Consider the following 258,648-nt stretch of genomic DNA (forward strand, 5'->3'; position numbering starts at 1 on the left):
CTGGTGTTGCCCTCAACTAAATAAAGCTGAGCTTCAACCTTCTGCTCCAAATTACCATTTTAAAAAATGCAATAGGCTTTTCCGGCCTACTAAAGGTGTCTGTCATTGTGCCCCTGCCTGGTGTTGTCCTCAACTAAATAAAGCTGAGCTTCAACCTTCCGGCTCTCATTAAGTGGTTTTAAAAAAAAAAATGGTGGTTAGGGCCTACTAACGGCTTCTGCCCCTGCCTGGTGTTGCCCTCAACTAAATAAAGCTGAGCTTCAACCTTCTGCTCCAAATTACCATTTTAAAAAATGCAATAGGCTTTTCCGGCCTACTAAAGGTGTCTGTCTGTGTGCCCCTGCCTGGTGTTGCCCTCAACTAAATAAAGCTGAGCTTCAACCTTCTGCTCCAAATTACCATTTTAAAAAATGCAATAGGCTTTTCCGGCCTACTAAAGGTGTCTGTCTGTGTGCCCCTGCCTGGTGTTGCCCTCAACTAAATAAAGCTGAGCTTCAACCTTCTGCTCCAAATTACCATTTTAAAAAATGCAATAGGCTTTTCCGGCCTACTAAAGGTGTCTGTCTGTGTGCCCCTGCCTGGTGTTGCCCTCAACTAAATAAAGCTGAGCTTCAACCTTCTGCTCCAAATTACCATTTTAAAAAATGCAATAGGCTTTTCCGGCCTACTAAAGGTGTCTGTCTGTGTGCCCCTGCCTGGTGTTGTCCTCAACTAAATAAAGCTGAGCTTCAACCTTCCGGCTCTCATTAAGTGGTTTTAAAAAAAAAAAATGGTGGTTAGGGCCTACTAACGGCTTCTGCCCCTGCCTGGTGTTGCCCTCAACTAAATAAAGCTGAGCTTCAACCTTCTGCTCCAAATTACCATTTTAAAAAATGCAATAGGCTTTTCCGGCCTACTAAAGGTGTCTGTCTGTGTGCCCCTGCCTGGTGTTGCCCTCAACTAAATAAAGCTGAGCTTCAACCTTCTGCTCCAAATTACCATTTTAAAAAATGCAATAGGCTTTTCCGGCCTAATAAAGGTGTCTGTCTGTGTGCCCCTGCCTGGTGTTGTCCTCAACTAAATAAAGCTGAGCTTCAACCTTCCGGCTCTCATTAAGTGGTTTTAAAAAAAAAAAATGGTGGTTAGGGCCTACTAACGGCTTCTGCCCCTGCCTGGTGTTGCCCTCAACTAAATAAAGCTGAGCTTCAACCTTCTGCTCCAAATTACCATTTTAAAAAATGCAATAGGCTTTTCCGGCCTACTAAAGGTGTCTGCCCCTCCCTGGTGTTGTCCTCAACTGAACAAAGCTGAGCTTCCACATTCTGGCTTTCGCCCTATACTATCAGATATTAAACTGCATTTGGCCTACTAGTGTGGTTAGGCCCTTGAAACAGTGTCTGCTGCTCTTGGGTTTGCTACTCCACTGAACAAAGCAATGCCGCCTGTTTAGTCCTGTTACCAAGTTTGAACTGCATGTAGCCTACTTTATTCTTTGGCCCTATATCTGTTTCCTCCTCATCCTGCCCATTGCCCAGCCACTGCTAAATGAGTCTGCTGGTACATTGACCTAGACCACTACATTCCCCTTGTACTCTACACAGCCAGAATCTGACCCTGCTGAAAGTAAGGTTCCCCTTCCCGCATGTTATACCACCTTACACAGGGACAAAGAGGAAGGTGCAGATGAAAGTGCAGGTTCCTTCATCAGGTGGGGGGGCATACTCGTTGGCGACGTCACTGGCACAGGGCCCCTCAGAGTACGCAAAAGTGTCGCTGCTGGTGGGAGGCGCCCCCGCCATGCAAACACACCGCCGTACTTTGAGGGGCCCTGTGCCAGTGCCAATGCGAACGAGTGGGCCCCCCCCTGCTTGCTCAGGATCACAGCACTTGCAACGTTTAAATACTTACCTTTCCCTGCAACACCGCCGTGACGTAGTCCGCATTTCCTGGGCCCACGAAAAACTTGAGCCAGCCCTACTCCCCCCACAACTTTCCCCCAATTCCCTATGCCCAACTATTATTATACAGTTAATTAAGATTGGCAAGCTTCAGAAACAAGAATGGATGTTTTTGGCATTAAAATGGGCACTGTAGGTGTTTTCCTGGCCTCCACTCACTGCCGACTATGCTTCCCCATTGACTTGCATTGGGTTTCGTGTTTCGGTCGATCCCCGACTTTTAGCGATAATCGGCCGACTGCACTCGACTCGACTCTGGACAAAATCGGGTTTCCCAAAACCCTACTCGATCTTAAAAAAATGAAAGTCGCTCAACCCTATTGATTATCATTAGCCCTAAGACGGGCTGTTGTTGCACTTTAAAGAAATATAAATGTGATTGAATCCCTGGCTAATACACAGCTACAATTCTTCCCCTCTCCCTACTCTGCCTGTTTCCGGGGTACAGTGTGACAAGCATAGCGTCACTGGTCTTCATATAGACCTGATGACGCTATGCGACCAGCCAAACACATTATTGCCATAACCAAGGCTATTGCATTACAGTGGCTGGCAGGTAATCCCCACATGTTCACTGGATGTCTAAAAAGCGCCATACATGAGGGGCGGAGACTCGACCTCCCCACAAACATAAAAAAAATACTCCCCGAATAACGAGCATCCCGACCGAGTAAACGGATGCTCGAGCGAGTAGTGACGAGTACACTCGCTCATCACTAATATGCATATTGTGAGGCAGTGATGGGAATCATATATATTAGGGTCATTATGTGTCCCCCAGGATGTGTATGGAAACATACTGATCCCGCTGGAGAGCGTTGTAATTACAGCACAAAATAAAAGTAAGTGTGGACTGGATCAAGTTATTTGACCAAGTCAGATTTAAGAAAAGCTGACATTGGCTTTTATTTCTAGATAGATCAGTGGGAAGGTAGTGGGATGGATCTCTCCCTCCAGTACGGGTCTTGGAAGTGATCCATGTTCACAATTCCCATTTAAACTTTCAGGTAAGGGTTGGGTGTGTCAGTGTTGGTTTACAAGCAGCAGAGCAGGAGGCTCTCTGTATGCCTGTCCGTGTGAAACTGAACACAGACCAGAGGCTAGAGCAAAGCCATTACCACACCCGTGAGTTATACGGTGGTGCAGTCGTCAACGGACTGATACAGATGTTCCATCTGCAAACCGGATGATAAACTTTGTATTTTTTTCATAAGTTGTCAAATAAATACATTGAAGTTGAACTTTCTTGGGTAACGGGTCTCATTACTGCACAGATGTGAAAGCTGCTGCTTTGCATAATACATATGTATATATACACCCTTACATGGGTGACTAAAGACCAGTTTTTTCATTATCTTACATCTGGAGTGCTTCCGTTTTTTGTTGTATACACACACACTCCTTTCACACATCTCTAACATGTTCATCGACACATACCTACTTGGGTTGTCTCACGGACTGTGTATGCACAGTGATGAAAGAACCATCCATGGGTCACCCGACAATGTGCACATATTGCAGGCTTTATCACAGCTTGTAAATTGACATGTGGTGCAAATTTTAAAATCTGCAACATGTCAATTGTGTTAGGGAACTATTTTTATGAATCCAAAAATTCAAGTACACAGTAGCATAGCTTGCGTTCTAGGTACTTAGACTTGGCATGTAGTTTGTGTCCAATAGCACATTTAGACTAGCTAAATATAAGTAAGAAAAGGAAGAAAACAGGCACCAATACCCTTAGCAGATTTAGACTAGCTGATAATCTGGAACAAGCATTCCTAGTTCTGCTCCTTTCTCAACTAGGTTATGCGGCGCCCCAGTGTCCTGGTCGTCGCAATAATGTCATTATCCTTTCAGGGGAGATGTGATGTCATGTCTGAAGGCAATGAAAGACAACCACATTCAGGTATTACACGCATGCAACATGTTCACACTCTAGACCAGAAGGGGGAGCTCTAAGCCTGTTTAGGGTGAGCTCCCCTATTTACATCCTGATCTGGAGGGAAAGGAGTTCAGTTCCTGTCAGGCAGACAGAAGAAGTGGAGCTCTGCTGGCCTGAAGTGCTGCAACTCCTGGAAAAAGACACAAAAAGGTGAACATACTGCAGAGTGTGCAGGAAAGCAGAGCACAGGAGAGGAATATCAGAGGGAGATCAGCCAGGAACAAGCTGCTCCTTTCTGAGGCACAGAAGCCGGTAGCCAGGAACACCGAGGGAGCAACTGTCTCTAAGCCTTGCTCCAGAGACCGGCAGGACAGTCAATTCCAAGTTGGCTGCCCGACCTTAATACCTATGAAGACACGGTGGCAAATTGTGGGGGTCGGGGCGTCTCTAGGGTCCCTACAAACAAGCCCCAGGCTATCCCAGTCATACGGGTTGTCCTATTCATACCATCTGGGGGACAGAGAGGAAGAAATAACATCAAGAACAATTACAACAGTTGTGAGGACCTTACCGAGAAGCTCAGCAGGGAGGTACAACACACAGGCGCTAGTAGGAAGGCTACTGGTTTCCACCTGGACAAGGGGACTCTGGAATTGCCTTCAGACCGACCGGACTCTGCCTGACCTGTCATCTGGCGCTCCGGGCTGAGGATACCATCTGAAGTCTTCAGTAAACTAGGTAAAAGACTGCAAACATGTCTCCTTGTTCTTTATTGCACCTTGCCCATATATAAACTCTTTTGCTGGACACCCCTGAGCGCCACGGACCGGGTCAGCCACCGTGACATCCCCCAAACCGCAGGACCCGGTACCGAGTACGCCATTACCCTACACTGGGGGCGATCAATTTACTAAACATCCAACGAACAAGTAAAACAGTTCTTCAGGTGAAATGATTTTTAAAGTTTCTGAAAAATCATGGTTCCAGGCCCCCAGACGCATTAGACTGCCAGGCAATCCTGACAATATTAGTGGATTCAGGAGACAATAATCTACTGAGTTTCAGGGCCTCGACACTTTCCCTAGCCCTAACCCTCATTTTAACCCACACCCTAATTCTACCCAGTCATTACCACAAGTTTACTCCTAACCCTAACTAGGGTTAAAAAAGCATGTATAAATTAAAGTTTATAATATTACCTTACTATAAAATTAGTTTGTACATTACATTTTTTTTAAAAGTGGACACTTTCTCTAAACTTTGTACATATCTCCTAGCAGGAGTATTGGAAAGAGAGTTGGAGAACCGAGGAGCTATTGCAAGAGAGGTGGTGGAGAACTGAGGAGCTGTGGAACCAAATCAGGGGATCCAAGTACCTGTGGAAAAAGAGCTGGGGAGCTGATGAGATGCAGAAGGAGAGCTAAGGAGCTATGGAAAAAGATATGAGGAGCTGAGAAGCTGTGCCAGGAAAAATGATGAGCAGTGAAAAGAGGGGTTGGGAGCTAAGAAGCTATAGGAGAGCTGGGGCGCTAAATCAGTAGATTGTTCATTAAGTGCTTTGCCCTCTCAATCGCTGCTGGCAGTGCAGAGAGCAACTGTTGTATGTTTTATCAGGTTACTGCTGACTGCATAGGCCGTGATCGAAATAACAGAACTCTCAGACAAAACTATATTATCCCGAACGCTGCCTATGTAGAGCACAGCTGCTAGATGACAAACATCACAATTGTTGTGCTCTGGATTGGCAGCAGTGATTGAGAAGACAAGCAAGAAGGGAGCAGGAAGCGCAGACACTTCCCACACCTAAGAGCTTTCAATCCACTGGCTGAAATCTGTTAGGCTTAGGTAGAGAGATCCTCCTGCATGGCTAAGGCTACTTTCACACTAGCGTCGTGCACTGCACGTCGCTATGCGACGTTGCAGCGCACCGACGCATAGTGTGGAAGCGCCGCACAACGGGGGCAGCGGATGCTGTTTTACATCGCATCCGCTGGCCCATTGTGATGTGCGGGGAGGCGCGGTCGGAAAAGACGCTATCGACGCACAAAAAAAAGTTACATGCAACTTTTTTGTGCTGACGGGCCGACGCAACACGACGCAACCGTGGCACGACGGTTGCTTGCTACGTGTGGCATTGCGTCGCACTGCGTCGTTAATGCTAGTCTATGGAGAAAAAACACATCCTGCAAGCACTTTTGCAGGATGCGTCTTTTCTGCAAAAAAAACGCATAGTGACGTGCAGTGCACGAAGCTAGTGTGATAGTAGCCTAAGTCAGGATTCCCAATTTATTAAATTGTATATTCAGCGCCCCAGAGTCCTGGTCGTTGCAGTACTGATGCTCCGCCGCTAAGGGGGGCTATGGTACGTCTGATGGCACTGAAGGAGTTCACCTGACCAGGTATCACAGACACCAATACACTTCACAGTCTGGCCTCCAGGGGGAGCTAAGGGTACTATGTATTAGGCCACTCCTCACAATCTGGTAAAACTGGGGGTTAGGTAGGAAGTTAGACAGAAGCTGACTGGGTTGGAACCAGGCAACATCCTGTGGCAGAGGGTGTTGCAGGGGAAGATTCAGGGGGGTCCCTGTCAGGGGTGGGATCCTGACAGAGGCCTAGCGAACAGAAAGAACGTTACGGGACCGCGCCTGCACTTCATCGCGGCGGTACCCCAAGAAAGGACAAGAAGCGAGGTTTATTGTGCTGAGTGAGAAACGAGATCAACGCAACAAGGAGAATCACCAGTAGGAGTCGTGCTGTAAGATGAGGCAACCTCCTACTGAGGCGCGTAGCCGGTGGCCGGAACGCCGAGGAAGTATTGAGCTCCAGGCTTTACTTCAAACCTACGGCAGGACAGTCAGTTATAGGCGGGCTGTCTCACTCAAATCACCTAAGAAGACATAGGGGGCAACATTTGGAGAGGGGCGACACTAGGGTCCCGGAAGAGGCTCCGAGCCTACCCGTCATACGGGTACGTCCTAGCCATATCATCTGGGGGGACGAAGAAGAACATCAAAATCGAGTTGTGAGGGAACTTCAGAAACAGACACAACAGTTGTGGGGACTATCCCGTAAGCACAGCAGGGGAGGACCACAACACACAAGCGCTAGAAGGTAGGCACAGATTTCCACCTGCAAAGGGAACTCTGGAGGTGCCATCGGACCGGCCGGACTCACGCAGCCCGGTTAACCGTATTCCGGACTGAGGATCCTGAAGCCTTCAGTAAAGAGGTAAAGAGACTGCAACCTGGTGTCCTCGTTATTTACTGCGACCTGCACCGCACCAGAACAACATCACTCTCCACCTTCATTGGACTCCCCTCAGCAGGGTCACGGGCCGGGTCTAGACACCGTGACAACCCCAGAACCGAGACACGGAGGCCCGGTACCGGGTACCCCTCGGCCCTGCGGCAGTGGGGGCGCTCCATATACTGGGCAAATTTTCCCCAGATCTGGTCCACTCCTGCTGTGCACAATTTCTCCTTTGGTTTGAATTCCTCCTTCGTACCAAGATTTTGCAGATGTTTTCTCCAAGCAGAAAACAGGGACCTTTGCTGCATTGTCCTTCTGACTCGGCTATTCTGACTCCATATCTGAGCAGAGGGTAACTTTTTCATGTGCCCATATAGAGTAATATGACCCATTTCTTTGTACTCCATTATTTTCTACTTTGTCCTCCCCCTTCATTTCTGATATATGATCACAAAACCGATTTATGATATGTAGTTAATGCAGATACCATGTAAAGAAATACTTTTGCCATTTAAATTTATTAAACATGATGCCCCATTCAAAAGATAATATTTTTCTCGCTTATAGAGCGCCTTTGATTCCCGTAGTGTGTTACAGACACCATCATCACTGTCCTTTGGGGCTCACAATCTAAATTCCCTATCAGTATCTCTTCTTTGAGGAAGGAAACCCCCATGCTTGCGAACATACAAACTCCTTGCAGATGTTGTCCTTAGTGGGATTTGACCAGCTCTACAAGGCTACAGTGCTAACCACTGAGCCACCATGAAAAGTTTTGCACAGTACCCCCTAAGGCCTCTTTCACACTTCCGTCTGCTGTTGGGCGTCGTAATGCGTTGCTGTGACGTATCGACTGATGTCGTGGAAAAAGTGAAAACATGTGTAACGCATCCAGTGTTTTGACGGATACGTTGCACACGTTGTTGCCTGATTTTCAATGGAGAAATTTCCAGGATGAGAGAGAGACTTTTCCCCAGGTTGGAATATGCTTCCAGGCATGCTCAGAAGTAAAAACTGCATCCGTCACTGGATTCCTGCGTTTCACAGTGTGCACAGGATCCAGTGTCCATAGGCTCCAATTCTGTTGAACGACGTATGCTGCAGGAGGCGTGTGGGAACATTTTTCCACTGCACACAAAAAACGTTTCATGGAACGTTTTTTGGAAAAGACAGACCATCAAAATCCGCAGGATCCAGTGCACGACGGACGAAACGTGTGGCCATCCGTCGCGATACGTCGCTAAGGCTACTTTCACACTAGCGTTAACTGCAATACGTCGCAAATGCGTCGTTTTGCCGAAAAAACGCATCCTGCAAAAGTGCTTGCAGGATGCGTTTTTTCAGCATTGACTAACATTAGCGACGCATTTGCGATGCATTGCCACACGTCGCAACCGTCGTGCGACGGTTGCGCCGTGCTGTGGCGGACCGTCGGGACCAAAAAACGTTACATGTAATGTTTTTTGCTCCCGACGGTCCGCTTTTTCTGACCGCGCATGCGCGGCCAGAACTCCGCCCCCACCTCCCCGCACTTCCCCGCACCTCACAATGGGGCAGCGGATGCGCTGGAAAAATGCATCCGCTGCACCCGTTGTGCGGCGGAGACAACGCTAGCGTCGGGGACCTCGGCCCGACGCTAGTGTGAAAGAAGCCTTATACAAGTCTATGAGAAAATGCAGGATCCTGCAAATTTTTTAGCAGGATCCTGCATTCTCAGAAAACAACGGATTGTGACGGAAGCTGAAAAACGCAAGTGTGAAAGTAGCCTAAGGCAGTGCTTCCCAAGGAGCTCCTGCACAGAAAAGACCTGGACACTACAGTGGCTGATATGACCCTAAGGAAGATGTGATCCATTATTAGCAGAAAGACAGTGATTCAGGAAATTACAGCAGAGGAATCTTAGAATGTTAGAGTTGGAAGGGACCTCCAGGATCATCGTGTCCAACCCCCTGCTCAATGCAGGATTTACTAAACCATCTCAGACAGATGTCTGTCCAGCGTCTGTTTGAAGACTTCCATTGAAGTAGAACTCATCACCTCTCATGGCAACCTGTTCCACTCATTGATCACCCTCATTGTCAAACAGTTTTTTTTAATATCTAATCTGTATCTTCTCCCTTTCAATTTCATTCCATTGCTTCTCGCGTTTCCATGTGCAAATAAGAATAAGGTTGACATTAGTGATGACGAGTAGTGTTGAGCATTCCGATACTGCAAGTATCGGGTATCGGCCGATACTTGCTGTATCGGAATTTCCGATACCGAGATCCGATACTTTTGTGGTATCGGGTATCGGGTATCGCAACAACATTAATGTAATAATGTGTAAAAAAGAGAATTAAAATAAAAAATATCGCTATACTCACCTGTCCGACGCAGCCTGGACCTCAGCGAGGGAACCGGCAGCGTTGTTTGTTTAAATTTCGCGCTTTTACTTGGTTACGTGAAGTCCCGGCTTGTGATTGGTCAGGGCGGCCATGTTGCCGGGACGCGGACCAATCACAGCAAGCCGTGACGAAATTACGTCACGGCTTGCTGTGATTGGTCCGCGTCCCGGCAACATGGCCGCCATTAACCAATTACAAGCCGTGACGTCACGGGAGGCTGGACATGCGCGTATTTTGAAAAGCGCGCGTGTCCAGCCTCCAGTGACATCCCGGCAACATGGCCGCCATTAACCAATCACAAGCCGGGACGTCACGGGAGGCTGGACATGCGCGTATTTTGAAAAGCGCGCGTGTCCAGCCTCCCGTGACGTCACGGCTTGTGATTGGTCAGGGCGGCCATGTTGCCGGGACGCGGACCAATCACAGCAAGCCGTGACGAAATTACGTCACGGCTTGCTGTGATTGGTCCGCGTCCCGGCAACATGGCCGCCATTAACCAATCACAAGCCGTGACGTCACGGGAGGCTGGACATGCGCGTATTTTGAAAAGCGCGCGTGTCCAGCCTCCAGTGACGTCCCGGCAACATGGCCGCCATTAACCAATCACAAGCCGGGACGTCACTGGAGGCTGGACACGCGCGCTTTTCAAAATACGCGCATGTCCAGCCTCCCGTGACGTCACGGCTTGTGATTGGTTAATGGCGGCCATGTTGCCGGGACGCGGACCAATCACAGCAAGCCGTGACGTAATTTCGTCACGGCTTGCTGTGATTGGTCCGCGTCCCGGCAACATGGCCGCCCTGACCAATCACAAGCCGGGACCTCACGTAACCAAGTAAAAGCGCAAATTTTAAACAAACAACGCTGCCGGTTCCCTCGCTGAGGTCCCGGCTGCGTCGGACAGGTGAGTATAGCGATATTTTTTATTTTAATTCTTTCTTTTACACATTAATATGGTTCCCAGGGCCTGAAGGAGAGTTTCCTCTCCTTCAGACCCTGGGAACCATCAGGAATACCGTCCGATACCTGAGTCCCATTGACTTGTATTGGTATCGGGTATCGGTATCGGATTGGATCCGATACTTTGCCGGTATCGGCCGATACTTTCCGATACCGATACTTTCAAGTATCGGACGGTATCGCTCAACACTAATGACGAGCGAATATACTCGTTACTCGAGATTTCCCGAGCACGCTCGGGTGTCCTCCGAGTATTTTTTAGTGCTCGGAAATTTAGTTATTATTGCTGCAGCTGAATGATTTACATTTGTTAGCCAGGCAACCCCCACATGTACTTATCCTGGCTAACAGATGTAAATCATTCAGCTGCGGCAATAAAAACTAAATTTCCGAGCACTAAAAAATACTCGGAGGAAACCCGAGCGTGCTCGGGAAATCTCGAGTAACGAGTATATTCGCTCATCACTAGTTGACATCCCTTCAGATATTTGTAGACAGCTATTGTCTCCCCTTAGCATTCTTATTTGCAAACTAAACATTTCCAGATTTTTTAACCATTCCTTGTAGGACATACTTTTTTAAAATGTGGTGCCCAGAACTGGACACAGTATTCTAGATGAGGCCTGACCAAGGAGGAGTAGAAAGGGATAATTATTTCACATGATCTAGACTCTATGCTTCTCTTAATACATCCTAGAACTGTTTTTGACTTTTTTGCTGCAGCATCACACTGTTGACTCATGTGCAGTCTGTGATCTTGGGTGCTCTGGTACAGTTCCAAAATAGCAAGTAGAATTGGTGAGAAGATGTGAAGGTCACGGTGATAAGAATTAACTGATGGTGATAAAAATAAAAAAATAGAAAAAAGCCAGCTCACCTAATGAAACATCGGTGCACGGAGGGCCATCCTGGTCAGACGTGAACACATGGTAAAGGCTGAAAAAATTCACCTCCAGCTCATGGTATAAAATTTCCAAATTTCTTTATTCGAAAAATATTAAAATTCCATTAAGGATTCCGGGACAAAAAACATCAGACAGATGAGAGAGCGTGCCTTTTCTGGGGTAGCTGGGGGCAGATGTTTTTAGCCAGGGAGGGCCAATAACCATGGACCCTCTCTAGGCTATTAATATCTGCCCTCAGTCACTGGTTTTACCACTCTGGCAGAGAAAATTGCACGGGAGCCCACGCCAATTTTTTCCGCGATTTAACCCTTTAATTTAATAGCTAGAGTGCCCAAATTTTGCACATACACACTACTAACATTAGTAGTGTGGAATATGCAAAAAAAAGGGATATGAGATGGTTTACTGTATGTAAACCATGTCTCATATCATGTCGGGTTTGGGAAGGAGATACCAAAAGCCGGCAATTGAATTACCGGCTTTTATGCTATCTAGCGCTGAATTAAATATAAATATATATATATATATGTGTCTCAATGATATATATATATATATATATATATATATATATATATATATACTGTATATATGTTTTAACGAACATTTGAGCACATAAATCCATTAGATGTCGGTTTTGCAAGCCTGAGAGAAAATATCGCAGTACGGATGCCATACGGATTACATACGGAGGATGCCATGTGCAAAATACGCTGCCACACCCTGCCTACAGATGACATACGGATCACTATTTTGGGAACATTTCTGCGTATTACGGCTGTAAGAAACGGACCGTATTTTCATACGGTGAGTGTGAGGCCGGCCTCATACCCACTTGCGAGAAACTCGGATTTGTCTCGCATGTTAATACCCGGCGCTGCTGCCGGCACTCAGATCGGAGCGTGCGACCGCATAGGAATACATGGAACCGCACGCTCCGCTCCTCTGTGCCAGGTGCAGTGCCGGGTATTGCCGTGCGAGACTCATCCGAGTTTCTTGCAAGTGAGTATGAGCCCTTATAGTTTTTACAGATCATGTTAATTTTAGATATCAATAGATTGTACTTTTGTGGACACGTCTATATAAAAAAAAAAAAGCGCTTCATTAGGGTTCTTTCACACACCAGTGTCTCTGGTACTTGTGGTGACAGGTTCCACATGTACCGGAGACACTGACACATAGTCTGCGCACATGTCAGTGTGTTTCCATGGACCGTGTGTTGTGGATGACAGCATGGATCACACAGACCCATTTAAGTCAATGAGTCCATGTGACACGTACCCCACATGGATGCCATCCGTGCAACACGTATCGGAGCGTGGGAATCAGTGCACACAGGCACGCCAGCTCTTTTTGGCTCAAAAAACGGCTCTTCTTGCACATTGCACTACTTTTCCTACTTTTATCACTCCAGTCCCATAGCTAGAAAGCCCGGGCCTCATTATATGGCTGTACAGGCGTCTAGTGAAGGCTTTTTAGCATTGCCAGTTTCTCAAGATTGTAGCTCCTGGGACCAGGCTCTCACTCCTAGTCTGTATTGCTGACTTGTGTTCTTTTCTAAAATCCATGTACTCCCCTGTTCTAATCGTCCCCTGTAGGCCGGTTTCACATTTGCGGTTGTGTCCGCAGCGTTTCTTCCGCAAATATCCGCATGCGTTGTGTATTCCTATATTTAACATTAGGGACCCATGCGTTTTTGTTTGTTCGCGTTTTGCCGCGTTTGACGACGCATGCGTCGTCTCTTCGTCTGCGGCTTGGCGTGGAAATGCAACATGTAGTAATTTTTAGAGGCATCAATTTGCCGCCTGGAAACGTATGCGGTCGATTGCGTAAGGTTTGCGACAAAAAAAGCATTGCTGTCTATGTAAACGCATGCGTTTACAAGCACGCGCGTTTGCTTGCGTTTGTAAACGCATGCGTTGAACCAGAGAAAAACATGTCTAGACACTAATTAGCCCCCCCCCACATACAAGGTGATAAAGGGAGGGAGTGGGCATTGCCAGGTCACTACACAGCAGACTGGGAAGCAGACCACACAGAGGAAAGCACCTTGGAGGAAACAAGACTTTCAACAATGTGAGTATATCAAAGCCAATGCATCTATTTTCTATTTTCTGTCTCTACATGTCCTAATATCTTCCATTTCTTTTTTTTTGCACGCATCAGAATGTCTTCTTCTTCTTCTGATGAGGATCAAACACCTGGGCCTGCGCAAGTGGAAAATGTCAGCGAAGTGAGTAGTCACCTCCTCAGATTGGTAAGTATTCACTGTCACATCTACACATATGACAAATTATTTATCCTTATTTCAGAGCTCTTCTTCTACTGCGGCAGAGACTGGGCAGGAGCAGCGGAGTCACGGTCGGGTGGCACGGCGGCAGCGTGTAAGTATACCTGGCTGACTGTATATTGTATCCTCACTTTACAATTCTTGAATCTTCATTTCTGTACTTTTCTCTTTCTTTCTCTGTTGCTTCTGTACTAATTTTTTTTAAACTTTTAATATTCAGGCCATTTCTCTGCTTCTTTTTTCTTTCTTCCTTAATGTCTCCAACATTAATGTTCTGTTTTTTTTTAGGTTCCAGAACGGGATGAGGACCTCATAGAGAATGAGCACCTAATCTCCCTGGTCCATGAGCGAGTCCCGTTGTGGGACACCCGGGATCCACTGCACTCCAACAACGTGACGATCCGGCGGCTTTGGAATGAGGTGGCCACAGCGTTGTGGGATGGCTGGGACAACGCCCCAACTCGGGTCCGAAATGCATTTAGTAAGTATCACAATGCAGTATGAGGCAGCCAAGACCTTGGCCATGCTCACACAACTGTGTATGATGATAGAAAGTAATTAATTTTTCTCAGCACACACAGTTGTGTGACCACGGTCAAAAGACCATTGTCCTAACTATTATGTTTTGTTTTGTCAACAGTGTCAAAAGTCAAAACACATTGGCGATCGATGAAGGACCGGTTCAACAAGGACCTGCGTCAAGAGAGCCGGCTTCCTAGTGGTTCAGGAGCAAGGATCCGTAAATACAAGTACCACCGCATCCTTGCATTTTTGAGATCGGTCCTTGCCAAGAGAACGTAAGTATATTTTTGGTGAAAAAAAAAAAAGTTTTTTAATGCATTTGGCTGCCGTCACACTACCATTTTTGGGTCCATAATTTGCATCAGTTTTTGTAAATGAAACCCATGAGTGGTAGATAAATGCTGAAGTGCAGCATATGTTTTTATTATATTTTTGCTCGTACTGTAGTACTCCTGATTTTGGCTTGCAAAGTAAAACTCTGTCCAAATACTGCTAGTGTGACCTCAGCTTAATCTATGTTATTATTCCACAGGAATTTGCGTTTTGTAAATGCTTGGTCTTACATTTTTTTCATTCTTTTTTCACAGCACATGGAGCACCACTGTTGGCCCAGGTTCTGGAGCAGTCCTTCATCAGTCAGCCACGGACCCGTCCCAGCCATCCTCCAGCGCTGCAGCAAGTGGGCCTGCCACACAAACTGGAGACCAGGAAGCTGGTTCATCAGGTGTTCCCCTTCCCCAGTCCTCTGCCTCTGGCCAATTTTTTTTGGCTCCTCCCGGCAGCGGCAGAGGGCAGCGGACAGGTCACTCATGCCCGTGTTTTTGCACTTGAGCTCGGTCTTCCACGAGGGACTCAAGGCGATGGGTGACCACCTGGATACTGCCATTAGTCATATGAGTACACGTATCCAGGAGGTTACCACAGCTCTTGCCCAAGTGAAAGCCGACCTCCAGAGGCCAGCACATCATTTTTTTAATCAAATAGAACAGGCCATGTCGGAACACCTTACTCCCGATCTCCAGATTAGTGTTATGCAGGCCTGTAATGCTGCTTATGTGCAGGCTATGCAGCAGAGTCGGTATTTTCAGCAGACAGTGGGGGCATTTCTACCAGTGCCCACACTGTCATGCTTTACCTCTATGCCGACATCTGCTGCATACCACTGCACGGCCACCTCCATTCCAAACACTGCCGGACCTTATTATAGCACCACCACCATGCCGAGTGCAGTAGGACAGCCCACCGCCACCACAATGACAACTGCTGCTCCTGCTTGGACCTCCTCCACTGCCACCACCATGCTGCAGCCGCAAGACCCTGGCCTGTCGTTCCCCGCCACCACAAGAATGCCGCTGCCGGACCCAGGCCTGTTACCCGCCACCACCACAGGAATGCCGCTGCTGGACCCTGCCCTGGCGTTCCCCGCCACCACCACCACTTCAAGAATGCCGCTGCCGGACCCTGCCCTGGCTTTCCTCCCCACCACCACAAGAATGCCACAACAACGGCAGACGGACCGTGACAGGTCGGCCACCACAGCCAGGCCAATACCAAGTAGCCCAATGAGGCTCCCCGGACGGCAGCGCCAATCCAAAAAAGGGAAAGGCAATAAAAAACCAAAGACAATAGCTATCCGCCGGCAACACACACAGTGCGCCAAATCCAAAAATGCGCCAAACACATTTTTTTGGGCCACCTCCTAGCTCCAGTAGTTAGTTAGTACAACACAGAAGGTTTGTGTGTGTTTGGTATAGAGATAAGAGGTTGCCCAAAAAAATAACACTTGTATTTTCACTCTGTGACTTTTGGTCGCAGACTGAAGACAAAATGGTGGCAATACACAGCTGAATACACAGCTTTAACTATACTCAACTGGTCGTGTCTTCACAAAATCGTTAGTTATGACACCTGACCTGCAGAGTAGATAAATGCCGTGTATTACCTCCATTTTATCTTCTTTGTACATTAAATCTATTTAACACAAAGTGAAGGTACGATGGAGGTGATACAAGGCATATCTATACCCAACAGGACTTGTGTCAGAAATAATAAATTCATGAGCTATTTATTTGTGCATCATGAATTCATTATTTCTGACACCTGACTTGATGACTATTGATCTGTTGTGTAGGCTTCCGTCACACTGACAGTATTTGCTCAGTATTTTACATCACTATTGGTAAGCCAAAACCTGGAGTGGATCAATGTGAGGAAAAGTCAAATAAAAATATAAACACCACCTCTGCATTTAACAACCACTCCTGGTTTTGGCTTACAAATACTGATGTTAAGTAATGAACAAATACTGAGAATGTGACGGCACCAAACAGCCATCGTCTATACAGTCTGCGTCAAATAGCTACTGGTGAACTGAGTCAGGACGCAATGACGTCAACAGCCTAAGCCCAAAAACCCTTAGTGGTGTGTAAAGCAAATACATGGGAGACATGGTGGAGATAATAAAACAGAACTATTTTATTACTACAAACATCAACATTTTGAAAATAACTGTTACACACCCAAAGCCAACAGGACATTTTACACCATATTGTCCTGCCATTCCACACGTCCAAGGTCTGAATAAAAAAAGGCAGCAAATTGGTCCCGCATGTGGCCAACTTCAACAGTTGACCGCAGCGGGTGATGCCGGTAATCAGGCAAAGGGTTTGCAACTTGTTCATCAAGTTCAATGGTGGGTTGCTCCTTAGCCAGAATGTAATTGTGGAGAACCACACATGCTTTTACCACCTCATCCACTGTCTCCATTTTTAGATTTATGGCAGTTGCAAGAATGCGCCATTTTGACACCATAATCCCAAAGGCACACTCTACTGTTCTGCGGTCCCTGGTTAGTCTGTAGTTATAGATCCGTTTTGTGCGGTTCAAGTCCCGACTTGAATAGGGCTTCAGTAGATTTTCACTCATCTGAAATGCCTCATCCCCAACCATTACAAATGGCATCGGTGGGCCTTGAGTGTTGGGGAGAGGTCGTGGCTGTGGTAAATTAAAATTTTTGCCATAAACATGTCGGCCCATATCAGAGTTTTTGAAAGTCTGTGAATCGTTACCACGGCCAAAAGCACCAATGTCCACGGCAATGAAGCGACAGTCCGCATCGGCTATTGCCATGAGAACTACTGACAAATATTTTTTGTAGTTGAAGAACTGTGATCCCGTTCTGGCTGGTTTGATAATCCGGATGTGCTTCCCATCCACCGCACCCAAACAATTGGGGAAATCACACACAGTCCAGAATTTATCTGCTATTTCCATCCACATTTCCTCGTTGGATATGGGTATTGTTGTGAATTAAACTTTTTGGCTCCCTCTTGTGGTCACTAGCGACATGACACTTTGATTTTCTTTCCCCAGCTTGGTACCCACCTGGTTCGTTAGTCCAGGGGTGTTGCTATTTAAACTCCCTGGATTCTCAGTCTGGTGCCTGGCATCGTTGTAATCAGTTCCTTCTGTTTGCTCCTGTCTGCTGGTCCTGGTTCTTTGCAAAATAAGCTAAGTCCTGCTTCCTTATTTTTTGGTTATTTGCATTGCTCTTATTTTTGTCCAGCTTGTACTAAATGTGATTCCTGATATTGCTGGAAGCTCTAGGGGGCTGATATTCTCCCCCCGTGCCGTTAGACGGTTCGGGGGTTCTTGAATATTCAGCGTGGAAATTTTGATAGGGTTTTTGCTGACCGTATAAGTCATCTTCCTATATTCTGCTATTAGTCAGTGGGCCTCTCTTTGCTAAAACCTAGTTCATTCTTATGTTTGTCTTTTCTTCTTACCTCACCGTTATTATTTGTTGGGGGCTTGTATCCAACTTTTGGGGTCTTTTCTCTGGAGGCAAGAAAGGTCTATTGTTTCCCTTCTAGGGTTAGTTAGTTCTCTGGCTGGCGCGAGACGTCTAGAACCAACGTAGGTACGTTCCCCGGCTACTGCTATTTGTTGTGCTAGGATCAGTTATACGGTCAGCCTAGTTACCACTGCCCTATGAGCTGGTTTTTTGTGTGTGCAGACTTGGTAATAACCTCTGAGACCCTCTGCCATTGGGGTCATAACAGTATGCCAGGCCAAAAGTAATACTTAATGCATTGCAGAAGTGGGATTATAAGAAAGGAAATTCTGAGTTTTTTTTTTTTTCTTTCTTCCTCCCCTTTATCTCTGAGTGGCTTGAGCTTGCTGCAGACATGAATGTCCAGACTTTGATTACTAGTGTGGATCAGCTTGCTGCTCGTGTGCAGGGTATTCAAGATTTTGTTACTTGTAGTCCTATGTCAGAACCTAAAATACCTATTCCTGAACTGTTCTCTGGAGACCGATTTAAGTTTAGGAATTTCAGGAATAATTGTAAATTGTTTCTATCTCTGAGACCTCGTTCGTCTGGAGACTCAGCTCAGCAAGTAAAAATTGTTATCTCTTTCTTGCGGGGCGACCCTCAGGATTGGGCCTTCTCGTTAGCGCCAGGAGATCCGGCATTGGCAAATATTGATGCGTTTTTTCTGGCGCTCGGGTTGCTTTACGAGGAGCCCAATCTTGAAATTCAGGCAGAAAAAGCTTTGCTGGCTATCTCAGGGCCAGGATGAAGCTGAAGTGTATTGCCAAAAATTTCGGAAATGGTCCGTGCTTACTCAGTGGAATGAGTGTGCTCTGGCCGCAAATTTCAGAAATGGCCTTTCTGAAGCCATTAAGAATGTGATGGTGGGTTTCTCCATTCCTACAAGTCTGAATGATTCCATGGCGCTGGCTATTCAAATTGACCGGCGTTTGCGGGAGCGCAAAGCCGCTAATCCTCTGGTGGTGTTGTCTGAACAAACACCTGATTTAATGCAATGTGGTAGAATTGAGACTAGAAATGAACGGAAAAATCATAGACGTCAGAATGGGTTGTGTTTTTACTGTGGTGATCCTACACATGTTATATCAGCATGCTCTAAACGCTTAACAAAGGTGGTTAGTCCTGTCGCCATTGGTAATTTGCAACCTAAATTTATTTTGTCTGTGACTTTAATTTGCTCATTGTCTTCCTACCCTGTTATGGCGTTTGTGGATTCAGGTGCTGCCCTGAGTCTTATGGATTTTTCATTTGCCAAACGCTGTGGTTTTGTTCTTGAGCCGTTGGTAAATCCTATCCCTCTTAGAGGTATTGATGCTACTCCATTGGCAGAAAATAAGCTGCAGTTTTGGACACAGGTAACCATGTGCATGACTCCTGAACATCAGGAGGTGATTCGTTTTCTGGTTCTGCATAAAATGCATGATTTGGTCGTTTTGGGTCTGCCATGGTTACAGACCCATAATCCAGTTTTGGATTGGAAGGCAATGTCTGTGTCAAGTTGGGGCTGTCAGGGAATTCATGGCGATTCCCCGCCGATGTCTATTGCTTCCTCTACTCCTTCGGAAGTTCCTGAGTATTTGTCTGATTATCAGGATTTATTCAGCGAGTCCAGGTCCAGTGCTCTTCCTCCTCATAGGGACTGTGACTGCGCTATAGATTTGATTCCGGGTAGTAAATTTCCTAAGGGAAGATTATTTAATCTGTCTGTACCTGAGCATACCGCAATGCGTTCGTATATCACGGAGTCTCTGGAGAAGGGGCATATTCGTCCATCCTCTTCCCCTCTTGGTGCGGGATTCTTTTTTGTGGCCAAGAAGGACGGATCTTTGAGACCTTGTATAGACTATCGGCTTCTGAATAAAATCACTGTTAAATTTCAGTATCCTTTGCCTTTGTTGTCGGACTTGTTTGCCCGGATTAAGGGTGCCAAGTGGTTCACCAAGATAGATCTTCGTGGTGCGTACAACCTTGTGCGCATTAAGCAGGGAGATGAATGGAAAACTGCATTTAATACGCCCGAAGGTCATTTTGAGTACTTGGTGATGCCTTTTGGGCTCTCTAATGCCCCTTCAGTGTTTCAGTCCTTTATGCATGATATTTTCCGGAAGTACCTGGATAAATTTATGATCGTTTATCTGGATGATATTCTGTTTTTTTCTGATGATTGGGACTCCCATGTAAAGCAGGTCAGGATGGTGTTTCAGGTTTTGCGTGAGAATGCTTTGTTTGTCAAGGGCTCAAAGTGTCTCTTTGGAGTGCAGAAGGTTCCCTTTTTGGGTTTTATTTTCTCCCCTTCTGCGGTGGAGATGGACCCAGTCAAGGTCCGAGCTATTCATGATTGGACTCAACCCAGGTCAGTTAAGAGTCTTCAGAAGTTCTTGGGTTTTGCTAACTTCTACCGTCGTTTTATCGCTAACTTTTCTAGCGTTGTTAAACCTTTGACGGATATGACCAAGAAAGGTTCTGATGTTGCTAACTGGGCTCCTGCAGCCGTGGAAGCTTTCCAAGAGCTGAAGCGCCGGTTTACTTCGGCGCTTGTTTTGTGTCAGCCTGATGTCTCACTTCCCTTCCAGGTTGAAGTGGATGCTTCTGAGATCGGTGCAGGGGCCGTTTTGTCGCAGAGAGACCCTGGTTGCTCTATAATGAGACCATGTGCTTTTTTTTCTAGGAAGTTTTCGCCTGCTGAGCGGAACTATGATGTTGGCAATCGGGAGTTGTTGGCCATGAAGTGGGCATTTGAGGAGTGGCGTCATTGGCTCGAGGGTGCTAAGCATCGTGTGGTGGTCTTGACTGATCACAAAAATCTGATGTATCTCGAGTCTGCTAAACGCCTGAATCCTAGACAGGCCCGTTGGTCATTGTTTTTCTCCCGTTTTGACTTTGTGGTCTCGTACCTACCGGGTTCAAAGAATGTGAAGGCTGATGCTCTTTCTAGGAGCTTTGTGCCTGACTCTCCTGGAGTCTCAGAGCCAGCTGGTATTCTTAAAGAGGGAGTTATCTTGTCGGCCATTTCTCCGGATTTGCGACGTGTGTTGCAGAGATTTCAGGCTGGTAGACCTGACTCTTGTCCACCTGACAGACTGTTTGTTCCTGATAAATGGACCAGCAGAGTCATTTCCGAGGTTCATTCCTCGGTGTTGGCAGGGCATCCGGGGATTTTTGGCACCAGAGATTTGGTGGCTAGGTCCTTTTGGTGGCCTTCCTTGTCATGGGATGTGCGGTCGTTTGTGCAGTCCTGTGGGACTTGTGCTCGAGCTAAGCCTTGCTGTTCTCGTGCCAGCGGGTTGCTCTTGCCCTTGCCTGTCCCGAAGAGGCCTTGGACACACATTTCCATGGATTTCATTTCAGATCTTCCTGTGTCTCAGGGCATGTCTGTCATCTGGGTGGTATGTGATCGTTTTTCCAAGATGGTCCATTTGGTGTCCTTGCCTAACCTGCCTTCCTCTTCCGATCTGGTTCCTTTATTCTTTCAGAATGTGGTTCGTTTGCACGGCATTCCTGAGAATATCGTGTCTGACAGAGGATCCCAGTTTGTTTCCAGGTTCTGGCGATCCTTTTGTGCTAAGATGGGCATTGATTTGTCGTTTTCATCTGCCTTTCATCCTCAGACTAATGGCCAAACTGAGCGAACAAATCAGACTCTAGAGGCTTATTTGAGGTGTTTTGTTTCTGCAGATCAGGATGATTGGGTGACCTTCTTGCCATTGGCTGAGTTTGCCCTTAATAATCGGGCTAGTTCCGCTACTTTGGTTTCGCCATTTTTCTGCAACTCTGGTTTTCATCCTCGTTTTTCCTCGGGACATGTTGAGCCCTCTGACTGTCCTGGGGTAGATTCTGTGGTGGATAGGTTGCAGCGGATTTGGAATCATGTGGTGGACAACTTAAAGTTGTCACAGGAGAAGGCTCAGCGTTTTGCCAACCGCCGCCGCGGTGTGGGTCCCTGACTTCGCGTTGGGGATTTGGTGTGGCTGTCTTCTCGGTTTGTTCCTATGAAGATCTCCTCTCCTAAATTTAAGCCTCGCTTCATCGGTCCTGATAAGATTTTGGAAATCCTTAATCCAGTGTCCTTTCGCTTGGATCTTCCGGTGTCGTTTGCCATTCACAACGTGTTCCATAGGTCTTTGTTGCGGCGGTACGTTGTGCCGGTGGTTCCTTCTGTTGAGCCTCCTGCTCCGGTGTTGGTTGAGGGCGAGTTGGAGTACGTGGTGGAGAAGATCTTGGATTCTCGTCTCTCCAGACGGAGGCTTCAGTATCTGGTCAAGTGGAAGGGCTATGGTCAGGAGGATAATTCCTGGGTGGTCGCCTCTGATGTTCATGCGGCCGATTTGGTTTGTGCCTTTCACGCTGCTCATCCTGATCCCCCTGGTGGTCTTGGTGAGGGTTCGGTGACCCCTCCTTAAGGGGGGGGTACTGTTGTGAATTAAACTTTTTGGCTCCCTCTTGTGGTCACTAGCGACATGACACTTTGATTTTCTTTCCCCAGCTTGGTACCCACCTGGTTCGTTAGTCCAGGGGTGTTGCTATTTAAACTCCCTGGATTCTCAGTCTGGTGCCTGGCATCGTTGTAATCAGTTCCTTCTGTTTGCTCCTGTCTGCTGGTCCTGGTTCTTTGCAAAATAAGCTAAGTCCTGCTTCCTTATTTTTTGGTTATTTGCATTGCTCTTATTTTTGTCCAGCTTGTACTAAATGTGATTCCTGATATTGCTGGAAGCTCTAGGGGGCTGATATTCTCCCCCCGTGCCGTTAGACGGTTCGGGGGTTCTTGAATATTCAGCGTGGAAATTTTGATAGGGTTTTTGCTGACCGTATAAGTCATCTTCCTATATTCTGCTATTAGTCAGTGGGCTTCTCTTTGCAAAAACCTAGTTCATTCTTACGTTTGTCTTTTCTTCTTACCTCACCGTTATTATTTGTTGGGGCTTGTATCCAACTTTTGGGGTCTTTTCTCTGGAGGCAAGAAAGGTCTATTGTTTCCCTTCTAGGGTTAGTTAGTTCTCCGGCTGGCGCGAGACGTCTAGAACCAACGTAGGTACGTTCCCCGGCTACTGCTATTTGTTGTGCTAGGATCAGTTATACGGTCAGCCTAGTTACCACTGCCCTATGAGCTGGTTTTTTGTGTGTGCAGACTTGGTAATAACCTCTGAGACCCTCTGCCATTGGGGTCATAACAGGGTATAAATTCTTCACGGAGAACATTCCACAAAGCCCGGCAGGTGTCAAAAACTATTCCGGACAGGGTGGAAATTCCAAGGCGGTACTGGAAGTGTAGGGATGACAAGCTCTCTCCAGTTGCAAGAAATCTGTAATAAAGAAAAAATAATTTACAAAAATGCAAAAAATACATGTCAGACCAGCAATAATTATGACTAGCATTTGTTTAGAATTATTACGTACCTTAAGTTAACCAGGAGACGTTCCTCTGGTGGAATCGTTCTACGGAGCTATGTGTCCTGTCTCCGGATGGCTCCTTGGACACGAGCAAGCAAATCCCGGAAAGAGTCTTGCGACATTCAGGTATATTCCGGGAATTTGTCCGGGTTGTCATTGAGCTCGCCATACAGCATGTGATAGGCTCCACGGCTCTCACGTAGTTCTATAATGGGGTGTTGCCAAAAACGCCTACGCCGTGTCCTTCTCTGTCTTTCACGGTTTCGGTGTTGCTCCCAAGCAAACGCACACGCAAGAAAAAGCTTGATGCTTAGATCCAGGTTGAAGTAAAAGCTATCCATGTGAAGATCCATCATGACACAGGATACAGGAGCAAAATCTGAAGATTTCAGCTGTCTAGGGCCTATATATAGATATCCCATAATACACGCCCTCTGTAGTCCCATTGGCTGTTTCTGGTAATCTAGATTTTTCTCCTGTAAAATTTTTCACCATGCGCACAAAAAACGCAAACGCATGAAAAACGCATAAAAAAGCATGTAAACGCAGTGTTTTACAGCCACATGCGTTAACCGCATGCGCTTAAAAACCGCTGCGTTTATACGCGCTTTTCTGCGTTTTTCTTGTCCTTGCGTTTGCGGATTAAACGCTGCAGATTAAAACTGTGAAAGTAGCCTAATGCTCTTGATAGCTCATGCTCAGCTCAGGGAGAATGACGCCTGCAGCGAGCGTACCTCAGAAACGACAGGACACGCAGCAGCAGCAGAGGTCCAATGACAGGACACGCAGCAGCAGCAGAGGTCCAACGACAGGACACGCAGCAGCAGCAGAGGTCCAATGACAGGACACGCAGCAGCAGCAGAGGTCCAACGACAGGACACGCAGCAGCAGCAGCAGAGGTCCAATGACAGGACACGCAGCAGCAGCAGCAGCAGAGGTCCGGGACCCGCTCGCTGCCGGCGTCATTCTCCCCGGCTCCGCTGCATGATTGGTCACATGGATTATAGCGGGGGACATTTAGAACAGGTGAGTATAAGGATTTATTTTGTATTTTATGCTCATTTTTACAGGTGAAGACAGTGGGAGCAGACTACTACTCTCATCATTATCCCCTGCTTGTGCTGGGAACCATGATGAGGGCAGCATTCAGCACTCGGTGCTTGGGAACAGAGCAAACTGTGGGAACTGAAGCAGCATAAACTACTAATCTGAGCTGCCGCCTCCAACTTCCACCGTCACCTAGAATGCACTGCGGGCGGCGCATGCGCACTTGTGCAGCGTTCTAGCGTGGCAGGTTTGTAGTGCGCAGGCGCTGTCACACGTGTGCTCCCTGTGCTGCAGCTGCAGAACTCTGCTGTGCGGGAGGCCCGGTCCGGTTCCTGTGCAGCCGTGCATCATGTTACCGTTCTCGTTACGGCGTCTGGCCCAGGTGAGTGGCACCGAGCGGCACTGCAGGGTCCGGGGTCAGGACAGCTGTCACATATCAGATGCCTGTGGTGATGCTGTGTACGACCCTAGGGCGCCCTCTCTGCAGGAAGCGGTGATCTATATGTAAGAGCTGGTGAGATCTGTGCTGTGTACACCGCTGCAGGCTATGTGGGCGCCATAGAAATGCATTGTTGTTCCATGGGGACCTACTTGCAGCAGGTGCACAACTCTTTCTTTTTGCAATGTTTGCATTTTGTCATTGTCATAAGGACCTTTAATACTGAGTGGTGGAATCTGATTGGCTGCTGTGTGACTCTCTGAAGTTTTCCTTTTCACGCCCACTCTGCACTGTATTCTGCAGGGGACGGCTCAGCGCTACCAGGGTCTGTCTGCGATCACACACACTGACTGTAGATGACATTTATTAGGCTCTTACTACTCATTTCTGTAGTAATATCTCTATTCATATGTTCATTTCTTATTTTACGCTTCAGGTTTTAAAAAACGCATGGAATCCACGGCAAACTAGGCACTATCCAATCAGAAGGCTGCAAAAAATGCTTCGGGGACAAAAAATAGCTCAAATTCCTTTAAGATATGTGCACATGACATCTATAAGATGCTGGCTGCTCCAACAAGATGTTCAAGCCGAAAACACATCGGGAAACCGACTGTTTCTTTTTTCCGGAAGCTTAATTTCTGGCATCTTTTCACTTGTTTTTGCGTTGCCTTCATAGCCGGAATCTTTCCCTTTAGAAGCTTAAACGAAAGCCGGTAAAAGAAGCTCCAAAAGACTGAACAGGCGTATTGACATGTTCATCCTTTGTAGCTTTTTGGCCGGCGCTCATAGCAAGGCAGCAATTCTGCTACATACGGGTAATCTGACTATGGCATGTATGTAGCAGAGCTGGTCGGGTTATGGCAGCTTCTAGTCTCCCATGGAGGCTATTAAAGGATGCCTAAAGTGAAAAAAACATGTTTTAAAAAAAAAAAAAGTTCAAATCACCCCTATTTCGCCCCATTCAGAATAAAACAAACAAAACAAGAATGTAAATATACACATATTTGGTATTGGTTCGTTCAGAATTGCCCAATTATTGGTATAAAAAAAAAACAACCAATCGCTAAATGGTGTAACAAGAAGAAAAGTCAAAACGCTAGAATTACGTATTTTTGGTCAACGCAACATTAAATTAAAATGCAATACTGGGTGATTAAAGACTGTATCTGCACCAAAATAGTATCATTAACCTCTTTCTGACCTCGGACGGGATAGTACGTCCGAGGTCAGATCCCCCTCTTTGATGCAGAGCTCCGGCGGTGAGCCCGCATCAAAGCCGGGACATGTCAGCTGTCACTGACAGTGGCATTTAACCGGCGCATGCGCACTAATGCTTTTCGGCTTTGCCCGCAGTTGGGCAAAGCATACTGCGCGTGCCAAGGCAAGATTGCCTTTCGCAGGCGTGTACTACGGAGGACAGCGAATGAACTTCAAGCCAATATTGCGGCCAGCATGCAGCCAGCGGGTAAGGAAAGGGTGAATGAAACACCCGAAAACCCCGCCCATATGACCGCAAACCTGTCCCGCCAAATTCAGGTGACAGGTTCCCTTTAAACAAGTAGTGTTGAGCGAACGTGCTCGGATAAGGTGTTATCTGAGCATGCTCGGGTGCTAACCAAGTTACTTCTTTGTGTTTCAAAAATGTTTGAGCCCCCGCAGCTCTATGTCTAGACAGCCACGAGACATGCAGCCGTAGGGACTCTAAAATATTTTTTGAGCACGTCGAAGTCCCTCGGTTAGCACACGAGCATGCTCCGATAACAATCTTGTAAGTGCCGATGTAAAATCGTCTTATTCGCTGGAATACATGATCTGGCGAGCTTTAGTGACTCCGCGTCCTCCGATGCTGCAGAGGGAAAGATGCCTGTGCTTGCAGGATGGAGGGCGCACATTTTGGGCCAGTGGTATACCCATGCCACTTGTCTGAAATATCAATGCTCCTGAGGTCAACCTGATGATAACCCTTTAAATGAATATCAATGCTAAGTGTAAAATACACTAAAACGGTAAAAAAGCACCAAAAATACTTGTTTAAAAAAAATCAAAATGTGTAGGTTTTAACAAGCTGAAAAATGCAGGAAAGAGTGTAACTGAAACCTGCGGATGGTCCGTACCTTAGTTTGGGCTCGGACCATGAATGTTGATTGTGAGGGTTCAGCTTAACTGTTGGCGTCTTATCATTCTTCAACACAGCTGAATGTGGAATGTAGATATGGTAATAGCTGCCAGACCCCACTAGTGAGCTTGTCTCTAGGGCAATTGATTCCTATAGGAAAAATCCAATATATTTTTAAGCAAAGGTCTCCTAACCATTTAGGCATTAGGTTGTTCACCCAATTGGAAAATGTGTGTGTTTATGGCCAAAATGTTGACTTTAAGGCTACGTGCACACGATGCGGTTTTTGCTGCGGATCCGCAGCGGATTTGACGCTGCGGATCCGCAGCAGTTTTCCATGCGGTGTACAGTACAATGTTACCCTATGGAAAACAAAAACCGCAGTGCACATGCTGCGGAAAATTCCGCACGGATTCTCTGCGGAAAAAAAGGAGCATGTCACTTCTTTCTGTGGATTCCGCAGCGGTTTTCAACCTGCACCAATAGGAAAGTGCAGTTGAAAACCAGCAGAAGAAACCGCAGGAAAATCCGCAGTGAAAACCGCAGTGGTTTTGCACTGCGGATTTTCCAATTCCGCTGCGGAAAAATCCGCAGCAGAATCCGCAACGTGTGCACATACCCTAAGAGTACATCACTCCTCAAATTTTAAAGGGACGATTCAGTTTCTATTGAGTTTTTCTGATAGGGAAAGGGGATAACCCCATTGTAAAGAACTTTATAGCGTTTTGATGCTACAGTATACTATCTGGAGTTCTTCATTAATACTTTACATACCGTATATACTCGAGTATAAGCTGAGAACCCTAATTGTGACAAAAAAAACTGGGAAAACTTAATGCTTAAGCCTAGGGTGGAAAATGCAGCAGCTACTGGTAAATTTCAAAAATAAAAATAGTTACCAATAAAAGTAAAATTAATTGAGACATCAGTAGTTTAAGTGTTTTTGAATATCCATATTGAATCAGGAGTCCCATATAATGCTCCATACAGTTCATGATGGGCCCCATAAGATGCTCCATATTAAAATATGCCCCATATAATGCTGCACAAAGGATAATGATGGCCCTATAAGATGCTCCAGATTAAAATATGCCCCATATAATGATGTACAAAGGTTAATGATGGCCCCATAAGATATTCCATAGAATATTGTGCCCCATATAATCCTGCATAAAGGTTAATAATGGCCCCATATAATGCTGCATAAAAGTTGATTATTGCCCCATAAGATGTTCCATAGGAACTTTGCCCCATATATTGCTGCATAAAAGTAGATCATGGCCCCATAAAATGCAGTTTATGCTGATATTAACTGTATAATATATCTGCTGCTGCAATTAAAAAAAAAAAATAAAATAAAAAAATGACATGCTCACCTCTTGTGGCTGCCCGCTGCTCCTCAGCGCCCTCCGCAGTGACAATTCAGGCAGAGGGCGGTGCGCACACTGACACGTCATCGCGCCCTCTGACCTGAATGTCACAGACAGAGGACCCTGAAGACGGAGCCCGGCGGTGGAACGACAGCAGGTGAATATCGCACAATGCCCCCTTTATACTCTCCTGCTCCTGGCGCAGTCCCTGCACGTCCCTGGTTCTTCGGGCACTGACAGCTTCTTCCAGTGTTGAGCGGTCACCTGTACCGCTCATTACAGTAACGAATATGCGGCTCCACCCCTATGGGAGTGGAGTCGTGTCCATATTCATTACTGTAATGAGCGGTACCACGTGACCACTCAACACTGGAAGAAGCTGTCAGTGCCCGAAGAACCAGGGATGTGCAGGGACCGCGCCAGCAGCAGGAGAGTATTATTAGACAGCTGCCGCTCTCCCCTCCCCTGCCGACCCCTGGGAATGACTCGAGTATAAGCCGAGGGGCAATTTCAGCTTAAAAAATGGGCTGAAATTCTCAGCTTATACTTGAGTATATACGGTAATTGTGAACTATAGTTAGATGCCTTCCGTGCTGTGAATGGGATTTCAAGAAAATCCGCAATGTAAAGAGAATGGCGATATCAATTTACACCTTAAAGGGAACCTGTCACCCCCAACATCAAAGGTGAGCTAAGCCCACCGGCATCAGGGGCTTATCTACAGCATTCTGGAATGCTGTAGATAAGCCCCCGATGTATCCTGAAAGATGAGAAAAAGAGATTATATTATACTCGCCTAGGGGCGGTCCCCCTGTGGTCGGTCCGATGGGCGTCGCGTTCCGGTCCGGGGCCTCCCATCTTCTTACGATGACGTCCTTTTCTTGTCTTCACGCTGCGGGAAAGGTCAGAGAGGCCGCAGCGTAAATACAAGAAGAGGATGTCATCCTATGAAGATGGGAGGCCCCGGACCTCGACGCCCGTCGGATCGGACCGCCCCCCAGGTGAGTATAATATAACCTCTTTTTCTCATCTTTCAGGATACTTGGGGGCTTATCTACAGCATTCCAGAATGCTGTAGATAAGCCACTGATGCCGGTGGGCTTAGCTCACCTTCGATTTTGGGGGTTACAGGTTCCCTTTATGTTTACAACCGTGCTGCTGTAATGTGCAGCGGATTTTCTTAAAGCAAACAAGCTGCGTTTTTGCCCCATTGGAATATACCCTTAGGCCACATTCACACGTTCAGTATTTGGTCAGTGTTTTACCACAGTATTTGTAAGCCAATCGGAAACCCGTCAGGAAAAGTGCCCAGAAAACACTTAGAAGAATTACCGTTCATATGCTCAGGGTTTTACAGGGAACCTGTCTTCCGTTGTGTGGATTTTGTGTAATCGGGGTTTGAAGGTTTTGTTTGTAATCATGGCTTTGAGGCGGGTCTGTGGGTAGGGTCTTTGGCTCTCCCATGGCCGCCCCTTTGTTTCAGTTGTCATTATCGTCGTACTGGTTTGAACTTCGTGCTGTCTGAGGCTACTTTCACACTAGCGTTAACTGCATTCCGTCACAATGCGTCGTTTTGCCGAAAAAACGCATCCTGCAAAAGTGTTTGCAGGATGCGTTTTTTCCCCATAGACTTACATTAGACGACGCATTGTGACGGATTGCCACCCGTCGTGCGACGGATGCGTCGTGCAGTGGCGGACCGTCAGGAGCAAAAAACGTTGCTTGCAACGTTTTTGCTCCGTCGTAAATGTCTTTTCCGACCGCGCATGCGCGGCCGGAACTCCGCCCCCACCTCCCCGCACCTCACAATGGGGCAGCGGATGCGCTGGAAAAATGCATCCGCTGCCCCCGTTGTGCGGCGGAGACAACGCTAGCGTCGGGAACGTCGGCCCGACGCACAGCGACGGGCCGAGCCCGACGCTAGTGTGAAAGTAGCCTTAGCCACATGCGGCACTAGCGCAGGTTGACCTGACAGTCTTCAGGAACATGTCGCCAGTACGCCGCATAGGTAGATTGAGAACTTGGCTCGTTATTGAACCATCGCAAAGTTGAAACCAGGAGGATAATAAAGACCACGTGAGCAGCGGAGGAGCTGTAGCAGAGCCGAAGACCCTGCCACAGACCACAGTCCCACCCCGATGTACTTAGCTAGGATTATGAGGAAACTTCAAACGATAAGTGCACAAAATCCACACAACGGATTTCTTCACCACAGTTATCGTTTAATTCAGCATAACAGCACCTTTTTTTTTGTAGGTTCCCTTTAAGCATCTTTTAACCGCTTCAGGTTTCCAAAAATGTCAAGCCGCCAAAAGAAGTGACCTGACCATTCTTCAGACGGTTTCTGCATTTAAAGTTTTCCATGCTGTACAATAAAAGTCAATAGGACGGCTGAAAAGATGCCTGGACATCTTATTTGAGTGTTTTGTCAGTATATTTGCATGAAAACCCGCTAGCGATTTTCTTCATTGAATGGAATTAAAAAAACATTTGGAAATGGCCAGTAAAGACACCCCAAAAACACTGGCTAAATAATCATAAATACCATCGGCGGCCAAAAAAGCATCGGGGAAACTGCCATATTATGGTGAAACAAATGCTTCAGTCTTCCCCCTAAAAAAAAGAAAAAAATATTGTGTTCACATTTTCTTAGGGTCCTTGGGTAAATGTACCAGTCACAAAAGGAAGCGATGAAACCTGTAGGGGTATGTTCCCACGTTACGTTATCAATGTAAAATTGGGGCAGGCTAGCACGCATTTCACCTTTTGCATTAGGGTAAGTCCACACAGGGCGTTTTTACTGCGTTTTTTTTATGCTAATATTCAGCTGCTTTTTACAGTACCAGCAAAGCCTATCAGATTTCAGAAATCTCATGCACACACATTGTTTTTTTATGTGATCAGTATTTTGTGCTTTGCTGTGTTTTTTGGACATAGATCATGTCACTTCTTTTAGTGTTTTTGGTTCGTTTTTTCACCCATTGACTTGAATGAGTGTTGAAAAAAATGCAGCAAAGACGCAGGTATCATTATTTGCTGCTGAAAATCCAAGGACATTAGTATGGACAAAGAGAAAAAAAACATGCACCAAAAACGCGCCTAAACCTGCGTTTTTGACACCGCTTCTTTCCTGCCAAGAAGATCAGGTTTTGCTGCAGAAAAAAAAGCAACAAAAATGCTCTGTGTGAACTTACCCTTATTCTGCAGACATCTGTGCAATTTAAATACTTTGTAATGCAAAGGGAGAGTGCGTGCGCTGGGGGGGATTCATAAGTCTGAGGTAACACACAGTGTCTGCAGACTTATCGGTTTTATCTGGACAACCCCTTTTAAGGGCTCGTGCAGACAATCATATTTTTGGTCCCGAGTGCGACCTGACAAAACATCAGTTCACACTCATGCCGATTTTATTCTGTGGGGCTGTGCACATGTCCAATTTTTTTTTCTCCTTGCACAGAGTGTACAATTCAAAAATCGTAGCATGCAGGATTTGCATCTGATATTCTGATCGCATGCAGCCATGCAAGTCAGTGATAGCGTGCAAAACATTGTACTGCACTTGGGTGTCATCTAAGTGCAGTCCGAATTTTCTCCACTTATGAGAAAATCTGCTCACACTATCATCAAGCCCATAGACACATAATTGTCACAATTCTTCCGGATGAGAGAAAATACTGACGTGTGCTTAGCCTATTTCCACAACTATATCCACAGGGTAAATGCAGATTATATACAGTACAGCACATCTGCAGCCTAAGGCTATGTGCACACACTGTGGATTACTCAGCGGATTTTTCCTGACTGAGTTTGGTAAATCCGCAGGTAAACCGCACTGCGGATTTCCTGCGGAATTACCTTGGATTTACTGCTATTTTTTTGCGGATTCCACCTGCGGTTTTACACCTGCAGATTCCTATTATGGAGCAGGTGTAAACCGCTGCGGAATCCGCACAAAGAATTGACATGATGCGGAATAAACACTACGTTTCCGTGCGTTTTTTTTCTGCAGCATGTGCACTGCGGATTTTGTTTTCCATAGATTTACATGGTACTGTAAACTCATGGAAAACTGCTGTGAATCCTCAGCAAAATCCGCAATGTGTGCACATACCCTAAAATCGGACCAGCAACTTATACGACACTTCTTTCTGCAAATTTCAGTTTAACAGAACAAATGTAAGTTTTGCTGCAGATTCGCTGTGCAAAATCCACTTCAAATTCATGAATTGTGTAGACGACCTAGGGGTAAACTCACACAGAGCTGGTTTTCTACCACCGATTTACAATCAATAAAGCTGGTGCATATCACCACGTGGATGACATTTTAGGAGATTTCATCCATATTTTGCTGTGAAAATCCATAGGGGAAATGAATCTGCGTCTCGGACTTCACAATCACCGTTTGCTGCAGAATTCACCCTTTGCGTTCCCGGAATCCTGGAGTCCCCATGATCCTGAGCTCCTACCCGCATGACAGTATATGGCATGACCTCTTTGTAGTGTTTCATAGCTGAACCTACAGTGGGATGTCTGTCCAGTAATGGAGCAGGCACAGAGTACATTGAGCGGGATGAATAGGTTGCATGTGATGATGAAGGAATCCTGGAGTCCCCATGCTCCTGAGCTCCTATCCGCATGACAGTATATGGCACGACCTCTTTGTTGCATTTCATAGCTGAACCAACAGTGGGATGTCTGTCCAGCAATGGAGCAGGCACAGAGTACATCGAGCGGGATGAATAGGTTGCATCTGATGATGAAGGAATCCTGGAGTCCCCATGCTCCTGAGCTCCTTGCCGCATGACAGTATATGGCACGACCTCTTTGTAGTGTTTCATAGGTGAACCTACAGTGGGATGTCTGTCCAGTAATGGAGCAGGCACAGAGTGCAACGAGCAGGATGAATAGGTTGCATGTGATGATGAAGGTCTTAATTAACATTTCCCCCACATAGTGTCCCCTCCATAGCGTGCTGTGTTGAGTTAGCCCGCCGTCGGTATAAGGGTTAATAATGATCATACTAGAAGCAGAATTGGCATAGTGTTATGTGTTGGAGTAAGTGGCTGGAAATGGCTTTATTATGATCTCTTCAGAGACACGGCACGCTCCGCTGACTTTATAGCCCAATTTTGTTGGCTTTGTACCTTGCAGCTGTGTGTGTGTCTGCACATCTCTTGCATAAAAGTCATTTTCCAGCGGCCACAGCTGGCCGGCCCCAGTGCAGACGGCTCCGAGTGTGTGTTTTCTTATTATCTAAAGGCGCTGGACCTTGATTGTTAGTACATGAGCCCTGGGAGGGAGGGGGAAATAGCGGAGCAGACATTGCACCAAGTCATTGAGCTGAAGAAGTAAACCCACAATTCCCTATTATTCTTTGGACTTGAACTCTGTGATGGCTCAAATAAAAGGATTTGCTTCTGTTGGAACGTGCCTTGTTTGTAGAGCCGTCCTGTCAATAAGTAGCCATCAATGGCGGCGTGTTACATGCAGGCGTTCTGTGATTGGTCAGCACGTAAATCATGTGCGCTTTCAACATTAAACAACTGACTTATTAATCTGCAATTTTGTAAAAAAATACTAAAAAAAAAAAAAAATTGAATCGAATAGTTTCACAGACGACTATATGCACAATGTAACAGTGAGGATGAGTAGTACAAACGTCATTTTCAAGATGGGTCTGTGATTCTGCTGCCTAGACACAAAGGCCGGTTAATGATTGCTGTAAGTGCTCTTGGGGTACGTGATGAGGAATTGCTGCAGGTTTTGACGTTGCGTATTTATGCAGCGGCCAGATGTTACAGCATAGTGGATGGGATTTCTAGAAAACCCATGTGCACTGTGCTTCCATAGCCGCTTGCAGGCACTGACGTGCAGTGTGTCTTTCAGGACCGCAGCATGTCAATTTCTCTCACGGAGACGCTGGTCTTCACCACAGAAATGTAATCCATAGAATGTATTGAATGCGGTAAACCAAAACGGTTCAGTGGACACGTGTGGATTTACCTGCATTCAATGGAAGGCAGCACTTTGGAAGCAGCGAACATACGCCTCTAGTTCTGAATCATGGGAACATACCCATATATGTTCGGTTGGGGCAGGGTGGACATATAATAGTGGTCCCCTCACTTCTTTGGGACCCAATCGCCTACAAAGCAGGAGGAATTGTGTGTTATGATGAGCTATTGGACTGCAAAGAGCCCATATATTCTGCTTGCACAGGATTCCTTTTCTGTCTGTTAGGCCGGGGTCACACTTGCGAGTTCAATGTGAGAAACTTGCCCGAGTCTCTCGAATCAATACCCGGCACTGCCACCGGCACTCGGGACCGGAGTGTGCGGCTGCATGTATTGCTATGCAGCTGAATGCTCTGGCCCCGAGTGCCGGCAGCAGTGCCGGGACTGGAGGCGAGAGACTCGTGTGAGATTCTCGCATTGAACTCGCAAGTGTGACCCCGGCCTCAGGGCCACACTCAGCGAAGTGAAGCCAAAATCCTTTGGACCTAAGTTAGGTTGGTGTATGCTAGCTTTCATCTTCAACAGTTTCTGCTCTGTGGAAAAGAACAGCAGACATGCAGTAAAAAAAACCTGAAAACGTGTGCAGACAGATTTCTGAGGCTGGTGACTTGGATAAACTTATCCTCAGAAGCAGAGGTGACTCTTGGTCTTCCTTTCCTGGGGCGGTCCTCATGTGAGCCAGTTTCTCTGTAGCGCTTTATGGTTTTTGCAACTGCACTTGGGGACACTTTCAAAGTTTCCCCAATTTTTGCGGACTGACTGACCTTCATTTCTTAAAGTTATGATGGCCACTCGTTTTTCTTTACTTAGCTACTTTTTTCTTGCCATAATACAAATTCTAACAGTCTATTCAGTAGGACTATCAGCTGTGTATCCACCAGACTTCTGCACAACACAACTGATGGTCCCAACCCCATTTATAAGGCAATTAATTAATTTAATTATTAAACCTGACAGGGCACACCTGTGAAGTGAAAACTATTCCCGGTGACTACCTCTTGAAGCTCATCAAGAGAATGCCAAGAGTGTGCAAAGCAGTCATCAAAGCAAAAGGTGGCTACTTTGAAGAACCTAGAATATAAGACATATTTTCAGTTGTTTCACACTTTTTTAAGTATATAATTCCACATGTGTGAATTCATAGTTTTGATGCCTTCAGTGTGAATGTACAGTTTACATAGTCATGAAAATACAGAAAAATCTTTAAATGAGAAGGTGTGTCCAAACTTTTGGTCTGTACTGCATGTGTCTCTCCCTCTCCCTCTCCCTCCACCACAATAACCCCTGTAAGAGAGAGAAATATATAGGGATGTGATACCTGTCATGGTACGTTCACATTTGCGTTGTGCGCCGCAGCGTCGGCGCCGCAACGCACAACGCAAACCAAAACGCAGCAAAACGCATGCACGCGTCCTTTTTTTCATTGTTTTTGGACGCAGCAAAAATGCAACTTGCTGCGTCCTCTGCGCCCAGACGCGGGCGCCGCAGGGACGCATGCGGCGCAAAACGCAAGTGCGACGCATGTCCATGCGCCCCCATGTTAAATATAGGGGCGCATGACGCATGCGGCGACGCTGCGGCGCCCGACGCTGCGGCGCACACCGCAAATGTGAACGTAGGGATAGTGCTTGAGCTGTGATATCTGGAGATAGTATATCACGTGGCAAATGATTAAGGCTATGCAATTGTGTGTATTACACTGATAGGTTGCACTTTGGGTTAAACAATCGATAATTGTGGCTATGAGCAGTATATATATTTTTTCAGCATTACCCGATTGTTATATCACCTAAGTAAACCGTGGGTCCAGACGATGGCATCTCTTACTATGTACTACACAATGTGAACAGGCTGTTCTATTTCACCTTCTTCCCTAATTGGTGATATGTGTTTTAAACTTTGTGATTTAATAAAGTTTATATAGATTTTTTTGATGAAAACTGACCTTTTGATCATCGTCTCTTTTTCTGTGGTCTTATTGTACTGTAAATGCATGGAAAGCTGCTGCTGATCCGCTGTGGATCTGCTGTGGATCCGCAGCAAAAACCGCAACGTATGCACATAGCTTGAGGGCTCAAAAGTCTGTAGTCGCCCAAAGTTACTGTAGACTTTCATCTCAAACCTGTTCAACTCCTTTCAAATGCTATTTAATGAATTTGGCACATTTTTCAGCACATGCCTTCCTTCACAAGGAATGTACTAGAGTACATTTATGATGTAAATTATGAATTCGCTGAATGTGATTGGCTATTCCTCTACCCTCGAGTTCTGCCCGCTTTACAGAAAGTTGTAAGAGTTTGCAGTGACTGGCGTAAAAATGACAAAAGTTCAGTTGAGCAAAAATGTTCATTTTATGCAAGAATTTAGGCAGAAGTCGGCTGCAGTTAGGGTGTCCTCACATTGTGTTTAGTTACACGTTCATGGGTCCCGTTGGTGCTTACGTCCGAACCCCCCACCCCACCGTAAAACTTGATTCAGACATATGCGCCGACTGGGCCATAGACTTCAGTGCCAGCTGAATGAAGGGGCGCTCTGACGTGCATTGTTTTGGGGGGTATGCGCCTACTGGAGGGGGACTCTCAGACATAGTAGACTGCTTCTGAGTGTCCAACTCCAATAGACATATACGACTGAAAACGATGCACGGCGGAGCGCACGTTCACTGTCGGCATCATTACAGCCCCATCGACACATATGTCCAAATCCCGTTTTGCAGGGGGTTCGGATGTCAGTCCAGATGGGGCCACCGAACGGGTGCCGGAACGCAATGTGAAAGCGCCCTTATGCAACAGAGGGTTTGTTTTTCCCCTTTTCTTTATTTTTCCATGCTTTGCTGTTTATTAGTTTGCGATGCTACCCAGAAGTGCAGCCCAGGTGATCTATTGTCCATGGCCAACTTCTTATTGGACTAATATGTCCTCAGTTTTGTGGCATTGTGGATGGTTGTGCTTCTTTCTGATTGGTCACATTGGAGTCTAAGGCTATGTGCACACGATGCGGATTTGTTGTGGATCCACAGCGGATTTTTCCACGCAGAAACGCTGCAGATCCGCACTGTGATGTACAGTATAATGTTGTTCAATGGGAAAAAAAAAAAAGATGTGCAGATGGTGCGGAAAAATCAGTGCGGATTTGCTGCAGATTTCAAAGTGCATGTCACTACTTTTGTGCAGATCTGCAGTCTTTCTGCACCCCTCCATTATAGAAATCCGCAGTGGCAAAAACCGCAGAAAATCCGCATCAATTCCGCACAAAATCCGCAGAAAACCCGCGGTAAATCCGCGGCTGCGGATTTTGTGCAGAAAAGTCTGCACCTCTTTTCCTGCGTGTGCACATACTCTAACTATCTGTTCTGACCTGGTTGTGCAAGTTCTTTTATCTAACAATGTAGCACTTTGCGTTTATTTATTTTCCTGTTTTAAGTAAAATATGTTAAGATGTTTTGCGCTTAGTTGAGGTTTTCTTTCTTGTCGGTAGCTTTTTGCATCTTCTTATCAGCTGTTTCCTAAAGAATCAGCAGAAAATAGCATTTTAGAATGTCTGTTTTCCAGATCACCTCTTACAGTTGGAATTTAGCGTTAGTCGGACATTTCTGTGCAGACTTTATTCAGCTGATGCAATTTGGGAATGCTGATTTCATCATCTCTACAGATCCTCTCGGCTGGGGAGGAAGCGGAGGTGATTGCTGAGCGAGCACATGTCGGTACCTTACCCTAAGCCCTTCTTGTTTCTGGTCTGGGTTATGAGTTTGTACAGTAATGTTGCAGATATTAGTTCTTCTATTTTCTGTTTGTACTTTTTCATCGTTCGCTAGTTGTCACTTAGGCTTTCAATGCATTTTTTTCCCCTATTCATATGAATTGGTGAAAAACGCTGCAAAAACTCTTGGAAGAATTGACATTCTGCAAATATGAAACTGCTCAAATCTACATAAGAAATAAGCAGCGTGAGATTTCAGAAATGTCATTCACTTTGCCAGTACAGTAAAATGCTGCATTTTTATTTTTCATCGATGTAAAATGTGTGAGCAAGCTGTTAGAGCATGGCCCGTATTTACTGCATTTGTCCTTTAATAACGTTTCTCTTGGCAGGAAAAACGCTGCTTAAAGGGAACCTGTCACCCCCAAAATGGCTGGTGAGGTAAGCTCAGGGTACCGTCACACAGTGGCATTTTTATCGCTACGACGGCACGATTCGTGACGTTGTAGCGATATCGTTACGATCTCGCAGTGTCTGACACGCTACTGCGATCAGGCACCCAGCTGAGAATCGTACGTCGTAGCACATCGTTTGAAACTTTCTTTCGTCGCTGGATCTCCCGCTGTCATCGCTGGATCGTTGTGTGTGACAGCGATCCAGCGATGCGTTCGCTGGTAACCAGGGTAAACATCGGGTAACTAAGCGCAGGGCCGCGCTTAGTAACCCGATGTTTACCGTGGTTACCAGCGTAAAAGTAAAAAAAAAAAAAAAAAACGTACATACTCACCATCTGATGCCCGTCAGGTCCCTTGCCGTCTGCTTTCCGCTCTTACTGTCTGCCGGCCGGAAAGTGAGAGCAGATCACAGCGGTGACGTCGCCGCTGCGCTCTGCTCTCACTGTACGGCCGGATCTCAGTCAGAGCAGGAAGCAGACGGCAAGGGACCTGACGGGCATCAGATGGTGAGTATGTACGGTTTGTTTGTTTTTTACTTTTACGCTGGTAACCACGGTAAACATCGGGTTACTAAGCGCGGCCCTGCGCTTAGTAACCCGATGTTTACCCTGGTTACCGGGGGACTTCGGCATCGCTCCAGCGCCGTGATTGCAACGTGTGACCGCAGTCTACGACGCTGGAGCGATAATCATACGACGCTGCGAAGTCACGAATCGTGCCGTCGTAGCGATGTAAATGGTACTGTGTGACGGTACCCTCACCGGCATCAGGAGCTTATCTACAGCATTCTGTAATGCTATTAACACAAAAACCAGATTCATTGTGGTGACTGATGTCAGTCACCCCACAATAGCATGTACCTCCATACACCGAGAATGCTAATCAGGAGAAACAATGGAAGCTTGTATAAAAGGTTAAAATGCAATCTTTATTGAAAAATAACACATTAAAACAAAAACACAGCACTTATCAGACCATAATGATAGTGCAATACAAAAAGAGTAACAAAATGACAAAAGACACCAGACAATATGAGGTTTGACCGCATATAAGGTATTATGTGTTGGGGAAATATCCCATATAACAAGGCATAGGCATACTAGTTAGACCTCCAAACACCCATAACTGTTCTCAGGGATATACCATGAATCCCTTGCGTATATTATAACAACCCAGATCCATACCAGGTACCTATAGTCCAGTGCATGGGAATGAACAAGGATAACCAGAAATGCCTCACCTAATTGCGGATAAGCCTCTGTACGCACCCCGACGCGCGTTTCGCCGCCATTATGGCCTTGCTTCTTCAAGGGGAAGTATGTTATTAATTGCCTACAGGACCTTAAATAGTGACACAAACAAAACACCTGATCGATCACATGATGACGCTGCGTGTGTATAGCGCATGCGTACGACGCCGTCCGGGTCCGCCCATCCACGCCCGGACATACCCCGCCTCGGGACCGGCGAGAACAAAACTGTTCTCGCCCGCACCCGCTGCAGGATGTTGCCGGAAGTGAGGGGGCGGAGCCAAGACGGAGTCGCGCGCACGCGCATCACAGCGCCGATCGGAGCGAATCTGTATCCACCCATTAAAACGCCAGCCACCAATGGGACAGTGAGTATCTGAGAGAACATCCCACTCTTCTAATAATAATTACAGGGTAACAGTAACCGTACAGCATACACGATAAACTTCAGCATGGAGAAGGGAAATCCACCCAGATGTTGTCCTTGGCAGCACAGATATTGCGACCCGCATATCTTCAGGGCCCACGGTATATTCCAATGACAGGCGGATATGAGCTCTTTATTTAGAAGAGTTACATCTCGTAGTAGAGAATAAGCATCAGATCCAGGTGGGAGCAATAAAATCTAAACACAATATAATATAGAGACAAATTAAAAACAACTTATATACAATTAAAACACACAGGATCAAGGAGAGCATGGGGAAGGTAGACAAGATCGGGCAAACAAAGCGACCACGACAAATAAAGAATCACACATATCTTTTACAGATAAGGACCAAAGTTGAGTGATTCATTCAATCCAGCGGGTTTCATTGTCCCAAGTGTGACAATCCATTTTAGTTCGCGTTGTGCTAATAATTTCTTTACATTTCCACCCCTAATACCGACATGTACAACATCAATACCTCTCACTTTGAACTCTTTGGGATCACTATTATGTACTAGTCGGAAATGACGTGGAATCGTCTTTAAGGTTGATATATCCTCCACCGTTTTGGATGCACCAATGTCTCTCACATGTTCTCTAGTGCGAACCCTCAGTTCGCGCGATGTGAGTCCCACATATATTAGCGGACAACCACATGTTGCGTAGTAGATTACATTTTTCGTACTACACGAAATGTATTCTCTGATGTCAAATATTTTACCGTCAACTGAGCTGAATGTAGATACTTGGGAGACATTGGTGCATGCCAAACAGTGGCCACATTTAAAAGAGCCCTTTCTAGGTTGTGTTGCACCAAAGAAATTAGGACTTGGGGCCACGTAGTGGCTTTTAATGAGTAAATCATTCAGGTTTTTAGAACGGCGAGGAGTCATGAGTGGTCTATCAGCCAGAAAAGGTCTCAGGGAGGGCTCTGCACTAAGAACGGGCCAATATTTGGTCATGACACTCCGCATGGTATCCCATTCATGGTTAAACACTGAGATAAAGCGTATCTTCTCATCATTTCTCTCCCTAGTTTTCTTGTGGTACAACAGCGCGTCCCGAGACACCGACTTAGCTCGATTATAGCCATTTTTGATACATCTTTTACTATATCCACGCTGTTTAAATCTTTTGTTGTTTAACATAGCCATGAACTCATCGAGCTGCCGCACTGTCCCCCGCCACAAAAATAATACATCATCAATATAACGTAGCCAGCACAGCACATGGTCGGCGGCCCCCGCCCCCGAGTCACCGAAAACCAACCTCTCCCAGAAACCCAGGAAGAGGTTGGCGTACGCGGGGGCACAGGCCGCACCAACAACAATAATTTTAACATCAAACTTACATATCGGCATCATGGAACTAAAATGGATTTTTTAGACATCAGCTTAGAGGTTGATGTTTCTTCTGTTATCCAGACTGATGTCTTCCGTAAGGAGACATCAGTCAATTCCTTAATACATGCTACCACCGCACATAGCCATTCAACAGTTAGGGCCGTCCCCGTTGGACAATTTCTAAGGATGAGGCGGATCTGTTCAACGGACCAAAAATTTGAGGTCCAAGCCACGGATCTGAGAAAAAGATTTAAACAGCGTGGATATAGTAAAAGATGTATCAAAAATGGCTATAATCGAGCTAAGTCGGTGTCTCGGGACGCGCTGTTGTACCACAAGAAAACTAGGGAGAGAAATGATGAGAAGATACGCTTTATCTCAGTGTTTAACCATGAATGGGATACCATGCGGAGTGTCATGACCAAATATTGGCCCGTTCTTAGTGCAGAGCCCTCCCTGAGACCTTTTCTGGCTGATAGACCACTCATGACTCCTCGCCGTTCTAAAAACCTGAATGATTTACTCATTAAAAGCCACTACGTGGCCCCAAGTCCTAATTTCTTTGGTGCAACACAACCTAGAAAGGGCTCTTTTAAATGTGGCCACTGTTTGGCATGCACCAATGTCTCCCAAGTATCTACATTCAGCTCAGTTGACGGTAAAATATTTGACATCAGAGAATACATTTCGTGTAGTACGAAAAATGTAATCTACTACGCAACATGTGGTTGTCCGCTAATATATGTGGGACTCACATCGCGCGAACTGAGGGTTCGCACTAGAGAACATGTGAGAGACATTGGTGCATCCAAAACGGTGGAGGATATATCAACCTTAAAGACGATTCCACGTCATTTCCGACTAGTACATAATAGTGATCCCAAAGAGTTCAAAGTGAGAGGTATTGATGTTGTACATGTCGGTATTAGGGGTGGAAATGTAAAGAAATTATTAGCACAACGCGAACTAAAATGGATTGTCACACTTGGGACAATGAAACCCGCTGGATTGAATGAATCACTCAACTTTGGTCCTTATCTGTAAAAGATATGTGTGATTCTTTATTTGTCGTGGTCGCTTTGTTTGCCCGATCTTGTCTACCTTCCCCATGCTCTCCTTGATCCTGTGTGTTTTAATTGTATATAAGTTGTTTTTAATTTGTCTCTATATTATATTGTGTTTAGATTTTATTGCTCCCACCTGGATCTGATGCTTATTCTCTACTACGAGATGTAACTCTTCTAAATAAAGAGCTCATATCCGCCTGTCATTGGAATATACCGTGGGCCCTGAAGATATGCGGGTCGCAATATCTGTGCTGCCAAGGACAACATCTGGGTGGATTTCCCTTCTCCATGCTGAAGTTTATCGTGTATGCTGTACGGTTACTGTTACCCTGTAATTATTATTAGAAGAGTGGGATGTTCTCTCAGATACTCACTGTCCCATTGGTGGCTGGCGTTTTAATGGGTGGATACAGATTCGCTCCGATCGGCGCTGTGATGCGCGTGCGCGCGACTCCGTCTTGGCTCCGCCCCCTCACTTCCGGCAACATCCTGCAGCGGGTGCGGGCGAGAACAGTTTTGTTCTCGCCGGTCCCGAGGCGGGGTATGTCCGGGCGTGGATGGGCGGACCCGGACGGCGTCGTACGCATGCGCTATACACACGCAGCGTCATCATGTGATCGATCAGGTGTTTTGTTTGTGTCACTATTTAAGGTCCTGTAGGCAATTAATAACATACTTCCCCTTGAAGAAGCAAGGCCATAATGGCGGCGAAACGCGCGTCGGGGTGCGTACAGAGGCTTATCCGCAATTAGGTGAGGCATTTCTGGTTATCCTTGTTCATTCCCATGCACTGGACTATAGGTACCTGGTATGGATCTGGGTTGTTATAATATACGCAAGGGATTCATGGTATATCCCTGAGAACAGTTATGGGTGTTTGGAGGTCTAACTAGTATGCCTATGCCTTGTTATATGGGATATTTCCCCAACACATAATACCTTATATGCGGTCAAACCTCATATTGTCTGGTGTCTTTTGTCATTTTGTTACTCTTTTTGTATTGCACTATCATTATGGTCTGATAAGTGCTGTGTTTTTGTTTTAATGTGTTATTTTTCAATAAAGATTGCATTTTAACCTTTTATACAAGCTTCCATTGTTTCTCCTGATTAGCATTCTGTAATGCTGTAGATAAGCCCCCGATGTTACCTGAAAGAGGAGAAAAAGACGTTAGATTATACTCACCCAGGGGCGGTCCCGGTACGGTCAGGTCGGATGGGTGTCTCCGGTCCGCTCCGGCGCCTCATATCTTCATTCCATGACGTCCTCTTCGGGTCTTTATGCCCCGGCTCCGGTGCAGGCGTACTTTCTCTGCCCTGTTGAGGGCAGAGCAAAGTACTGCAGTGCGCAGGCGCCGGAAAGGTCAGAGAGGCCCGGCGTAAAGACCCGAAGAGGACGTCATGGAATGAAGATGGGAGGCGCCGGAGCGGACCGGAGATACCCATCCGACCTGACCGTACCGGGACCGCCCCTGGGTGAGTATAATCAAACGTCTTTTTCTCCTCTTTCAGGTAACATCGGGGGCTTATCTACAGCATTACAGAATGCTGTAGATAAGCCCCTGATGCCGGTGAGCTTACCTCACCAGCCATTTTGGGGGTGACAGGTTCCCTTTAAAATACAAAATACATACCTTGCAAACAAGCTCTTAGAACTATAAGGGTATGTGCACACGTCAGGATTTCTTGCAGTAATTTTCCTGACAAAAAACGGACATTTCTGCCAGAAATCCACATGCTTTTTTTTCGCGGTTTTTCATGCGTTTTTGTGCGGTTTTTTTCCAAATGCATAGAATTGCGGGAAAAACGCAGAAAATCCGCTAAATTAATGAACATGCTGCTTTTTTTTTTACCACAATGCTTTTTTTTTCGCGGAAAAAAACGCACCATGTGCACAAAACATGCAGAATGCATTCTAAATGATAGGATGCATAATGTATGCGTTTTTAATGAGTTTTTATCGCGAAAAAACGCAAAAAAACCTGAACGTGTGCACATACCCTAATTCTTATTTCTATACATACTCTACATTACAGAGGGGGCTTGTACAGACAAAAAAGACATTACAGAATAACGCATAAAATTCAACAGATACCAAGAGGAGTGAGGGCCTGCTCACAGGCTTACAGTCTGAGGAAATAGGGGAGACACAAAAGGTAAATGGTAAAAAGTGCCTGTGTGGAACGGTCCATCCATCAATGTAATCAATAGGGCTGAATTTTCCCGTCTCCCATGACAGTACACCTGAGAGAGGGATCTGCCCAGTCAGGACAGGAAACCTACTGAAGGGCGGTACCTCTCCCTCGCTTCAGTTGGGTTTGCTGTCCTGATGGGAACCCTTGTGCTGAAGTCACGGTGGTATTTTGAAGGATTCCACTCACCCACTCCTGTCCCGGCACTGGAAGAGCAGGCAGGGCGCCTGTATTCTGGCCTTCAGGATGCTGGAAGCGCCGTTTGCAGATCTTGCGGGCGTCGGGCCTGCACAGTCCGGGGTCCTGGGGCCCTTCTGTGTCTCCTACGCCGCTCTCTCCCCCTCTGTGGTCGGTGACTTCCGGGATCCAAGATGGCGGCGCCCATGGCTCGGAACACCGGTGTCGATTCAGGCTTCCCGGCGGGATACACGAGCACTGCGGATCACCCTTTTTTTAAGGGTGAAGTTGCATAGAGCGTTGCTCACTTCAATACAGCTCTCCAGAGATGGAGGATCGTATGGAGCAGCAGCAGCCATTACAGCAGCAGCAGCAAGAGCCCTTATCAGGTGATGCACCTGCCCACCAACGCGTTAAGAGAAGTAGCCGCTCGAGTGGAAGGAGTGGCAATCGTCCTCGGACGTCACAGGACTCTTCAACGTGTAGGAGGGACGTGGTCCATGCTCCTATTCAGCCTCAGAATCCGGTACCCTTTATGGTCAGCGGGTGGTGAGTGATCTTCGTGAATGTCACCCTGGTGGTAATGGGCTACATTTTCTGTTTACTTGGCAGGCGCCGAGGAAGGCTAGCACCAAGTCTAAGAACAAGGAATGTGCCCTCTGTAGAGTTCCGTTGGCAGTCCAGTGGCAGAAAAGTCTTTGTGTAGATTGCATCCAAAAGACTATCCAGGAAGAGACCCCTGACTTTGCCTGTAGTCTTAGAGCCATTATTAGAGCCGAAGTTGAAGGCTCAGTAAAAACAGCACTTAAGAAAAAGGGTAGTAAGAACCCAGAACCTTTTTCAGATTCCGAAGTCTCTCTTTCTAACGAGGAATATCAGGAGGAACCATTATCTCCCTTCCCCTCTTCTATATCCTCTGGCTCCTCTTCAGATAATGATGTGGGGGCCGTCCGTGCTTTCTAACTGAGAACACGGATAAGTTAATAAAAGCCGTCAGAGCTTCAATGGGCCTAAAAGATGAAAAAAATGGCCAAATCCTTGGAGGACATTATGTTTGGGGGTTTAGAGGAAAAAAGAAAGTGTACCTTCCCGGTTAACTCCAAAGTAAAAGCCCTTATAGAAAGGGAGTGGAAGAAGCCGGAGAAATTGGGTAATCTGCCCTTGGCTTCTAAAAGAAGTTACCCCTTTGAGGAGAAAGATTCGGAGACATGGGATAAGGTTCCAAAAATTGATGGTGCCGTAGCCAGGTCGTCTAAAAAGTTATCTCTTCCCTTAGAAGACTCGGGTGTATTAAGGGACCCTCTAGACAAAAAAGCGGACGGGTTCCTAAGACATACCTGGGAAGCAACCGCAGGGGGTTTAAAACCGGCGATTGCGGGAACTTGTCGCACGCTCCCTTATAGTCTGGTTACAACAGATAGAGGAGCAATTGAAATCTAAAGTACCGAGGGAAGACATCCTAACCAATATAACTATGGCTAAAGGAGCGGCAGCCTTTATAGCAGATTCCTCGGCAGACTCCGTGAGGCTAGCAGCTAGAGCAGCGAGTTTATCTAATGCGGCTAGACGTGCTCTTTGGTTGAAGGGGTGCCCGGGCGACTTGCCTTCAAAGAATAGACTTTGTTCCATACTGTGTGACGGCCATTTCCTCTTTGGTCAGAATTTAGAAGATATTTTGGAAAAAGCAGGGGATAGAAAAAAGGGTTTTCCTCGCTTTCCGGTGGACATTAGAAGGCCTTATTTTCGGAGGGGGAAATTTAGTAGAGGCTGCCCCCCGGGAGATAGAAGGAATTGGGATTCCAGAGACAAAAAAGGATCTGGATACATGTTTAAGGGTCCCTCAACATCGGCAAGAAAGCCCTCCCAATGACGCCAGGCCAGAGGTAGGGGGAAGACTCTCATTCTTTTTCCCAGCCTGGGTAAAGATCTCCCCCAGTCATTGGACTCTGAAGGTTGTCGGACGGCCTAAAAATAGACTTTGTTCATCCACCACGACAGACTTTTGTTTTGACATCCCAAAGAAAATCCCTGGAAGAACAGCTAGCTTTGAAAGCAGAGGTACTAGAACTGGTGTCAAAGCGAGTTCTGGTAGAAGTCCCGGGGGTGGAGGAAGGAAAAGGTTTTCATTCCCCTCTTTTTTTTTTTTTTTATACGAAAACCGGACGGGTCATTAAGAACTATTGTCAATTTAAGAAATCTCAATCAGTCGGTGGTAAACTGCTCCTTCAAAATGGAGTCCGTAAATACAGCGATAAAGCTCTTGTTCCCAAATTGCTTCATGGCGACTATAGATTTAAAGGACGCCTACTACCATGTCCCAATCCATCGGGACTACCAAAAGAGTAGCAGTTTATATCCAAGGAAATCTCAGGCACTATCAATACGCTGCCCTCCCATTCGGCCTGTCTATAGCGCCAAGAATATTCATCAAGCTTATGTCAGAGGTCATGTCCTTCCTCCGTTCTCGGAACGTGGTTATAGTTCCGTATCTAGACGACTTTCTTGTAATAGGAAATTCGGCAGTACACTGCCTGGCACAAATAAGAGGTCACAGCCATTCTAGAGGTGTTTGGTTGGAAAATCTTGCCAAATCAAGGTTGACGCCGGAGTTAGTTCAGTCCTTTCTGGGCCTGGTTCTGGACTCCAGGCGTCAACTTTATCTCCTACCAGAAAACAAATTGGTCAAAATTCAAAATCTGGTGGAGTCAGCAATTCAACACCCTGTAATGACACTGAGAAAGGCTATGTCCCTGTTGGGTTCTCTGACATCTTGTATGCCCGCAGTAAGGTGGACGCAGTTTCATCTAAGACAGTTGCAGTGGGAGGTCCTGTCAGCACAAAAGTGGTTAAAAGGGCGTTTAGACGGGAAGCTACGACTGTCATTGGGGGTAACAGATTCCCTAAAATGGTGGACAGTAAGAGATCATTTGGCGTCGGGGGTCCAGTGGGTAACTCTTATAGAGCAGGTCATCACCACAGACGCAAGCGGTTCAGGATGGGGGGCTCATGTAGGGACTCTCTCAGTTCAGGGATCCTGGTCCCAACTAGAATCACAGCAGGCGTCCAATTTAAGAGAATAGTGGGCTGTAGAGAGAGCCATTAAACATTTCCTCCCTATCCTTCGGGTCACCATACCAGAGTCATGTCAGACAATTATGCAGTAGTAGCGTACATCAATCACCAGGGGGGGACGAGATCCCCTTCCCTTATGGAGTCAGCGTCTGTCCTCCTACAGCTAGCAGAGCACCATCTACTATCCCTCTCTGCCCTTCACATAAAAGGGGTCGAAAATATAAAAGCGGACTACCTAAGTCGCAGGACACTGAAACAGGGAGAGTGGTCATTGAATCCCCGCGTGTTTCAACAGATAGTGCAGGCCTGGGGCATACCTGTAATAGATTTATTTGCCACTCTACACAACAGGAAAGTGGAGAGTTTCTGTTCGTTAGACCCGAGAGAGAAACCTTTTGCGGTGGATGCACTTCATATCCAATGGAAATTCAGTCTTGCTTATGTTTTTCCACCGATAGCGATGATTCCAGCAGTGGTAAGGAAGATCAGAATGGAGCAGGCGAGAGTAATTTTGATTGCTCCATTTTAGCCGAAAAGACCTTCGTTTTCCCTCCTGAGACAGATGTCAATAACCGATCCATGGATTCTACCAGAGATTCCGGACCTGCTCACTCAGGGTCCAATATGCCACTCTCAGGTGAAGGGCTTCCATCTTGCAGCCTGGAATTTGAGAGGGCATTACTGAGTCGACAGGGGTTTTCACCAGGGCTAGTCTCCACCTTGTTGAAAAGTAGAAAACCAGTCACATCTAGAATTTATGGTAGAACATGGAAAGTTTCTAGATTTTTCAGGGCAACCTTTGGGGGTCGAGGCTCCTGTAGGTACTATTTTAGAGTTTCTGCAAACGGGTTTACAACTAGGGTTGGCAACCAATACGCTCTCAAAGTACAAGTGTCGGCGTTAGGAGCCTTATATAATTGTAATCTGGCCTCCAATAGGTGGGTGTCCCGCTTTATAAAATCTTGTAGTAGGTCTAGACCGGTGGTAGTTCAGAGGGTTCCCCCGTGGGATTTGAATCTGGTGTTCGAAGCTCTGACTAGGAGTCCATTTGAGCCTTTACAGGAATCATCAGTAAAAATCCTCACTCTTAAAACAGTGCTTCTGGTAGCGTTGACATCAGCCCGTAGGGTGAGTGACTTGCAAGCCCTGTCCATTTCCCCTCCTTACACGCAAATATTTGAGGACAGGGTAGTTCTGAGACCAGACCCGGCGTATCTGCCGAAAGTGGTACTTAAGTTCCATAGAAGTAAAAAAATTGTATTACCCTCTTTTTGTGATAATCCTAAGAACCCAGGGGCAGAAAAATTCCATACACTGGATGTAAGAAGAGCTATTTTACAGTACATATCTTTGATTAGTCAGTGGAGGAAGGATCAGTCCCTATTTGTAGCTTTCCAGGGTAGCAAGAAGGGATATGGGGTATCCAAAGATACTATTGCTAGGTGGATTAGGGAGGCTATTTCCTTGTCCTATGCTTCACGTGGTGCCCCGATCCCTGAAGGCATCAAGGCTTACTCCACCAGAGCTGTGGCTACTTCCTGGGCAGAAAAAGCAGAGGTATCGATTGATCAAATTTGTAAGGCCGCTACCTGGTCCTCACCGTCTACCTTCTTTAGACACTACCGACTAGATCTATCCTCCTCGACTGACCTTACCTTTGGTAGAAGGGTGCTACAAGCGGTGGTCCCTCCCTAAGGTGTTTCTTTCTCCAAAAATCTCTCAGGTGTGCTGTCATGGGAGACTGGAAAACACCAAGGTTACCTACCCGGTAGCTGTTTTTTCCGGAGCCCATGACAGCACCTGTATATTCCCTCCCTTCTTTTTCACCCTTTGGTGTGCACTTTTAGCTGGGTGTTTTTTTTGTTCTTATTATAATGTGGTGGTAGATTGCCATGTGTACTAACCAAGGGGGCCTCTCATGCTTTGAAAACCAACTGAAGCGAGGGAGAGGTACCGCCCTTTTATTTCAGTAGGTTTCCTGTCCTGACTGGGCGGATCCCTCTCTCAGGTGTGCTGTCATGGGCTCCGGAAAAACCAGCTACCGGTAAGTAACCTTGGTGTTTTGACAGCGAGCACTACTCAGCAGCTGCAGATTCCAGTGCAGAAAACCTGCGGATTTTCCGGCCATATCCACAGCGACATCCGGTGACCAATTGACAGGCTGTAGACTTTAAAGGGGTTGTCCACTGCTAGGACAACCACTTTTTGATCAAAATATTTGTCCCCCTTAACATAATAAAGCTTCCCGTGCTGGCGCCATTCCCGTGGTGTCGGCACTTGCTCTCCCAGGGGCTCCCGTGTTGTTGTTGTGACGTCGGTGCCCGGTCAGTGCCGCCTTCGGACAAATCGAACATTAAGAGGAAGTGTGGGCTGCAGCTGATATCGGATTTCGTCTTCATGCTCAATTCGTCAGGAGGCGGGGACAGTGACGCTAGCGCTGATTGGCCAGCAGGGTCACATGTGAGAGCAGCCGCATGAGAAGCCCTAGGAGAGTGAGTGCTGACACCGTGGGAACGGGGCGCCAGTGCGGGAGGCGAATGTAAGCTGTAGTATTTCATGGGGGTCAAGCGAGGGGTAGAAGTTGTCCAAGTAATGGACAACTTCTTTGAATCCATAACGTCATAAAATCAACATACAATGCAGATTTTCTGGGACTTCATGAACTCATCCCCAAATGCTTCTTCCGTAATCATAAAGTGAAGCGGATGTTCATCACTTTTGCGCAGTGCTGAGAGAGTGACAGCTGGACGTCCAGCCCTCCGCTGCCTGACGTTTGCACCATACAGCCTGTTGGTTGATGCCGCCATGTAGTTGTGCTCAGCTGACATTTTTCTGATGTGTGTCTTTATTTGCTCTGTATTTTACACCTTTTTCCTGAGTTCCCATAAGGTAAAGTGCTGATTAGAAAGCGAGTGTGCAGACATGCCTTCAGAGTTCTCTGCTCCTGAAGTGTTATGTCTTTATTACATTTCTGTATCCAGACAATGGGCGAGTTCTTCTTGGATGAGTCCTTTTCAGGTCCCTCCTTTTTACTTTATAAAGCACCCTTTGCTTCTCCCCAGCAGTGGCAGGGAAGTAGGAGTCTTCACTCTCAGCCCTGGGCCTCGGAATGCCGAAGTGTCCGAAAATGAATTTCTATTCACATTGAACACTATTAAATATTTTGAAAGAAAAATCTGTTGAATTAACATTGTTGGGTGTAATGTTTCTTTAGAGAAAAAAACCTGTTTTTAATCTGATTTATATGTTAATTAATAATAACAATAATATAAATAAATGTTTGTATGTGTGTGTATATACGCGTATATATATATATATATATATATATATATATATATATCTATCCCCTTGAGAAAGCAAGGCTGACAGCGGCAAAACGTGCAAAGGGGTGCGTTTAGTGAGCATTCAAGCACACGGTGAGAGATTTTTTTTCCTTTCCCTACCCTCTCCCCTCTATGCCCACCATGTCGGGCACATCTAACTGATATAAAGCCTTAGAGAACTGGTGGACATGTATGGCAATTTCCCAGGTGGTAATTTGTGAACATTACTTATGAAAGGGCCTTGATTTATTTAAAAGAGGGATTCATCCTTTTATTTTTTTATTTTTTTTTTCTTGTGGATATTCAGGGAAGGGATTATTTTCATCTATTGTCCTCACCCATTACCTATATAATGGTCATGATACAAAGTAAATGGTGTGCTGAGTGCTTTAATCTTTGTTTTTTTCTATAACACATCTATTTATACTGTCTGTGTCTTTTTACGCATTTTTTGTATTGTGATTAAATAAAGCTTTTCTATCTTTTATCAAAACTCCTAGCCTTCTCCAGTGTTTTTGTAGTTCCTGTTATGGAGGCATACATAGTGACCTAGTATTGTTTGGGTCACACTGAGTCTGGAAATTGGGATATTAAAGTATATATCTAATATATAAAGCTGAACGTGTGTACGTGTGTATGTATGTATGTATGTATGTCCGGGATTGGCATCTGAACCGTCGCAGCTACAGCCACAAAATTTTGCACAGTCACACGTCTGGACCCCGAGAGCGTCATAGGCTATGTTGTGAGGTGAAATTTTAACCCCGCGCTTTCCAATTCACCAAACAATTTTGCCCCTATCTACATAATGGGGAAAAAATGAAAGGAAAAGTGTTGGAGGAAAATTGACAGCTGCCAGATGTGAACAATGGGGACTTAAAGAATGAGAGCGATGGCGCCAAAGAGTATATACCGTACAGTTGCTAAGGTGGGGCCCCGACATGGGATACTCACCACACACGGGGATATGAACACAAACACAAAATGCGCCACACACTACCACGTGCTTGAACACATATACGACCCTCAGCGCACATTTCACCACACATACACCAACCTCGCCACATAAAAGTCGAAACACAAAAGTCACCGCGCAAAACTCGCTACATGCAAAACTCGCCACATGCAAAACTCACCTCATGGAAAACTCACCTCATGCAAAACTTGCACACACAGAAAAATTGCCACATGTACAAAAGTTGCACCACATGCAAAAGTTGCCTCACACAAAACTTGCACATACTCAAAATGCACCACACATAAAACTCGCCACGCGCAAAACTCGCCATGCACAAATCTTGCTGCACACAACTTGCTACACTAACCTGTCACATGCAACTCGACACACAAAATGTTGCTACACGCATGTCGCCACACAAAACTCCTCACAAAAGTCGCTACATGCATGTCACCACACGCAACTCAACACACACAACTTGACACATGAAACTCGCCCTAAAACACACACAAGTCTGGTATTGTCCTTCAAAAATAAAAATCTGATTAATAAGCAGACAAACTACAAGAGCAACAAATGTACCATATAGGAAATACGGCAGCTGTCAGTCACATGACCTGTCTATTATGTGTATGTGTGAGCTAATATATACTGCCAGGGGGTGGGCTTCCTGTTGGCTGGGGATTTATCAGGCTGCCAATAGCAACCAATCACAGCTCAGCTTCTATTTTGCTACAGTTAATTAACCTGAGCTCTGATTGGTTAATATAGGCAACAAAGACATTCTCAGTATAACAAAGCTAATATATGTTGTGAAATTCTTCTATTAGCTTAGTTTTTGCCTTTTAACCCTAGAATGCGTGACCATAGAAATCTACACTATTACGTACCTGGGGCCTTTGAGGCCTGTTTTCAAATAACATGGAATAACTCAAAACATTTTTTTTTTCAAAGTTATTTGAAAGTAAGCATGCATTCCCACTAGCTCTGGGGTCTGCCTGGACGGGATTTCGTAATGGATCTGACCTCCTGGTGACCCCGGCTAAGGCTGGTAGAACGCGTACCTGGGGCCTCGCAGGCCTGTCAGGTTACTTTTTTTATTATTTTCTGTAAAACTACTTTAGTTACAATTTTGAAACTCTAGGTATATAGTTGTTAGTAATTTCCAGTTGTTCGTATATTTTTATGTTATAGGCATTTCGTATAGCAACGCTTTTTTTGTGACTACCCCATATTCACGCACCTGGGGCCTTTTAGGCCTGTGTGCAAATAACATGGAATAACTCAAATAAAAATACTTTTCAAAGTTTATTTTAAATTTGCAAAGTAAGGATGCATTCCCACTAGCGCTGGGGTCCACGAGGAGGGGATCCATAATGGATCTGACCTCCTGGTGACCTCAGCTAAGGCTGGTGGAATCCCGGCATTCCATCAGCCTTAGCTGGAGTTACCAGGAGGTCAGATCCATTATGGATCCCATTCTGGTGAACCCCAGCGCTACTTGGAACATAGCCTAAGATGTGTATAATTCCCAAAAAAAATTATGGACATAAAACAACAAAAATGTAACTAAACGGGCACGCCCAATATATTCACTCAGTACAATTTTTTATGATGGATACATTTTTTCTTATAAAAAGTTTTTACTTAAAGTCTGTAGCAAACTTGGTGCAGGAATATTTATTTTCCACTTTACATATTCCCCCGACAATTCTTGCATATTATTTTTTCTTCAGAATGTTCCCTGCATACATTTTGTCCGCAAGTAGAACAGAAACGCTCCGATTTTCTTTCTTTCTTTGCTGGACAAATATAGCAGCGCTTTCTTTTTTTTTCTCTTTGCTCTGGCTGTTCCTGAAAGCATATTCCACATCGGATCATTGCCTCTGTAATTTGCCTTGATAAGCATTTTGTGCTGCTTCTCTCTAGCATAGTAGGCGTCAAAAGTTCATAACAAAGTTCTGTCAAAAATATACGTCTATTGTCCTTCCTGTTGGCATGGAATTCTGGATTAGTTTGACAATAAACAATATAGCTATTGAGGGATGACACATCAAGGATATTGGAACAACAGGCCAACGTTTAGTCTGCCTTTTACACAAATATTCAGTAATCATTTCGTCCATCTTGTCGACACCTCCTTTTGTCTTATTATAATGAAGTATAATTTCAGGTTTTTGTTTCCTGTCATTGGTGTCAATACTTTCATCGTAATGCATTGTGCTCAGTAATATCACTGATTTTTCTTTCTTGGCTTTATAGGACACCATTGTTGCCTCATTGCAGAAACCGAATACACTCTCGTAGATTGGTCGCTGTGCATTGTGCTTCATTATTGGTGGAATTTCGCGGCGGTTTGGTCTCATTGTACCAACAAGTGTTAGTTGTTTCTGAAGCAAAAAATTGGCCAGTTCTAAATTAGTAAAATAATTATCCATAGTGATATTTTTTCCAGAATGGAAAATTGGTAAAGCTAGTGTTTTCACTATGTTGGAACATAGATCTTTCTGGACTGGAGCGTCAGCTTCTTTTCCACAGTAAATCATGCCATTCATCCCATAATAAGTTGCTGAATCGCACATCCAGAAAATTTTTATGCCGTATTTAGCTGGCTTACTGGGCATATATTGGATAAATTTGCAACGTCCCCTAAAGGCAAGAAGTTGTTCGTCCACTGTCACATATTCGCTAGAATTGTAAAGTTTGTAACAGTTCTTGATAAAAAGATTCCATATATAGCTAATAGGCGCTAATTTATCGGTTGCCAACCTCACAGGCCGAGTTCTCTTTTCATCAAAACGAATGCATCTCCGAATAGCCTCAAATCTATCTACGGACATAGTGGCTTTGTAATGTGGATCTGCAAATGGGTTCAGAAATAACTCTCTGATTGGCACATCATATGATTTAGTCGACCCTGCCAGAAGAGTAAGGCCAATATAGGCATATAGTTCCTCTTTAGTTAAATTTTTCCAAGTTTTTTTTTTTCCGAAGCAATACGTTTACCTTCCACATTCGTACACAAAACTACCTCATCTGCAATATCATCTGAAACAAATTTACTGAAAACATCTTTTTTGGACATGAATTGGGAAATTCCGACAGCTCCTTGAGGAACTCTAATAATGTTATGTGATGGGGTGCGTGCATGAGCCACAGCAGTACTGTTCCAAAAAACATTTGTTTTAGATGTTCTACTTGCACATTCTGCTGGATCCATTACTTCTTCATCATCTGAGGAATCGCTGGACGATGAAGTTGATACATTAGCTGGTGGAATATACTCTTAATCCGACAAAGAAATGTCACTGTCTTCATCACTATTGAAAATAATCGCCTCAATTTCTTGGACAGTCAATCCCCTTGATGTAGACTGTGCCATTGTAATCTTAGATGTGAGTAAACTAAAATGAAAAGTAAAAAATAAAGATTACAATCAGGCTTGTGCACTATACACTGTGTGTGCTAAGACTTTGTTAGTGTTTGTGTGCTTAGGGTAAAGTACAGCCCCCCTACTCTTACCTTCAACAGATCACTTTCTTGTAAGTGCAGTAGAAGCCTCTGGTTTTGGAGCTCAGAAAGGTTCTTTGTTACAGACCAAAGAAAGCTGACTTCTTCCTCCAAAGTCTCTCCAGCAACTAGGATTTAGGACTAAAGGACCTGTACTGACATCATAATCACGTTACTTTGTGAGGGGAAACTCCCTTCCAGGATCACATTACCATGTCAGGCAGAATCCACACTCTTCCCAGCAACAGCCATCGACCAATAGTCATATAGACTGAGTCATAAGTTCTTCCCCAACAACAGTACAGACAAAAAGACTGAGGAGTACATGTAAACCAAAGCAGGCCTTAAAGGCCCCAGGTACGTGAATCTGGGGTAGTCACAAAAAAAGCGTTGCTATACGAGATGCCTATAACATAAAAATATATGAACAACTGGATATTACTAACAACTATATACCTGAGGATTACCTTGAGTTTCAAAATTCTAACTAATGTAGTTTTACAGATAATAGAAAACAAGTAACCTAGCAGGCCTGCGAGGCCCCAGGTACGCGTTCTAGGGTTAATAATTACATTTCTATCTATTTGTTTTGTGGTTTTTGTGTGCAGAATAAATTTTTTTTAACACATTCTATTTTGCTAACAGCAGTCATTAACCCGGGCGAAGCCGGGTAGCACAGCTAGTCTACTATATAATTGTCTAAGGGGTACTTCCGTCTGTCCTTCTGTCTGTAACGGTTATTCGTTCGCTGATTGGTCTTGCCAGCTGCCTGTCATGGCTGCCGCGACCAATCAGCGACGCGCACAGTCCGGAAGAAAATGGCCGCTCCTTACTCCCCGCACTCACTGCCCGGCGCCCGCATACACCCCTCCGCTCACCGCTCACACAGGGTTAATGCCGGCGGTAACGGACCGCGTTATGCAGCGGGTAACGCACTCCGTTACCGCTGCTATTAACCCTGTGTGACCAAGTTTTTTACTATTGACGCAGCCTATGCAGCGCCAATAGTAAAAACATCTAATGTTAAAAATAATAAAAAAAATAAAAAATGATTATATACTCACCTACGACGCCTTTCCCGCTCCTCGCGATGCAACCGGCACGTTCCGTTGGCACGGATGGTCTGGCAGAAGGACCTGCCATGACGTCACGGTCATGTGACCGCGACGTCATCACAAGTCCTGCGCGCCTGCGTGGAAAGGACCTGCCGTGACGTCACGGTCATGTGACCGCTACACGGTCACGTGACCACGACGTCATCACACCCTGGGACCGGAAGCTGCCGCCTGCACCGCACACAGGCGACACAGCTACAACAGAAGGTGAGTATATGTTTATTTTTTATATTTTTTTACCTGTGTCATACGTGGCTGGCCAATATACTACATAGCTGGGCAATATACTACATAGCTGGGCAATATACTACATAGCTGGGCAATATACTACGTGGCTCTGTGCTGTATACTACGTCACTGGGCAATATACTACGTCACTGGGCAATATACTATGTTGCCCTGTGCTGTATACTACGTCACTGGGCAATATACTACATAGCTGGGCAATATACAACGTGGCTGGGCATACTACTACTACGTGGACATACATATTCTAGAATACCCGATGCGTTAGAATCGGGCAACCATCTAGTAACTATATAATCGTCTAAGGGGCACTTCCGTCTGTCTGTCACGGAAATCCCACGTCGCTGATTGGTCGAGGCACAGTCCGGCTGCGAATTCGTCCCTTCCTACTCTGTCAGTGCCCCCTCCAGTCAGTGCTCACACAGGGTTAATGACTGCGTTACACCGTGTTACGTGTTCAGTGAAACAACTGAAAATATGTCTTATATTCTAGGTTCTTCAAAGTAGCCACCTTTTGCTTTGATGACTACTTTGCACACTCTTGGCATTCTCTTGATGAGCTTCAAGAGGTAGTCACCGGGAATGGTTTTCACTTCACAGGTGTGCCCTGTCAGGTTTAATAAGTGGGATTTCTTGCCTTATAAATGGGGTTGGGACCATCAGTTGTGTTGTGCAGAAGTCTGGTGGATACACAGCTGATAGTCCTACTGAATAGACTGCTAGAATTTGTATTATGGCAAGAAAAAAGCAGCTTAGTAAAGAAAAACGAGTGGCCATCATTACTTTAAGAAATGAAGGTCAGTAAGTCCGCAAAATTGGGAAAACTTTGAAAGTGTTATGTATACCCCTCCTCACATGTAAAGCGCCATGGAATAAATGGCGCTATAACAATAAATAATAATAATAAAGTGTCCCCAAGTGCAGTGGCAAAAACCATCAAGCGCTACAAATAAACTGGCTCACATGAGGACCACCCCAGGAAAGGAAGACCAAGAGTCACCTCTGCTTCTGAGGATGAGTTTATCCGAGTCACCAGCCTCAGAAATCGCAGGTTAACAGCAGCTCAGATTAGAGATCAGGTCAATGCCACACAGAGTTCTAGCAGCAGACACATCTCTACAACAACTGTTAAGAGGAGACTTTGTGCAGCAGGCCTTCATGGTAAAATAGCTGCTAGGAAACCACTGGTGAGGACAGGCAACAAGCAGAAGAGACTTGTTTGGGCTAAAGAACACATAGAATGGACATTAGACCAGTGGAAATCTGTGCTTTGGTCTGATGAGTCCAAATTTGAGATCTTTGGTTCCAACCACCGTGTCTTTGTGCGACACAGAAAAGGAGAACGGATGGACTCTACATGCCTGGTTCCCACTGTGAAGATGTGTGATGGTGTGGGGGTGCTTTGCTGGTGACACTGTTAAAGGTTTATTCAAAATTGAAGGCATACTGAACCAGCATGGCTACCACAGCATCTTGCAGCGGCATGCTATTTCATCCGGTTTGCGTTTAGTTGGACCATCATTTATTTTTCAACAGGACAAGGACCCCAAACACACCTCCAGGCTGTGTAAAGGCTATTTGACCAAGAAGGAGAGTGATGGGGTGCTACGCCAGATGACCTGGCCTCCACAGTCACCAGACCTGAACCCAATCGAGATGGTTTGGGGTGAGTTGGACCGCAGAGTGAAGGCAAAAGGGCCAACAAGTGCTAAGCATCTCTGGGAACTCCTTCAAGATTGTTGGAAGATCATTAGCGGTGACTACCTCTTGAAGCTCATCAAGAGAATGCCAAGAATGTGCAGTTATAGTAGATGAATGTGGATAAAATCCGCGCTGCTGTGTCAAATAATGAATCCAGATATAGTTGTAAGATGTTCAGGTGGTTTATTCAACGCGTTTCAAAGCTCATGGCTTCTTCTTCAGGAAGTTTCCACACAAAGATCAATGATCTTTGTGTGGAAACTTCCTGAAGAAGAAGCCATGAGCTTTGAAACGCGTTGAATAAACCACCTGAACATCTTACAACTATATCTGGATTCATTATTTGACACAGCAGCGCGGATTTTATCCACATTCATCTACTATAACGTCTCTAAGAGGTCGCAGCGCCGACCTGTGGATCTGCAGCAGCTGACAAATTACACGCTTTTACTTTGCACCATCAGGTGAGCAGTTCTCTCATAATTCTTTAAGAGCAGTCCTGAGGATAAGACCCTATATGCGCTTTTTTGTCTCCTATTCTTCTATATTAAGAATGTGCAGAGCAGTCATCAAAGCAAAAGGTGGCTACTTTGAAGAACCTAGAATATAAGCCATAATTTCAGTTTTTTCACACTTTTATACATATATATATATATATTTCTTAATACTCTATGCTACCATACATATTAAAGGTAATCTGTAAGTAGGTTTTTGCTACTTCATCAAAGAGCAACATGATGTAGTCAGAGACCCTCAGTCAAGCAATGTACCACTGGGTGTAGCAGTTGTGACACAATCAGTTATTAGGCTGCCGTCACACTAGCAGTATTTGGTCAGTATTTTACATCAGTATTTGTAAGCCAAAACCAGGAGTGGAACAAATAGGGGGAAAAGTGTAATAGAAACATATGCACCACTTCTGCATTTATCACCCACTCCTGGTTTTGGCTTACAAATACTGATATAAAATACTGACCAAATACTGCTAGTGTGACAGCAGCCTTAGATTTAGCATGAAGCAGAGCTGAGAGAGGTGACTGTGCACACCAGGGTCTGTATGTCAATTGTCTATTGACAATGAGCTGCTAATCACAGGAGGGGCGGAGTCGGACTAACAAGCTCGTGCCATGTAGTCTGGACAAAAATAACTACCAAGTGATGAAAACTTAATAGTAAGTAAGTAAACCAGGGCAAACAGCCCGATAGGTGACACATCATTGAAATTTGTGTTTTAACCTCTACTTCATGCTGTCCTCAGATTACATGGCAAACACCTGCTGACAGATTCCCTTTTATTATAAATTCAAAACTATCCATACTATTCACTAAGCTCATGGCTCCATTCACTCATCCGTTTGTGTTACCATTCGAGAGAAACAAACAGATTTTTATTTCTTCCGCTTGGCTATCCTACTTGCATTCTAGATGCTTTTTTTGTTTTTTCCACTGAAGCAGACTGAGTTTTTTTTTTTTAATCAATTGACTATTTGTTAGTGATGAGTGAACATGCTCGGATAAGGTGTTATCCCGTCATGGTCTTGTGGTAACCGAGTGACCTCGGCGTGCTCGAAAAACATGTGTGAGTCCCCGCGCCTACATGTCTAGCAGCTGTTTGACAGCCGCAACACATGCAGGAAATGCCTAATAAATAGGCAATCCCTGTATGTGTTGTGGCTGTCGAACAGCTGCGAGACATGCACCCGCGGGATTCGAACATATTTTTCAAGCTGAAGTCAGTCTCTTACTACACGACTATGACGGGAGAACACCTTATCCGAGCATGTTCACTCATCACTAGTAGCAATCCATAACCTGCTGCATGGCCATGTTGAAACTGAACAATCCTCAAAACTTAGAGATTTGAGATTGAGAAGGATTTGGCAAGTTTCTGCTCCAAAAACTCAGTTTAAAGTGCACCGGTCACCTGTTTTGGCCGCTATAAGATGCTGCCACCGCCTTTCAGGGCTTATCTACAGCATTCTATAATGTTATAGATAAGCTCTTGGTCCGAACTCAAAGATAAGAAAAATAAGTTTTGTTATACTCACGCGGGGGGCGGTCCTGTCCGATCGGTGTCGCAGGTCCCGGTCCGTGCCGCCCTCCTGCTTCATCGCTCCCTGACATCGCACTCCTGTTAAGGCGTACTTCTCTGCCATGTTGAGGGCAGAGCAAAGTACTGCAGTGCGCAGGTGTCTGGAAAGGTCAGAGAGGCCCAGAGTCTGCTCACTGCAGTACTTTGCCCTCAATAAGGCAGATAAGTATGCCTGTGCAGGAGCGCGGTGCCGGGGAGCCATGACGCAAGCAAGAGGCCGGCATCGCAAGAAGATGGGAGGCGCCGGACCAGGACCTGCAACACCCATCTTACCAGACCGCCCTGCAGGCGAGTATAATAAAACTTATTTTTCTTATCTTGCAGGTCGGATCGGGGGCTTATCTACAGCATTGTAGAATGCTGTAGATAAGCCCTGAAAGGCGGTGGGCGCATCTTATAGCAGCAAAATCTGCTGATGGGTTTCCTTTAAGTTAGCGTGTGTTCACACTTTTTTTTTTTTTTTTTTTTAGCAGAAATTTCCAAATCCTCCAGAAATACTCAACTTTGGTCTAGTGATGTATTAATGTACTAATGGTGGCTCTGATGTTGTAGTCATATAATTAGCTCGTGAAAGAAAACAGCAGCCCGCACTACCGGTCAGATGCACTGTGAACATATCAGGTTAATTAACCATCGCTGGTCCGCGGATCTCGGGTGCTGTAGCCAGAAAAACGTGCTGTCATGGATATAAGCGAAAAGAAATGCGGCAGCACTCACCAATCTCCTATGCAGGTTACTTTATTACAACGACATCTTCACGGCACGGGGGTGTATTTACAAGAACATGTGAAAGCTGAACGACGGCCATTTCGCACCTGACGGGCGCTTCAATTATTCAAAATTATCTCCTTTTATTTTCTTTTTTGCTGCCCCCAGAATTGGTTCAGTATGGCAATGTGGCCCTTGGACCAACAAAAATGTTGCAGCACACATTGAGTCACGTTGAGCCAAAACAAGGACCGGGTAAAAAATTTAGAAATGGTGCCCGTTTTTCCAAACTTTTTCGACTCCGACAAAGCGGACCGAGTTGGGGCGTGTCAGAACGTGGCGACCACTGCTCTTCAAATTCACAACAAGCTTTGGCATCCCTTAGGCCACAAATCTTACTCCAGTCTGAGCAAGCCACTTCGCATCTCGCCTTTTTATTTTTTACTATTCCACTTCTGGTTTTGGCTTACAAATACTAATGTAAAAAACTTACCAAATACTCAGCATGTGCACTTGGCCTTAATGGAGCTGAGTTCTTGATATTCTAAAGTGCTGATGTCAGAGGATCCCAGTGATCAGTAGGTTATCTCTTATCCTATCAATACGGGATTACTTTTATTTTTTGCGACCATTTAAGTGCATAGGTTTTTCCACGGAACACTGCCAATAATCCATAGAGGGATGGTCTCAAGAAAAGCCTTACACCCCCAAAGTTCCATGAACGGTGTGGCTAAACTCTTGTTTTACTTTGATGGGGGGCAAGTACCCTGAACCAGCTTGTCCAATATTCCAAGTTATGCTGAAAAGCTATAAAAAAAAAAAAGTTGGAACAGGGACTTGTTAGGTAGCCTCCTCCAATAGGTGTCACCAGGCAGATGATGATGAAGGGCAATGATGTACTCTCATTATTATTATTTTTTATTTATTATTATTTTATGAACCTGATTTTTGTTCTGTATTTCGCTGTAAAAAGAAGTTACGTCAAAAATGTTAAATAAAAAGCTGCTAGGTATAACTGAATATACTAAATGAGCTGCTTGTTAAATTTTGTTATCTGATTTATTGTAAGGTTTTTATTTGGTAAAGGTGTCATTGTGTTGCCTGTTTCCGTCCCTGTAACACTAAGTGCAGTAGCCATTCGGCTATTATATATGATTACCGGACTCCTTACTTATCTCTTCCAGCCATTAAGAAGATGCTGCCATGTTCGAGGCCAACATACAAGACCGGCATCTCAATTTGGGAGCCAGCCCTGGAATGGACAGGAAAGCTTGGCCGAGAATGACCCCGAAATGTGGGACCTAGTGCGGAAGGAGAAAGACAGACAGTGTCGTGGACTGGAGATGATTGCCTCTGAAGTAAGCGCTTTTTCCTGCACTTTAGATACATTTTGTACATTAGATTTGTATTTGCAATGCTTCGGATACAGCCAGCATTCTTTAATTTTTCTGCCTTTTTTCCAAACTGATGGTCGGCTAACTAATATGAAGGAACCGTGCTAGTATCCGCACTATACTGATGGTCATGGTGGTTAGAGCAGTTACCGGAGCACTGAAACCATAGGCCACAATTCATCAGCACTTTTAGGCCGACAAACTGGTCAAAATTAGCTTTGGAAATTTTTAAAAAATAATTTGAGCAATGCGAGGCTGCTCGCTTTTAAGATTTATGGGTTTCTGCTACGACACGTTGGACAAAGTTGGGGCGTGACGGAATGTGGCGACCAGTGTGAGCTGTGGCATCCCTTACTCCAGTCTGTGACTAGAGTAAGCTTTGCAGTGTGACACAGGAAGGCGCAAGCCACTTCCCATCTACCATGATTCATTAAAACGTGTGCACCACTTAATGAATAAGTTGCCTCTGACTCCAGCACACCCTCTCAACCAAGATGATGTAAAAATGCCAGTCTTGATGAAGCAGGGCCATAGAAAAGCTAAAGAATTCTCCCTGCTGTGCTCTGCCTGCAGTAGGACCAAAGACAGCAAAGCCCCTCCATGTTAATCTGGTCAATGTGAGAGGATCTGGTCGATTTATTCTATTGACACGCGGCTCAAACTCTGTCAGAGATTACGCCGAATGTCACCTTAGTGCGCTCCGATTCTCTCCCATGCGAGAATCTATCACGGGTGCGGAGAAGATGTTGAACTTAATTTTTCAATCTTCATTGTCTGGTTCCACTGATGTCTGACTGCACTCGGATGACATCAGCGTGCAGACCGATGTTTCCATCGCACCCATGGACTTGTATAGGTGCAGGTGATCCAAATTTCTGAGCCACTCGCAACATTCTATAAATCGACATGAGAGAAAATCACCCCTCTGCACTGCGATAAAACATTGATTAGCACTTCGCCATGTTATACGCGCATGTTAGCGAGCCGTTAAGCTTGACTGCTTCAGGATCGTAAAGAAACTGCATCAGACTAACAAACAATGAGAAAAATTACATTTCTGGTTAAATTAAAGGGAAGCCATTGTCAGGATTTAATACCTCACAGTAATGTCCTGTATGTAAAAGTGCTGTGATGCTGAGTACCTCCATACTTCACTTGTAGAAATCCTTATTGCTGTTTTAGCCATGTCCATTGTTGCAATCTTCTGCGAGTGAGTCACAAGTGCAGCTGGTGGGGCCATATAACTGCGCCTATCTCCCGCCTGCCTCCGCTGTCTGACTGACATACCCTATATATACGTTCTACTCCAATGTAATCTTTCTTTTTTGTCTTTTCTCCCTTCAATAGAATTTCTGCAGTCGAGCGGCTTTGGAAGCGCTTGGTTCCTGCCTCAATAACAAATATTCAGAGGGCTATCCTGGGAAGAGGTGAGCTGCAGCATCCAACACTGAAGGATTATTGTACTGATGGTTTTATTGTACTGATGGATTTGGTCTAAAGGTTTTAATCTTGGGCTGAGTTCACATAGTTGAGGTATACTATTTAATTATTTTATTACAACATTAAATTTCATTGTTACAACAAATAATTAAAAAAAAACACAAACAAAAACTTCATTCTCGCTCCTGTATCTTAACATAACTATGCAGTGCGATGTTTGTGTACTAGAATAATATATCTTCACTGTATGGGAAAATTTAGCTTTACTTTTGCTTTATTCACATACGTGTCCATCTACTGTGATGACTGTATACAGTGGGCACGGAAAGTGTTCAGACCCCTTTAAATTTTTCACTCTTTGTTTCATTGCAGCCATTTGGTAAATTCAAAAATGTTCATTTTTTTCTCATTAATGTACACTCTGCACCCCATCTTGACTGAAAAAAAAACAGAAATGTAGTAATTTTTGCAAATTTATTAAAAAGGAAAAACCAAGATATCACATGGTCATAAGTATTCAGACCCTTTGCTCAGTATTGAGGAGAAGCACCTTTTCAGCTGTTACAGCCATGAGTCTTCTTGGGAATGATGCAACAAGTTTTTCACCCCTGGATTTGGGGATCCTCGGCCATTCTTCCTTGCAGATCCTCTCCAGTTCCGTCAGGTTGGATGGTGAGCGTTGGTGGACAGCCATTTTCAGGTTTCTCCAGAGATGCTCAATTGGGTTTAGGTCAGGGGTTTGGTTGGGCCAGTCAAGAATGGTCACAGAGTTGTTCTGAAGCCACTCCTTTGTTATTTTAGCTGTGTGCTTAGAGTAATTGTCTTGTTGAAAGGTGAACCTGCGGCCTACTTTGAAGTCCAGAGCACTCTGGAAGAGGTTTTCATCCAGGATATCTCTGTGCTTGGCTGCATTCATGTTTCCTTCAATGACATCCAGTCGTCCTGTCCTTCAGCTGAAAAACACCCCCATATCATGATGCTGCCACCACCATGTTTCATTGTTGGGATTGTATTGGGCAGGTGATGAGCAGTGCCTGGTTTTCTCCACACATACCGCTTAGAATTATCTCCAAAAAGGTCTTTCTTCATCTGATCAGACCAGAGAATCTTATTTCTCATAGTTTGGGAGTCTTTCATGTGTTTTTTAGCAAACTCTATGCGGGCTTTCATATGTCTTGCGCTGAGGAGAGGCTTCCGTCTGGCCACTCTGCCATAAAGGCTCGACTGGTGGAGGGCTGCAGTGATAGTTGACTTTGTGGAACTTTCTCCCATCTCCCGACTGCATCTCTGGAGCTCAGCCACAGTGATCTTGGGGTTCTTCTTTACCTCTCTCACTAAGGCTCTTTTCCCACGATTGCTCAGTTTGGCTGGACGCCCAGGTCTAGGAAGACTTCTGGTGGGCCCAAACTTCTTCCATTTAAGGATTATGGAGGCCACTGTGCTCTTAGCAACCTTGAGTACTGCAGAAATTCTTTTGTTACCTTCGCCAGATCTGTACCTTGCCACAATACTGTCTCTGAGCTCCTTGGCCAGTTCCTTTGACCTCATGATTCTCATTTGGTCTGACATGCACTGTGAGCGGTGAGGTCTTATATAGACAGGTGTGTGCCTTGCTAAATTAAGTCCTATCAGTTTAATTACACACAACAGGACTCCAATGAAGGAGTAGAACCATCTCGAGGATCACAAGGAAATGGACAACATGTGACTTAAATATGAGTGTCTGAGTAAAGGGTCTGAATACTTATGACCATGTGATATTTGTTTTTCTTTCTTAATACATTTGCAAACATTTGTACATTTCTGGTTTTTTTTCAGTCAAGATGGGGCGCAGAATGTACATTAATGTGAAAAAATGAACTTTTATGAATTTACCAAATGGCTGCAATGAAACAGAGTGAAAAAATTAAAGGGGTCTGAATACTTTCCGTACCCTCTTTATATTTATATATTTCAAGAAAAACATAACTTAATAGATGCTGGAGACTGACTCATATGGGAGACTAGTTGGATAGGCGACTTGTCTCCCCCCGTTCCTCTGGAGGTGAGATGAAGCCGCCGGTTCACCCCTGTCTGACTAGTCTACCAAGTAGCTTTGTTCCAAGCAACATTTCAGAGTTGCATGTATGGCTAAAATCACTCAGCCACCATCTGATACACGTGGCCTTTACATCGAGCAGCATATATAAGTGGTCAGGTTCCCTTTATTATAACCTGAAAGCCTGTTTTGTTTTTTTCAGTCAATAATCTTACTGAACTCTACAAAACATAGTTTACAACAGAAAAATTATTTTACACGCATGTCTTGCCGAACAAATACAGTTATAGTGCCTGTATAAACCTATTAGTCATTCATTGACATTCAAATAACCCCCATGCTGTTCTCCCCTTCCCAACCCAGAATTAATATCCCCCTCTCCCACATTGTGTATTACAATAAAACCATACCCATACTCACATAGGTGTTACTTTTGGACAGTTCGTGAAATACGTTATCCTACTACTCAGACATGTGGTAATCAGAATTTTCAGGATCAATAAATTAAATAAGACCTCTCTAATCAGCTCCTCAATTTATCAACCGCCTCCCTGTTGATATAAACCCTTTTTTACATTGCAATAGTAGAGTTGAGAGCTAGGACCACATGTACACAGGGAGGTCTAGTTGCCAGATGTGTGTGGCTATAGACTTCCTAGTCTGGTAGAGTATTTTAGCAATAGGTAACTGTACCTGGAAAGATCCTGCCACCTTCCCTATTAATCCTAACACGTGTGGTTTGAATATTAAACAGTTATGCTATTAATCTACCAAACCCCCGTCTCAAAGCCCCACCAGTCTCTGGCATGTTCAAAACATGTAGCAAGCTTATGTAACGGTATTTAACTCATTGCATCTATTGCACGGAATCCTGCATGTATCCAGCCACTGCTAGCCGTCTTAGCAAGCTTATGTAATGGTATATAGCTATTTGAACTTACTCTGCTTGTCCCCTTATGCTGTAAGGTCAAGTAACTTTTTCCAAAGTGGTTTATGATCCATGTAGGCCTGGACACTTGTTTATCTGTTCACCCCATTTATCGTGTCCTGCTGCCTCAACTTAGCTTCATTGCTAACAAGGTAAAATAGTGAGAGATCTTAGAGCTAGCCTCCTATATATTGAGACATAGCCTGGGTTAGCATTTATGTACATTTAATCGAAGTACATTTATCAAAGTATGGGCAGTTAAACCAAGGCAGTTAGACAGGGCAGGAGACAGGTAAGGCATTTAAACAAACCTATTCCCAGTACATTTGGATTACAACAAATATTTACCATATGCCTTTGTATAATTTATATCCTGGCTGCTGCATTCACTCACATCCACCATCCTTGCACCAACACTTTTATACTCCATCCATATCGGCCCCTCTTTTCTCTCCTCTTATATGTATAGCACTCACGCTCTTTTCACATTGCTAAATTGCACAGATCCATTCAGTCCCACGATCCAACACAAGAGATGCTCTCACCAATCACTTAACCATCTGCTCACTCATTCTATCCTCCTAGTCGCAGGAGATATCTCTCCCAATCCTGGCCTTCCATGTTATAGCAAGTGAAAACCCCAACTGCTACACTCAGAAACCCCTCTAACCTTATTACTATTCCCTGTATGTCTTCTGTCTCTTTCAATTGTGCCTTTGGGAATTCTCGCTCAGTGTGTAATAAATTTCCCTTCATGACTTCTTCCTTTCTCATTCTCTTAACCTCCTGGCTCTTACTGAAACCTGGATCCAGCAGTCAGACACCACCGCTGCTGCTGCTCTCTCATATGGTGGACTACACTTCTCTCATACCTCAAGATCGGACAATAGACCAAGAGGAGACGTTGGTCTGCTCCCATCACTCAACTGTACCTTTCAGGTTATCCTTCAAGTACCCTCACTTGTCTTCCTTCTTTTGAGATCCATGCTGTCAGACTCTACATCCCCTTCTCCAAGCGAGTGATGGTGGTGTATCGTCCTCCGGGCCCCTCCCATCAGTTCCTGGATCACTTTGCTACCTGGCTTCCACACTTTCTCTCCTGTGACATCCCCACCCTCTTCATGGGTGATTTCAACATCCCCATTACTTTTCCCCTCTCCCGATTTGCTACCCACCTTTTATCTCTAACCTCCTCCTTCGGCCTCACAGCTTACTAACTCTCCAACGCATGAAGACAGAAACTCCCTCGACTTGGTCTTCTCCTGGCTTTGCTCAGTGGATGATTTCTCAAACTTCCCTCTCCCTCTTTCTGACCACAACCTTCTTTCATTCTCTTTTTTTTTTAAATTCGTTTATTGATTACAACAAGAACTATACATACACTTGCTTATATTCATTATTTTCCATTAGATACATAAAATTACTACATATAATCGTGTCTGGAATGTTGTAAAAGTTACAAGCAATGCATGTCAATCATTTGTTTATATTCTGTTCAAACTTTAACAACACTAACTGCTTAACAGAACTTCTAAAACTAACATGCTGCCGCTTAAAGGGAAATTCTAAATAAACTCTGCCCTGTGGATAGATAATGTCCGCCATCTTACACCGTTTTCCTATATATTCGTTGAATTATTTAACCTAAACAGTGTGACAGGAGGAATTCCACTTCTCCCATATCTTCTCAAATTTAGCTGGATTACCTCTATTTTGGTATAGCGTCCGCTCATATGGAACAATGGAATTCACCAAGTCTATCCATGCCCTGAGAGTTGGGCAAGAACCCCCCATCCATCTCAAAGCCAATACCTTTCGTGCCAAAAACAACGTTTCCCTCAGAAAAATTCCCGTATGATGATCCCAAGTCCCTGCCTCCCATACTCCAAATAAGCATACCAGGGGTTCTAGTGGGACAGGGATCGACACCAGTGATGTCAATAGCGTCGTTACCTCATTCCAATATTGGAAGACAATAGGACACTGCCATATCATGTGGATAAAATCTGCATTGCTAGAATGGCATCTCAAGCAGTCTGATGAGTGCAGGCGACCCATTTTGAAAAGACGGGTCGGTGTCAAATAGGATTGATATATAATATATAGTTGAGTCATTCTATTATTGACTGACGGGGAGACCCTGGTTGGGGATTCCAAGATTTCATCCCATTCCTCTCCCAGTGTGTCTGGGAGCAGCCGTCCCCACTTCCCTTTAATTGAATCTATGGTAGACCCCTCACCCATGGATAACAGATAAGTGTACAAAGAGGAAATAAGCCCCTGGGGACCCTGCGAATTAAGGATACCTATTAACGGTAAATCTGAGATAGCTCGACCCGATCCTACACTCCGCATATGTGACTGGAAGGCTGACCTTAGTTGCAAGTAACGAAAAAATTGAGATTTTGGTATGTTGTGAGTATTTTGTAACTGTTCGAAGGATACAAAAATCCCCTGATTATGCAGATCTCTTACCGTAAGAACACCATATGATATCCAGAATTCGGTGGATGGATGGCCCAGTAATACCGAAAAATAACCATTATTCCACAATGGCATCTCAGCTGCTATGTCAGCAAAACCCATTACCTTTTTAATTTGCCTCCATATTGATCGCGCCAACCGAAGCAGAGGTAATAAATGAGGGACAATAGTTCTCTCCATCTCTAAAAATCCCAATGGACAATCAATTTTAGCTGAGTGCAGAATATGGTTTTCAGAGTTAGGAGGAATTTTCCCAGGCATCCACATACTCAACATTTTAGCCTGACCAGCAAGGTAATATAGGTAGTAGTCTGGCAGAGCCGCCCCACCCCCCTGTTTGGGTCTTTGCAAGGTGGATAACTTAAGTTTAGGCCTAGCCCTTCCCCATATGAAAGATGTAGTAAGGGAATTTAGGGTTGTGAAGAAAGATTTAGGAATTATAACTGCACTATGTTGAAAACAGTAGCTCAACTTTGGGAGCAAAATCATCTTTATAAGATTAATACGTCCAGCCACAGATAATGGCAGTTTGTCCCAGGTGGCAAATTTGGATTTAACCACATCTAGTAACGGAAATATATTAAGGTGCAAGTCTAAGTGGCTACTCTGGGACATATATATTCCTAGATATTTAAACTTGGAGACAATGGGTAGCAGTGAGAGGGTCTCAAGGCCGGACATTGGAGCATGAGAGAGAGGCATCAGGGCAGACTTTTCCCAATTTATATAAAGGCCAGAAAATTTGCTGAATCTATCTATCATCGTTATGACTTTCGGTAATTCTTTCATTCTCTTTGAAGAATTGCCATCCCGCTCAGGTCACCTTTACTTTCCACACATATAGAAATATACAGGCCATTAACACCCAAAAACTTATGAAGAACTTGAAGTTATCATTAGCCCTTATTTCCTCCCTCTCATGTCCTGATTCTGCACCAAAGCATTTTAATGAAACACTGCAATGTGTCCTGGATGATGATGCACCTCCTATACATAGAACAACACTGCACAGACGGCGACAACCCTGGCACATGCTGCAAACACGTTTCCTACAGCGGTGCGCCGAACGTCTGTGGAGAAAATCCAATCTACCCGAAGATTTCATCCATTTATAAGTTTATGCTTAAAACATACAGCACTGCCCTTCACCTCTTCAAACAAACCTATTTAAACACCCTCCTCACCTCACTATCCAATAACCCGAAACGTCTCTTTGACACGTTTCATTCCCTACTCAACCCAAGAGTGCAGGCCCCAACCACGGATCTCCGTGCTGACGATCTGGCCAATTATTTTAAAGAAAAAAATTGACCATATCCGGCAAGAAATTATCTCCCAATCCCCTCATACCATGCACTCTCCTCTCTCCCTCACTGCATCTAGCTCACTTTGACTTTGAACCAGTCACAGAAGAAAAAGTAATCAGGCTCCTCGCATCTTCTCCCCCAACCACTTGCGCCAGTGACCTCATTCCGTCACAACTCCTCCAGTCCATTTCCCCTTCTGTCACTACCCGCTTAACAAAATTATTCAACCTCTCTCTTCCGGTATCTTCCCCTCCTCATTTAAGCATGCCATCATACATCCATTACTTAAAAAAAAAAAAAAACATCCCTCGACCAAAACTGTGCCCCTAACTATAGACCTGCTGTCACTAATGTTCCCTTCATCTCTAAACTCCTGACACGCCTGGTCCATTCCCATCTTATCCGCTATCTCTCAGATCACTCTCTTCTCGACCCTCTACAATCCGATTTCCGCTCTTTACACACTACTGAAACTGCCCTTACTAAAGTCTCTAATGATCTACTAATGGCTAAATCTAATGGTCACTGCTCCCTGCTAATTCTTTTGGAGATCTCTGCAGCATTCGACACTGTAGATCATCAGCTCCTTCTCACTATGCTCCTCCCCATCGGCCTCAAGGACACCGTTCTCTCCTGGTTCTCCTCCTATCTCTCTGACCGCTCCTTCACTGAATCTTTTGCTGGCTCCTCCTCCTCTCATCTTCCCCTTACTGTTGGAGTTCCTCAAGGATCGGTTCTAGGCCCCCTCCTCCTTATATACTTCCCCTTTTGGTCAAACAATTAGTAGATTTGGTTTCCAGTACCATCTCTATGCTGATGACACCCAATTATACACCTCTACTCCTGATATCACGCCTGCCTTTTTAGAAAATACTAGTGATTGTCTTACCGCTGTCTCTAACATCATGTCCTCCCTCTATCTGAAACTGAACCTGTCAAGAACTGAACTCCTTGTGTTTCCTCCCTCTACTAATGTACCTATGCCCAACATAGCAATTTCCGTGTATGATTCCACCATCACTCCCCAGCAACATGCCTGTTGTCTTGGGGTCATACTTGATTCTGAGCTTTCATTCACCCCCACATCCGATCACTGGCTTGCTCTTGTTATCTGCACCTCAAAAACGTTTCTAAAATTCAACCCTTTCTTACTTTCGACTCTGCAAAAACTCTCACTGTTTACTCTCCCCTCTCCCATCTGTCTTGAATGCTGCAGCCAGGATCATATTCCTCACCAATCGTTACACCGATGCCTGTACCTTGTGCCAGTCATTACACTTGTTACCCATCCACTCCAGAAACCAGTGCAAACTTATTACCCTCACCCACAAAGCACTCCATGGCTCAGCACCACCCTACATCTCCTCCCTCGTCTCAATCTACCACCCTACCCGTGCCCTCCACTCTGCTAATGACCTGAGGTTAGCATCCTCAATAATCAGAACCTCCCACTCCTGTCTCCAAGACTTTTCACGTGCTGCGCCAATTCTTTGGAATGCACTACCCAGGTTAATACGATTAATCCCCAAGCCACACAGTTTTAAGCATGGCCTAAAAACGCATTTGTTCAGTCTGGCCTACCGCCTCAATACTTTAACTTAACTATCCCTGTGTTGCCCATTCAACATTTTTACCATAACCAGGTTCCTCGCATCATGTTCTCACACGCTTTATGCATTTAATAGCCCTCTGTGTCTGTACTGTTACATATTTAGGCTGATAACTGGTTCATGCAGCTTTACATGAACACCCGATTCTTACACTTTAGCTGGTCCGAATAACTAAAGCAATTGTTACCATCCACCTTTTGTGTCTCCCCTTTTCCTCATTGATTGTAAGCTTGCGAGTAGGGCCCTCATTCTTCTTGATATCTGTTTTGATCTATGTGTTTATTGTTATGCTGTAATGTCTATTGTATGTACAAGATATTTATTAATAGCATTATTATTATTATGTACATCAGGTCCTCATTTTCTTCCCTGCATCGCAGACCAAGTGATCCTTCTTTAGGCCCATTCTATACCATACCTCGGGAGCTTTGTAAACTCTATGAACTAGAAACAGTTGAGACCTTCTGTGCATCGTGTTTATTGAAAGCAACCCTGAAGACTCCAGCACCTCTTGCCATTCCTCTGTAGAAATGTTACCCACATTTTCCTCCCACTTACTCTGAACCTTGAGCCATTGGGTCACCCAAAATCTTTAGCAACAATGAGTTGTAAACCAGAGAGACGATTCCCTTCGCTGATTTTGCCTGTACTACGAAGTCTAACAGCGCAAAGCAAAGGACTTTCTCAAATAAGAGTAAAATCTGGAAACTTTTTAATCTGGCCACCCTAAAGGGAACCTGTCACCTTGGAAAACTTTAGTTATCTGCAATTTTAAGATTAACCCCTTAAAGACCGCCAATACGCCATTTAACGCAGTTAAGGGTACTTATTCCTCATCGTCGCTTTTTAACGGCACTGAGAAATAAGTGTATAGCGCCCCCAGCTTTGGAAATTCTCCGGGGTCTCAGCTACCAGGGGTAACTGAGACCCGGGAGGACATGATTCGGGTTGGTGTTTACCGACCCCAGTGTTGCGATCACCGTTATTCATGGAATAACAGCGACCGCAAAAAAAAAAAATAACTTTCCCATTCAAATTCTCTTTCCGCTGATATGATCTAGCACATCAGAGGAGAGAGAAATGGGGTCTCCCGAGAACACCCCTCTGGTGTCTCTGGACCCTCCGGCATCCCCTGGTCCTGTTCCCCGGCCGTCAGCGTCTTCCGGGAAGAAAATGGTGGGCGCATGCGCAGTTATAAAAGATTATGACAATAATAAAATAAAAATGTATTTTACCCTTCGCCATGACAGCACCCACTGGAGAGATAGGGATCCGCCCCAAGGAACAGGAAACCTACAGAGAAATAAAAGGGGCGGTCCCCCTCTCCTCCTCAGTTTACGTTTCCTGTTCCCAGGGGACAGGATCTCTGGATTCTCCGAAGAACTACAGATCCATACCTGGGCCAGGGCATCCGTCTGTGCGGTCTGTTGTGAAATTGGATTTTGGGCTCCCCCGGTGGCCACTGGTGGAATTGAACTTGTGTGCATCATCCCCTCTGTTCACCTGTTCCCATCAGGATGTGGGAGTCGCTATTTAACCTTGCTCCTCTGTCACTTCCATGCCGGTCAACATTGTAATCAGAAGCCTTTCTGTGCATGTTCCTGCTTCTAGACAACTCCCAGCTAAGTCGGACTTTTGTCCTTGTTTGTTTTTGCATTTTGTTCCAGTTCACAGCTGCAGTTTCGTTTCTGTGTCTGGAAAGCTCTTGTGATCTGAAATTGCCACTCTGATGTTATGAGTTAATACTAGAGTTTTAAAGTAATTTCAGGATGGTGTTTTGATAGGGTTTTCAGCTGACCATGAAAGTGCCCTTTCTGTCTTCCTGCTATCTAGTAAGCGGACCTCGATTTTGCTAAACCTATTTTCATACTACGTTTGTCATTTTCATCTAAAATCACCGCCAATATATGTGGGGGCCTCTGTCTGCCTTTCGGGGAAATTTCTCTAGAGGTGAGCCAGGACTGTGTTTTCCTCTGCCAGGATTGGTTAGTCCTCCGGCTGGCGCTGAGCGTCTAGGGATAAAACGTAGGCACGCTACCCGGCTACTGTTAGTTGTGCGGCAGGTTTAGTTCATGGTCAGTTTTAGTTTCCATCCTTCCAAGAGCTAGTTCTTATGTATGCTGGGCTATGTTCTCTTGCCATTGAGAACCATAACAGTTTGACCGGCCTATAAAGGGTTAAATTAATTGGCAGAGAAAGGAGAGAAAAAAGAAGTCTGCTGAAAATTTTTTTTTTTTTTTTTTTCTCTTCAGTTCTGAGTGTGCTTTCAATTGAATCACTTGCAAGTCTGCCTATACTGCAGCCTTCCTCTCTCTCTCTCCTTCTAATCCTGGAATGGCTCTGTGTTCACCTGTTTAAAATGGATATTCAGAGTTTAGCTGCAGGTTTGAATAATCTCACCACGAAAGTTCAAAATTTACAAGATTTTGTTGTTCATGTTCCTATATCTGAACCTAGAATTCCTTTGCCTGAATTTTTCTCGGGGAATAGATCTTGCTTTCAAAATTTCAAAAATAATTGCAAGTTGTTTTTGTCCCTGAAATCTCGCTCTGCTGGAGATCCTGCACAGCAGGTCAGGATTGTGATTTCCTTGCTCCGGGGCGACCCTCAAAATTGGGCTTTTGCATTGGCTCCAGGGGATCCTGCGTTGCTCAATGTGGATGCGTTTTTTCTGGCCTTGGGGTTGCTTTATGAGGAACCTCATTTAGAGCTTCAGGCGGAAAAAGCCTTGATGTCCCTATCTCAGGGGCAAGATGAAGTTGAAATATACTGCCAAAAATTCCGTAAATGGTCTGTGCTTACTCAGTGGAATGAGTGCGCCCTGGCGGCGAATTTCAGAGAGGGTCTCTCTGATGCCATTAAGGATGTTATGGTGGGGTTCCCTGTACCTGCGGGTCTGAATGAGTCCATGACAATGGCTATCCAGATCGATAGACGTCTGCGGGAGCGCAAACCTGTGCACCATTTGGCGGTGTCTACTGAGAAGACGCCAGAGAATATGCAATGTAATAGAATTCTGTCCAGAAGCGAACGGCAGAATTTTAGACGAAAAAATGGGTTGTGCTTTTATTGTGGTGATTCAACTCATGTTATATCAGCATGCTCTAAGCGTACTAAGAAGCTTGATAAGTCCGTTTCAATTGGCACTTTTCAGTCTAAGGGTACCGTCACACAGTGCAATTTTGATCGCTACAACGGCACGATTCGTGACGTTCCAGCGATGCATTTACGATATCGCTGTGTCTGACACGCTACTGCGATCCGGATCCCCGCTGAGAATCGTACGTCGTAGCAGATCGTTTGAAACTTTCTTTCGTCGTCTAGTGTCCCGCTGTGGCATCATGATTGCATTGTGTGACACAGGTTGTATACGATGTGCGCACAGTAACCAACGGCTTCTACATCGCAAATACGTCATGAAATTATCGCTCCAGCGCTGTGTATTGCAACGTGTGACCGCAGTATACGACGCTGGAGCGATACTTATACGACGCTGCAACGTCACGAATCGTGCCGTCGTAGCGATGAAAATGGCACTGTGTGACGGTACCCTAAGTTTATTCTATCTGTGACCCTGATTTGTTCTTTATCATCTATTACCGCGGACGCTTATGTCGACTCTGGCGCCGCTTTGAGTCTTATGGATTGGTCCTTTGCCAAACGCTGTGGGTATGATTTAGAGCCTCTTGAAACTCCTATACCTCTGAAGGGGATTGACTCCACCCCATTGGCTAGTAATAAACCACAATACTGGACACAAGTAACTATGCGAATTAATCCGGATCATCAGGAGATTATTCGCTTTCTTGTGCTGTATAATCTACATGATGTGTTGGTGCTTGGATTGCCATGGCTGCAATCTCATAACCCAGTCCTCGACTGGAAAGCTATGTCTGTGTTAAGCTGGGGATGTAAGGGGATGCATGGGGACGTACCTTTGGTTTCCATTTCATCATCTATTCCCTCTGAGATTCCTGAATTCTTGTCTGACTATCGTGACGTTTTTGAAGAACCTAAGCTTGGTTCATTACCTCCGCATCGGGAGTGCGATTGTGCCATAGATTTGATTCCGGGTAGTAAATACCCTAAGGGTCGTTTATTTAATCTGTCTGTGCCTGAACATGCTGCTATGCGAGAATATATAAAGGAGTCTTTGGAAAAGGGACATATTCGTCCTTCGTCATCTCCCTTAGGAGCCGGTTTTTTCTTTGTGTCTAAGAAAGATGGCTCTTTGAGGCCGTGTATTGATTATCGGCTTTTGAATAAAATCACGGTTAAATATCAATATCCGTTGCCACTGCTGACTGATTTGTTTGCTCGCATAAAGGGGGCCAAGTGGTTCTCTAAGATAGATCTCCGTGGGGCGTATAATTGGTGCGAATTAAGCAGGGGGATGAGTGGAAAACCGCATTTAATACGCCCGAGGGCCACTTTGAGTATTTGGTGATGCCTTTTGGCCTTTCAAATGCCCCTTCAGTCTTTCAGTCCTTTATGCATGACATTTTCCGTGATTATTTGGATAAATTTATGATTGTGTATCTGGATGATATTCTGATTTTTTCGGATGACTGGGACTCTCATGTCCAGCAGGTCAGGAGGGTTTTTCAGGTTTTGCGGTCTAATTCCTTGTGTGTGAAGGGTTCTAAGTGCGTTTTTGGGGTTCAAAAGATTTCCTTCTTGGGATACATTTTTTCCCCCTCTTCCATCGAGATGGATCCTGTCAAGGTTCAGGCTATTTGTGATTGGACGCAACCCTCTTCTCTTAAGAGTCTTCTGAAATTTTTGGGCTTTGCTAACTTTTATCGTCGATTTATTGCTGGTTTTTCTGATGTTGTTAAACCATTGACTGATTTGACTAAGAAGGGTGCTGATGTTGCTGATTGGTCCCCTGCTGCTGTGGAGGCCTTTCGGGAGCTTAAGCGCCGCTTTTCTTCCGCCCCTGTGTTGCGTCAGCCTGATTTTGCTCTTCCTTTTCAGGTTGAGGTCGACGCTTCTGAAATCGGAGCTGGGGCGGTTTTGTCGCAGAGAAGTTCCGACTGCTCCGTGATGAAACCTTGTGCTTTTTTTTCTCGTAAATTTTCGCCCGCCGAGCGGAATTATGATATTGGGAATCGGGAGCTTTTGGCCATGAAGTGGGCTTTTGAGGAGTGGCGTCATTGGCTTGAGGGGGCTAGACATCAGGTGGTGGTATTGACCGACCACAAAAATTTAATTTATCTTGAGTCCGCCAGACGCCTGAATCCTAGACAGGCGCGCTGGTCGTTGTTTTTCTCTCGGTTTAATTTTGTGGTGTCATACCTACCGGGTTCTAAGAATGTTAAGGCGGATGCCCTTTCTAGGAGTTTTGAGCCTGACTCCCCTGGTAATTCTGAACCTACAGGTATCCTTAAGGATGGAGTGATATTGTCTGCCGTTTCTCCAGACCTGCGGCGGGCCTTGCAGGAGTTTCAGGCGGATAGACCTGATCGTTGCCCACCTGGTAGACTGTTTGTTCCTGATGATTGGACCAGTAAAGTCATTTCTGAGGTTCATTCTTCTGCGTTGGCAGGTCATCCTGGAATCTTTGGTACCAGGGATTTGGTGGCAAGGTCCTTCTGGTGGCCTTCCCTGTCACGAGATGTACGAGGCTTTGTGCAGTCTTGTGACGTTTGTGCTCGGGCCAAGCCTTGTTGTTCTCGGGCTAGTGGATTGTTGTTGCCCTTGCCTATCCCGAAGAGGCCTTGGACGCACATCTCGATGGATTTTATTTCGGATCTTCCTGTTTCTCAGAAGATGTCTGTCATCTGGGTGGTGTGTGACCGTTTCTCTAAGATGGTCCATTTGGTTCCCCTGCCTAAGTTGCCTTCTTCTTCCGAGTTGGTTCCTCTGTTTTTTCAAAATGTGGTTCGTTTGCATGGTATTCCGGAGAATATCGTTTCTGACAGAGGAACCCAATTCGTGTCTAGATTTTGGCGGGCATTCTGTGCTAGGATGGGCATAGATTTGTCTTTCTCGTCTGCTTTCCATCCTCAGACTAATGGCCAGACCGAGCGGACGAATCAGACCCTGGAGACATATTTGAGGTGTTTTGTGTCTGCAGATCAGGATGATTGGGTTGCTTTTTTGCCTTTAGCGGAGTTTGCCCTCAATAATCGGGCCAGCTCTGCCACCTTGGTGTCTCCTTTTTTCTGTAATTCGGGGTTTCATCCTCGATTTTCCTCCGGTCAGGTGGAATCTTCGGATTGTCCTGGAGTGGATGCTGTGGTGGAGAGGTTGCATCAGATTTGGGGGCAGGTAGTGGACAATTTGAAGTTGTCCCAGGAGAAGACTCAGCTTTTTGCCAACCGCCGGCGTCGGGTTGGTCCTCGGCTTTGTGTCGGGGACTTGGTGTGGTTGTCTTCTCGTTTTGTCCCTATGAGGGTTTCTTCTCCTAAGTTTAAGCCTCGGTTCATCGGCCCGTACAAGATATTGGAGATTCTTAACCCTGTGTCCTTCCGTTTGGACCTCCCTGCATCTTTTTCTATTCATAATGTTTTTCATCGGTCATTATTGCGCAGGTATGAGGTACCGGTTGTGCCTTCCGTTGAGCCTCCTGCTCCGGTGTTGGTTGAGGGCGAGTTGGAGTACGTTGTGGAAAAAATCTTGGACTCCCATGTTTCCAGACGGAGACTCCAGTATCTGGTCAAATGGAAGGGATACGGTCAGGAGGATAATTCTTGGGTGACTGCCTCTGATGTTCATGCCTCCGATCTGGTCCGTGCCTTTCATAGGGCTCATCCTGATCGCCCTGGTGGTTCTGGTGAGGGTTCGGTGCCCCCTCCTTGAGGGGGGGGTACTGTTGTGAAATTGGATTTTGGGCTCCCCCGGTGGCCACTGGTGGAATTGAGCTTGTGTGCATCATCCCCTCTGTTCACCTGTTCCCATCAGGATGTGGGAGTCGCTATTTAACCTTGCTGCTCTGTCACTTCCATGCCGGTCAACATTGTAATCAGAAGCCTTTCTGTGCATGTTCCTGCTTCTAGACAACTCCCAGCTAAGTCGGACTTTTGTCCTTGTTTGTTTTTGCATTTTGTTCCAGTTCACAGCTGCAGTTTCGTTTCTGTGTCTGGAAAGCTCTTGTGATCTGAAATTGCCACTCTGATGTTATGAGTTAATACTAGAGTTTTAAAGTAATTTCAGGATGGTGTTTTGATAGGGTTTTCAGCTGACCATGAAAGTGCCCTTTCTGTCTTCCTGCTATCTAGTAAGCGGACCTCGATTTTGCTAAACCTATTTTCATACTACGTTTGTCATTTTCATCTAAAATCACCGCCAATATATGTGGGGGCCTCTGTCTGCCTTTCGGGGAAATTTCTCTAGAGGTGAGCCAGGACTGTGTTTTCCTCTGCCAGGATTGGTTAGTCCTCCGGCCGGCGCTGAGCGTCTAGGGATAAAACGTAGGCACGCTACCCGGCTACTGTTAGTTGTGCGGCAGGTTTAGTTCATGGTCAGTTTTAGTTTCCATCCTTCCAAGAGCTAGTTCTTATGTATGCTGGGCTATGTTCTCTTGCCATTGAGAACCATAACAGCGGTCTCTGCGGGAACGGCAGGGGATGCGGTTCAGAAGCAGCGTTGGGGGAGACTCCGTTAGACGGCTCCCCCCTCGTCTGTCCGGCATGTGGGATGGCTGGACTGCAGGTCTCATGGACAACGCTGCAAGTGTGCAGTCTGGGGAGAGGCTCCAGACACCGGCCGATATACAAAGGTCCGTGATCCGTGGCACAGCAGCAGCGACAGCCGGTACACCGCTCCATAGCGCGGGCCGAGGTAAGATCGCCGCCGCGCATGCGCAGAGCGGTGTAAAAATCCCCATACTCGCCTGGAAGTGTTTGGTAGCACTTCCGGGTCACTCACACAGCGGTGAGGGAAAGCGCGGTTTCGCGCATGCGCAGTACACCGCTGAAAAAGAAAAAAATCCAGATTTCTGCCTATAAAAGGGGGATGGTTGCGAGCGCACAGGCGATGCAACATGTCATCCCCAGGCAAGACGGTGGACCCAGCAGGCGAATTAGCCAGAAGGAGGTCCTCGGACTCAAGTCGTAGGAGTGATGCCGTGGATTCGAGATCCAGGAAGGCGCTTCGGCCACCTGATCCGGTACCGTACAGCTTCACTGGGTGAGTGTAAAAACCCTCTGCCTATAAAGCTAACACTCTTTCCACAATATCTTCTTCACCCAGGCCAAAAAGAAACAAAAATCCAAACACAGTGTGCTTTGTGTGTTGAACCTCTCCCAGATTCCTACCCTAAAAAACTCTGCAACCAATGTTACTGAAACCATGCAGAGTCTATCTATGTCTGTTACAGATATACGGGCCATAATCAGGGAAGAGTTACAGGCCATTACACAAGCCAATGCACCCCCTAAGAAATCCAGTAAAGAGAAAATAGTATCCAGCTCTGAGTCCGATGATGAGGGCGTCATCAACTCAGACTCCTCACATACGTCATCCTCTTCTTCAGTACCGTCTGACATTGAAGGTCGGTCTTGTTTTCCCCTTAATGGGGTTGACAACCTAGTAAAATCCATCAGGAATACAATAGGTTGTGAGGATACAAAAGATGACCAAACAGCACAAGACATCATGTTTGCAGGGTTAGCGGAGAGGAAAAGAAGAGCCTTTCCAGTAATTCCTGCTGTTAAAGCATTGATAAAAAGGGAATGGGAAAAACAGGACCAGAGAGGTTTTCTCCCGTCAGCCTCCAAAAGGAAGTACCCCTTTAGTGACGATGAGCTAATATCATGGACTAAGATTCCTAAAGTGGACGCAGCGGTCGCCTCCACTTCGAAACAATCAGCTTTACCGGTTGAAGATGCAGGCCTACTCTCTGATCCCCTGGATCGGAAAGCGGAATCCTCTTTAAAAAGATCATGGGAAGCTTCCACGGGCATATTCAAACCAACGATTGCCAGCACATGCACTGCTAGATCCATGCTTGTCTGGATTGATCAGTTAGATCAACAGATTAAACAGGGAGTCTCTAGACAAAGATTGCGGGATGCGATACCATTAATTAGAGGGGCAGCAGCATTCATGGCTGACGCATCAGCTGACTCTCTACGCCTCTTAACAAGATCAGCAGGTCTAGTAAATAATGCCAGACGTGCGTTGTGGATGAAGAGTTGGAAGGCGGATACACAGTCAAAGGCCAAGATCTCTGCTATTCCGTGTGAGGGTGAGTTTCTATTTGGAAAAGCTTTGGATGAAATCCTAAAAAAAGCAAAAGAAAGGAAAAAAGCCTTCCCTGACCCCTCAATTCCTTTCTATAGGAAGACTTTTAGGAGGAGACCGTTCGGGAAAAGAAGACAAAATGAAAGACCGTCGCGGTGGGCCACAAGAGAGGGACAACAGAGTGGTACTATGTTTAAATGCCCCCCTTCCATAGAGACAATAAATATTAAGACAGCAGTCGCCCCAGTAGGGGGTAGGTTAAAATTTTTCTTTCCCCAATGGCAAAAGATTACGTCATATTCCTGGGTTCTAAATATTATTAAGGAAAGAATTAAAATAGAATTCCTCCAAATTCCCCATGATTCTTTTATTTTAACAGCCCTCAGTTCACCAATACAACAAAGGGCCCTTGAACTAGAGATCCAAAGTCTCATAAATAAAAATGTCTTAGTTAAAGTACCAAAGGGACAAGAGGGTAGTGGGTTCTACTCTCCATTATTTTTAATCCCTAAGCCCGATGGTTCATTCCGAACAATTATAAATCTTAACTCAATACATTTATTAAAAATTATACGTTTAAAATGGAATCTATTAGATCTACCATTAAGCTCCTTTATCCAAATTGTAAAATGGGCGGCATTGATTTGAAAGATGCTTACTACCATCTCCCTATCCATAACAGACATCAAAGATACTTCAGAGTCGCAGTAAAACTCGAAGGGGAGATTCATCATTTCCAGTACACGGCCATGCCCTTTGGTCTTTCCACAGCACCAAGAATCTTCACCAAAGTAATGTTAGAGGTGATGGCCTACCTTTGCCAAAAGGACACTTTAATCATTCCCTATTTGGATGATTTTTTAGTTGTAGGAAATTCGTCCCTTCAGTGTGCTGAACGTTTAGCTGACACTGTCTCATCTTTACAGGATCTAGGCTGGATCATCAACTCCGAAAAATCCAGACTTATTCCACTTTCCCTCCAGATATTTCTAGGGTTCCATCTAGATTCCACAAAAAAAAGATGTCTACTCCCTCAGGTAAAAATATCTCTAATAGAGGGAAAAGTAGCTGCTGCCATTCACAAACCACAAATGTCCCTGAGGGAAGGAATGTCCTTATTAGGATCCCTTTCTTCCTGTACTCCAGCCGTCCAGTGGGCACAACTCCATACCCGAACATTGCAACACCAAATTCTTCGGGAACAGAGAAAATTCCTAGGGCACCTTGAATCAAAAATGTTATCACAGGAGGTCCTAGCTTCCTTGGTTTGGTGGCTAGATAATAAGAATTTAACGGGGGGTGTCCCTTGGCTGATAACACCATCCCACACTTTGACTACTGATGCTAGTCCCCACGGGTGGGGGCGCACATATGGGAGATGATTTCTGCCAGGGAATATGGAATGAGGAAGAGATCTTATATTCATCTAATTGAAAAGAGTTGAATGCAGTAAACTATGCACTGCATCAATTTCTCCCACAGCTTCGAGGAAATCATGTCAGAATCTGTTCAGACAACACTACGACAGTGGCTTATTTAAACAAACAAGGCGGTACTCGATCAGACGCTCTAATGTCTTCCGCAAACAATATCTTGATCCTGGCCGAAAAGCATCTGTTGTCCCTCTCTGCGATCCACATCAAAGGAGAGAGCAATCAACAGGCAGACTTTCTAAGTCGACACACTCTACATCAAGGAGAATGGTGTCTGAATCCTCACATTTTTCTCAAAATAACATTTTTATGGGGCAGGCCCCAGATAGACCTGTTTGCTACGAAACAGAACAGACAAGTGCAGAAATTTGCATCTCGGTCCTGTGCAGACCACCCGGACATTCTAGATGCTCTTCAAATACCCTGGCAATTCAAACTGGCATATGCCTTCCCTCCGATAATTCTGCTTCCACAAATAATACGGAAAATCAGGGAAGAATAATATTGATAGCACCATTCTGGCCCAAGAGACCATGGTTCTCGTGCCTGCAATCAATGTCGGTGACAGATCCATGGGTCCTTTCCTCAATCCCAGACCTACTATCTCAGGGACCTTTCTTCCACCCCCAAGTGGACAACCTCCACTTGACGGCCTGGAATTTGAGGCAGATATTAATTTCTAGAGGGTTCTCAAAAGGTCTAATCCTAATCGATACACTCCTGCTTAGCAGGAAACCATCTACCACAAAGATTAATACTAAAATATGGAAAAAGTTTCTTCAGTTCCATGCAGGTTCCAACCCCTCAGAAGTTCCAATAAGACCTATCTTGGAATTCCTGCAAAAAGGGAAAGAGTTAGGTCTTTCTGTTAATACACTGAAGGTCCAAGCATCCGCTCTAGGCGCCCTCTATGGCCATAATGTTGCTGGGGATAAATTGGTGTCCCGTTTTATCACGGCCTGTGAATGAGTTACTCCTGTTCACATACCTAGAGTTTCCCCTTGGAATCTAAATCTTGTCTTAGACTCTCTAACATAACCTCCGTTTGAGCCTATAGATACAGCATCTCTAAAACACTTATCGTTTAAAACGGCCTTCTTAGTAGCATTAACTTCAGCTAGAAGAATCAGCGACATTCAGGCCTTATCAATAGATCCACCTTTCCTTCTAACATTTCAGGACAGATTAATTTTAAAACCAGATCCCTTATATCTCCCTAAGGTCGCAGGAAAATTCCATAGATTACAAGAGATACATCTTCCCACTTTTTTTAAAGACCCCTCCACTCCTGAAGAACAAAAATTTCACACTCTAGATCTCAGGAGAATAGTTTTACAATATATTGAAAGAACTAGTAGTTGGAGGCAGAGTAGGGCTCTGTTCATATCCTTCCAGGGCAAAAAGAAGGGGTATGGAGTTACAAGAGCCACCTTATCCCGTTGGATTAGAGACGCTGTCCGGCTGGCCTACTCCACGAAAAATAAAGAACCTCCGGAGGGCATTAAAGCACACTCCACCAGAGCCATGGCTTCTTCCTGGGCCGAAAGGGGAAACGTTCCAATTGAGGACATATGTAGGGCGGCAACTTGGTTGGCTCCTTCTACTTTCTATAATCACTACAGGCTTGATCTTTCATCAGCTTCTGACCTGCACTTTGGCAGGACTATACTCAGCACGGTGAAACCCCCCCCCCCCCCCAGGTGTTGGTCTCTGGAAATCTCTCCAGTGGGTGCTGTCATGGCGAAGGGTAAATAGCCGGATTACTTACTGGTAATGCTCTTTTAATGAGCCCATGACAGCACCCTGTCAAATCCCTCCCTAATAAATTAAAAATCCAATTAAATTACTTCTATGGAGTATATAAGTTTAAGATATATTGTAAATATTTGACTAATACTGGCGGTCCTCCGGGTACTCTGAAAATTAAACTGAGGAGGAGAGGGGGACCACCCCTTTTATTTCTCTGTAGGTTTCCTGTTCCTTGGGGCGGATCCCTATCTCTCCAGTGGGTGCTGTCATGGACTCAATAAAAGAGCATTACCGGTAAGTAATCCGGCTATTCCATTAGGGATAGGCTTAGGGTTGGGCTAGGGTTAGGGTTGGGCTAGAGCTAGAGCCAGGGTTAGAGTTGGGTTAGGGTTGGGGCTAGGGATGGAGTTAGGGTTAGGTTTGCGGCTAGGGTTAGGGTTGTGATTATGGTTGGGATTAGGGGTGTGTTGGCAATTAGGGGTGTGTTGGGGTTGGGATGTGTGTTGCGGTTAGTGTTGGAGTTAGAATTGGGGGGTTCTACTGTTTAGGTACATCAGAAGGTCTCCAAACATGACATGGCACCCACCATTGATTCTAGCCAATTTTGCATTGAAAAAGTCAAACGGTGCTCCCTCCCTTCTGAGCCCTGCCATGCACCAAAACAGTGGATTTCCCCCACATACAGGATATCGGTGTACTCAGGAGAAATTGCACAACATATTTTGTAGTCCAGTTTCTCCTGATACCATTGTGAAAATAAAAAAAATTGGTTCCAAAGTTAATTTTGAGAAAAATGTAAAATGTTCATTTTTTTTTCCTTCCACATTGCTTTAGTTCTCGTGAAGCACTTGAAGGGTTAATAAACTTGAATGTGGTTTTGTGCACCTTGAGGGGTTCAGTTTTTAGAATGGTGTCACTTTTGTGTATTTTCTGTTATATTGACCTTCAAAACTCACTTCAAATGTGAGATGGTCTCTAAAAAAATAAGTATATAACTTTTGTTGTAAAAATGAGAAATCACTGGTCAACTTTTAACCCTCATAACGTCCTAACAAAAAAAAGAAAATTGTTTCCGAAATTGTGCTGATGTAAAGTAGACATGTGGGAAATGTTAGTTATTAACTATTTAGCGTGACATCTCTCTGATTTAAGGGTATAAAAATAAAAAGTTTGAAAATTGCAAAATTTTTGCCAAATTTCCGTTTTTTTTTTTTCATAAATAAACGCAAGTTATATCGAAGAAATGCTACCACTAACATGAAGTACAATATGTCACAAAAACAACAGTCTCAGAATCAATGGGACCCGTTGACACGTTCCAGGGCTATAACCTCATAGTGACAGTGGTTAGAATTGTAAAAATTGGCTTGGTCATTAAGTACCAAATTGCCTCTGTCACTAAGGGGTTAACCTCGAGGTGAAGAGTGTTCCAATGCTGGAAGTAAGGCTACCAGTGAGCTTTCAGTCATGTGGGCGGTGCAGGGAGCATTTACAGTCATTGCCATACTGTGAGTGCCACTGTAAGCCCGCCCCTGTACTTCAGCAGATGGCGCTGTAGAGCATCTGTACAGATCAAGCTGTCAGTCTCAGAGAGTGCTTACATCGGTACTGTGAGTGATGAGTAGAATTGCTGCCTGCACCGCCCCCATGACTGAAAGCCGGCAAAATAAGTTTAATTTTTTCCTGAAAGCTACGATTCTAGTAATGTAGCTGAACAGCATGTTAACTCCATTTACCTGCAGATTAACCCTATATTTGCAGGTAAATAGTATTTTTCGAGGTGACTTTTTTTTAGTTTAAGTAGTTATAATCTCTCCACTGGATCTGCAGTTGAGGAGTTTGGATTGAGTGACAGTCGGGTATGTACCCAGCTACTCCATTCAGTGTCTGTTTTTGTTGGTGCCATATATTTTGCGTCTTCTGAGCGGTATCTTTCAGTCTCGTAGGCAGCGGCAGGGCACATGCTTGATATCTACTTGCTGTAGTCTTGCAGCTGGGAGAAAATCCCTTTAACAAAAGTAACATTCCTATTCAGTAGTTCAAGACGGTCACAAATTTTTTTTATTTTCCAACACAAGGTAGAATCCATATTTTATTGCTAAACATTGGTTTATTTTAATATGAAAATGCTAGATGTCCATTATGGTGTCTCATTTAGGGCTCTCCTAAAGAGTTATTCCCACCCCCACCGCCCCCTAAAAAGTTATCCTATATCTATAGGGTGTCTCAGCGAACCCAAGATCGGGCTTTTGAACCCTCCTGTCTTGAATGGAGCAGAGGTAAATGTGCTCTGCTTCTTCTCCATTTATTGCCTATGGGACTATCAAGTGCAGCACTCGACTATTTTTGGCAGTCCCATAGACAATGAATGGAGTAGACACCTCATCTCCACTCCTTTGAGAACAAGACTGCATAGGCTCGTTCTTGGGGTTACAAAAGCCTGATCTCACGATCGCTAGTAAAACTGTTAGTGTTTAGGGGATGACTTTATTTTGAGAGGGGTAGGGGAACACCCCATTAAAATGCCAAATATCTTGAAATTGCAGAAAATGTAAGTTGTGCTTCTGTTTGTGTCTTTTCTATAGGTATTATGGAGGGGCCGAAGTGGTGGATCAGATTGAGTTGCTGTGTCAGCGACGAGCATTGGAGGCCTTTAAATTGGACCCAGAAAAGTGGGGTGTGAATGTGCAGCCATATTCTGGCTCCCCAGCTAACTTTGCAGCGTATACCGCACTTCTGCAGCCACATGACCGTCTCATGGGGCTCGATCTCCCAGATGGAGGACAGTAAGTATACAGGAGTTGTGTACGTTGTCCGCTCTGTGATGGAACCAAACATACAAAATCTTGTCTGTGCATCAGGTGAAAAAGGAACCAAATGTGGTTTATCCGCACTCACTGATAGGTACTGACAATCCAATTCATAGGATATTAAAACATTTTTATTTTAAATGCTTTAGAGCCTAAAATGAATACAATACAATACAAATATACAATTTTTAATGCCCTACAAATTTGATTTTCATGGCCTTTTAGAGAGCGTGGCTCAACACATTTGGCTCCTTTTCTGCCTATCTCTGGTCGGAAGACCCTTGGACCTGCAGTTCATACGTATATATGCATCTCAGGTTAGCATATCCTTCATGGCATTATTTGTTGTTCTTCTAGAAGACCCTTTTTTGCGCTTTTCTTTGCTCTCAGTTTCTGCTATGTCTTTGCATTAGGGCATGTTTCTACATCTGACAGAATTACATAATCCCAGTTGCAGTTTCCCACTGATTTATTGCTGAATTTGTAATTAACCGCCTGTATCTCACGGTGACGTTACCTTTCAGTTCACACTCTACGATTTATCACTTGACACTTTTCTATAGCCTGCAATAGACTGTCTCTTCTTTTTCTATGTGCCTAGAACTTTACTGATGCCGCCTGTTTGGCTTATCAGATTTGTCCAGCCCATTGATAAGGATTCTCCTCTCACCAAGTGGTGGTCAGGAAGTGCTATCACTTAGCGATCTCTGGGGGTCCAATACTTATCCCAGAGTGGAATAGGCTGTAGCCTTCACATATTTTCGGCACAGAAGAGTTTTCAGCTACTCGCCACTCCAGGAAAATCCTGTGAAGGTGAAGTGGCGCTGTGACACCTTTATTCTGAGGATCAACGGGGGTCCCAGAGGTGGGATCATTACATCCTGGCATAGCCCACCAATATCACTTACTAAGATGGGGAGACGCCCATAAGGCATGGATATATCTTCTCGAAAAGCTCATCACTCACGGGTAGCCTCCAGTCAGTTCTGTGCGTTTCTGCCAGTTGTCGTGGATTTACATAGAAGTGGCACTAAGTAGATAGATTATAATTTATTATCTGGTATTAAGGAGGTTGTCCACTACTTCTTGATTAACACCCGGCACCCCTGTCGTTCAGCTGTTATCAGTGGTGGCCGCTGGCCAGAAGTACGTACTCGCCGAACTGCTCCATCTGCTGATAGCGGCTGAGGCTGGGTACTGCACATCCGCCATCACATCACTAGTATCCCGATGTGTAGTACCTGCTGCGGCCACTGTGAGAAGACGACCAGCTCGGCAAGTGGGTGGCTGCTGACACCGATAACAGCTGATCGGCGGGGATGCTTGGGTGTCGGACCCCGGCCGATCAGACATCGATGGCCGGACATGCCATCCATGTAAAATCAGTGGACAGCCTCTTTAATGCTTTGATGCATTTGGTCATCTTCTAATTTCACACATTGATATCATTTGACATTATTGTCACCATTATGTATTTTTTATGTTAACCCTCTCCCTCCCACCCGACCATAAGCTGCATGTTATTGCTTGTATATAGGAGTATTGGCAATATCTTCTTTCTCTGCTGCGTAATTCTGAGCTCTTACTCAATGATTATAGAAATCCCCTAATACTCTTCTGACCATCTCTGTAATATTCTGCCTTACCTAGTTACGTCTTGTAACCTGACAATCTGTTGTTTTTTCCAGCTTGACCCACGGGTACATGTCCGATGTGAAGCGCATATCTGCTACCTCCATTTACTTTGAATCTATGCCTTATAAGCTGAATGTAAGTACCCACTTGTAACTACTGTTAGGCCCCCATAAGAGGCGATTTACCAAAACTGAAGCAGTTAGTCATGGCAACCAGTCAGGTTTCTGCTCCTATACACCACTGACAAATCCGAAGGCATTTGATTGGTTGCTATGGGCAACTACTCCTATTGGTTGCCAAGGACCAATTATTACTGCACTTTCTGTCCATTGTGAGAAAAGCGAACTACAGCTGTTGTTTTACTTTGCACCTGTTTTAATACATCACTTCCACCACATCATCATAATAATTTTTTTTTTTTTATTCCCATCGATTCTGACATTTACATAAGAGCTGAATCTAAATGAAACCTAGTACATTTCAGCTAATACGACTGTGCCCACTATTGTGTGTGAATATGGACATGTTTGTGGGGTGTGCACAGCCCCCTGCTGTAATAGTATGGCCAGTAAGCCGGCGTGGTGCACTACACGTACCTGTCACCGGCATCCAGGGCCGGACTGGCCATCGGGCAGTTCTGGCAAATGCCAGAAGGGCCGGTGGCAGTAGTGGGCCGCTCGAGTGTGCCGCTGTCGGCACACTCTCCCCGCTGTCGGCACACTCCCGGCCCCGCATTCAACTATACCGGCGTCATAGACGCCGGTACAGTTGAATGCAATGATGGAGGAGAGAGTGCTGACGCTTCCTCTCCCATCAATCCCCGCTCTGCCTGCCGCTGACACTGCGTGTGCGCGATGACGTCATATCATCGCGCACCTGCTGTGTGACCGGGCGGGCAGACTGCGACTGCTGAGACCAGAGCCAGAGCAGCGCAGGGCAGGAGGAAAGGTGAGTAGAGTGTTTTGGTTTTTTTTTATCAATGAGTGATGACTGGATTGTGGAGCTATTGGGATGGGGGGGGGGGCTGTGCTGCATTCCATTCTATGGGCCTCTGCTGCATTATATTCTATGGGCCTCTGCTGCATTATATTATATGGGCCTGTGCTGCATTCCATTCTATGGGCCTCTGCTGCATTATATTCTATGGGCCTGTGCTGCATTCCATTCTATGGGGCTGTGCTGTATTATATTCTATGGGGCTGTGCTGCATTACATTCTATGGGCCTCTGCTGCATTATATTCTATGGGCCTGTGCTGCATTCCATTCTATGGGCCTCTGCTGCATTATATTCTATGGGCCTGTGCTGCATTCCATTCTATGGGCCTCTGCTGCATTATATTCTATGGGGCTGTGCTGCATTCCATTCTATGGGCCTCTGCTGCATTATATTCTATGGGCCTGTGCTGCATTCCATTCTATGGGCCTCTGCTGCATTATATTCTATGGGGCTGGCTGCATTCCATTCTATGGGCCTCTGCTGCATTATATTCTATGGGGCTGGCTGCATTCCATTCTATGGGCCTCTGCTGCATTATATTCTATGGGGCTGGCTGCATTCCATTCTATGGGCCTCTGCTGCATTATATTCTATGGGGCTGTGCTGCATTATATTGTATGGTGGCTGGCTGCATTACATTCTATGGGCCTGTGCAGCATTATATTCTATGGGCCTGTGCTGCATTATATTCTATGGGCCTGTGCTGCATTATATTCTATGGGGCTGTGCTGCATTATATTCTATGGGGCTGTGCTGCATTCAATTCTATGGGCCTGTGCTGCCTTATATTATATGGGCCTGTGCTGCATTGTATTCTATGGGCCTGTGCTGCATTCCATTCTATGGGCCTGTGCTGCATTATATTCTATGGGCCTGTGCTGCATTGTATTCTATGGGGCTGTGCTGTATTATAGTCTATGGGCCTGTGCTGCATTATATTCTATGGGCCTGTGCTGCATTCCATTCTATGGGCCTGTGCTGCATTATATTCTATGGGCCTGTGCTGCATTCCATTCTATGGGCCTGTGCTGCATTATATTCTATGGGCCTGTGCTGCATTGTATTCTATGGGGCTGTGCTGTATTACATTCTATGGGGGCTGTGCTGTATTACATTCTATGGGGGCTGAGCTGTAATGCTGGATACAGCTGTAATTATATGTTATATAGTCGTGTTACACTCCCCTCACTTCTTGTAGCCTACAAGTGTACAAAGATATTATACAGTCACCATGTGACAAGTGGGCCTGTGTGACTTCAAATGCCAGGGCTGAATTTTAGTCCCAGTCCGGCCCTGCCGGCATCCTATCTAAGCCTTTGTGTGCATGTCTATTACTGGACAACCATCCCCTCATGGAGGATCGGTGTGCGAGTGGTTGTTAATCTGTGTTTTGCACCCGGGGCATATACTGTATATGTATATATATATATCACCATATCAATTCTTCGGATTTGCTGGTACATAAAGGACAATGGGTTATTGTTAAACAAATCTCAGACTTATATTATGATTTAAATGTTTGTTTTTTTATGATTTTTTTTTTTTATTGGCGTAGAGAGCAATCACCGTTACATATAAAATGCACATCTGTACATTTACTGTATTTTGCGGATTATAAGACGCATCCCAAATTTTTAGGAGAAAAATAGGGAAAAAAATCCTGAACATGGAAACATGCCGTTATAGGAATTTTTCGATTGGTTACTATACTGTATATATGATTGTCATATTTACTTTTCAGTCCTTTTGTTTGATAGAAATATATAATATACACATAGTGAATGGTTTTTATTTTTTTTGTACTCTGCTGTAGGGAGGTGTTTTGGCTCTCCACATATATATTATGATCCATTGTGGAGATCTAGTTTGTCCTATTGCAAAAAAACTCATCCTTTTTTTGTTTTTGTGCTTTTGTTCACTTTTGTATTCAGATTTCCTGTTGTATTGTATGGTTACTATTGCCTTTATACACCGCTCTTCTCTTTCATTTATGGATTTTTTAGAGTAATTACAATAGGTCTGAAAGATCTATTAAAAAATGTGGATAGTCTGTACTGTGAAATCTGGTGATGCATCCACTTTAAACTGATTCTCCTCAATCTATGCCCCCACGGCCAGTAGGATTCAGCCGTGTTCAACTCTAAAGATGGCCATACACAACGGTCAATCGGTTGTCCGCTCTCGCGCCTGACTTTCCCATACACATGGAGTGTTAAAGGGCCACTGTCACCCCCTCCAGCCGTTATAAACTAAAAGAGCCACCTTGTGCAGCAGTGATGCTGCAGTCTAACAAGGTGGCTCTTTTAGTTTTTGATTCAGTTATTCCCTCAATAAAGCGTTTTAAAATTTGTACAAAATAACCTGTCCTTAGACCTGGAGGCGGTCCGAAGCTTCCTCGGTGAATCTCCCAACGGCCGTCACTCTTCTCTTCTGGGGATGTGGTCGCCGCCCCCTGAGCGCTGTTTCTTCTTAAATCCGGCGCCTGCGCTGTGCGTGCCTGCCTGGGGCAGGCGCAGTCTTCATTGTCCGTCATAGGTCAGATCCAGGGTGCCTGACTGCGCCTGTGCGGGCAGTGCGGCCACCCTGTTGCTGAATCCCCGCCCCGCACTGTTATACATTATGCACAGTGCGGGGCTGGGGTTCCTGGGCATGCGCACTGCGCTGTTTAGACGCTCCCCCGCCTTCCAGCGTTGCCGTAATATACAGGTTTCCTTGCCAGCGTTTGGAATGAAGCAGCCTCAAATAACGCTGGAAGGCGGGGGAGCTGGGGGAGCGTCTGAACAGCGCAGTGCGCATGCCCAGGAACCCCAGCCCCGCACTGTGCATAATGAATAACACAGGGCGGGGATTCAGCAACAGGGTGGCCGCACTGCCCGCACAGGCGCAGTCAGGCACCCTGGATCTGACCTATGACGGACAATGAAGACTGCCTGTCACAGGCAGGCACGCACAGCGCAGGCGCCGGATTTAAGAAGAAACAGCGCTCAGGGGGCGGCGACCACATCCCCAGAAGAGAAGAGTGACGGCCGTTGGGAGATTCACAGAGGAAGCTTCGGACCGCCTCCAGGTCTAAGGACAGGTTATTTTGTACAAATTTTAAAATGCTTTATTGAGGGAATAACTGAATCAAAAACTAAAAGAGCCACCTTGTTAGACTGCAGCATTACTGCTGCACAAGGTGGCTCTTTTAGTTTATAACGGCTGGAGGGGGGTGACAGTGGCCCTTTAATGTGTTTCCACTGGGGAGACAGGAGAAAGCTGCTGCCAGAAATTCTGGCAGCTGGTTATTTCTTGAAGAACAAGGGTGTTAGGCATTGAAATTTAAACTCCGCTATCCTTAACTCCATCAACACCATCTGTTGGGAGGTTCCCCTACACATGAGATGTTTAGCTGATATCTGTGGACTTGCTTGATTTTTAAAGTGAATTGGGACCTTAAAGGAGTTCTCCGAGAATGTGATAAAAATGTCACCTGCATCAGCTTTGAAGCTGCACCCCATCCTAGTCATGTCAGGACAGGTTGCTTTCTGAAGAAGCACAGACTGACTGGTGTCTCAATTTTCAGGGGAGCAGCATCATAACCTTGCGTGTTCACTCCATGCTGACTGTGAAGAACTGGTTTACAAATGATCACGGAAGAGGACTGAGGATAGAAGAAAATGAACAGTTCTACAGGGCCCATTTCTTTTCCCCCTCTTGCTACAGCCCTGAGTAACTCATGGCTGAGTGAGCAGATCAGGTTACAATGCTGTTCCTCTGACAGTTGAGACACCTGTCTTGACCGGTGACTAAGACAGGTTTCAACGTGAAATATGTCGCAAGGATCATTTTTATCACTGTTTTTGGAGAACACCTGTGTGTAGAAGCCACATCAGATGTATGAAAGGGATTTCATGGATGAAATGGAGATGAGGTTACCATGCTGCTCCTCTGACAGTTGAGACACCTGTCTCAAGCTGTTTCTCTTCAGATGACTACCCGTCTTGACTGGTAACTAAGACAGGTTTCAATGTGAAATATGTTGCAATGTTCATTTTTATCACCGTTTTGGTGAAAAGCTGTGTGTAGAAGCCACATCAGATTTATGGAAGGGATTTCATGGATGAAATGCAGTCAGGGGCACCCTAAATGAACAATTCAAGAAAAAAAGTTTGGCAAAATAAGTCAGTGAAAAATAAATGAGCAATTAAAGAGAAGTGAGTAGATTGTGAAACATTACAAAAATGCAAAAGATGAATGGAAACATGAAAAAAAAAAAAAAAAAAAAGTGAAATGCAGTGTAAAATCGGGACTTGTAGTAAAGTGTAAGTAGCTCGAAACACAGCCAGGTGAAACCGTATAAATGGCCATAAAACAGACCTGCACACACAAAATATATATAAAAAAATTGACATTTCCAAATCAATAAAAGTAAACGACACCAGTGGGAAGCTAAAAGATGTTTTCTTCGATTCATACTTCACCTCCCCCGCATACACATTTTACTTCTAAAAGAAAGGTTCACTCATGCAACTTCAAACCATTATGGAAAATAAGGGATAAAAATGCTGCTCAGTGGTGATGGATCATTTGTGGTCATTGTAATAAGCGTAAAGAAATAATCGTCTTTGCAGACTTCTACATAAACAGGATTCTTCCATGCCGGCTTATAATGTAGTGTTTGTTCTCCCGCTGCTTTCGCTTCCCGGGGCTATTTAAGTCTTTTATTACAGAATATAAATGCAAGGTATTTAGAAAGTTTCTTTTGAAACTGAAGATGACAACTGAAAAACTGTTTTATCCAGATTATAAATAATGCTGAAACGATTAGAATGGCACGGAAAAGTTGCTGTAATTCAGTTGTGACACCATCAGGTAAGCCCAGGTTTCAGCACCCCAGCTGTTCTTTATGAAGCTGTGCGGAGCTGGAATGGCACCAGGCACAGTCCCTGCCAACTAAAGCTGTGAAATATACAATCCTAAAACGATCACGTGGAAGGCAATCGAGTGGGGAAATTAGAAGGAATGCTAACCGGGGGAGCTGTGCGGTATAATTAACAACTTTATCTACCAAAAGCGTGAAAGCCTTAGGTATTGGGTAAAAATGCTGTAATGTGCTGGGGTAATTATTCCTTAAAGCAGATCTGGCACCAACGCTCCTAAAATAAAATGCATTCATTATTAACTAGATCTCTTGTATCTGATGAGGCTGGTGTACTTACTTTAACATGTGTCTGCATGGCTATATAATCCTCTTTAAAAATAGACAAACCTTATTTTCATAAAATGCACATTTTAATATGCGCAGTATGCAGCCATTCTGACCTGGATTTTCAAAGTATTTTCATTGGCCTCATCCGGTCTAAAAGACCTATTTAATATTTTTTGAAGGATATATTGTGCACTCTTGTGGCCTGTCTGCTTTTTAAGGGAACTTTTCACCAGGTTTTCCTAATATAAGTGTATTATTGCAACTAGTCCCTATTCACTTCAGTGAGCTGAGCTTGATGTAAGTGACCTACCCATAAACAAATATACAGTGGGGAAAAATAATAAAAATATTTGATACACTGACAACTTTTCCCACCTAGAAAGAATGTAGTAATTTTTATCGCAGGTACGCTTCAACTGTGAGAGACAGAATCTTACAATGTGATTTTCTAGATTTAAAAAAAAATCATTTTTACATAATTCATTTGAATCTTATTGCATGAAATAAGTATTTGACACAGTAGGAAAACAGAACTTAATATTTGGTACAGGAGCCTTTGTTTGCAATTAGGGGTCAGAGTTTTTCTATAGTTTTTTGACCAAGTTTGCACACACTGCAGCAGAGATTTTGGCCCACTCCTCCATACAGATCTTCTCCAGATCTTTCAGGTTTCGGGGCTGTCACTGGGCAACATTGAGTTTCAGCTCCTTCTAAAAAATTTCTATTGGGCGCAGGTCTGGAGACTGGTTAGGCCACACGAGAACCTTGAAATGCTTCTTACAGAGCCACACTTTAGTTGCCCTGGCTGTGTGTCTCAGGTCATTGTCATGCTGGATGACCCAGCCACGACCCATCTTCAATGGTCTTACTGAGGGAAGGAGGTTGTTGGCCAAAATCTCACACAACTTGACCCCATCCATCCTCCCTTCAATATTGTGCAGTCGTCCTGTTCCCTTTGTAGAAAAACAACCCCAAAGTATGATGTTTTCCCCACCATGCTTCACGGTTGAGAAGGTGTGCTTGGGGTTGAACTCCTCTTTCTTTTTACTCCAAACAACAAATGGAGTTGATACCAAAAAGTTCTATTTCCAGGTCACCACCTGACAGCACCATGGAGGACGTCCTTCTTATCCATAGTGGGACAGGAAACCACGAGAGTTTAAAAGGACCCTCCCCACTCCACCCTTCAGTGTTTTTCCTGTCCCACTGTGGATGGGAACGACGAGAGATTCGCTGTCCCAGACAGAGAGTGTGGATCGGGGGGGCTCGGCCTCTCCCTTCCCACTGCGTGTCCTCTGTATTGCTGACACCCAATTAATCGGGTCCCTCAGCAGCACCAGTGCAGCGCTGCTCCTGGTGGATGGGTCGCTTCCCCCTGGGGGGGGGCTCTCGACCCGGGATGAAGCCCCCTGATGTACCTGCATATTCGTCCTGCAAGGACGCTCCCTTCGCAGGCGGATCTATCGGTATCAGGCATCTGAGAACGCTGAAGCAGCCGGAGACGCCGGCGGCGACTCACTTCCGGTTCACTGCTGCGGCGCGCGTCACTTCCGGGTCGCGGCCAGCAGCAGGGGCGATCATCCTCTTCACTCCTTGGTGAGGAGATCCGGGACATGAAAGAAGTTCGGCTGCAGTGATCCGCACAAATATAGCAGCAACTTCTGTGGCGAGATCTATGCATCTGTGGCTGGACGATCTAAAAGAACAATTGTTAGCCAAGACTCCTAGGGAATCTCTCGTAAATGCTATCCCTTTATTAAAACTAGCAACGGGGTTTCTGGCAGATGCTACTGCAGAGTCTGTAAGATTCACTGCTAGGGGTCAGTCATTGTCAAATGCAGCTCGAAGGGCCATATGGTTAAAAAGTTGGTCCGGGGATGTCCACTCAAAGAACAAGTTATGTTCCATTCCCTTCTCAGGAGGCAGAGTCTTTGGGCCTATATTAGATGACATTCTGGAAAAGGCTTCTGATGAAAAGAAGGGGTTTCCAGAAGAGAAAAAGAAAAAATTCCAGCCCTTTCGCAGGCCCTATTACAGTCAGAGATCTGACTATAGGGGCAAAGGTAAACAAGGTAGATGGAGCTACCAGAAAGGGGGTGATAGAAACAAAAGTAGAGATCAGGGTTCCTCAAATCCTAGATCAGAGTACCGTAAAAAATGACGCCACCAGGATAGGGGGGCGGTTACTGAACTACCTGAGGGAGTGGGAAGAGATTACCAGAAGTCCATGGGTCCTGCAGGTTATATCTCAGGGATACAGGATAGAATTCGAATCCATTCCCCCAGAGAGATATTTCGTGTCCAACGTCCATCTCTCTTCAGTCTCCCCAATGTGGCTGGATATTCAGGATCTCCTCCGGATGGGGGCGATATGTCCTGTTCCTCCTCATCAAATAGGGACGGGTCACTATTCGGGTCTTTTCTCTATAAAAAAAACCATCAGGAGAATCCCGAACCATCATAAACCTCAAGCCTCTAAACAGATGGCTACAGTACAAGAGGTTCAAGATGGAATCCATCCGCTCCACAATTCCCCTACTAGGAAAGAACGTGGTAATGTGCACTTTAGACTTAAAGAGTGCATATTACCACGTTCCAATATTTCCACATCATCAAAGATATCTAAGGTTTGCGGTGGAAAAGGATGGGTCAATCTTCCACTATCAGTTCCGTTGCCTCCCATTTGGTTTAGCGTCGGCTCCAAGAGTTTTTACAAAACTCGTCATAGAAATCGTGGCTTATCTCAGACAACGGGATATCACGATAATCCCATATCTCGACGATTTCCTTTTAGTAGCAGACTCAGTGGCGCAACTCAATGTCGATTCCCAGTTGGTAATCTCCACACTGCAGAAACTAGGTTGGGTGTTGAACTGGGAAAAGTCACATCTAACTCCAAAATCAAGAAGACAGTTTCTGGGTGTAATACTAGATTCAAAGATCAGAAAGTCATTTCTTCCAGAGGGAAAGCAATCCGACCTAATAGACAAGATTCGACGGTTCACAAGAAGTCGCGTGACAATAAGAGATGCAATGAAGATCCTTGGCATCATGACAGCCTGTATCCCATGTGTCAGCTGGAGTCAGTTCCATTCCCGTCAGTTACAAAAGTCGGTTCTGACATCATGGGACAGAAGACAGTCTTCGTTGGACAGGGAGTTCCTACTATCCCACCAGGTCAGACGGTCCCTACAGTGGTGGATGGTGTCGGAAAACCTCCAGAGGGGTGTCTCTTGGGTCCAGACTCCAGCAGTCACGGTGACAACGGACGCAAGCCAACAAGGTTGGGGTGGCCAGGTACTCGGAAGATACTTCCAGGGACAATGGAGCCTAGAAGACAGCAACAATTCATCAAACCACAGAGAGCTTCATGCGGTTTGGAAGGTCTTACGTTCAGCCCAGACCTTGTTAAAAAACAGACACCTAAAGGTCTTATCGGACAACGTTACAACGGTAGCTTTCCTTCGTCATCAGGGGGGTCCAAGGCATCCGAAACTACAGCTCCTGGCGGATCAGATTTTCGCCTGGGCAGAGAGATCGGTTCTCTCAATTTCAGCGGTCCACTTAGAAGGCTCAAGAAACCAGATCGCGGACTTCCTGAGCAGGAAAAAATTATCACCCACAGAATGGGAATTAAACAGCAGGGTTTTCGATACCCTGTGTCGACGCTGGGGAACGCCGGTTGTCGACCTATTCGCAACCAGAAGAAATGCAAAGGTAACAACATTTTATTCCCTGAACCCTCAGGAGAATCCGGCAGGGATAGATGCCCTCTCTCAGTCATGGAGCAGGGGTCTGTTGTATGCCTTTCCCCCTCTGGCCTTAGTACCAAGGATCCTCAGGAAGATATGCGAGGACAGAGCTCAGGTGATCTTGGTGGTTCCCTTCTGGCCCGGAAGAAGCTGGTTTCCTCTCCTAAGGAAACTAGCAGTAGACGACCCGTACCATCTTCCAGAGTTAAGGGACCTACTCTCCCAGGGTCCAGTCCTCCATCAGAACCCAGAAAATCTTCAATTAACTGCATGGATCCTGAACGGCAGATCCTAAAGGCAAAGGGCTTATCAGAAGATGTAATTTCTATCCTACTAGCAAGTAGAAAACCAGTCACCTCAAGGATATACCTTAAAATCTGGAGGACATTCTGCAGCTTTTGTGGAGATACAACAATCGACATTGATTGTCCTAACATACCCAAAATCCTTGACTTCCTACAACAGGGATTTAGGAAGGGGCTTAGTCCAAGTACCCTAAGGGTTCAAATTTCAGCCCTTAGCGTATTTTATGATACCTCCCTGGCTGCTCACCCATGGATCGCTCGATTCTCTAAGGCAGTTATGAGGTTAAAACCCGTAATTAGGAAAGTTACCCCTCCCTGGGACCTTAACTTAGTCCTTAATGAATTATGTAAAGAGCACTTCGATATAAAAAAAGATATAAGCGTCACCAATCTTACCCTAAAGGCAGTTTTCTTGGTAGCCATCACTTCGGCCAAAAGGTTGGGGGAACTTCAGGCTCTGTCCATTCAGAACCCCTATCTACAGGTATTTGACGATAGGCTGGTATTAAGGCTTGACCCGGGATTCCTTCCCAAGGTAGCTTCAGTCTCTAATATAAACCAGGAAGTCATACTTCCATCCTTTTGCCAATTCCCTAGAAATCACAAAGAATCTTTTTTTCATAATTTAGATGTTAGGGAAACGGTACTAAAATATTTGGATATGACTAGCGCTTGGAGGCGAGATAGCAATCTCTTCGTCCTTTACGGGGGTCCTAATAGGGGGAAAAAAGCCTCTAAGTCCACCATTGCTAGATGGATTAGATCCACTATCGGCATAGCTTATCAAGCACAGGGAAAGGATCCTCCAGAAGGCCTTAAAGCTCACTCATCCAGGGCTATGTCCGCATCCTGGGCAGAGAAAGGGGGGGCCTCGGTAGACCAAATTTGCAGGGCAGCATCTTGGTCTAATATTAGCACCTTTTCAAAACATTACAAACTTGACGTAGTCTCTTCCCAAGTGGCTTTCGGCAGAAAGGTGCTTCAGGCAGTAGTCCCACCCTAGAACAGGAAGTTTCCTTTGGTACTTCTCCATGGTGCTGTCAGGTGGTGACCTGGAAAACGGTAATTAGTCTTACCGATAATTGTATTTCCAGGAATCCATCCTGACAGCACAGTTAGTTCCCTCCCTAATGTAAATATGTGATATACTTATGTGGAGTAACATTTGTATTTAACTTGTTATGTTCGGAATAAATTTTCTGTTTGCATCCATCCAGATGTGTTACTTTGGAAGATCACTGAAGGGTGGAGTGGGGAGGGTCCTTTTAAACTCTCGTGGTTTCCTGTCCCACTATGGATAAGAAGGACGTCCTCCATGGTGCGGTCAGGATGGATTCCTGGAAATACAATTATCGGTAAGACTAATTACCGTTTTTGGTCCATTTGACCACATGACCTTCTCCCATGACTCCTCTGGATCATTCAGATCAGATGGTCATTGGTGAACTTCAAACAAGCCTGGTCATGTACTGGCGTGAGCAGGGGTGTACCCTACAGGATTATAATCCATGACGGCATAGTGTGTTACTAACGGTAATGTTTGAGACTATGGTTCCAGCTCTTTTCAGGTCCTTGACTAGGTCATCCTGTGTAGTTCTGGGCAGATTCCTGACTTTTCTCAGAATCAGCCTTACCCCACGAGGTGAGATCGTGCATGGAGCCCCAGAACGAGAAAGATTGACAGTCATCTTGTTTTTCTTCCATTTTCTAATAATTTGCGCCAACAGTTGTTACTTTATTACCAAGCTGCTTGTCTATTGTCCTGTAGCTGATCCCAGCCTTGTGCAGGTCTACAATTTTGTCCCCGATGTCCTTAGACATCTCTATGGTCTTGGCCAAGGTGGAGAAGTCATTAAGTGTGTGGACAGGTGTCTTTTATACAGGTAACAAGTTCAAACAGGTGTAATTCATACAGGTAATGAGTGCAGAGTAGGAGGGCTTCTTAACGAAAAACAGGTCTGTGAGAGCCAGAATTCATGCTGGTTGGTAGGTGACCACATATTTATTTCATGCAGCAAAATGCATTCAATTTAATTATTTAAAAATCATACAATGTGATGGGGATTTTTTTTTTTCTTTGGTACGATTCTGTCTGTCACAGTTGAAGTGTATGTACAATAAAAAATTACAGACATCTCCATTGTTTGCAAATGGGAAAGCTTGCAAAATTGGCAGTGTATGAAATACTTATTTTCCCCACTGTAGTGCTTGCTATGCTGCAGATTCAGATGTCACTGAAGTTGTATACTAGTCATAAATATAAACCGTATGTTTTTTATCTGTTTTACCTATTAATGGGTGCATCAACTTGTAACTAATTCATTATAGATTTCCTATAAGAAAAAAATGCACAGCAGCAAAATACGCAATAAATTGTGCAGATTTTGTTGTGAAATGCTGTTTTCTCTTCTGAAGGCTCTATCTTTAATCGCCACCCGCAAGCTCTCACTTGTTACATTAGCCTTCCATGCGCCAAACACACAGATTTCCTGCTCTTTGGTATCACACAGACTGGAGCAACAGAGGCATGGAGGAAATTCTACTGCAGTACTCAGCAGTGTAACTGTGAAACCTGCACACTGATAAAATGGCTAGAACCTGCACAATTTGTTTTCCGCTACTCTCCTCCCTTTCTCCACAAGTCTGCATAGACTACAATAAGAAATGTAACATGACATCACACTGTGCTGGCAGTCTGTCTTGCTTTGACCTAGACAAAAGTTCACTTTTTTTATGTATATAGCATGAATCAGGAGTTCACGGGTGAGGAGAGGGAACTGATTTTTATTATGGCAATAGCACTACTTGTAAATTAAGTGGATGTATTCCATTTATAAGTGGCGCCACCGTGCAGTCTGTCCTCATTCTAGATGCCACTTGAAAGAGGTCTGTCTGGACCAAAATGTGGATTCCTTGAATATCTGGAAAGTAATCTTGGATCTTATACGTTCTTCACATGAAATATTTGTGATTACTTTTTGCACCCATGTGATCTCTTTGATGTATTAGGTATTTATTTGCAGTAGTTTTCTTATTTTTGCAATATTTATTCAATACGGGTTTGAAGAACCCTTCTGCAGACCACCAACATAGTACAGAATGTGGCACTTCTTTATGGGGGGATATGACTGACATAACTGATCCATAAAATCTGCCATAGTTCCTCTATAAATGATGACAGTGTGAATAGAACCGAGACAATGTCAAAACTGTAAGTGTGATATTAGAAATAAGCGATTTCTTTCCATTATGTTGGAATCCATGTAACATCTAAAAGAACATTTTTATCTATAGAGATACAAATATCTACAAAAGCCACATATATTATGCAATATCTACTCATTACAATACAGCGAGGAAATTGAACTTTTTTCCAAACCTTGTGTTTCCTTTCTGGTTATTCAATGAAGTCTCTTCTTATTGAGTACAATATATTGTGATTGCAAAGGTATTAGTAATTCTGTGGGTTTGGATTTCATCCATCGAAGTGCATCATAGCCATTTATATTCACATTTACATCTTTTGTCAGCGGTACACTTGATTTCTTACCTTGTGGGCAGCACTTTCTGCAGATCACGCTTGCTCATTTTTGGTGTGGTGATGAGTTTATTGGAAACACTATTTTTAAGATTCCCTTTTGAGTAACTACTTTTTTAAATAATGTCACTTAAGGCTTTTAGGTTCCCTGTATATGGCAATAGTATTATTGTGCTCTTTTTGCGCCAGCAGTGTCAATGTGCTACTAAAACTTGGGTTACATCCATAGATCAGTTACCATTTAGTAGGAAGCCATATGATAGACATTTATAGCTTTGATACATTTTATCCCTTTAAATAAATTCCTATAAACCAGCAATGGCTCCCTGGGTAAAGGATATGCAACTACGCCTTTTACAACAAGGATGTGGTCTCTCTAGTGATCTGAAATGGTCACTCTATAAGTTTATGTCAACTAGTGATGAGTAGACTGTTTAATAGGCAATTCCCGCATGTGTTCAGGCTGTCTAACAGCTGCAAAACATGCAGCCGCAGGGACTCGAACATATTATCCGAGCACACCCGAGATACTCTGATAACACTCGAGCATGCTCGGATAACACGTTAACTGAGGTTCCCTCATCATTATGTCGACCCTATCTCCAATAGATGGACTTAGAGATCCAACTTCCTCTTGGAAAAGGCTAATTTGTACATTCCTTTCTTGGGGAGCATTAGCACATAATTTAGGGTACTCAAGCGGAAAAAAACTCCATCTTCAGACAGTTGTTTTGGGGTTCTTGACCTTCAGCAGTGCTGAGTAGGATACTGGTTGGCTGGCTTAGATGACTTTGAGGTCTTCAGAGTCTCTCTTTGAGGTGACTGCCAAGCTGGTGTAAAGAGCCTTGTAGTCTGTTTTGACTGATTATCCTAAGTCATATTGTATGGCATTATTATAGGACTGACCTTGACTAGAGTAGATGCCTCCAATTTGAGGCACTAGAGAGCTTTTCTTGAAAGAGGCTGAATTGTATAGGAAAATGTAGGCAATGTCTTGAGGCTTTCGTATACTTTATGCACTTTCCATGTAATTAGAATAGCCAGGCCAGAAGGCAAAGCTGGTTCTTAGCCTAATAAAATAGCCTGCTGAGCTCGACTACATGTGTGGCTTTTATGGATTTTGAGGGGTTGTCTACTACAAGACAACTACTGCTTACTCAATTCAGGACCCCATAAAAATAATCAGTGTCGCCATTCCTGCGTTGTCAGTCCTGCTGTTCCCAGCAGGGCTGTGGAGTCGGAGTCATAGAGCAGGAGTCAGTCGGAGCACATTTTGGTGGAGTCGGTGTCATGGAAATTGTTGAGTAGGAGGTTTGGCTTACCAACTCCACAGCCCTGGTTCCCAGCAGGTGACATGATATTGTTGTCATAGGACTGCTGCAACCAGTTACCAACCGCCGATCAGCTGCAGCTCATCAATATGCCATCAGAGCAGATGTCTTGCAAAATAGTAAAGTCTGCAGCCTATCCAAAGCTGCCGATTGGCTGCATCAGTCACGTGACACACGAATATCGTGTCGCCCTCTGACAACTACAGCACTGCCTTTGCTGGAATGACGCTGCAGGAGGCGAGTATGCATTGCTTTTATGCTCTATGGGGCCTTGAGTTGGTTAGGCTTTTGTCGAGGAGTGGATCACCCCTTCAACAGAGAATTTGGAAGCAAAGCTTTGTAGTGTTTAGGAACTGTCTGTCTCCTCTTCACAATGTATTTGGTTCTGCGTAATCTACGAAGTGTAAAAGCCTCTTACACTAATGTCATCTGAACCCACTGATATTGATGGGTTCGGCCCACAATCTAATGTGTATGGGAGCCGCTGACCATCGGCAGAGACGTGGATTGGGCATATGCAGGTTTGGACTGACGGTCGCTTTCTTCTCAGAGATAAGCCGCCTGCAGACAGGAGCACTCAGCCAAATTAGTGTTGATGTGGATGGGAGAGATGGCTGTAGGATCAACAAAGCATTGTTCGGTCGACAGCCATCTAATGTGTATGCCCAGCATAAGTATTTAGAGAGCTCCCCCTTTCAGTGCTGTGATGGTATGCGTCATTGTTGGTTGTTGTACATGATGATGTTATTGGTGCTTGTCTGTCGTCAGCACCTCGATTGCTAGCAAATGTTTATATTTGTGTTCTTTATTTTATGCATTTTTCTCTTAAATCCATTAGCTAGCACTGAAAAGTATTATCAGTGAAAGACACAAATGTAATTGTACCTTTAGGTGTTGGGATGTGTGCCCACAATCAGGAATTGCTGCGGTTTTGACACTGCGTATTTATGCAGCGTCAAAACCGCAGTGGCCAGAAATCCAATGAGTAGTAAATTGCATCATTTCTTGTATTTGCTAGCACTATACGACAGTATCAATTTATAAAGATGGGAATTACCTTTTTAAGATCTGTGAAAGTTACAGAATGAGCCTTGCATGCAACACTTTGATATATTATAAATGCTTGAGATGCTAGTACCCTTATACGTCTCCTTAACAAATGCAATATTTTCAGCCTTGTAGAAAAAGATATGCTAAAAAAGCCCCATACAAAGGCTATGTGGCATTGAAGAAGAAAAAAATATTAAGTGCAATACAAAAACCTATAGACTGATAGTCTGAGAATTTACAACCCTGTGGTTTGGGAATATAAAGAATACCCAAGTGGTAGAACACATACAAAATAAGGCTAAGGCCACATTCATGTGATGGCTCCATTAATCAAATGGGCGCCCCATCCTAGCTCTTCACCATCTAATGGTTAGGAAACGCCTGGAAACCTTATTATTTTTCTTTTTAATTTTTTTTACATACTAGAAAAAAAAATGCCACACTGATGGAAACTTGGGGACACAAACCAAATAAACGAATGAAAAGCGAATAAAAGGCACTGATCAGAATTTGATGTAAAAAAAAAAAAAAAATCGGTGTGTGAAACCGCATTTTTCACATGAGCGACCTCAAACTTTTGTTTTATTTATATTTATTTTTTTGCAAAGAATGATGGGGAAAGCAGGTAACATGATCTCTAATGGGAAGTGCTATAAGGGGACGGGTTGACACTCCTGAAACGCATGTTGTTCAAAGAATATTTGTCAGCAACTTTTTGCTATTTAAGCCACGTTCACACGTGCAGTATTTGGTCAGTATTTTACGTCAGTATTCGTAATACTGTGTTATAAAAAGTATAATAGAAACATGTCACTTCTTCTGGATTTATCACCCACTCCTGATTTTGGCTTACAAATACTGTAAGGAGGTTGCTTTCCCTGCTCCTTGCCTGGAACCACTTAGTCAGACAGCTGGTTTGTTGGGGGGAAGACTTTCTGCCCTGGACAGAGGGGACGTGGTGACTGCTGGGAAAGGAGAGGGGAGTGGTCAGAAAAGTGCGGGAGAGAGAGCGCGCCAGAGAGGGGACAGCGTGCCAGAGAGAAAGCAGGCTGCAGCACCGCGCTCCCCATGACAGAGTGCTCCCCGTGAGGGCACTGAGGCTGAGATACCCACCAGAGTGACGGCTGGATGTGAGGGTGTAGATTTGGAAGCCTCCAGAATCAGAGACAGTGACTGTGCAGCCCTGGTGACCGCAGTGACAAGCAAAGATCCCTGGTGACCGCAGTGACAAGCAAAGATTCCCTGAGTGTGATAAGTAACTACCCAGAGTGTGTGTGACAGCGTTAAGGCTAGGTTCACATTGCGTTAGGGCAATCCGTTTAGCACATAGCGCTAGCGGGTTGCGCTAACGCAATGCTTCCCTAGGGTCCGCGTTCGGTGTCCCCGCTAGCGCAGATCCCCGATCTGCACTAGCGAGGAACGGACCTCGGGCGCGCCGCGGACGCTGCAAGCAGCGTCCGAGGTCCGTCACTCAAATGACGCGACATCGCTAGCGCACGCCCAATGTGGGCGGGCGCTAGCGACGCGCTCACCATTACAGGCTATGGCGGCGTTAACGGACTACGTTAACACCGCGTTATGCCGCGGTGTAACGTGGTCCGTTAAACGCGGTCACATAACGCAATGTGAACCTAGCCTAATACAGGGAGACTGTCAGCCTGATGCATAGAGGCTCTTGCAGCAGCCACGGAGACTGTGCTATTTCCTGGTTTCACTTTCACTTTGCGAAGAACAGATTGCAGAGAGACTTAACCCCGGACCTTCCAGGAGGCACAGAAGAGACTTCAGGATCTCAAGCCCTGCTGGTGACTGTATCCACATTGGGAAAAGGACCCTCCAGTCAGGACCTCCCTGGGCTGATAGTTACAAGAACACTCGTTAACCCTTTGATTCCGCTTAACTGTTTACTGTTTTACTTGACTCTATTAACCCCGTTTACTCCCTGCGAGGAGAATTTTACCCCTGTTAATAAATCCCCTTCAACAGTTGGTCTGTCTGTTCCGTGGTGACATACGCAATCCTGCACTCTATTACACTTGGCGTAGTCGGCAGGATGTCACAGGGTAGCACGGAAGGGGCAGACCAAGCAGTTGAGGGAAGCCCCAGGTCTAGCATCTCCCTGGGAGCCATGTTAGCTAACCTGCCAAAATTTTCAGGGAGTAATGTCATGTTGTGGGGTTGGACGGAGCGCATCCGAGGGATGATGCGGATACATCCTATGACACCAGCTCTGCAGGCGGAAATAGCTGTGATGGCCCTAGAGGGGGATGCACGGGACTCTGTTATGCTAAGACCCCCCCAGGCGAGAGATACCCTGGACAAAGTATTACGTATACTTGAGGAGACGCATGGGGACCCCACTGACGTAGGGGAGCTGCGCATGCGACTGTTCCGGCGGGTACAGAGAGAGGGGGAGACCGTGACGCAATATATGAACGCACTGCAGGAGCTTCATACTGCCATTATACGGAAGGACGGCATAGGTGTGGGGTCAATTGACGTTGTACTGCAAGACCAACTGGTGACAGGCTGGCGAGATGTATTGATGAAACAGGCCCTGCGAGAGCGCATGCGTGTAAAGCTAGATATGACTTTCTCTGAGGTCGGGAGTGAGGCACGCACACGCGAGCAAGAGCAAGGGGTGGTAGTGCCAGTGGGAAAGGTATGGAGCAGGGAGGTAACAGCCCCTCAATGGGTAGAAGACTTGAAGAAGGAGCTTAAGCGAGTCCGTGAGGAGGTGGCTGAATATAAGAAGATCCCTGCTGCAGAAACCGCCCTCCAAAGTGAGACTAGTGCCGCTCGGCGAAGAAGACTGCCTAGATGCTACAACTGCGGAGCACCCAGTCAAAATGAAGAGGAGGCGATGTGGACCCGGGATTCCCAGCTGAAGATAAGAAGAATCTGGGAGGAGATTGAGAGTCTGGGGAAAGCCCTTACTGCTGTTTTGGGGACCAGCGGCATATCCCGAAGTAACGTGCGGAAGCCACCAGAAAGAGATATAGGAGAGGTGCGCCACATAAAGAAGGCTTCGGTGGCGGCCCCAGAGTGTAACTCCGTATCCTGGGATGAAGAGCAACCGCAGATGAGAGATGTCCCCTGCCAAGGTCGACGATCCAAACTGAAGCGCCCTCCAGACAGACGCAGACGTGAGTGCTGGACGTGCAGAAAGGTGGGACACATGTCCAGAAATTGCCCTACCCGAGAAGAGCGGTGGCAGAGATCCGCTCACCCCTCTGAGGGTCCTGCTAACTGGAGGGAACGTCGCCCCTGGAGGGAATGGTACGGCAGGAAGAGAAGAGTTCCACCTAGGACAAGACAGTACCACAATGTCGGACGCCAAGGAGAGGTGGAGAAGGTGTCAAGCATCTCTGGTGAAATGACTGCGCTGTCCCAACACGTAAAGGCGAACCTGGTGGATATACCGCCTGAGTCTGAAGGTTGTGTTGGTGAGACTCAGTCCGGCAGGAAGAAAGTGACGTTCACTCGAGAGGACCACCAAAGTGCTTTACTACCCTGTCCAGCACGAGGTCCTGAAGAAGGAGAGAAAGTGCCAAGTGTTCCTGCGACACTCGTTTTCAAGGTCCGAGCCGATGAGAAGGAGGAACCACTGATGTCGTCCCCTGAGGTGAAGAATGTGCTGGCTGTCAGCTCACCAGTTCCTGATCGGACAGGGGAAATGGAACAGCTGTGTGAGACAGGGCGTGTGGATGAGAAGCCCTGGGAAGTGATGTCCGCAGAGCCCGGCGCAGATGACAGAGTCCGGCCTGCATGGTCTTAATTCATCTGACTCAAGCTTTGACGAGAATGCTCCTGTCAAAGAGAGGGGGAGCTATGGAGTAGAATTGCTTGTACTAAGCCCCCAAACTGAGGAGCCTGAACAAGAAGTCCCTAAAGTTTCCGATAACGACATGAAGGAGGATGAATCCTCTACGCAGACATCTGCTAGCGGCAAAGCTAAGAAGAAGAAGAAAAAGAAGTCAGCAGTTGTTGATGAAGCAGAGAAAGCATATCTCAACCTGACTGATGAGCAGCTCCTAAACCATTTAGTCTGGGAGTATGTACAAGAAGAAAGGCAGAAGGAGATGCGAGAATCGCAGGTATCTGACTCCCCCCCCCCCCCCCCCCCCCCCCCCCCCCCCCAAAGAACAAAGAGAAGCACGAAGAGTCCTCGCCCGTGGAATGGCGAGCTTTAAGAGAGGGGGAATGTAAGGAGGTTGCTTTCCCTGCTCCTTGCCTGGAACCACTTAGTCAGACAGCTGGTTTGTTGGGGGGAAGACTTTCTGCCCTGGACAGAGGGGACGTGGTGACTGCTGGGAAAGGAGAGGGGAGTGGTCAGAAAAGTGCGGGAGAGAGAGCGCGCCAGAGAGGGGACAGCGTGCCAGAGAGAAAGCAGGCTGCAGCACCGCGCTCCCCATGACAGAGTGCTCCCCGTGAGGGCACTGAGGCTGAGATACCCACCAGAGTGACGGCTGGATGTGAGGGTGTAGATTTGGAAGCCTCCAGAATCAGAGACAGTGACTGTGCAGCCCTGGTGACCGCAGTGACAAGCAAAGAATCCCTGGTGACCGCAGTGACAAGCAAAGATTCCCTGAGTGTGATAAGTAACTACCCAGAGTGTGTGTGACAGCGTTAATACAGGGAGACTGTCAGCCTGATGCATAGAGGCTCTTGCAGCAGCCACGAGACTGTGCTATTTCCTGGTTTCACTTTCACTTTGCGAAGAACAGATTGCAGAGAGACTTAACCCCGGACCTTCCAGAAGGCACAGAAGAGACTTCAGGATCTCAAGCCCTGCTGGTGACTGTATCCACATTGGGAAAAGGACCCTCCAGTCAGGACCTCCCTGGGCTGATAAGTTACAAGAACACTCGTTAACCCTTTGATTCCGCTTAACTGTTTACTGTTTTACTTGACTCTATTAACCCTGTTTACTCCCTGCGAGGAGAATTTTACCCCTGTTAATAAATCCCCTTCAACAGTTGGTCTGTCTGTTCCGTGGTGACATACGCAACCCTGCACTCTATTACAATACTGAGGTAAAATATTGACCAAATACTGAATATGTGAATGTGGCCTTAATCTGAGGTAGGAGCTGAGATGCTGACTTCAGTGATGTGTTACTTATTAGGCTATGTGCTGTTGCTTCAACATAAGTATTTTTCTGAGCAGGAGTTTATCACTACATGACTACAGTTCCTGTGCATCCTGGTCCAACTCTGCCCCTAATGGTATTTCTGCCCCAGCGGTGTGGTCAGGGGCAGTTTTTGAGCTCAGCTACAACTAAAACTCTTGATTGTGTTTTAACTGCTGCACCCAGTAAACTGTAGGATACGTCACTGGAATCAGGGTCTCTCTTCCTATATTATTCTGCTCTCAGATGAGGTAGCAAAAACCTGCTGACAGATTCCCTTTTAAGAGTGTGTGTACTTGTGTTTAGGAGAATGAAGGGATAATCCTATCGTTATGGGGCTTGTTTTGTTTTTTTTCTATTTCTAGCTTTGCCTCGGCCTGGGAAATGTGAGCCATTATTACTTGTGACATTGCCCTTCAAAATAAGTGTATCTGTATTGTCTGACAGTAAATTAAACCAATTTTGTTCCACAATGTCATTCACAACTCCTTCCTGATATTGTGTGAGACTTGCAGCTTTCCAGCCAAAATTTTCAGTCATTTTTCACTGCTTGATTTGTGCCTTCATAAACAGGAAACTTTATCTTGGTCGTGGTTGACATAACTCACCTGTCCTTGCTTGGGTTCATTAGCCCCTCTGACTTTCTCCTGACTACCAAATAAACTGTAACCTAGTCATTCCACCTTGGGGCGAACATACCCCTGGGGCAACCTGTGTAGCCACAGAGCGGCCCACGTCTGCCTCCAGAACATGTGGAATTGTGCATAATGACGAGTTATTGGACTGCTAAGGGCTCATGTATTGTTCTTGCACAGGGGCCCTCTTCTGTCTCAGTCCACCCTTGATTGCATCCATTTGCTTAGCCATCTCACAGGCCCTGTCCAGGCCTGATTGTATTGCATGGGTTGTGATGACTGAGCTGGTCCCGAGAATGACACCTTTCTAATACTTGTCCGTGATGTCACCAATAGTAGTGGCCAACACTGTTTTCGTAAACTTATTCTGTACAGTAGTTGGCTGGAGAACCTATATCATGAGCAAGAGTGATATGTACCTGCATTTACTTTTGGATTTTCTCTCCAAGCCAGCCACTGGGTTGATTGACTATGACCAACTGGAGGTGACAGCCAGACTCTTCCGCCCAAGACTCATCATCGCTGGGACTAGCGCCTATGCAAGACTGATTGATTATGCCCGGATGAGGAAGGTACGTTTTATGTATCAGGGCTTCAATTGCTTATGTTGGGGTACAAATATATAACACCTAGACTGTTTTCTCTAAATGTACTATGGCTTTTATGTGTGAGGCCGCCAATATGTTCCTCTAGATTGACAGGCCCACCAGAAGCCTTTGATCATCTTCATTTCTCACATGTGGCTCTACTGTTCCTCCTGTACGGGTTTTTATGTACATGACCTTTCCAATATCTCTGTTCCAACATTTTATTAAAGTTTGTTGCTGTGGAAATTAATATCCTGAAACAAAAAAACAAACATGAGATATATATCAATCAGGCCAACTCTGTAGCAAAATACGTTTTTGGCTGGTTTCAGATGATAATCTATTTGAGGATAATCCATATTTATCAAGAGGTATCCGGCTACAACACTTTTTTAATAAATGCGATGAGGTGGTCTGGATGTCTCATCATGGCATACGATATGCACCGGTAAAAGACAACGCGATTAGACTGTAAGAACAAACAGCTCATAGAATATAAGTCTGTGACCTGTTTGCTGGGCGAGCCGGAGATACTACTCAGTGTAAGCCCATAAGTACAAGAATAGGCTCTCGTAGACTTACGGTATATTGGGAGCTTCCAGTAAGTCAGAAGCTGCTGTCATAAGATGGCGGTGTGGGACCAGATCAGAGGAGCGCAGGGAAGAGCTGAAGATGGCGCCTGTTAGGTTTATTGCTAGAGGCAGGGAACGTGCATTATCACCACCACTTCAGCGCTGAAATAAAAAAAAAAAGTGCTGGAGTGGTGCTCTAAAGGAACACTTAAGAATTAATACAGCCATAGTTGTGGAAATTCTGCAGAGAACAAGAGGTGTATCTCCTGTTCATTAATTCCATCCATGTTTGGTGGCCAGCTGAAGTGCTACTCCTTTACTTAAGGGAGTAGGTGTTTGAGTCACAGTTGGGAGGCTTCTGCTGCAGCCAGTTGTCTTACAGCCACATGACACTAAGGGTATGTGCACACAATGATTTTTTTCAGGTGGGTATTGTTTGAGCCAGCATATCCCGAAGTGTCCTGAAAAATTGCCAGGTTTAACATGAAACATTCATTTCAGTCACAAATGCAATGACTATCATCTTTATAGGTCATTTGTCATCAGTTAATTGGATCTGCTATCTGACATCTGCTAGTCTGGATGGTGGGGTAATGACATCTGCTAGTCTGGATGTTGGGGTAATGACATCTGCTAGTCTGGATGGTGGGGTAATGACATCTGCTAGTCTGGATGGTGGGGTAATGACATCTGCTAGTCTGGATGGTGGGGTAATGACATCTGCTAGTCTGGATGGTGGGGTAATGACATCTGCTAGTCTGGATGGTGGGGTAATGACATCTGCTAGTCTGGATGGTGGGGTAATGTCATCTGCTAGTCTGGAAGGTGGGGTGATGACATCTGCTAGTCTGGATGGTGGGGTGATGACATCTGCTAGTCTGGATGGTGGGGTAATGACATCTGCTAGTCTGGATGGTGGGGTAATGACATCTGCTAGTCTGGATGGTGGGGTAATGACATCTGATAGTCTGGATGGCGGGGTACTGACATCTGCTAGTCTGGATGGTGGGGTAATGACATCTGCTAGTCTGGATGGTGGGGTAATGACATCTGCTAGTCTGGATGGGGAGTAATGACATCTGCTAGTCTGGATGGTGGAGTAATGACATCTAGACTGGATGGTGGGGTAATGACATCTGCTAGTCTGGATGGTGGGGTAATGACATCTGCTAGTCTGGATGGTGGGGTAATGACATCTGCTAGTCTGGATGGTGGGGTAATGGCATCTGCTAGTCTGGATGGTGGGGTAATGACATCTGCTAGTCTGGATGATGGGGTAATGACATCTGCTAGTCTGGATGATGGGGTAATGACATCTGCTAGTCTGGATGGTGGGGTAATGACATCTGCTAGTCTGGATGGTGGGGTAATGACATCTGCTAGCCTGGATGGTGGGGTAATGACATCTGCTAGTCTGGATGGTGGGGTAATGGCATCTGCTAGTCTGGATGGTGGGGTAATGGCATCTGCTAGCCTGGATGGTGGGGTAATGGCATCTGCTAGTCTGGATGGTGGGGTAATGACATCTGCTAGTCTGGATGGTGGGGTAATGACATCTGCTAGTCTGGATGGTGGGGTAATGGCATCTGCTAGTCTGGATGGTGGGATAATGACATCTGCTAGTCTGGATGGTGGGGTAATGACATCTGCTAGCCTGGATGGTGGGGTAATGACATCTGCTAGTCTGGATGGTGGAGTAATGACATCTGCTAGTCTGGATGGTGGGGTAATGACATCTGCTAGTCTGGATGGTGGAGTAATGACATCTGCTAGTCTGGATGGTGGGGTTATGACATCTGCTAGTCTGGATGGGGAGTAATGACATCTGCTAGTCTGTATGGTGGAGTAATGACATCTAGACTGGATGGTGGGGTAATGACATCTGCTAGTCTGGATGGTGGGGTAATGACATCTGCTAGCCTGGATGGTGGGGTAATGACATCTGCTAGCCTGGATGGTGGGGTAATGACATCTGCTAGTCTGGATGGTGGGGTAATGACATCTGCTAGCCTGGATGGTGGGGTAATGACATCTGCTAGTCTGGATGGTGGGGTAATGACATCTGCTAGTCTGGATGGTGGGGTAATGGCATCTGCTAGCCTGGATGGTGGAGTAATGACATTTTCTTGTCTAGATGGTGGGGTCATCTTATTTTCTAGATATTGCTTATCTAGTGAGGGGTGTACACGGTGATCTGAAAATTTTCATACTGACCGTAAGATTGCAGTGATCTGGCAGGAAGCAGTGATCTCCCCATAATTCAAGGCCATAGGAAAGTGAGACTTGATTGAAGCGAAGAGATTTTGCCCAAAAGGGAATTTCCTTTTTTTTTTACATTTTGCCCAGTGTGGCTTCCTTATGATTTCCAATGCATAAGCGAGCGCTTGCATGTCTTAATAGAGTGAGCCGATGTGGTTTATTTTTACTACTCTCCTGTTTCACCCTTTGTGGAGAATTTCTTCCTGAGCACATTAGTAAGCCTGGCTCAGCGCTGATGGTGTATCCGAGCTAATATAGCGTGTGTATCAGCAGTGAGTACCTGGGGGACCTGATTCATGCTTGTAGACGGATGCACCGAGTCTCTGCTGAGATTCTCATCTGAATGAGATGACAGAAGGTGCAGCATCTTGGCTGTGTTAGTCTTTCATTGTGTTTGGACCCTTTGGGTATAAATCATAGGCAGGAAAAAGGATGTTTAGCTATTTTAAGCAAAGTATTACCAGTCTGGGCACAACATTCTCTAGAGTTCTAATAGCGAAAGCCAGAGAAGTCTCAACCTGAGAGTCACCAGACGGCAGCTCTCAGAAGACTGAATTAGGACTAAATTTACAGCTGATGTATGGAAACAGAAGTCATTATTCTGAAATGTTTTGTTACTTGAAACACTGAGCTAAAGGGAAATATGCTCTGGCCCAAAACATATGTTGTACAGGGCAAGAAGTGAGGTATTGTCATCATGTACCTACTGTATGTGTAATTGGTTATTCATATTATAGGGTTAAAACCTAGTGTTTTAGTCAGATTGATTTTATTTTAAAATCCAAAAATTAGCTGGAGTTTTAATTTATTTCTCCGGTTAAGAGTATTACCATCTGCACAGGGGTATTCTCATTTTATTAAATTGCTTCAGTTAGCATGAAAATATGCAATTTTACAATTTATTATTCCTCTGACATGAGAGCCTTTATCTTACATAGTGTTCAGCTTGTTGCCAAGGAGATTAGCCACCAGAGTCTGGCAAGTATGTTCAGTAGTTACAGGTTGAGTAGTTAACTCCTGAGATCCCAATCAGCTCTCTCCATTTCACGGATTTCTGTAGAACAGTTAGCTTCTTCCTTCCTCTTTCCTCTCAGCTCCTGACCTGTTATCAGTTCTACATAATCATAATCTCTCAGCAGTTTCCAGGCCAGTTCTCCTAATTCCAGTTTTCACTCTTTCCTTAGACCCTGTGCTTGTTCAAGGGTCCTGCTGTCTCTGTATTTAAATATAGTGATAAAAGTGTTGACATCAAAACAACCGCTGATATGCCGTTAATAATGTGTAACAGTAGCGGGAGAAGCTACTGACCAGAACTGTCGCTCCAGGAGTAGTGCCCGCCCTTATTAACCAGGGAGTATGGAGACTGCCGAGCTGAGTGCTGCTCAAAACAGACCTTTGAAAATACTCCTTTAAGGGACAATCTAACACCAGGGTATTCTACAACGTTTGTTACTGAGAGAAAACAAGAGCTGTGGCCCCAAACAGTGAGGAAGCACTGATATAGCACTGCTGCATCTCTATTCTCAGAATTTGTGCGGTCAAGGTCTCCCACCATCCTACAGCCATAAAGAAATTGGCCTATTATGATGCCATATTGCAGCAATATGCCTTCACTTTAAGATGGGATTATCCCATGAAAGTGTCCCTCCGGAGACTATCGTCCACAGTTCCCATTAAAGGGGTTGTCTCCTCTTAGATGGGTAAAATTGCTAAGTACTGCTAAAAGTTTACATTTCATTAAAAATCTTTTGTTCTCAAGACCAAATGGATTTCTAATTGTACGGTGTACGCCTTGTTGCCCAGGTTACCTGCAATCTATCATCAGCGTCTTGTATACTAGGCAAGGCGAACGCTCCTTCCAAGCTCTTTACTAGAGAGCTTGTAAGTGCTGCTCAGAAGTTGGCTAGAGCTAGCCTTATTTTCCTTTGATGCTGAAGAGTCAAATCTGCTTCTAATATGGGCGAGTGCAAAGTTCAGGTTAGTGGTGCAAACCTGTCACTTGTCTGAACAATCAATCATCAGAAAGGCGGAAATCAAAAGCAGAAGAATAGTGCTCTCCTGACAATGGATGCCACAATTCCTTTAATAAGGACCTGACACCATACAATCTGGATATTATTTGTGCTGCCCAGTCTGTTCACATCCAATGTCAATTTGGGTGATAGGTCGTAATTGGAGGGACGCTGTTCCTCCATTTTTTCCTTGGTTATCTCCCTATGCCGGTTTCATATTCAAGTAACTAATCTGCCAGCTCTGTATTTGAGGTTGTGTAGGGAAGTCAATCCAATAAATTAGTCCCTGGCTGACCTTTTACACATGGAGCCTTTATATATAGGCACTAGACTGTCTTTATTGCTGCTAGTGCATGTGTTTGAGGGTCGATTTCAATGATCCATTTTTCCATATACGCCCCACATGTATTTTTGAACACTGGATGTCCTATTAGTCATCTTGTCATATACATATACAGGGTGGGCCATTTATATGGATACACCTGGGTGGGCCATGTGTATGGGTACACCTAAATAAAATGGGAATGGTTGGTGATAACAACTTCCTGTTTGTGGCACATTAATATATGAGAGGCGGAAAACTTTTCAAGATGCGTGTTGACCATGGCAGCCATTTTGAAGTTGGCCAGTTTGGATGCAACTTTATAAATGGCCCACCCAGGTGTATCCATATAAATGGCCCACCCTGTATAATGGCAGCTTCAGACTCTAGCCTACATGTTTGCGCATCTTTCATGATTTTTTTTTCTTGCTTCCAGGTATGTGACGAGGTGAAGGCGTACCTGCTGGCTGATATGGCGCACATCAGTGGTCTTGTAGCAGCAGATGTTATTCCAACTCCATTTGATTACGCAGATGTTGTCACCACAACTACTCACAAGACTCTCCGAGGAGCCAGGTAGAACAAATTCCATGTATTCTCAATGTTGGTTCAATGTTGAGACTCTTAAGTTCACTAGGAAAATTAGGTTTTGCCTTTTCATGGGGTAACCCTTTATTCCCTATATTTAGTAGATGTTAACGCACAAGCCCATTCTCAACCTTACCACTCATTGTCTATGGGACTAAGAAGTACAGCGGTCAGATATTTCCAACAGTCCCGTAGCTAATGAATGAAACCGAGGTAGAGTATGACCACCTCCATTCCTCTCAAGATGGAGCTACAGAGCCAAAATCACAAGATCACCAAGGGTCCCCACAGTCGGCCACCAACTATCCGAATATTGTACTCTATCCTGTGGATAGAAGATAAAGGGTTTTGTGATGGTGTAAGCTAATGACCATGTCTCCATGACTTCATGAATTTTCTGGCAATATATACATACCTTTGTACAATCCTTAATCTATATAAGGTTGTATTCACACATAGTGGTTGTAAAAACTGTTTAAAAAAATATTAAGACTGGCTGTGTGGCGATAGTCAAGTAACATGGCACTCCTTTATGTAAATTGTGCTGTGCAATCTAAAATAAAGGTCTGCAACACTGGACCTTCTTCAGACAAAACAGATTGCTTGTGATGCCTTGAGACCGAAGGTGCATAGTATACTTGGGCGGATGTGTCCTGCGCCGGTCGCCAGTGAAATCATGTTACTTATCTAGTGCTGCACGGAGTGTAATCCTACACCGGCACCCGATTTACAGCAGTGACTTCTATATATTTTTAGAGAAGGCTAGCTGTGCTCATATTGCACATATTCAGAGACAATCCACAATTGTCATTATTCACAATGAAAAAGATAAACATGCAAGTGCCAATATACTAGGGTTAAATAAGCAAGATTTACAAGATTATTGTGCTAATAGTATTGCCTTAAAAGATAGAGACACCTTTTGAAGCATTTATTTTACTTAAATATGTGTAATTTGGGTTGAAAAGCATTTCTGCAAAACAGTTTAATTAAAGATCTTGAAGTTTGACTTCTGCAGCCTCTGTGTATCACCGTACATGGCAGATTGCAGAATTAGATATGTACTATGACACGTAGAGGTTGTAGAGGCCAAACTGCTCCAGATTTTCTAATAAAATTATTGTAATATTGTGAAAAAATAATTTTAGTTTCTAAAATGTATGTCTTTAGGAAAAAAAAAAAAAACAGGAACGCGTTTCCTTGGTTACTGGCCACTCAGAGAATGTAGGGTGGTCGGTAAGGCTACGTTCACATTAGCGTTAAGCTAATGTGCGTCGGGTTTGCGGCGGCGACGCATGCGTCATGCGCCCCTATACTTAACATGGAGGACGCATGCGTTTTTTTTTGTTGCGTTGTGCGACACATGCGTCTTTTTTAACGCAAGCGTCGGACCAAGAAAACGCAACAAGTTGCATTTTTCTTGCGTCCGATTTTCGGCAAAAACCGACGCATGCGTCGCAAAACGCAGCGTTTTTGCGTGCGTTTTGACGCGTTTTTGCGTGCGTTGTGCGTTGCGTCGCCGACGCAACGGCGCACAACGCTAGTGTGAACGTAGCCTAACCTAAGCATTATAAAGTTGAGAATGGAGAGGATTTTTAATAAGTAATTTGCTTGTTTTTACAAACAATTTGCAATTTTAACCACACACAAATTTGGGATGCCCTCTCTAATACGTTGTGGTTGCTATGCTAAAAGATAGATCCACTGTCCTGTGCTTGCCTTTATATCCCTAGGTTGGCCCATATTATCTTTTTTTATGATTTTTAATGGAAAATAAAAGGCTTATAGTGACCAGCAAATAATGTTCCACTGGACGTAAGTTTCCGCGAGATGTAGAACACAGTGATACTGGCTATGAGCATGCCGGGCTATTACCATCCAGCCGACTACTAATGACTAAATACATCAGCCTCTTGTTTCCTGGAAGTTGAGAACTGTCCTCGCAGCTATTCTCAGTGTCGATATTTTTCCTCCTCCGTAGTACATATTTTTATTTATTTGCTGGCATATAACAAGAGTGGATTCTAATAATAAAAGATAGCAGTATTCTGCCGTCAGCCCTGTGCTCCCCGGTAGTTTCAGTTATTGTAATGTTGACGTGCGAATCCTGCCAGCATTTCTTCATGCTGCGCTCTTCACCTTCCAATCAAAGCAATTAATAAACAGGTCTCGGCACACGTATGTTTCTGCCCACACCTCCCCTCCTTTTTTCCTGATCTTTGGAGTTTTTCGTGGTGATTATTTTTTGGCACCTCTCTTGCTTCCGTCAGTTTCGCACCCTGGAGTGGAGCGTGAATCAAGAAACTGTGTGAAACTGAGCAGCTGGGCTCCCCTGTCCTCACGCTGGGCTTCATTCACCCTTTCTCTGCTCCGGAGATCTGCTGGATGCAACCTTGCTAAATGTTTGGTGTCTGCTGAGTGAGGAGCCAGCGAGGCTACGTAGTGTTACATATAGTATGCAGCAGATTGGGACTGCACGCTTAGGCTATGTGCACATCATGCAGATTTAGTGCAGTTCTGCAGCGTTTTTTTCTGCAGCAGAAACGCTGCAGAACTGCACTGTGATTTACAGTACAATGTAAATCAATGTGAAAAAAAAAAAGCTGTGCACATGGTGCAGAAAAATCATTGCAGAAACGCTGCAGATTTCAAAGAAGTGCATGTCCCTTCTTTTGTGCAGTTCTGCAGCGTTTCTGCACCCATTGACTCCCATTTTGTGGGTCAAATCCGCATAAAAACTGCAGATGTAAATACCATCTGCAGATTTTATGCGGATTTGGGTGTCAAAACCGCAGCAGAAGGAAGTGACGTCAGTGATGTGGAGGAAGTGTGTGGGCGGAGTGTAGCGAAAATGGAGTCGTATGGTAGAAATGGTATGTATTGTGTCTGTGTGTGTGTGTCTGTCTGTGTGTGTGTGTCTGTCTGTGTGTGTCTGTCTGTCTGTGTGTGTGTCTGTCAGTAGTGACTCATTGTAGTCATTCGTCGGGTGGGACTACTTCTCCCATCGAAATGTGATGATGGGAGAGTTGTCCCATCGTCAGGCGACTGACTACAATGGGTTAAAAACACAAACACACATATAACATGTAGTACATACTCACCACATACGTCCCCGAAGGCCACCATCCACGATCATCCTTGTCCCAAAATAAAAATAAAAAAAATCTTTTCCGTCGTAATCCATAGTATAGGTTGTCCCACGACGTCCTCCGGTGATACACTGCAGGAGTTAATCGCTCCTGCAGTGTATCGGAGCTGCCCGTTCATTTCCTGGAGTTAAATGAACTCCGGGAGCTCACTTTACGGCAATTGAACTGCCGTGAAATCTCTCACGCAGCAGTGTCGTAAAGCAAGAGTCCCGGAGTTCATTGAACTCCGGTAAACTCGCGCACATGCGCAGGCACACTGCAGGAGCTTTAGCTCCTGTCAGTGTGTTTTGGCAGCCATGGAGAGCAGTCACATCTCCTGGTGTGGCTGTTCTCCATGGCAGATCGTCGTGGGACACTCGATATTAATGGACTACGTCGGAAAAGACTACAGATCATCAACGGATTTGTAAGTATGGTAAAATGTAGAATATTAAAATACTTTTTCCTGTGTCTTTTTTTTGTGTTCAGTAATTTGGGGTTAATAATGGATAGGCGACTTATAGACGCCTCTCCATTATTAACTGGGGTTAACGTCACCTTACAATGTCAAGGTGACATTAACCCCTTATTACCCCATATCCCACCGCTACACGGGAGTGGGAAGAGCGAGGCTAAGCGCCAGATTTAATGCATCTTGGAGATGCGCCATTTCTGGAGCAGCTGCGGGCTGGTAGTTGTAGCCGGGGGGGGGGCCCAATATCCATGGCCCCTCTCTAGGCTATGAATATCAGCCCGCGGCTGTCTGCGTAGCCTTTCTGGCTATAAAATATAGGGGGAACCTATGTCATTTTTTTCTGGGGTCCTCCTATTTTAATAGCCAGTAAGGCCACGCAGACAGCTGTGGGCTGATATTCATAGCCTGGGAAGATCAACCCCTTCCCTGGCTACAAATTAGCAGCCTGCAGTCACTGGCTTTCCCTTTCTGGACATGAAAATTGGGCGGGAGCCTACACCAATTTTTTTTGAGGGGTTAATAATGGATAGGCGTCTTATAGACGCCTCTCCATTATTAACTGGGGTTAACGTCACTTTACAATGTCAAGGTGACGTTAACCCCTTATTACCCCATATCCCACCGCTACACGGGAGTGGGAAGAGAGAGGCTAAGCGCCAGATTTGGCGCATCTTAGAGATGCGCCATTTCTGGGGCGGTTGCAGGCTGGTAGTTGTAGCTGGGTGGGGGCAATATCCATGGCCCCTCTCTAGGCTAAGAATATCAGCCCGCAGCTGGCTGCGTATAGCCTTTCTGGCTATAAAATATAGGGGGACCCCACAACATTTTTTTTTTTTTGGGGGGGGTCCCCCTATTTTAATAGCCAGTAAAGGCTACGCAGACAGCTGCAGGCTGATACTCATAGCAGGCTACAAATATTGGCCCCCAGCCGTCGGCTTTCCCCCTCTGGCGCAGAAAATTGCACGGGAGCCTACACCGTTTTTTTCCGTTTTTTTTTTTTTTTTTTTTTTTATTCAACGCTCATAAAGGCCTCTTTCACACTTGCATGTAAAGTAAGCTGCGGAGACACCATCACGTGTTTCTCAACGCAAGCAATGAATAGCCAGGCCTTTCTCCGGGAAGGAACAACCACGGGAAGGGCAGCATCCAATAAAGGAGAATATCCAATAAAGGAAGACCACCTATGCCAAGCATGGTATCCATTCACAAACAGCTGTTTCGGGGTTTTTGCCCCTCATCAGTGTGGAGTAGGAAACTGGCTCCTTTATTGGATGCTGCCCTTCCCGTGGTTGTTCCTTCCCGGAGAAAGGCCTGGCTATTCATTGCTTGCGTTGAGAAACACGTGATGGTGTCTCCGCAGCTTACTTTACATGCGTTTGCATATTTCCCATAAGGGATGGGGGCAGTGTTCTGGATCACTGCGTTGAGAAACACGTGATGGTGTCTCCGCAGTGTTGGATGTTTTGGTCTCCCCGAGGTCATTCATCTGTTCCTTCATAGCCTTTCACCAGGCACTGCTCCTAATAGCCAGTTTCCTACTCCACACTGATGAGGGGCAAAAACCCCGAAACAGCTGTTTGTGGATGGATACCATGCTTGGCATAGGTGGTCTTCCTTTATTGGATATTCTCCTTTATTGGATGCTGCCCTTCCCGGAGAAAGGCCTGGCTATTCATTGCTTGCGTTGAGAAACACGTGATGGTGTCTCCGCAGCTTACTTTACATGCGTTTGCATATTTCCCATAAGGGATGGGGGCAGTGTTCTGGGTCACTGCGTTGAGAAACACGTGATGGTGTCTCCGCAGTGTTGGATGTTTTGGTCTGTTAAATATGCTTATTTTGCACATTCATGTAAATCAGGACTTAACCAGGTGCGTTATTCTTAAAAGAAAAATGTCGTCATATTCACATAAAAAGTATAGTGGTTTATTGATTGTCCATAGAAAAATCACTTTGCAGCAAAAACATAAAACAGATGTAAATAGTTACGAACGGATTGTCCATGTGTAGAGATCAGCATTAGTTACCCCTCTTTCCCAAGTTCCGAATGGAAGCCATCTGTCTGTGTCTGAAGTTTGAAGGTCATCATGGCTGCAGCTACCAGCTGTTGTTCCTTCCTTCTCGGACATCCATGGAGAGAATGAGGGTGAAGATGGGAGATGACAGTCCCACGTGACAAAAGAGCCCCACACCCTCCTAAGAGATGCTTATATATCTTCTCTATGGATCACTTGTTCCCTGTATATGGAGTGGACTTATGCTCTGAGCTCCTATATACATAAATAGCTTTTGAAACGTCAGCATGAAGCAATGTGCTCTGTACTGCATCAAGACCAAGAATAAGTCAATTAATTAATATTTAACATGGTCTCCCCGAGGTCATTCATCTGTTCCTTCATAGTCTTTCACACTTGCGTCGGTAGGGGTCCGTCGCTATGCGTCGGGCCGACGTACCGACGCACGTTGTGAAATTTGATTGAGATTGAGAAGAGGTTGGACTAGGAAATGACATCATGTAAATATATATATATTTTTTAAAACTTTATTTCTCTTTATTTAGCTTTAAAAAAAGCTGACAAATCAGCATAAAAAACGCACTAAAAACGCACTACAAAACTGCACTGCAAAAAACGCACTAAAAACGCACAAAAAATGCATAAAAACGAATAAAAAAAGCAAGAAATTGTCAGCTGCGTTTTCTGCCCGAAGATGCAGATTTTGTGCAGAAAATTCTGCACCAAATCTGCATCGTGTGCACATAGCCTTACACTGTAAGATCTTGATGCCAAGTCCTACTTTATATCATTAAATTATTGATTAGTCAATATGTGCGTGGTCAAACAGATTATCGTATGTTTATTTATTTTACTTGTATAGCTCCTTTAATTCCACAGTGCTTTACCGACATTATCACTGTCCCCGATGAGGCGCACAATCTAGATTCCCTATCAGTATGTCTTTGGAGTGTGGGAGGAAAACGGAAAACCCGGAGGAAACCCACGCAATAACTGGGATAACATACAGACTCCTTGCAGAGCTGCCGTGCTGTTTATATACACTGATATACTATGCTGGGCTTTGCCTGCCTGGGCTACTATATATTTCTCTTTATCTGAATGCCTTCCCATTATGTAGTTTGGTTATACTTTGCTTATAGGAAGCACCAGTGCAGCAGCATACATGAGATTAGGCTTTATTTCTACTGGTTTCTAATGTGCCTCCGCTCAGATTCTTTAGTATTGAGCATCGATGGCCTGTTCTGTCACAAAAGGATACAAGAAGTGGTCATAGACCTCATAGTGAGGCGAGCACCTGGGAATTTGATAAAAACGATCACCAAAAAGTCTCCTTATACAACAACAAAAGATGACTCTAAAGTGTTAAAGGGATCTGTCAGCACCGAATGACTGTTGAAACAAAGTACAGGTGTTCGGAGCACCCTTGGCATGTCCAAACCTTTAAAGTGCACCTCCCACCTACTGGTTATCTCTTGACCGCCAACCTTCTCTTCTTTGATTGTCGACACTGGCTTTATAGAGCAGGAATGGATAGGAGATATGTAGGTGGGAAGGTGTGCCAAAATGTTTGGTGATGCGAAGGCTCCAACGGGTGCCTGTGCGTGGTTTGAAAGTCATTCTGTGCTGACAGTATCTTTCAGTCATGCGTCCACTCAAGATCAAGGAAAGTTGAATGACCGCCAATTTAATAGCTTCAGCTGCCATGGGATCGTTGGCGTGCCCAAAAGTTGTGACTGCATTTGGACCAACATGGCTCTACCAGTACAACTTGGCCAACGTATACCAAATGGTGCACAGAGTAACATCCAAAGGCTTTCAGAAATGAGACGCCAGCTTTATATGAAGTCAGATTAACTTTTTTTTATTCACAAGAAAATAGAGCAAAGGGCAACATTACTTTTCCACGGCTTTGTGCTTTTCCAGGCTGTGTCATGCCTGTCTTATAATAGTCTTGTGCGATAGTCATTCTGATCAGTGAGTCCTAGGGTACCATGGACATACATCTTCGTGATCACTGTAGTGATCCCTGAAAATTTAAGAACAATTTACTCCCCACCCCCCATTCACATTGATCTTATTTGATTTATGTATTATTTTACTTGTGGCAAAAGATTTATAATGTTGAAAGTATAATTTTGCCTACGTAGAACTGAAGGCAAAACAAGTGAAATACTACAAGTCAACCTTAAGGCCCCTGTACACATTAGACTAAAGCTGGCTTAACTTGCGGATATTGATGGGTTCGACCGACACTGATGTGAATAGGCTTCTCCGGCAGATGATGTCGAGGAGGATATTTCATTCTTAATGTAGATGTAGTAATATTAGCAAATGCCTCCAATTAGAAATGTAGTATAGTTCTTCTGATTTGCTATATCGTTTACCCCATGTGCAGGCATTGCAGTAGCATAGGTATCCATTAGCGGTCGCAACCATGGATACCTAAGCTACTGCAATGCCTGCACATGGGGTAAGCGATATTTCTTATTAGAAGAACAATTCTACTTTTCTAATTGGAGGTATTTGCTGATATTATTATTATTACACCTACGACATATAAAGATTCAGTATGTCCAATTTCAGACAGCCGTCCCTTTTATTCTCTAGAGATAAAGAGCAAAGTCACTGGCAGAGATGTGTGGCAGCGACTCTTAGAGGGCAAAGGAGAGCTGGGCAGAGCAAGTAATCCTGTGTAAAGGAAAGTCCAGCAATATGGCTGACGCCCGAATGATCACCCAACTCATGTCCCACTTTGTGTAAATTCATGCGTCACTCGTCCATTCTTCAGGAGCATGTCCTCATTGCCGGTCATGTTTTTGTTGGTAATACCCAAGGAAGCAAAAAGAATAGCGACTTTATTTTGTTGTGTTTTTTTATTTTTAACCCTTAAAATTAGGTCTGGACTGATATTTTACCGAAAAGGTGTGAAATCTGTGGATAAGAAAACTGGAAAAGAAATTCTTTACAACTTTGAAGATAAAATCAACTTTTCAGTGTTCCCCTCCATCCAGGGAGGCCCTCACAATCACGCCATCGCAGCAGTCGCGGTAGCATTGAAGCAGGTGAGACCTAAGCAGATTTTTCTTTTGCTGCATTACATTGTGGAGACAGATGGCGATCGCTACAGACAGACTACTCGAGTATCCTTTCCATAGCTTGTTGTTATGTTTTCTTCTGCTTTAGGGTACGTCCACACGGGATGTATCTGAGGCGGTGTCTGTGATCTGAAGTGGCAAAATCCACACAAATGGGGTTAAAGTTTGCTATGGAAAAGCTGCAGATTTCACTTCTTCGCATTGCTGTAGAAATCTCCATAGCGGAGATGTCCGATCCATAGAGCCAGTCAGTTTCCGCTATGGAGTTTTTGTTTAGTGTGACACTGAGACGCAGACCTCCTGTCCGGTCCATTCCTGCACATATGATGCAAAGGATCTGCCTGCTCCGGTCCCCACTACCTCTGCTATCCTTGTCCTGGATGCGCTGTGACACACATGTTATTTAATTGCTTGTCACAGCGCATGGCTTTTTAATCCTTTTATTATCCAGTTTTATCATATAGTCATGTGTGTCATCATTTATCGCACACTTAACTAATATTGTTATTGACAGGTTGACTCTTCTATATATTCATATTAGGCAGATCGTCAGCCCCTCAAAAATGCGATTGCGTGGAACTGATGAGTTACTATGGCAGCTGAAAGCCCCCATAACTCGCTTCTTAGTCGTCCTGTGAAGCTCAGCCACAGACTGGGCTTCATAGGAGAACTGCGTTTTTATTGTACACTGCAACACTGTGATATTATTTGGTATAAGCAATCCAACGATCAGGGGCTCTTTTTCCCTCAGGGGATTAATTATTTATTATGCTTTACATTATATAGCTCCATCCTAATCCGCAGCTCTTTACATATATCATTTCTGTCCCCATTGGGGCTCACAATCTACATTTCAGTATGATGTTTTTGGGGGGAGGGTGGGAACGAAAGTCAGCGTTGGGAAACCCACACCAACACAGGGAGAAGATACAAACTACTTGCCGATATTGTCTTTGGTGGGATTTGAACTCTGGACACCAATGCTGCAAAGCACCAGTGCTAACCACTGAGCCGCGGGATTAAAAAAAATAAAGTAAAATGAAGGAAAAAAAGTAAAAAAAAAATCTATGAAAGTTTAAACCTGCTTATCCACTTCAAGGATAAAGAAACTGAAAATGTGAAAAAAGTACATAATTCGGTGGTATTGTGTCTGTAAAAAATATATATATATATATATATATATATATATATATATATATATTTTTTTTTTTATTTTATAAAAATTGGAACAGCATCCAAAAAAATACCTTAACGTAGTGCAAAGCTCTCCCAGCCAACAGTCCAATGACCTCCGAACATTATGAGCAAAAAAAGAAAAGCCGCACAAAAAAAATAATAAAAAAGTGGACTTTATTGCCTGAACGGCATGGCAATGTTTCAGACATACAATCCTTCTAAAGGATTGTATATCCGAAACGTTGCCACGCCGTTCAGGCAGTAAAGTCCACTTTTTAATTATTTTTCTGTGCTGCTATATATATATATATATATATATATATATATATATCTATATCTATATCTATATAACTGTCAACGCAGAAAATAAAAAGTCAGCGCACCAAAGTTGCCGCATTTTCCTAAAAGAATGTATTAAAAGCTATGAAAATACCAAAGGTACCCCAAAATGGTAATAATAAAATGTCAGCTAAGGGCACAGAAAAAAAACAATCCTTCATTCAATTCCATCAACTGAAAAATTAAAAAGTCACAGATCTCAAAATGGTGACCCAAATTTTTCTTTTATACATTCCATAATTTTTTTTCACCACTAAAATAATAATAAAAAAAACCCTCAAGATCGATATTGCCGTAATCGTACTGACCTTGGAGAATAATCTAGACATTGTTGCCGTACCATGAACACCATAGAAACAAAACCCCCAAAATGGCAAAATTGTATTTTTGTTTTCTCCTTTAAAAGGTTATTGCTTTTGGAGCATGGGGAGTAAAGAAGGAAACCTCCCTGAACGTGCAATGCTTGTAATTTAGGTGCTGTAGGTGGCATTGCTGGATTGTATAGTGAGATTATAGTACATATATGCATTTCTATATGTACGTAGCAGGATGGTGTGTACATGCTATGTATCGTTTCTGCTCCTTACAAGCTGCAGCACGATGCAGACACTCCGAAAGCTTTTCTTTGTTAGATGGCGTACCGTTTCCTTGTGAAACACCTGCTGGCCGATAACCACCGAGCAGGTGATTCCAATAGGAAATGCAGTTATTAATCAACTTGTGACAGCGCTGGAGAATACTGCAGATCCAAAACAGCCACCTCACCCTGTGAAACTATTAATTGCTGACTATAGGTACAAATTGAACCCGTGTCTTAAATTGGTTATTTTTCTCTAAAAATAATAAAAAGGTGTAAAAGACAATCTGCGTCATCTATATTGATGCCATACATGATATCTGCGAGCAGTTAAGTAATTAAAATTTCCATAATAATGCAAGGCAATGTGCGCTAGTCATGTACACATCTTGCTGTCATTCCATGTGACTGCAGACTGCCGAATGAGTCACGATCCCGTTTTCCCAGCACGAGTGGGAGATCACTGGTTTGCCATTTCCATAGTTGCCGTCACGTGTTGACTATTCCTCTGAGTGTGCTATTGAGGAAAGAGCAGGGAAATCTTTTGTGATTGTGCAGTTATTTCTTCTTCGTTCAGAAAAGGCCTTTAAAGGGACTCTCCCTTTTAATATTCTGCATGTCTGTTTAAAAGTAATGCGTTTAGCCATGTCCCAAATAATGAGATTAGCCAGTACTGGGCCTTCCCCAGTCCAGCACACTGGGTCTCTTTTTATTAGTATTTTTTTTTTTTTTTTTAAACGTCTGTAGCGGTGATGTCACGTCAGTAGCACTGTGGCCGACCACTAAGATCAGAGGCTCTACCAATGTAGGCAGCACAAGCAGCCTTAAGTGATTGGCCGCAGCCATGTTGACATGATGTCACCGCTGCAGCCAGTAAACAGTGAGGCTGCATCGCTGAATTGCCGCAAGGTGAGTACTGGCTATTTTGTGAAGTTTTAACACTTGTGCGCAGAAGGCTGAAAGGGTAAAACCACTTTCACCGATCATTTCTATATAAAGTGAAAGCTATCGTGTATCATACAGCTCGGCTTGCCATTCAGGTGTCTAGGACAGCAGGTTGTCTACTCGTGAGATTGTATTTTCATACGTTGTAGTCCTTCTCCAGTTGTTCTCCAATATTGGGCTTCACTGTAACTCGAGCTTATTTTGTCCTGGGATTCTACATTGCAGAATGCTGTGGTATGGATACGAAATCAAATTATAATACAAGAACATACTTTTTTTTTTTTCATCTACAGGCCAGTTCTCCAATGTTCCATGAATATGCTCTGCAGGTCCTGAAAAATGCCAAGGCCATGGCAGCCTCCCTGCTCAAGAAGGGGTACACGCTTGTGTCAGGTATACTAATTATGGTACACCATCGGCCTTTGTTACATGTTGTTGTACAGATGTAGCATCACCATCTGGATGGGTGACCTATGTTAATAGCATAATGCACTATCTAAGCAAATTGAGTAGTATTCCACCAGTCTTCTGCATATCTTTTATATGAGGACTTTCATCTTGGCTCGTAATGCAGTCAGTTATCTAATTCATTTTCAGAAGATCCATCAATGTTTTTATTGAAGCTATGATAATCTTATATTTTCTTTCTGTTTACAGGAGGTACAGATAACCATCTGGTTTTAGTAGATCTGAGGCCCAAGGGTATGGATGGAGCCCGAGCTGAGAGGGTGCTGGAACTTGTATCCATAACTGCTAACAAGAACACATGTCCTGGAGATAAGAGTGCTCTTACTCCTGGTGGGCTCAGGCTGGGTAAGTCCCCCTTTTGGGATTACCGTGTTACCCACTCACACCACATATTCTATTGTCCATGTATAGAATATGTTCATGTGTTTTTACTACAAATGGACACTAATCTGCTCGTTGAGTTGCCATGTTTAATATTGCATTTTATGGACTGAATTACCAGAACTACCATTTTTAACGCACAGAACCTACTGAACCAGTAAGTTATGGACTACATTGGGTCTTTCTGGAGCATTACTGATTGATTTTAACTATTGACCCACAGCTGCCATCCACGAGACTGCATTTAGTTGTGTTCCAAGTGTTGAAAATGTCCTTTTGTGGTTACTCTACATCGACGATGTGTTCGTCATACGAAAGGGTGATGTTCTGAGTTTGTGAGAATATTAAACGTCAATATCCTAGGTCTGTTCTTCACCTCTGAATCAAATACACAGACTCCCATTTTTGGATATCCTGATTGAGAGAACAACCCAGACTTATAGAAAACAGAAGGCGACTAACTCGCTGATAGGTGGGAGAGCAGCCACCCAATCCCCCTAAAGAAGGAGATCCCAAAAGGACAAGCTTTCAAAGTCTGTAGGAATTTTCCAGATAGAGATGTTTTTAAAAAAAACTTCAGACTTGGGTTCATTAAAACAGGGTGCCACGGCAACAACTTGAATCAAGCCTATGTGACAGCCAAGTCTAAAGATAGAAATGAAGTGCTCACCCCTTCATCAGAAAGGGAAAAAACCATAATATATTGTGGTTCATTACCACCTACAATAATGGGGCGCAGGATATAAGAATGATCCTACAGATATTGACAAGTTCTGAGAATGCAAAAGATCAGGGGGATCTCAGTCCAATAGTAATAGAGTACTCCGGAGAAAAAACTATGTATAGATAGACTAATCCGAGGACTCTTTTAGTTGAATCAAAATTCAATTTATTAAATTACAACCAGTCACACACCATGCCAACGTTTCGGCAAAAAGCCTTTATCACGGCATTTATCTATAAAGAAAAAATGAACATAATTGCAGATACAGAAAAATAACAGTAAAGACAGGTTGTATATATACCAAAATATCAAAACCAGAAGGTAACCTATACTCACATCGATATATTACACAACATATATCATGTATTATAAACATATACCATAAATGAATAGTGGAATAAGTGTATGTCCCGTTAAAGAAAGGGGTATAAAAAACACTGGTGAGTATATCAGGAACGAACCATCCAACTCCGATGGTATGCCCAGTAAAAATAGATGCCCAGAAAAATAGATATAAATTGATCCAGAAGAAAAGAGAAGTCCAGCATTTGTGGTCAGCAAAAAAGGCTATATGTGAGAACACATCCATCTGTAAAGAGTGATAGAGAACAAACAAAACAAAGAAAGAATGTTACCTGTATGGTGGTGAGGTTAAGGCTACAGGAAAAAAGGGGAAAGGGGGATACCATTAAGATGGAAAATGAAATCAGAAAGGCAGAGATACCGGAAAATATATACATACCTGCTGCATAGAAGAGAAAGGGACGTAGGCACTACCGCTCTGGACATGAGGTGAAAGACAGGAAGGAACTGAGCTCTATTTAAGGAAACGCTGACCTATGGCCCGGAAATGAATAAGACTAATAGCCTTGCGGACATACTAGGCGGCGCATGCGCAGACGCTTCCAGCTGACGGAAGTGGGGCAAAACCAGTCCAGAGGACCGGAAGGAGATGGCGGCTGACATAAATCTAAAAATAAGGAAACACGGCACGGCACCATACCGAACAGTGTAGGGACTATGCGCTCGCGCAATGCGTCCTAAGGGTACCGTCACACAGTACCATTTACATCGCTACGACGGCACGATTCGTGACGTCGCAGCGTCGTATGATTATCGCTCCAGCGTCGTAGACTGCGGTCACACGTTGCAATCACGGCGCTGGAGCGATGCCGAAGTCCCCAGGTAACCAGGGTAAACATCGGGTTACTAAGCGCAGGGCCGCGCTTAGTAACCCGATGTTTACCGTGGTTACCAGCGTAAAAGTAAAAAAAAACAAACAGTACATACTCACCATCTGATGTCCGTCAGGTCCCTTGCCGTCTGCTTCCTGCTCTGACTGAGATCCGGCCGTACAGTGAGAGCAGAGCGCAGCGGCGACGTCACCGCTGTGATCTGCTCTCACTTTCCGGCCGGCAGACAGTCAGAGCGGAAAGCAGACTGCAAGGGACCTGACGGACATCAGATGGTGAGTATGTACTGTTTGTTTTTTTTTACTTTTACGCTGGTAACCACGGTAAACATCGGGTTACTAAGCGCGGCCCTGCGCTTAGTAACCCGATGTTTACCCTGGTTACCAGCGAACGCATCGCTGGATCGCTGTCACACACAACGATCCAGCGATGACAGCGGGAGATCCAGCGACGAAAGAAAGTTTCAAACGATCTGCTACGACGTACGATTCTCAGCTGGGTGCCTGATCGCAGTAGCGTGTCAGACACTGCGAGATCGTAACGATATCGCTAGAACGTCACGGATCGTACCGTCGTAGCGATAAAAATGCCACTGTGTGACGGTACCCTAAGAGGATAAGGAATTACACCAAATGGAATAGTAAACTAATGTAAAAGCTAAACACAAGAGATGCATAGAAGGGGAGGAATAGAGACACATATAGAGAAATAGGTAAGGAACCAGAGTACCACAAACCTGTACAGTATAGCAAAACACCAAAGGGTGATGGACCGCTGGATCTAAGTCTACAAGGAAAAAAAGGACAAAGGGCAAAAAAATAAATAAATTAGGACAAATATACAAATATATATATATATATATATATATATATATATATATATATATATATATATATATATATACAAATATATATATATATATAAAAATACACACATACATATTTTTTATTTATTAACAGTCACTGAAAAATTAACTGTAACAGGACATAGAATAAACCACATTTTAATGAGGCCTGTCGAAAGAAAAATAATAAAAAATAGTGATCCAGCAGTATATACTAAGGGATCTTGTGTTAAAATCCTAAAATATGAAATACTGTCAATAGAAAATCTCATTCCCGATTGAGACCATGTGGTTCCAAGGTTTGGAGCACATGGATCCAATAGGACTCCCTCTGTTTTAACTTAAGAATCCTATTGCCACCTCTTCTGGCTATAGGAATGCTTTCAATAATTTGGTATCGCAACTGTGCGACGTTGTGATTATGTGAAATAAAATGAGCTGGTATCGGTAAAAGAAGTCTTTTACACCGGATTGTGGACTTATGTTGTGCTATGCGGTCCCGGATATGTTGGGTGGTTTCACCAACCTATCCGGGACCGCACGGACACTTAATGAGATAAATAACAAATGTGGAGTCACAACTAAAATAGCCGGGAATCAAAAATCGCTTTCCTGATCTGGGGTGGGTAAACGTATCGCCCCTCGTAATGTTAGAACATTGGACACAATGTAAACATGGAAATGTTCCTTTGCGGGCTGTAGCCAAAAATGTTTGTCTAGATACCATCTTAGAACTGCCAATATCCGCTGAAACCAGGAGATTACGAAGATTAGGGGGTTTTTTATGACAAATGAGTGGGGCTATTTGAAATTCGGGAATGTTGGGATTAAGATAGACCCAGAAGGGGCCAATGTTTATGTATCAGGCTATGAAAAATAGGCATAAAAGGATGGTAGGTATTAACAAAAGCCAACCTACTAACCCTTGGTTGTGCTCTAGTGGACACAGGACCATCAACAGGAAAGTCTAAAAGTGAGTCAGGATAACCTCGATTGCGAAATTTGGATGCCATCTCATTCAATCTTATAGTCCGTAGGGAGGGATCAGACACAATCCTGTTAATCCTACTATATTGTGATCTTGGAAGAGACCGCTTAATATGGCGAGGGTGACAACTGGTGAACAGAAGTAGGCTATTCTTATCCGTGGATTTAACAAACAGATCGGTAGATAAAGATCTATCCTCATTGATGGTCACCAAGGTGTCTAAAAAAGAGATAGATTTCTGGTCATATTGTATGGAGAAAGTTAATTTATCCACAGATGTATTGATAAACTAATAGAAGGACATAAGTGAATCTAAGTCCCCACTCCATACCAAAAAAATATCGTCGATGTATCTCTTCCACAGTGGACAAAACTGTTGGAAGAGTACATGTGTATAGACGAATTTGGATTCAAAATCAGCCATAAAAATATTGGCATAGGGGGGCGCCACGTTACTCCCCATTGCAGTACCATTAAGTTGAATAAAATATTCATCCTCAAATAGAAAGAAATTTTTTGTCAAAATCAGTGTGAGTAGCGACCTACAGAATTCCTTCAAGTCTGAATGGAACTCAGTGTTTACACTCAAAAAGGTCTCCACAGCCTGGATACCACTCATGTTATCAATGTTTGTGTACAAACTATTCACATCTAGTGTTACCAGATAACAGTCGATAGGTACTGTCTCAAGGTCACGAATGGCAGATAAAAAATGTGAAGTGTCACGCAGAAAAGAAGGAATAAAACCTAGTAAAGGAGACAAAATCTTTTCCAGTACCATAGCCAGAGGAGAAAGCAAAGAGCCTGTGGAGGCCACTATAGGTCTTCCCGGAGGACGTGTGAGATTTTTGTGAATCTTGGGCAACGTGTAAAGGACGGGGCAGATAGGGTATGGATTAATCAGGAATTCGCCCAATTTATTATCAATAACTCCTAACGAACAAAATCGATTAGATAACCCACGGATTTCCTTGGAAATATCGGACGTAGGATCACGAGTGATCCGCAAATAGGTATCAGAGTCACTCAATTGAGAACGAATCTCATCAATATAGTATTGCCTATCCATAACCACTATCGCCCCGCCTTTATCAGCAGGTTTGACTACCAATTGTCTATTAGACCGTAGGCTATCAATAGCACCTTTCTCGGCTCTAGATATATTACTCCTAATATGAAGATGACCCTGTTGTATCTCAGTTAATTTAAGACAGACATCTTTTTTGACCAAAGAAATAAATGTTTCTACAGGGTAATAAGATCTGGGAGGCGAGAAGGTGCTACGTTGACTCAAATTCAGTTTCTTAAGGGAAAGGGTAGTATTCTCAACAGTATTATCAGTAATATTATCATTAACCACATTAGATGATAATGGTGATGGTGGAATAGTATTAGAAAAGTGAACCTTGAGACGAAGAGATCTGAAGAATCTATTCAGTTCTTGATCCAGGGCAAAATCATTGAATGGAGGAGTGGGGCAAAATGACAGACCTTTCTGCAGAACATACAATTCCATAGAGGAAAGAACAGAAGATGAAATGTTATACACAAGCTGATCGCTCAATACCTGTGAACGGGTCTGCATCCGTGTAGGTAGGGTTTCAGAACCGGACAGATACTGTCTGTTGCCTTTGTTCCTGGAGTTACGTCCTCTACCCTGGTATGAGCGAAAAGAAGAACGGGACCCATCACTCTCGGAGCCAGATGAAAAAGAGGAATTCCACCGTCTAGCAGGTCTTCTTTCGGTAGCTCCCAAATTCTTATTGGTCCACCGATATACTTCACCACGTTGGTAATCATCCGAATCGCGAATAAATTTAAGTCTCTTGCGTTCTTGTAATTGAGACTGAAATTCCACCATCACTTTTTCAGCCTGTGATTTAATCTTATTGAATTCTTCTAGTGATAGAGTGTTACGGAGTTGTGACTCAATACTTTCAATCTCATTTTCAATGATAGGAATTTCTTTGTGTAAATAATCAACTGTCAGGAGAATAAGGTCCATGGAACACTTATTTAAGATAGCTTCAAATTTCTCACAAAAGTCCGTTTTTTCGGAAAATAGGATTGGTCTAAGAGAGACTCGAAGACCCCTAGGTATACGCTGAACCTTGTGATATTCAGCTAGAGTGACAAAATGCAACTGTAATGCAGTCTTGCGTCTATAAATTCTCTCAAGATCACGTGTTTTTAGTTGGTCCGTCGAAGTATGCAAAAATTGGCTAGGTATATTAACCTGCGCTAGAATAGATTCCGCTTCTGATTGATTATAGGATAACATATTCAATGACATATTATAGTGACAATAAGATTACCCCAAAAAAATTAATAATTGCAAAAGATCAGGGGGATCTCAGTCCAATAGTAATAGAGTACTCCGGAGAAAAAACTATGTATAGATAGACTAATCCGAGGACTCTTTTAGTTGAATCAAAATTCAATTTATTAAATTACAACCAGTCACACACCATGCCAACGTTTCGGCAAAAAGCCTTTATCACGGCATTTATCTATAAAGAAAAAATGAACATATGGACCGCATAGCACAACATAAGTCCACGATCCGGTGTAAAAGACTTCTTTTACCGATACCAGCTCATTTTATTTCACATAATCACAACGTCGCACAGTTGCGATACCAAATTATTGAAAGTATTCCTATAGCCAGAAGAGGTGGCAATAGGATTCTTAAGTTAAAACAGAGGGAGTCCTATTGGATCCATGTGCTCCAAACCTTGGAACCACATGGTCTCAATCGGGAATATGAGATTTTCTATTGACAGTTTTTCATATTTTAGGATTTTAACACAAGATCCCTTAGTATATACTGCTGTATCACTATTTTTTATTATTTTTCTTTCGACAGGCCTCATTAAAATGTGGTTTATTCTATGTCCTGTTACAGTTAATTTTTCAGTGACTCTGTGTTATAATAAATAAAAAATATGTATGTGTGTATTTATATATATATATATATATATATATATATATATATATATATATATATATATATTTGTATATTTGTCCTAATTTATTGATTTTTTTTGCCCTTTGTCCTTTTTTTCCTTGTAGACTTAGATCCAGCGGTCCATCACCCTTTGGTGTTTTGCTATACTGTACAGGTTTGTGGTACTCTGGTTCCTTACCTATTTCTCTATATGTGTCTCTATTCCTCCCCTTCTATGCATCTCTTGTGCTTAGCTTTTACATTAGTTTACTATTCCATTTGGTGTAATTCCTTATCCTCTTAGGACGCATTGCGCAAGCGCATAGTCCCTACACTGTTCGGTATGGTGCCGTGCCGTGTTTCCTTATTTTTAGATTTATGTCAGCCGCCATCTCCTTCCGGTCCTCTGGACTGGTTTTGCCCCACTTCCGTCAGCTGGAAGCGTCTGCGCATGCGCCGCCTAGTATGTCCGCAAGGCTATTAGTCTTATTCATTTCCGGGCCATAGGTCAGCGTTTCCTTAAATAGAGCTCAGTTCCTTCCTGTCTTTCACCTCATGTCCAGAGCGGTAGTGCCTACGTCCCTTTCTCTTCTATGCAGCAGGTATGTATATATTTTCCGGTATCTCTGCCTTTCTGATTTCATTTTCCATCTTAATGGTATCCCCCTTTCCCCTTTTTTCCTGTAGCCTTAACCTCACCACCATACAGGTAACATTCTTTCTTTGTTTTGTTTGTTCTCTATCACTCTTTACAGATGGATGTGTTCTCACATATAGCCTTTTTTGCTGACCACAAGTGCTGGACTTCTCTTTTCTTCTGGATCAATTTATATCTATTTTTCTGGGCATCTATTTTTACTGGGCATACCATCGGAGTTGGATGGTTCGTTCCTGATATACTCACCAGTGTTTTTTATACCCCTTTCTTTAACGGGACATACACTTATTCCACTATTCATTTATGGTATATGTTTATAATACATGATATATGTTGTGTAATATATCGATGTGAGTATAGGTTACCTTCTGGTTTTGATATTTTGGTATATATACAACCTGTCTTTACTGTTATTTTTCTGTATCTGCAATTATGTTCATTTTTTCTTTATAGATAAATGCCGTGATAAAGGCTTTTTGCCGAAACGTTGGCATGGTGTGTGACTGGTTGTAAGTTCTGAGAATGGACAAAGATATCAAGGATTTCATTGCCCCTTATCCACAGATCACATTCAAGAGGGGAAGATCTCTCGGGGACCGGCTGGTGCACAGCCGTTTTGTTTCCCCTAACCAGAGTGCTTCGTTATCCTCAGACCTAAAGGGATGCTGTAGATGTGGTGGCTGTACAGCTTGTTCCTTAAAGCCAGCAAGAAATTTACAAGCTCTGTCATTAACCATGATTATCCTATTAGGTCATTCATTAAGTGCTGTACAAAAGGGGTTGTGTAAAGAGTCTGTAAATGTGACCTAGATGATGTAGGCACATTAGAGATATTATTAAAGCTATACCCCTGTAGGAAGACATGTTAGGGCATGTTAGGTTAGGCTATGGGTTGAACTAAATGGACTTAGTCTTCCTTCAACCTCAATAACTATATTAATTGAGTACATGACAGCTCTACATGCTTAAATTCCTTTTTGGGCATGGTGGTGTTGCTGAGAAATCCTCTTTTATCACTTCATATAAATGGCCTCTTCCTCTGGGCCGAATGGTGCGTGGAAGATGACTCTGCCCCCAGAGCTTGTTTTAAATAGAAGGGGGTGTTACCACTGTGATATGTAATTGATGCCAGTGTTACCAGTGTGATGTATGATGGCTGCTCTCCTGATCTCACTGCAGAGCTGACGCGCGTTTTGAGAATCTCTTCCTCAGAAGGGGTGCACCCTGAGGAAAATATTCTCGAAACGCGCGTCAGGGGGTACGTTGTGGCAGTTTAGACTTTGGGTAACTGTTTTCATTCGGCTAACATCCATTATGAACTTTCTCTCATTCCATTTTATGTATGACTATGATGTGCAGAGGAATACCTAAGCAACTGTGCTTATTATACTTTGCACTTTTTTACTGAAATATTTATACCCAGTCCTTTAGCATGCTCTGGGTCCATATGCATATGCACTTTTTTATTTGATCCATTCTAAGCATTGTGCTTTTTATTGATCTATTCATGGTGGGTTATTATTAATGTTATGTATACAAGTACTACTATCCTTGGACCTGTTGCATATCTCTGCCCAATGTTTGCTTGTCCTTTTTGTATGATGTCATCCCTTTTTAATTATGTTTTAAATATGGTTCAATAAAAATTATTTTTATGCGATCTCTTTGGAGGACTTTCTTTGTAGGTTGTCCTGATTTTCACGGTCCTCCGTGTTGGCAGTCTAGGTCATATTTTGTAAAAGTAAATAAACACGGCACTCTGTGGGAATATGAGTTTTGGTGCTCGAGTAGGGTATCCAACCCTCAATAGCCAATATCCAAGAATAACCCGGCACTCAAAGATTTGTGAAAAAACAGAAAATACAGTTTATTTTTATCCAGACATAGAACCAGTTTGTTTGTTGAACGTTTTCGGTCCCAGGTGGACCTTCTTCAGAACAGTTCAATTTATAGACCTGGGGTAAATAGTGCACTAAGGCAGGCGCTAAGGGGATCTGGTGGTCAGCACGTGGTGAAGCTCCAGCGCTGGTGGCGTTCTATGTCGCCGGGGGAAGCGCACTTCCCCCGACGACATAGAACGCCACTAGCGCTGGAGCTTCGCCACGTGCTGACCACCAGATCCTCTTAGCGCCTTAGTGCTCTATTTACCCCAGGTCTGTACACTGCATTTAGTGTTGGTGATGGCTAAAATATTATCAGAGGGACTTCCCTACTGGCCATACGTATTATCCTATCATTCCAGATAAATTGAACTGTTCTGAAGAAGGTCCACCTGGGACCGAAAACGTTCAATAAACAAACTGGTTCTATGTCTGGATAAAAATAAACTGTATTTTCTGTTTTTTCACAAATCTTTGAGTGCCGGGTTATTCTTGGATAGGTCATATTTTGTGCTTGTCCTTATTAATAGTTTAGATAGATCAAATAAGGTGACAGGTTCCCTTTAAGTACAGCCTATATACGGTACTAACCCAAGCAATTAGGTTGGACATATTTGTTAGAACTTTTAGTTTTTTCCTTTTCCATCTCCTCCCCTATTCCCACCCTCATGTGTCCGTCTCAATCAGGATGTTTAGAAGGTGATGTTAGTTTTGAGTCCACTTGAAGGCAATCCCTCTCTTAACTGATCTTTATTTGTTTTTGCTGAATGATCTCAATAAATATGGTGTTGGTTCTCTTCACAACTAAGTAGGTGGATACCCCTTCTGGCTGGGTGGTCGTTTTTATTTGACCATCTGCATGTATCCATGTGTATTTTCCTGTGATAACTGCTGTGAATCTAGAATTAAGAGGTTGTGTTTTGAGATTTTGTGATACCTGACTCCTCCCTGGTGTTCTCATTGTTTGGGTATATATGGGTTGGGGCTTGAATACCCCCACACATGAAAAGGAGTTAGGGACGTTGTTATTCCCTGTTAATGGCACCAGCTCCTTTGCCTTTCTGGGCCTTTTGTATGATTTGAACTTCCACAATTCAATATGGCCTCTGACCACAATCTAGATGACATCTGCAGTTCAGGAATGCGTTCACTGAACATGTGACAAATACAGATGACGTCCGTGTCTAACCAGAAGTGACGTCTGAGGTCCATGAATGCTTTATTGCGTTCCATTGATCTGGGACACTGACCAATGACGTCAGTGTCCCACCTGAATAGACGTCTCGCGTTCCAGTGGTTTGCTGGTTCGCATTACAAATGGAGGAGGACCGCATGTGGAGGGCGAGGATTGCACCCCACAGGTGCATTATGTAGATTAAAAGTAGTAAAATGGCCACTTAGTCTTATATTGCAGATGATGCGTATGCCCTTTTATGTTCTGACAGTGAAGAAATGTCAGATAGCGATGTGGATTTCGAGGGCTTTAGTAGCGGCGACAGTGATGGTTTAGAAATTAGCAGTCATTCTGCTAATTCTCGTGACCGTGACGTCATCGAAGGTCCTTCGCTCCATGCATCCTTAGGAACGGAGGCCGCCGCTTGCACTGCTGAGAGCCGCGGGCCGTCGAAGGGTAAGTATATCCCATGTTTTTAATTTTTATTCTTTTTTTTTACATGAATATGGATCCCAGGGCCTGAAGGAGAGTCTCCTCTCCTCCAGATGTTGGGAACCATACAGACCGCTCCCTGCACACGCCGTACCCGGCATATAAGACGACCCCCGACTTTTGAGATGATTTTCAGGGGTTAAAAAGTAGTCTTATACGTCGGAAAATATGGTAATTTTTTTGTGTTGTACATAAAGGCAGGAAATTCGGATAATTGTATTGATAATCCCAAAAATATAATTCAAAATCTAGTTTTTTAAAATGTTGGCCCCTCTTATGCATTAGAATCTGAAGATATTAAAAGACTCAGTGAGCAACATTTTATTGTACTCATTCCAGCAATAGAAACAAGAAAAAAACACAGTTGATGTTTATGTTCCAAAAAGAGGAATGACCCGCTATTGTCGCCCATAATGCCCAGCATTGCCAGAACAGCAGAATTCCCCTTTTGGAAAATGACACCCCTCTGGGAATTTATCTAAGGGTGTATGTAAAATATGAGGTTAAAGGGAACCTGTCACCCCGTTTTTTCAGTATGAGATAAAAATACCGTTAAATAGGGCCTGAGCTGTGCTTTACAATAGTCCCCTGATTTCCCACCTATGCTGCCGAAATACCTTACAAAAGTCGCCGTTTTCGCCGTTCCACAGAAATTTATACCATTGGGAGGTAAAAAAACAAATTAAATTTTTACCACTAAAATATTGTTTTAAAGGGAACCTTTCACCCCGTTTTTTCAGTATGAGATACAAATACCGTTAAATAGGGCCTTAGCTGTGCTTTACAATAGTATATTTTTTGTCCCCTGATTCCCCACCTATGCTGCCGAAATACCTTACAAAAGTCGCCGTTTTCGCCTGTCAATCACGCTGGTCTGGTCAAAAGGGTGTGGTGAAATGGCTGTTTCTCCCCCACCTCTTGCTTTTCTTCCTGGCGTTGACGTAGTGTTTTGCGCATGCGAAACAGCCGAATGCACTGCGCAACGGCCAAAAAGTGCGCGATCTGTGTTGTTCAGAGGGTTATCGGTGGGGGCGGCCATCTTCCTGAGGCCGCGCGTGCGCAGATGGAGTGCTCTGCTTCCCGGGGCTTCAGGAAAATGGCCGCCGTGATCTCCATCAGTTCACGCGCGGCATCCCGCAACCATTTTCCTGAAGCCCCGGGAAGCAGAGCACTCCATCTGCGCACGCGCGGCCCCAGGAAGATGGCCGCCACCACCGATAACCAGGGGAATAGCACAGATCGCGCTCTTTTTTGGCTGTTTCGCATGCGAGAACCACTACGCCAACGCCGGGAAGATAAGCAAGAGGTGGGGGAGAAACAGCCATTTCACCACGCCCTTTTGACCAGACCAGCGTGATTGACAGGCGAAAACGGCGACGTTTGTAAAGTATTTCGGCAGCATAGGTGGGGAATCAGGGGACAAAAAATATACTATTGTAAAGCACAGCTCAGGCCCTATTTAACGGTATTTGTATCTCATACTGAAAAAACGGGGTGAAAGGTTCCCTTTAAAACAATATTTTAGTGGTAAAAATTTAATTTGTTTTTTTACCTCCCAATGGTATAAATTTCTGTGGAACAGATGTGGTGTCAGTATGCTCACTACACCACTAGATAAATTCATTCAGGGGAGTAGGTTGTAAAATACGGTCTCTTTTGGGAAGTTCTGCTGTTCTGGCACCCTATTGGCTCTGACAGTGTGACATGTCACCCACAAACCTTTTTAGCAAAATCTGCTCTCCAATATGGCGCTCCTTCTCTTCTGAGCTCTGCACTGTGTCTGAAATGTGGTTTCCGACCACATATTGGGTATTGACATACTCAGAAGAAATTGTACACTTTGTCTATTTTTCTCCTTTTACCTTTGTGAAAATGAGAAATTTGAGGAAAAATCAATTTAATATTTCATTTTCCCCTCCCAATATTACATTCTGTGAGGCACCTATCATATCAAGATGGTTATCACACCAGCCGATAAATTCCTCAAGGGGTGTAGCTTCCTAAATAGCGACACTTTTGGGAGGCTTCCACTGTTTTGGCACCTCAGGGGCTCTCCAAACGCCACATTGCGTCCTTTACAGATTCCAGCCAATTTTGCATTCCAAAAGTCAAATGGTGCTCCTTCCCTTCCGAGCCCTGCCGTGCTCGACAGTAGTTTTCCACCACATATGGGGTATTGGCCTACTCCGATGAAATTGCATAACAAATTTTGAGGTCCATTTTTTTTCTTGTTACCTTTGTGAAAATAAAAATATTGGGGCTAAAATAGCTTTTTTGTGGGAAAAAATGTTTTAATTTTCTTGGTCCAACATTATAAAATTCTGTGACGCCCCTGGGGGCTCAAGGTGCTCACCACACATATAGATAAATTCCTTGAGGGGTCTAATTTCCAAAATGGGGTCACTAGTTGAGGGTTTCGACTGTCTAGGCACCCCAGGGGCTCTCCAAGCACGACATGGCCGTCCGCTATCAATTCCAGCCAATTTCACATTCCAAAACTCAAATGATGCTCCTTCCCTTCTGAGCCCTGCTGTGCACCTCAACAGTAGTTCTCTACCACATATGGGGTATTGGCATACTCTTGAAAAATTGCACAAATTATATGGTGCATTTTCTTCTGTTACCCTTGTGAAAATAAAAAACCTGGGGCTAAAGTAACATTTTTCTGGGAAAAAGTAAAGTTTCATTTTTTTTCTTCCATATTCCTGTGAAGCACTTGAAGGATTAATAAACTTCTTGTGTGGTTTTGAGCACCTTGAGGGGTGCAGTTTTTCGAATGTGTCATATAGGCCCCTCAAAGTCACTTCAAATGTGATGTGGTCGGCAAAAAAAAAAAATGGTTTTGTAAATTTTGTTGGAAAAATTAGAAAATTGCTGTTCAACGTCTAACTTCCTAACACGAAAAAAAAATTGTGCCGATGTGAAGTAGACATGTGGGAACGGTTATTAACTATTTTTGTGTGACCTAGAATACAAATGAAAAGTTTGAAAATTGCGACATTTTCAAAATTGTCTCCAAACCTCTGATATTATCAGAAATAAAGTTATATTGAACAAATGTTACCACCATCATGTAGTACAATGTTACAAAAAAAACAACTTTCATCCCTGGGATACTTTGAAGCGTTCCAGAGTTATTCCCAGATAAAGTAACACTGGTCAGAATTGTAAAAATTGGCCCAGTCACGAAGTTGAAAACAGGCCCTGGCTCGAAAGTGTTAAAAACCACAATAAAGTGATCTATTAGGATCGATCTGCACAAGTTTCTCTGTTGTACAAAACAATAGAAAAAATATAAAACCAAATAGTCTCTTGAATTTGTCCCCGAGGATTTTGGCGCTCTAAACATAAATCTTCTACATGCTTTTAATAGTTGTAATTGTTCATAAAGATGCTGCGGTTATCATCCATCTGCTGAATTCATCCAAGTAACAATTACAGTATTGCACAGCGAACTCGGCAGAGTAGATTAGGCAGTCTTGAAATACAGACAAGGTGCTATTACCACTTGACATGTGACAGGTGGGACAGATATACTTAAAGACGATTTGTCAACAGGTCAGAAGTGGCCAATTCTTGCTCTTATTTCATTTTCTGCTTCTCCCAAAAGTAGTCTTAGGATTTTTTTTTTTTTTATGGTTCTAGAGTTTTTTATTACTAATTTTTATGAGCTTTACAATGGGGGTGTGGCTAATAGGTACCGTATATACTCGAGTATAAGCCGAGATTTTCAGGGCTTTTTTGGGGGGCTGAAAGTGACCCTCTCTGCTTATACTCGAGTCATTGTCGGCGGGTGAGGGGGAGCGGCGGCTGTCACATACTCACCTGCTCCTGGCGCGGTCCCTGCATGTCCCATGGTCTCCGGGCAGCTCTTCCTGTGTTCAGCGGTCACGTGGCACCGCTCATTACAGTAATGAATATGCACGCATATTCATTACTGTAATGCGCGGTACATGACCGCTGAACATAGGAAGACGCTGCCGGCTCCCGGAGACCATCTGACAGTGAGACGCTGCCAGGGACCGCGCCAGGAGCAGGTGAGTATATCGGGGGAGGTGAGCATTGCGCGATAGTCACCTGTCCCCCGTTCCACCGCTGCGCGCTGCTCTGTCTTCCGTTCTCTGGCTGTGACTGTACAGGTCAGAGGGCGCGATGACGCGATTAGTGTGTGCGCCGCCCTCTGCCTGAACAGTCAGTGCAGAGGATGGAAGACAGAGCAGCGCGCAGCGATGGAACGAGGAAGGTGACTATCGCAAGTGCTGGGGGCCTGAGCGAAGAGAGGTGAGTATGTGATTTTTTTTTATTGTAATCGCAGAAAAACAAATGGGGCAAATGTGTGGAGCATCTTATGGTGCATATATGTGGAGCATCTTATGGGGCATATATGTGGAGCATCTTATGGGGCATATATGTGGAGCATCTTATGGGGCATATATGTGGAGCATCTTATGGGGCATATATGTGGAGCATCTTATGGGGCATATATGAGGAGCATCTTATGGGGCATAATGTGTGGAGCATCTCATGGGGCCCCTAATGTGTGGAGCATCTTATGGGGTCATCAACCTTTATGCAGCATTGTATGGGGCAAATGTTTCTATGGAGCATCTTATGGGGCCATTATTAACCTTTGTGCAGCATTATATGGGGTATATTTTAATACTAGCTGTTTCCAGCCAGCTAACGCTCGGCACGTTCAGGAGCCTCATGTGGTAATGTGTGGGGAACGGAGCCTCGTGGTAATGTGGGGGAACGGAGCCTTGTGTGGTAATGTGGGGGAACGGAGCCTCGTGTGGTAATGTGTGGGGACGGAGCCTCGTGTGGTAATGTGTGGGGATGGAGCCTCGTGTGGTAATGTGTGGATACGGAGCCTCGTATGGTAATGTGTGGGGACGGAGCCTCGTGTGGTAATGTGGGGGTCAGGATTATGTGTGGTGATGTGGTGGGGGGCGAGATTGTGTGGTAATGTGGTGGGGGGCGGGATTATGTGTGGTAATGTGGTGGGGGGCGGGATTATGTGTGGTGATGTGGTGGGGGCGGGATTGTGTGGTGTGGTGGGGGGCGGGATTATGTGTGGTGATGTGGTGGGGGGCGGGATTATGGGTGGTGATGTGGGGGGCGGGATTATGGATGGTGTGGTGGGGGGCGGGATTATGGGTGGTGATGTGGTGGGGGGTGGGATTATGGGTGGTGATTTGGGGGGCTGGATTATGTGTGGTGATGTGGTGGCGGGGCGGGATTATGTGTGGTGATGTGGAGGGGCGGGATTGTGTGGTGATGTGGTGGGGGGGCGGGATTGTGTGTGGTGGGGGGCGGGATTGTGTGTGGTAATGTGGTGGGGGGCGGGATTATGTGTGGTGATGTGGTGGGGGGCGGGATTATGTGTAATGTGGTGGGGGGCGGGATTATGTGTGGTAATGTGGGGGGCGGGATTATGTGTGGTAATGTGGGGGGCAGGATTATGTGTAGTGATGTGGGGGGGCGGGATTATGTGTAGTGATGTGGGGGGGCGGGATTATGTGTGGTAATAGGGTGGGGGGCGGGATTATGTGTGATGTGTTGGGGGGCGGGATTATGTGTGGTGATGTGTTGGGGGCGGGATAATGTGTGGTAATGTGGGGGGCGGGATTATGTGTGGTAATGTGGGGGGCGGGATTATGTGTGGTAATGTGGGGGTCGGGATTATGTGTGGTAATGTGGGGGGCGGGATTATGTGTGGTAATGTGGTGGGGGGCGGGATTATGTGTAGTGATGTGGGGGGGCGGGATTATGTGTGGTAATGGGGTGGGGGTCGGGATTATGTGTGATGATGTGTTGGGGGGCGGGATTATGTGTGGTGATGTGTTGGGGGCGGGATAATGTGTGGTAATGTGGGGGGTGGGATTATGTGTGGTAATGTGGGGGGCGGGATTATGTGTGGTAATGTGGTGGGGGTCGGGATTATCTGTGGTAATGTGGTGGGGGGCGGGATTATGTGTGGTAATGTGGGGGGCGGGATTATGTGTGGTAATGTGGTGGGGGTCGGGATTATCTGTGGTAATGTGGGGGGCGGGATTATGTGTAGTGATGTGGGGGGGCGGGATTATGTGTGGTAATGGGGTGGGGGCGGGATTATGTGTGGTGATGTGTTGGGGGGCGGGATTATGTGTGGTGATGTGCGGGATTATCTGGTAATGTGGGGGGCGGGATTATGTGTTGTGATGTGGTGGGGGCGGGATTATGTGTGGTAATGTGTTGGGGGCGGGATTATGTGTGGTGATGTGGGAGGTGGGATTATGTGTGGTGATGTGTTGGGGGCGAGATTGTGTGGTGATGTGGTGGGGGGCGGGATTATGTTTGGTGATGTGGTGGGGGCGGGATTATGTGTGGTGATGTGGTGGGGGGTGGGATTATGTGTGGTGATGTGGTGGGGGTGGGATTATGTGTGGTGATGTGGTGGGGGGGCGGGATTGTGTGGTGATGTGGTGGGGGGGCGGGATTGTGTGGTAATGTGATGGGGGCGGGATTGTGTGGTAATGCTAGCCCTCCCCCGCCGAAAACAAGGAATAAAGGGGGGGTCTCATGGCAACACAGAGCTTGAATTAAATATCAGAGATGTCTGGTATACTTCTGTAGGGCTTTAATTGCAAGTTCATATAAAGGTCAAGTCAAATGTCCATTTGGTCAGTATTTCTGGTTTAAGCTGGTTTTGGTCGGTGCCTCTGGCGCCTTTTTAAACGGTTCTCATTGGTTGAATTCTTGTTGCTGGGCTGTTTTGAAACTATAAAAAGCCCGTTTTCTGGCTGGTTACCTCAGTCGGAGGTTTTTAAGAAGAAAAGAAGATCCCACCCACCCTTCCCCTTTTTATTTGTCTCGTCGTGATGTTTTATTTGTGGGAAAATCGCCCATTTTATGGGCGGATTGGTTATTTGGTGTTTTTATGATATATGGACATTTATGAGTATATTATTTAACCCCTTAGTGATGGAGCCAAATTTTTTAAATCTGACCAGTGTCACTTTATGTGGTAATAACTCTGCAACGCTTCAACAAATCCCAGTGATTTTGAGATTGTTTTTTCATGACACATTATACTTTTATGATAATGGTAAATTTAGGTCAATATGTTTTGTATTTATTTATAAAAAATATCAAAAATTTTAGAAAAATGTTAAAAAATTTTCAATTTTCAAAATTTGAATGTTTATTCCTTTAATCCAGATGGTCACACCACAGCAAACCATTGATAAATAACATTTCCCACATGTCGGCTTTACACTAGCACCATTTGTAAAATACTATTTTATTTTGTTAGCATTTTAGGAGGTTTAAAAATGTAGCAGGAATTTTTCATTTTTTTCAAGGAAATTTACTAAATTTATTTTTTTAGGGACCTATCCATGTTTGAAGTGACTTTAGGGGTCTCATATATTGGGAAACCTCCCAAACGTGATACCATGTTAAAAACAGCACCCCCTGACATATTGAAAACTGCTGTCAGGTAGTTTATTAACCCTTCAGGTGCTTTACAGGAATTAATGCAGTGGTATGACAGAAATGAAAATGTGTATTTTTACCACCTAAATGTCTATAATTTCTGAACAGATTACTACAGCTGTCTGACTCTAAGGCCACTATTTGGTCATGAATTGCAATGGCAAACATTAGGACCACACAATCATGATCTCAGGGTGCCGATGGGGATAAAGAGGAAGCCCCCACACTCTGTTAACCATTTACATGATATAGTCACTATTGACAGCAACATCTAAGGGGTTAAACAGATATGTACGGTGCCAACACTGATCGTGGCTGATACAGCAAGTTGTCAGCTATAGTGTACAGACGACAGCTGCTGGATTGTCACCTGTATGGGGAGGCTATTCTCTTATATCTCAGGTCAGTTAAGACGTATTGGCGGTCATTAAGGGGTTAAAGTGTTGTATGAATTGGATTAACCCTAAATAAACATCACGGCCATTTTTCTCCATTACAATTGTGTGGTGTTTTTATTTTAAATTTATGAATAGGTCTTGTGTTGCCATGGGGTGGGGGCGGGATTGTGTGTGGTGATGTGGTGGGGGCGGAGCTACTGTGCAGGGGGCCGGATTAGCAAGTAATCACTATGTATGTATGTATGTATGTATGTATGTATATATGTATATATATATATATATATATATATATATATATATATATATATATATATATATATATATATATATATATATATATATATATATATAGCATCTTATGGGGCCCATCATGAACTGTATGGACCATTATATGGGGCTCCTGATTCTATATGGATATTCAAAACACTTAACCTACTGATGTCGGAATTAATTTTACTTTTATTGGTATCTATTTTTATTTTTGAAATTTACCGGTCGCTGCTGCATTACCCACCCTAGGCTTATACTCGAGTCAATAAATTTTCCCACTTTTTTGTGGCAAAATTAGGGGGGTCGGCTTATACTCGGGTCGGCTTATACTCGAGTATATACGGTAATTATGCAGAGCAGCCTAAAGATGCCACCAGAAAATCTGATGAATCACACCTTACTGGTAAAGACCATAAAAACTAGCACTACGTAAAAATGCCCATATCTTTAGAACCATATGCTGAATTTAAAAAAAAACAGCTTGATTGGTACCCAGGAGATCAGTGGGAGTAAAACAGGAGCAAAGGCTACGTTCACATTTGCGTTGTGCGCCGCAGCGTCGGCGCCGCAACGCACAACGCAAACAAACGCAGCAAAACGCATGCACAACGCTGCGTTTTGCGCCGCATGCGTCCTTTTTTTCATTGATTTTGGACGCAGCAAAAATGCAACTTGCTGCGTCCTCTGCGCATGGACGCGGGCGCCGCAGGGACGCATGCGGCGCAAAACGCATGTCCATGCGCCCCCATGTTAAATATAGGGGCGCATGCCGCGGCGCCCGACGCTGCGGCGCCGACCGCAAATGTGAACGTAGCCAAACACTGGCGACTTTTGACCTGTGACATGTCCTCTTTAAGGAAACCTTTACATTCCTTTTTCATTTTTTCTTTTTTTCTTAAAATAAAAATTCTGCAGTCACACATTTTTGATGACCCATTTTTTTTTTGCATCTTTTTCCCTAGTCATATGATTCTTTGGTAATGTGGTTTGAAGGTTTTTCACATAATTAAATTTTTTTTTTATGTGACCCAAAGGTCTTTTTCTTGTCTTACAAGTCAGGTTGGGGGCAGATATACAGCATTATAGAAGGCTGTATATGAGGCCTGAAAGGTGGTGGCCATATATCCTATCAGTCAAACCTGGTGCTGGTGACAGGTTTGCTTTAATGAATTCTTCACATGTTCACAGTGGTATACAGTTAGCCGGAACTACTACTCCAGTCATTGACTGGAGTAACATTTCTAGTGTAAAAAAACACTGTCACTTTATGCTAAATTTGATGGGCGGGCGTAGCCACACCTCAGCAACTACTCAGCTCAATAAAACATCTGCCTTACTCTGTGCCCCTGAATGAAAAATTGCCCCTCATTTGGACTGTAAGATACACCGGACCATAAGACGCACAACAATTTAAAAATGGTAAAAACAAATTTTAATATAATGGGGTCAGTCTTATAGTCCAAATTTACAGTAACTTACCTGGGGTCACAGGAGGGCCCTGCGGCAGGAAGCCAGCGACAGCAGCAGAAGTAGGGCGAAGCTGCGGTCCCTAGGTGGGAGGAAGGGGTGTCCCAGCAATGCAAGACTGCGGATCCTGGTCTGGAATGGGGGTTTTCAGCGGTGAGGCAGAGCGGAGTGCATTGATTTCCTGACCATGGCCTTTAGGATAATGGCCTCTGGAGGTGGCACATGCACAGATTGAGATCTCTTCTGAGTTGAGATCTAAATCTGTGCATAAGCCACCAGATGCGGCCATTCTCCTGAATCCCACTGCCAGGAAATCTATGCGCAGAGCTGGGACTCTTCTCCAGCCTTATCTCCGACAACCCCTCCTTCCAACAGCCCGCAGAATCACCCCACTTCTGCTTCCTGCAGTAAAGTATCATGCCTCCTGTGACCCCGCGCCACCGCCATCCTTCCCTAGTAAACTATATTTGGACTAGAAGATGCACCCACATTTTCCTCACAAATTTTTTGGGAAAGTTTTTTGGGAAAAGTGTTTCTAATAGTCCGAAAAATATTGTAACCGGTTTACAAATGGCACCAGGTTGTACTGTGGGAAGCAAGCAAGATGGTGATCCTCTGGGCAATATTCTGTTGGGAAACCTTGGGCCTGACATTCATGGATGTTACTGTGCCATGTACCACTTACCCTAAACATTGTTGCAGACTAATTTCTCTCCTTAATGCTTTCACAAGGCAGAGCTATCAGAGCGGCATGATAGGGACCTACTCAATATTGGTCTGGTTCCATCCTTGCTGCTTCCTCAGATGTATGCGAATATATGGTATACAGTGGATGTGTTTTCCTCTAGCCACACTGCATATCACACGTATAGGTGAAAGCAGCAGAATGTTATCTACACTTGTTAAAATCCAATTTGTGTAATGCGCACACAAGTTTAGCATAATTTCCCTAGCCAGAATGTGCAGACATGGTTATGGCCTCTATTGGTTGAATGCAGACTACATGCACCAGACTTGTTAGTCAAACACAATGTGAAAACAGCCTTGCAGGCAAACTCATGGGTTTCGGCCTACTCAGGAGCTATGTTTTGCCATTTAATACTTATTTCAAATTATGTTCCTCTCTATCTCCACAGGCACTGAAAATAATAATAATAATAATAAACTATGTTGTATGTATATACACTGCTCAAAAAAATAAAGGGAACACTAAAATACCACATCCTAGATATCACTGAATGAAATATTTCAGTTGCAAATCTTTATTCATTACATAATGGAATGTGCTGAGAACAATAAAACATAAAAATAATCAATGCAAATCAAAATGAATATCTCATGGAGGTCTGGATTTGGAATGATACTCAAAATCAAAGTGGAAAATCAAATTACAGGCTGATCCAACTTCAGTGGAAATGCCTCAAGACAAGGAAATGTTCAGTTGTGTGTGTGTGTTTTGCCTGTATGACCTCCCTACAACGCCTGGGCATGCTCCTGATGAGGCGGCGGATGGTCTCCTGAGGGATCTCCTCCCAGACCTGGACTAAAGCATCCGCCAACTCCTGGACAGTCTGTGGTACAACTTGGCGTTGGTGGATGGTGCGAGACATGATGTCCCAGATGTGTTCAGTCGGATTCAGGTCTGGGGAACGGACGGGCCAGTCCATAGCTTCAATGCCTTCATCTTGCAGGAACTGCTGACACACGCCAGCGACATGAGGTCTGGCATTGTCCTGCATTAGGAGGAACCCAGGGCCAACCGCACGAGCATATGGTCTCACAAGGGGTCTGAGGATCTCATCTTGGTACCTAATGGCAGTCAGGCTACCTCTGGCGAGCAGGGCTGTGCGGCCCTCCAAAGAAATGCCACCCCACACCATTACTGACCCACTGCCAAACCGTTCATGCTGAAGGAAGTTGCAGGCAGCAAATCGCTCTCCACGGCGTCTCCAGACTCTGTCACGTCTGTCACATGTGCTCAGTGTGAACTTGCTTTAATCTGTGAAGAGCACAGGTGTTCTGTGGCAAATGCTAATCGTCCTGCACGGTGTTGGGCTGTGAGCACAACCCCCATCTGTGGACGTCGGGCACTCAGACCATCCTCATGGAGTCGGTTTCTAACCGCTTGTGCAGACATGCGCATTTGTGGCCTGCTGGAGGTCATTTTGCAGGGCTCTGGCAGTGCTCCTCCTGTTCCTCCTTGCACAAAGGCTGAGGTAGCGGTCCTGCTGCTGGGTTGTTGCCCTCCTACGGCCCCCTCAACGTCTCACTACCTGAGCCACTTGTGTGGGTTGTAGAGTCCGTCTCATGCTACCACGAGTGTGAAAACACAACCAACATTCAAAAGCGACTAAAACCTCCGCCAGAAAACATTGGTACTGAGATGTGGTCTGTGGTCCCCACCTGCAGAACCACTTGATAATTGTCAATAATTTCCGTCTGTTGTCTAGTCCATTTGCACAACATCATGTGAAATTGTCAAACAGTTTTGCTTCCTAAGTGCACAGTTTGATTTCACAGAAGTTTGATTTACTTGGAGTTCTGTTGTTTATCTGTTCTCTTTATTTTTTGAGCAGTGTTTATCCTTACATAACATATTGGCTCTTTGTACATTTTTGCTATAATCCACCCCAGCAGCAACACTAGAACACCTCACCATAATTGTATTCATCTTTATCAAACAAATGTATATTATACCAACCTATCAGTAATCTTTATCTTATTTCTTTTTTTTAAGGTGCCCCTGCTCTTACCTCCCGCAATTTCGGAGAGGCAGACTTTGAAAAAGTGGTTGATTTTATTGATGAAGGGATCAAGATTGGACTTGATGTGAAAAGCAAGACAGGTGGGTAATAATGGGTTTAAATGGCACATTAAAATAAATTATCAAATATCTTTTTAAAGGGGTTTTCCACTGCTAGGAAAATCGCTTCTTGAATGTTTGGCCCTGATAAAATAAGGCCTTTACTCACCTCCCATGCTGGCGCCGGTCCAGCAGAATCTGCACTCGTTGTTCTGTGGCTCCCATGTGAGTCCGGTGTACAATCAGCACTGGCGTCACTGTCCCCATCTTCGTACGGATTGAACATGAAGAGGAAGTCAGGGTTGCAGCTGATCTGACTTTCTTTTCAATACGTACGAAGGTGGAGACAGTGATACCAGCGCTGATTGGGCACCGGGCACCACATGTCATTCCACCACACCAGAACTTCAAGACTGCAATTGCTGACACCACAGGAACGGCGCCGGCACGGGAGGTGAGTATAGTTTGTTTTATTGGGCCAAATATTTAGTTCAAGAAGTGGTTGTCCTAGTAGTGGACAACCCTTTTAAGTAACACATGTACAGTATATACAAGACGTGGCATGTGTCTAAGCTCACTGCACTGTACAAGTCAGCCACAAGTACAGGTCTCAACATCAGTGGGCACTGTATCAGCATCCCAATGAGGACTAGTAAGAACCATGGAATATCTTCATGCCTCAACATTGATATTACAACATCAAGAAGGAAATGTGGAACCAGTGAGGAAGACGGAACGGCGGTGCACTCAGCATCTCGGCCACACTAAAGGTGTGATTTTTATATGGGCTATATACCCTACAAGACTGAGATTGGTTTAAAATGTCAGCTGACGCTCCTTTTTTAAATTGATTTTCTCTAATAAAATGATGGCATATTAGTAGCGTTTGCCCTCACTTTCTGAGCACTGGGTGTAGAACTTCCACTGATCCTGAGAATGAAGCAGCAGCATTGGTTTAGCGCTGGAGCTCCTATTCCAGTCTTGTTTTGCATAGCAGCACCCCTGATCACCTGCTTTGCAGGGGTACTGCAGCACATAGGGCCAGCACGTGGGGCCCACTGCAGTTCCCTGCACTATTAGGTAGCCAGGAGCAACTTTTTAAAAAAAAATATTGAATGTATCTCGGTTAAAGGGAATCTGTCACCTACTTTTTTCGTATATAAGCTTCGCATCAGGTCCGGGTGCGATGGGCGTCTGGGTCCGGGGCCTCCCATCTTCATGTGATGACGTCCTCTTCTTTGCTTCCTGTCAGGCATACTTTATCTGCCCTGTTGAGGACCTCGTAAAGTACTGCAGTGCACAGGAGCTGGGTTTCTCGGACCTTTCCCGGTGCCTGCACACTGCAGTACTTTGCTCTGCCCTCAACAGAATGCTGTAGATAAGCCCCTGATGGCGGTGGCCAAAGCTTATATACGAAAAAGTAGGTGACAGATTCCCTTTAAGTCTCAGGATCAGTGGGAGGCCCGGTGGATTGTAAAGCAATGTTCCATCATTTTACAAGATTGCAATACCTGTTTAAAGGGAACCTTTCAGCTGATGCATGCAGCCCAAATCGTGTGCAGCATGCATCAGCCACTGGCTGTAGTATCCCAACCAGCTATGTTTTATTTTAATAGCTTACTGGGCACCAAGCCATGCGAAGCACTAGTCGCACAGGTCCCTGGTAGTTTCTTCCCATCCGAGTGACTGACAAGTCTCTCCCCACGCTTATAGGCATGGACACCTGTCAGTCACTACCAGTGGGCTGATAGAAGCCACTGGGAACCCACATATACAACTGGTGCTCCGTGCTGCTCCGTCCATTTAAAAGTATGTTTTTCTTTGAAATGCCGGAGCGTTTCAGAGTGAAACATACCTGGCTGTGATCATACATCAGTGTTTGATGTTTGGTGCCCATGGTTTGGTCAACATGTATTAGCTGACAGTTTCCCTTTAACCTGTTTAGGCCATTTTTGTGAGGTACGAGGAAGCTGATCCTTGAATAGCATCATTAAATATGTGGGGTCCTATATAATATCAATATAATGAATCCACTGAATGGTTATATATTCACATTTAAATGTGCATTTACTTCCATCGAAGCTAAATTCCTGTTCCCATCATGTCTTAATGGCTAATAACCGTTCCGCTTCCAGCTAATGTTATTGTCTGTCTCTATTTATCTATGCTCCGGGTGGTTTGTGTGAGAAGTTTACATTAAGTAAAACAATTTTATTGAAGGATTACTGGTAGCAAACCTAAATACTTCTCGAGCCAAAAAGTGGTTCCTGCCGGTCACTGGAGCGACTTTCTCATCTCGTAGAATAACAAATTCTTCTGTGGGAAACCAAACAATTTGACGTATGTTTCACGTGAGGTCTCAAGATTAGTAAAGTGGTTGACCTCCTATAATTTCCCTGCCTGTTTTTCCTAAAATCTACGTGATGCTTTGGTGTTGCTTGAACAACTGACTAATTATCTGTTTTACTACATGCATCATGTTCGGTCCATAGAAATCTGCTTGTTGACTATTATAGCAATACTTATACTCTACACTGTCATGTAAGGGTATACAATGAAATGACTTCCACAGCAGCTCAAACTTGCAAGTTAAAAAATAGTCTGGTTATCCAAGAAAAACCTGGCGCAGATCGGAGCTGGAGTTTTTATTTTAATACAAATTGTTTATTTTGTTTTATTTAAATAAGTAAAAACAGCATAAAATGTACAGTGTGGACACAAATTTTGGGACACCTGCACATTACAACTTTGGAGCATTTATGACATCCCATTGTAAATCCATCAGCACTATTATGCCATTTTTCCTACTTGGCAGGTAAAACCACTCCCACTTTTCTGCTTTTTACAAGATTTTTGAGTGTCTGGAATGTTTTTCTCTTTCATCAAGAAGACCAATTTGTGAGGTCAGACACTGATGTTTGACTACAGGGTCTGGTTCTCAGTCTCCTTTCTTATTCATCCCAAAGTTGTTCTATGGGGTTGAGTTCAGGACTCTGTGGCCAGTCATGTTCTTCCACACTAAACTCGCCCAACCATGACTTCATGTATCTTGCCTTGTGTGCTGGGGCACGGTAATGAGGAACAGAAAAGAGCTTTTCCCAAATTGTTCCCACAAACGTGGAAGCATACAATTTATGGGAACAGTTCAAAATGTCTGGGTATTTTGAAAAATTAAGATTTTCCCTTCACTGAATTTAAAGAGCCCAAGACAGCCTTTGAAAAACAAGCCCATGTGTATCATCTGTCCTCTACATACCTTGTTAGTCCACAGAATACATTTCTACTACTCCAGAGTCCACTGGTGGCAGCCATGAAAATGCTGTCCAGGCACCATGTTATAGAGCAGGAGGAGCTGAGCAGATTGATCTATAGTTTTGTGAGAAACAATACAGCATAACCTGCATTTGAATCATTTAACACTTCGCTCTTTCTGGGATTTTGGTCCAGTTGGCGGTCCGATCAGTGACTGACAGTGATCTGTCTATGCACTCTTATACAGAGTTGACTGTCGGTCACTGATAGGCCCGCCCACGGGGCCAAAAATCCTAGAGGGAGCTGAAGTTTAAATGATTAAAACACAAGTTATACTGAATATTTTCTCATATACCTATATATCAAACTACTCGCCCCCCCTTGCTCTACAGCAGGGGTCCCCAACCTGTAGCTCTGGAGCCACATGTGGCTCGTGGTCCAATGAATTGTGGCTCGCGGCTGTCTGTCAGCTTGGTGCATTAGCTCCAGTTCTAGCAAGCAGGTATGAAGAACACACCTAAAAATGGTGAATTTTGTGAGCAGCCCTGCACAGAAGAGCAGATCTGGATGCACATATACTGGTCTTGGGGGTTGTGAGATGATTTAAGTATGGTGCGCTGGAGACAAGATGACATCATCCATCAGAGGAGGTGTGTAAAGCTGGATATGACACTGTCTTGGTAGTGCTTTATAGAAGAATTCTGAATGGGGGGTATTGTAGGAACCCCTGGATCTTTGTATACTGCTTTGGGGTGATTGATTTTTGTGGAAAAGCTTTGGTTACAATTATGCCTGTAAGGGGGGGGGGGGGCTTTGGTTGCCACTACTGTGAGGGGGGCGGGAGCTGAATGTGGCTCGCGACCCTCTCTCAGAGCTCAATGTGGCTTGCGACCCTCTGTCAGAGCTGAATGTGGCTCTCAAGGTCAGAAACGTTGGGGACCTGTGCTATATAGCATGGTGCCTACAGATTGGACTGTATTTTCATGGTGACAGGATCCCTTTTAGCATTGTGTGTGGTGATGAATGGTTTTAGTGCAGCGGCTCGGCCACAGACACCCGTGTCATGAAGCTATCGGTGGACAGTTTTTTGTGCTGATGATAATGCTAGAGGAGGTACTGACTATGCAGGTATTGAGTCAGCAGAGAGTTGGCGACTTCTATGTTCTATAAACCTATGCACTTGGTGGCCCCACTCTAACTCTAGGTGGTCTGACACTTCGTGGCTGAGTTGCTCTGGTTCCTAAATGCTTCCACTTTTAAGTAATACGACTCACAGTTGATTTTGATTTTTGATATGCAAATTGCCTCTTCAGAGAGGAAGAGGGCTTGAACTCTATAGCGCCACCTTTTGGAAGCAGCAGTCTTACAAGTCGCTATTGACCCGTTAACAAGCCTTGCAATATGACTTGGGATAAAAGCCCAATCAGAATTTCAATTTGCAGACAGTGTTTTGGGGTACTGCCCCTCGTCAGTGCAAAGTATCAGAACTGATTTGGCATGCTGAGAGGCTCTGGACTGAGGTCTACCCCTTAGACCTCAGTTGATTTTGAAAAATTTAGGAGGGAAGAAATTTTAACAAACTGACTTGTTATACTGGTGGCTCCTATTGCTGGACCACGCTGGTGTTACTGAGCTCTTTAGAACAATCCATTCTTTCACAAATGTTAGTAAAAGCAGATTGCATAGCAAGAGTATGGATATTGTATGCATGTGGCAATGGGACTGAAGGAAAAACCTCAATTCAGCTATCAAGAAAGTGTTTCAAAACTTTTGGTCATCTATTGTACTGTGTATATAGGAAGACTGGGTAAAACCGTAACCAATTATAAGTACTTCAAATGTTTTTGCTGAAAAACAAAGGGGAACAGGAAGTAAGAATAAAAAGAAAAACATGGTGTGGGGGGTGGAGAAATTGCAAGCATTATTCACGAATAGCAGAGATGAGGAAAACAAGAGTCAAAACAAACCATGATGGCCCATTATAAGAGGGAGCGAGAAGTTGGCATAGATTCTGTATTTCAGCTGTAAATATGTCCAGTCAAAGCGTTTCATGCTAAGAAAAGAAGTCCTGTAATTGTGACCATATACAAGTGCTTCTCACTAAATTAGAATATCTTCAAAGGTTAATTTGTTTCAGTTCTTCAATACATAAAGTGAAACTCATGTTATATAGTCATTACAAACCGAGTGATCTATTTCAAGTGTTTATTTCTGTTAGGCTGTGTGCACACGTTCCGGATTTTTCGCGTTTTTTCGCTATAAAAACGTGATAAAACTGCGAAAAAAACGCTGACATTAAGCATCCTATTTAAAAGAATGCAATCCGCATTTTGTATGCACATGCTGCGTTTTTTTCCTGAGCGGAATCGCATTCTGGAAAAAAGCGCAGCACGTTCATTAATTTGCGGAATCGTGGGGATTCCGCACACATAGGAATGCATTGATCCGCTTACTTCCCGCATGGGGCTATGCCCACCATGCAGGAAGTAAGCGGACCATGTGCAGATGGTACCCAGGGTGGAGGAGAGGAGACTCTCCTCCACCGACTGGGCGCCATATAATTGTTAAAAAAAGAGAATTAAAATAAAAAATAGTGATATACTCACCCCCGGAGTCTTCCTGCCTCTCAGTGGTGCACACGGCGGCTTCCGTTCCCAGGGATGCTGTGCGCGAAGGACCTGCGATGATGTCGCGGTCACGTGACCGTGACGTCACCGCAGGTCCTTCGCACACAGCATCCATGGTAACGGAAGCCACCGCTGAGGAGATCGGGACACCAGAAGGTGAGAATAACCATTTTTTTAATTATTTTTAACAACTCTAGGTTTTACTATTGATGCTGCATAGGCAGCATCAATAGTAAAAAGTTGGTCACACTTGTCAAACACTATGTTTGACAAGTGTGACCAACCTGTCAATAAATTTTCCAAGCGATGCTACAGATCGCTTGGAAAACACTAGCATTCTGCAAGCTAATTATGCTTGTAAAACGCTAGTGTTTAGCGGGAATACGCATGCCAATTCCGCATGCGATATACCCGTGGCAGGAGTTGCGGAATTCTGCAACGTGTGCACTTAGCCGTAATGTTGATGATTATGGCTTACAGCCAATGAAACCCAAACGTCATTATCTCAGTAAATTAGAATACTTAGTCCATGAGCCAAGAACCAAATTTGACGATATCGGTACCAAGCGGAGTGACTAATTCTCTTTGGTATTTTTAGGTAGATGCATGTCTGTAGTTTATTTTTTGATATGATAGCCCTTACATATACGTAGCTTATTAACCCCTTCAGCCCTAGGCCTATTTGTACCCAAGTGCCTAAGCCAATCTGACCTGTGCCACTTCATGGGCTAATAACTTTGGAACGCTTTCACCTATCCAAGCCATTCTGAGATTGTTTTCTCGTGACATATTGTACTTCACGTCAGTGCTAAATGGGAGTCAATATATTTTACCTTTCTATATAAAAAAATGCTAAATATTCGGAAATTTTGGAAAAATCGGCAATTTTTTAACTTTGAAATTCTCTGCTTTTTACAAAAATACTGATACCCCCCATAATAGTTATTAATTTACACTCCCCACATGTTTACTTCATATTGGCATCATTTTGAAAATGAAACCTTATTGTTTTACGACGTAATAGGGCTTATAGTTTTATGCGCAATTTTTCACATTTACAGCAAAACCCACTTTTCAAAGGACCAAGTCACTTCTGAAGTCACTTTAAGGGGCTTACATAACAGAAACCACCCATAAATTACCCCATTTTGCAAACTACACCCCTCAAGCTGTTCAAAACTCATTTTTAAAAACTGTTAACCCTTTAGGTGTTCCACAGGAATTTTAGCATGAGCCAAGAACCAAATATGACGATATCGGTACCACCCGGAGTGACTAGATGTAGTATTTGTAACAAAATTTAATCCAAGTTATGTAAATACACACTGAACATGTCATGTGCATATATATATATATATATATATATATATATATATATATATATATATATATATATATATATATGTTACTCCATAATATCTTCAACATCGGACTCTGAATCTGACTGTTGTTCTACTGGCTCGTCTTCAGTACCCTTGTTCTGGCATGTCTGTAATCTGCACATGTCTGTGCACTTCAGGCCATTGCTGAGGCAAGTACACTGAGGAAGTTCACATGACCGCACACACTTGCAGGACAGTAGCTGTATAATAGCTTCTGGTGCTGGTGCCCCTTGCATCCACTTGACAACAAGCTTTCCGTCGTTATCTATCATCCAACCGCAGTCTGTTGGGTTTGCAACCCATGGCTGGCTCTGCAGACTTCTCCTCCAGATCGCAGCCTGGTAGTTTGCACGCAGTGCATGCATGAAAAGGCAGTCCTGGCAAGGAGGGAGTTAACTTGACTCTACCACTCCACGTCTGGCACAGAACAGCTGATAACGGAGCCTGTTTACCTCAGTTGTTTGGGTAGTTGGCAGGTACATGTGGCAGGTGATTTCCTGTAACTTCTCAAAAAGTTCGGTAGACACTTCCCATGAACGACCAACTTCCTGAAAGGCATCCTGGTATGTCTTGTTCATCTTCAACTGCTTGAGTGTCGTCATCTTCCCACGGCCAGCGAATGCACTGACGGTGTCACAGCCTGTAAATGCATGCATACCAATCAATGAATCACATACGCTGCCTCCCAATGTTCGGCTCAGAGTGGTGATATCCAGGAATCTTGTCCGGTTCTGTGTACCGCATTTCTGGAACAGGTGGGATGGGATTTTGTGGCACATGCCCAGACACAGGACCATGACATCAGTATCCTCCAAAGTGATGATGACCGACTTGTAACCAGATTCTGCTGCATGAAGAGCATGGAGAAGGAGGCGTGTGTCTGCTTCTTCTTGATTTGACTTAAGGTCAGCAGCCTCTTCCCACTGTTCTTTGGTGATCTTAAAGCAGAGCTGCTCACATGTGACATACAGCTCCTTCTCCTCAAGCTTCTCCCTGTGGTGTTTCGCCTTCCATTCTTCTACCAGAAACTTTATGAGACTTGCCTTGTTGGAGGAACTACTTAGAAGCTTTTTCCACTGCTGGATGTTGTGCCCATGTTGAATGTTCTTGAAATGGATCCCTGTGCCTTCATATCTGTTGACTCTTTCTGTATCTTTGATGGATGTCTCCTTGTAGACGTCAAAGACAATATCAATGCGCTTGCTCTTAGCACCCTCATGGATAGCGCGACTCATTGCTGTGCCTGCTAGCTGGCCAAATGTTGCATTGTTTCCCTTCAGTTTCTGAACCAGGCTCATCCCATCAATGATGGTTGCAGAGGGCTCGGGGATCACTTCTGCAGGACGAGCATTCCTCTCCAACTCCCTTGCGAGGGCAGCCTTGTTGGTCTTGCGGATAGACCCATCACCATTGGCAAGTGCCCATGGCAATGGACCCAGGGGATGAGTCAAGACATCACTCATTTGTAGCTTTCTGTTCTCAGCTACAAGTATCATCTGGCCAAATAGGTTTCTGTCAGCCTTCAAAATTACCTCCTTGCCAAGACCTTGTCTGCGTGTCTTCATTTGGATGTTAGAGAACGTTTTAAGTTTGTTCTTCGTCATCTTGTCATGAAACAATGTAGTTGGCTTATCGGTACCCAAACGCTCATCCTTGAATGTTTGATATGCATCCTCTCCTATACTGTATGCCCCTTGAAGGTCTTTGGCTACATCTGGTGGTGCTACAGTCGCTGTTGACAAACTGATAAGTTCACCATTATGCTCTTTGTTGAAGGGGTTCACCCAACCTGTCTCCAGCAGTTGAACGAAAGATTGGACATCGGCTTCATCTCTTCTAATCCTAGACACCTGTAGGTCTGAATGGCTGAAGTCAGTATATTGTTGGCCTACCAGGGCCCTCAGCTGCCTCAAGTACATACTGCGGTACTCTGATGTCAGGTAGAACCTGGAAACAGCTCCAACTTTGAGGCTGAAGCCTTTTGTGCCCCCTGGTGTCTGGGTGTCTTTGTTGATTGTCTCTTCAATGGTCTGGTCCACAGGAATTCGTCCAAAAGGATTCTTGCTACCGATCTGGACCGAAAAGCCACCTTGCATGAAGTATTCATGGACCTCTGGGTGTTCTATGGGCAGCCGAGACATTGTGGCATAGTAATAGGTTAGGTATCGGGCATAGTTGACCTTGTCATAGGCAAAACACCATGGTATCATATGTCGGATTGCTCCTAGGTGAAGCATCCAGTTGCCTTCTCTTGAAGCTCGAACCAGGGCCAGCATGGTCTCGACCATGTCCAAGTATGACATCCAGAATGCTGAGAGTTGTTCATTTCTGAGGGTCTCAAGATAAACTTGAAAGAGCTTCAGGGTAAGTGTGCAAGATTCATTATCCAAGAGCTTTTCGAAGGATCCCTGCGACACACTGATGCGAAAGTTTGTGATGTTCTTCAGTGTTTCATCCAGATGGTGAAGGTCCCTTGCATGGTTTTCTTCTAGCCATGGAAGGAAGTTTTTCCATGCAAGCCTCATAAGTGCTTCATAGACCAGCTTGTGTAGTCTCACTGCTCTGTTGTACCTCCGGCCGTCCATCACTCCAGACACTGATCCTTCAGCGATTACACCGGATTCAACACACAGATCTCTAAGGCCTGCATCCTGAAATCTGTTCCCTATGATAGAGAGGAGATTACAGATTGTGTGGAAGACACCCATTCTAATTATAATGTTCTTGAACTTCTCCTGTTTCCAGATAACCTCGGCAGCTTTGGCATAGAGTGCTTGATCAAACACACACACAATTCTGTTAAGCTTCAGGGTCTGCATGATGGCATGTGTTTGCTCCAAGACTTCATTCACAGTGGACATGGCTGTTGCAGGAGCATTGATAGTGGGCAGGTAGCTTACAGTGTCCTGGGCCACTACAATGTCGCTGCGGATTTTTATGTTGAACCCAGTCCAACTGCTGGTGGTCTGATCCTCATGGTCTGACATTCTAGCCAGAAGCCAGATATGGTTTTTGGTTTTTGAATCCTGGACCTCCTTGGTAGTGTTAACATTCGAAGTCTCAATCCTGGGTGGCTCTCCCCGCTGCCCAACATTGTATATCGGTAGCATTAATTCTGTCAGAGTTATGCTTCTTTTCTTCGACTTGGTTACATCTGGCAGGACTTTCTTTGTCACAGAGCATGCAACATTGGACTGAACAGCAATGCCATTGACTCTATGAGATGTACCTGCTCCACTTAGTGTCTCCTCAAGTCTGTCAATGTTATCCCAGGCCAGGGTTGTGAACACACCTGGGTAGATACTTGCTGGCATTGGGATGTCATCCTTTGAACATTCCAACTTCTGGATACAAAGGGCTGTATCGATCTCCTCAGCCATTGAATATGACACACAGTGGCCAAGACGATTCAGAGTTCGAATCAGTTCTGTATTGCCGGTCAAAGACTTAACTGCAAAGGATAGCAGTACGTGCTTTGGTGGCTTTGTCTTTCCATTGGTAACAGCAAAAACCAAGTCACTGCCGAAGGATGTGGCAAGACGTTGAGCTCTTTCACAGGTAGTTTGGCACTCACAATCTCCTGTAAGCAGGGTTTGCAGGAATTGAGTGACTAATGCAGGAACGACATTCTGATCTGTATTGGGAGGCCATGGCTGACTCACATCTTGCTTCTTGATCTCATTCCTTAGCTGCATTGCTGCTTTGGTTACGATATCTCCAGAGTTAGCAGCTCTTGCTTCTTGCAGATCTTTTGTCATGCTGTGTACTTGCCGGACAAGGTCGTCCATTGATAGGCTACATGGATAGACTAGAAGCTTACCTTTCTCATCTGAGAGAAAGCGGAGTGATTCCCCAATCTCTGTTTCAAGTTTTCGTCGAACATGTTTCTTTGTCGATGGTTTCAGTTGGATGATACCACGGGATATCATTAATCTCTCAAGCCTAGATGTGAGGTTTATCATAGGCAGTACTTCTGGGTTTGGGAACAATTTAGTCCTTATATACAAGAAGAGTTCTTCAAGGGCCTCTTTCTCTGCCTCTTCGTAGCGTACTTCCTCGCTTTCGACCTGATTTTCAGCTGCACTAGACCTACAGGCCACTTGGGAATCATCTTTTGTGAATAGTTTGTAGCACGACTTGTGGTAGTGCCCCTCTGCAGCAACAAGGTCTCTGCTAAGTAAACCAAGTATTCTCTGTGTGCCTTTCCTTATCGCTGCTCTGCGGATCGTCTCATCTGCTCGTAGCTCAACACACTGGACAATTGGCTCCCTTGTTTGTTTTCCTTTTAGGTACTTGCTTGACTTCTCACAGAAGATACATACTTTGGCATACACCCTGCTATCACTGGGGGCACCCCTCGGTAGCTTCCTCATGGAGATTTTGCTTGCTGTTTCGACATTGACACCCTTGCCAAGGATAGAATCCAGTGACTTCTTCATTGTAAAGATACTACGACATTTACGGTGATATTGTATGTGTGGTATTTCTCCTTCTTCAAGGCCCTTAGCTGCTACCAGGACTGATTCATGCTGCCTGATCTCTGCAGCCCTAAGCAATGTTTTCCAGGAGTCCAAATCCTTAAGGGACGCCAGATCATCGCTGTCATCATTAGAGCAGTGTATGATACAGTCGATCCGTGATTTCTTCCTTGCTGGTACTTCCATCATGCCGTTAGATAGTCAGTAAACACCTGCAAACACAAAGAAAAACATTAAAATTTTATTTACCGTATTTCCTGGCGTATAAGACGACTTTTTAGCCATGAAAAACATGGCTCCAAGAGGGCGGTTGTCTTATACGCCGAATACAGCCGCCGGGGGGAAAGGCCGCCGCGCAGGGAAGGAGGAGGCAGGGGCCCACCTTCATGAGGCGCTCGTTCTTAGAGCTGGGAGCGCTGGTGCTAGGTGACTGTTCCCCCTCTCTCCACAAGTTCCTTACCAGCAGCAGCACACAGTACAGGACTACAGGACCTGTGGTGATGTCACGGCCATGTGATCAGTCACAAGCCTGGGAGGTGTCAGCCTCTACAGAGGGAGATAGGAGCTCTGCAGAGAAGACCGGAGAGTCCTGTTCAGCACAGAACGTGTATGTGTCAGTGTGTGTGCGTGTGTTGGGGCACCTCAGGGTGTCTTCAAATGTGACATAGCCCCCTAGATTTCTTCCAGTAAAATTTGCACTCCAAAAGTCATTTGGCGCTCCTTCCCTTCCGAGGCCTGCCGTTCCCCAATACTGCAGTGTACGACAACATATCGGGTGTTGTTGTGTTCGGGAGAGATTGGTGAACAAATAGTGGGGTGCATTTTTTGCTGGTACACCTCTTAAAAATAAAAAAATGAGCCTAAAATGACACCTTCATGTAAAAAATGCACTTTTTCCATTTTCTCAACCAAGTGTTTCCAACTACTGTGAAACACTGGTTGGGTCAAAGTGGTCACTATACCCCCTAAAAGATTCCTTGGGGGTGTAGTTTCCAAAATAGGGTCACTTTTTGGGGTTTCCACTGTGGGGGTACCTCAGGCAGCCTTCAAATGTGACATGGCCCCCTAGATTTCTTCCAGTGAATCCGCCACCCAAAAACCACATAGCGCTCCTTCCGTGTTGAGCTGTGCTGTGTGCCCATACTTTAGTTTACGAGTACATGTGGGGTGTTTCTATAAACTGCAGAATTAGGGTAACCAAGTTTGGGTTTGCCGTTAACCCTTGCTAGGTTGCAGGTAAAATTGGATTACAATGTAATATCTGGAAAAAAAATGAAATTTTGAAATTTCGCCTTCATTCTGCTAAAATTCCTGTGGAACACCTAAAGGGTTAACAGTTTTTAAAAATGAGTTTTGAACAGCTTGAGGGGTGTAGTTTGCAAAATGGGGTAATTTATGGGTGGTTTCTGTTATGTAAGCCCCTTAAAGTGACTTCAGAAGTGACTTGGTCCTTTGAAAAGTGGGTTTTGCTGTAAATGTGAAAAATTGCGCATAAAACTATAAGCCCTATTACGTCGTAAAACAATAAGGTTTCATTTTCAAAATGATGCCAATATGAAGTAAACATGTGGGGAGTGTAAATTAATAACTATTATGGGGGGTATCAGTATTTTTGTAAAAAGCAGAGAATTTCAAAGTTAAAAAATTGCCGATTTTTCCAAAATTTCCGAATATTTAGCATTTTTTTATATAGAAAGGTAAAATATATTGACTCCCATTTAGCACTGACGTGAAGTACAATATGTCACGAGAAAACAATCTCAGAATGGCTTGGATAGGTGAAAGCGTTCCAAAGTTATTAGCCCATGAAGTGGCACAGGTCAGATTGGCTTAGGCACTTGGGTACAAATAGGCCTAGGGCTGAAGGGGTTAATAAGCTACGTATATGTAAGGGCTATCATATCAAAAAATAAACTACAGACATGCATCTACCTAAAAATACCAAAGAAAATTAGTCACTCCGGGTGGTACCGATATCTGGCCCGGCTCATGGACTAACTTAACAAAAACACCCGCAAATGCTTCCTAAGTGTTTAAAAAAGGTCCCTTAGTCTGTTTCAGTAGGCTCCACAATCATGAGGATGACTGCTGACTTGATAGATGTCCAGAAGGCAGTCATTGACACATTCCACAAGGAGGGTAAGCCACAAAAGGTCATTGCTAAAGAAGCTGGCTGTTCAGAGTGCTGTATCCAAGCATATTAATGGAAAGTTGAGTGGAAGGAAAGTGTGGTAGAAAATGATGAACAAGCAACTGGGATAACCACAGCCTTGAAAGGATTGTTAAGAAAAGGCAATTCCAAAATTTAGAGAAGATTCACGAGGAATCATTGCTTCAAGAGCCTCCACACACAGACATGTCCAGGACATGGGCTCCGAGTGTCTCATTCCTGAAAGAATTGTTAAGAAAAGTCCATACAAAACATTTTGCAGTTAGGAGTCTGGGGTTAGCGTTTTGGAGATGTTTTACTGCATTCTGGTATTTGGTTTCTATCCTAATTAAAATGCAACAGTTTTCTTTAAACATTTCCCATTTTTATTTTTACAGCCAAATTACAAGACTTCAAGAACTTCCTTCTAGAGGACCAAGACACTGTTCAGCGTATTGCAGATCTGCGTCAGCGGGTAGAGAAATTTGCCCGTGCCTTCCCTATGCCCGGATTTGAGGAACGTTAAACTATCAGCTGCTTCACTTTGCCCTCTGCCATCTGTACCTCTATACGCCTTCACTTTGGACATACTTTCCCGTTACTATGCATTTCTCATTCTCCAAACCTTTTTCTACTTTTCTGCTGTTTTCTGATAGACGCTTTCCTCTAGATTCAGTATGCCACGTGAGAGCCGAATATTGGACTGTATGGACAGCAGTGAATGCTTCATTTGTAGACTAAAGTGTCAATAAAGCAATAACATCCATTATGTGGACTCCATTCCCATCTTGAATTAAGACTTGCCAGCAAGTACCACCTCAGTCATTTTTAAAACATTGCTACCTACAACCTTTTCTTCTCTTACCTTTATTAAGACTGTGTTATTTTGGTATTTTAGGTGATGTGTCATGCAGAACATTTATTGGATACACTTATTATTTAGTGTCTTGTGGGCTCAATTATAGAGAACCTCCAGTGTAAAAGATATACTTTGCCTAGCTATCAGATCCTCACTAATGGCACCTTTTGTGAATCTTTTCTCTTTAAGGCCATGTTCAGACTAGCATATGAGAAATCAAATTTTTCTTCCAGGAAAAAAGAAGACAATTATAGTGCATGTTACAATCCATATGTTGTCTTGGTTTCATCCGTATGTCCGTTTTTTACATCCGTATGACAGGCATATGGCATCTGTTTTTATACATTTTTAGTTAATAGAATTAACAAAGACAAATATTTTTTTTGTTAAGAATTATTATTAGAATTATAATTGCAATGTTTCCGTAAAAATGGATGCCGGATGGATGATGTTTTTTGTTCAACACCCATATACTTGAATAGGCGAGTCTCATCCCAAAAAAATGGAGACTAGTACATGCTGAATTTTTATTTTTATTTTTATGCACGCATAAAATATGCTAGTCTGAACAAGTCTTAAAGCTCATTCTTTTGTGTTGCAGATATTTCCTTCTTACGCCACTAAGAACTTATTGAACTTGCCTGCCATGTTAAATATACAGTAAAACACCAAGCCAAGTCCTAAACACACTGTCTGCAACCTCTCTATCTCACAGTGCACATTTCCTTCCTCTTGCTACAACTAATGCCAAAGTGACTTTTCTACCAAGTTCTTTCTACAGAAACACAAGCAGCTTCTAATTCTCTGTGTAAAATATTTAGGTTTTCTCAGCAAGGAGGAAGTAAAGGTCTGCAGTACTTCAGCTTTGCTCTTGCTATGGTCCATGCATTCTGGAAGTGGATAGTTTTGTTATTCTCCAATAGAAATTTTAATTTACATACTAATATCCAAGTAGTATTGTTTCTCCTTGCGGAGATTGACATGCTAAGCATGCCGAGATGAGGAGACTTAAAGCCGCAATGCTCCTCTGGGAAATATGCAAATTGTCTCTTCAGAGAGGAAGAGAACTAGAACTCTAGTGCCACCTATTGGAAGTAAGCGATCCTGAAAGTCAGTCGACCCTTTAACGAGTTTAAAGGGTTGACATTGACTTTTAGGATTGCTACTTCCAATAGGTGGCACTAGAGTTCTAGTTCTCTTCCTCTCTGAAGAGACAATTTGCAATTTACATACTAATGTGATATCTATAGAAGAGGAGTTTTTAACAGGACTACTGGTGCTACTACTGCCAATGTACATGTGATCACAGGAACATTTCTACTAAGTTCTTTCTGCAGAAACACAAGTAGCATGCAACTTTCTGGGTGCAATATTTCGGTTTTCTCAGCAAGGACGATGTAAAGGCCTATAGTACATCAGCTGCTGTTCTCTTACTTATCCCCATATTAAATTTGATGGCTCATGCATCATGAAAATGGTAACACAAATTTGAATTTACATCCTAATGTGATATCCAAAGAAGAGGATCACTGGTGGTATGCTTTAAACCAGGGTATCATCTTTGTGACTAGATATAGTATATTCATGTAACTTGTGTGAATAAAGGCAATCCATTGTGTGTAATGCAAAACTATATGTAAAGCTGATTGATAATTGGCTAATGACTGTAATATCACCACCTCATTACCTCTAGAGCACTTTGCTTTGAGGCACCAGTGAGAGCGAAGCTGCAAATTACGTCTAAAAAGTATCTTTTTATCTCACCCGACATTGTCTCCGCGCCTTACATGGAAAAAGGCCAATTGTCAACTGATGTCTGAGCAAAACATTTGTTTTTCATGCAAAATAAATTTTCAGCTTGTTTCAAAGACTGAATCCTCGCCAGCACATCGTCACATTGTCTTGTGTAAACAAGGGATATGCGGTCTAGGACATGATCTGTCCTCATGGAAGGGTCAGTCAGTCCAAATAGGTCATTAAAAACATCTAGCTGGCATGTATATTTAAAGGGAACCTGTTAGCAGCATTTCACTAATTATAGTACAGACAAGGCCATATTGGCGCTGTCATACTGATTAAAAAGATACTTCAGGTGAAGAAATCCATTTTGTAGATTTTCTTTAACTTTGAAGTTTCCTTGTATTAATATCTTCGTACATCGGGGTGGGTAGGGTCTTCAGCTTTGTTCCATCACCTCCTCTGTGTCTGGGTGTCTTTTCTTTATTTAAAATTTCCCGTCGGTGCCTGGCAGCTCTTGCACAGATTGAGCTCTTGGAAGTTTTCAGAAAAAATGGCCACTTTACTGAAGCCCACCATCAGTTCTTGCCGTGGACCACACTTGCATAGATTAAGCTCCTGGAAGTCTTGAGAAACATGGCCATTTTACTGAAGCCCACCATCAGTTCTTGCCGTGGACCGCACTTGCATAGATTAAGCTCCTGGAAGTCTTGAGAAAAATGGCCATTTTACTGAAGCCCACCATCAGTCCTTGCCGTGGACTGCGCATGCGTAGATTAAGCTCCTGGAAGTCTTCAGGAAAGTGGCCATTTTACTGAAGCCCACCATCAGTCCTTGCTGTAGACTGCGCATGCGTAGATTAAGCTCCTGGAAGTCTTCAGGAAAATGGCCATTTTACTGAAGCCCACTACCAGTAATTGCTGTGGACAGCGCATGCATAGATTAACCTTAGCTACTGGAATTCTTCAGGAAAATGGCCATTTTACTGAAGCCCACCATGAGTCCTAGCCGCAGGTGGCGCTTGCGTAGATTGATGCTAACACGTTCTCTTTAATAGCAGGCATAGCAGTGATTAGGATCGTGACATTTCACGATTCTAGTTCTTTACATAGAATTCTAACTGCGTCTCAGCAGACGATTACTTATGTTTGGCTTACGTTAAACATTCCTATAAAGTATCATTCTTTTTAATATAATGAAACTCGAAAGTGTGAAGAAAAGCCCAGAAGTGTGTTTTAGAAGGTGGGGAATTAAATCATCTGCTACTTTCCAGATAATATACATAAAGAACGGAGCAATAATTAATACACACGTGTATTATAATGCAAAACAATCTGTTCACCGGTTTCATAATACTAATTTAATTGATGATATTGGCAGACTACATCCACCTCCAGCTAAATACTTGTAAGAGCCATGCCTTGGCGGCATGCCACCCTGATGCTAATTTTAAAGGCGTTCTTCCTGTGTGGAGCCATAGATTGTGACGTGGTTTTTCTCTCTGCCTCATGCAGGGCTCCACAGCTATAACTTCCCATCACATCCAGAGAACTATTATCACAAAACAAATTCAATTTTTTAGATGAAATTGTATTTGCCCCGAGGCTGTGGTTGTGTTTCGTCCATGGAAGGAGCAGGCAACAGCTTGGGAAGTAGACTCCTCGCATTTTTGTTTTTTAAACGATCCCGGCGGTCAAATTAGAATCGATTAACAAACAAACGGAGTAAATGTAATGAAATGAGACTGGATATTGGCGTAATGTTCCCATCTGCTCACTGCCTGGAGTGACATACACACTTCTGTGTTATTAACCCTTTTTTCTGTAAGGGGGCAGCAGTATAACGCTCAGCTGGGCTGATGGGTTCTCCTTCCAGGAATGGAAAGCTGCGTGCTAATAAATTAAGGCACATGGTTCTCTGCCGCATCTCTAAATATTAAAAAATAATGTTCAGATTAGTCTTTATTCTTACAAAATGAAGAGTTATACATGATTCAGGAATATTAACAGACTATTTTTCGGAAGCATTATAAGGACTGGCTTCTTATAGGTAGCAACAGTACAGACTTAAGATTGTGAACATGCATTATTCTGTTCATACCAGATCTGAAATCTAGATAGGAGCTGGATATGTCCTTGCCTTATATTGCATGTTGTATAGTAAGATGTCATGTTAATATAAATATCTGTCATTCCATAATTATCGCAGACCACTATCCTGCAAATGTCAATTTGCTTGCTCCTAACTCCCAAGCCCAATCACAGCTCAGTGAGTGATGCAAGTCAATGTTCTGGTGCTCCAGTTATGTTCCGACTTATGGTCCATGTAGAAAATATCACAGCATGCACTAGTTAGTACATTGTCCAATCAAGATGGTGCCATTTTCAGTGGCACAGAACTTATGCATCTTTTCATAATTTGCAGATGTGACGGAGTTGCCTTATTTATCTGAACAAGCCTTAGGGTACGTTCACACATGGCGTCTTTGCAACATTTTTTTTTTCTACCCAAAAAAACAATACTATGGCAGGGAAAATACTACATTAAATGCATGTGTTTTTATTCATTTTTACTTGTGTATTTTTCCATTCATTAGACTGAGTGAAAACCACTGAAAGAATTGATATGCTGCGAATTTAATTTTTTGTTTAAATTCTGTGGAAGCATGGTTGAAAAGCAACGTCTAACCTTCATTTGTTCTTTTTCATAGATCTTTTATTACTTTTGTCAGATTCAAGTTATTTGTGAGCATTGTGGGTTTTTCTGTCTTTAACCCCTTCACTCCCGGAGCTGTTTTCGTTTTTCGCTCCCCTCCTTCCCAGAGCCATAACTTTTTTATTTTTCCGTCAATATGGCCATGTGAGGGCTTATCTTTTGTGGGACAATAAATGCTAAAATTAACCTGCCATTATGATTCTCCAGGTCATTACGAGTTCATAGACACCTAACATGTCTAGGTCATTTTTTATCTTAAGTGATGAAAAAAAATTCCAAAGTTTGCTTTAAAAAAATAATAAATTGCGCGATTTTCCGATACTCGTAGCGTCTCCAATTTTCGTTATCTGGGGTCAGGTGAGGGCTTATTTTTTGCGTGCCAAGCTGGCGTTTTTAATGATACCATTTTGGTGTAGATATGTTCTTTTGATCACCCATTATTGCATTTTAATGCAATGTCGCAGCGACCAAAAAAAGTAATTTTGGCGTTTTGATTTTTTTTTCTCGCTACGCCATTTAGCGGTCAGGTTAATCCTTTGTTTTTATTGATAGATTGGGCGATTCTGAACGCAGCGATACCAAATATGTGTACGTTTGATTTTTTTTTTATTATTTTATTTTGATTGGGGCGAAAGGGGGGTGATTTGAACTTTTATATATTTTTATATATATTTTTTTTTTATATATATATATTTTTAAACACTTTTTTAAATTTTGGCATGCTTTAATAGCCATAGGAGGCTAGAAGCATGCACAACTTGATCGGCTCTGCTACATAGAGGTGAAGTACAGATCACCTCTATGTAGCAGAAATCCAGGTGTACTTTGAGCGCCGACCACAGGGTGGCGCTCAAAGCAATCGGCCATCAACAACCATAGAGGTCTCAAGGAGACCTCTGGTTGTTATGGCAATGCACCTCTGACCCCCGATCATGTGACGGGGGTCAGCGGTGCGATCACTTCCGTCCGGGAGTGCTAGTTAAATGCCGCTGTCAGCGCTTGACGGCGGCATTTAACTAGTTAATGGGCGCGGGCGGATCGTGATTCCGCTCCCGCTCATTGCGCGCACCTGTCGGCTGTACAAAACAGCTGACATGTCATGGCTTTGAGGTGGGCTCACCGCCGGAGCCCACCTCAAAGCAGGGGATCTGCCAGCTGACGTACTATTCCATCAGCTGGCAGGGGTTAAACGAGGGGTACCAACCATTTTGACCTCGTGTGTAGATAACTGATGAAATGGTGTAATACGTCATATGTTAACAAAAACTTGATTAAAATGCAGAAGCTGTGTGTGAAATTTTAAGTACACCCTTACTGCTTCCATAGGAATGAAGAATGTAAGAAGCATAAGGCACCACTAAACAAATGTCCTTGATTTATTGTTTATGAGCAAGTGTGACCACCTCTATAAAACCAGGAGTTTTGGCAGTTTGCTAGTCTGGAGCATTCAGGCATGTGTTAATACAATGCCAAGAAGGAAATATATGAGCAAAGATTAAGAGAAGCAATTGTTGCTGCCCATCAACCAGGGAAGGATTGTAAGGCCATTTCTAAACAATTTGGAGTCCACTATTATACGGCAAGAAAGTTACTTGACAATCTGGACATCTCAGCAAAGAAAAGACTTGTAGTCCTGTCAAATTCACCCTAAAGTCAAACTGTGCAATGCTCAGAAAACATGCAAAGAACACAAGCGCTTAAGCTGTGACTCTAAAGGTCTCGGCATTATAAACGTTCAGTTTATTTCTAATTGCATTGTCATGAACTTGAAGAAATATAGTTTTCTTTGCATCCTTTAGCCATGGTGTCATGTTCCTTTTAGAAAGAAAAGGCGTTCTCCTGGTAAGAATGCAAAAGTTGCATCTGAAAAACCCACAAGACTTCTGGAACAATGTATTTTTGGGTAGACCAGACCAGTGGAGATGTTTGACTATAATAATAACATAGTAACATAGTTAGCAAGGGCGAAAAAAGACATTTGTCCATCCAGTTCAGCCTATATTCCGTCAGAGTAAATCCCCAGATCTACGTCCTTTAAAGAACCTAATAACTGTGAGATACAATATTGTTACGCTCTAGGAAGACATCCAGGCCTCTCTTGAACCCCTCGATTGAGTTCGCCATCACCACCTCAGGCAAGGAGTTCCAGATTTCACTGCCCTAACAGTAAAGAATCCTCTTCTATGTTGGTGTAAAAACCTCTCCTCCAGACGCAGAGAATGCCCCCTTGTGACCGTCGCCTTCCTTGGTATAAACAGATCCTCGGAGAGATATTTGTAGTGTCCCCTTATATACTTATACATGGTTATTAGATTGCCCCTCAGTCATCTTTTTTCTAGACTAAACAATCCTAATTTTGCTTATCTCTGGGTTTTGTAGTTCCCCCATGCCCTTTATTAATTTTGTTGCCCTCCTTTGTACTCCCTCTAGTTCCATTATATCCTTTCTAAGCATCGGTGCCCAAAACTGTACACAGTACCACATTACCCAGTGCCACATTTGTGTTTGATTGCACTGCGAGCTGTCAAGTATGGTGGTTAAGGGGTGATGATTTGGGCTTGTTTGCAGTCACAGGACTTGGCACCTTGCAGTCATTGAGTCTGCCGTGGACTTCTTTGTATACAAAAGTATTCTACAGTAAACACATGAGACAATCTATCCAAAAACTGAAACTTAGCCCAAACTGGGTGGTGCAACAGGACAACAATCCTTATTAAACCAACAAATCTGCTTTAGAATTGCTGAAATAGAAAAGTATCAAGGCATTGCAATGGCCTAGTCAAAGTTCAGACCTCAACACAATTGAAATACTGTGGTAGGACTTTTAAGGGATCTTGCATGCTTGTTACTTTATTCTCTGAAATGCTCTGGCTTTGAAGGTTCCAGCACCGTTGCAGGTGATTGACAGGTCTTTTCCCTCTCATCGTTATTTGGAGGGATGTATTAATCGCCTCTTGCACTGCTTGATAGAGCCAGATCTTCAGAGTAGTATACCTGGCTGCAGTGGCGTAACTTGAAACTCATGGGCCCCGATGCAAAAGGTCCAACGGGGCCCCCAAATATTTCAAATCTTTAATAGCAATAGCCTTTTTCTTTAGGCCAAAGGGACTTTTAGGGCCCCCTAGGCTCCAGTGCCCAGGTGTGATTGCAACCCCTGCACCTGTTGTAGCTACACCCCTGGCTGGCTGCAGTCATGCATCCTGGCTGTGATTCTTGGCCACGGTTTGGGCTGTACACATTGCCTCACAAGTTCTCTTTTAAGAGAGCTATGCTTTAATGACTGCTTTCAAACAACTTAACATTGTAATTTGTCATGTGGTGTTCATCTGAGATTTTATTAACCCAATTTAAAGACCTGCTAACAAGGGATAACAATAATCCAGAGAGAGGGGCTGTAAAGAGCCCCATCTAAAGGGAGCGAAGGTTGAAAATATGCACCTCTGCCCCTCTAATTCTCTCTGGGACTGATATACTTGGCCATCTCTAACAATTGGAACCCTAGAGATCAATAAATTATTCCCAATCCTATTGTTAAGGGACAAATTGCAAATTTTTTTTAAATTCCTTAAACCATGTTTATACCATCATTAACATTTATGGCATGTCCATAGGATACGCTATGTCTGATATATGTGGGTTCCCGTGTTTGGACTAGCCTAAGGCCGGCGTCACACTCGGCGTAAGACAATACGGTCCGTATTTTACGGCCGTAATACGGAGAAATGTTCCCAAAATAGTGATCCGTAGTCAGGGTGTGTCAGCGTATTTTGCGCATGGCATCCTCCGTATGTAATCCGTATGGCATCCGTACTGCGAGATTTTCGCGCAGGCTTGCAAAACCGACATCTAATGGATTTATGTGCTCAAATGTTCGGGAAAACATATATACAGTATATATATATATATATATATATATATATATATATATATATATATATATATATATATATATATATATATATATGTCATTGAGACACATATATATATATATATTCTGTATTTAGATTTCATTCAGCGCGATATCTGTGAACAGTCGGTAATTCAATTGCCGGCTTTTCATTTCTCCTGCACAAACCCGACAGGATATGAGACATGGTTTACATACAGTAAACCATCTCATATCCCCCTTTTTTTTGCATATTCCACACTACTAATGTTAGTAGTGTGTATGTGCAAAATTTCAGCGCTGTAGCTGCTAAAATAAAGGGTTAAATGGCGGAAAAAATTGGCGTGGGCTCCCGCGCAATTTTCTCCACCAGAGCGGTAAAGCCAGTGACCGAGGGCAGATATTAATAGCCAGGAGAGGGTCCATGGTTATTGGCCCCCCGTGGCTAAAAACATCTGCCCCCAGCCACCCCAGAAAAGGCACATCTGGAAGATGCGCCTATTCTGGCACTTGGCCACTCTCTTCCCACTCCCTGTAGCGGTGGGATATGGGGTAATGAAGGGTTAATGCCACCTTGCTATTGGAAGGTGACATTAAGCCAGATTAATAATGGAGAGGCGTCAATTATGACACCTATCCATTATTAATCCAATTGTTGGAAAGGGTTAAAAAACACACACACACATGATTAAAAAGGATTTTAATGAAATAAACACAGCGGTTGTTGTAATAATTTATTGTTCTCTCAAATCCATTTGCAGTCCCTCGCTTGGCAACATAATAAACGCACAAGATACATACCTTCTGATGTACTGTCAGGTCCAACGATGTAATCCATCTGAAGGGGTTAACTAATATTACAAGCAGGAGCCCTGCTATAATGCAGCTGTGCTCCGTGCTTGTAATTCCCCTGCGAATGAATGAAATGTAGGTCATTGACCTACATTTCATTCATTCGCGGTGAGGCGCCCTCTGGTGGATGTTCTCATGAACTGCAGCCTGGGAACTTTTTCCCACGCTCCAGGTCATATGAGGACATCCACCAGGGGGCGCATCACCGCGAATGAATGAAATGTAGGTCAATGACCTACATTTCATTCATTCGCAGGGGAATTACAAGCACGGAGCACAGCTGCATTATAGCAGGGCTCCTGCTTGTAATATTAGTTAACCCCTTCAGATGGATTACATCGTTGGACCTGACAGTACATCAGAAGGTATGTATCTTGTGCGTTTATTATGTTGCCAAGCGAGGGACTGCAAATGGATTTGAGAGAACAATAAATTATTACAACAACCTGTGTGTTTATTTCATTAAAATACTTTTAAATCATGTGTGTGTGTTTTTTAACCCTTTCCTACAATTGGATTAATAATGGATAGGTGTCATAATTGACGCCTCTCCATTATTAATCTGGCTTAATGTCACCTTCCAATAGCAAGGTGGCATTAACCCTTCATTACCCCATATCCCACCGCTACAGGGAGTGGGAAGAGAGTGGCCAAGTGCCAGAATAGGCGCATCTTCCAGATGTGCCTTTTCTGGGGTGGCTGGGGGCAGATGTTTTTAGCCACGGGGGGGCCAATAACCATGGACCCTCTCCTGGCTATTAATATCTGCCCTCAGTCACTGGCTTTACCGCTCTGGTGGAGAAAATTGCGCGGGAGCCCACGCCAATTTTTTCCGCCATTTAACCCTTTATTTTAGCAGCTACAGCGCTGAAATTTTGCACATACACACTACTAACATTAGTAGTGTGGAATATGCAAAAAAAAGGGGGATATGAGATGGTTTACTGTATGTAAACCATGTCTCATATCATGTCGGGTTTGTGCAGGAGAAATGAAAAGCCGGCAATTGAATAACCGACTTTTCACTAACACCGCTGCGTATTTCTCGCAAGTCACACTGCTGGTCCGTGTGGAATCCGTATTTTTCTCGCCCCCATAGACTTTCATTGGCGATTTTTTTGCGCAGTACGCTGACAAACGCAGCATGCTGCGATTTTGTACGGCCGTAGAAAGCCGTATAATACTGAACCGTAATATACGGCTAATAGGAGCAGCCCCATTGAGAATAATTGTGCCGTATGTTAGGCGAGTTTTACGGACGTAGTTTCTGCGCTCTTACGTCCGTAAAACTCGCCAGTGTGACGCCGGCCTAACTCGGATCAGGCCCTCCTCTCATTGTGTTCAGAGTGGTGAGAAGATTCTCACCAACTATTTTTTTTTTTTAGGAGTTTTTAAAATTTAAGAACAAGCACACTCAACAATTTTTGAACAACTCAAATTTATTCAAAAAGTTTGTGATCTTTGTCGTATTTACGCCAGTCCTGGCCAGCTTTGCCAAAATGGGCGGAGATTAAATGGGATGGGGTATTACAAAGTCTGCCAGGCAAATTAATCAAAGTATATACCACTACAATGGTGTAAATTACACCACATATCTACTCCAGTCATTTCTATAATAAGTACACAGCAGTTATAAAATGTACATAATTTATTAATTTCTGAAAGAGTCCTGGAAGTAATGACATGGCTGCCACAGAGCCTTTATCTAAACATAGAGTCTGTATGGGGTTGCATGAAAATACAGAAAAAAACGCACCTACAGTTGAAACTAAAACTTTACATACACTATATAAATAGACACCGATGCATGTATTTCTCAATACCTGACATGAAATCAGAATAAACCTTTCCCGTTTTAGGTCAATTAGGATTACGATAATTATTAATATTTGCCAAATGCCAGAATAATGGGAGAGAATGTTTTAGTGCCTTTTTATTACTGCAAAGGCAAAAGTTTCCATGCATTTCATTAGTATTTGGTACCATTGCACTTAAACTGAATGACTTGGGTCAAACGTTTGAGATATCCTTCCACAAGCTTTTCACAATAGTTGGTCGGAATTTAGGCCTATTCCTCCTGAAAAAACTGGTGTAACTGATCCAGGTTTGTAGATCGCCTTGCTCGCATCAGCCTTTTCAGCTTTGCCCATAAATTTTCAATAGGATTGAGATCAGGGCTTTGTGATGGCCACTCCAAAACATTAACTTTTTTATCCTTAAGCCACTTTATTACCATTTTGGCAGTATGCTTCAGGTCACTGTCCATTTGGAAAAGCCATTTCCGCCGAAGTTTTAACTTCATGGCTGATGTCTTGAGATGTTGCTTCAGTATTGCCACATAATCTTCTTTTCTCATGATGCCATCTATCTTGTTGAGTGCATCAGTCCCTCCTGCAGCAAAACGACCCCACAACATGATGCCACCCCCGTGTTTCACAGATGGGATGGTGTTCTTAGCTTCTCCCTCTTCCGCCAAATGTAACAGTGGTCATTATACCCCAAAAGTTCAATTTTAGTTTTATCAGACCATAGGACATGTCACAAGCTCTTTTGATTTTGTCATTGGGTTGATATGCACATGTTGGACCAAAGCATGTTTATCTTTGGGACAGAGGACCCGTCTCCTTTCTGAGCGGTATGATGGCAAGACATTCCCATCTTGTTTCTACTTAAGTATAATTGTTTGCACAGATGAACAGGGCACCTCCAGGTATATTGAAATTGTACCCAAGGATGAGCCAGACTTGTGCAAGTTCACAATTCTCTTCCTGATATCCTGGCTGATTTCTTTAGACTTCCCCATGATGCTACATGAAGAAGCAGTGTGTTTCAGGTGAGCAATAAAATACATCCAAACACATGACATCATCATATGGGCAGTCCAGAATTGTTTAAAGGCATAGTAATCTTAGTGTGTGTAAACCTTTGATTTTGCAGTAAGTAATAAAAATGCCTTTAAAACATTCTCATTATTCTAGCATTTGGCAAATATTAATTATGGTAATCGTAATTGACCTAAAACAGGAAAGTTTTATTCTGATTTAATGTCAGATATTGAGAAAAACAAGCATATGTGTCTTTATGTAATGTGCGTAAGCTTCATCAATGGATCCGTGGCTGGTTGCTTCAAAAACTGCAAGTGTGCCTTGTGGAATTGATGCTTTTAAGCTGTTTAAAAGGCAAAGTATGGTCACATAAAATATTTATTTGACTTACATTTCCCCTTTTGTTCATACCCACTGCATTTTGCGAATTGATATAAAGTATTAACACTTCTATTTTTTATTTTTTTTTAACAATCTTACTTTGCAGCATTTTTCAGTATGTTTTGCAACAATAAGGTTGTGAAGGTCTTGAGACAGCTCACTGGTTTTACACATCATGAGATGTCTTGTGTGGCTTCATAGCAATGAAACACCTTTTTATAGGCCATCAGTTTTACTAAGTGGCAGGATTGTTTTCTAATTACTGCTAGATTTCAGCTGCTGTAATTCAATTCTATAGCTTTTTGCACCTCTTTCTTCATGTCAATAATTTTTCCCTTTATATTTCCTAATTATTACACACAACTTAATTTATGAATATATAGTGTGATTTTTTTTGCATGTCAATTGGATGGGTTGTTTCTGACATCAGGTGAGAATTTCAAATTAATAGGGCCTTTAGAAATATATTTACTTAGAAAATTGATGATGTGTTCAGTACTTATTTCACCCACTGGTAATGCACACTGCCCTCAGCCATCTTTTATAATGAACTCTCACCAAATGACAACCGGGTGTAGTATCTGGCGCATGACAGCCGCCTGTCGCTGTGTCACTTTTTTGTATTCAATAAAATTTATGTATATGTTTAATGTCCAGTATATTCTTTTAGTGAACTGGTCCCTAGTCTTTTAAAATACCTGGATGTGTTACTCCAGAAGATTCTCATAGAGAAGTTGAGGACCACGTCCATTTGGCAAACAAGACTAGATACTTACATGATACAGTGTAATATCTTGGAAACAGGCTCAGGAACAAAAGTAAAACAACTCCCGATTCAGGAGAATAGCAGCATTTACATCATGTAAAAATTACCTGTTTATGGTAAGTGGCAGGACCTCTATTCGTGAGAGAAACTCTTGGCTCCTTGCAGTTCCATAGCCGCTGTGCATAGTTTGAAAGAAAATGTCATCAGGATTACACAATAGTAAAAACAAAACAAAATACCGTAACTGTGTAGACTGTTGAACATTACTTTGCGCTGTGGAAATATCCAGCATGCTCTGTATTGCTGGACTACTTACAAGGAGCAACCTTACTGCATGTTGAGAATGATTTCACACTTCAGGTTAGGACTCCATGAAGCGGCGTAGCAGGAGACACTTGAGTTAGGCAGCGCTCTCCAGCTTCATACCGCATATTATTTCTGCTCCAGTTCTGGGTAATATCCCAGAATAATATATAAATGAACAGATACATTTTAATTTTAAATTAGAAGGGGTTAATTGAATATAGTCCGATAATTGCTGCCTGATTATAGCTCTCAATTTAAGATTAATCCCAGTAATATCCCAGCTTTATATCGATCTACTCTGGGGCGTTAACACTTCTAATCATTGGTTTATTTCATTCAGCTCAATAGCAACATTAATCATAGTAATTAGTGGTTTCAGGGAGTACAGAACGAAAGGTTGAATGAGGGGCAGATATATTGTCATTGGGGGGAGTTTGTGCTGAAAAAATATGACCTGTTGTGTTCCTTGGTCTTCATGATGCTCTCTGTACTTCAAACAGAACCCTGAGACTTATTATTTTAAATGAATCCAATGGGGTAGTAATTTTGTATATATAATCATAAGGTACCCTAAAATACAAATTTTATTAAATATTAATTTTAAAATGCCAACAACCAATGGCACACCCAAAAAAAAAACACACCGTGAAAAACGGGTGGGGGAAGAATCATGCCCTAGTATATGTCTATGCTGTGAAGCTGCCTATCTGCGGGGGTTGGCACCCTAGGGGAAGCGTTATGGCGCCCCCGCTCCGCGATGGCTGGCCCTGGGGTCTCTGATTTGCCCCTGATCGACCCTAAAGGTCCCTCTACCCAAACACAATTGCACTGAAGGTACCCCTATTAGCTATACATAGATCAGACCTACACCTAGGGAGACCTAGACCCCACACTGTGCATAATAAAAACAAAAAGAGAACCGACCACTACGAATAGCCTCCTCGACTGGAATAGTCACCATCCCACTCCCCTCAAAAAGGGAATCCCTAAGGGACAATTTTTAAGACTTAGGCGAAACTGCTCAGACATTGGGATGTTTCAGTCAGGCAGGCGACATGCTCAATAGATTTAAAGAGAAAAACTACCCTCCCTTAGTGTTGAACACAGCATACAAATATGCGTAGGAGTAGTCTACATGGCTACATGCCCCTGCCCCCAAAACTATACTGGGAAAACGAAAAGGGAGTGCCGCAGAAGGGTAAGGAGAACATCTAGGAGACATAAAAAACGATAGAGACACTACCCTCGCTAGACACATGACTCCAACATCCCACGGACATGCTGAATTTAAAGTTTATGATCATAGAAGTTGCCTGTCCATACTCTGTCATGGTATTGCCCCTTTCTTTTTATAAGGGGGGCTTGACACAGATCCGTGTGTAGAATAGTTTTAATAAAAATCCTCAGTTTAGGGGCACCCCTTTACTAGGGTTGATCTTCCGTCGCTGCTGTCACAATAAGTGGGACTTATTCCCAATATGAATATGGGGCACCTACATAGGGCATTATCGCAATCCCCCCGCTTCAAACCCCTTGGGAATAGATGCGGGGCTAATATCTATAAGTGTGTACCCCATAGGGGTGGGGTATTTACCACCTTTATCTGATGTTTGCGGAGAACAATAACATCATATGCAGAAAATCTAATCTGCATGCAGTACTACTGCACTGTGTACATCCTGTTAACGCAGAGTTCACAATTGCAGGTGATATAATTGTAACATACAGGTATCTTTGTACTGCAGCAAAGCAGTAGGTTGTGGCACGCAGTATGTGCCAGAGCATTCCATCCTACGCCTGCGCAGCTGTGTCATGTCATATCAGATACCCTGTACGAGGGAATTGCTGGAACGCAGTTATTCTGCAAGCGTCGCACCTCGCGCATGCGCACCAGACATCCGGCATTTGGGAGCCTATGGAACGCAGGTAACCTGTTAGCGTTCCACCTGGCGCAGGCACAACATATGAGGGCGGAGCTCTTTGCTGACGTACATTGGATATCCCCGGAAACAGCGGTGAGGTCGTACAGCCTACTTTGTATGAAACACTAGGAAGTGCCAGATAGTGCATTAGACATACGAGGCGGAACTTTTCTCCCCTGACACTAGGGAGCATATTATGGGCGCACTTCATACTGGAAATCAGGAAGCACCAATACTGAAAGTTCCGGTACCATGGCTTTAAAAACTGAGGTAATAGTATCGCGATTCAATTCTATCACAACCTATCGAGAAACATGACAAGAAATCAGGCCTCCTGATGAGCTAGAGAGGCGAAACGCGTTGAGGCTAAATAGACAGAAGGCGGGCGGCACTGCACCTGAACGATGAGTATCAAAATATATATGGATTGATATGCTCTAGCTCTTGCAATATGTGGTGCATGTAAAACCTATTAAATGATTCTGGAACATATTGTCTACCATTCTATGTGCTCATTATTGCATCTATTGAGTGAAACACTTGCTATTGGAACTGAGACTAATGATACTCATTTGTTATTGCTTTGGAGCTGGCGCCAATGATATTGTGGCAATCCATGTCAGGCAATTTTCATGCCAAAGAGCATCTATAATCAGGGCTATTTTGCAAATTCTGCCACTAAACGCCTTAATTACATGTTCTCTTTTAGTTTTTATTATGCACAGTGTGGGGTCTAGGTCTCCCTAGGTGTAGGTCTGATCTATGTATAGCTAATAGGGGTACCTTCAGTGCAATTGTGTTTGGGTAGGGGGACCTTTAGGGTCGATCAGGGGCAAATCAGGGACCCCAGGGCCAGCCATCGCGGAGCGGGGGCGCCATAACGCTTCCCCTAGGGTGCCAACCCCCGCAGATAGGCAGCTTGACAGCATAGACATATACTAGGGCATGATTCTTCCCCCACCCCAGTTTTTCACGGTGTGTTTTTCTTTTTTGGTGTGCCATTGGTTGTTGGCATTTTAAAATTAATATTTAATAAAATTTGTATTTTAGAGAACCCTGAGACTATCACAGAGCAGGTGCATTTATACGGAGACTTGATTACACACAGGTGGATTATATTTATCATCATTAGGCATTTAGGACAACATTGGATCATTCAGAGATCCACAATGAACTTCTGGAGTGAGTTTGCTGCACTGAAAGTAAAGGGGCCGAATAATATTGCATGTCTCACTTTTCAGTTTTTGATTATCCACAAACATTTAAAATAACCATTACTAATAAATTTCGTTCAACTTCACAATTGTGTTCCACTTGTTGTTGATTCATCACCAAAATTTTACATTTGGTATCTGGATGTTTGAAGCATGATATGTGGGAAAAGGTTGAAAAGTTCCAGGGAGCCGAATACTTTCGCAAGGCACTGTACATATATTCCTGTGCTTGGTGCCTCATCATACACTCGATTTTGCTTCCCTTACATGGGTTAGGTGTAGTGATGAGCGAGTGTATTCATTGCTCGGGTTTTCCTGAGCACGCTCAGGTGGTCTCCGAGAATTTGTAACTGCTCGGAGATTTAGTTTTTGTTGACATAGCTGCATGATTTACAGCTGCTAGCCAGCCTGAGTACCTGTGGGGGTTGCTAGGGAATCCCCACATGTATTCAGGCTGTCTATCTGCTGTAAATAATGCAGCTGAGGTGACGAAAACGAAATCTCCGAGCACTAACAAATACTCGGAGATCACCTGAATATGCTCGGGAAAAGATGAGCACTGAGTATACTCGCTCATCACTAGTTAGGTGGTAATGTTACTGAAAGCATAACTGAAAAAACACTCTCATCCTATCCAAAGACAACTAACACCATCTTCTACTGGACAGGCTACTTGATTTCCCTTCTTTGGCAGCTGCATAGTGGTACGCCTTGTATATGAAGGCCAGAAAGAGTATGTGCTCCAGTGGCTGGCAAGCGCTGCATCAAGTGACCTCTCCTCTCCTTCCACCTTAACATCACACACAGTACAATCCTTAGAGGTGGCATCCCAATTACCTTTGTTGCCCCCCTCCCAACTTTCCAATCACCCAACTGGTGAACCACAGATGGGTGAGTCTGCTTAGCTGTTCACACACTGAATTCCATGGAGTCTGCTCTAAAGATGCACAGAACCCAGAATAGGAAAGCATCTGCACCGATGTCCCAAATTTTATTCCTGTTGGATCTGAGGCCGAACAAAGTAGGGTCCAAGCAGAATCCAGGCCCTCATCACCAGACGTTAACCACCAAGGGTGGAGGTGATCCTGATGAGACTCAGATATCAGAGGTGCACGTGGACTGTACTGTGCTGTCAGGCAAGGGAAGAGGACAAGGGGGACTCAGGGCGAGGAGTGGAAGAAGAGCGAGGATGACTATGAGGTTGTAGATTCCATTTGGTGTGAACCCAGAGGCATGCAGTGGAGTAGCTCAGCAGAGGAGGTGGAGGAAGAAGAAGACGAGGTTACATTGCATCTTCCCGCACAGACACGGAATGATGCAATCACAACAAGTACTGTATCCTCAGCTACAACTCTGCCTGTGGCCAGCAGTGCTCACGAGTCTGCAGTTCACAGGGGCGGCAAGGGTTGCCTAGCTTGGGCCTTTTTTGAGACCACAAAGGATGTGTCAGAGTTACAGCAACAGAGCTGTGCCAGAAGACCGCAGCATCTGATGGCTCCTGCTTTGCCACTGGGAGAAGCTCCTCTCTGGTGTAATAAAGCTGTGTGCGCACGTTCCGGATTTTTTGCGGTTTTTTTCGCTATAAAAACGCGGTAAAACTGCTAAAACAACGCATCCATTAAGCATCCTATTAATAGAATGCAATCCGCAATTTTTGTGCACATGTTGCATTTTTTTCCACGAAAAAAACGAATGTAAAAAATGCAGCTTGTTCATTAATTTTGTGGATTTTTCACGGCTTTCCCGCTATTTAATGCATTGGGAAGCTTCGGAAAAAAAACGTAAAAAATCCTCACAAAAACGCACAAAAAACGCTAGAAAAACAGCCGAAAAACGCATGCGGATTTCCTGCGGAAAAAGTCCGGTTTTGTTCAGGAAATTTCTGCAAAGAATCCTGACGTGTGCACATAGCTTGAGGGTATGTGCACACATTGCAGATTTCCTGCAGATCTGCAGCTTTTTTTTCTGTGCAGAAACACTGCAGATTTGCAAGTGATTTACAGTACAATGTAAATCAATGGCAAAAAAAATATGCTGTGCTAATGGTGCGGAAAAATCTGCACAGAAAACGCATTAGATTCAAAAAAGGACCATGTCAATTCTTTGTGCAGATCTGCTGCATTTCTGCACCCATTCCATAATAGAAATCTGCAGGGGTAAAAAAAAAAGGAAAAAATCTGCAACGTGTGCACATACCAAAAAAAGGCGCAGATTCTGACCTGCGTTTTCTGCCAAGAAATGCAGAATCTGCACAGAAAAATCCACAGTCAAATCTGCAACGTGTGCATATAGCATAAATGTGTTTGTTTTCTTTCAGCAGGGCAGGGGTTAATTGGCCTTGTGGAAATCCCTGTGTTCAGCTGTGCTCGGTTAGCCACTCCTCTCCCCTATAAAAGCTAGGCCTTCTGGCTAGGTCCTTGTCTGAGTTAACACTACATTGATCTGGAGAGTGAGGAGCTGGTGTTTGCAGAGCTGGTCTAGTTTATTGTGTGACTGTTGCTTGGTTTGCACGCTTGGAAATTCCTCATCCTTACCTGCCTTATTTTCTTCCCCCGTCCTTCACACCCTGGTGAATGCCTCTGTTATTTGTGAGAGTATGTTTTGTGTGAGTGGACTTTTTTACCCTTGTCTTTGTTCCCCTATCTGTCGGCTTGGTGTACTGCGGTACATGGTAGCGCCTCTCTTCCCCGGGGTTGGGAGGGGGACAGACGCAGACGCAGTGTTACAGCTAGGAGACAGGGCAAGGGCGGAAGCCTCGCCATCTGAGGTATCCCGGGGAACAGGGCGAGCTAGGGTGCCCCCTAGTGCTAGGGCCAGGAAAGGTGCCCCTGGTCCCAGTTTACTCGCCAGTCCTATCGTGACAGGATGGGTATAAATTACATTTTTAGGCATCTTTTCCTTATTTCATTCTATCTCGGATTGAGTAAAGCGCACACAAAAAAAACCTGTCTCAATTTAATGGCAATTATGTTTAAAACATTTTTGTAGTGAAACTAAAGAATTACTCTCCAAATACCAACTGAGCACATTTTGAGCACATTTTAATCACAAAGTAGGCATCATCTCAAGCCTGTTCAGTCAACCCCATGCAATTGAGCCTGTTTATTATATGCTGGACTGGGAGAGTTTGCAGGGAGATGTCTCAGAAGATGTGGCACAGATTGATGAATCCACAGTATGGAGATTTCAGGCTATTCTGATCTCGATATTGGTAAGTAAGGTAAGCTTTTATTTACTTATGGAAAGCATGGCAAAATAGCCAGGAATACATGCCATTAAAATATGGGTTGTCAGCATAAATTTGGATGCAGATGTTAGCCTGTCAACCAGAAGGAAACTCTTTTGGCACATATTCGACTCATAGAAACATATAACATTATTAACCCAAAAATGAGCTAGGTAATGGGCCAAAATGGCCACTGGAACTGATGATACAGTATAAGGTGCTTTAATTATGGATGTAGCCCATATATATTGATTACATACATTAACCCAATAACTTTTAACTTTACTACTACTGGAGAGGCAAAGGGTGAAGAGTCATCACTAGCATGAAAGGAGGCACGTTTCAAGGATTTTCGCCATCTGCTCAGTGTCACAAACCTCTCCTGTGCTGAGAGTATTTAGCTCTCCTCCTGGCTTGAGCTTTTTGCTCCAAACATAGACAGCTGCTCAGAGGTCCTTAAGGTCCATTGAATTTTACAAACTTCTTACAGACTTTAACTCTTGCCATGCAATATTTAGTTTTATAGCATGGATCCTTTATTGAAGTTTGTTCACATGGGAATATTTTTTTATTCTCAGGGCATGGCATTTATTATCACAGATGTAGTAGAGCTAAATTTACCATTGTATTGCCTCTGTTGTGCACCATGATAACTCAACACTATACATTTGTAAGCTGTCTATAGACTATTACTGTCTCATCTGCAGTGCTGGACCCTACTTCCTCCATCCCTCTGTGACAGCACATTTAGGGTTACCATGGTACCACGTACACCTGTGATGTCATCTTCACGCACTCTACACACTCCACCCATATCCGTCACTCTCTCCTCCCTTCCCCTATGTACTTAACCCCTTCACCCCCAAGCCTGTTTTCACTTTCCTGACCAGTCCAAATTTTACAATTCTGACCAGTGTCTCTTCATGAGGTAATAACTCTGAAATGCTTTATCGGATCTGAGTGTTTCTGAGATTGTTTTTTCCTAATACATTGTACTTTGTTAGTAGTAAATTTAGGTTGATATTTTTTATGTTTTTGGGAAAATATTAGAATTTTGGTGAGCATGTCACAATTTTTAAACTTTTAATTTTTATGCCCTTAAACCATATAGTTTTATGACACAAAACCGTTAATAAATAACACCACATGTCTACTATACATCAGCATCATTGTCACGTACGCGGATCATGGATCAACTGTGCCACGGGCCAGGCTTGCCCTGGAGAGGCATAGCTAAGCAGCTACATGGTTTTTGCTAAAGCTCCTGATGGTGGAGTTAGTATTGAGCTGCAGGTAGCTTTCAGGAACCACTCCAAGGGCAGTCCCCAGTACTGCGGCAGCTGACGACAAGGGTCAGCATCACAGACATGGATTATGAGTCCTAGACAGGCCGGACACTGGTTCTGGTTCAGACAGTGTGGATTCTGGAAAACTAGACAGAATGGACACTGGTTCTGGTTTACTTACCACCAGAGTGGTTGCAGATTCAGGTGCCATTGGAGAGGTTACAAGTTCAGGCACTGTCAGAGTAGTTACAGGTTCAGGCGCCGCCGGAGAGGTTTCAAGTTGAGACAACACAAGTAATAGGGAAAGGTTCTGGTTTAAACAGTATGGTGAACTAGAACAGTGACATGGACCTGGCATCAAACTAGTTGCATGGTCCAACACTAACCAAAGAGGAAGTGAAGCTCATTTCAAGAGTGTGTGTTGCTCATTTAAGAAGCAGGGAGTGCATGCATGCACTAAATGCGCTGCTGGGAGGCCCTAAACTTATTTAGAATTGTGGTAAACACCTTGAACCCACAAGGTTCACACAAAGTCTAAGAACATGTCCTATTGAAATGCAGCTGGTGAATATATGCCCTTTTTCCTGACATATTCCCCCCCCCCCTTTTTTTTTCCTAATACCCTTTGGCAAATGTTTTTTGGATATTTCCTTTTTAAATGAATAAAAATAAATCTTGGAATTTATCTGTAACGTATCAGGAGCTGGATAAAAAAATTTTTCCTATAAATGAAAGAATACATTTTTCCTGAAAACTTGCTGCTTTAGCCCCAAATTTTTCATTTTTACAATAGTAAGAGGAGAAAATGGACCAAAAAATTTGTTGTGCAATTTCTCCCATATGTGGTGGGAAACTACTGTTTCGGTGCGTGGCATGGCTCAGAAGGGAAGGAGTGCCAATTGGATTCTGGAGCGCAATTATGGCTGCAATAGATTGCAGATGCCATGTCACGTTTAAAGAGCCCCTTACATGCCAAAACAGCATAAACCCCCCACAAGTGACTTCATTTTGGAAACTACAACCCTTAAAGAATTCATCTACGGGTGTAGTGAGCATTTTTGGCCCTTAGACGAATCTCAGAATTGTATATCATTGGACTGAGTTAATGGATAATTACCAATTTTTACACTAACATGTTGCTTTGGCCCCAAGTTTTTAATTTACAAAAGGGATAATAGGAGAAAATGAACAGTACAATTTGTTACATGATTTCTCATGAGTATGGTCATACCCCATATGTAGTCTAAAACTACTTTGAGGCACAATGCAAAGCTCAGAAGGGAAGAAGCACCATATTTGGGGTCAGCTTTTGCTGGAATGGTTTGAGAGTACCTTGTCACATTGGCACAGTCTCTGAGGTGTCAGAACAGTGGAACCCCCATAAGTGACCCCATTTTGCAAGCTACACCCCCAATTCAATTAATCTAGGGGTGCATTTTATACCACTTGGTGGTGAAGAAAAAAAATAATCACATTTTTGCTAGTAATGAATATTGATGAGTGAGCGTGCTGGTCACTACTCGTTACTCGCTCGAACATCAGTGTGCTTGGAATGCTCGTTACTCAGCGAGTATTTTTTTTAATGCTCAAGCGGGAACTTGAGTTCCCACCCAAAATGTTTAGTGCTTTTTATATAGCCAATGAACATGTAGGGAATGCCTGCCAATTACTGTAATGCTGTAGCCATCTTGGTTGTGGCATCGCTGTGATTGGCTAGTCGCATAGCGTCATCAGGTCTATATAAGACCCGTGATGCTATGCTCAGCAAACTATACCAAGCAGAGCAGGGAGAGGTGCTGTTGAGAGAGGGACAGAATTGTAGCTGCTTTTTAGACAGGGATTCAACCACTTTCATATTTCTTTTAAGTACAACAATAGTCCTTGTTAGGGCTAGTGATAATCAATAGTAATACTTCTGTTAGCAGCAATTAGGGACAGATTGTGTCGAAGTGATAGTGTACACCAGGATAGGGTTAATTGCATGTCCTTTATGCTGCAGCGTGCAACTCATATCAAAACCCCTTTTCCGGGCTAATAATACTTTTTTTGTTCTTAATCTGGCAAATTGTTCTAAGCAGATAAATATTATACACAATTTTCACTGCGGCAGTTGTGCATCGAAAGCATAGAGCCAGACTTGGTTGGATCTCAATAGCATTGCTATATTGATATTGCAGTCTCATACGACCATCTGAGGTGTGCAAATTTGCCTGGCATTATTTTTTGTGCAGTGAAATTTTATATGACATCTATCGTCCTAGAGTTGGGCCTCAAAACCCCCCTATATAGCTGTTTGTTAAAAAAAAAAATTGCATTGTTATATCGATACTGCAGTCTTATACATCCATCTGAAGTGGGCACATTTTGCTGACATTGTTGTACTGTCTGCAACGTTTTCTCAACTGGGATATATCATATGTAATTAAAAATGGGCAAGGCCAGTGGTAAGGTACAGGGAAGTGGACGTGATGGTGAGCGCAGAGGCCGAGGCCATGAGCAAGGTGAAATCTAGCATCCAGACCCACTTTGTAGGAGGGTGTGGAACACCACTGTTGAAGCCAGACCAGTGTGAAAAGCTTGTTGGATGGATAGCAGATAATGCTTCCAGTAACTTTGCCTGCACCACCCTGTCTACCACATGGTCCAGTCTCAGCCATGATTCTAGACCAAACAATCCTCACCCTGATCCTCATATCAACTACCAGCCTGACTACCACCAGCATGCTCAGGCACATGCAAGCAAAGCACCTGACTACTTGGGCCGAATGCCAGGGTCCAAAACAGTGTGTGGGTGACACAACTGCCTGTTCCCTTGTTCTATGTGCACACCAATCCCATGTCCATGACATAAGTGAAGATGCCTCCAAACCTGCATTTGTCATTGCACACTTCCAGCCACCATCAGCAACCAGCACAGTGTTCAGTTGTAACTACCCCAGTCCTTGGAACGCATGCGTAAATACGCAGCCACCCACTCAGACTAGAAGTCTAAACAGCCACATTTACAGGCTGCTTGTCCTGTAAATGTTGCCATTTAGGCTTGTGGAGATGGAACCTTTCCGCAACCTCATGGCAACAGTTGTCCCTCGGTATTTGGTCCACAGCCACCACTATTTCTTGCGATGTGCCGTCCCCGCCTTACAGAAGCACCTGTCCCATGACATCAGCTGTGCCCATACCAACGCTGTGATTAAGTGGACGTTTCCAACCACAGACACCTGTACAAGTGTTTCTGGCCAGGGACACTACATTTCCCTGATGGTACACTGCGTGAACATTGTGGAAACCCAGGCCCAGTTGGTCACTGGGACGGAACACGTGCTACCAACATCAAGGATTGCGGGCCCTGGTTCAGTCAGGGTTGTCCTCACCTTCTATAGATGTTCCTGCACCTCCTCCTCAGGCTGCCATCACACTAGCAGTATTTGGTCAGTATTATTGGTTGGTATTTGTAAGCCAAAACCAGGAGTGGGTGATAAATGCAGAAGTGGTGCATATGTTTCTATTATACTTTTCCTCTATTTGTTCCACTTCTCATTTTGGCTTACAAATACTGACCAAATACTGCTAGTGTGATGGCAGCCTCACCCTCCATCTCAGAAATGTCAACATCAGTCGCAAGCTGGAAGCTCTGCAGCACTGCCTTAGCCAAGTGGCAACAAGGTGAGCTGAAGCTAATCTGCTTAAGTGACAAACCGCACACCGCCGCAGAGTTGTTGAAAGGTGTAACAGACCAGACTGATCTGTGGCTTTTTCCCCTGAAACTACAACCAAGCATGGTCATGTGTGACAATGGCCGTAACCTGGTGACAGCTCTGAAGCTTGGCAATCTTGCTCACGTACCATGCCTGGCCCACGTGCTCAACTTAGTAGTTCAGCGATTTCTCAAAACCTACCCAGATTTGCCTGAGCTACTAATGAAAGTATGATGTGTGTGTGTGACAGCTGCCGCCACTCTGGCAGTGCTTCAGTAGTGTTTGCAACTTCCAGCTCACCGACTGGTGTGCGATGTCACCACTCATTGGAGTTCACTATTACATATGTTGGCAGGGCTGTTTGCACTGTCTGTATTGTCTGTACTGTTTCATGAACACCTGATTCTTACACTATGGCTGGTCCCAACAACGAAATTGTTACCATCCACCTCTTGTGTCTCCCATTTTTCCTCATAGTTTGTAAGCTTGCAAGCAGGGCCCTCATTCCTCTTGGTATCTGTTTTGATCTGTGTTTATTGTTATGCTGTAATGTCTACTGTCTGCAAGTCCCCTCTATAATGTAAAGTGCTGCAGAATATGTTGGCGCTATATAAATAAAAATTATTATTATAATTATTATTATAAGATATTGTGAGCAGCAAAGTGCAGTAGTTGAATACCAGCTACACCATGCACGTCGATATTCCAGTCAGCTTCCACACATAAGAGTTGATATGTGGGCATTGATGTCTGACATCTGTGCGGTTCTCTAAAAATTTGAGGACTCAACCGAGATTGTGAGCGACGATGACGCTATAATCAGCATCACCATCCTGTTTCTCTTTCTACTGAAACACTTGATGCTCACAATTAAAGAGGAGGCTTTGCATGCTGAAAGAGTACCTAGCCGACCATACCAGCATCGTCCATGATTCCTCTGTGCCTTACAACTTTTGGGTACCCAAGCTAGACACATGGCATGAACTGTCTCTCTACACCTTCGAGGACCTAGCCTCCCCTGCTACTAGCGTTTTGTCAGAGGTTTTAGTGCAGCCGGGGGTATTATAACCGATAGGCACTTGAGCTTGTCAACTGAAAATGCTGACATGCTGACTCTCATCAAAATGAACAAGGGCTGGACTGGGCAAGACTTCTGTACATCACCAGATTACCGCAGCGGAACAAAGTCAAATCCAGTGGGGTTTCTTTTCTAGTCTATTCCCATGCACCCCTTCCCACCCAAATATGGGCATATGCTCCAGGATTTTGTCTTTTTAGTGTTGTCCTCTTTCGCTTCCTCCACCACCATATCAACAGGGTGATCATGCTACCCTCGCTGTAAATTCTTTAAGGGTGTTTATGATGACCGCCTTGACAATTTTTAGAGGCCCACCTCGAACATTCTTTTAGAAATAAGTATACCCCCATGGTTAAATGTTTTTCAGCCCATGCACTTAGTGCATGGGCATTACCAGTCTAGGATAGCCATTCCTTAATAATGGGAAAAAAATGAGGCCCTCCACTATGTCTCTTCAAAGGGGTATTGGAGTGCCTCCTTCTAATATTTGGCATCCCTTGCACTTAGTGCATATGCTTTACCAGTGTAGGAGACCCACCCCTTAGTAATGAGAAAAAATGCTTTTCTGTGGATCTACCTTCTAGTTGAGGGAAACATTTTTGAAACCAAAAGAGCCGATGGGTTTTATTAATGTATGATCTAGTGACATGTTCCAGGAAAAATATTTTTAGGGCCAGATCAAATCCATTCTATATTCTACAATAACACCTCTCTTATCTGCAATTCGTCTACAGTGAGGTGTTGCAGTAGTTATAGCGTATGACAGACATCTAGCCAGGGATTATTGCCTTATAAATTCTAAGCCTTGCTGTTGCTTCTTTCTGTGGACTCATTGACTGATTCATGTTTTTATGGTAATTTGTAGTCTGAAATTCATCAAAGCTGCCAGGGTTGCTTGCGTTCCTCCAGACTTTGTTGCCACCACATAAAATAAAAAATTAATTAGCTAAAAATAAACATTGACCGCATACAGATGGAACACATGTGCCATACATTGTATTTAGACATGTGAACAGCAGCATAGATTATAATTTGTATGTATTGTATCCATGAAAAAAGCCAGCACAACACATTTGTGCAACAAGGATGTCTGAATGAGGTTTACCTATAGCTCTAATCTTTAGCTCATTAGCGGAGCGCAGCGTGAGCTTGGAGTGGCTGCTGCTAAAGCATATGGTTGCCCCACAACAAGGCTCCATAGGCGTTGGTTCAGCAGATTTGGGGAATGTTGAAGGGAAGAGCTGAACTACTTCGACCTGCATGGCAACTTTATTTATGTTAAATTGGTGAATAATGGACAGTGTCTTGTTTTTATTTGTCTCTTTATACTTTTTTCGGATTTCCATTTGTGAACTATGTCAGTTTCCCTGGACTATGTTGGACCTGCTTGGGATTTTTTTTTTTAATAAGTTGGTGAGAGTTTTTTTAAATAAAGTATTTTTGTATGAGTGTTTTTCCTTTTTATTACTGGGCTAGTAACAGCAGTTTCTCACCATTAATAACACCAGTGCTTGATTCACAGCTGACATCAACTCCAAGCCCCATTACCCTGTTTGCCAATGCACCATGGCATTTGGAAGAGCCAAGGCAAAGCACCAGAATTGAAGCATCTGATGTCATGCTTCACTTCTGGGGAAGCTGTGGGCAGGTATTTTTAGTATAGGAATGGACCAATAGCTATCTATCTTTCTATCACGCGATGTGATCGCGTTGCTCCGAGCGTCTCTTACCTCCTCTCCCTGCAGGCCCCGGATCCAAAATGGCCGCGGGGCTGCATCCGGGTCCTGCAGGGAGGTGGTTTACCAAGCGCCTGCTCAGAGCAGAGCGCTGTGCAAACTGTCAGATCAGCGATCTGTGATGTCCCCCCCTGGGACAAAGTTAAAAAAAAAAATTTCCACGTGTAAAAAGGAAAAAAAAAAAAAAAATCCTAAACAAAGGAAAAAAAAATATTCCCATAAATACATTTCTTTATCTAAATAATAAAAAAAATAAAAGTACTTATATTTAGTATTGCCGCGTCCGTAATGACCCGACCTATAAAACTGTCCCACTAGTTAACCCCTTCAGTGAACACCGTAAAAAAAAAAAAAAGAGGCAAAAAACAACGCTTTATTATCATACTGCCGAACAAAAAGTGGAATAACACACGATCAAAAAGACAGATATAGATACCCATGGTACCGCTGAAAACGGCATCTTGTCCCGCAAAAAACGAGCTGCCATATAGCATCATCAGTGAAAAAATAAAAAGTTATAGTCCTCAGAATAAAGCGATGCCAAAATAATTATTTTTTCTATAAAATAGTTTTATCATATAAAAGCGCCAAAACATAAAAAAAGATATAAATGAGGTATCGCTGAAATCGTACTGACCCAAAGAATAAAACTGCTTTATCAATTTTACCAAACGTGGAACGGTATAAGCGCCCCCCCTAAAAGAAATTCATGAACAGCTGGTTCTTGGTCATTCTGCCTCACAAAAATCGGAATAAAAAGTGATCAAAAAATGTCACGTGCCCGAAAATATTACCAATAAAAACGTCAACTCGTCCCACAATAAACAAGACCTCACATGACTCTGTGGACCAAAATATGGAAAAATTATAGGTCTCAAAATGTGGAGACGCAAAAACTTTTTTGCTATAAAAAGCGTCTTTTAGTGTGTGACAGCTGCCAATCATAAAAATCCGCTGTAAAAAATGCTATAAAAGTAAATAAAAACCCCCTTCATCACCCCCTTAGTTGGGGAAAAATAATAAAATTTAAAAAATGTATTTATTTCCATTTTCTCGTTAGGGTTAGGGTTAGGGCTAGGGTTAGGGCTAGGGTTAGGGTTGGGGCTAAAGTTAAGGTTAGGGTTGGGGCTAAAGTTAGGGTTAGGGTTGGGGCTAAAGATAGGATTAGGGTTTGCATTACATTTACGGTTTGGATTAGGGTTGGGATTAGAGTTAGGGGTGTGTCAGGGTTAGGGGTGTGGTTAGGGTTACCGTTGGGATTAGGGTTAGGGGCATGTTTGGATTAGGGTTTCAGTTAGAATTGGGGAGTTTCCACTGTTTAGGCACATCAGGGGCTCTCCAAACGCGACATGGCATCCGATCTCAATTCCAGCCAATTCTGCGTTGAAAAAGTAAAACCGTGCTCCTTCCCTTCCGAGCTCTCCCATGTGCCCCAACATATGGGGTATCAGCGTACTCGGGACAAATTGGACAACAACTTTTGGGGTCCAAGTTCTCTTGTTACCCTTGGGAAAATAAAAATTTGGGGGGCTAAAAATCATTTTTGTGGGAAAAAAAGATTTTTTATTTTCACGGCTCTGCGTTGTAAACTGTAGTGAAACACTTGGGGGTTCAAAGTTCTCACAACACATCTAGATAAGTTCCGTGGGAGGTCTAGTTTCCAAAATGGGGTCACTTGTGGGGGGGTTCTACTGTTTGGGTACATCAGGGGCTCTGCAAATGCAATGTGACGCCTGCAGACCAATCCATCTAAGTCTGCATTCCAAATGGCGCTCCTTCCCTTCCGAGCTCTGCCATGCGCCCAAACGGTGGTTTCCTCCCACATATGGGGTATCAGCGTACTCAGGACAAATTGGACTACAACTTTTGTGGTCCAATTTATCCTGTTACCCTTGTGAAAATACAAAACTGGGGGCTAAAAAATCATTTTTGTGAAGAAAAAAAAAGAATTTTTATTTTCACGGCTCTGCATTATAAACTGTAGTGAAACACTTGGGGGTTCAAAGCTCTCAAAACACATCTAGATAAGTTCCGTGGGGGTCTAGTTTCCAAAATGGTGTCACTTGTGGGGGGTTTTAATGTTTAGGCACATCAGGGCTCTCCAAATGCAACATGGTGTCCCATCTCAATTCCAGTCAATTTTGCATTGAAAAGTCAAACGGTGCTCATTCCTTTCCGAGCTCTGCCATGCGCCCAAACAGTCGTTTACCCCTACATATCAGGTATCATCATACTCAGGACAAATTGCACAACAACTTTTGGGGTCCAATTTCTTCTCTTACCATTGGGAAAATAAAAAAATTGGGGGTGAAAAGATCATTTTTAAAGAAAAAAATGATTTTTTATTTTTACGGCTCTGCATTATAAACTTCTGTGAAGCACTTGGTGGGTCAAAGTGCTCACCACACATCTAGATAAGTTCCTTAGGGGGCCTACTTTCCAAAATGGTGTCACTTGTGGGGGGTTTCAATGTTTAGGCACATCAGGGGCTCTCCAAACGCAACATGCGTCCCATCTTAATTCCAGTCAATTTTGCATTGAAAAGTCAAATGGCGCTCCTTCCCTTCCGAGCTCTGCCATGCGCCCAAACAGTGGTTTACCCCCACATATCGGGTATCGGCGTACTCAGGACAAATTGCACAACAACTTTTGGGGTCCAATTTATTCTCTTACCCTTGGGAAAATAAAAAATTGGGAGTGAAATGATTATTTTTGTGAAAAAATATGATTTTTTATTTTTACGGCTCTGCATTATAAACTTCTGTGAAGCACTTGGTGAGTCAAAGTGCTCACCACACATCTAGATAAGGTTCTTAGGGGGCCTACTTTCCAAAATGATGTCACTGGTGGGGGGTTTCATTGTTTAGGCACATCAGGGGCTCTCCAAACGCAACATGGCGCCCCATCTCAATTCCAGTCAATTTTGCATTGAAAAATCAAATGGCGCTCCTTCCCTTCCAAGCTCTGTCATGCACCCAAACAGTGGTTTATCCCCACATATCGGGTATCAGCGTACTCAGGACAAATTGTACAACAACTTTTGGGGTCCAATTTCTCCTGTTACCCTTGGTAAAATAAAACAAATTGGAGCTGAAATAAATTTTGTGTGAAAAAAAGTTAAATGTTCATTTTTATTTAAACATTCCAAAAATGCCTGTGAAAACCTGAAGGGTTAATAAACTTCTTGAATGTGGTTTTGAGCACCTTGAGGGGTGCAGTTTTTAGAATGGTGTCACACTTGGGTATTTTCTATCATATAGACCCCTCAAAATGACTTCAAATGAGATGTGGTCCCTAAAAAACAATGTTGTTGTAAAAATGAGAAATTGCTGGTCAACTCTTAACCCCTATAATTCCCTAACAATAAAAAATGTCGGTTCCAAAATATTGCTGATGCAAAGTAGACATGTGGGAAATGTTACTTATAAAGTCTTTTGTGTGACATATCTCTGTGATAAAAATTCAAAGTTGGAAAATTGCAAAATTTTCAAAATGTTTGCCAAATTTCCATTTTTTTCACAAATAAATGCAAGTTATATCGAAGAAATTTTATGACTAACATGAAGTACAATATGTCGTGAGAAAATTATGTCAGAATCGCCAAGATCCGTTGAAGCGTTCCAGAGTTATAACCTCATAAAGGGACAGTGGTCAGAATTGAAAAAATTGGCCCGGTCATAAACGTGCAAACCACCCTCGGGGTTTAAGGGGTTAATATAAGTCCAAATATGGGAGGCAGCACACAATTCAAATGAAAAAAGTTTCTTACTTAATGACCCAGCAAGGCGACTTTTCCGTTCCTTAGTGAGAACCTTTCTCAAGGCTTGAGAAAGTTTCTCATTTTGGAACTGAAACGTTGCTATGGAGGGCCAGTAAATAAGCTTTTTTCACTTGAATGGTGTCATGCCTCCAATCTTTGGACTTATCTTTATCTCTGCACATCTTTATCACATAAAAATCTTTAATTTCTTTCCGCATTCTATTCCGGTACATGTCACACGGATGGCACACATATGTCATCCGTATGCACATGTGTCATCTGAGCTGCCAGCAAAAAACAGACATGTATATGTGTGGATCACAAAGACGTACTTGTGAAAACACGGACATGTGCGCAGCTCCATAGACTATAATGGGTGTGCGTGTGTACATGTCTCCGGTATGTGAGAGAATGGATGGCATACGTACCAGAAACATGGACATATGAAGAGGGCCTAAGTGTGTATGTATTTATTTGTTTCTAATGAAGTAGAACACTATTTTATTATTGCGATCAGTAACAAATTGTTTTAGTCTATCCTGGGAAGTACAATTTGTTCTCCAAATGTCATTTCATTGGGGAATAAAATGTCGTCTGCTTCGTGACAGATAGTATATGAAGCGTATTTATTCACTGGAATGAACACTCTGCTGCTGAGATAGGAGCTACCATATGTTGCCTGGGGCAGGTTGGGCCTGTCCCAGAATGCAAGTCACTTAAGCTTGCTGATTGTTGTGATTTTATTGTGGGATGTACACAATTTGGTAACCTTGCTCGCTTCTCTTACCATTGTACATTGCTATACACTAGGGATGCAGACTTTATTTTACTTTCCCACTGGGAACATAGAGTTCTGCTTGAGTTCCTTGATAAAATGTAACATTTAAGAACAAACTCTGTACAAGAGTTTCTTACACTGAGAACATGGAATTATTTCTCAAGTCCTCTATACAAACACTTTAAGAATAGTTATGATCTGTCACTGTCACCTTTTATTATCTTCAAAAAGAGATAATTTCAGCTCAGTGATTGTCTGCAGCCGGCAATGTAATGGAAAATTGAAATACAAAAAGTGTCTGGACATCTGAATCGTGCTTTACTGTCAGCTACAGATCTATTCACAATGATACAAATAAGAAAGCAAAGGTATTTATTTATCAAAAAGTAGATAATATACCCAATGTCATAGCCTTTCGTTATTGCAAGGATAAAAATTACAACTGGGCACAATTCCATTCCCCCCGCCACAATGAAAAGAGAGTATTAACTACTGAACTCGCGACCCCCACTAGAACTACTGAATGTAGTCATCAGACTACTGACTTGTTTTAGTTTATTTTTAGAGTTTCATTTGTGGTTATTTATTAATAATTATATATTTTTTAATGTATTATTATTGTGAGATCTAGCCATATTAGCAATTGGAGAAATTGCAGCCGTATTCTTCAGAAATTCCACTCGAGAGTTCACTGGTTCACTGCTGAAAAATAGAAATGAAATGAAAACTAAAAGAAATAATAACTGTTCTGCCATGTTCTTCAAACGTAGGTGGGCTGAATCAGTTGACAGACAGCTAAACTCTTTCCTAACAATTCATTGAGGTAGATGCAGGGCTCCTTTACAACTTTTATTTATTTATGCACAAAACTTTACAGCAACATTTAGTGACAAAAGGACAGCGGAATATAGTAGGTAGTCAAAATGACTACCTTTAGTAGTTAATGGTCAATTTTGAAAAAAAACGCACAATTTTTTCACCAAAATTATTTATTGTCACAACATTTTTTTTCACATCCTATTTGAGGAAAAGTCACCGAGTCTCAAACCAGAATTCCGAAAAATGTAGTCACAGAAGAGAAATAAAAAGTGAAAGTAGTCAAAATGACTCCACCAGTAGTTCTAGTGTTAAAAAAATGTTGCTGCAATAACTTCTGTATCCAGGGTTATCACTAGGTTTTGTGACATGTGAAATAATCAGGTGTAAAGCCAAGATATAGTTTTTGCATCAGGAAACATCCATAAACTTATTTAGATCAACTGATTAAGAGATGAACACCGTTTACCTTTAAGGCCCTTTTACAATACGATCAATTTTGGAACAATAACAAGCACTGATCAGTAGGGTTGAGCGAAACGGGTCGACCATTTTCAGAAGTCGCCGACTTTTGGCAAAGTCGGGTTTCATGAAACCCGACCCCTGTGTGGGGTCGGCCATGAGGTCGGCGATCTTCTGAATCTGGTATCGGAATTCCGATACCGAGTTCCGATATGTTTGCGATATCGGAAATCGGTATCGGAATCCACATTTAAGTGTAAAATAAAGAATTAAAATAAAAAATATTGATATACTCACCTCTCCGACGAGCCCTGGTAGTAATCGGCATCTTCCGTTCCTAAGAATGAGCGCGTTCAGGGCCTTAGAAGACGTCACGGCTTTGTGATTGGTCGCGGCGGCCCACGTGACCGCTCAGCGACCAATCACAAGCCGTGACGTAATTCTCTCAGGTCCTAAATTCCTCATTCTAGGAATTTAGGCCATGAGAATTACGTCACTGCTTGTGATTGGTCGCTGAGCGGTCACGTGGGCGGCCGCGACCAATCACAAAGCCGTGACGTCATCTAAGGCCCTGAACGCGCTCATTCTTAAGAAGAAAGGCTGCCGGAAAGAAGCCGACGGTGAGTATATTCCTATTAGGTATATACTCACCCTCGTACGTGCCCTGCTTTTTTCCAGCAGCCTTCCTTCTTAAGAATGAGCGTGTTCAGGGCCTTAGATGACGTCACTGCTTTGTGATTGGTCGCGGCGGCCCACGTGACTGCTCAGCGACCAATCACAAGCCGTGACGTAATTCTCATGGCCTAAATTCCTAGAATGAGGAATTTAGGACCTGAGAGAATTACGTCACGGCTTGTGATTGGTCGCTGAGCGGTCACGTGGGCCGCCGCGACCAATCACAAAGCCGTGACGTCATCTAAGGCCCTGAACGCGCTCATTCTTAGGAACGGAAGATGCCGATTACTACCAGGGCTCGTCAGAGGGTGAGTATATCAATATTTTTTATTTTAATTCTTTATTTTACACTTAAATATGGATCCCAGGGCCTGAAGGAGAGTTTCCTCTCCTTCAGACCCTGGGAACCATAGTATCCCATTGCACTGCATTGGGTTTCGCATTTTGGCCGACCCCGACCCCGACTTTTTTATAGGATCGGCCGATTTCACTCGACCCGACTTTTGAGAAAGTCGGGTTTCGTGAAACCCGACCCGATCCTATAAAAATAAAAGTCGCTCAACCCTACTGATCAGCTATATGAAAATTGATCAGTGCTTGTCTATTGGTTTGCTTACATAAGGCAGCTCAAACTGATTAATATATAAAGGGATTAATACAATAGATAAAGGGCTGTACTTGGAGGATAACTTTCCGATCACTGGGTGTCCGATCATCGTAGCACCCCTGATTCTGAGAAGGTCAATTGTTGTGGATTTTGTTTTTGGGCTCCCTCTGGTGGTTACGGCTGGTACTGGGTGACTTTGGTGGGTTGCGGTCTCTGGTTTCCACCTGTCCATCAGAGGCTGGGTGTTTCCTATTTAACCTGGCTTTCCTGTCATTCCCTTGCCGGCTATCAATGTACTCAGATGTGCTCAGTTTGGTTCCTGACTACCTGCTCCCAGATCTTTCAGGATAAGCTAAGTTCTGTTTTTCAGTTGTTTTGTTCTTTTTGTCCAGCTTGCTAATTATGACTCTATGCTAGCTGGTAGCTCTAGTGGGCTGAGGTTCTCCCCATGTGCCATGAGTTGGGACATGGGTTCTTGTAATCTCAGGATGGTTTTTGATTAGGGTTTTTTGCTGACCGCTCAGACCCCTTTTGTATCATTCTGCTTTCTAGCTATAGCGGGCCTCATTTTGCTAAATCTATTTTCATCTCTATGTGCGTGCCTTCCTCTCATTTCACCGTCAATACATGTGGGGGGCAACTATACCTTTTGGGGTTCATTTCTCTGGAGGCAAGCTAGGTCTTTATTTCCTCTGCAGTACTAGTTAGCTCTTAGGCTGGCGCGTGGCGTCTAGAATCAACGTAGGCACGCTCCCTGGCAATTTCTAGTTGTGTTTGTCAGGAGTAGGGCAGCGGTCAGCCCAGGTTCCATCACCCTAGAGCTCGTCCGTTATTTATGTTATTTTGCTTGTCCAGTGCGATCCCCAGCCATTGGGATCCATGATAGTACTATCAGGGATAGTGCTCTAGGGTGATGGAACCTGGGCTGACCGCTGCCCTACTCCTGACAAACACAACTAGAAATAGCCAGGGAGCGTGCCTACGTTGATTCTAGACGCCACGCGCCAGCCTAAGAGCTAACTAGTACTGCAGAGGAAATAAAGACCTAGCTTGCCTCCAGAGAAATGAACCCCAAAAGGTATAGTTGCCCCCCACATGTATTGACGGTGAAATGAGAGGAAGGCACGCACATAGAGATGAAAATAGATTTAGCAAAATGAGGCCCGCTATAGCTAGAAAGCAGAATGATACAAAAGGGGTCTGAGCGGTCAGCAAAAAACCCTAATCAAAAACCATCCTGAGATTACAAGAACCCACGTGCCAACTCATGGCACATGGGGAGAACCTCAGCCCACTAGAGCTACCAGCTAGCATAGAGTCATAATTAGCAAGCTGGACAAAAAGAACAAAACAACTGAAAAACAGAACTTAGCTTATCCTGAAAGATCTGGGAGCAGGTAGTCAGGAACCAAACTGAGCACATCTGAGTACATTGATAGCCGGCAAGGGAATGACAGGAAAGCCAGGTTAAATAGGAAACACCCAGCCTCTGATGGACAGGTGGAAACCAGAGACCGCAACCCACCAAAGTCACCCAGTACCAGCCGTAACCACCAGAGGGAGCCCAAAAACAAAATCCACAACAGTCAATCGTGCTCATTGCCTCTCCATTTATTATCGGAGTGCGAGAGATTGCCGAGAGCAGTGTTTGGCTAATCTTTCTTGCTCTTGCCAGCATGAATGTAGAGGCAACACTTATGATCGTCCTCTAGTCCACTCATCTGGGGCTCAGGTTCCCGGGATCAGTGGGGAATACGGAGTTCTAATCCTAGCAATTGAAAAGTTATCCACTATTCTTTAGATAGGAAATAACTTTAAAACTAGAGCACCTATTTAATACGATCATTATTTCACATTCAAAATATATGTTGGTGGCAGCATATCCCTTCTTTATACTGGGCACTATGTTGCCAACAGGGATGATATTTAAGCCGGCATAAACCTTCCATTCAGCTGACAATGAGTATTTGATCACAGTATGATTGGGAACAAGAATTCTTCAGCTCACATGTGAGTCACAGAATTTTATACCATTGGGCCGTGAAGAAAGAATAATTACATTTTTACCACTAAAATTTGTTTTAGCCCCAAGTTTTTAATTTTTATAAGGGCTAATGGGAAAAAATGGCCCTCAAAGTTGTGCAATTTTTTCTTAGTTCAATAATACTTACATGTAATTGGGAAATATATTTCAGGCACAGTGCAAAGCTCAGAAGGGAAGGAGTGCAATATTTTAGTTCAGATTTTGCTGTTATGGTTTGTGGTTGCCTAGTCACGTTGGCAGAGCCCCTTAGGTGTCAGAACAGCAGAATCCTCCAGTTTTATACCATTGCTACATTTTTTCTACAAAAAAATTAGTTTTGGCTCCAAATTTTACATTTTTTACATGGGGAAATGGGTAACAATGGCACCGAAATTTGTCACACAATTTCTGCTGAATGTGGCTGTACCCCATATGTGGCGCTATTTCATTTTTGGAGAAAGTTTTCCTAGAATAGTTTGCAGACTCCATATACAGAGCCCCTTAGTGCCCCCTCAAGTGACCCCATTTTGGAAATTACACCTCCTCCTGGGAATTTATGTACAGGTTTAGTGATAATTTTGACTCTGGGGTGTTTCCATAAACAAGCAGCATTGTATTTTGCTGAATGAAAATTGCTAATCTGCCAGGGAGGGAGAATTGACCAGTTCCTTACTGGGTGGAGGGATTACAGGAGATAGGAAGAAATAAAGTAGTATGGGGGTGAATGTAAAAAGAAACTGAAACATTATACTAGTTTTCTATTCCTTTACCTTCCAGTCCAATTCTAGTCTAATTCAGAGTAATTAGAAATCTGTATTTTGAAAGATGGAATTTGAAAGATGGTCAGACACGTCTGGTCAGACTCATGGCGATGAAATTTATGTGCACCTGTATTGATGTAGGCTTGTTTGGAGAGGTGAAGGGCAGAGTTGTACGTATTAAGCATAAACATATAATGGATGAAATCTTTGGCAAGATTGATTTTCTCCACAAATGTTCGGTACACCTGGATCAACGCTGTAGAAAATGTGTTTGCAGATTGAGCAAGGGTTGCTGCCGCCTGTGCTGAGTTGTTCTATGTGTAGGAGGTGCAGCTTCATCAGGGCACTTTGCAGTGTTTCATTATGATGTTTCAGTGCAGAGTCAGGACATAAGAGGCAGGAGATAGGGGCTAATGATGACTGCAAATTCTTCAGAAGTTTATGAGTATTAATGGCACTTATATTCCTTTAAGAGTGGTAAGTGGAGGTGTCCTGAGTGGGATGACAGTTCTTGATAGAGAATGAATAAAGGTTGTGCTTAGAGAGCAGGAGGGGAGTTAGTAAAATCATGCACTGACCAAAGTCCAGGAAAAGATCAGGTCCTGCCTATTTCCGTCTTGATGTGTAGGTGAAGAACAACACCTCCACCTTGTCTTCTCTCAGGTCTGGGGGTATATAAAAAATGTAGGCCAATATGAGAGAGCAGCAACAGCAGTGGTAGTGTCCCACTGCTAGATCCAGGTTTCAGGAAAAGCCAGAAGGTTAAGTGAGTTTGAAAGCAAAAAATCATGAATGTAGGAGCTTCTGTTACATGCATGAGTTCCAGAGGGCACCGTTAAAGTAGACTATAGGAATTAGTATAACAACATATAAATCAGGTGATTTCACTATTTTGTGTGAACATATTTAAGGATGTCATATATGAGATACAGTCAACTTAAAGGGAATGATGTGCACTCTGTAAACAAAAGGTAGGCGGGTGCAGGCTGGACAGATAGTCCCAATCTTCATGAAAAACAGCCGCACTCCAATAGTATGAATTTTTATGCCAAAAGTATAACTTTATTCATGCGTACAGACATCACCAGGTGCTTTATGATGTAAACAGGTTGTGGACAATAAGGTTACTGTTTCAACCGAGGGCATTCTTTGTCAAAACCTCACTTATGTTAGGGGTGCATAGAGGAAAAAAGGAGTCAGTCCAGAAAAGGCGGTGTCTGTGGGAGCGTGGGGAAGCTATGTCCGTACCATAGGTGATGCAGCATGTCATATATGAGATACAGACATGCTTAGAAACAGGCATCATGATCTTGCTGAAATGGCAACAAAGTATCTCACGACAAAATATTTATGAAACCCTCTTGATGAACCATAAACTGAGGTGGGGAAATGCATTGAGGTCATAGTGAACTGGTAGATATGTAGGTAAAATCTGCACAAGTGCCTTCTCCTTAAGTCTGTTTAAGTATATAGGAAGGTTAGAGCCTAAGCTCTAGCACTAATTTAACTAATTTATTTTGTCATTTAAAAAAAAATATTTTTGCAATTTTGTTAACTTTTTTTTTACTTCACTTCTCTATTGGACTTTATTTTTTGTTATTCTGATCGCTGGTATAATGCATTGCAATGCACATGTGCTGCAATGTAATACACCTGTTAGTGTGACACTGACAATGCATTTTATACCATGCTCTTGGCATGGTCTAACAGGTCACCATAGCTGGTAGACCTGGAGGTCATCATGTGACCACCGATTGCCATGGTAACCATTGACAGCCAGCGATTACATCCATCGCCAAGTCTTCTAATACTGTGATTGCTATTGATCTTGGCATTTATAGGTGCCTTGGTGGTCCTGCCTTGGCTGTGACAGCCTGAGCTCAGCTATCACTTAAGCTCCCAGCGGCGATAGTGCAGTCACAGCCCTTGTGCCCTGTGCAATCACTATGATCTAACTGTACCTCATTGGTAGGAAACCCCTTACTGACAATGGAGTATAGGTACAATATGTCAAAGATTATGAAGGGTTTAAAATATGATCTTCACAACACACATGTTTCTTGAAGTGAAGAAGGGTTGTTGATGCTCATCAGGCAAGAAAGGTTTCAAAACCTTCCCTAGAGAGATTACACTCCATTAATCCACAGTCAGACAGTTTGGGTACAAATGAAGGAAATTCAAGACCATAATTATCCTCTCCAGGAGTGCTTGGCCAACAAAGATCACTCCAAAAGTTAATAATAGTCCACCAAGTCACAAAGGAACACAAGATAACCTGTAAGCAACTAAAGATTTTTCTCACATTTGCTAATGTTACTGTTCATGAGTCAAGTTTGAGATGACCATCAAGAAGCCAGTGACCAACATGGTGTTCATGACGAAATTGTAAGGAGAAGAACATTGCTGCCCGACTGCAATTAGCTATATATCACCAGCACAAGCCAGAAGGCTATTGAAACAATGTTTTGTGCAAAGATGAGACCTAAATAGAGCATTTTAGGTTATGTTTTGGGGAAAAAACATTGGATTATAGCATAAATAGCTGGTATCATCTGGGCCAAGATGACTTGCAGTAATTGAGGGAACGATGAATTCTAAATTTACTCTACAAATTCTAAAGGAAAACTCAAGACACCTGTCCTTCAACTGAATCTCAAGAGTATGTGGGTCAGACAGCAAGAAAACCATCCAAAGTCCACAAGTTATTCTCCAAAAAAATAGTTATAGAAAAATAAAAGTTTTGGAATGGCCAAGTCAAAGTCCTTATCTTTATTCTAAAGAAATATTATAGATGAACCTCATGGGAGAAAATCCACTGACATAACACAAGTGCAGCTGTTTTATAGAGAGGAATTGGTAAACTGCTGTCCAAGCCAAATTCTGCAACAATTACCTAAAAGTTAGGATGCAGCTATTGGTGCACACTAGGGTTGAGCGACTTTCATTTTTTTAAGATCGAGTAGGGTTTTGGGAAACCCGATTTTGTCCAGAGTCGAGTCGAGTGCAGTCGGCCGATTATCGCTAAAAGTCGGGGATCGACCGAAACACGAAACCCAATGCAAGTCAATGGGGAAGCATAGTCGGCAGTGAGTGGAGGCCAGGAAAACACCTACAGTGCCCATTTTAATGCCAAAAACATCCATTCTTGTTTCTGAAGCTTGCCAATCTTAATTAACTGTATAATAATAGTTGGGCATAGGGAATTGGGGGAAAGTTGTGGGGGGAGTAGGGCTGGCTCAAGTTTTTCGTGGGCCCAGGAAATGCGGACTACGTCACGGCGGTGTTGCAGGGAAAGGTAAGTATTTAAAAGTTGCAAGTGCTGTGATCCTGAGCAAGCAGGGGGGGGCCCACTCGTTCGCATTGCCACTGGCACAGGGCCCCTCAAAGTACGGCGGTGTGTTTGCATGGCGGGGGCGCCTCCCACCAGCAGCGACACTTTTGCGTACTCTGAGGGGCCCTGTGCCAGTGACGTCGCCAACGAGTATGCCCCCCCACCTGATGAAGGAACCTGCACTTTCATCTGCACCTTCCTCTTTGTCCCTGTGTAAGGTGGTATAACATGCGGGAAGGGGAACCTTACTTTCAGCAGGGACAGATTCTGGCTGTGTAGAGTACAAGGGGAATGTAGTGGTCTAGGTCAATGTACCAGCAGACTCATTTAGCAGTGGCTGGGCAATGGGCAGGATGAGGAGGAAACAGATATAGGGCCAAAGAATAAAGTAGGCTACATGCAGTTCAAAATTGGTAACAGGACTAAACAGGCGGCATTGCTTTGTTCAGTGGAGTAGCAAACCCAAGAGCAGCAGACACTGTTTCAAGGGCCTAACCACACTAGTAGGCCAAATGCAGTTTAATATCTGATAGTATAGGGCGAAAGCCAGAATGTGGAAGCTCAGCTTTGTTCAGTTGAGGACAACACCAGGGAGGGGCAGACACCTTTAGTAGGCCGGAAAAGCCTATTGCATTTTTTAAAATGGTAATTTGGAGCAGAAGGTTGAAGCTCAGCTTTATTTAGTTGAGGGCAACACCAGGGAGGGGCAGAAGCCGTTAGTAGGCCCTAACCACCATTTTTTTTTTTAAAACCACTTAATGAGAGCCGGAAGGTTGAAGCTCAGCTTTATTTAGTTGAGGACAACACCAGGCAGGGGCACACAGACAGACACCTTTAGTAGGCCGGAAAAGCCTATTGCATTTTTCAAAATGGTAATTTGGAGCAGAAGGTTGAAGCTCAGCTTTATTTAGTTGAGGGCAACACCAGGCAGGGGCACACAGACAGACACCTTTAGTAGGCCGGAAAAGCCTATTGCATTTTTCAAAATGGTAATTTGGAGCAGAAGGTTGAAGCTCAGCTTTATTTAGTTGAGGGCAACACCAGGCAGGGGCACACAGACAGACACCTTTAGTAGGCTGGAAAAGCCTATTGCATTTTTCAAAATGGTAATTTGGAGCAGAAGGTTGAAGCTCAGCTTTATTTAGTTGAGGACAACACCAGGGAGGGGCAGAAGCCGTTAGTAGGCCCTAACCACCATTTTTTTTTTTAAAACCACTTAATGAGAGCCGGAAGGTTGAAGCTCAGCTTTATTTAGTTGAGGACAACACCAGGGAGGGGCAGAAGCCGTTAGTAGGCCCTAACCACCATTTTTTTTTTTAAAACCACTTAATGAGAGCCGGAAGGTTGAAGCTCAGCTTTATTTAGTTGAGGACAACACCAGGCAGGGGCACACAGACAGACACCTTTAGTAGGCCGGAAAAGCCTATTGCATTTTTCAAAATGGTAATTTGGAGCAGAAGGTTGAAGCTCAGCTTTATTTAGTTGAGGGCAACACCAGGCAGGGGCACACAGACAGACACCTTTAGTAGGCCGGAAAAGCCTATTGCATTTTTCAAAATGGTAATTTGGAGCAGAAGGTTGAAGCTCAGCTTTATTTAGTTGAGGGCAACACCAGGCAGGGGCACACAGACAGACACCTTTAGTAGGCTGGAAAAGCCTATTGCATTTTTCAAAATGGTAATTTGGAGCAGAAGGTTGAAGCTCAGCTTTATTTAGTTGAGGACAACACCAGGCAGGGGCACACAGACAGACACCTTTAGTAGGCCGGAAAAGCCTATTGCATTTTTCAAAATGGTAATTTGGAGCAGAAGGTTGAAGCTCAGCTTTATTTAGTTGAGGGCAACACCAGGCAGGGGCACACAGACAGACACCTTTAGTAGGCCGGAAAAGCCTATTGCATTTTTCAAAATGGTAATTTGGAGCAGAAGGTTGAAGCTCAGCTTTATTTAGTTGAGGGCAACACCAGGGAGGGGCAGAAGCCGTTAGTAGGCCCTAACCAAAGTTGAAGGCCAAATGCAGTTTAATTTCTGATACTATAGGCCGAAAGCCAGAAGGTGGAAGCTCCGATTTAGACAGTGGAGGACAATTTGAATTAGGGACTGCAGACAGACTTAGTAGGCTGTCCCCTGTGGACCATGCATCCACCACATTAACCCATTGCGCCGTAATGGACACGTAATCTTCCGTGGCCATGCCTACAGGTCCATGCGTCTGTTGTCAGGTGCACCTTTGTACTCACAGATTGCCAGAGTGCATGGACAATGCGGTCTTCTACATGCTGGTGGAGGGTTGGGATGGCTTTTCTCGCAAAAGAAGTGTCGACTGGTTAGCTTGTAGCGTGGTACAGCGTAGTCCATCATGGCCTTATTAATAGTAAATAAAATATATAACTAGGCTCTATGAACTTTTAAATAGGTTCCAGGGGTACACGGGCAGCATTGGTGTGGTCAGTGGAGGAGTATTGCAAGTAGGGGCTGCAGACAGGCTATCAAAGGCCTAAAATAACAAACAGTAGGCAGTCATGGCAGTTTTACATCGGTTACATGGATACACAGGCAGGCACTCCAGGCAGCATTGTGGTCAGTGGAGGAGTATTGCAAGTAGGGGCCGCAGACAGGCTATCAAAGGCCTAACATAACAAACAATAGGCTCATGGCAGTTTTACAGCGGTTACATGGATACACGGGCAGGCAGCTTGGTGGTCAGTGGAGGAGTATTTAAAGTAGGGACCGCAGACAGGCTATCAAAGGCCTAACATAACAAACAATAGGCTCATGGCAGTTTTACAGCGGTTACATGGATACACGGGCAGGCAGCTTGGTGGTGGTGAGTGGAGGAGTATTTAAAGTAGGGACCGCAGACAGGCTATCAAAGGCCTAAAATAACAAACAATAGGCTCATGGCAGTTTTACAGCGGTTACATGGATACACGGGCAGGCAGCTTGGTGGTCAGTGGAGGAGTATTTAAAGTAGGGACCGCAGACAGGCTTCAAAGGCCTAACATAAGAAAATGGGCTGGCTGTAGGCACTTTATAATTGGTTCCAGGGGTACACGGGCAGCAGTGGTCTGGTCAGTGGAGGACTAGTGGAAGGAGGGACCGCAGACAGGCTTCAAAGGCCTAAAATAACAAACAATAGGCTCATGGCAGTTTTACAGCGGTTACATGGATACACGGGCAGGCAGCTTGGTGGTCAGTGGAGGAGTATTTAAAGTAGGGACCGCAGACAGGCTTCAAAGGCCTAACATAAGAAAATGGGCTGGCTGTAGGCACTTTATAATTGGTTCCAGGGGTACACGGGCAGCAGTGGTCTGGTCAGTGGAGGAGTATTGCAAGTAGGGGCTGCAGACAGGCTATCAAAGGCCTAAAATAACAAACAGTAGGCAGTCATGGCAGTTTTACATCGGTTACATGGATACACAGGCAGGCACTCCAGGCAGCATTGTGGTCAGTGGAGGAGTATTGCAAGTAGGGGCCGCAGACAGGCTATCAAAGGCCTAAAATAACAAACAATAGGCTCATGGCAGTTTTACAGCGGTTACATGGATACACGGGCAGGCAACTTGGTGGTGGTGAGTGGAGGAGTATTTAAAGTAGGGACCGCAGACAGGCTATCAAAGGCCTAACATAACAAACAATAGGCTCATGGCAGTTTTACAGTGGTTACATGGATACACGGGCAGGCAGCTTGGTGGTGGTGAGTGGAGGAGTATTTAAAGTAGGGACCGCAGACAGGCTATCAAAGGCCTAAAATAACAAACAATAGGCTTATGGCAGTTTTACAGCGGTTACATGGATACACGGGCAGGCAGCTTGGTGGTCAGTGGAGGAGTATTTAAAGTAGGGACCGCAGACAGGCTTCAAAGGCCTAACATAAGAAAATGGGCTGGCTGTAGGCTCTTTATAATTGGTTCCAGGGGTACACGGGCAGCAGTGGTCTGGTCAGTGGAGGAGTATTTAAAGTAGGGACCGCAGACAGGCTATCAAAGGCCTAAAATAACAAACAATAGGCTTATGGCAGTTTTACAGCGGTTACATGGATACACGGGCAGGCAGCTTGGTGGTGAGTGGAGGAGTATTTAAAGTAGGGACCGCAGACAGGCTATCAAAGGCCTAAAATAACAAACAATAGGCTCATGGCAGTTTTACAGCGGTTACATGGATACACGGGCAGCTTGGTGGTCAGTGGAGGAGTATTTAAAGTAGGGACCGCAGACAGGCTATCAAAGGCCTAACATAACAAACAATAGGCTCATGGCAGTTTTACAGCGGTTACATGGATACACGGGCAGGCAGCTTGGTGGTGGTGACTGGAGGAGTATTTAAAGTAGGGACCGCAGACAGGCTATCAAAGGCCTAAAATAACAAACAATAGGCTTATGGCAGTTTTACAGCGGTTACATGGATACACGGGCAGGCAGCTTGGTGGTCAGTGGAGGAGTATTTAAAGTAGGGACCGCAGACAGGCTATCAAAGGCCTAACATAAGAAAATGGGCTGGCTGTAGGCACTTTATAATTGGTTCCAGGGGTACACGGGCAGCAGTGGTCTGGTCAGTGGAGGACTAGTGGAAGGAGGGACCGCAGACAGGCTTCAAAGGCCTAAAATAACAAACAATAGGCTCATGGCAGTTTTACAGCGGTTACATGGATACACGGGCAGGCAGCTTGGTGGTCAGTGGAGGAGTATTTAAAGTAGGGACCGCAGACAGGCTATCAAAGGCCTAACATAACAAACAATAGGCTCATGGCAGTTTTACAGCGGTTACATGGATACACGGGCAGGCAGCTTGGTGGTCAGTGGAGGAGTATTTAAAGTAGGGACCGCAGACAGGCTTCAAAGGCCTAACATAAGAAAATGGGCTGGCTGTAGGCACTTTATAATTGGTTCCAGGGGTACACGGGCAGCAGTGGTCTGGTCAGTGGAGGAGTATTTAAAGTAGGGACCGCAGACAGGCTATCAAAGGCCTAAAATAACAAACAATAGGCTTATGGCAGTTTTACAGCGGTTACATGGATACACGGGCAGGCAGCTTGGTGGTGAGTGGAGGAGTATTTAAAGTAGGGACCGCAGACAGGCTATCAAAGGCCTAACATAACAAACAATAGGCTCATGGCAGTTTAACAGCGGTTACATGGATACACGGGCAGGCAGCTTGGTGGTGGTGAGTGGAGGAGTATTTAAAGTAGGGACCGCAGACAGGCTATCAAAGGCCTAAAATAACAAACAATAGGCTTATGGCAGTTTTACAGCGGTTACATGGATACACGGGCAGGCAGCTTGGTGGTCAGTGGAGGAGTATTTAAAGTAGGGACCGCAGACAGGCTTCAAAGGCCTAACATAAGAAAATGGGCTGGCTGTAGGCACTTTATAATTGGTTCCAGGGGTACACGGGCAGCAGTGGTCTGGTCAGTGGAGGACTAGTGGAAGGAGGGACCGCAGACAGGCTTCAAAGGCCTAAAATAACAAACAATAGGCTCATGGTAGTTTTACAGCGGTTACATGGATACACGGGCAGGCAGCTTGGTGGTCAGTGGAGGAGTATTTAAAGTAGGGACCGCAGACAGGCTATCAAAGGCCTAACATAACAAACAATAGGCTCATGGCAGTTTTACAGCGGTTACATGGATACACGGGCAGGCAGCTTGGTGGTGGTGAGTGGAGGAGTATTTAAAGTAGGGACCGCAGACAGGCTATCAAAGGCCTAAAATAACAAACAATAGGCTTATGGCAGTTTTACAGCGGTTACATGGATACACGGGCAGGCAGCTTGGTGGTCAGTGGAGGAGTATTTAAAGTAGGGACCGCAGACAGGCTATCAAAGGCCTAAAATAACAAACAATAGGCTCATGGCAGCTTTACAGCGGTTACATGGATACACAGGCAGCTTGGTGGTGAGTGGAGGAGTAGTGCAAGGAGTGTCTGTCCCAGTACTCCCAAAATATAAATAGATGTTAATGTCTCGCAAAACAACCACAACAAAAAAAAAGGTGGCATACTTAGGTACAGGGGTGGGCTCATCTACTGAGTTTCTGACATAGTAATTTGGCAGTAACTATTTAATGGTGCCAATATAGGACACAGACACAGACTACTTTAAGTTGCATCATAGATGTCTACAAATTTGTATTGTCAGTGCCAGACATTGAATGATGTCAGCGAATAGACTAACGATTGGTGGAGCTGTGCGACATAATTTTGCACGTGGTAGAGCACATTTTGAGCTGGGGTAGGGGGGAACTCTCTTGAGGCCGGCGGGACCGCCCCAGGGCCCCTCATGTTACAACGGTGTGTCTGACGTTGGGTGCGCACCACCACCGCCAGAGACACTACATTGTACTATGAGGGACCCAGTAGCAATGCCGTCAACCAAAAGCGAGCACACCCACCTCTTCAGACAAACAGCAGTCTCACGGGTGCTTGCGCCAAGTCGCGATACCACGGCCCCGTGTGGGGAGTTTTGCCATTTAGGGAGGTGTAAACATGTCGTATGCTGTACAATCAGCTGCAGCAAATTAGACATTAGAAAAGTAATTCACAGGCAAGAGCTTTTCATAGGAAAGCTAGGTGTCGGCCGGGCAAGGTGGGGCAAAAGATTTTGAAATCCAGTTGTGGTTCATTTTAATGAATGTTAGATCGTCAACATTTTGGGTAGCCAGACGAGTCCTTTTTTCGGTTAATATTGAACCTGCAGCACTGAATACTCTTTCTGATAGGACACTTGCTGCCGGGCAAGCAAGCTCCTGCAATGCATATTCTGCCAATTCTGGCCAGGTGTCTAATTTGGAGGCCCAGTAATCAAATGGGAATGACGGTTGAGGGAGAACATCGATAAGGGATGAAAAATAGTTAGTAACCATACTGGACAAATGTTGTCTCCTGTCACTTTCAATTGATGCAGCAGTACCTGTCCTGTCTGCGGTCATAGCAAAATCACTCCACAACCTGGTCAGAAAACCCCTCTGTCCAACGCCACTTCTGATGTGTGCACCCCTAACACTCCTAGTCTGCTGCCCCCTGGAGCTCGTGTGAGAACGATCACGTGCGCTGTGTGCTGGGAATGCCTGAAGCAAACGGTCAACAAGAGTTGATTGTTTGGTTGCTAATATTAGTTCCAAGTTCTCATGTGGCATAATATTTTGCAATTTGCCTTTATAGCGTGGATCAAGGAGGCAGGCCAACCAGTAATCGTCATCGTTCATCATTTTCGTAATGCGTGTGTCCCTTTTTAGGATACGTAAGGCATAATCCGCCATGTGGGCCAAAGTTCCAGTTGTCAAATCTCCGGTTGTGATTGGTTGAGGGGCAGTTGCAGGCAAATCTACGTCACTTGTGTCCCTCAAAAAACCAGAACCCGGCCGTGACACGCAACCAATTTCCTGTGCCCCCGGGAAAGGTTCGGCATTAAAAATATACTCATCCCCATCATCCTCCTCGTCCTCCACCTCCTCTTCGCCCGCTACCTCGTCTTGTACACTGCCCTGACCAGACAATGGCTGACTGTCATCAAGGCTTTCCTCTTCCTCTGGTGCAGACGCCTGCTCCTTTATGTGCGTCAAACTTTGCATCAGCAGACGCATTAGGGGGATGCTCATGCTTATTACGGCGTTGTCTGCACTAACCAGCCGTGTGCATTCCTCAAAACACTGAAGGACTTGACACATGTCTTGTATCTTAGACCACTGCACACCTGACAACTCCATGTCTGCCATCCTACTGCCTGCCCGTGTATCCTCCCACAAATAAATAACAGCACGCCTCTGTTCGCACAGTCTCTGAAGCATGTGCAGTGTTGAGTTCCACCTTGTTGCAACGTCTATGATTAGGCGATGCTGGGGAAGGTTCAAAGACCGCTGATAGGTCTGCATACGGCTGGCGTGTACAGGCGAACGTCGGATATGTGAGCAAAGTGCACGCACTTTGAGGAGCAGGTCGGAGAACCCAGGATAAGTTTTCAATAAGCACTGCACCACCAGGTTTAAGGTGTGAGCCAGGCAAGGAATGTGTTTCAGTTGGGAAAGGGAGATGGCAGCCATGAAATTCCTTCCGTTATCACTCACTACCTTGCCTGCCTCAAGATCTACTGTGCCCAGCCACGACTGCATTTCTTGTTGCAAGAACTCGGACAGAACTTCCGCGGTGTGTCTGTTGTCGCCCAAGCACTTCATAGCCAATACAGCCTGCTGACGCTTGGCAGTAGCTGGCCCATAATGGGACAACTGGTGTGCAACAGTGTCATCTGCCGATGGAGTGGTTGGCAGACTGCGTTCTGTGGAAGAGCTGTAGCTTCTGCAGGAGGACGAGGAGGAGGAGGAGGAGGGGGTGCGAACGCCTACAGCCAACTGTTTCCTAGACCGTGGGCTAGGCACAACTGTCCCTAAATTGATGTCGCCTGTGGACCCTGCATCCACCACATTCACCCAGTGTGCCGTGATGGACACATAACGTCCCTGGCCATGCCTACTGGTCCATGCATCTGTAGTCAGGTGCACCTTTGTACTCACAGATTGCCTGAGTGCATGGACGATGCGCTGTTTAACATGCTGGTGCAGGGCTGGGATGGCTTTTCTGGAAAAAAAGTGTCGACTGGGTAGCTCGTATCGTGGTTCAGCGTACTCCATCAGGGCTTTGAAAGCTTCGCTTTCAACTAACCGGTAGGGCATCATCTCTAACGAGATTAGTCTAGCTATGTGGGCGTTAAAACACTGTGTACGCGGATGCGAGGATAAGTACTTCCTTTTTCTAACCAGAGTCTCATGTAGGGTGAGCTGGACTGGAGAGCTGGAGATCGTGGAACTTTCGGGTGTGCCGGTGTACATGGCAGACTGAGAGACGGTTGGAGACGGTATTGTTTCCGCCGGTGCCCTAGATGCAATATTTTCTCCTACAAAACTGGTGATTCCCTGACCCTGACTGCTTTTGGCTGGCAAAGAAACCTGCACAGATACGGCCGGTGGTGCGGAAAATGGTGGCCTTACAGTGACGGAAGGGATGTTGCGTTACTGACTAGCTTCATTGGCCGAGGGTGCTACAACCTTGAGGGACGTTTGGTAGTTAGTCCAGGCTTGAAAATGCATGGTGGTTAAGTGTCTATGCATGCAACTAGTATTTAGACTTTTCAGATTCTGACCTCTGCTTAAGCTAGTTGAACATTTTTGACAGATGACTTTGCGCTGATCAGTTGGATGTTGTTTAAAAAAATGCCAGACTGCACTCTTCCTAGACTCGGATCCCTTTTCAGGGATTGCAGACTGAGCTTTAACCGGATGGCAACGCTGTGCTCCAACAGGTTTTGGCTTTGACACGCGTTTTGGGCCAGATACGGGCCCGGCAGATGGAACCTGTTGCGATGTTGATGCCTGCTGCGGCCCCTCCTCCACCTCCGCTTCTGAACTACTGCCGCCTGCACCCTGTTCCCCCAATGGCTGCCAATCGGGGTCAATAACTGGGTCATCTATTACCTCCTCTTCGAGCTCGTGTGCAACTTCGTCTGTGTCACTGTGTCGGTCGGTGGTATAGCGTTCGTGGCGGGGCAACATAGTCTCATCAGGGTCTGATTGTGGATCTGTACCCTGAGAGGGCAATGTGGTGGTCTGAGTCAAAGGAGCAGCATAGTACTCTGGCTGTGGCTGTGCATCAGTGCACTCTATGTCAGAATATACTTGTAATGGGCATGGCCTGTTAAATGTTTCACTTTCTAAGCCAGGGACGGTATGTGTAAAGAGCTCCATGGAGTGACCCGTTGTGTCGCCTGCTGCATCCTTCTCTCTTGTTGTAGTTTTTGCTGAGGAGGACAAGGAAGCGACTTGTCCCTGACCGTGAACATCCACAAGCGACGCGCTGCTTTTACATTTACCAGTTTCGGAAGAGGAGGCAAAAGAGCTAGAGGCTGAGTCTGCAATGTAAGCCAAAACTTGCTGTTGCTGCTCCGCCTTTAAAAGCGGTTTTCCTACTCCCAGAAAAGAGAGCGTTCGAGGCCTTGTGTAGCCTGACGACGAAACTGGCTCCACAGCTCCAGACTTAGGTGGAATATTTTTATCCCCACGACCACCTGATGCTCCACTACCACTACCATCATTACCAGCTGACAATGAACGCCCACGACGACCTCTTGCACCAGACTTCCTCATTGTTTTAAAATCTTAACCAAAGTAACTTTATTTGTTGCTGTCAAACAACTTACACGGTGAGCTATAACTTCAGTATGATTTCAATATCCCTTAACAGGTTGGTGAGACCACAAGGAAAATCAGGCACAATGTTACACACTCTGTTTTCTGTGGCACAAAATCACAGAGATGACACACACGCAGGACTGTCACTCAAGCACTAATGTCAATATTAATCTCCCACCTAATTTATGTATTTTTTTTTTTCAGGGAGACTTTAGAAACCAAATAATAAGAAAATAAATAAATAAATAAATAGGCTTTCTATAGCCCACTGAATGAAAGGGAGAGAGGTGGCACACCCAGGAGTCAAGACTGGCACACAAGCTGAAAGGGCAATATTACTCTCCCACTGTTTTTTGTATGTTTTTTTTTTTTTTTTCAGGGAGACTTTAGAAACCAAATAATATTAAAAAAACCAAAAAAAAAATAGCCTTTCTATGGCCCACTGAATGAGAGAGAGAGGTGGCACACCCAGGAGTCAAGACTGGCACACAAGCTGAAAGGGCAATATTACTCTCCCACTGTTTTTTTATGTATTTTTTGTTTTTTAAGGGAGACTTTAGAAACCCAATAATATTTTAAAAAAAAAATAAATAGGCTTTCTATGGCCCACTGAATGAGAGGGAGAGAGGTGGCACACCCAGGAGTCAAGACTGGCACACAAGCTGAAAGGGCAATATTACTCTCCCACTGTTTTTTTAGGTATTTTTTTTTTTTTCAGGGAGACTTTAGAAACCAAATAATATTAAAAAAAAATAAAAAATAAATAGGCTTTCTATAGCCCACTGAATGAGAGATAGCACACACAGCAGTGGCACACAAGCCCTGACTGAGGCCAATATTTTTCTCCCACTGATTGATGTAGTGTTTTTGTGTTGAGGTAGAATTTAGAACACAAATCACGGGAAAAATAAATAGGCTTTCTATGGCCCACTGAATGAAAGGGAGAGAGGTGGCACACCCAGGAGTCAAGACTGGCACACAAGCTGAAAGGGCAATATTACTCTCCCACTGTTTTTTTAGGTTTTTTTTTTTTTTCAGGGAGACTTTAGAAACCAAATAATATTAAAAAAAAAAAAAAAAATAGGCTTGCTATAGCCCACTGAATGAGAGATAGCACACACAGCAGTGGCACACAAGCCCTGACTGAGGCCAATATTTTTCTCCCACTGATTGATGTAGTGTTTTTGTGTTGAGGTAGATTTTAGAACACAAATCACGGAAAAAATAAATAGGCTTTCTATGGCCCACTCAGTGAGAGATGGCACACACAGGGATGGCACTGTAGCAGAAATGCCAATCTTAATCTCCCACAAAAAAAAAAAAAAAAAAAAACTGTCCTACAATTACTATCTCCCTGCAGTAATGTAAGCCAGGTATGGCAGGCAGCAATAGGAGTGGACTGATGCACAAATTAAATAAAAAGTGTGGACAAACAAAAAAGATAGCTGTGCAGAAAGGAAGGAACAAGAGGATATGTGCTTTGAAAAAAGCAGTTGGTTTCCACAGTGGCGTACACACAGCAATACAGCTATCACGGAGCCTTCTAGGGCAGCCCAATGAGCTACAGCGCTGAGGGGAAAAAAAAAAAAATAGCTTCCACAGTCCCTGCACACCGAAGGTGGTGTTGGACAGTGGAAATCGCTGCAGCACAAGCGGTTTGGTGGTTAGTGGACCCTGCCTAACGCTCTCCCTGCTTCTGACGAAGCGGCAGCAACCTGTCCCTAAGCTCAGATCAGCAGCAGTAAGATGGCGGTCGGCGGGAACGCCCCTTTATAGCCCCTGTGACGCCGCAGACAGCAAGCCAATCACTGCAATGCCCTTCTCTAAGATGGTGGGGACCAGGATCTATGTCATCACGCTGCCCACACTCTGCGTTCACCTTCATTGGCTGAGAAATGGCGCTTTTCGCGTCATTGAAACGCGACTTTGGCGCGAAAGTCGCGTACCGCATGGCCGACAAGCACAGGGGTCGGATCGGGTTTCATGAGACGCCGACTTAGCCAAAAGTCGGCGACTTTTGAAAATGATCGACCCGTTTCGCTCAACCCTAGTGCACACAGATACCGAAAGAGAACATTCACATAGTGTTGCCATTCACAGACGTGATATTAAATTAGATCATTATCCTCATTGAAAAAAATGACAATATCTAAAATGTTTTACTCATTTGTTTGATTTGGTTCTCTTTATCTACTCTTAGGACTTGTGTGAAAATCTGACATAGGTCAAAAATGGAAAATTCTGAAGGGTTCACAAAGTTTTAAATACCAATGTACGAAGGTAGATTTAACGTCTGCATTAGGCCACAGGCTCAAAAGGCTACTTCGTACAGATTTAGCACAAGCCACTCCATTTGGCAGACTCCAGAAAAGTCCCAATACCCTTTAACCCTTATTCATGGATCTGATTTTCTAATAGGAGCCAGTGAAATGCTACCATCGAAGGCTGCCATACAGAGTTAGGAATGGTCGCTAAGCAAGGTCAGAGCCAATAGCTCACATTACGGACAAAATCAGGATCCATAAGAATAGTCGGAAAAAAGCCAGGTTCAAAGCAGGAATACACTAAATAAACCAGGAGGAGAAGATGCACACCTAGCCAGGAAACACTAAGCTATATCTGGCAGCTTTCAGCAGCAAGAAGCTTCTGCTTGCTGTCCTCTGCATTTCATTCAAATGGTGCAACTTCCTACCTCTGATAGCTGTATCATCTGCTGCAATAGACTCTAATGGTATTCACTCCCTCTGCTTGCTGTCCTCTGCATTTCATTCAAATGGTGCAACTTCCTACCTCTGATAGCTGTATCATCTGCTGCAATAGACTCTAATGGTATTCACTCCCTCTGCTTGCTGTCCTCTGCATTTCATTCAAATGGTGCAACTTCCTACCTCTGATAGCTGTATCATCTGCTGCAATAGACTCTAATGGTATTCACTCCCTCTGCTTGCTGTCCTCTGCATTTCATTCAAATGGTGCAACTTCCTACCTCTGATAGCTGTATCATCTGCTGCAATAGACTCTAATGGTATTCACTCCCTCTGCTTGCTGTCTCCTGTCTGTCATCTGCAACTCTAGTATCTAGCAACATATTTTAATGTGCCTGTGCAGCGCCCCAGAGTCCTGGTCGTTGCAGTACTGTGGCTCCGCCACTATGGGGAGCTATGGTGCGTCTGATGGCACTGAAGGAGTTCATCTGATCAGGTATCACAGACACCAATACATTTCACAGTCGGGCCTCCGGGGGGAGCTAAGGGTTCTATTCACTAGGCCACTCCCCACCATAGTGGGTAAACTGGGGGTCAGGCAGGAAGTTAGATCAGAAAGCTGACTGGGTTGGAACCAGGCAATACCTTGTGGCAGAGGGCGTTGTGGGGAAGATACAGTAGGGTCTCTGTCAGGGGTGGGATCCTGACAGAGGCTTGGCAACTTGAACGAACGTAACGGGACCGTGCCTGCTCAGGATAGCGGCGGTGCCCAAGGAAGGACCAGAAGCGAGATAGATTGTGCTGAGTGAGAAACGAGATCAAACAATAGGAGAATACCAGTAGGGGTCGTGCTGTAAGACCGAAGCAACACCCTACTGAGGCGCACTACTGGTGGCCGGAACGCCGAGAGGGTATCTCAACATCCAGCTTCAAGCAATACTCTAAACAGCGGCAGGGCAGTCAGTCTAAGGCGGGCTGTCTAACTTAAATCACCTATGCAGTCTTGGGGGGCAACTTGTGGAGAGGGGCGACTCTAGGGTCCCGGAAGAGCTCCGAGCCTACCCGTCAAACAGGTGCCGTCCCAACCAGAACATCAGGGAGGGATGGAGGATTAGCAGAACATCATCTAATCGAGTTGTGAGGGAACTTAAGAAACAGACACAACAGTTGTGGGGACTTTCTGTAAGCACAGCAGGGAAGGACCACAACACATAGCGCTAGCAGGAAGGCACAGATTTCCACCTGCTAAGAGAACTCTGGAGGTGCCATTGGACCAGCCGGACTTGCGCAGCCTGGTTATCCGGATTCCGGACTGAGGACCCAGAGATCTTCAGTAAAGAGGTAAAAAGACTGCAACCGGGTGTCCTCGTTATTTACTGCACCGCTCCACTACTGCCTCACCACTACCATCATCTATCATATCTATCACTGTACGCCCCTCGGCAGGGTCACGGACTGGGCCTAGCCACCGTGACAACCCCAGAGCAGAGACTCAGAGGCCCGGTACCGGGTACCCCTCGGCCCTGCGGCAGTGGGGGCGCTACACCTGCATAATGACTGGTATAATTCATTTGTTGCACTGTATGTTTTACTTGCTGTTTGATGTATATCCATGACTGGTCACTCTAGATACAATCTCTGTGAAGGTGTCATAGCATATAGATGTTGCCAGCCACAATGTGTTTGATCATTTAATCACCCCCTGGTGTGCTGGCCCCAGCTGCCAAATTATCCCCACCCTGGTCCCACAATCCATCTCTTCTGACCCCACAGTCTGGACTATAAATGTAGAACCATCCTTAAGTTGGTACGCAAGTGGGGGCACGCAAGCGTCACAGAAGCAAAGCGTCACGAAGATAAGCGTCGTGATACCGCAGTTATTTCATGGCAGTTAGTCAGGGCAGGAGTCAGGTAACCCACACTCTGTTCTCCCTTCTATCCATGTGCTTCATTCCTATCCTCCTATGCTCCATTACAATCCACTTTCACCGCCCAATCCCCCCTCCATCACATCAGCCCCTCACTGCTTCCATCTCCCATGTACAGCTCCCATGCACTTCTCACCTTCATGAAAAACCTCAGCCCATCTTGCCCAAACACACTGCACAAAAAAACTTCAAACGCTTCAAAAAACTATTTGCTTTTTATCTTGTTACTCCTACTGATTTCGGGGGACATATCCCCAAACCCTGGTCCCCCATCCCCCAACCTCAACCGCTACGCTACCTCATATCAAAACCATACTAACCTTATTAATATTACTTGCACTCCCTCATCTCTCCCTTTCAATTGTGCCCTTTGGAATCCACGGTCTGTATGTAACAAGCTTCCTTTCCTGCACAACTACTTTCTGAACAACTCTCTGAATCTATTGGTCCTCACTTAAACCTGGATCCAGGACTCTGACACTGTCTCCCCTGCTGCCATTTCCCATGGTGGCCTACAATTCTCCCATTCCCCAAGACCCACTAACAGACCTGGTGGTGGAGTCGGCATACTCATGTCCCCCCAATGCACGTTCCAGGTTATACCCCCAGTTCCATCACTCTCATTCCCTTCTTTTGAGGTCCACACCATCAGGCTCTTTCGTCCCCTCTCCCTCAGAGTAGTGGTCATATACCGGCCCCCAGGCTCACCCACCCACTTCCTGGACCACTTCTCAGCCTGGCTGCCACACTTCATGTCCTCAGAACTACCAACCCTTATACTGGGAGACTTCAACATCCCCATTAACAGCCCCACTTCCACATCTGCATCCCAGCTTCTATCCCTAACCACTTCCCTAGGCCTCTCACAGCTCTCAACCTCTGAAACACACAAAGACGGTAACACCCTGGACCTGGTCTTTGTCCGGCTCTGTTCAATCTCCCACCTAGATAACTCACCACTTCCCCTCTCTGACCACAACATTCTCTCCTTCACACTCACAATTCCTCGCAAACCCCAGCACTCTCCTACCTACCACACACTCAGAAATCTACAAACCATTAACCCTCATACACTTTCAGACTCCTTACATTCATCACTGTCCCCAATCTCCTCTTTTTCCTGTCCTGATCTGGCAGTACATCACTACAATGACACTCTTAGAAGCACCCTAGACCAAGTAGCACCCCTCACCATCAGAACCTCCAAACACAGAGTGAAACAGCCCTGGCTCACATCGCAAACCCGATTTCTCCAGCGATGCTCTAGGTGTGCTGAACGCTTATGGAGGAAAACTCGCACACCAGGAGATTTCATACACTTCAAATTTATGTTAAGGACCTATAACTCTGCCCTTCACCTTGCCAAACAGTCCTACTACACCACCCTGATCTCCTCACTATCCAACAACCCCAAGAAACTTTTCAACACCTTTCACTCCCTCCTCAGGCCAAAAGCACAAGACCCTATCACAGACATTTGTGCTGATGACCTGGCCTCCCACTTTATAGAGAAAATAGACAATATCCATCAGGAAATCCGCTCCCAGACACCAAGTGCAATGACTCCCATCCCTCCCTGCATCTCCCCTGGCTCACTCTCCACATTCGATCCCATCACAGAAGAAGAAGTCTCCAAGCTCCTCTCCTCTTCTCGTCCGACTACATGCACCACCGACCCCATTCCCTCACACCCCCTCCAGTCTCTCTCTCCAGTCGTCACAACTCACCTAACTACAATTTTTAATCTCTCCCTTACCTCTGGCATTTTTCCCTCCTCCTTCAAACACTCTATCATTACTCCATTACTAAAAAAACCCACCCTTGACCCATCATGCACAAATAACTACAGACCAGTCTCCAATCTCCCCTTCATCTCAAAACTCCTGGAGCGCCTAGTCTACTCCCGCCTTACCCGTTACCTCTCCACCCATTCCCTTCTAGACCCTTCACAGTCTGGTTTCCGCGCCCTACATTCGACAGAAACTGCACTCATCAAGGTGACCAATGACCTTCTGACAGCAAAATGTAACGGTGACCACTCTCTGCTCATTCTCCTCGATCTTTCTGCAGCTTTTGACACTGTTGACCACCCTCTCCTACTCTCTAGGCTCCAGTCACTAGGCATTAAGGACACTGCTCTCTCCTGGTTCTCCTCCTATCTTTCTGAACGCTCCTTCAGTGTTCTGTTCTCTGGCTCCACTTCATCTCCTCTTCCTCTCACTGTCGTGGTACCCCAGGGCTCAGTCCTTGGCCCCCTTCTCTTCTCCCTCTACACGGCCCCAATTGGACAGACCATCAGCAGATTTGGTTTTCAGTACCATCTTTATGCTGATGACACACAACTATACACGTCATCCCCTGACCTTACCCCCGCTGTACTACAGAACGCCACTGACTGTCTGTCTGCAGTCTCCAACATCATGTCCGCTCTCTATCTGAAACTCAACCTCTCCAAAACTGAACTTCTTCTGCTCCCGCCTTCTACTAACCTCCCTAAATCTGACATTTCCCTCTCCGTGGGTGGCACCATCATAACACCCCGGCAGCAGGCACGCTGTCTGGGTGTTATGTTTGACTCCGATCTCTCCTTCACCTCCCACATACAATGTCTTGCCCGCTCGTGCCGCTTACACCTAAAGAACATCTCTAGAATCCGCCCTTTTCTCACCATGGAGACAACAAAAACTCTCACTGTCGCCCTAATCCACTCCCGTCTGGACTACTGTAACGCTCTATTAATTGGCCTCCCCCTCACTCGACTTTCCCCTCTCCAGTCTATGCTTAATGCAGCAGCCAGGGTCGTCCATCTGGCTAATCGTTACTCGGACGTGTCCGCTCTTCGCCAGTCGTTACACTGGCTGCCCATTCATTACAGGATACAATTCAAAGTACTTGTTCTCACTCACAAAGCTCTCCATAGCGCGGCACCCCCTTACATCTCCTCCCTCATTTCTGTCTATCGGCCTAACCGACCTTTGCGCTCTGCAAATGACTTTCGACTAACCTCTGCACTAATCCGTACCTCCCACTCCCGACTCCAAGACTTCTCCCGTGCTGCGCCAATCCTCTGGAATGCTCTACCCCAAGACATTAGGACCATCCACAACTTGCATAGCTTTAGGCGCTCGCTCAAAACACATTTGTTCAGAGCGGCCTATCACGTTCCCTAATCAAACTCATTTTATGTTTTTGTGCGTGTGTAACCCATTCACTACTTCCATCTACCCCCACCCCCGGAAGATGGCTGGACCATCACTGTAAATACACCATTGTAAATACACACCTGTGCTTTGTATCTCCCCACCTCATTGTAGATTGTAAGCTCTCACGAGCAGGGTCGTCTTATTTTGTCTTATTTTTGCTTTATTACTGTATTGTTAACGTTGTTACCTATGACTGTTGTGTTTGAAACTGTTAAACTGTAAAGCGATGCGGAATATGTTGGCGCTATATAAATAAAGATTATTATTATTATTATTATTATTAGTAGGGTGTGGTGCTTTCCAATTGGCTGGAGCAGGTTGCTGATAACTCCAGCTGGAAGCACACACATATTGCTGGACTAACTGCACTACATGGTCCTAGCTACTCTAACCTTAGTGGCTAGATAGAGCCTGCCATGCACAGCTTCTGGTTCTTATATATCACTAGCACCACCCGCAGAGTGAATACAGCAACACATGGCTACAGAAGCAGAAGTCGCAGAAGCAGGTTCTGGTGGAGATGTGTCAATAGAGTCCATTTAGTTGCAGGTTGCTGGTTATGCTTTCCCTACTCCTTAAAACTAAGCTCCCTACTCATGCTGATCTTCAGACACTGTGGAAAGAAACATATTGCTGCTTCTTATGACATGTTGCTACCCAGAAGCATCTAGGGCTTTTGCCACCTTATGTCATGTCTCTCATCTTCAACCCACACAAACATATGCACAAACACATACGGACAGTGAGCCTGATTCATTAAGAATAGTGTTGTGCACGTCAGTCTTAATGATGGGCGTGCTGAAGTAAGGTGCACCAAATTCATTAAGAGGCACACACACCACTGAATAAATTAGGCAGATCTTACAACTTACACCTAAGTCAGTAACATTTCTGGTATACGTTAGCCACAACTTTTTATGAATTTTTCAGATGGTCTTTGCCAAGACCTGTCCCACCCCTGATCTGCCCATGCTGACTGAGCTGGCTGAAACTAGAGTGAAAATGGCGAAAGTCTCAATATGTTTGAACAAAATTGACCATTAGGAGGCAGGGAAAGTACTAATAAATTTGTAAATTGATTTTAATTGTGGCTGGTGCCACCCTCGCAATCTTTTGCTCTAGGCACTTGACTGCCAGTGCCCAGCTGCACATGGTCCTGCTTTGACATAACTTACACATATGCACCTGATACACATAATGTTTGATGATGAATTTACACAAATTCAAAGATTCTATTTTACTCTATTGCTTTTTTTTGCACAATTTTAGAGTAAAAAGTCACTTGATCAATAACCTTTAATGCTGTGTTAGTTTTCAACTATGCAAGAAAAAAAAAACAGATTTTGTACTCAGCTAGGGTAATAAAGTACAATTGCTCAAAATTGCATGACATTTCAAAAACCACAAATACATAATTAGAATAAAAGATCTGGATAACGAAAACTATGGCCGAATGCTGATCAAACACACAGACAAAAAAACAAACAGATGAAACCAGTAGAAGCTAAAATTAGACACAAATTACATAAATAATAAGGTACAAATAAAAGAGTCACTATGAGAACCCTTTTTGCTCCAATAAAAGAGCAGCATAAGTAATGAATAATCGCCCCCTTATGTTATGTTGTGCTTTTGGAGAGTTTTCTGATTACTATTTTATTTAAATTAAAAGCTTTTTCTACAGTACCAGCAAAAGCTATGACATTTCAGAAATCTCATATTCACAAGTCCTGTCTTTCCTGTCTGAATTTCAAAAACTGAAAAACTGCTGCTTTTTGAAAACTACAGCATGTCACTTCTATCAGCTTTTTTGGAACATTTTTTCGCAATAGAAAGCAATGAAAAAGTGAAAAGCCAGTGCAAAAAATGCAACCATGAATCTTTGCTGCTTTTTTTTTGGTTAGTATTCGGAACCTAATTTTATTTAACATGTACTGTAGACAAATGACAAATATAATCTGCACCACAAGCACAGCAAAAAGAGCAGCAAAAGCTACTTTTTGTAAGCAGCTTTTTTACAGCCAAGAGAGCAGGTTTTGGCTGTTGAAAATAATGCAGCAAGAAAGCAACGTGCGAACATAGCCTTAGGTTATACATTTCTGCACCCCCGAAGCACTACCAGTCTGTCTCTATGAGTAACATGTTTGTGCTTTGGGACGGCCTGTGAGCAGGTCTTTCCTTTGATTCTCTGTCTTAGAGCAGGACGATAAGACTGCCTACTGTCCCACCCCTGATCTCAGGTGTCTAATTAACAGAAAAATTCTAATATTACACAAGAACCACAAGACAGATTTCTTCACGTCAGGTATCATTTTAATCAGTGTAACAGTGGCAACATGACAATGCTTGTAGTTTACTTTGCAAAATTCTACTGACAGGTTTGCTTTAAGTAAGATACAGGTGCTTCTCACAAAATTAGAATATCATCAAAAGTTAAATTATTTCAGTTCTTCAATACAAAAACTCAACCTCATATAATATATAGAGTCATTACAAATAGAGTGATCTATTTGAAGTGTTTATTTCTGTTATTGTTGATGATTATGGCTTGCAGCAAATAAAAGCACAAAAGTCAGTATCTCAGTAAATTAGAATACTTTATAACATCCGCTTGAAAAATGATTTTAAAATCCAAAATGTTGGCCTATTGAAATGTATGGCCACAATAATTGCACTCAACACTTGGTCGGGGCTCCTTTTGCATCAATTACTGTATCAATGTGGCGTGGCATGGAGGCAATCAACCTGTGGCACTGCTGAGGTGTTATGGAATCCCAGGTTGCTTTGATAGCAACCTTCAGCTTGTCTGCATTGCTTGGTCTGGTGTCTCTCATCTTCCTCTTGACAATATCCCAATATATTCTCTGTAGGGACAGTGATAATGTTGTTTTTAAACCAGGTGTTGGTACTTTTCGCAGTGTGGACAGGTGCCAAGTCCTGCTGGAGAATTAAATTTCCATCTCCAAAAAGCTTGTCGGCAGAGGGAAGCATGAAGTGCTTTAAAATTTCCTGGTAGACGACTGTCCTGACTTTGGTCTTGATAAAACCCAGTGGACCTACACCAGCAAATGACATGGCTCCCCAAACCATCACTGACTGTGGAAACTTCAGACTAGACCTCAAGCAGCTTGGATTGTGTGCCTTTCAACTCTTCCTCCAGACTCTGGGACCTTGATTTCCAAATGAAATGCAAAATTTACTTTCATCTGAAATCAACACCTTGGACCACTGAGCAATAGTCCAGTTCTTTTTCTCCTTGGCCCAGGTAAGATGCTTTTGGTGTTGTCTATTGGTCATGAGTGGCTTGACACAAGGAATGAGACACTTGGAGCCCATGTCCTGGACATGTCTGTGTGTGGAGGCTCTTGAAGCAATGATTCCTTGTGAATCTTCTCCAAATTTTGGAATTGCCTTTTCTTAACAATCCTTTCAAGGCTGTGGTTATCCCAGTTGCTTGTTCATCATTTTCTACCACACTTTTTCCTTCCACTCAACTTTCCATTAATATGCTTGGATAGAGCACTCTGTGAACAGCCAGCTTCTTTAGCAATGACCTTTTGTGATTACCCTCCTTGTGGAGTGTGTCAATGACTGCTTTCTGGACATGTGTCAAGTCAGCAGTCTTCCCCATGATTGTGAAGCCTACTGAAACAGACTAAGGGACCTTTACATGCTCAGGAAGCCTTTGGAGGTGTTTTTTGTTAAGTATTCTAATTTACTGAGATAATGACTTTTGGGTTTTCACTGGCTGTAAGCAATATTCATCAACATTAACAGAAATAAACACTTGAAATAGATCACTATGTTTGCAATGACTCTATATAATATGAGTTTCACTTTTTGTATTGAAGAACTGAAAGAAATGAACTTTTTGATGATATTCTAATTTTGTGAGAAGCACCTGTATGTTACTTGCATTTTTTCCAAATTACACCGCATCAAAAGCTCATCATGGGAACTTAGCCTTAGTGTATCATCTATCAAAATAGTTAATTCGTTTATTATGGAGAATATTAGCTCCTGCAGCTTCCTCTTGACTTCAGAAAAATGTTTATGTTTTATGCAGCAAATGGCCTACATAATATTCAGTAAAAAGAACGTAGATATATATATACAATGCCTACAAGTAGTATTCAACCCCCTGCAGATTTAGCAGGTTTAATAAGATGCAAATAAGTTAGAGCCTTCAAACTTCAAACAAGAGCAGGATTTATTAACAGATGCATAAATCTTACAAACCAAAAAGTTTTGTTGCTCAGTTAAATTTTTATAAATTTTAAACATAAAAGTGTGGGTCAATAATTATTCAACCCCTAGGTTTAATATTTTGTGGAATAACCTTTGTTTGCAATTACAGCTAATAATCATCTTTTATAAGACCTGATCAGGCCGACACAGGTCTCTGGAGTTATCTTGGCCCACTCCTCCATGCAGATCTTCTCCAAGTTATCTAGGTTCTTTGGGTGTCTCATGTGGACTTTAATCTTGAGCTCCTTCCACAAGTTTTCAATTGGGTTAAGGTCAGGAGACTGACTAGGCCACTGCAACACCTTGATTTTTTGCCTCTTGAACCAGGCCTTGGTTTTCTTGGCTGTGTGCTTTGGGTCGTTGTCTTGTTGGAAGATGAAATGACGACCCATCTTAAGATCCTTGATGGAGGAGCGGAGGTTCTTGGCCAAAATCTCCAGGTAGGCCGTGCTATCCATCTTCCCATGGATGCAGACCAGATGGCCAGGCCCCTTGGCTGAGAAACAGCCCCACAGCATGATGCTGCCACCACCATGCTTGACTGTAGGGATGGTATTCTTGGGGTCGTATGCAGTGCCATCCAGTCTCCAAACGCCACGTGTGTGGTTGGCACCAAAGATCTCGATCTTGGTCTCATCAGACCAGAGAACCTTGAACCAGTCAGTCTCAGAGTCCTCCAAGTGATCATGAGCAAACTGTAGACGAGCCTTGACATGACGCTTTGAAAGTAAAGGTACCTTAGGGGCTCGTCTGGAACGGAGACCAATACGGTGGAGTACGTTACTTATGGTATTGACTGAAACCAATGTCCCCACTGCCATGAGATCTTCGCGGAGCTCCTTCCTTGTTGTCCTTGGGTTAGCCTTGACTCTTCGGACAAGCCAGGCCTCGGCACGGGAGGAAACTTTCAAAGGCTGTCCAGGCCGTGGAAGGCTAACAGTAGTTCCATAAGCCTTCCACTTCCGGATGATGCTCCCAACAGTGGAGACAGGTAGGCCCAACTCCTTGGAAAGGGTTTTGTACCCCTTGCCAGCCTTGTGACCCTCCACGATCTTGTCTCTGATTGCCTTGGAATGCTCCTTTGTCTTTCCTATGTTGACAATGTATGAGTGCTGTTCACAAGTTTGGGGAGGGTCTTAAATAGTCAGGAAAGGCTGGAAAAAGAGATAATTAATCCAAACATGTGAAGCTCATTGTTCTTTGTGCCTGAACTACTTCTTAATACTTTAGGAGAACCAAACAGAATTCTGGTGGGTTGAGGGGTTGAATAATAAATGACCCTCTGAAAAGACTTTTCACAATTTTTAAAAAAAACAAAACAAAGAAATAACATTCTTTTTTGCTGCAGTGCATTTCACACTTCCAGGCTGATCTACAGTCCAAATGTCACAACGCCAAGTTAATACCAAATGCGTAAACCTGCTAAATCTGCAGGGGGTTGAATACTACTTGTAGGCACTGTGTGTATATATATATATATATATATATATATATATATATATATATATATATATATATATATATATGTATATATATATATCAGAAATCATTTCTGCTGTTCATTTCAACGTCATTGCATTTTTCTAGTTTATTTATAAGTGAAAAGTTTATTAGCCTTTTAATTAACTGATTCCCATTCTTATTCAGACAGGCTTGTGCCTGAGCATTTCCTTCCTAAAAACCAGGACTTACTCCAAAATTTGATTTGCATTGACCTCTCACATCTTGAACATCTGCAGTTCTAATGGAAACTTTTTTCTTGCACGTAAAATGTTATACAATGTCTTGTCCTACTTCATTACAACAGTTGCCTGGGTGCAAAATAAAACCTAATTTTCTGACAGGAAATTGTATGAAGCTGATACCTAAATAACTGTAAATGAAATGTTTCTTATCTGGTCATGTTTGTCATAGGAGTAATGCTGAGCTCTTTATATGTATTTCTTATACTAGTGTTAAGTCAACAAGGGATCATTTACACTGTCGGGTACCCTGGGTTTTATCAATTTTAGAAAACATAGTCATTTTAACATTCAACATTCATTCAACTATAGCATATGGAATAAATTTAGAATATAATCAAAAAGTTAATTTATTTCAGTTCTTCAATACAAAAAGTGAAACTCATAAATGTACGCCCGTAAATGTATGCCCGATGTCGGTAAGGGGTTAAAAAGGTCCCTTAGTTTGTTTCAGTAGGCTCCACAATCTTGGGGAAGACTGCTGACTTGACACATGTCCAGAATGCAATTGTAACACCCCATGTAACTGGCTGTTACAATGGTGTTGCCTTCCTTTCGGGGAGGGTGATGTCATGCTTGGAAGTGAGGAAGGCACCCTTTAGCAGGTAACCAGTGCATGCAACACTGTTCTGCCTCCAGGCCAGAAGGGGGAGCTCGAGACCCGTATTCAGGGCAACTTCATTAGATATACATTCTGGCATGGAGGAGGAGTTAGTCAGTCAGTCGGAGGGAGTCTGAGAGAGCAGTCTCTCAGAGGGACAGAGGAGAGAGGAAGCAGACAGAGAGAGTCTGAGAGAGGAAAGTTGGGGCCGTGCAGACCAGTAGTGCTGCAGCTACTGGAAGGAAGAATGAGAAACAGAGCAGTCTGTAGGAGACTGAAAGGGGAAGAGAAGCAAAGGAGAGTGAAGAGCTGGAGAGAAACTGCGACTGAGCTTCCTCAACGCTGAAACGCAGGAACCGGTGGCCAGAAGACCGAGGCTGTGTGGGACTGTATGCCCCCCAGCAGAAACCAGCGGACAGCAGATTGCACGTTGCCTATCCACCATTAACACCAGGAGGTACATCAGCGCATAGAGCCCAGAGTCATCTGAGAGACCTGTGTAAAAAAGCTCAAGTTGCCTGCCATACAGGCAGTGTCCTACCAAAAGGGACAGAGAGAGAGTGAGGACCTTGTGTGAGGCCTAAGGCAGCAAGGGACTACAATACAGCGCATAGTGGAAGGCTTCCAACCCCACCTGGCTTGGGGGATTCCTGAATCGCTTCCAAGCCGGCCAGACCACACCAGCACCTGTGATCCGTACCCTGGACTGTGGCTGCCTTACACCAGTAAAAAGGTAAAGAGACTGCAACTTTGTGTCCTCCACTTCTTTCCGGCACCACACCATCATTGCCAATACACCAGGAGCCCTGGGGACCCAGCTTTAGCTGTGGGAAGCCATACCATTCCAGCTGCAGTACCATCACCCCAGTGGACTCCATTAAGCAGCGTTGGTAACCCCTGACGGAATACCACAGGTGGCATCACAAACAAACTTTATTGTTTATTTAACAATCCCTTTAAAGACCTTTCTCATTTACTTGGATGCCCAGGGCCACGAACCAGTTCGCTGCCACTGTGACACATCCCTTTAAGAACTGGACCTGGTACCGAGTACCCCACGGCCCTAGCGGGTGCTCTGCAGCGATGGCCGGGGAACCACCAAAGTGCAAGGAGACTACCGTACACAAGATGAGGTGCAAACAACAAAAGGGTAAATTTATTGGAAGGCAAGGAATGAAGTGGAAGAGGATGATGCAAACAGGGGTATGCAATGGCAAAGGATAATTTTCAAGAGTTGTATTCTTTAGCTGGGCCGTCAAATAGCATGGTGCTCCAACTATTACAGAATCAATATACGTACACAAGCAAATGCAAACAATAAACAAAGAATGATGCTACTCTACGTATAGCCTCCCTGACCTCTCTAAGGCTACGTTCACATTTGCGTTGTGCGCCGCAGCGTCGGCGCCGCAACGCACAACGCAAACAAAAACGCAGCAAAACGCATGCACAACGCTGCGTTTTGTGCCGCATGCGTCCTTTTTTTCATTGATTTTGGACGCAGCAAAAATGCAACTTGCTGCGTCCTCTGCGCCCGGACGCCGCAGGGACGCATGCGGCGCAAAACGCAAGTGCGACGCATGTCCATGCGCCCCCATGTTAAATATAGGGGCGCATGACGCATGCGGCGACGCTGCGGCACCCGACGCTGCGGCGCAGACCGCAAATGTAAACGTAGCCTAAGCAAGCCACACGGCTGTCGTGTTCTGTCTGTTGAAGCCTACACTAGGCCCTGACATGTGCACAAAACAGGAACAAACTCACGGTGATGTTGGGGACTCAGATCCAGTCCCGAGGGGCCCCCAATGGTCTAGTACGGTGGTGTGCACGGCTCTCTGCCAGCTCCATGAAACGTGCTCTTCTCCTTGCTTCTGAGTCCGGGAGGTGCTCCTGGAAACTGTAAATCCCATTCTCGGTATCTTTGTGGCTTCTCAAACTAGCACAGGACAGCTACCCTTGCTGCCCCCAAAGAGTCTGTCCAATTTCACGAGTCCACTCTGTCCCAGGCTGTGGGTCCTCTTTCACAGCTACAAGCACAGACGTTCTCTCCAGCAGCTTTTTGCTCACACACTCTAAAGGCTCAAGCCCTCTCCGCAGCACAGGGCAGTTCATTCACACAGTCTAGTGCAGGGGGGAGCAGAACATTCCATCACACCAGACAAGGGGGTGCTGTCTTTTAAAGTGGCAGAGTGTTCCTCTTCTCCATAGCAGCACCACCCCCCTACAACTGAACAGTCACTGACACACTTCACAAGGAGGGTAACCACAAAAGGTCATTGCTAAAGAGGCTGGCTGTTCACAGAGTGCTGTATCCAAGCATATTAATGGAAAGTTGAGTGGAAGGGAAAAGTGCAGTAGAAAAAGGTGAACAAGCAACCGGGATAATCGCAGCCTTGAAAGCATTTTTAAGAAAAGGCCATTCAAAAATTTTGGGGATATTCACAATGAGTGGACTGCTGCTGCTAACTATATTATAATCTATCATTACACCATTATATGCCTGACGCTTGATTAAGACTATATGATTGGTTTATATTAAGTCATCTTTTTTGTGGCTTGATCATAAATCTGATTAGAGGATTGAGTTACATTGAGCAGATTGTTCTAAACTGTGAGATCAACCAATATAGATGACAATGACAACTATTTTTGACATGAAAAGCTTGTTTATTATTTTGTAGGGCTTGCCAGGGCATAGTAGGGATAGCCTACTTGCATCGCTAGGGTGCCAACCTCCATTGTAAAGTAGGAATTGGAAAGGCCATTAAAAGGGTCATACTTATTTCCTTTCCTTCTTCATAGTTTTTTTCTGGTCAGGTATTCTTACCTTGGTTGGCCATATTGATTTTAACATCTTTTTGATAATATTTTCTTATTTTAAGAGATTAATAAAAGTAATGTTTTAACATTAAGTCTATAGCGTGTATGGTCTTATGAATGATTCAAAGTCTTTTCATCATGATACTGTGAGTTATTCATGTTTAGCTCTCCAAATGCAGAATTATAGAACTTTATGTGATTCATATGAATTACGTACAAGATGTATTTAAAGGAGTTCACTGTAAAAGTACATTTCTTTGGGGTCAATATGCTAGTCCTGTGAATATGCAGTACATTTTCATGCAGAAAATTGTCTGCAAATTATAGTAGTAGCTTTGTAAATGACATTTTACAAAATCTAATTCACAGGCTGCTGAGAAAATCTGCAGCGTCAATTGACCAATGCTACAGATTTAAAACCCACAGCTTGTCAATTTGTGCTGTGGAGGTCACTTCGTATTTCACCCTCTGAAATACATATGCTGAAAAGATGCACTTTTCCTACAGTGGAGTCTGAACAGGTATTTACTGCTGAGTGCTGAAACACATTTCCATTATTCTTACTGATTAACATGATTTAAAACACTATTTTTAGTAAATGCCCTCTAGATAAGCTTTGAAGCAAATAACTGTAGAATACAATACTGCATACTGCGCACAGGTGGTCCTACTGTAAGCAGGTTGCGGGATGCAGTTACAAACAGGAGGCAGAGCAAGGGTTAACAAATTTAATTAACAGTAAAGGTACTCCTCACAGGGAGATAAACAGTTAAACTGGGAAAGAATAAAGGTGAATAGGAACAGTTAATTCAGTAAACTTATCATGTCTATGGTTTCCTCAGCCGCAAATGTTCTAATGAGAGTAGTAGTCCTTGTAGCTGTCAATGAAATGTCCTCAAGGGGGGTCCAGGGTTAATGATCCATCTTTTGGCGGCAGCGGTCGGTCTCTGGTACTTTCCGCTGAGCCCCTAGTCCATAAGCTGTTTCAGCCAACGCAACAATAGCTGCAGCAATCTGAGGGTTAAACGAGGGTTGTAGTACGCTGTCCGGTAGTACAGTCCACAGGGTACTGTCCTGTAACCGGCCCTGGGCTCTCTGCATGCGCACTGACTTCACTCTAGCTGTCTCGCTGGTTGCAGCGGGAGCTGTCTGCTGCAGTCCTTTGCAGCACCGGCACTTCGGGTGCAGAGCACTCTGCCCACCTTGATGCTCGCATGCTGAACCTCCCTGTCACTTCGTACGCTTTTGCCTCAGCTTCTGTCAGGTTTTCTGTTTAAACCCGCCCCCACTGCCCTGGTCATGGGGCCTGTGCGGTCCCCTATTCCTTCTCCTGAGAAACATGGGATGCAGCCTTGACAGTTTCAGACCCGGCTCAGTGCAGGTACCCACAGCCCGGTCTAGCGCCTTACACTACTATGTTGAGCAACATTTGCAGTACCATCTTTCAGGCCACCACCATAGGATGCTTAGTTTTAAAGAAGTGTGACATGAAGAACAGTGACATTTACATAATTATTTTTCTGTTTTTTAGTAAATGCCCTCTAAGTAAGCTTTAAAGCAAATAATAACTTTGGGGTACAATAGTGCATACTGTGCCCAGGTGGTCCTACTACATTGATTAGCACATGCAGTACCACGTTGAAATGCTTAGTTTTAGAAAAGCGTGACGTGAAGAAAAGTAACATTTGTATAGTCAATTTTCTAATTAGTAAAAGCCCTCTAAGTAAGCTTTGAAGCAAATAGTAACTGTAGAGTAGAATAGTGCATATTGTGTGTACTGGTGGTCCTACCTCGTTGAGCAGCATATGCAGTACCATCTTGTAGGCAACCACCGAAGGAGGTTTCGTTTTAGAGGTGTGACATGAAGAACAGTGACATTTATATTTTCTTTTTTAGATTCTAATTCTAGGAATTTAGGACCTGAGAATGACGTCGCGGCTTGTGATTGGTCGCGTGGCGGTCACATGAGCGGCACGCGACCAATCAGAAGCCGTGACGTCATGGAAGGCCCTAAACGCGCTCATTTTAAGCAAAGAAGGCTGCCGGTTAACAGCGGTAAGGTGCAGGGGCCTCTGGAGAGGTGAGTATATCAATATTTTTTATTTTAATTCTTTATTTTACACATTAATATGGATCCCAGGGCCTGAAGGAGAGTTTCCTCTCCTTCAGACCCTGGGAACCATCAGGATACCTTCCGATACTTGGTGTCCCATTGACTTGTATTGGTATCGGGTATCGGTATCGGCGATATCCGATACTTTTCGGGTATCGGCCGATACTATCCGATACCGATACTTTCAAGTATCGGACGGTATCGCTCAACACTAGTTAAGGAACATCCTTTCCAGGGTAATGGTTTGTATGTAAGGCAAAATAGAGTGCTATCAGCCGGCTATGCTTTGTTGCTCCCATTATTAAACAGTAGGTCCCTTATACTCTTATTGCATTTGCATTTAAGTGGCAGGGCTGCCCAAAATTTGGACACACCCCCAACAACCCTTTGAACAGAAGTCATGGTTGACCACATGCCACCAAAGTTCCCTGTATTTAATTGGTACTCCCATGCTGTTTGCTTATGCATTGAATGCAAGGCCTGCCCTGTACCAAAGTTACATGCACCCCATTAAGCCTTTGAACACATGTACTGGATGGCCACATGAAAACCAAGTTCACATTATTCATTTGGTAAGCCCATACTGTTTGCTTATGCATTGAATGCAAGGCCTGCCTTGCACCAAAGTTACACGCACCCCAATATGCCTTTGAACCCACGTACTGGATAGCCACATGAAAACCAAGCTCACATTATTTATTTGGTACTCCCATACTGTTTGTTTATGGATTGAATGCAAGGCCTGCCCTGCACCAAAGTTACAAGTACCCCAATAATCCTTTGAACACACATACTGCATGGCCACATGAAACCAAAGTTCCCATTGTTATGATTTTTTTAAGTCTACTAAAGTTTGCCAATGAAGTGAATACAAGGCCTGCCCAAAATTTGCACGCACGCTAATCCCCCAAGGAAGAAATGTGGAAGATGGCCTCCAAAAAATGTTTTCCCAGTTTAAAGGAGCGGGTCTACTATACTTGTAAATCCCATAAACTAAGTGTATGGGCTGCCAAACATTTCTCCCTGGGGGGTACACATCAACCTACTGTGTAAATATTTTATTACAGCCATCATAAACACCCTTGCAAAAAACTATAGCGGCAGTTGCATCACGGAACACGTTCACTCTCGTGTTCTAGTGGTGGTGTCTGAAGAGGATGTCCTCCTATAAATCTTTTCCCAATTTAAAGGAGCAGGTCTCCTATACTTGTAATGCCCATACACTAAGTGTATGGGCTGACAAATATTTCCCCTTGGGGGGTACACATCAACATACTGTGTAAACATTTTTTTTAAAGGGAATCAAAACCACCCTTTTACACAATAAGTTGGCTGTTGTGATCTAGTGGTGGCGGATGATGAGAAGGAGGAGGATAACAACAAATAGCCAAAATCAGGAAGCGTATACCCATGTGTGGGTGTGTAGAGGTGCAGAGGAATACATCTCCCAAAAAAAGACACTGTATTGGAGGTTATGTTTCGCTGTTATCATTTGGTGTTGTAGAGAAGTCTGGCCCAATCCAGCCCTTGTTCATTTTTATAATAGTCAGCCTGTCAGTATTTTCAGTTGACAGGTGGATGCGCTTCTCAGATTTAATTCCACCAACGGCACTAAAAACTCGGTCTGACAAAATGCTAGAGGCAGGGCAGGCCAGGACCTCCAAGGCATAGAGAGCCAGTTCATACCATGTGTCTAGCTTGGATACCCAATTATTAAAAGGCACAGAGGAATCACGGAGGATGTTGGTACGGTCAGCAAGGTACTCCCTCACCATCTTTCTAAACTTTGCACTCCTTGTGAGAGTACCCTTTGCCTCTGGGCCAGGGCGATGGGAGCGTCTGAGAAAACTCTCCCAGAACTTTGCAAGTGTTCCCCTGCCTCTGCTGGTTTGGAATTGTGTCTCGACTGTGACCTCTGCCGCTAGCATTTTCAGATGGGAATATTTTTTAATAAGTTCGCATCAATGGCCCACTGGTACTGAAACATTTTGGTACACCTATCTGCCTCTGGAAGAAGAGATTGAAAGCTCTCCTTGTACCGTGGGTCTAGAAGTGTCACCAACCAGTTATGAGTGTCACCAAAAATATTGGTAATGCGAGGGTGACGGGAAAGGCAGCGCAACATAAAGTCAGCCATGCGTGCCAGAATGCTAACAGGCAAGACTTCCGTGTCCTCACCAACAGGACGACTGACCTCCTCCTCTTCCTCATTGTCAACCAATCCACGTTGGGATGACATGAGGTTGGGCTGTGTGAAATCACCCTGTATGGTTCCTTGCTCCATCTCATCGTGCTCCGCCTGCAATGCATCCTCTTTCATTGTGAGCAGAGAACTTTTCAGAATGCAGAGAAGCGGGATCGTGACACTAATTATGTCATCATCGCCGCTCATCATCTTAGTGGACTCCTCAAAGTTTTGGAGGATGGTACATATGTCTGACATCCATGTCTACTCCTGAGGTCTTGTGTGGAGTCTGAACTGAATACCAATGGCCTTGTTGATGCAGGTAGTCAACAGCTGCCCTCTTCTGCTCACAAATCCTTTCCAACATATGCAGTGTAGAGTTCCAATACATTGGGATATCACTAGTGTTGAGCGATACCGTCCGATACTTGAAAGTATCGGTATCGGATAGTATCGGCCAATACCCGAAAAGTATCGGATATCGCCGATACCGATACCCGATACCAATACAAGTCAATGGGACACCAAGTATCGGAAGGTATCCCGTATGGTTCCCAGGGTCTGAAGGAGAGGAAACTCTCCTTCAGGCCCTGGGATCCATATTAATGTGTAAAATAAGGAATAAAAATAAAAAATATTGATATACTCACCTCTCCGACGCAGCCTGGACCTTACCGATGTAATCGGCAGCTTCTGTTCCTAAGAATGAGCGCTTGAAAGACCTTAGATGACGTCGCGGCTTGTGATTGGTCGCATGAGTGGTCACGTGACCGCCACGCGACCAATCACAAGCCGCGACGTCATCTAAGGTCAGAAGCCAGGAGGGTACTTCATAAACAGAAGGAAGAGACAAAAGCGTAGTCAGGGAACGTTCCAAGGCCAGAAGCTATGGGGGTAACGGATCAGAACGGAAGGGGTTAAACAAGCAAATGGTCAGTACGAAGTCCAAAGTCAGGCAACAGATCAAGCATATAGCATTCAAGGCTCAGGGAGCACAAAGCACAAACCTCACAAAATGAATGTACATCTGTCAGTGGTCTGGGAGATGCTGCTCAGTTAAGTAGGTATGGCCATTACCCAGGACATTGAACACCTGAGACAGCTGACACCTCCCAATCACAGATTGGCTAGTCGAGCTGTCAATAAACACACAGACAGCTCAGCACGCCCCTGAACCAGACTGGACGGTCATGCTGTCAATCAAAGTACTGACAGCTTCAGCACGTCCCTGTACCAGATTGGATGGCCGAGCTGTCAGTAACTGCATCCCAGACACCCTGAGGGGTGGAACTTTGACAGTACCCCCACTTTTAGGGGAGCCACCGGACCCCCGGGTTTCCCAGGAAATTTTAGATGGAAGGCCCTGACTAACCGATTGGCCTTCACATCTCGAGAAGGGGTCCAGGATCTCTCCTCTGGTCCATATCCCCTCCAGTGGATGAGGTACTGGAGTGAATTATGGACACTCCAAGAATCCAGGACCCTCTGAACCTCATACTCCAGGCCACCATCAACTGAAATCGGAGGAGGCGGGGATGAGGGAGACAATATGCAGAAGGGACATACTCCTTTAATAGGGATTTATGGAATACATTAGAGATGCGAAGGGATGGAGTAAGCTTTAACCTAAATGCCCCAGGATTGACCACCTGTAAGATCTCATATGGACCAATAAACTTTGGACCCAACTTCCCTGACGGCACTTTATATTTAATGTTCCTAGATGACAATCAAACCTTATCCCCAATCTTAAAAGCAGGACCTCCCAACCGTCCTCTATCGGCCTTACGTTTTTGGCAAATCTGGGCAGTCCAGATATTCTTTTGAACCTCCCTCCAGACATCCCCAAGTCTCTGCACGGCGACCTCCACCCCAGGGCATTCAGAACTAATCCTAGAAAATTTGCCAAAACGGGGATGAAAACCATAATTACAGAAGAATGGTGACTCCGGTAGATTGATTTACCCGACTGTTGAAAGCAAACTCAGCGAGAGGTAAAAACAAAGACTAGTCCTCCTGTAGTGCTGCCACAAAGCACCTTAAAAGTTGTTACAATGATTGATTTGTCCTCTCTGATAAGCAGATGAAAATGACAAGTCAATCCCTAGCTTATTGCAAAAATGCTCTCCAAAATTTAGAGACAAGTTGTAGTCCCCTATCAGACACAATGTTCAGAGGGATACCATGTAACCTTACAATATGAGAAATAACAACCTGGAGAGACTGACTTTGGCACGTGCGCAGACTTCACAAGCAGAAACAAAATCTTTAGTATCCTTATACATAGATGGCCACCAAAAGAGTCTAGCGATGGCTTTCCTTGTGGCAGTAACCCCAGGATGGCAACTTAAAACAGAATCATGAATTTCTTGTATCACCCGCAACCTTAGGTAAACAGGCACAAATAATTTGGACCCTAGGGAAGTAGAAGGAGCGAACGACTGGGCTTTACGAATCTCCTCTTCCAGCACCGAGGTTACCACAGATGCCACAATACCCTGAGGAATAATGGAGGAAGGAGGTTCTGCAGAAAAAAATGGAATCAAGGCTACGAGATAAAGCATCAGCTTTCACATTCTTAGACCCTGTCTTGAATGTAATAGAAAAATGTAATTGAGAGAAAAACAAGGACCATCTGGCCTGTCTAAGAGTTAACCTTTTAGCCAATTCAATGTAAGCTAAATTCTTGTGATCCGTGATCACCGTAACTGGATGAACCCCTCCTCCAAAAAATGCCTCCATTCCTCAAAAGTCAATATGACGGAAAGTAACTCCTGATTCCCAACATCATAATATCTCTCCGCTGGTGAAAATTTTTTTAGAAAGAAAAGCACATGGACTCAGGTTACTCAGAGTTTTGGTTTTTGGAGATCAGGCTGTATCAGAATGGGTGCGGATATAAAACACTCTTTCAATCTTTCAAAAGCCCTGATAACCCCCCGGCGACCAAACCTTGAGATTCGGCCCCTTACGTGTAAGTTCAGTAAGTGGTTTAGCAATTTGTTAAAACCCCTTGATAAATTTTCTATAATAGTTGGCAAATGCCAGAACACGCTGCAAAGCCTTAAGATCACGAGGTTGAACCCAATCAATTATGGCCTGCACCTTTCCATGGTCTATCTTAAACCCTTCTGCTGACAAGATAAACCCCAAGAAAGAGATTTCCTGAACAGAAAAAACAAATTTCTTAGCAAACAGAGAGTTCTCCCTCAGCCTCTGTAACACCACATGGACATGTTCCTGGTGAGTGTTCAAGTTTGGGGAGAAAATTAGAATGTCATCAAGGTATATTATTATATTATATTAATATCATTCATAAAATTCTGAAAACACAGCAGGTGCATTAGATAATCTGAAAGGCATGACAAGGTTTTCAACCAGACCCTCAGACGTTAAAAACACCGTTTTCCACTCATCACCCTTCCGGATGCGTACCAAATTGTAAGCCCCTCTAAGATCAAGTTTAGAAAACTGCCTGGTCCCCAGAAGCTGATTATATAGGTCGGGAATGAGTGGAAGTGGGTAGGTATTTATAACCGTGATCTTGTTTAGTTCTCGGAAATCAAGTCAAGGATGGAGACAGGACAGGAAGGACAGATATGCCCCTTCCATAAACTTTTGTTCACATATTCCTTCATGGCGGTCCGTTCAGGCCCCCGACAAATTGTAAAGGTGAATTTTTGGCAATTTGGCGCCAAAAATAAGATCAATAGCACAATCATAGGGATGATGGGGAGGTAGTATCTCTGCTTTTTTTTCCGAGAACACATCTTCATGAAAGTCCTTCAGGTACTCCAGAAGACCCTCTAGAGTAGCGGAGCATATTTGTACATTTCTTAGACATTTCTTAGAACAGTTGGGACTCCATTTCACAATCTCCTTCAGACACCAATCAATAACTCGATTGTGAGTCTGCAACCATGGAAATCCCAACACCAATCCAGCAGGTAAATTATCCAACACAAAACAGGAGATTGACTCAGAGTGGAGTGCCCCCACTTGGAGATTGAAATCCACCGTTGCTCTATTGACCAAATTGTGAGCTAACGGTGTCTTGTCAAGGGCGTTGATTTGAATGGGTCTTTCCAAACTAACTGTCCCTAACCCTATCTTCAAAACCAGTCCCGAATCAATAAAGTTAGCAGCAGACCTACAGTCAATGAACACCATTGTTGATAACACCTGGTTCCTGAAGGAAATCATCGCATGAATCAGTACTTTGTCAGAAAGAAAAAGGTACCTGGGAGTCTGGGTGACCTCCTCGGTCATCACCCAGACTCAGACGTTCCCCTGATGGTTTGGTGGCTTGAGGACAAGTTGGGCAATTCTTAAGAAAATGTCCAGAGAGACCACAGTATAGACAAAGTCCGAGATCTTGTCTCCGTTTTCCCTTCGCAACACGAAGACTGGTAACTCTAACCTCAGGTAAATGGACCTGCTCCGAGGAAGTAAAACATGCGGCCTGCTGTACACCTTGTCTCTCACAGATTCTGCAGTCCATTCGTACGGCCTGAGTCATAGCCTCCATCAGAGAACAAGGGGCGTCATGGAGGACCAGAGCATACTTGAGTGTGTCGGAAAGGCCTCTTTGGAACTGACACCTGAGAGCAGCATTGTTCCACAAAACCTCAGTGGACCACTGATGGAACTCAGTACAGTAGTCCTCAGCTGTGTGACCCCCTGAGCCAGGTTGATGATAGTAACATAGCTAGCAAGGCCAAAAAAAGACATTTGTCCATCCAGTTCAGCCTATATTCCATCAGAATAAATACCCAGATCTACATCCTTCTTAAGAACCTAATAACTGTAAGATACAATATTGTTATGCTCCAGGAAGACATCCAGGCCTCTCTTGAAGCCCTCGATTGAGTTCACCATCAGCACCTCAGGCAAGGTATTCCAGATTCTTACTGCCCTAATAGTAAAGAATCCTCTTCTATGTTGGTGGAAAAACCTTCTCTCCTTCAGATGCAGAGAATGCCCCCTTGCGACCATCACCTTCCTTGGTATAAACAGATCCTCGGAGAGATATTTGTATTGTCCTATTATATGCTTATACATGGTTATTAGATCGCCCCTCAGTCGTCTTTTTCTAGGCAAAATAATCCTAATTTTGTTAATCTCTCTGGATATTGTATTTCCCCCATCCCCTTTATTAATTTGGTTACCCTCCTTTGTGGTTGCTCTAGTTCCATTATATCCTTTCTGAGCACCAGTGCCCAAAACTGTACACAGTACTCCATGTGCGGTCTAACCAGGGATTTGTACAGAGGCAGTATAATGCTCTCATCATGTGTATCCAGACCTCTTTTAATGCACCCCATGATCCTGTTTGCCTTGGCAACCGCTGCCTGGCACTGGCTGCTCCAGGTAAGTTTATAATTTATTATTTATTATGATCTTAGCCTCAGCAACCTGGATTCTATTAGGTTCATCATAGATCAGACCTAAACTGTCAAAAAAGGCATCAACGGAAAACATTTCTGGGGCTTGTGGAGACTAAGAAAATGCCCAGGTCTGAAGACCCCCTCACAGTAGGGACATAATAATTCCCACCCGCTGACACTCCTTCCCTGACGACCGAGGGGCGCAGGATAAAAAATAACTTACAACTCTCCCTGAATATCCTAAACTGGTCTTTCTCTCCCGAAAATTTATCTGGGAGGGATATGACAGGTTCGGGAGAGTACATCAGGAGATACTGATGTCACAGCCACTGCCGGCAGTGGGGGGTTATGGGAGGTCTTCATCAAGTTATCTATCTGACCCTGTAATTTATATTGCGATGACTCCAGACTTTGGCAATCCTTCTCCAGGTCCTGAGTCATCTGATTCAAATTCGCCACCTAGCCACAAAGCGTGTGAACAGGATCCATACTGGCGAAAAAGAAAAATGTAGCGGCCAGACGTAATGTGACGCTAGTCACTTCTCACGGCTAAGCCGTGAGAGTCGTCGGGGAGTTCAAGGTCAGAAGCCAGGAGGGTACATCATAAACAGAAGGAAGAGACAAAAGCGTAGTCAGGTAACATTCCAAGGTCAAAAGCCAGGAGGGTAATGGATCAGTTTTGAAGGGGTTAAACAAGAGGCTGGTCAGAATGAATTCTAAAGTCAGGCAACAGATCAAGCATATAGAACTCAAGGCACAGGGAGCACAAAGCACAAACCTCACAAGATGAATGTACATCAGGCAGTGTTCTGGGAGAAGCTGCTCAGTTAAGTAGGCATTGCCCTTACTCGGGATAGTGAACACCTGAGACAGCCGACGCCTTCTATTCACAGATTGGCTAGTCGAGCTGTCAATAAACACACATACAGCTCAGCACGCCCCTGAACCAGACTGGACGGTCATGCAGTCATTCAAAGTACTGACAGCTTGAGCACACCCCTGTACCAGATTGGATGGCCGAGCTGTCAGTAACTGCATCCCAGACACCCTGAGGTGTGGAACCGTGACAACTTTCTATTGGATATTATTAGTTTTAGAAGAACTCTCTATATGACATTCTGTCTGTGTAGCATTTTTTGGGGAGGTGGTAATTGTAGTGATGACACCATTATTGAAGTATTGTGGTGCCTTTTCAATGCCGTAGGTGCAGGCAGGAAGAGGAGTTAATGTAGGTTAGGAATAGATAGGGAAGGTGCTGAAAATACAGTCATGGCCAAAAGTGATCACACAAAACCCCATAAATGGTCTGGTTGTCATTGCTGGCACTTTTACAAAACTGTGGGTAAAGAACTTTGTTACAAGCATGTGATGCTCGATCAAACTCACCTGTGGCAAGTAACAGGTGTGGGCAATATGAAAATCAAACCTGACACCAGGTAAAAAGGGAAGAAGTTGACTCAATCTTTGAATTGTGTGTCTGTGTCTGTCACAATAAGTATGGAGAACAAAAAGAGGAGAAAAGAACTGTATGAGGACTTGCGAACCAAAATTGTTGAAAAATGTCAACAATCTCAAGGTTACAAGTCAATTTTCAAAGGTCTCGATATAGCTTTTTCCACTGTGCACAACAAACATAATCAAGATGTTTACAATCCATGGCACTGTAGCTAATCTCCATGAACGCGGACAGCAGAGAAAAATTGATGAAAGGTTGCATCGCAGGATAGTCCAGTTGGTGGATAAGCAACCCCAATCAAGTTTCAAAGAAATTCAAGGTGTCCTGCAGGCTCAGGCTGCACCAGTGTCCATGCAAATTATTAATCGACATTTGAGTGAAATGAAACGCTACCACAGCAGACACAGGAGGATCCAACTGGTGACACAAATACGTAAAAAAGCTACACTGCAGTTTGCCAAAATCCTTCTGAGAAAGCATCTTGTGAATAGATGAGACCAAGATAGAACTTTTTGGTAAAGCAGATCATTCCACTATTTACCGAAAACTGAATGAGGCCTACAAAGAAACAAACAGTACCTACAGTCAAATATGGTGGAGGTTCAAAAATGTTTTGTGATTGTTCTGCTGTCTCTGGCACTGGGTGTCTTGACTGAGTATAAGGCATCATGAAATCTGAAAATTACCAAAGGATTATGGGTCGAAATGTAGTGCCCAGTGTCAGAAAGCTGGGGTTGCGTCCCAGATCATGGGTCTTCTAGCAGGATAATGACCCCAAACACACTTCAAGAAGTACCCAAAAATGGATGGAAACAAAGTGCTGTAGAGTTCTGAAGTGACCAACAATGAGGATCTAAATCCTATTGAACAGTTGTGGAGAGATATTAATATTTCTGTTAGGAGAGGGCACTCTTCAAATATGAGAGACCTTGCAATGCTATGCCTGGCACCTCTGCATGGTGTCCCATTCTCACTCAATGCAGGGACGCCAGCTTACTCACCGTCCCAGTCCGCAGCACGATCTTTGGCATACTACTGCCACTTTCCTCCTCTGTGCATGCTACACTGTGTTTTGTGGCATGCCTAGGGCCCGGGTGCACGCGATCCCCTATTTTTAAAGGGTCAGCACACTCATATGGTAAATGCTACCAGCAAATACTGGGAGGCTTTTAGTTTAATGTGTGTTCTCCTGCAAAGTGTCTCCCAGCCAATTGCTATGAGACATCTTGTATTTATGGCACACTCCCCAATTGGGAGGTGCCCGAGCAACCTCTATAGTTCTGTTAGGCGGTTTGGTGTGAAACTATAGGCTGCCAGGTCCCCTTTCCTTTGCCTCTTATTGCCCCGCATCCCATAACCTGTGTTCCTGTTAGACCGCCAAGGTTAGTCCTTGTTTCCTGCGACCACTTTGGCTGTGTCCAAATCCTGAACCTGTTTCTGTGGTACCTGTACACTGTGGCTGCATCGGCGGTATCTGTCTGCCACCCTGGGGGCTTATTACCCAGGTCATCACAGGGAAAACTTGTCCCAGTGTCCATCCTGTCCGCAAAGTGAGAACTTGTCCCAAGTGGTCATCCTGTCTTAAATTGTCCCAAGAGGCCTTTCTGTGTGAACTTGTCCCAAGTGGCCATCCTGCTTTGTCTGAGAACTTGAAGTAACGTCTCTCCCCTTTGGGGTCAGCAGCTACTGCTTGATGCTGCTCTGGAGAGGCACTTGGCAGCTGTCTGCCGCACAAGTCTGACCTCACCACTAGAGGCTCCAGTGATCACCAAGGTAGCTGCTCAGTCATGCTCCTAATACAAAATCTTTAGGACAGAGCACATTATATACCATGTGGTCCTAGGCCCCTATCACCAACCACTGAAGGCATAGGCATGGAAATACTCTCAGGTTGTACACATGCAAGAATGGAGTAAGACAATCCACCAAAAAAGTAAAAGGGTAAGTATTTTTATTTGACTGATTATATAAAAAGGCACTTAAACAACAATTACAACCATATCAAAGATAGAGTTCTTATTAGCAAAGGAACAGGTGCAACAAGAGAAAATCAAGTGCAACACCACAGGTATAGCATAGCGGATAAGAGCTTAGTAACCAAACCCATAAAGTAAGTAAAGTGACAGTGCATTCAATTTATCAAAGAAGTCAGTGAGACTCGTGTAGCTATACCAGCGCTACCATAGTAAACAAGATATTCAGATATGGAGTCATAGTGTTCAAAACATATAAGCGCTGGCTATAGTGGAACAAGAATCACACAATTGCAATCACATTGCTCTTACCCATAGCTATCTTGTGACGTCACACCTGCTGCCCCAACGCATGTTTCACGTTGGCTTCTTCAGGGGTTGCTTCCTCCTCTGTGCATGCCGCACTGTGTTTTGGTGGCATGCCTAGGGCCCAGGTGCACACGATCCCCTATTTTTAAAGGGGCAGCACACTCATTTGGTTAATGCTACCAGCAAATACTGGAAGTTATTTAGGTTAATGTGTGTTCTCCTGCAAAGTGTCTCCCAGACAATTGCTATGAGATATCTTGCATTTAAGGCACCTTCACCTACTGAGATGGGAGGTGCCTGCGCAACTCTTATAACTCTGTTAGGTGGTTTGGTGTGAAACTATAGGCTGCCAGATCCCCTTTCCTTTGCCTTGTTCTTATTGCCCACATCCCTTATTCTGTTGCAAAAAATGAGACATAAAGAAACAGAAGAGCATTCACCGTCCATGCAAAAAGGTCCGTTCTTTATTGATTTATGGCTTCATAATAAAATAGCAGATCATGGCAGGGAGAGACAGTGGAGAAGGACGACGGCCGTTTCGCACTCCTGCCACAGGTGAGTTTGATCGAGCATCACATGCTTGTAATAAAGTTCTTTACCCACAGTTTTGTAAAAGTGCCAGCAATGATAACCAGACCATTTATGGGGTTTTGTGTGATCACTTTCGGCCATGACTGTATTTTCAGCACCTTCCCTATCTATTCCTAACCTACATTAATGCTCTGCTATTTTATTATGAAGCCATAAATCAATAAAGAACGGGCCTTTTTGCATGGACGGTGAGTGCTCTTCTGTTTCTTTATGTCTCATTTTTTGCAACAGTTGGTTTTTCTGGAATGAGCACCCAGAGTCCTAAGTGGCCGGAGTACTCTTTTTTGCTCGGGGAGGTGTAACAGGTGCATTGGCTGATTGTGCGCACTTTTCTCTTTCTTTTTCATCCCTTATTCTGTGTTACTGTTAGTCAGCCATAATTAGTCCTTGTTTCTTGTGACCACTTTGTCTGTGTCCAAATTCCGAACCTGCATCTGTAGTACCTGTACACTGTGGCCACATCAGCAGTATCTGTCTGCCATCCTGGGGGCTTAATACCCAGGCCAGATCTGTGAACTTATCCCTGTGGCCATCCAGTCTGCACCGCTGTGTCATCACTGGGAAAACCTGTCCCAGTGGCCATCTTGTTCGCAAAGCGAGAACTTGTCCTAAGCAGTCATTGTAGCGCCCCCACACCGCCGCAGGGCCGAGGGGTACCCGGTACCGGGCCTACGAGTCTCTGCTTCTGGGGGTTGTCACGGCGGCTAGGCCCCGGTCCGTGACCCTGCCGTGGGGCGCACAGTAAATAATAGGTGTGGATGTTGGTGGTGCAGTTGTGGGGTGCAGGTCGCGGTAAATAACGAGGACACCAGGTTGCAGTCTCTTTACCTCTTTACTGGAGATCTCTGAGTCCTCAGCCCAGAATATGGTTCACCAGGCTGCGCAAGTCCGGCCGGTCCAATGGCACCTTCAGAGTTCACTTCACAGGTGGAAATCGGTGCCTTCCTTCTTAGCGCTATGTGTTGTAGTCCTTCCCTGCTATGCTTATGGAAAGTACCCCACAACCGTTGTGTCTGTTTCTTAAGTTCCCTCACAACTCGATTAAATGATGTTCTTCTAATCTTCCGTCCCTTCCTGATGTTACAGTTAGAACGGCACCCGTTTGTCGGATAGGCCTGGAGTTCTTCCGGGACCCTAGAGACGCCCCTCTCCCGCAATTGCCTCCCAAGACTTCATAGGTGATATGTGTTAGACAGCCCGCCTTAAACTGACTGTCCTGCCGCTGTTTAGAGTATTGCTTGAAGCTGGTTATTGTAATACTCCCTCGGTGTTCCGGCCACCGGTAGTGCGCCTCAGTAGGATGTTGCTCCGGTCTTACAGCACGACCCCTACTGGTATTCTCCTATTGCTTGATCTCGTTTCTCACTCAGCACAATCTATCTCGCTTCTAGTCCTTTCTTGGGTCCCGCCGCTTCCCGGAGCTGGCGCGGACCCGTTACGTTCTTTTCAATGCCAAGCCTCTGTCAGGATCCCACCCCTGACAGAGACCCTACTGTCTCTTCCTCCACAACACCCTCTGCCACTAGGTGTTGCTTCGTCCAATCCAGTCAGCTTTCTGATCTAACTTCCTGCCTGACCCCCAGTTTACCCACTATGGTGGGGAGTGGCCTAATGAATAGCACCCTTAGCTCCCCCCGGAGGCCCGGCTGTGAAATGTATTGGTGTCTGTGATACCTGATCAGATGACCTCCTTCAGTGCCATCGGACGCACCGTAGCTCCCCATAGTGGCGGAGCCACAGTACTGCAACGACCAGGACTCTGGGGCGCTGCACTCCCCCCTGGTTAAACACAGTACTCCGGGACTGGGAAGAAAACAACAATACAAGTTAGCAAAAAGACATACAGTTTTGTTGAGTGCAATAACAATAAGCATATTTGAACAGAGCTTCCCTTTATGGGAGGTGAGGACACTTGAACGTTACAAACATGGTAAAATATCATAGCAACATGCTATAATTAACTTTTCTTACCCAACCGGGTATTCTACTAAGTGCAAAAATTGTTGAACAATAATTTAACTTTGCCTTTAAGGACATACACTCTGAATCCACTAAAGACCTTCCTATAATCACATTATAAGGTATTTTAACTTTTTCATTCTCCTTCTTTAAATCTGCAGGACCGCCTGTCCTATCGGCACCAGACCTACTGCCTCTCCTTTCAGTTACAGGACCGCCCCGTTCAGCCAGGGCCTACTGCCTTTTCTACTACTATACACAGTATAGAACATAACATTACTTTCAGTTTTAGAGCACTGAGCCATCTCTTCTTGACTCCTATGAGAACTCAGGGTTTACCTTCTATCCCCATTAACTATCCATCAGCATTATCAAAAAACATTTTCTATCGAACATTAGCCTTCTCATTATCTTTCTGTCTACTATGCATGCTGGACACCACGTCTATCTCTACGGGCCTTCTGCATCTTTCTTCTAACTTTCTTTCTGGGAAACATCATCTACATTTCTTTACGTTTAACCAATCAAATACATATAACTGTTACATGTAAATAATTATCATTTTCACTTTAAGCATTGTCATCACATTACTGTTCTAAAACAGTATCACTCATAAGTACACTTTTGGCATCCCCTTTAAGAGGGGATCAAGTCTTTCTGAGGTAGTTCGTCTTCTCAGACTACCAGTCCATGCTCAGCAAAGGTTCCGGTACGGTATCTTCGCAAAGAGTCTTTAAATAAAACCAGTAGGAAGCGCCTTTAAGAAGGTGCAAACTATATACAGGAAAAAGTTTGTATCATGCACGGTCCATGATTCAGCAGTTTTTATAACATTGTGGAACAAAAAAGCAAAAATGAAAGTGAAAGCAAAAATAAAAAGCAATAGGGATCCCGGGTAAACAAAGGGATCCCTTTAAGAGTTACCCCAGGACGGGTTTTAGCAGCAAAACAGCAAGGAAATAAACAGTTAACTATGTACAGTTTCAGGTTTCCGAGGTTTAGTTGAACGGCTTCCAGGGCTGCACCTGGCACTTAACCCTTCCTGGCCTGGGAAAAGTGAGGTCCAGAGCTACACCCAGTGCTGGACACACGCCGTTAATCCGTCTTTCATGTATGGTTACATCATGCGCAGCTTGAGTATGGGCATTTGCTGCAGCAGAGGTAGCGGCCGCTGCAAGATCAGTCACTGGAACGGAATCAGCAGCTGTGGCACTAGCAGTCACTGGAGTGGTGTCGGTCGTCAGGGCAGGGTCGTCTTTCATACCTGCTTCAGATGCGGTCCCTCCGGTGCCGGTCTGGAATGCTGGTTGCAGGGCCTTGTGCTGCGACATTGTCATCTCTGCTCGCAGCATCTCGCTTTCCGGCAGGGCCTTGCTTTCCAGCTTCGGAGCGCTGGGACTTCTTCCCTGCTCCGGACCAGATGAGGCTGCCGACAGATGTCCGGTGAGGCTCCTGATGATGGCCTTCTTCCACCCAGCCTCAGTGCTCAGCTGCGTCCGCCGGGGTCGGTCGCTGAGCTCGTCCACTCTGGCCTGCAGGAATTCAGCATCAGCGGTGGAGGCCTGGTTGCGGTGCCCCTCCGGGTGGCTGGGGGAGTCCTCGGCTCCGACCCCACGCTCCGGCTCCGGGCGGCTGGCCATGGCGTCCTCCATGTTGCTCGCTTCTTCTTCCTGGTCCTTTTCCCGCTCTCTCCTTCGTGGGCGGTTTCGTTTTCTATGTCTCTGCCCACCATTGAGGATCAGGAGGCGGATCTCGGCTGCTGACGGACACGTCCTCAAGGGGCCGAGATATTTAGACTGGGCGGCCATTGTCTTTCGCGCTCTTCAGCTTGTTCACGCCCACTTCCACGCCCTTCTTCTCCTGCGCTCTCCTTAGCGCTGTAATGGCGGCGGTTTTGGCGCGAACTTTTGGCGGCAAGTGACAATCCACAGTCTTTGCAATAAAGTACAGTCCAAGCACAATAAATCACAGTTCCAAGGCACACATGACCTGATTCTTCAGGCTTAAGTAGATCCTGTTCGTGACGCCAAGTTGTAGCGCCCCCACACCGCCGCAGGGCCGAGGGGTACCCGGTACCGGGCCTACGAGTCTCTGCTTCTGGGGGTTGTCACGGCGGCTAGGCCCCGGTCCGTGACCCTGCCGTGGGGCGCACAGTAAATAATAGGTGTGGATGTTGGTGGTGCAGTTGTGGGGTGCAGGTCGCGGTAAATAACGAGGACACCAGGTTGCAGTCTCTTTACCTCTTTACTGGAGATCTCTGAGTCCTCAGTCCAGAATATGGTTCACCAGGCTGCGCAAGTCCGGCCGGTCCAATGGCACCTTCAGAGTTCACTTCACAGGTGGAAATCGGTGCCTTCCTTCTTAGCGCTATGTGTTGTAGTCCTTCCCTGCTATGCTTACGGAAAGTACCCCACAACCGTTGTGTCTGTTTCTTAAGTTCCCTCACAACTCGATTAAATGATGTTCTTCTAATCTTCCGTCCCTTCCTGATGTTACAGTTAGAACGGCACCCATTTGTCGGATAGGCCTGGAGTTCTTCCGGGACCCTAGAGACGCCCCTCTCCCGCAATTGCCTCCCAAGACTTCATAGGTGATATGTGTTAGACAGCCCGCCTTAAACTGACTGTCCTGCCGCTGTTTAGAGTATTGCTTGAAGCTGGTTATTGTAATACTCCCTCGGCGTTCCGGCCACCGGTAGTGCGCCTCAGTAGGATGTTGCTCCGGTCTTACAGCACGACCCCTACTGGTATTCTCCTATTGCTTGATCTCGTTTCTCACTCAGCACAATCTATCTCGCTTCTAGTCCTTTCTTGGGTCCCGCCGCTTCCCGGAGCTGGCGCGGACCCGTTACGTTCTTTTCAATGCCAAGCCTCTGTCAGGATCCCACCCCTGACAGAGACCCTACTGTCTCTTCCTCCACAACACCCTCTGCCACTAGGTGTTGCTTCGTCCAATCCAGTCAGCTTTCTGATCTAACTTCCTGCCTGACCCCCAGTTTACCCACTATGGTGGGGAGTGGCCTAATGAATAGCACCCTTAGCTCCCCCCGGAGGCCCGGCTGTGAAATGTATTGGTGTCTGTGATACCTGATCAGATGACCTCCTTCAGTGCCATCGGACGCACCGTAGCTCCCCATAGTGGCGGAGCCACAGTACTGCAACGACCAGGACTCTGGGGCGCTGCAGTCATCCTGTCTTAAATTGTCCCAAGAGACCATTTTGTCTGAACTTGTCCCAAGTGGCTGTCCTGCTTTGTCTGAGAATTTGAAGTAATGCCTCTGCCCTTTGGGGTCAGCAGCTACTGCTTGATGTTGCCCTGGACTGGCACTTGGCAGCTATCTGCAGCACTAGACTTCACCACTAGAGGCTCCAGTGATCACCAAGGTAGCTACTTAGTCACTCCCCTCCAGGGTAATTCTTGTCTGTGACACAGTGGGTCCACGAACCTTGTGTGCCACCTAGGAGCATAAACAGACCTGGAGCAGTTTGCAAATGAAGGGTGGCCCAAAATTCCAGTTAAGAGGTGTAAGAAGCTTGTTGATGGTTATAGGAAGCGATCGATTGCAGTTATCTATTCCATAGGGTGGGCAATAAAATGTTATGCGGTTTTGTTTGAAATTATGTCCAATTTGCCTTCTTTTCTCTGTTTTTTGAATTGTTCCAATACCAACAAGGGAAATAAATGTGTAATTGCAATAATTTTCTGAGAGAAATACTTTATTTTCTGGAACAAATTCAAGGGTGCCAATACGTTTGGCTATGACTATATAAGAAGTCAAATGTTCTTTCTTATAAGCTCTGAAGACAGGAAGAGGGTGGAAGATGTCGTCATAATGGTGTGGGCAAGATGGAAAAATACGAGAAAAGTGAATGATCCCAATCAGAAAAGACATCAGCTATAAGTCACTATATTGTATATAACTGAAACCGTAATCACTTATATGTTCTGCAGGACTGGTATCTACTACTATATGGTCACTGTATGGTGGTGATACAGTGTTTTTTCTATTTTTTAATTTACCATCAGTTTAATGTATTTCAATCATTATGTGTAAGGTACTGTATATGGTGGCATCATTGGTATTATTGTGTTTTGTAATGTAGCGGTAATGGTCATATTACTATATTATGTATTCACTATGTAGTGGTAAAGGTAGTGGACATTGTGTACTTGTATTATTTGGTTCTTTCACTGTAGTAGTTGCTGTAATATTGGCCTTTGTATAGTATGTTTTAAGGTTATTACCAGCAGTATACGATAATTATACATGTATCTATTAACTAATAATTGGTTGTTGGAGTGGGGGGTTTGTGTGTGGTGCCATCTACTTTGGGGCTTGAAGCTGATCTTTTAAAACCCTCGCAACGTGCCTGCCTCTGGCAATGCAGTGTGAATACACCCTTATACTGAAATCTTCACTGGCAGCTGCTGCATGTGCATTGTCCTTTGGCATTAATAAGTAACACATTAGAAATAGAGTCATGGAAAGCAGGAAACGGTGACCTCTCACACAAACAGATGTAAGAAAAGCTTCCATTACATCAAAGATCCAGAGTGAATTAACTCTTTCATCTAGGAGTGAAATCAATGTCAGATAGATGGGTAACCTGGAAAAACAGACAGATACCAAAGAGGAGAATTCTTTAAAACAACCTTTATTGATTGCAGTCAGTTCATTGCTCATGTTAGCGCACAACAATTACTCACTCATTTTTAATTATTAAACCGTTAAAGGAAACCTGACAGCTGATACATGCTGCCCGAATCAGACACTGGGTGGATGAGATTTACAAAAAAAGTTGCACTCTATCGTGCCATAGCATGTCGAATATGAAATACCTGAAATATGAATAGCAAAATGGCTTTTTGAACATTAGGAAAAATATTTATGAGACGCTTTGCACAGAATTTGCCCAAAAAGTGTGAGCCCATCAACCATCGTCAAGGTGGCCTCATTAATCTGATGGGTCCCTGACCTCCCTGTCCAAATGTGGACGCTTACCTAAGGCTAATGTCTGTATGCCTGGGTGAATGTGGACACCTCTCTCAGTAAAGCCTACATATATGTGTTGGCCGGAACCAAGTATGATTAGATGTAATTAAAAACCACATGGTGAAGGGAGGAGTGCTCAGTAAGCTAACATAGAAATGACAGAAAAATGACTGGCACATCCAAACTACGATGGTTGATAGGCTCACACTATTTCTGTGCAAAGCGTCTCATAAATATTTTTCCTAATGTTCAAAAAGCCATTTTGCTATTCATATTTCATGTATTTCATATTAGACATGCTTTGGCACGATAGAGTGCAACCTTTTTTTGTATATTGTATATGGAGGTAGCTGCTCCTGGTATGCACCTATTCACACTAGTTTGGATGTGCCAGTCGTTTTTCTGTCATTACTGGGTGGATGAGCGCTGCCATGTAAGTTTGACTCTGAAACACTGCAGCATTTAAGAGAAAAACAAACATTAAAAGTCACCGAGGACAGCCACACTGGAGACTAGTCGGACAGTCAGATCCTGAGAGTCTTCTCCCCACCTGCTGTCCTGGAGTGACAAGCTTCTCCCTACATGCACACAGGCTAAACCTGTCACTCCAGGGAAGTGGGCAGGAAGAAGTCGCTATGGACCCACCTGTCCGACTAGTCTCTTTTGGGGCTTGGTCCTTGATGGTTTCTAAAGTATGTATTTCTGTGAAACTCCACAGTGTTTCAGACTCAAACATACCTGGCTGAGATCATGCAGCCTATGTCTGATGCATGCGGTCCAAGGATGAG

The 258,648-nt window shown here is 44.3% G+C and overlaps 1 protein-coding gene across 1 annotated transcript; it reads left to right on the forward strand.

Moving 5' to 3' along the window:
* Window positions 1–24,493: 24,493 nt before the first annotated feature.
* On the forward strand, window positions 24,494–168,543 carry SHMT2 (serine hydroxymethyltransferase 2). The gene is made up of 12 exons (XM_077297716.1): window positions 24,494–24,787; window positions 62,870–63,043; window positions 64,427–64,506; window positions 87,843–88,043; window positions 89,756–89,837; window positions 112,083–112,205; window positions 117,822–117,961; window positions 126,491–126,656; window positions 130,020–130,119; window positions 130,384–130,539; window positions 153,824–153,931; window positions 168,176–168,543. The coding sequence occupies exons 1-12, from the start codon at window positions 24,755–24,757 to the stop codon at window positions 168,301–168,303; spliced, it is 1,491 nt and encodes a 496-aa protein (XP_077153831.1). The 5' UTR covers window positions 24,494–24,754; the 3' UTR covers window positions 168,304–168,543.
* The last annotated feature ends 90,105 nt before the right edge of the window (window positions 168,544–258,648 follow it).

Source organism: Ranitomeya variabilis, chromosome 3, assembly GCF_051348905.1.
Source record: "Ranitomeya variabilis isolate aRanVar5 chromosome 3, aRanVar5.hap1, whole genome shotgun sequence".
NCBI lineage: Eukaryota > Metazoa > Chordata > Amphibia > Anura > Dendrobatidae > Ranitomeya > Ranitomeya variabilis.

Bases quoted from the DNA above. Each gene is read 5' to 3' on its own strand.
- SHMT2 (XM_077297716.1), top strand. From the start codon at position 24,755: ATGTTACCGTTCTCGTTACGGCGTCTGGCCCAG. The intron at 130,120-130,383 runs GTATACTAATTA...TTCTGTTTACAG, and splicing joins GGGGTACACGCTTGTGTCAG to GAGGTACAGATAACCATCTG. The intron at 130,540-153,823 runs GTAAGTCCCCCT...CTTTTTTTTAAG, and splicing joins TCCTGGTGGGCTCAGGCTGG to GTGCCCCTGCTCTTACCTCC.